Here is a 243793-nt window from a genome sequence, read left to right on the forward strand (position 1 = left end):
TGTGGTGGTTGCAGTTGTGTAAGAAATACATCTACGGTACAGAGAATCGAAGGGAAGATGCTTTTTGTATGAGGAATGTTTTTTTTTTTTTTGTTAGCTATCGTATTTGTGGAGTTTTGTATTTTTTTTTAGTTAGAGCTTCTTTAGTAGTACCTACAAACAAGATTTTAGAATACATCTCTACATGAAAGCATTGGGGGACAAAGTAAAAGAAAAAATTTCTTCAGACTGCAATTTTGTTGGAGGAAAAAAAAACAAAACAGAACAAACAAACAAACAAAAAAAAAACACGAAGTACAAGCAGTTTAGTGGTGATAACATTTTGCGTGTGTGGAAACTTTGGTAATCAAAAAAATGGACTTGAACAGGTTCATGAGCACATTCCAGCCAGTGGACATCATTGTATCTCAGAGCTGGAAAGACCTGTAAGGGAACGGAGCTGGGGTGATGCAGACTATGATACAGGCCTGGCAGTCTTAGTTCTTTGGACTAGTTTCACCCTTGAGCGGAGGGAGATTTCCAGGTAAATAGAAACTGATTCAATTAACATTTAAATTAACAATGTCTTCTCACAGTCTGCTGTCTTGTCTGCCAGGAAGAATGTAAGGCTCATCTGGACTACTGAGACTGTATGTATGCAATGAGGGTATAGACAACTTGTATTTTTATTTTTCAGTTAGGGCAATTAGTTGTGTTAGCTTAATCAAGTCCATGTAGCTTAGTTCTCACAAGGAAATTTTTCTGCTTTGGGACTAAAAATGATCAAAGACTGTTGCTAGAATTTGATTTTTGTTTGTTGTATGAGTTCATTTAGAGTATGCCAGCGGCTGCTGCAGCCAGTGAACCTAAATAAATGTCTGTTGGATATCTATTTAGCAGCAGGCTCCATTTTTTTCAGCACCGTCTCCACATAACCTTTTAATCTAGCTCTTGTCTTTGACTTTTCATATTTTATATATTTAACCCCTTGATGCAGATATTTTGCATTAAGTGCTTTAGAAATCCTGATTTACTGCCTCAAGGGATTAACTAGAATTCCAGTATTCTCGCTTTATCTACATTCATTTATACAGCCCATTTATTTCTAATAAATACATTGGCCTGATCATATTTCTCTGAAAACTTTAAGCCCTGAAAATAAATTTATGCAGTGACATAATAAAAATAATAAAAACTGTCTTGGATATTGCTCTTATTCTTGCTTTAAATATCAGCTTCCAAAGGCACAGTGGGTTTATATTCTCCAAGTAAACACCACCTTTGAGGTTCACGCTGCAAAGCTCTAATTTTTAGTTGACTTCTAAGAGGATTTAATCAAACTACAGGATATATGATTCAAAGCAAAAAATGTAATTAAGAAAAATCTTTTTCTGTAGGCAAAGAGCAGCTTGTTTTCATTAATTTTATGAAGAATGTTGTTTTTCTTGGCTGAAAACTTAAACTCATGGGACAAAGGAAGATTTATGGGGTGATCAGCAAAATCACACAGGTTTTGTGTTGCAGTGCTGTTTTTGCAGTGACCACTAGAGTCCCAATAGCTAAAGGTTTATCAGTGTTTCTTTTTATAAATCTCTATTTTCAGAAAGGGGTTTTACTCAGAGATTAGCTTTAAGCTAAATATATGCACACAAAGTCTCAGTGTGTATGTAGTGTAGTAAGCATGTATATTTTAATGTAAACAATTTATAATGCTTTAAGAGCTCATACATTAGAAGGAAAAATGAGACTGAACTAAGGATGGATATTTAGACCTCCCATTCATGTACTGCATGTGCTGCTTTGTTGTTACGCCTTATATATATACATACAGCTAACTCTCCAGCAGTTGCCGAAAGGCACGAGAATAGAAGATCAGAGACACGATGTCTCTTGCCCTAATCCTTCAAGGTGTCAACACCACTTGTGCGGTACTTGGGCCAAAGATCTGTGTGTTGTATCAATTTTCACTTTTGTGATTGTTAGAATGGAAGTAAGGAGCCTGCGATGAGACTGGGTCATTGTGTGGTTGTTTGGCTTATTTCTCCCTTCTGAGTTTTGACCCCCTTAGACGTGAAGTTCAAATTCAGCTTTGACTTTGACACGCATAGTTTTAAACCAAATAATACAGTTGTTTACTTAACTATATCAAATGGAATACTTACTGTATCTCTAAAAATCTCTCTTATAGAAGATCAGTGGTTCGTGAACAGTAATGAAACAAATATCTTAACAGAATGCTCTTTCATTCCCCATAATGTCAGCAAGAGTGTCTACTTGTTTAATACTGTAGTAAACAGAAAAGTTCATGGTTCAGTGCTTAAGCCTCCGAGCTGTCTCCCCAACTGTTCCTGGCTGCCAGTATTTTACTTACTCAACAGGAAACTAATTTAATTAGTACAAAGAACAGGCCAGTACAGATGCCTGCATGAAATTCTTTCAGTTTTCAGAAGGCATATACCAAAGCTGCTACATCAGATGGAAAAACAGAGATCAGAAAATCGACACAATGGAATATATGTTGTCCTGTGTTATCAAAGACTGCTGTCTCAAATTAAATTACTCTGGTCTTGCAACATCAAACCAGACAAAATATTTCAGTTGAAAGAAATAGAAGCTGATAGTAAATTTGAGCCAGGCTTATGTTTTATATTATAAATCTCTTCATTGTGTTTATGACTAACTGGGAAGATAAACAATCCATTAGTTCTTAGCAATACTCTTTTCTCCTAAAGTGTCTGTTTTGAGAACTTTTAATAAAGTGGCAAATTCAAACGGTAGTTAGGAAATACAAAAAATAAGGTTTCAAATTTAATTTCTTCCACATGTGGTTTATTCATTCATCTATAGTCTTCATTTACAGTGTCATATACTGTCATTTCTTGGGACCTCAAATCACTTCTTTTTTTTTTTTCCAGGATAATGGATTGTGAACACAGATGGATAGTTAAGGTTTATCTTCATCTTCATCATTCACTGTTTGATCCTATGCATTACGGCTACAATATCTGTAGCCTGCACCAGATACAGACTCATTAATTTCCATGGAGGCTTTTTTTTTGTGATGCATCATACCTTAGTTCCTCCCAGCATCAGGAAGCCACCTTCATAGTACCTCCAACAGCTGAGTTGGTACAGAGGTGTCTGCTTTACACACTAGGAGCTGAGGTACAGGTATTAAGATGGCAATTGTTAAAAATAAATCAAATTTTCCTGCCTGATTTCTCAGAACTGCTAGCATCTTTTATTGCTTATTATGTTAAGATTGGATTTCATTTTGCAGTGACCTCAGTTGCAACAGTGAATGCTCAGTGTATCAGCAGTCCAAACCAGAAGCCATTTTGTACTATATGGAAAATGAGAATTGCCAAATTAATTTCTGTTAGAAAAAAAATATATAATAAATAAACAGGTTAATATAACTTCCTTACCATCAAGTAGGAGCTCTAATATCTTTTCTAGCATCATGTAGGAGCTCTAGCAGAAGCAGGACTCAAATGCAATTTTCTAGGCATTCATGAAACTCTTACTTTTTCTAGTCTCCTTCACTTACTTGAAGCCTTCCAGCTTCCACAATAAAGGAGTCAAGGGTCTAATTTTCAATAAATCTCTTTGTCTTGCAAAAGCAGCATATAGTTTGGGCAATGAATGCGTTAAAGGCCTCATGGGGGAAGAAAATAACCACAAGTTAAAGAAGGCATAACGCAGACATAGAAGGCATATATACAGCATTGCACAAACATTTTTAACTCCCTGAGCATTTGGAAACTGAAGAATTGAAACAAGAAAGTTTACATGTAATGAATCACAATGATGCCTTCTTTCACCTTTGTCAAGATGTGTTGTCAATGGGATTCATACCTTTCAACCCACAGTGTGAGGCCAGTAGGTAGCAGTAGGAGGTGATTATCCTCTGTGTCAGGCTGACACAAGAGAAAACACCGTGCACTGTGAAAACAAGCTTACCTGCTGTTTGTTGGACAGGATATAATGTTGTGTGACCCAGGAATAATAGTTTCTATTGCTGCTGCTGAAAAGACGTGAAGCCTCCTGCCTGCCTGCCCTTTGCCTCTCCATGTCTTCTGCTCCTTTTCTGACCATCACATCCCTGGTCCCTGACCTGGTGCTTCAGCTTGTTTCCCCTCTCCTTGTCAAAAAGGAGTCAACCACAGAATCCCTCTCAATTGTGCTTGTCCTGGTTATTGGATGTTTGACACAAAAAAGTATTTTTTGTATTGCTGTAGTGCTTAACTACCTTCACCCTCCCCAGAAAATACTTGGTATTTGTGAGGATGAGGAAGATTTATGATGGAAGAGGAGATGTCCATCCCTCTCCCTGTCCAAGATAAATGTTATGAAAGTTGCTGCTTTCTTTATCAGCATGTTATCCTTCTGTCTGTTTTGTTTGCCTGCTTGTCCTGGTCAACAATTGAATGACTGAGAACATGACAAATTCTGGCTTTCTCATTTAACCACTGTTAATCACTTGACATTGCATTTAGAGTTAGTTTGCACAAGATATGTGAAAAGCAAAGAGCCTCACTCACATGCTGGCTTAACTGCTGGGAACTTTTTCCCCTCCCATCTGCTTCGTTCATTATTATTTAGAAGCAAATCAGGAAGCAGAATTGGATTAGCAGAGTGGGTGGCACCAGTGGAAAACAAGCCCTGTGTTGGCAGTTACCATGCCAAGTGCATGTGAAATTGCCCATTTTAGCAGGCAGCTTCAGTTTAGCTTGGTGTGATGACATATGGGCCTGGAGGGTAAGAATCTATTTCCATATTATAGCAGCTTCTGCTGTGATACCTCATCGTTTGTAGCTGTGCTGTTGCCTGGCTTTGGCTGCAGTTTGTCCTTCTCCTCTGTCCTGCCATGCTGGGTGCCTTTGCTGTCATCTCTGCTTTTTTCTGAGGTCCACACCAGCAGTTCTAACTATATCTTGGTACCCACAGTGCCCCCAGCAACTCCGTTGGTCTCAAGCCATAAGCATGTTGAATGTCAAGAAGCAAAATAGGGAATCTCATAACCCCCACATCTGTTCTGGGCCTCCAGAATCAAAGGAGAGAAATCAAGCCCTCACTTTGACTCGTAAGGGTCAGTAGTTTCTCAAAACACTGGTAATATGCATTTTATGTTCTAAAAATAAATAACGTAGCATGTACATTACACATCAGCTCTAAACTTAATCACCTCATAAATAGACATTTACAAAAGAAAAATTAACTTATTTGAATTGATAAAAATCCCCTGTTTCAAATATTGGTGTTCTAAAATTTTCCAGGATATGATTTCAGTGTCCAGTGTTGTGTATTGTGCTTCTGCATAAAGGAAGTTTTGGTGCCTTGCATTAAAATCCATGTGAAAGGTATACCACCAACTTAGTCAATTTTGTAAAATAAGCTCAAAGATATTTTAGAAACCAGACTGCCCCTAAGTCCCTCAGCTGTGATTAGTGAGTTAACAATAACATTTCTTATTTTAAAAAAATCTCTTTTTCAGCCTCCACTTACTATATAAGGAAAATAATTAAAATAACTCTATGCAAAGCTCTTTCAAAACACAGAGTCTGTATCTCATTGAGCTTACAGTACCGTTATTGTAGCCCTTACTTGTAGGGATAAAAATGTTTTGATGAGTGAGAGTTACAGGCTGTTGACATTCTTTTAAACTATTTATTATAATTTCCAGAAATTCCAGTGCCTTTTTTTGATCACTGTTCACTAGACCTTACTTTAGAAACCTTTGTTTTACGGATACTCAAGGGGGGGAAGAGAAACCTCATTGGTGAGAGCCTATGATCCACTTACATGCAATGTGAAAAATGGAAGAATTTATTCCCATTAATCTTCGTTACCACAAGCTGTGCATGGTAACAAACCTGGTCTAATGCAGTTTGTCAAAGGTGGACAAAGCATGACGCATGATGCCATTTAAAAAATAAAGCTGAAACAGTTGTACTGAGAAGAGCAGTCACACCTCAGAGGATCTGACATGGTGGGCAGGCCTCCCTCCCTGCCTGTAGGCATACCTCTCTGCTCATACTGTTTGGATAGTTGTCATATACGTGAGATGACTTTCTTGGTGTCTACCTGCAGCAATGACAAGTTCAGAGAAGTATTAGGAAATAATACGAGGAAATGGAGAAATCCATCCCAATCAATCAACTGCAGACAGATCTAAATCAAACGCTCTTGAATGTGTGTGTATTTATCGTCTAATGGCTGCAAAATCAGAACATCGTGCACCAGTAAGGTGGCTAGGTTCTGTCACTATTCATATAAAGGCTTACATTTCATATAGGTTTCATTCTGTGACAAACCCAATATATGAAGTTCATGCTGGGGTTAGAGATGTAATCGCTTCTCAGGCCCCAGTGGTAGCTTCTTTGTCACTGCCTGTGCGAGGCCTGAACACATCATTTACAGACAAAGAGGTAGCTTAATTCTTTGTTCAGGTTTTACAAGTGAGCGAGTTACTAATTTATTCATATGTAACCGTTATGATCTTTGATACCTAAATTACAGTGTGTTTCAGGATAAAATTAAAAGAAGACCATAGTGGGTTTTTTTGGAAGGGCCTAATGATCCGAGATGATAAGCTGTATTTATTATTTTAAAGTGAAGATGGATAATTGTATACAGGAAATCACAGTATCTGCTCATAGAGAGCAATGCAGTGTTCTCCTGGTGCATCTATTTCACCTTCTTTTGAAATTAGACCCAGAGCATGTGTCACAGAAATGCTGGATATCGTTCTGTATTGTTACTGTCGGCCCATCTGTTCTCCCATTTCTTTCTCCCCTTTCCTGTAACCATTTCCAGCCTCGTGACTTTGATATTTTTCATAGAGACTAACTATACTTTACATGACTCATAAAATGAATACAAGCTAATCAGGCAGATTGAACTTCAGTCACCATGAACAAATGAGGACTTACTGGAGCGCCGTGCTATTCAGTAGTGCTAGAGAAGTTTCAGTTTGAGAAAATCCATCGTAAATGAATTTATGTGCCCACCCAGATTTATTTTAATTAAAATCATCCATGATTCTTGGCTGTTGCTTTGACTACTAAGTACTTACTAATAAGCTTAATAGACATGTTTGTTTTTTCCACAGCTGTAAAAATACATATTCTGCTACATGATTGTTTTTTTATCTGATTTATTTAAATAGAGTTAGGTAAAGATGCAGTTTATAGGGAGGTTAGAGAGTCAAAATCCTATTTAATTAACTTATACCCACTTGGGAAGCAGCCAAGGTAAAAGAATGCAGTGAAAGTAAGCTTCAAATAATATGAAATCTTTGAAAAGGTCTAACCACCTTTGGTGAAAGGCTTTCCTGTTCTTAACCTTGTGTCATTTAAACTATTTAAATGAGCTATGCAAAACCTTACATTTATAATGGAGCTTCAGAAAAAAAAAAAAAAAAAGAAAAGAAAAGAAAAAAAAAAAAAAGTTTAAGTATTTCTTGCAGTTACAAGAAAACAAAGTCTTTCGTACTCCATCTGACCATGATCCTTGTTTTTGCATACCACAAAATGCATGGTATGTTACACCTGATTTGTTATCTACCATTTCTGCCACACGTATGAAACCCCTTGAGTGTGTGAGACTGCTTTCTCAAAACATGTAAGTCTTTCAAAAAACGATCAGGATTGTGAGGACAGCCTCTGTAATATTTGAAGGAGGCCTGATTTTGAAAGGGTGTGGTTGCTCCACATTTTATAAAAGTTGTGTCTGTGAGAAATAACCTCATGGTGGGTTTCCCAAATCATGCGTTGTGTTTGAGTGTCTTAGTCATACATGTGGAAAAGGCTCTTACCGCAGTCAGAGTGGCAACTGCAAGAAAGAAAATGCAGCTTTGTGATCTCTTTATACACTAGATAGGAGATCTTCACTGCTGTGTTGATGCTCTAAAGAGGTGCCAATTCTGGAACATTTTTTCCATTTAATGCCACAGAGACCAGACCGCACTGTGGAAATATTTCTGTTTCAGTGCTCCATATGGTTTTGTATGTAAAAATGGGATTGACAGGGAAAAATGCAGCTGGCCTGAAGCTGCCAGTAACTGTTTCTAATGTCACAGATTTTCAGCAAGAATTCCAAGTGGGAGTTGGATAGATGAAAGGACTGCAGTAAGTACTAGCAGAGCCAATAGGGAATGAGCATGGAGGCAAGCAATATTCCATATAGACACCAAAGCATTTCCTAAACTGAGTTTTTTTCTCCTGTGCCCCATTTGAGTCTTAAGAACTGTTGGGTTGGGCAATGATTCAGGCTTGGAAAGGTCAGCTCCAAAGACTTCCTGATCTCTCTGTCAGTAATATCATATGACATTCATGGTGTGGGTGGACGCATAGCTTAAGAGCTTTGGACATAATGGAAATTTGGAAACATATTCCAAAATTTAAATATATCTATTACTTAAACTTGACATTAATTTAATATACTGCAATTGTGGGAAAGAGCCTTGTGATTCAGCATGTGAGGTCTACATTCTGTTTAATTTTATGTGTGCTTAAGGGTTGCAATACTGTCCTAAAAATTTTATTTTAATTGACATGACTATTTTGGCATAATGATCAGTCTCTGAAATCCACAGCAGCAAATAGACTGTATAACCAGATGGTTCTTACAAATAGCAGCTTTCAGCTAGAAGGATCTTTGCTATCCGGAATGTGACTGTAGAGATGTCTGTGTCCAGCTAAAACAAAGGCTGTTATAACTCCACATTCTGGATTAATTAAAAATTCTCTGCTGGTTTGAAAAGTAGATTCCTTTTGGAAATAAACTCTCGGAGAAACACTAAAAATAAAATAAAATACAGGTGAAAATGGATTTTTTTTCCTTCTTTCTTGTTTCTTCTCTCCCTGAACATTCATTCTCTCTTCTCCAAAGAAGAGCTAACAAACATAGCTTAATCCCAAACTGTCTGTAGCTACTTTCAGGCTACTACAATGGTTTTTAGTAATGATAAACATTCAAACTTTGTTTTCTTAATGTTTAGCATTTATCTGAGAGAACTAAGGTAATTTGTAGTGTTGTGGATCCCTCACAGAAGAATCTTTATGTTCCCAGGAGTCTTTGCTTCTTTAAGTCAACCAGCAAAATGGTCCACACCAGTCTCAAGACTATGTCATTGCTACTTTGCACTGATTTGCACTGGAAGCAGTAGATTTGTTCTGAGAGCAATTATCTTTTGAGAAGTAACGTGTAGTTTTAACAATCACATGTATACGAAGTGCCCTACATGTGAGTACATGTGAGTACTTTAATCTTCACATGACTTAGTGCTTGATTTGGGGGATAAGGTGAATACAAATGAGTCATCTGGCAGGCATTTAGTCTATCATATGTCATTTTCTCCAGTAGACTGTTCCAGCAGGGTACAACCTGGCAGCTCTGTGGCAACCATGGGGATAAAAGCCATGACAAAGAAAACCAGGAATAAATTTCTTCTGGAAGCGGGGAGAGGAAGGAGATGGTCTGATATGTCATCACATCTTTACTGGGAGTTGGCCAACTGTTCAAGTTGATAAATAGCCCTGTTAAGTAACAGTGACCCTATTAAATAACAGTCCTGAGATTGGCAGTCAGTCAGTTTCATTCATGGTATTTAGATTGGGGTAAAGTTGATCTGCACTTCTTCGCTTTAAGATAGATATTAACATACAAAGAATCTGAAGTTTTTCTGTCCCATCTAAAGTTTCTGAGTTCTGGTTAAATATGATTTGAAACTTCACAATCTGTTTAACATCTCCTTGATATGTTGGCAGGCCAACATATTTTTATTGAAAAAAAAAAAAAAAAAAAAAAAAACCAACCAAAAATATCCAAGAAACATTCAGTTGGATACATGGGCTCTCAGCCATCTCTTGTTTGCTGCTCCCTTGAAACAAGTACAGGAGATTATCCTTATTAGGCAATCTTAAGGGTATTCCCAGATATTCTGAGTATAGTTTTCTTCCTTTTTAATTAGTAGGTCATTATGAGTCTTCTGTCTGCTTCCCTAAGTGGCCAGCTAAGGCAGATTTTGCTGTGTTTCTGGATACCTGAAAATAATTAGCCATTTGTGAGTTGGCAGGTGGCTTCAGACTTCAGAAAGTGAAGCTTTGCCATGAGTAATGCACTGGGGAACTGCTGTTAATGAAAAATAAGGATGTAATTCCATGATTTTGTCTTTGCAGGCAAAAACAGCATGATAAGTTTCTGCCTAGCTCTATCCAGGCCCTTCCTTCCTGCTCCCTTACCAGTTTGCAATCCCTCTAGTTGTGCTGGTGCAACTATTTATAAGTTTCTATCAAGCTGGATCACTGAGAAGATCTCGGTTTAAAATAATCCCACTGCCGATACTTTAGTTGATCTAGCGTACCGAGTCTGATGTATAGACAGTTCTATTAGGAGAAGTGACAGGGACACAAGGTTTGTGGGCAGTGGAAATTTCGTGACTTTTCCCCAAAGATAAAACATTGTGGGAGGGTACAACAGCTCAGCTGACAAACCGGTTGCTTGTGCTTGAATCTCCAGCCCCTTTGGCTGTTCAGTTTAGTGAGAGACTGTGATTCAGAAATCTCTTACCTGTTCTTCCTGATGCTCCTTTTTCTCCAGAGAGAGATTCAATCCAGTAACCTGTATGTTAATGGCTGCGTATTGCCTTTCAACGTTTCCTTTTTCTGAAACCATGCTGAAAGATTTTTTTTTTTCCTTTCTGTCAGTTATTTTAATTAAGCTATACACAAATTTAATTCAGGCACAGCATTTACTGATGCATTTCAGCTGATGCTACAGCTGAGATATGGATCCCACTGTGTCAAACATTAGCAAAAAGTAGGGTTAGGCTCTTTCTTTGTAGATCCAGGAAGAAAGCATTTCTTCAGTTCACATTCAGTCAGTTCTTTGGCAGGCTTTTTTTTTTCCCCAAGTATCAGGGTGAGAAGCATAATGATTTAGACACATCACATTAATCACAAAATAGAGAGAGAGGGGAGGGGTGGGGGGCTTGTTTGGGTTTCCTGCATATTGGAATCTAGAGAATCTTTGGCTCACGTCCTACAGTTTTTCTACTGATGTAATCACGAGTGAAAATTTATGCCTTTACAGGGACTGAATTTGAGAAGAGAGAAATTTTTAAGCCATTAAAAATATAAATAACAAACTGAATCCTGAAGCCTTTGGAGAAGGAAAAACAAAAATTAGGGTGTAAGAAGTTGTAAGTATTTGGCTGTTTGTCAGGTTTGAGAAGTATATTCTTGCAAACAAACAGCACTAATATTTTTCTGGTCTTGATGTGTACTGAAATCCTCAGCTTTCTTTTTTGTTTTTAATAAGGTTTCTGTGGCTTTGCTTGCAAAATATATTGAGCTCAATAACACTGCTATTTTTGTAGTATCTTCGTCTGAAGTATTAGTTTTCCCAGAGCTCGCTCACAGAGGGCTGTGCTTTATTCTCAAAAACTAGAAGACATGTAGTAGATTCAGTCCTGGCCATTTTTCATGTGAAGCCTTATTCAAATGGTAATTGTAAAAGGCTTTGTGGACTTTGTTCTCAACTCAAAGAAAAAAATTCAGCTGTGGGCAGCTAGGGTAGTAAAGAATTTTTGCTGAAAGACTTGGAGAGAACTCATTTGGAAGTTACCACAGCCACTCAAAAGTTTAAGGTATACCTACAAATCATCTGTGAAACCAATCAGTTACCAAATGGTATTGGAAGTGAATATTGTTAATAAAATATTACAGTAATAATCAGAATTTGTGTTCCTTTTTTTCCTAGAAAGACATAGTATGAAAGAACTAATTCTAATATTCTATGTGCAAAGTATGCCTGGTTGGTTTGCAATTATTGATATGCATATATGCTACTTAGCAACTAGCATAGAATTTAAGGGTTAGTCTTCACTCTACAGAATCAGCCTCCCACACTGGGCTGTCAGATGCTTGTTCACAAAGTTCTAGGTGAAGCAGGACTCTCACTTTGGATTCTTAGTGCACATAAAGGCACAATTTGGAGAATTGATAGGCCAAGTAAGGATTTCAACAAGCTCCAAAGTTTGCAGCTGTTCTAATTGCACTTTTTTTTAAATTTAACTGTATTTATGTAGTTTGAACTATTGGTTGCTTTAGCCAAAATTGGGCACTCATTTTGGGAAACAATCTAAACCCAGAGGCTGGAATGTAAAACAAAGCCCCGGTTACAAAACAGAGGTTACAGAGGGATAAAGTGACTTGCTTGTGGTGACATTCAGTAGATAAGTCAAAATCTTCTTTTCCCACTTCCCAGCCCATTATCCACTGAGCCATGGACTGCTCACCTTTAATAAGGTTATGCCATGTCGTTTACTTTAATGTATGTACATGTATGCTCATAAAATTGCTTTGTTTAAAAATTTGTGTTTCTACTCCAACATTTTATTCTCTAACTAGTTTACAGTCCTCGTCCAGCACTCATCTCTTCTAGGGTCATCCCCTGTCACCCTCCCTGACACTAGACAGTGCTCCTGTGGTCACCTCACAAATTCCTTTACTTGCAGTTGCAGTGATCTGCCCAAAGACAAAGTCCATATGGGAAAAAAAAAAATTTGGCAGGAAGACAAATTCTGTAAAGAGTCATGTGTTTATATACAATCTGTGTTCTGATTCATACATTAGCACTCTATAGAAGAATATAGAGCAATATTTGTTGCTGAAGATAAGTCTGGGAGATCCAGAGTATACAAATAACAACGCAGTAACTGAGACACAGTAGAAAGTATCTAGGAAAGGGAAAAGAGTTAGAAAATGGGGAAAAAATACTAAATGCTTTGTTCCTTATTTGTCAATTGTGGTTTATTTTTAATGACAGATAGTAATTATTAGTATAATGTATAAGTATCTTATACAGTACTACTGTGAACAGCCAACAGTTACCAAGATAACCCAGAGGTGTAATTTGAATATGCAACAAGATTAAACATTACTGCATAAATGTAAAGTGAATTGGGAAAGACGTGTACATGTATAAGGAGAGGAAGATGAAGATGTTCTCTCCTTGTTATGTCATTATAAAAAAAAAAATGGAAGTCACATTCATACTGTGTTTAGTAAAGGAGGTTATCTGATGATTTGGCCATGCCAGTATCTTGCACATATTTAGCTGAGGCTTCTTTAATTCTTTTGATACAGCAAAATCTTGAATTGACACTGTAAACTGACAATGTCAACATGGGCTTTGGCACAAGCTGAAATTAAATTGACTTAATAATTGACACCTTCATTAGACTCCTGAAAATTCCTTTGTAGCCACATCTCAGTAAAGAGGATATTTTATTTCAGTGCTATTTTAGCCGTGATGAAAATCCACCATTTTTCTGTGTGTTACAAAGTATTTGAGTTCAGGAATCACATATCAGCCCATGGCAGAAAATATTTTCTTCCAACCCTTCTCAGTCTGTAAAAAAACATAGGTTTTCTAGTGTCATCTTTTTTTCCTTTTAAATAAATTTTTAATGACAGCCTTAAGTCTTGCCTCTCCAGTGTATTTTGGGGCATGGGTAACTAGATAAAGCTAAAGCCCAGCAGAAAGCAATTGTAGTAATCTTATATTGAACTTTAGTGAACAGTGTTCCTTGGGAACCACAAACAAGGTGTAGTCCATCGAAGAAAAGCTTTCAACAAAGCCAGGCACTACATTGAAATAATCTTTGAGCTAATACCTCTGAAAATATGCAGGGAAACTTTACAGGCAGCAGTCTTCTGAGCCTTGTCCATGGGGTAATTCAGAGCCCAGGCTAACAATACTGCAGATCATTTATTTTTCATATATTAGAACAAGTGTGTTGCTGTTAAATCTCACACAATTAGAAGTTCCCTGAGAAACAAAGCACTTTAAACATGACAATTCCATATTTTAAAGCATATATGTATAGAAATGTCTTTATATGCATCCATGCCTTCCACGCACACTCAAACATACATGTTATTTGTACATTTGTGTTTATGCACATATCTTATTGACACAGATATAAAATGTGTATGTATGTGTGTATATATGTACATGTATATATATATATTTGAAGGGGAAAAAGAATTTATGGGAGGCTGGCCAGATTTAATTTGTCTGCTTGTATTTAGCACTTAAGGGCTTATATACTCAGTTTGCTCAAAAGAGTGAAGAAGTACTCCTTGCTTATGCCTCAAATCAGAAATGCATGAAGTGCAGCTGCAGAGATAATACATTCTCCCCAAAGGCTTTGGCTGAGCAAATTAGGTGTCAATGGGGTGCCTGCGCAGGCAGTACTCTCTCTAATTAGTCTCTTGAGCCTAGTTGGTGGCGGGTATAAGATGATCTAATCAATTGGTCTGTGTCTGATGGTACGTGTAAAAATCCTAGCAGGCAGAGCTGTCTCCCACAGGTCACTCACCTGCACAGCGGGAACGCTCATTTTCATTTTTCATCTCTTCCATCACATGATGCTGACAGTTGGTTTTAAGAAAATTGAATCCAAAAAATATCTAGTTCATAGGGCATGTAGGTCAAAATAAAATTGCATTATGGGTATTGGTGATCCAATTAATTAATATTTATAGCAACGAATTGCATGTAGATATTATCTGAGTGCAAATAGTATTGATAATGTTTGGTTAGGTTTTTTAAATGACTTCTCTAACAAAGAGAGGAATAAAAGCTGTGAGGGAAAAATCACCTGTTAATAGTGTACTTTTTTTTTAGAGAGGATGAGCAGCGGCTATGTTATGTGCATGTCTTTTGGAGGGAGAGAAAGAATATATTGTTGATGATCTTAAATACCCCCACATTTCGTCTTGTAGGAACACAGTATCTCCGGTTGTCAGCTCACATTTTGATTTCAAATCTGGTGTTGTAAAATGAATACTCTTATAATAATGCTAAATCAGCTGCCACATAAATAGACATGCACTCTGAGTATGCTTTGCATGCTAAGGACACTGCGGGAGCACAGCTCCACCCTGTTTTATAATTTATACAAAAACTAAAAGCACCTAGAGAAGGATGCTGATGCTGCCAAAAAGAACATGTATTGAATTGGTAATTTGCATTTTTAAAGGAAAGGGCATTTTATTATTAATTAAAAGGAAAATATTTGGCTCTTTGGTCACCCTTCTCTGCCTCATGTCTTGAGAGCATGATTAATGTTTACACTATAAGCTTTAGTGTTACACCAACAGCTACTCTCTTCTGACACTGACCACTGCCATTTTAAGGTGTGTTAACACCTTATTTTGTCCCACTTTGGATCTGTGAGAAACAGGATGTATGCAGCAGATGATTTCTCTAGATAACAAACATACAATTGAGTTACTTGATTTAGGTCACTTGATATTTCAGGCACATCATTAACTTGCTGTTATCATCATTGTAATCTTCTATTAAGTTTAGTGAAAATCAAAACTGCCTGTACCTGTGGTGAAAAAAATACAAGTTCATTTTTAAGACAGTCTGTTATATTTCAGGGTCCTTTTTTAAAATAAATAAATAAATAAATAAATAAAAAGAAAACAGAGAGATCTGAAAGAACCCTATTTTGCTCTTGGGAAATCACAAGTTGTAAATATCCCATTTAACAATTTACGCTTTTATAAGCAAACTGTGACCAGAGGCCATAAACACAATCTGCCAAGTCACCAAGCAAAACTTTGATTTGTATGATCAGGAAAATGTATTAAATTCTAAGCAAGGGTATTTCTAAAATATAACTTTAAGAATGCAAACGTGGAATACTGAGTGACCTGGCAACTGAACGGCAGCACTGTATGGAGAGTCATGCTTCAGGAACTGCCTCGGGTCTTGGTTGTGTGAACAACCCATGATTCACTTTGACAGCCTCACTGGGGAAACAATGTTTTTTTTTTTTTTTTTTTTTTTTTTTTTTTTTTTTTTAATGGGTTCTCACCCATATACAATTCCATGTTTGTGTTATTTTGGATTTTCTGCAGTGGACAACTAGACACCCTCTTCCTCCAGTTTAAGGGAGGTGTCTACTTGATGTTACACAGTAAGTCTCATTGTAAACCAAACAAAAAGACAGGGAAAGACATCTTCTGTCCCATAGCACAGCAGTTACAGTGCTTCTCTGAGAGGTGGCATCCCTGTGCTCAGTTTCTTCCTCTGCCTCAGGACAGGTAAACCTCAGTTTCCTATTTCCCAGGTGAAGGCGTTAACCATGAGGGCGCTCCGAGGTATAAACAGAAGGGATTTCACCTGTTGACCCCACTTTGAATTGACAATAATCATTCAGAGAATTAGGGGCTCCAATACAAGCCTCAGATACTCTCAGTGTATATATTCCTAACCATCAGGCCTGTTCTCCGTGTCAAAGCTCACATAAGGATTTTATACAAAGTAGAATTACCGTGGCAACCACACTCAGAGTTCATCATCAGAAGGACCTGGCCACTGTAGTGCTGGTGGGGATGGTGGAAGGTCTTCATCCATCCCTGCTTCCCGAATAGGGCAGGCAGTGCATCTGAATGCATCTTCACAGAGACTGTGATCGCCAGCCGTTCTGTTTCTCTGGTTATGCACTGTCTTCTAGTTTTCCCCCAGCCAGATCCACCTGGGAAATTTGGAATGAAATCACCTCTTCTTTTTTTTTTTGTTTCACTCCCATTGAGTTTATTGTTTTATCTAGACCTTGTTCCACATTGATGCTGGCAGTGGTTGCCAATATGCTAAGGTTATTCCCCATGTTAAATGGTGGCAGCTTTGTTCATTTCTAGGGAAGCTTTTAATGTTACAGGGTTTGATTCTGAAAGTGCAAGCTTCTGATGAAGGTATTCCCCATCTCCTAGGCTCAGGCCCTGCCTTGGAGAATGTGTGATCAGTTTTGCATACAGAGCCAAACTTGAAGCCAGAAAATGTAGTAGTGTCACTGGAAAATTTTAGCATATCTCTGGGAGAAGTGTCGTGCTGACCTCCTTTGAAAATTTTTTTGAGGTCCACTGATGGAATGGAGAATGTTCTCTGTAATTAATATAATTATCTAATTAAAATGCAGTTTTTCTCCAATCTGAGCAATTCGGTAACTCCAGAAAAAGTTCTTTGTCTTTTATCCAAATCATTTTGTTACGTGTCCTAGATGCCCCTGCTGGTTATGCCAGGTGCTGAACTCCAGCAATTTGGGTTTAGCCTGAAATCAAGCAGCTGTTCTGGATCTGGACAGTCGTGGTTTCCAAACTGCAAGCTCACTTTTCACAGCTGTACTGTGGGTGGCGGTGGTGGTAGAGAATGCAAGCTTGACATTGGATGGAGTCTGGGGAGTTTCATTGCTTCTTTCGTTGCTTTGGGACTCCAAAGAGGTAATCCCTAAAATGTATTGTTGGTTTGGTTTGGCTTGGTTTGGCTTGATTTGGTTTGGCTTGGCTTGGGCAGTAGTGGCAGCAGTGTTTCCCCGGTAAGCAGTTGTGAACCTCTGCATTTGATGTGAATCACTGCTTTTCTTTTTGAGCTTATGAAGGGTAAATTGAATGGGTCAACTCTAATGTATTCCTTGAAACAAGATTGACTGGGGCTTCAGCCAAACTCCTAGACCCTGGGGAAAGTGGGACTTTCATGTGGAACAGACATTCCATGCAAGCTCCAAAGGCATTTAGGAAACAACCCAAGCAGGACTCAAGAGGTGGTAGACCAAGCTCCAGGAGGGCCCAAGATGCTGCCATGCATCATTAAGAACAGGCTTTTGTTAATCCCAGTCAGGTATTCTGGCACTTGAAGGGCAGAAGAAGAACTATAAAGAATCATGACAGGAACCCTGGAAATTATGAAGTGTAGATGCTGTGTAGAGATTAGGGTGTTTTGATGAAAGCCACAATTAAAATATTATACTTGAAACTGCAATTCAAAACTGATGTCTTGTTTTTCTCCTGCTTTTGAAATGAGGGCTAGACTAGATTCACTGGCACCTGCATTCAGTTTGATTTAAATAGTTCTAGGACATGCTAATACAAACCAGTTCTATGCTTGATGAATATTTAATTTTAAGTTTTCTTTTTCTTAAGTGCTAAAATTCCTCCGTATCTGAATGTCTTCCTGCAACAACATTTAAAAAATGTAGCAGGTTTGTAATTGTAGTCCTTGGTCTTGAAAATCCCTGTAAAACAAAGATATTTGAACTTTGTAAAACTGCAGAATTTCTCAGCATTATCAGGAAACGAAGTCTCACTTTATTACTTGGCAGAGAAATCTACTTGGACGTTTATTAAGAGCTAAGTATCTTAATTACAGAATCCCTCTAGTAGCTCCAGTCCATCCAGCCTTTATCTGGCCCTCACCTAGTTCACCTTCAGTTGTTAGTTTTGTTTTAAAGTGATGCTTCCAATATTCTTGGCCTGCCTCCTGGTTAGTGTAAATCTCAGGTACATCCTGGTACATTCCTGCAAGTCCAATCACAGCATGGAGCCTCTGTAAACAGCAGTCATTAGCAGAGTGAAAGATAATGTAAACGAAACTCTTGGTGTAATGTTTACTTTCTATATATGAAAGGAGTGGATTTTGATATATTTTTATAAGTAGGAAAACACCCAAGTAAAAGGGAATGTGTTTAAATGCAGGGCACCAAGGAGCTCCGTCACCTGGCTGTGTTTACAAAAGTGTCCGTGTCACCTCGAAGTACCTCAAATAACTCTTGGGAAGCAAAGCTGAGGGAACCTTTTCATAAACTGGTCACAAGCAGTGCTGGGAAGGCAATCACTAGAGTCTCCAAAAGAAAAAGGGCAAAAAGAGCTCATAAACTCCTGAAGCTGTGCCAGCATTTAGCAACCTTCCTTTGCATCCTTGGGGTGTGACCACCTTTAGCAGAGCCAGCTGTCTATTTATAGCCGCCTGTAATTTCCATGGAGAATGTGAATGCTGATGCCACCTCTGAAGATTAGCACTCAGGGCAGATATATATGAATATGGATTAATATATCCCATTTAGGTAACCACCCTGCAAACATCGGTGTTCTAAGCTCATTTGCTTGAGGTACCAGCTCTGAAAGTGCTTTGGATGTCTGTCCTTTGCTCTGAGCTGGTGTCTTCATAACCGGCTTTAGACTAACCTATTATTCACCAAGTAAAAAAAAATCATTTAAAAATGCAAGTCGTGAAGCTTATTATAATTTATATTGTTTCCTTACAGGATTAAATTTACCAGTTTGGAGGAGGGAAACAAAAACCTAATGAGGAGGCCGACACCAGGAAGGAACCATGGCCTGTTTCCTATCTTTCTCTGTGGTGGATTTCATTCAAAAGAAAATTGAAGCTGGCAAGACCCTATTTTTCCCTGCAATTTATTTAAAACCTTGCACGTGTTTGGATACCTTGTGATTTCAGAGAACTATGTGAAGATTAAGCTTTTGCTTACTGATACATGGCATGTACTCTTTCAGTCTTTTGTGTTTGATTTTGTTTGATTTTCCACTGCAGTACTGCATCTTTGTAAGGATTTTTATGCTTTCACCAGCAAAGTCTTAAATACATTAAGACAACACATTTGGTGTTCACACTTCTTCAGTAATGACTGTACAAAAAAAAAAAAAAAAAAAAGCCAACGGTGGCATAAAGGACTGTGTGTTTTCTTTGAGAGTTGTGCACATTTTGCAACCAATGGGAAGACAATTTCTGCCAGAGCAAGCCCAACTTGTCTGATCGGCTGACAATTACAGCACCTTGCCACTATTCCTGAAGTGTTGGGTTATTCCTTTTTTTTTCATTATCTCCTCAGACCATTTATATCCATATTAAAAACATGGCAATAATTGCATGTTTATTTCAGTACTCTGAATTTGGTTACTCTGCTTAGGCTATGTAGCATGCCAGTTTTCAAAATAGGCCTGTGAGAAGGACAAAGCAAAAAAATGATGAGATATACTCAGCTGACAGATACAAGACAAATTCTTTAAGGTTTTACTCCCATTATGCATATTTCTTTCTTTGATGGGTCTTGGCTAACATCTCTGTTTTTCCTCATGTTATTTACCTTTCAGAAAGTTTTCTTGAAAAGAAAACAGAGATGCTGAAACTGTTCCATTTAATTCAAGGCAGATACTAAGGTACAGAGAAACTTTTGTTTAATGAGCCATTAAATCCAGCTGTGTTATTTTGCTGCTTACAGAGTGAAATGGAGAATTTTCCTTATCCCAAGCTGTTTGCTGTTCCACACCAAAGCACCTTTCAAGTTATTTTCTATAGTTATCCTGATCTGATTGGAAGGCACTGCTGGATGACGTGTCTTTAGATCGCTTTTCTGAATGAATCATTCAAATGCAAACTTTGCAAGAAACAAAGTTGTGTGATTTTAGAAAAGGAAGCCCCTGCGACATTGTGTTTGGGGAGAACATTGTGTTGAAGGGTGGAATAAACCTGCCCTGATCATAATACAATGCTTTGCATTCAGAAAGAGCAGGGTATGGTGCAAAAACCACTGCTGAGTTATGCTCCTGCTAGGACAGAACCGCTTGCTAGGCAATATTATTCTACACATAAATTTGACATCCTTTGCTTGCTGGGTGCATTGAATTACATTTTAAAGAAATGCAGTAACACTTTGGTTAGTTTTCAGTGTTTAAAAGGAGGGGAAAAGGATTTGTGCTACTGCCATCTTATTAAACTCCAGCGGTGTTTAATAAGAAAAGAACACCCAATAAGGCAAATCCTTGAATGCTCAAGTAGCTACGAAAGGCCTCTTAATGAACTAGGATATGAGTCTACACTTTCAAAGAGTTGAACCGTGGAAATATTCTCAATATTTGCACAGCCATTAAAACACAATTTTCCCCAATGACATCTCTGTTTCAGGATCTGGTAAAAGCCATCTGAAAGCCACTTTCAGTCACAATCCTATTTAGAAGTTACTACAATTTTTCTCCTGCATTTCTGAAGGGGGAAAAAAGTGACCACTGAACTTTTGACTTTATCACACACTGAAACTGCCTTAGACATGGTTTGTTTGGGTTTCATGTTGCTTTTTTTTGTAAGAGAAAAGTCTTTTATACATTATCTTTGCTACTTAAATTGTGTGCAGTTTGATGACTAAAATTAGCTATTTTTAGAAAAAAAAAAAAACTTGCTGCAAAAATCTGAAGAATTTTTGAAAATGTAACAAAGATTTCAATTAGGAATATAAGGGTAGTTTCATAGACACATCTACTTGGCAGCTTAAATCGGGAGGCAAGCAATTATGCTGCTCAACTAAACATCTGAAGGTTTAATATAGAGAGTAATTCCCTAACTGTTCCCACAAGCCTAGCACATTGCTATCCGTAGTGAATCACGGAGTATTTGCTTAAGGTATGTGTGTGCGTGTGTGTGTGTGTGTGTGTACACACACGTGCGTGTGAGATTATCTTCTCTGCCCCATTCCCACTTTTAAGCAACCGCTGAAATAATTAAAGTTCATCCACACATCTTCAAACTCAGTTGCCCGAAGGAAAGTGCATAAATACCTAGGTTCCTAAATAGTAACTTGATTTTCAGCACTAGTGGGGTTATTTCAGCTGCAGATCAATTAAGGGATGACTGGGATTACTTATGCTCCTCCTTTCAGGTTGTTCCGATTCCCTGTGGTGACTTGGGTTTGCTGTCACCAGCAGAGGCACTGAGTCTTGGGGGTGTTCCTGCACCAAGGGCACCTGGGCTCAGCCAGCTGCTGCCATTCGCATGAGTGCTGCATGTTCATTCAATCTTCTGGGAAACCTCAATTTATTAATTTTTTATCACTTTGAGGAAGTGGAAGCTCCTTTGTCCAGGGAACTGACTGTACAGCCTTATTTCCCCCTTTCTCTTTCCAGTAGAGCCCCTACCTGCATTGGTAACCTGATTTGACACCCATCAGTTAGGATCCCCTGACAACTAAACCATCTCTCCAGCATCTTGCAGAAGTGAGGTTCTCCCCATAGCTCTTCTCAGTGCTGATGAATGGACCTTTTAAATCCCATCAATGCTCTTGGTACAACTTCAGGGAATATCAGTAGTGTTACTCTCTTTTTCTCACATCCTTCCCAAACCAGTTCCCTGCAGAATCTTCAAAGGGACAAGAAAAATTAGCCTGGTCTTCCAGACATGCTGCAGGTGCTGGGAATGCAGGTTTTTTGTGCCATCAGTAGTCTAAAAGTTGGTTTAACTGGTCAGTAGTCTGTGCAGCCCAGTCCTTGAGGAACTGCGGGACTCGCTTGGAGTTGATAGCTGGAAGCAGTGTGACTTTTTTTGTCTCACCACTTGGCTGGGCCCCAGGAGATCCTTCCTGATGATGCTGAGAGGATGTGGCTTAACTGCCAGAGGGGAGAGCAGCCACAGGGCAGCAGGTACAGCAGGCAGATAGAAGTGGGAGGCACATTCTAACAGCGTATGATACCTGATATTAGTTGACTGGGGAGGGAAGATGGTGACAGAGATGGTCTGCATGGTACGGAGGTTCCTTACGAGTTCAGGTTCCCAGAACCTGACTTTAAAAGCCAGCCATCTGGAGATGGCTTTGTCCCCACTCGTGCTAGGCTCAGAGCAGCTCTAACCCATGCCCAGCAGGCACAGCACCAGTCAGGACACACCAACGCTGCCAACATTACATTCTTGTGTGGTGTCTCGGGTCGGTTGGGTTTTTTCGTTTCTCACTATTGTTTTTAAACAGAACCATATTTTAGGATAACGTCAGTACATGCAACACTGAAAATTCAATCTGCAGTAGACAGAGGCACTGGGGTTTTCATGTTGTCTTTGTTGTGCAGGGGTTCTGGACTTCAGACACCTGTGGAAAGAAGTTAGGGTGATAAATTCCCTGTAGGCTAGTGGGTGACATCCACTCCTGTGTACTCTGTGTCAGTGCACGCAATTGAATGTGGTCAGTGCTCTGGTATGCTCACACACAAAATACTCATCTGTGAATACTATTGGATTTTGTAATCTTTGTTATATAAAATGTTTAGGCTGTACAGACTGGGGAGCAAAACACTGACACCCCATATAAATAGAATTATGTTGCATTACTGAGCATAACAAAACTCTCCCCTACCAGCGTTTAGGTGGAGTGACCGTATGTTACTGCCTTGCATTTTTCACATAAGCAAAAAATCTAAAAGTAAAGGATGCACTAAAAATTCCCATCCCCCCAGATGCATTTCAATGGTGCTGCATACAAAATCCCAGCTTGCCAGCTTCCACGTGGATTTTTGTATGGTGCACTAAGAGGTGTTCTTTTTTTTAACGAATAAAAAGGGGAGGGCTGGTACATGAAAACAATGTTAATGTAATTAAATATATATATATATACTTCAGAAGAACAGCATAGTAAGCAGTACAGTAAAATAAATGTTGCATTATTTGTTACACCTTGTAATTTGTCTGTATTATGAAAGATGTAATGGTTTGTCAGCTGTAACTGTTGTTTTCTTGTAACATCATATTGAATAAAGTGTAGCAGAATCTCTCTTCTCCCTCATATATGTGATCTAGACCACATAAAATCCCTAAATCAGGGAATAAAGCCTTTCTTTTATTTTTTTGTTCTCCAGAAAATGAACGAGGAAATGTTTGTAAACAACAGATTTTTATGGAAAGAAAAATACTTAGAAGCAGGCAAGCACTTAGGCAGTAATTAGTTGAAAAGATTAGGCATTGAATCAGCCAAACACATGAGCTTAATCAAAACTACAAGGCAGTTGCTGGCTACACTGGGCAAGGTTTTTAGCACAGTGTGTTTCTGTCTGTACTAGTTAGTAAGTACATTATTTGGTGTCTCTTTCCATTTGTTATATGTATGTGTGACAATGGACCTCTTTACAACACACTGGGATTTAACTGAAGTGGTAGAAGGGCCAGTTTACTGACAAAAAAAAAAAAAAAGCCTGATTTCAATATATCATTGTATGGAGAATAAACTCTGGCTTATTGCAATTTCTTTTGAAATAAAGACCTGATAATTCTGGTGGAAAATTATGTAAAACACATGCTCTGCATTTTTCACAACTTTGATGTGGGAGCTGGATTTGCACCTGTTCATACTCGGTTATTTATCTCCATAAGTATTTATGTGCTGCTTGGGTTGTTAACCAGGAATTTATTTATTTGTGCATTGCAGCATTGGATAGGCAAGTGCTCACTTACCGTGAATGTAATCAATATGCACCTTCAGTATTTTTCCTTCCTTTCCATTGCTTCTAGCTTTTGGGTACCAACAACTTGCCAAGACCTATTTTTAGACGATGCAAGTTAAATCGATGCAGCTCGCACAGACTTGATTAGAATATTTGACTGAAATGTCAGAATATGCTATTTTAGCAAATGCAGAAGTCTGTAGGAATCTGTTGGTTTTAACATCACTTTTCTCTGGGATGGGAGATGGCTGGAGAGCAAGTGCTTGTACTGCCTACGCTGATGGGGAAGCCACTTGCCTGGAATATAGATAATGGAGGACGTAAATTCTGGTCTTGTCTCTGTCCATCTAGGAGTAATTGAAGATAAAATGGTCTTTTTTAGAGCTAGCACAATATAGCTTGATCACAGGACTGCAGTGTCCTGGGCTTTATCTGGTAGAATCATGTTCTGGCCCAGCTCTGATGGCAAAACTCTTGAAGAGGTTAATTCCCACATTTGAATACAGAAAGGTTCCACAAAATGACATCAGCTGCACCCCAGAGGCATTGCACAAAAACAAAACAAGGAAACGCATGCATGTTCATCTATTTCTAGTTTGCCCCCAGTTCTCACTGGCCAGGTCAAATTTGGAAAGGTGGTGCCTTTTCCAAGCCTAGATGAAAGGTTTGTCTCAGGTAGCTGATTTGTTTGGCATTCCTGATGCACTACCTCCGTGGCAACTTTAACCTACAAATCTCTCCGATACAAATGAGGACCGAGAATTATTACTTTAAAAGGTTTGTGTTTTTGAGCACTGGGTACCAGGAAGCATACTCAGAGTGAGCTGCTGATTATGTAGTCTAATTGTTAAAACCGTCTCCTCACCCCCTTGGCTGCACTCCTAGCCTTTTTAGCCCCAAGGCTTTCTTTCTAAGCAAGCCTGGCTGCTGCAGCAAAGCAAGAGATGCACTTGCTACAATAGCAGCCACCCCTCCCCTGAGAAAAGAAAAAAAAAAAAATAAGCAAGGGGGAAGCTGCTGGAGCAACCTTGTGCCACTAGGTTAACACATACAGTTTCTAAATAATGTCTTTCCTTGTAAACCTTTGCAAAGTAAACCCTACAGCAGCGGAAGGACTTGCTGCTACCAGTGGGGGGTGGTGTTATGGACATTAGATTTGAGAAGCTTATATAGCACATGGGCGAGGATAAAGGGATACAAATCAGAGAGAAAAAAAAAATGAGGAGATTAAAAAAAATCCAGGGCCCAGTATTTACTGTTCATTCCCCTTGCGAGTGGTGCTACATATTGTCTGCAGTGAGTCATGCTGAGAGCGAGCCAGGCACAATAATAGCAGAGAGCAGTCCTGCAGCCCCTTCGTTATTGCCTGCGCTGGCTGGTACTGAGTTGGGTGAGAGAAAGGGATTCCAAAAAATGTTCCTTTCTTTTCCTTTTCTCCTGTTTCCCAGAGGGCCTGGTAGTGATTGCTGGGGATGCACTGCCTGGAAAGAACTGCTAAACTAAAATCAAATGTATTTTTAAATTAATTTTCCAGGGATCGATATGGTGATGCACATAAAGACCTAACAGCTTGAAGGGCTATGCAACAAAACGTTGCAGTGCTATACACCCTAGTAACGTCTTGAAGCCTAAGGAGTTTTATCATAGAAACATTGCAGCCTCACCTTTCAACTGGAATTAGGATTGCAGTGTAGATTTACTTTACCATCAAAAGGGTAGGTGCGCAGCTTACAATCCAGCTAATTATAATAGTTTGCCCCCAGCTTCCACCTGAGGAGTTCAGAGATACTCATACATTAATGAAATGAGCTGTACACACAGCCCTGGGATATACCGTGAAGATAGAAAGATACACATTTTGTGGATGGGGAAAAAAAACAACCCCCAAAACCAAGGCACAGATTCAGCTCTCTATTTTCAAAGCTTTTCATGGGCACAAGCAGCCAACAGATTACTTTATCTAGTGTTTAGTGAAGACAGCATTTAAGATACTTTTCTAGAATGGTTTATCACAGCAGAAAAGCATAAAACTTCTGTGTTCAAAACAAGTAAAGACAGATGGAAAGATATCAATATATTATTATATGACAATATGCTCTGGTCAACTACAAAGAGCTGTTCATTGACCATTGATTGGCATCATGTCAGTGGGAAGCAGAAGACATTGCATGTACCACCGTGTCAGCTTCCCTGGGAAATACTATAAATATGGACTGCCACTTGGGTGCATCAGGAGACATAGAGAAAACTGTCAAGCTTTTTAGAGACTTTCAGGTGCCCTTCTATATGCATGCAATACAAACAGTAAAGCAAAAGTGATTTTTCTGCTTTTTAGGTTTTGTTTATTTATTTGTTTTTCTATATAAATGACACCCCCCCCCCCCCCCCCCCCCCCCCGCAGTGTGCTGTTCTGGCCCATTACATTTAATACATGCAAACTAGTATAGCCCTAACATGCCCTTTTTATGTACTTTGCTGGCTGCCACAAGTGCTTGTCTATCTACTGAGCCCTCAGAGTGCAGCCCAGCACATTTTGGAATACTACTGCCTCTTCGGTGGAGACGTGAATCATGGAAGACCTGCACTTCTGCTCTCCCACATCAACTATGTCCTTTCTAGAAATGCCTGCATGCATTTGGAAATGGCAGTGTTTTCACCCACTGGCTGTTATTCAGCTTGCACTCGTGCATGCCAAGGGACTAATCCTTTAGCAGGAACCCGTAATTTTGGAGCAACTCCATTAGAAGTCACAGGTATCTCACTCCTCTGCCAGCTCAGAGACAGCCATGAGTGAGCTCTGCTTGGCAGCATGCAGCAGCCTGGCCCTTTGCTGCTCCTCAGCTCCAGCTGCTTTTTTTGATCTCCGCTCAAACACAACATCTGTCGGTGCAGCAGGACTGGAGGTGGAGGAAGCAGGAGAGAGGGCACTAGACAGAGATGTGTGTGCTATCTGGGGACAGGGCCATGAACCTGGTAGTCCTTAGGTCACAGGCAAGTTTCCTTGTTTTAGAAATCAGCTGAATATTCACCCTCCTGTTTGTTAACTGGGCTGCTCTTTTCTGACCCCCACGTGAGAAGGGGACATTTGGATATCATTCCAAACCCTTTCCCCAAGGAAACTGTAACTTAGATTTAGGACAATCAATTAGGACGATCAAAAGAAAGGGAAGAGTCTAAGAGGGTTTTAGATGAGCCCTTACAAGTCCCTAAATATGAGGAAGAGTGCTATACACTCACCTTCCATAATAATGCAGAGCTTTGAACACTTCAGCATGCTCCTGCAATATTTAGTCAGCTTGGTTACCTGCACCAGCACTGCAGAAATAAAAAAAATGTGAAAAATACCTGGTTTTGGGGAGAGGAGGCTGGTGACAAGCACCCGTTCTGCGGGAAGCAGCAGTGCTACATAGGTTGTAGGAGACACCAACTTAACAAGGGAAAGAAAGGAGCCAGAGTCTGGAAATGACACAAGCCTCTTACTGGAGGACTGATGACAAATTGGAGTTAAAGCCAGCTTTGCCTCCTGCCATCAGGACTCTCAGCTGCTACTTATTAGTGTGGTGTTTGTTACTGTGCATAAATCAAACTACAACCTCTGTGACACAGCACATCATTTGTTCACTTCTGTTTTCTCTCATCCCATCTGCCTGATATGAATGTACCAGGTATAAAGTAACTTTATGAAGAGAAGCCTGCAGTGCCCTTCAAAAAATTGAGCTCAGTGAATTCCTACATCTGTAAAACTGGCTGCTGCACTCGCTTCTCACCAAAATATTTTGACTGCAGGAATCTGTCTGGTACAAGAATGTGCCAGTAACAAACAAGGAGCACATTTACATTTGCTGGGCTTGCTGAACATCACTTCAGGTGCCCTGTTTTGAACAAACAGCCATTTCTCAGCAGCCCTGCTGGCTCAGGCCCAGTGGCGCAGGCTCAGCGTCACGGTGGGAAGGCCACAGAAATGTTGCACACAAGGCATGAAGGAGGCCCACCGAGGAGAAAGAACCTTAAACTGAAGCGACGTTCAGGGGCTATCCCACAGAAAATGGCACCTCTGAGTGGAAAGTCTGCTGTGCCAGAAGATACCGTTACTAGCAACACCAAGACCCTGCTCGTTTGTCTGTCAGCTGGGCCGCAGCCCAGGCCCGGCGAGCAGCCGCAGCCTGCCCAGCTCACAGGGGGCCCCGATGGGAGAACCAGCCCACCCACTCCCATCACACCTGCAAAAAATGTTCACTGACATTTTTTGGAACATTTGACAGAATCCCTCTGTGAATGTGGGCCCTTTTTGCCTCAGCTGCGGCTCCAGGCTTGTTTAGACCTGCATGGCAGCAAGGGGCAGAGCAGACACAGGGCTCCGTATGCTCAGACAGCCCCTGTTCCTTGTGCTCCTCACATCTACCTTGTCCCAAAAGTGTGTCTTTGAAATGTATACAGCATGGCAGAGAGGTTCTGCAGGTGCAAGCTGGCAGCAAGCTGCTTGTGCTAAGAGCCATAGGGGACTTCTCCCTCCTCCCCCCCAAAAAACCTTCCTCTTTTCCATGCAAAAACTGTTACCCATGAGCGAGACCAGGGTTTCTACCAGCTCAACACATGTTTGAAGGTACTTTGCTACAACCCAGCAGCTCACGTGCAACACCCATAAATTTGAACACCTTCAGTCATATTTATGATACCGCCTCAGATCCGTAACACATATTCAAATACATCCATGCAACAGCTGGTGCAGTAACAGGCATTTGTGCTTGTGTGTGAGCACCTGAAACTGGAGTTGGACGTCATGCCATCCATAAAACACAGTATCAAAGCTACACGTGCCTGAGACCTGGTTCTTTTATTATTTTCCTCCATACAGAGAAAAAACAAATTGCAACCAAGTTATTTTAAACATATTTCTGGAGCCTGAGTTAGAGGAATGGCCTTAGGTGGGCTTTTTTGTTTTATTTTATTTTTTAACTTGGACATTTACTACAAAAATAGAAGGAAAAGATGCCGTTAAATATCTCTTCTCACGTGATCCTCAGTCTCTACCTGGTTTACCCTCCCCCCTACAGCCTTCTGTGTTCTCTAGTAGCAGTCTTCTAAACAAGTGATTAACAGACGAGGGATCAGCCTGCAACACCCCTAGCTACAGGATGCGATGAAGGTTAAAAAAAATGAAATTCACACTGGTTATTTTTCTGACTTGCCCCCAGTACTGCAGTTTCCCAACAGAAAAATCAGTGTTGTAGCCGTGTGCATGTTTTTTTCTTTTGAGGTGTCCCTCAGCACTTCCCCAAATCTCCCAAACCTCCTCGTACTTTCTTTCAATTAAATTGCTTTCCTTAACTTAATTTGCACTGTCTAATTAGAGTTGGTTGGAAGTTTTCCCCGACACAAGATAATTCAATATCTTTGAAAAACCTTGATTTATCAGGAGAGAAATACTTAACTTTCAATTAACTCCCTTCACCTGTGGATTGCCAGGAGCTGAAGTTTCTCAGCTCTGTGACATCTCCAGCTGAATGACTGTGGGGCTGGAGACCTCAGGGATTCTCATCTCTTTGCCATACAGCTGGGAGCCAATGTAATTTTCCAGTGTGTGCAGCCACAAGGCAGTGCAGATGCTGGACATTAGTATGATTATTTTGATTTCAGACACCATAGGCTTGTTGTTAGACTTGAAACTGGCCAAACTACTATCCTCAAATATTCCAATATTTCACAATTTTGACACAGTATTTCAAGTCCACAAACACTTTCATACTTTTGCTGTTAGTTCATAATTAAGTATCTAGAAAACATTTCCCCATGAAAGAATGAATTACTGATCATCATTAGCAATGTAACCAAAGAGGATACAAACTTCACTGGCTGTAGGAGACACTAAGTAAATTCAGACTACAAATAGGATATATAGAGAAAGAAAATAATGACTTAATTGGCCATAGTACCACTCATGCAGGAGAGGTGTGTTTTTAATCAAGTTTGAAATCAGTTGGAATCCTGGCAATCTTGATTTCATTTTATTTTATTTTATTTTATTTTGGTGTTGATTTCTGTAGTGTTAGGACTTTATCTCATATGATGTGCTAAGATAGACACTTCAGTTTAAAAACAAATTGGAGCTTGAGGCTAGATTTCACTTTGTGAATGTCAATGGCTTATGCAAGTGGGAAGTCACACTTCATAGCACTATAATTTGTTAATTATATAAGAGGTTGCAATGGCTACATGCATTACTGGTGATAGAATTTATATTTTGTCCTGTTTAAACATATTTGCAGACGTTACTGGCAGTATTGGTTCATGGTCATCTTTTTACCTTTATGTGATGACTTCTTTTTTTTTTATTATTATTTTTTCTGTTATGATTACTGCTACATGTATTACTGAGAAAAAGAAATTTGATTGTCTAAGCAACACAGTTCAGAAAAAAAGAAAGTCAAACACTTACCTATGTTCAGTATTAAATCATTATAGTTATCTCAAGAAGTTTTAAGGACATACCCTGCCTAATAGTGGAAAGATTGAAATTTTAGTTCCCAATAGCATGAAGGTCCAATTTACAGTTGGAAAAATCAACAGTTTTAGGTTTAAAACCTATTCTTTCTACAGAAGTAAATTACATCTACTGTAGCAAGAAAAAAAAAAATGTCACCTGCGGAAGAATAATATTTAATAAAATATATATTTACATTCTGTTAATTGTTCCTTTAAGAAATATTTAATTGAAAATATGTTGCAGTAGGATGTGGCTGGGTGGATAAAGGTTAAAGTGATGTAATTCGCTTTCTCTTTTGTTTGTACTCATAATTGGTTGCAACCTTTGCTTTCTACTGTGATTGTCTCTAATCGGCATTCCCACTGTTCTAAAAAAAAAAATAATATTTGAATTCTAGGTTGATACAGGACATGCATACAAAGAGATTTCAGTTCCCCTCCTGTGCGGGCAATTTATGCAAAATAAGTTTAGGCTCTCTGGGATTTAAAGTTTACTGACTTTTGTCTGTGGGAACCAGAGCACCACTTTTCACATCGTGAACATCGTTGTGAATTACCTGCCTTAAGGGGGATTGTTAGCACATGAATCAAAAGTGGCTCACTAATGTAGAACATCTCAAACAAAAGGATTAGACAGTAACTCAGATGCACCACGATGCATTTTAAATCAGATGAAGTGAAATGAGGTGCTTTTTAGTTTAATACTGTTCTTAAGTATAATGTTGAACAACAATTGTGAAAGTAGGAAGATCTGGATACTCTCATTTTGCTATAGAGAAGATGCCATATATTTATTTTATCTTTATAAACAGTCTACTTTCTTTACCTGTGTATGGCTACTTGCTCCATCACGTGCTTCATTAATAAAGAAGAAGCAATGTATTCCTGCATGACTGTGTGCAAAGTCCATAGTGATTTTCCTTTGATTATGTGGGTAACTCTGGGGAATTAGACACTTATGCACATATATTTTCCTATATCTTTATATTGTCTGCATAATTTATGTTTTAATAAATTATGCAAAGGAAAAGAAGGGGGTTTCCAGATGGCACCAGGGCTACTTTGTGCTCCTACCAAGGAACCTTTGTAGTGGCAGCCAAAGTGTGAAGCTTGTCCTTGAGAATCCTGCTCTGAAGACACTCACGCCCAATCTCAGCTCTGCTCACCTGTGACATGGGATCCTTAAAACTCTGTGCATCATCAATTCCAAAGTTCCAGGGAAGCATCACCTTTAAAGTTATCATCAAGGTAAGTGATTGAGCTTGGTGATAAATGGAAAACATTGATTTCATCTCAATGTGTGAGGAGGAAAGTGGCTGTGGCATCAACTGGCACACCTCCGCTCAGTTTGCTGAATCCTCCATTTAGGTGTAAAGATAAGAGGGCAAATGTGCTGTCTTACTCCATCTCTAATCCAGACACCACAGGATTCTGAGACAGATGAAGTTCATTAATTTTGCCCAATTCTGATCCTACTGAAATAGGACTTTAATTCACTGAGATTAGAATTTGGCCCTTTAGGGCAGTTTTTATGGTGGAGATGGTTTATTTGGTAATTTTCTGAAGAATGCAAACTACTGCTGGACAAAGTGTGGCCATTTGCTCTGGGCAGCAGCAGAAATGCACAATTGATTTGAATTTGTCATAAAATGAATTTTAGGCAGATGCTGTAGATAGAAAATGCTCAGTGCCCATCCAAGTAGAATACACAGCCCACAGACCTTTCTTTCCCTGCCTGCAGAGAAAGGACAAGCTGATAGTAACACACACTGATGCTGCTGAGCTCAAAGAACTTGGTCCATTCTGGAGGACTTTCTGCTCTCTGGCCTGCATTTTCCAAATCTACCTTTGCTTTTGGTGTCAAATGGCAGCACAAAGCAGAATGGATATGTGTGTGTGCTCCAGCTTGAGAAATCAATCTCCTGTGTTTTTTTGTAAAGCTTTTGGACCTAGAAAGTCGAGCATCCATGCTAATGTTCTAAGCAATGGGCTAGAGATATTTATTTTAACTAGAGCTGCATGAATGAATGAATGATCCTATGTGGAAGAAAGCTCTGCTGGCAATTTAAAAATAAATAAATAAATAAATTTGGTTAAAACGTTTTGGATTGACATGAAACCAGAATTTTTCAGACTGCATGGCAAGTGGGAGAAGTTTTGTTTCAGGTTGAATAAAACATTTCATACCGATTTTGGGCATTTCTGAAGAACATGAAAGCAATGTGGAAATAAACTCATGCAGGGTAACTGCTACAGTGTTCACAAAACTCAGAGGAGATCCCCCTTGGCACCCAACAGTGGAAACTTCCAATATTTATGTGGGAGACTCCAACTGCTCTGCAATCCCCAGGTTTTCCTCTCACAAAAATATCCTGAATGCCAAGTTGTAGGGCTAGCTGCCCAAACCGTGCCTCACAGGCAGATCAAATGAAACTCCTGTCAACATTGCCTGAGATTGTGGTTCTGCTGGATCTGAGGCTGCTGGGCAATTTGTACACCACAGGGCAGGACAAGTACCATGGCAGAAGGTGCAGTTATGGCATTGCCCTTTGCATCCCTGCTCTGCCACCAGCCCAGCCCTACTCCATATTCTCTGAGACATGGTGTGTACTGTGGAGCCCCTGACCACTTGAAGGCTTTCATACTTGGAGTGGAGACAATCCCCTACAGTAGCTAGAGTGGAGAAGGGTGAATTGTCCAACTTGAATATTCACTGAGGAAGAAAACAGGAGAGGATTATGCTATCATCATGTGTATAGCACATGCACCTGAATTTTCCAGTCTGCTTCCAAGCATCTTCAAAGGGAAAAAAATTGAAGGTGTCCCACTCAGTATCAGTGTCACTGAGGAAATGGTAGGAGGCCCATGATTTTAAGACCTAGCTTTCAACCAAATGAAAGAGGGTTGGTAGGTTGCCTCCGGTATCACCTAATTCACTTGGTATGGCATAAGGATGCTCTTTTCCCACAACCCTTTCAGAAATTATTTTCAAGTCAGCTTGTAAGTCTTGCCTGAAATGTCAAAGTAATAAAAAATATTGCAAAACCACCAACAAACTCCCTTTGACATTTTATTTCAGGTGAAACCATGGACTAAATTCATCTTGACATTACAAGAGGATGCATTTTTCAGTAACTAAGTGACTCCTTATACACCCCATGCTCAGCTCTAGCTTGAGCTCTGCTGTTATTTCATCCTCCTCTTATTCTGCTTTGGGAGCATCTAATATAACTTAAGTCGTGGAGCTGCAGCCTCCTCCACAGGGATGGGTGGATGTGCTAGCTTTGTGGTTGCATCGACTTTTCCAGCTAACTGGTTTCCATGAGAAATACCTGAGTGCTAAAGAAATATGGCTTCAGTCCTCCCCTTCCACAATCCCCATCAAGTGACTGTTGCCTATGTATGTTCTTCCCTGGCAGGCATTTCATTCAGTCTATAATCTGTAGAAAACATTAAGAACTGATCTCTCAGCAGTTTGCTAAAAGCTGCAGCCACTTTGCTTTGTTTTCACTGGGAGGGTATAAATGTCTCTTTAGCAGATTTGATTTCTCTGCAGCTCCTGGCTGGAAATGCCATCATCTGCATTGACTGCTTTCGTGGCCTGTCACAGGCAAGCCATCCTGTGATCAAACTGCAGCCAACAGCCATCGATATCCATTACTGGACTTCTTCACTGGTTTGCACTGCTCTTCAGAAAACTAAAAGCAGAGATGGGCCAAAGGCAGACGCAGTCATCTTCGAAGTGCAGAGCTGTGGGCGCAGGATCTTGGGCACATTTTGAGCCATGAAGAAAGAAGCCAGGCTCTTCACTTGCACCACAGCACTCTCCACCCTCACTGAGATGTCAGGTCCCACTGGAGGATTTTTACAGGTAAATCAGGGCTGTTCTGTGGCTTCCCTTCCCCTCCTCTCCTGCCAACCAGGCTCCTTATTAAAGTTCCTGCAGGAAGTGTGAGCTCAGCTGGAGCAAGGCTGTCTCCTTTCCCAAGACTTGCTACAAACTGCACATCTCAAAGCATGAGAGAGGCGGGTGATTTGGCCCCTGCCCTCTTCCAGCAGCTACAGCTTCAGGGAACCACAGGAGGTGTTTCCAGTTCTGCTGCCTGCACTCCTCATCTGACAAATGAGCAGGTTTTCTGCCTCAACTCCCCAGGCTGCCTCTTTGTCCGTACCACCACATGTGGGCTCTCCTTTTGTCATTGCCTTTTGTTAGCTGTTCCTCTGTGACTGCAGGCTCCCATGAAACTGAAGTGGCAGCTTCCTTGTGTGGGGTACTTTTGCCATATGGAGACTTGCAGTTGGGGCACTTCGGCACCCATGAATGTCCCCAACAATTCACCTGCCGCTATGTGGGGCTCTTGGGAGACCAATCCCCTGTCTGTGCTGTGGGCCCTGGGATTACTTGGCACCTTGCAGAGCTGATTGTGTGCCATGGCCGTATCCTGCCTCATCAAAAGGTCCTTTATCCCTGGAAGTCTTCAAAAGACGTTTAGATGTAGAGCTTAGGGATATGGTTTAGTGGGGACTGCTAGCGTTAGGTCAGAGGTTGGACTCGATGATCTTGAGGTCTCTTCCAACCTAGAAATTCTGTGATTCTGTGATTCTGTGATTAATTCTCAGCACAAAAGCCTTCCAGACCAGAACCCCTGAGCTGGCATCCAACGCCTGAGAAAAGGTACGTGAATAAAGCAAGCCCACAGCAATATTGCATCCAAGTAGTCTCCTCGCCCTCAATGGTATCCAGCTCAAGTACATCCTGTGCTGGAAGTGGTGGGCCTGGCAGGGGTTGGTAAATGTCATTTTACTGCCCCATGAGGTAGCAACCTAGGTGAAATAACAGCCAGAAGGAGCCATAGTAAATGCTGACTACAGCATGCCTGTCTCTCAGTGTCTTGACTAGCCCTGCCGTAAAAACTGCTTGTGTTGAACCCTATATCCTCCATGTCCTTTACATCCAGAAGGCTGAAGGGCTGAAACTGTTTGTAGTGCTGTTCTGTTGAAAGAAACCTGGATGTGTTCTTCATATTTATTAGATCATCTTTTGTTTAGGACATGGGCGAGGGTTTGCCTGCATTCATCAGTTGCCTTCCTCCAACAGCTTCTATCTGTGTGTACTTTTTTTTTTTTTTTTTCCCCCACTGCTTTTACATGCTGTGACACACATTTCCCTTTATTTAATGTCATCAGTGATTTAATGAACAGATTATTTACTGTTGGTTTGCACTGGATATTTCCAATTGGCAAAGTCTCTTCTTGGTGGTCTTTATTGCCTGTTTTATATCGTCACGCTGTAGATCAGGCAAGTCCACACCACACCATAGACTGAGGCTCAGGCTGGAGAGCATGCAAAGACACAAGCGCATAGAGAGAAAAATGAGCTGTCGCCCTTCTGTATTTGAACTACTTTTTATTTTTATTTTTTAAATACATGTATCTCTGCCATATTAATGACTTTGGTAGAGTCAAAAGGATCTTCTTTATCCATCTGCTCTGTTAACTTTTATCTCAATATACGGATTGAGGTTTACATTACCCTTTGTGAGCCTACTGCTGCAGTGAGGCTCAAATAGCTGTTGATCATCTGGTTACTCTAGCAGGTGGCATTTTCTCTTCATTCTCTGCTGCTTTTCTCCCTATTTTTTTCTTTGGAAAACCATGCACTGCTATCTTTCCCATGGCATTGCCTGTAACTCTGACTCTGTGTTGTTTTCTGAAAAGTCAGGTTAAAAAAGTCCGCCTTTCAAAGTGAAGTTTAAAATACTCAGCTATGTTGCACACTACCTCCCCATTGCAATTCATTCTGCTCTAAAGCTAGAGTGAGATTGGGCTGAGATGGCTGGCTGTGGCTCTGCTTGGGGTTACTGAGCTGGTTTTGCAATACAGCTAGCAGAGGAACTGACAGCCTGTGGCTCAAAGTGGTCAGAGAAGGTGTATGTAACCCTCTTCAGGCTTTATCACTCATCTGTGATGCTCAGCAAGATGGAGGAGAGGCAAAATCAAGTTATCAGCTGTGGAATTCCCACTGAAGACCAGATACGTTGAAACTCCATCACCGAGATTAAGGAACTGGTGAGCATCTGTGTATAAGCTAGATATATTACAACCTGCTTAGCACAGCTGATTTCTTAAGAGACCTTCCAGCACTGTTTCCTATCGTTGAATCTGTGAAAGCAGATACAAAAAATACAACTGTGTCTGTTGTTAGAGGTGAGTTCCAACACCAGGACCTGGTTTTCAGGCACCCCAAGAGCAAAATCCTAGCTTTACCCTTCCTTTGCTTGGGTGAACAAGCTGCTTGTGTAATTGGAGTTAGGGTCAACATTGAAAAAATAGATGTATCTGGTCTTAGGATTTTGATGCTAGCCTATCAGTGCTGACTGTTTTTGCAGATATTGTATAAATGTTGTAGAAAAGAGGAGTGAAGCAAATCCCATGAAAAGAGTGACACCTCTTCCAAACACACACGCTCTTGATAAAAAAGCATATTACAGAGAGATGTTTCTGCCTAGGGTTGAGTTACCAAAATGAGATTTTCATTTGAAGTGTCATGGACACTTGTAGTAATTTTGTGCTGGTTTGGGTTTATTTTCCCGGTTGCCATTCATTTCATGACATTGCCTGAGACTCGGAGACACAGCCAGACAGATCTGCTGAACACATGAATACTAAGGAAGTGGTTTCCCTAGTAACAATAACCATGTCACAGCTCTCACAACTTCCTGCCCTTCCTTACGGGATTTGTTTATTTGCTTGTTTTTTTCACTGGGTCAGATAGAGGAGACACCAAAATTGGAGCTGGCTAAACAGCATCCAGCATCAGCTTACTGGAAGTGAGCAGTGAAACAAAAATTGACTGCTGCATTTGCAAGCAGTGTCATTACGGGGTTCGGCTTTGCTTTGCTGTAATCTAGGAGCAGGCTTGTCACTGAGCTGGGCTGAACAGACTCCAGTAAAACTTGCTTTCTTATTTCAGAGAATTTTACATATATATATACATATATATATATATTTATTATTATTTTTTTTTTTTTTTTAACAAATTAAACTATTGTCATAATGGATTAAGTGCAGCTTTGTGACAGCAATCGATTAATGGAAAGCAGAGTAGGAACAAATATATACATTAAGTGTGCAATCTCAGTACAGGACCTGTTGCTAGCACTTTAGAGAAGGTGAATTCATGACTTTAAGCAGCATTTCGGAGCACAGATGGATGTGCTTCTGGGTTCAGACAGCTGGTAGGGGGTTGTCTGGCTTGCATGTTCTTGCTGTCAATGAAGATGGGAGATTCATTCTCAGATATACTGCAAACTGTTCCTCAAAGAAAGTTGCTACACCGCTGTTCAGGTAGGGGATCCTGGTAGGCAAGCTATGTATGATCATTAAATTGGGTTATCTTTTTAGTCTTCTAATCAACTAGTCCATTTACAGCTCACTTGAAGTCAGGTGAAGCAATTTGCAGTACTAATCCCAGGTATTCAATCTGCTTCTTCAGGCACTGAAAAGCTGAATTCCTGGATTTCATTAGCCATTGTTCATATACATTTTTTAATTGCTGTGGCTACTTTTGTGTCATTTTTTATACTGAAAGGGCAATTTTGTTGAAAAATAAAGGTTACTATTACCTTTCATCTGTCTGTAAGGATGTGTCTTATTTAAGGTGGGTCTGTTCCTGAGAAAACTGAAATGATTTTATCTGTTGCTAGAAGGAGAAACTGATAAGGGCCAAACTGCAATCAGCTGGGAGTTTACTGTTAAGATAATACCATGAACAGGTGCTGTGCAGAGATCAGCCATGCTTTGCTTTTTCAGGATCTTTGACCACAATGAAATCATGACATTATCTCAAAGCTGACATACGTACTGTGGTCATACAGATATTTACAGCTAAAGCTTGATTCTGAGGGATGCTGGATACACCCATCCTTACTGCTTTTAAAGGCAGTTCTGGAGACTTTGGGTCACACAAAGAATATCTCAGCAAATTGCAGTGAGGGAGACACGAAGGACATGGCTATCAGAAAACCAAAGACAGGTGAAGATTTTATCTTTATTGGGCTAAGGTGAGGCGTCTCAGAGTAATATACTGGTTCTTTTCCCAACCTATATCATATTGGCTGGCCCATGCACTTTAGTTCTCACTGCAGAAGTGAGCATGTGCACATTTGTGATTGGTACTCTCAGAGCATGTACAACTCCCACTATCACAACACTATCTTCCAATCACAGACGATGGCATTTTTTGAGCTAAGCACATTTATGAAGTTGTGTTAGGGTCTTCTGTAAACCAGCTGTGCTGGAATCCTTATCAACCAAAATCAATGTCAGACCTATGCATAGTGTGAACTTGGCAGAGAACAACACTGTTTTGTGCTGTCAAAATCGTCAACAGTCATGAAATTATTTCGTTAACTTCTACGTTGAACACATGTTAATTCCAGTCACATGAAAGCACATTATGTTCTCAGATTAATAAGAAAACTATGGTTAGCAAAATCTGCCTTTTGATTTTACAATTTCCCTGAAAGTACAGTATCTTGCAAATTAATGTCTGCGTTAGAGATCTTATTTCCTTTCTTCCGTTTGCAAAATAAACTTTCTTATTAAGATTCAATAATTGAATACAATGGGTCTTATGACACATGTGCATCACCAATGATCCTACAAATGTGTATGCAGATGTGAGTATGAATCCGGATGACTATGGGACCATGTCTGTATCCAATTCTGAAATAAAAATCCAGCTCCTAAGCATGTAAATGGCTGGCTGTGCTGATTTAGGCCATTATATTTATACTCTGTTTTGTAACTGCACATCAAGGAACCAAGAAACTCGAAGCCGCGAAAGCTGAACGAGATGTATATTGTAAAATTTCAAACATTTAGAGTTTTGTTCCATATCAAAACATTCTTGTTTTCACAGTGGTGCAATGTGATTCTTGCAGTATAAAAACAGCCATGAATCATTTGAAAATGTGTTATATCTTTTGTATATCACAGATACTTTCCTCATGAATAAGGAACTTTTCACCATAGGAAGGCTTTTATATGACTCCCGCTTGTTTCCCAGTCTATTTCTAGGCTAAATTTACTGTAAAGAGAGAGAGGTTTTGCATCTGCCTATGTCAGTTCTCCAGTGTATTGAGGTCAGCTTCCATTCTCCTTGGCTCTGATGCCTGCCTGTACAAATACAAATTCCATTTCCATCCTATTATTTTTCTAATCAAGGGTTTGTCATGCAAAAGAAGATCTGAGGTGACTGTTTTCCATTATGCAAAACATTCCATTATGATAATATCTTTAGGACAGTCTTATAAAGGTGCCCTGCCCAAAGAAATCACAAATGAGAGCAGTAAAATAGTAGACAAATCCTGCATAATTTGCCCTCTTATTTAACATTCAGGCCACAGAGTTCACCCTAATTTGCCATACACATTTCCTCTGACATTCTCGATCTGTACATATGGTAAAAATAAGAATTGGCAGCTCTCACTGAATAGTCTTCTGTTAAGTGCTTATCAAAAGAAGAAGAAGAAAGGGGTTGTAAAATGCAGTCATATTTAGTACATCCTTCACTTTCTTTTGCTTTCTCTGCTAAACTCACACTTAGTAAAATCTACAGTCAATGAAATTTACCTTTTGAGCTCAAGTTGTTTCCATTCAGAACAAAGTAAAAAAAATGCCAGCAAAGAAAACCTGATATTTCTTAGAAATTCTCTTTTCTTTCTTATGCCAAATCCCAAGGGGCAGGGCTCCACAGAAAGGGAGTTTATTTTCTAAATCCTTTGAACACAAAGCTCTTACATTTTCTAGGACAAGATGTTTTCCTAGACAATCTCAATATTGTACCTTTGTATTAATACTTTTGTCATAAAGGTGAATACACACACATATTTTTTGGTGTATATTTAATTTCCATTAGATGTCGTTTCAATTATTCAAATATGCATTGGCTTACAAGCAGACTCCTGTAAAGACTTGTGTCTGAGTCTTGGCAAGTACATCATATTTCTGCAGTTTCAGTGTATTTGATTTTTCTGTTGTCTCTTCATATTGTGCAAATTTGCATATTGCATGTGTGTGTGTGCTAAATACATAAGATAATGAATCTTCACTGACTTCTTCATTTGGCAAGACTTCTGAATTTGTGGTTTTATTACAAGTTTTTAATGGTGGTGCTTCTTCTTCCTGACTATTTCTATATCCAGTCAGATAAATTTTGGGTCTTTAGAAAACTTAGGTATTTTAATTATCACTCAAAATAGGCAAATGGTCCTTTTCTTTATCTGGCTGTTCTAGAGTGCCCTTCCAGATGTGGGGAAGACTGTACTATGGCTGCTCATTCCTATTCAGGGATTATTGCACTATTAAACAGAGTTTAATTTAATGTAATATCCACATTGATATCAATACTTGATATCAGCTTTCAACTGTCTCCAGTCTTTTGCAATTTTATCTCATTTAATGGAGCTGCTTTCAACCCATGATGTAATAAGTTTGGAAAAAAAAAAAAAAACAACATATGAATATTAGGTGTATTGTCCTTACTGATCCATAATTGCACCAGCTATAGTGGTGAAATTACATGGTTATCTGAAATTAATTACAGCTATCTGAAACTCCATATGACCTGTCTTTACTGCTGCCCCCCATCAGTTGTCAGGAGCTATAATTTGATCAGGACAGCTTGCGTCTGCTGTAAAGTCTACCGTTAAGGGCCCACTGTGTCCCCTGAAACTGCCCTTAATCTGTCGATAATTACCTTCAGGGTGATTTCTCCCACTGGTGACTAAGGCTAAACATATGTAATTATCTGGAGCAGCAGGATCTTCCTTTCTCCAAAACTGGTACAGGGATTGCTTCTAGCTGCTCACCGGCTACTTCCTTGTGCTCCTGTGCATCCCCATGTCTGGTTTTGGCTGCTTTGTTGGTGCTTGCCCTGACAGCCGGCCACTGCGCTGCCTGGGCCTGCAGCCATCCCACATCTGCCTACGCCACTGTTCTCGTTTTTCTTCTTCTGCAAAGATAAGTGGGACCAATATGACAAACAGCACAGCTACCAGAACCTTTCAAGTCACTGCTCTGAATTTATTTTTTGCTTTCTTAACACATATACATGACCAGTATTATCAGACCAAGGCACAGCTTATCACATGCATGGACAACACATCCGTATTTATGCTCATTTTTTGAGGTCTGATTTCTTCGAAGATGGTGCCCAAATCCAATTACCATCTTCACAGGACATAACGATTTAGCTTCTGGAAACAATCCCATGTGCACCAATATGCATTGCCAGATATAAAAGCCTTGCTTACAACGGGCAGTGCAGTGAAGCATCCCGGCCAACCTTGCCATCAGGTCTGTTCCATGGATCTCCACGGTTTAGCATGAAGCCTTGTTTGGTGAAAGCATGTTTCTATTAATCCTTCTTGACTTTTTTTACTCACTAACTGCCACATTTCCCTAAACCAGTAGAACAGACAGGCTTTCTGAGGCAAGTGGGGAGAAGCTCTGGCCAGCTCCGTCTTGCTCCTAGCACTCCTGTGGTGCTTAGCAGCCAGAACTGGGCCATCTTCTGCCCAGGTCTATTCATACCCCATGGTCCTCATGCAAGACTGGAAGGCAACGCATAATGTGAGAACAAAGTCTGCCTCCATGTCTGGATGAGCAGCCCTGCAGAGAGCATATTTACCTGCTCGGCATCAAGGTGATAAACTACCTGAGCATACTTCCTGGAGGAAATGCTAGCAGTCTCTTGGCTATGAGCATGCAAACAGAGCTGTGCTCTCTATTTCAGTATCAAGACTATTATCTGTAAAATTGTGGCTTGCTTTAATTAAATAGTGAAGAATATTTGATTAATTCTACTTTTTATTACAAAAACATTCAACAGTGGAAATGGTGGATTCTAGTGTCTGCCCTGATACACTTCTGTGTTTTTGGAATCTAGGCAATTAAAGCATTCATGTGGTAATTCCTCCAGTATACTTTTTCACATTAATATGATAATTTCTTCTGAATTGTTTAGTCAAATTAATTGTATTGAGCCTTATTCTGGGCACACTGAGCATCCTTCTAAGGAGAGTTATTAAACTACTAGTTTTTATCTCATTAAGAATTGCCTTAATAACAACATTCAGGAAAGCTGTTTCATGATCTGATATGGTGATAGCTCCAATTTTTATATGTGTTGTGTTGTCAGGCAGCTTGTGAGATAATAGGAAAGATCTACTCTTGGCTAGGGAGAGGATGAGATGTGAAGTTCGCTCTGCTGGAGTGCATATGCCTTCAGACATCAAAGCTCTTAAAATTTTCCACAGACCAAAATGGAAACGGGACATTTTATCACCCGGGGTGCTGCCTGTTCCCTACTGCTCTGCCTGCCCAGCAGCTTGCCAGGGCAGAGCAAAAGCAATTCAAATCAGAGGCCAGAAGTGGGGGCATATTCCTGGCTATGGATGCAGACATCCACTGATAGTAGATGGACGCCCAGACTAAAAAAAAAAAAAAATAAAATAACTTGGGAAATTTGTAATGACAAACAAACCTCAATAAAGAGGCTCTATCCAATTCTAAAACAAGCACCTACAGGAGAAATTTGTTCACTCTTTAAATGCTATGACCTTCAACCTCAGATCTATCTTATCCTCCAGCATGGCATGGAAATAAACCATAATTGTGTAGCACTGTCGGTCTGGTTACAGCATGGGAATCTCCTAAAATACACACCCAATTCCCTTGTCATTAGCCTACAGCAATATGAGAAGGCTACACATGTATAGTTCAGAGGCAGAAGCCACACTGGCTGCACAGAATTGGTAGGGGAGCAGAGCTGAGAAAGACGTGGCTGTCTCTGCAAATGAGAAAAGGGTCTCCGACCAGTGTCAGATATTCCCTCAATTTCTGCATTTGGAAGGGTGACATTTGTATTTATTTTTATTGGGTGGTTATCTTCTTGTGAGAAATACAGGCCAAGTCTTGGGTCTGGGAAAATTAATTACGTCTGGAATTTATCTTGATAAAATATAAAGGCGGATTATGTTTCTTGGGTCAAATGCTGTTAGCATAAGTATAAGGTTATGAGTTCTTTGGTTCTTCTCTGCTTTGAGAAAAGAGACAGAAGTTTTAAAGAAAAAAAGTAAGAATAATGAGATAATTTATCATGAAAACTTTGTGTATGCATACAGGATTTATTGATTAGGTTGGTACTCCACAAAATAGTGCATTTGCTGATTTTAGGCGTCATGTCTATTACCTAAGCCAAATGACTGTTATCATAAACTCTGTAGTAGATTACCCTCCCTGTAGTTTGTCTTCTTGTTTTTAAAAGATCAACCAATTCTCTTGGGCTCTTGAGCCCAAGGGACATATAAAAAAGCAGGAGATGAGTCTCTTAAAGGCAACAAAAACACTGAAGGAAAACTCGCTTTCATGTGCCGTCAGTTGTATCCACAGTACCACTTCCCATGTACTGGACAAACGAAGAGGAGGTGAAATATTTGGGTACACACTAAAGGCTACATAACTATGAAATTTCCACATCAAATACCGGTGAAGTCTTCTCAGACTGACTTCAGTTAAGAAATCACCCAATAGAGAAATAAAGGTAGCAAAAATAATAACCAGCAACATTAAAATCCTGTTTTGTTTTGTTTTGTTTTGTTTTGTTTTGTTTTTTTTCTCAGCCTTTATTTTAATTGAGCAATTTCATTTCTAAAAGTTTCTTATTGCACAGTTACTGAGAACATTTCAAAATCCATTTCAGATTTGAATTCCGAGGATGACAACAATCAGCCTACGGAAGGGTTGTCATGTTGGTGATCATCAGCGCTGATCAATTTTTTTTGTTTGTTTGGGACTCCTCTTGCACTACTTGATCTTGGCTTGATCTTAGGTGTATCACATCTGATCTGGCATGTAAATTGAGCCAAGATGTGCAGTCCAGCATGCCTCAGTGTCTAGCAGCTATCCCATCACAGCAACAGAGGGGCACAGCCACTTTAAAAGCAGTGCTCTGCTACCTGGATCAGTGGAGATGGCAGGTCTGCTACACAGCCCTGTCCTTGGGGCTTCCCTCCCTATTAACCAGCAATGTCTGTGCTGCCTACACAGCCTGGTGGGTATTTAAATGGCTATCGACAACAGCATGCCGAGAGCAACATTTGTTAGTTAGAGCCTACAAGGGAGGTAGGGTGAGGAAACTGGCAGCAAAGCAAGTAAATGAATATAAAAATGCTTAGTCAGGACTTCCATCTGTCATATTGATTGTTTTTAAGATAAGAGAAGATACATTAAGAAGCTTGCATGCTACTATGAGAGAATACAGTTATAGGTGATAGCCTGGCTACAGACCAAGACTGTGACTTTAAATAAATCCATTCTAAAGAGCCCTGCCATACACAGCGGGGGAGAGGTGATAAATGATGGCCTCCAGTCCTGTTACCTCTCTTTTCAGGGCAGTCAGCATCAAGGTGACTCCACTCCTTTTCCACTCCCAGGTCCCCCTCAACCTGCCGCTTTCATCTGCAGTACTGGAAGAAAAAACAGAGGGATTGCTCCCCATATTTATCACCTCAGTGTCAGTCCAGATTTGTTTATTTATTTTTCAATTCAGAATAACTAATGACTATATTTCCTTTCTGAAGGTGCAGCCCAAACTGCAGCTTCATTATCGCCCACTTTCATGAACCCACTAAAGCTTTAGCTCTTGCTGGTTGGAGCCATCCCCTCCCAGCTTCCAGCTCATGCCTTCCCCTTCCCCTCTGCTGGCACCAGCCCCCTGCACTAGCCCAGAGCTGGAGAAGGGAACTGGTGCAGCAGGAAGGGCACTAGGTTTAGTGTAAAGCCTTAATCCGGGGCAGTGCACTGCTCTGCTTCTTCGAGTCACCCGGCAGTGCTGCAGCACGCAGCAGGGGTTGGGATTGTGGGAGTGGGATGAAATGTGGGACCATCAGGGACTTTAAAACAATTGTGATTCACAACCCTCCAAAGCTTTCTGGGCAGGAAAAATAGGCCTAAGGAAAAAGAATTGTGTGTGCTAGCTTTAGGTTAAATTCCCTTTGCTAACACAGACTTCCTACCTGACTTTGAACAGGCCATTTTCATCTCTTTCTGCCTTAGATTTCCCTCTCCAAAATGAAGACAGAGCAGTGCTTTTATCTTTCAGAACAAATACGTTAGAGATTTTGAGGTGACGATGTGTCTGGGTGCTTTGGGAGCAGGGGCACAGGAAGACTTGACAGATCTGCAAATATTTTTAAACTGCTTTTGTCTCAAGCTTCCCTTTTTTAATTGCATTAATTGAATACAGCATCTGTACTGCACAATTTGTACTGCACAGTTACTTTTCAATCGTTTGTACCATAGCATTATTCTCTTCATCTGAACCTAGGCCTGATCTGAGGAGATCAGTTCAAGCTCATCAGACCTGACTTTGTCATCTTTTTTTTCCAACAGAGCTAATGGATGGTTTAGTTTGTGACCAGAACCATCACTTACAGGACTTCAGACTAATAAACTTGCTTTAATACAGAGCAGATGGAATGGTTGTTTGGACCATGACCATTTTTCCAGAAATGGATGATAATACTATATAAATACTGTCATTGTGTTCCTCTTCCTAGTCTAAAAAGCCCTGCTCAGAGAGTAATATTTGAAATGTTTATCTCTAGAAAAAATATACTTGGCATAGCCATAACAAGTGGTAGAATATCCTTTTTGCCTCAGAATTTGAGATTAGAGTGTCTATATTTATAGCTAAATGAGGATACCACTAGAAATAAATATTTATTGAGGTGGTGATTTTATTACAAGGGCGGATCATCATTCAGAAAGAAGAAGTCAGTCTTGTATTTACAAAACTCAAATGAGAGATTACAGACTAGTTATTCTGGGATATATCAGTCCAGCTCTGGTGAGTTGACTTTAAAGGGCCAATTACCAGAAAGCATGGGCACCAGCACCTTTTAAGTATAAGGTCCCTGAAAGGTCCCTTGACCTCTTTTTAAAACTATGTGCCTCCATTTTCTCTCTGGCTTTACCGTACACTTTTTTTCCCTGACCTTGGAAACACGCTTTGTTTCTCTGTGTTTAAGTTCCTGCATTTAGAAAATGGGGATTAAGAACACCGATGAGAAGCTGCTCCAAGTTTATTGATATCTGCAGCTTAATGAACTCTAATGGGCAGCACTGTACAAAAGCAAAGATTTATTTACATATTACTAAAACAATTCATTTTTTAGCCCACAACAATGTTGTACTGCACATCTTCAATGAGTGCGTACTTGTCCATTTGAAGAAACAACCGATTTAACTAAATGGTTTTTGAAAGAGATCTAGAGAAATTGGTGCAACCCCATCATGGAGATAAATTTGCATCAGCCTGAGTGCTTCATATTGATTAAGCTTATGTCAGCAAGGAATCAACTTGCTAATTCCATGAAAGGCACTTTTAAACTGAAATAAGAGTGTCTACACAGGGGGTTAGTTTAATATTGGCACTTTTTTTCCGAAACAGACAAGCCTTTAAGCTCCATATCCCTAGTGCTGAGCATTTCAAAAGGAAAAAAAAAAAAAAAAAAAAAAAAAGTGGCAAAGTAGACATGGCAAAACAATTAGGTTTAAGAAACATCCTTTCCTTGGCATTCTGAGTGCTGCATTGTCTCAGAATGAGGCTTGCTTAGATTTGAAGCATCTTTAAATCTGCTGCTATGTCACACTTCATGTGGGAACACACATTTTTAATGGCAGAAATAATACTGGCTGGCATATCCCAGAGACAGGGGTTCAAGGCTGTGGTCTCACAGCAGCCTATGGAACTGTTACTGCAAATCAAATGTGAAATGTTTTTATCATGCAACTTGGAAGCCACCGATGCATCATGTGTAAGAAGAAATGAAATGGTGCTTCCAAAACCCATTTAGCAAACCCTGTTGCTTGTTGTGGCAGTGGTATAGATAAAGTTCAGGATAACCTGCTGCCAGTCTTTCTCCTCCAAAAGGAAGATCTCGACTTCCAACTCTAAACTGCAGTTACATATGTATTTGGAAGGATGTACATGCAGGCACAGTGCATCCTATTACAGACCTTTAAGCAAACATTATATTAACATATTTTAATCAGAATCTGCACATTTTAAAAGACAAGATGTATCCAAGAAGAAGCTATACAATCACAAAAACATATAAATAGAAATATAAAATATCAATGGCTTTGCAGAAATACTATGTCTTTGTCTATCTAGAGAAAATGGCAGAGCAACAGAAAACATCTGAAAGACTCACATCAGTAAAGTGCTTCTTGAATTTTAATAAATGCAAAAATAATTGAGGATAACACATGAGTCATGATGTAGAAAATCCTTCTTTTCCCTCCCCCACTTTCCGTCCAGTGCTCTTATTCTTATGTACATCATTCCTCATGAGTGTCCAGACTTGAAGAACAAACAAGAATTCCTCATCTGCCTCACTTTCCCAGTAGAGTATGTAAGGATGGACTTTCCCTTGCAGTGCTGTTACTGGAATACCCCCCCCAAAAAAAGTGGTATTCCAGTAACAATACCAGTGGGAAAAAGGTGTTTTCCTCTGAAAATACAGAGGTGCAGAAGCAGACCAGAATCTTCTGGATGTTAGAGAGTAATACAGCCAGCAGTTGCCCTAGCTGAGGGCAACTTGGATCCAAGTCTGAGGCATGGAACAAAAAACTTGATTCAGATCCTGCATTCAGCCAGAGGGGAACACAACGCTTGGGACACTGAGATGACGTGGCTTGTCCTGTTAGCCTACCATGCTGGGAACTATGTGATAGTTTTCTTAATGCTAGCAGTGCAGTATGAAAGTTCCTAAAATTACATTAATCGTTCCTGCAAATAGCAAATGTGTGGGTTTCCACAGGCAAATCCAAATCCACTAAAAAAATATACAATTAGGTTGTTCACTATGGAAAACAGAGTTACCATGAAATCTAGAAGGAAAGAGTCCAGATGCACATTGATGTGCAATGGCTTAATGTTCTGATAGAGGCACTGGAGGATGAGAGGCTTGAATGCTTTGCGTTTGGACTGTATGTTGTGATTGCACATGGAGGCTGTACAGAATGACCACCCGTGACAAGAGAGTTAGACCTCATCATCCTTTAGGTAACATTCACTGCCATGAACTGTGAGACTTTCTGAAGTGTTTCTTTTTCTCCTCCTTGAACACCATGGAATCAGGCTAAGGATGGTTTATATGGGGCCCATGTGTGATATCCTAAATACTCCTGGAGGTGCTGGCGTGTCAAGCAGTGGCTGTGCAGCCAGGATCAGATGAAATTCTAACTGGAAAAGCCAGCTGCAGAACTGGGGGAAGGCCTAGAAAACTGCTCTTCTCTATCCTGAGGAAAATTCCTTTCACAAAACCAGCCCAAAGTTTCTGAAAAGAATTCACTTCAAAATACAGCTGACTCCTCTTATATGGAGAAAAATGTATTCAGGGGAGAATAAATGCTTACAAGCAGATCCTAGTGGCTCGGACTTTTCAATCTTTCTGGGCAGTTTGCCTCTATTTACACTGGTTAAATATTTAAAACTATCTTTCCAAAGTAAAGCAAAAGCCCAAAAGATTTCTTTTAAACTGAAAGTTGAGATTCTCTTCTAGTCTGTACCAAGCCACATTCCATGGATAAAGGCAGAGGCAGGCTGTGAATTACTCCCGGCTCTGACCTCATCCTGCTCATTCTCTCAGTAACATTCATGGAAAATGCATGCACACCTAAAAGACAAAGAAGAAAATCTTTCCTCTGCTCTATCCCCCGACCTCACACACAAACCTTTTACATTTGTGTATCTTGAAATACTAATTCAGAAAATATGGTCTTAAGTTCATTCGCATCGGTGTAAATAGGGAGTAATTTCATTAAAAGAATGGTACTTAAAGCATGGCAAAAGCAGTGTGGAAAAGTAGTTAAAACTGATCATGTAATTCCTCCTTGCATCCCAGCCTTTTAAAGCTCTTCTCACTGCCCCAGCGTCGATGAAAGCAGCAGGTCCACTCTTGGGAGTAAGGATTGCAGGCTCAGGCCCTTAAATCAGCATCTCTGTGTGCAAGGAACAAGGGAGAGACTGTGCTGTTCTCAGACGCTGTACGCAACTGTAGGAGAATTCACCTAAGAAAGAGAAACGACAAGAGAGTAAAAATATTCGCATTTGCTCTGAACAAAACGAGCTGTGCTCTGCAATTGCCCTTTTAAGAGCTCTGACTTTGTCTCGTTCTCCGGAAAACTTCTTGCAGCAGCAGAGAGCAGCCCCTGAGCCTCTCGCCCAGACGCAGAACATGTCAGGAAAGGCAGGCAACATGCGGCTTTAATTTGCAAGGGATCATCTACATTTCTTCTGAACAGAAAAGAAAACAAAATCAAATCTCCACATACTCAATCTATCTTGAATAAACAGTGTTAAGGAAAAAATGCTGTGGGTATTGGGAGGAAGAGACTCTTTGTAGACCGCTCTGACTGTGCCTAGCGTTTCTCCTTGTGCCTCTTTAGAGCACACAAAATCACTGTTACGGGGGTCTGATTTACACAAGTGCTAGTCAGAGATTGCTCTTTATTCCTAGCCCATGCTAGTTTGGGTTACAATAGGTGTCACACAGCAGGAGTAAATTACCACCGACTTTAGTGCTAGAGCTGCATTTCCACTCTCTTTCTCCCATTCCACAACCCCCAAGTACAAATACAGTACAATTTTTACCTAAATTGACAATCACAAACTAACACAGCCAATTAATAAAAGGCACATATAGAGGCATCTGGGAGAAATCTGAGGATAAGATGACCTGGGCCAGCTGCTGGTAAGAGAATTACTTTGTATCTTGTCAAATGCCTGTTAATAACCACTGCCTCTGCACTGCAAAGACTTTCTGGGCACTTGGCTGTAGAGCCAAGAGATGCTTCGCTGCAGTAAGTACTCTGGCAGCACCATCACCTAGGGCTCGTGTTCAGCTCCTACCGATTTTCTCTGCCAGTTACTGCATGTGTTTGTTATTTCTGTCAGCACGGGCATGTTTCCAAGAGCCTCCTAGATGTTCCAAGAAACAGTCAATGTTCAAGGTAGGCTTTTAAATTTTCAGGATTTTATTCTTCTGGCAAGACTAAATCTATGAGATGCTATGGCTCATGGCCTTGGGGAAGATGGCTATGTCATTGGCATGTTGCAAAGTGAAATATATCTTACTATGCAACTGTAAAAGCTGCTTGGGAGTCTTGCCTAGATAATTTTTCTCCAGAATTTTGGTCTGTAGATCTCTGTGTCAACTTTGAGGATCACACAACTTAGTTTACAGAGTCTGTATTACCTGGATTAAGGATTTTATCATCAGAAATATAAGGTAGCTTTAATATGGCAATGGAAGGAGGAACCCTGTTTTATGTTACAATTTCAGGTGTATGACACTGTAATTACCTGTCCTTCATTTCACTGCATTTACATTGTTCATACTGATTCTCCAGCAAGCATCCCTGTCTGTGCACGGTGAGGGCTTGATGTGATATGTGTTGCCAGCACTGAGGAGAGAGATGCTGTAATGAGACGTACCTGAAACTGTGGAACTGTACTGTTTCACTTGGAATCCCCTAGGTCACTCTGAGAGGTTTCATGAATGTGAATCAAAAAAATCTTAACTGTTTTTATCAGGCAAGATTCATGGTCAGCATCAAACAAAAATCATTCAACATTTAACTTGCCACATCATACTAGGATGACCAGACTTCTAAACCCTCATTTGAAATTCAAATCATCAACTTAAAAGGTAGTTAGCTGAGTATATCTTTTGCTTTTATTTAGTGGACAAACATACATTTATGTAATCATCTGTCTTTAGAGTTCATTCATTTGGGTGGCCACTAACCTTACCACACATACAGTTCGTGGTTGTATTGCATTTCTGGCTGTATGCAGCATAGGTCTGTGATATAAAGCTGAACAATTTCCTCTAGAAAAATAAGTTTTCTTTAAATGCTGTGGAAACTTTTACTCTATCCTATTTCTGCCAATCACTTAGAGGAAAACAAGAAAATAGTGTAACTACTTTTTTCTTCATTTCTTCCCATAATTAAATTAATAATTTGACAGCTTCATGGTTCTTTCTGTTTTTCCCCAAATATTTATGTTTTCATTCCCCTCCTTATAACAAGTAAAAAAGCACAAAAAAGCACCCTGCTGACAGCAGCATAGTGACGATGCAACTGGGATAGAACCAATGCAAGATGGAGACCATAAGCACCTACAATAGGCAGAAAGCAAAATTCCAGTGTTTTATCATCCTAGTTCTGAAGCCTAGTCACACAGAGGGTTGAGGACGAAATCTGGTACTCCTCCCTCCTGCCAAGCTCCTAATTTCCTCTGGTGGCAACTCTAATTAACAATAGGACTTTGTTTTGAAGTAAAAAAGCTTAAATTCATTTTAAGGTATGACTTTAATGTCTAAGTTTTCACTTCTTTTATCATGGAACTTCCATGGCAAAGGGGAAGAGTGCCTGGCCTTCAACAAAGACTCAATACGCCTGCGTAAAAACATGATGACTGTTGTTCTGAACCAAGCAAAGGTAGCATCCAGTCCTGTTTCCTCTCTCTAAGTCACTCCTGGTGAATACCTACTTCAAGAACACTTCAGGAACAAGACATACGCAGTGATATTCTCCTGTGGATGTGATGTGCAGGACTGGAGTAGTAGGTAATAATACAGAAGGAGCAGTATCTTGGCTTTTGCTATAAGCTTTTCTTCAGGTTACAAATGCAAGCTGCAGCTTTCACTTAAGAATGACTGCTTAAGATTTACTAATTTCAGGTAAGATTTCCTAAAGGTATTAAGCCAGCTTGCAAAGGAAGAAGGTGGTATCTGCAGAATAGAGAGGCTGTTAATCATACAGGTGGGTGGGAGGAAGAATGGCACTTATAAGCTAAGCAAAAAGGAGAGACAATTACCTGATGGCCTGTTGTTTGAGAGAGAGAAGTGGGTGATGGTAGCAGGAGCAGAATGTTTTTGTTTTGTGGGAAACTTTCACTCACTGACAGCATGATGATGCACAGGACAAAGTACATTACATTCCTGGAACTACAAAGGGAATATCGGAGGATGCTGATGGGTTGGTGGCAGGGGGTATTTGTTGCAGTAGTAGCAGATAGGCATCAACACGTTTTCTGTTTCTTGCTCGGCAGGGTTTAAATGGACCTGCTGTTTTGGGCCACAGAGAATAATGTTCCTAATTATGAGTTTTGTGGTTTGGGGTGCTTGAAATGTAGGACAAGTGCTTCTGGGAAGATTCTTTCCACACAGGAAATCTTCTGTTAGGTGAAAAATCATTAAACAGTTAAAACCATCACGTCCTAGGAACTTAACAGCTCTCAGTCCTTGTTCTTCCCCCCCCCCCCCCCCCCCCCCGAACATCCCATCTGTTCCAGCTTCTACTTCTCCTTTCTAAGCTGGTCTCCCTGATATATCCATATCTGAGCTCTAAGCAGTTGTTCCCAAGTTGTATTTAGTGTTGTAGCTACTTCTTCAAAACTGCAAAAATGGTTTATAAACCCCCAAATTTGTCTATTTTCCCTTCCATACAAATCTTGTCCCGTCTGCACTGATCCTATTACTGGAATACACTTCTGGCTTGTTGCACACACTAACTTAGTGACTTTTCAGTGTATTTTTTCCCTGTGTTTGAGAACTGAGCATTTCATAAATATTTCAAATGCAGACCCCTGTAGAGAGAATTTAAGCCAACTGAGGATGGACTTGCATGTCTTAACTGCCTTTCCTGGATTCTGTGATGCATCCCCAGGTGTGGAAACCACATGTGGAAATCCACAGAGTCTTCCTGACACTGGCTGGAAATTCACGCTTATGTTCTCTGTGAAAGAGTGTGCATACTATCTGTTCATTTCCAAAGATTCAGTGTTCAATTATTTTAGAATGAATAGGAAAACAATACTATCATTTAGGGATGAATATAAATTAGGTTTTGTGCTAGGAAGGCGTTGGTAATTTTAATTACTGAGGCAGACGTGAGGAGGAAAATCTCTAGATTAAAACAGTAAATATGTTACATGAGGAATCAAACCTTTTTCAGCAGGAGATGGAAAAAGACAACATTTGTACTCATCACTTTTGAACTACAGTCCTCGGAGAAGAGAGCTCTTGACAGAACTCAATGAACCTCAGTAAATGAGGACATCAGCAATCAACATATTTAAGGCTGGGCAATTTCTAAACATGATCCTGCTCTGGCAGTCGTTACACAGCACAGATCTTGCTCTTAATTAGTTTGAATGTGGGACAGCACTGCTGGGAGAAAGAAAGTGGCCTAAATAGCAGGCCCAAATTTTATCTGCAGCTATCCAAGAAATACGGATGTCTTTTATTAACCCTTGCCACCTGTGACAGCTAGAAGTACACGCTAGGCTTGTCTTATTCCTAATGGATTTTTGCAGCCCATTAGCCCATAAAGCGAAGAGGCTGGTAGCATGCCACAGAGAACCAAGACAGCTGGCCAGGGAAGTTTCATGCCTGGTTCTGCTCTGAAAGGCAGCATTAAGAGTCAGACAAATACGAGGACATTCACGTCCATGACACAGAGGCTGGGTTACTGCGTGTTTAGAAAACGTGCGAGGATCCTCCTCACCTCCAGGAGCACAGTTTATCATTCTTCTTGAATTCCAGCGAGCCCAGTAAAGCCCCCGCTCAGCCTACACCATTTTTCCAGGCTGCGCACTTTGGGAGAACCAACAGAACGGCCATTCTGCACCAGCGGACGCGCCTTCGACACGCCGAAAAGAACTGGCCATTGTTGTCAATTACTGTGTGCCCATTCACTTGGCAAGACCCCCCTTTCTCAGGACACAGCGAGCACTTTAAAAAAACCTGCCGGGTGGTACTTCAAGTCACGCAGCATTCACCTTAAATTAAGCTCAAAAAGCTGCGCGTTGGGCAGATGGGGGAAGAGGGGCCGGGAGCCCCATTTTTGTGGTAGTTTTGTGTTTTAGGCTAGAAATGTAGAGGCTCTAGGAGGGACACGTAGGTGAAATACTGACAATAACTGAGCAGCGAGATCCGCACGATGTCTCTGGAGGGAGGGAAGGAGGGAGGGAGGTGGGTTTTGGCCGCCTCACACCACCAGCTGCGTGTTACTGAGGCGGCTCAGCTCTCACACGGCCCAAGTTGCTGCAACCACCGCATCCCCTCGGTGCAAGCCCCGCACCGACCCCGTTACCGCTCCCCGCTCCTGCCTCCCCTCCCACCCCTCCGCCGCCCCCTGCCCCTTCGGGATCACCGGCCGGGCCGGGAGCAGCAGGGCGGCCGTCCCGGGGGGCGATGCCCGGCCTCCGGCCACAACTTGTCCCCCCTCTCCCTCCCCATCCCCGTCCCCTCTCCCCTCCCTGCGGCTCCGCGGCGGGGGGCGCGCTGAGGGGAGCGCGCGGCGGCCGCTTTGTGAGGGGCTTCGCCCGCCCTTTGTGCCGCCCGCCCGCGCTCCCCGGGACACCCCCCCCGGTCCTCCCCCAGCCCCTCCGAGCTCGTCTCCCCCCCTGCGGGGGCTCAAAGCGGCCCGGCCCCCCCCGGGCCCCGTCCCGCCCCGTCCCGCCCCGCCGCCTTTGTGCGCGGCGCGGGGCAGCCCCGCGGCCGCCTTGCGCCCGCCCCCGGGCGCGGCGCTGGAGCCGGTCCCTCGCGCAGGAAACTTCGGCGTCGGTTTCAAGGCCCCTCCCCGGCGGGGCAGGCAGACTGCGGGGCGCCTGGAAACCGGTCGGAGGGCGCGCGGGCTCGGGGGGCCGGCACAAATGGTCGGGCGGCGGCGGCGGCGCTAGGAGGCGGTGGCGGCGGGAGGGAGGCACGGAGGGAGGGAGGGAGGGAGAGAGGGCGGCGGGCGCTGCCTGCCGGGGCGGGCGGCAGCAGCAGCAGCGGCAACAGGAGCAGCAGGAGCAGCAGCAGCAGAGCGAGTGGCGGCCGGGGCTGCCCCGTCCCTGCCCGCCGCTCCCTTCATGAGCCGCAGCTCGGGGCCCGGAGGAGCGGCGCGGCGGCGGCGGCGGAGGGAGCCCGGCAGCGACTGAGCATGGCCGAGCGGCGCGGGCCGGCGGCCGGCGGCGAAGTTGGCGGCGGCCGGTGCCGGTGCCGGTGGCTGCTGCCGGTGCCGCTGCCGCTGCTGCTGCTGTGGGCGGCGGCGCTGCCGGCCGGGGGGCAGCCGCCCGCGCCGCAGTACAACGGCGAGCGGGGCATCTCCATCCCGGACCACGGGTACTGCCAGCCCATCTCCATCCCGCTGTGCACCGACATCGCCTACAACCAGACCATCATGCCCAACCTGCTGGGCCACACCAACCAGGAGGACGCGGGGCTGGAGGTGCACCAGTTCTACCCGCTGGTCAAGGTGCAGTGCTCGGCCGAGCTCAAGTTCTTCCTCTGCTCCATGTACGCGCCCGTCTGCACCGTGCTGGAGCAGGCCCTGCCGCCCTGCCGCTCCCTCTGCGAGCGCGCCCGCCAGGGCTGCGAGGCCCTCATGAACAAGTTCGGCTTCCAGTGGCCCGACACGCTGCGCTGCGAGAAGTTCCCGGTGCACGGGGCCGGCGAGCTGTGCGTGGGGCAGAACGCCTCTGAGCGAGGCACCCCCACGCCCGCCTTGCACCCCGAGAGCTGGACCAGCAACCCCCAGCGTGGGGGCGCCGGCGGCGGGGCTGGGGGCTCGGGGTCCGGCGAGCCCCGCGGGCGCTTCTCCTGCCCGCGGGCGCTGAAGGTGCCCTCCTACCTGAACTACCGCTTCCTGGGCGAGAAGGACTGCGGGGCGCCCTGCGAGCCCGGCCGCCTCTACGGGCTCATGTACTTCGGGCCCGAGGAGCTGCGCTTCTCCCGCACCTGGATCGGCATCTGGTCCGTGCTCTGCTGCGCCTCCACCCTCTTCACCGTGCTCACCTACCTGGTGGACATGAAGCGGTTCAGCTACCCTGAGCGGCCCATCATCTTCCTCTCGGGCTGCTACACGGCCGTGGCCGTGGCCTACATCGCCGGCTTCCTGCTGGAGGAGAGGGTGGTCTGCAACGAGCGCTTCGCCGAGGACGGCTCCCGGACCGTGGCGCAGGGCACGAAGCGGGAGGGCTGCACCATCCTCTTCATGATGCTCTACTTCTTCGGCATGGCCAGCTCCATCTGGTGGGTCATCCTCTCCCTCACCTGGTTCCTGGCCGCCGGCATGAAGTGGGGCCACGAGGCCATCGAGGCCAACTCCCAGTACTTCCACCTGGCCGCCTGGGCAGTGCCAGCCATCAAGACCATCACTATCCTGGCCCTGGGGCAGGTAGACGGGGATGTCCTCAGCGGCGTCTGCTTTGTGGGCATCAACAACGTGGATGCGCTGCGGGGCTTCGTGCTGGCCCCCCTATTTGTCTACCTGTTCATCGGCACCTCCTTCCTGCTGGCCGGCTTTGTGTCCCTCTTCAGGATCCGGACCATCATGAAGCACGATGGCACCAAGACAGAAAAGCTGGAGAAGCTCATGGTGAGGATAGGCATCTTCAGCGTCCTCTACACGGTGCCGGCCACCATCGTCATTGCCTGCTATTTTTACGAGCAAGCTTTTAGGGAACAGTGGGAAAGGAGCTGGGTCACGCAGAGCTGTAAGAGCTATGCCATCCCCTGTCCTAATAACCACAGCAGCCATCACCCACCCATGAGCCCTGACTTCACCGTCTTCATGATCAAGTATCTCATGACCTTAATCGTGGGCATCACCTCGGGCTTCTGGATCTGGTCGGGGAAAACGCTGAACTCCTGGAGGAAGTTCTACACCAGGCTCACCAACAGCAAGCAGGGCGAGACCACCGTCTGAGACCCCCGGCCGGGGGGCCGGGCGGGCGGAGGACCCGGGCTCTGCCCGCAGAGCGCCTGCCGTGCCCCGGTACCGGCCGCATGCTCGCGCTTATCCAGCCCCAGCAAACTTCAAACTTTGCGGACTGCTTGTCGTCCTGCAGGCAACGGGGAGCAGAGGAAAAAGTCAGGTGGGAAACTCCTGCGCTTGGGACAGACTTGTTTTTTTTTTTTTTCTTCCTCTCTCCTCTCTCTCACTGTCTCCTGTAGGAACTGAACGTACTGTAAGGTTGGGGGAGAGGGATGTAAATAGCCTCTGTAAGATTTTGTAAGTATATTTGTATTTAAATTACAAAAAGTCTCACTTTTTTAATTATTTAGGACATTTTTAACCCGTTTGCAGATTTTGCTTCCTCGCCCTCCCCTTTTTTTAAAGAGAGAAAAAAAAAAAAAAGGCATTGGATTTTTATTTTGTAGGGCAGGATGGGGAAAAAATTACCGGCAAAAGAAACCAAAACAACCCCCTTTCTTCTCCCCCCCACAGGTTTTGTAATGGCTTTGCTTGGAGTTTCAGTTGCATGAGCAGCAGGGCCTGGACTGAGGCGGCTGTGACTGCCTAGGGCGCCTCCCGACACGGGCTGGGTGCTGCTCCCAGCCTGCCAGAGGTATGTGGAGGTGGAGGTGGGGTTGGGGAGGAGCGCCGCTTCCTGACGGCCTCCCTGCCCCACGGTGGGGACAGGGCAGCCAGGACAGTCACCCGGCCACGCCGTGGGGACATGGCCACGCTGTGGGACCGCGCTTCGCCATGCCTCGGCCAGCCCCAGTAAAGCCAAGCCCTGCACGCCCGAGTCAGGCCCTTCTTTTGGAGGGGGGAAAAACAATGGCCTGCCCTGGTCAAAGGTGTGTCCGGCCTTTTTCTGGATGGAGAGCATCGCTGCAGTGCCCTGTAGAATGGGGGCTGGCTGCTGGCTGCCCTTTCTCGTTTTTTTTTTAAATTTATTTAAATGCACCACATAGTTGAAAAAGAGTTGGCAGGTTTTGTTTGGCTTTGGCCAGGAGTTGAGGTTGAATACCGTCTGCACCTGTAGCATGTTGGATGGCTTCAGAGGTGAACGGGGACGTAGATATACCAAACTTCCTTTTTTTTTAAAAAAAAAAATTATTTATTTTTTTTTAAACCCACCTAATGAATTTTCCAGTCATCAAACTGAGAGGTGTCCGCTCTGGGTTCTCCCGTAGAAATGAGATTATTGGTCTTGTCTGTCACAAGGTGCATAGTTCTTGGAGGAAAAAGATAGAGCCTGACTGTGAATCTGAACCCGGGAGTCAGTTGCAGCTCCTGCTGTCATCACAGGGCAGCTTGTGCATGTTCACATTCTTCTGGTAACGAAAATGTTGAGGGAGAACTACCTGGAACGCCTTGCTGCCCTGCTGGTGTTTACTGAGGTTAGCAGAGGGTTCAGTGCAAACAGGATCAGGAAATATGAGCTCAGTAAAGAGAGCTTCATCAGAATAAAATGCAGCATTCAGATTTTTTTTTTTTTTAATTAAATCCATAAGCTGGCTCTTCATTTTGGAAGCATTTGAGCCATTGCCATTCTTCTGAATTTTAATTCATTGACATTTAATTCATTACACATTATGAGGGTGTGATGATTTTTTTCAGTAGTAAAAACAAAGGAAGGGAAAACAGAAAACCAGAATGTCTAAGTACTCTGGTGGGATGTTAGTCCTTAAAGAGCCTCTGCTGTCTTTTTTTTTTTTTTTTTTTTTTTTTTTTGAGTTCAGTAATAACATCACATACTACAAAGATTTGGTATCATGTGTGCAGTATATCTACTGCCTTGTATTCTCCTGGGTGTGTGGGATTGTACTTCTTGTTACAAAAGAAAAAAAAAGGTTAAAAATGAAATGTAACTTTCAACAGATGCATTTGAATATTTAGTCCTCTGTATGAAAACCAGCAGAATGCTTCTCTCCTGATTGTATTGTTTTAAACTTTTTATATTACAAATGCCTGTATTTAGGTTCATAAACATTATCTATGGCTACCATACCCTGAAATGCAAAATTATTTGAATTTGGTATGCATTTATTTCTGTTCATTATCACAAGATCATCTATATTTATAGAGGAATAGAAATTTATATATATTAAATACCATATTTTTAATTTCTCTGAAATAAATGGAGGTTTTGTACAAAACTATCTTGTCCTTTTACGTATTCCTCTGACTAACTCAAATGCTGTGTGAAAGCAGTGTGTATACTACAAGATGTGTGGGATTCCTTTTTTCTTTTCTTATGTTGAGTTCACAGTAACAAGCTGGAATTCAGTGTAGGAATTCATTGTGCATTTTGGTTTTTATCTCTGGGCTGGTCTAGATTAATCCTTCAAAAGAAGTAATGTAAACTGTTCAAGATCTCTGACAGGGTATGGTTGGTGGTGTGAAATCCAAGAAGAGATCTGCTATATGGCCGGAGAAGAAAGAAGCTCACCAGTTGTTTTTTTTCTTGTTGTTGTTAAAGAAAAGGGTCCGCTAAACTTAGCCTTTCTTCTCCCTTTGCTGCTAAAATAATAAAAAAAGATTTTCTCACTGCTCAAAAATGACACTCAGATTATGTTGCAATATTGTCAGAATATTTTAATGAGTAAAATAGTTTTGTTTTCCTGAATTTGAACTGTTTGGTAAATCCAGAGTTAAATAATATGTTCATGGAAGGATTTCAGCTTTGTGAAAACTAAACACATTCTTAAATGTTTCAGTGCAATGCAATGCTTTTTTTTTTTTGCCTTTTTTTTTTTTTTTTGTAAATATTCATTGTTCCAAGTGCCATTCTGGAAGCATGGTTTTCTGAGGAAAGACTGGCTAATTATGACACTTGATTTCTGATTTCAAGTGTTACAAGATGATACAGCATTTCAATCTGTAGAGCTAGAGAAAGATGTAAATGACTTTTGGCACGTTTACTTTTTTCAAATTGTGATGCATAAACAGCTGTAGAGAAGTAAGGGAAGCTTAAAAAAAAAATTCTGCTCCAATGATGTGAGACAAGAGGATGGAATTTTTTTCATTATTTTTTTAATTTGTTTTACATAAACGTAGTTCCTGCTTTCCCTGTTTTCCACATTTTTTACAAGTTTTTTTTTTTTTTTTTCCTTCTTCAATATTTTAGCATTTAAATTTGTACTGGTCAGCATGCAGCTAATAACCTGAACTACAAGCCATTCAGTTTCATTTGCAATGGAATTCTTTTTGGTCAATGTATAATTACATTTAAGCCATTCTGACTGATCTGTCTTCTTGCAGCTGAATGTATGTGATTTCTTTATGCATGGGAGGACACATTAAATTGTAATAGAGACTTTGCATTTGTGGTAGGGATGGGAGGACCAATTTAAAAAAAAAATACTTTTGAAAGATCAGTAATGGAATTATAGTTTATTTATGAAGTAAAATGTTGCTAATATTTGCAGTTCATGGTTTGCAACAAATATGGGCCCTCTTCAAAGCTTGGGAATTTTTCCGTAGATTGCAGAGCTGAATTCAGTGCTAAGTTTTGGTTATTTTGGTAAATACACTAGAGAGCACAGTATAATCATTTAAATGGCTTGACTCATATAGCAGGAAAGCCTCGCTTTTTGTTTGCTAATTTTTATGAACTTTCACAATGCTGTAATTTGCAAAGCTCACAGTCATTACTGAATGCAGTGGTGCCATCTGTGAGACTTCACTACTTTCTTACGCTTCTCTTTTTCAACACATTATTTTAGCCTTTTTACTAATATGGTACAGAGGTGTCCTTTGCATGGGCATGTTGCAGTGATCTCTGATGCTTTACCGCTCTCTAAAACCAAATCTATCCACTGCTCTGGGGAATTTAGATAGGATTTTTTACAACACCATCTGTATAACTGATGTACCTTGTTTTCCTGAGATAGTATCACTGTCTGAAAAGAAGCAGTGTTGCCCAGTTCTCCTCTTGTCCCTGATGAGCTGGATAATGTAAGAACAAAAACTGTAGTATAGCAAAGTTTCTTGGTTTAGAAGTACTTGTTAAGGCATTCCTTAGTCAACAACTTTGCTGTCCCTCACAGGATATATTAATAGCCTGAAATGAGGAGGCAGTGGGAATTACCGAGTTACTCTATCCATTCCACCGAAGAGAGCTATAGCCTGGAGAACTGGGGATGCTGATTTACTGTTCATCCTTCAGTAACACTAATGCTCTTTAATGTAGTGGCAAATTTGTGGTATTGGAATGAAATTATATGCTGTTTCCATAACAAATCCTATTGGGAAGAGGAAGGATTTCTGGTTAGTTCATTTTGTAATGCCCCAAATTTCTAGTCCATGCATGTATTTTTCATAATGTTGCTTCTTCCTTCCTCCCTGCCAACTGAATGGAAAGGCTGCAGTCTGCAGGGCCTAAATTCTGCCCCATGAATGGTGCCCACCTTTCTGCTGCCATCTCAGTAATTCTTGTTGGGTACAAGTGAAATTACAGGTGGTGCTGAGGATTTCTTTCATTCAAATGGATGGTAGTTGCATTTTTTGTATTCAAAGGTATGGAAAGAGGCTTCTGTAAATGCATAGGATGAGTATTTTTGAAAATGGGCTACAGGCTAATACCTCATCTGTCTTTTGTCCCTCCCAGTCACAAGAGACAATTTCCAAACCAACCTGATGATCCTTTTGAAATGTGTGCACTCAGCAGCCAAACAGGGAAATCTGTCATGGTTTTGGTGTGACATGGGTACCTTACAATTATTGATAGTACTTTTGCAAAAAAAAAAGTTTGCATTTGTGTATCAACTTGCCCATCCCAGTCCTGCATGGCATCAGAAAGCTTCAGCTGAAGCAGAATTTCTCATGACAGCTGAATAGGTGATACGAGGTTAAATTGCTTACCTGTAAAAATAAGGAAACTGAGGTAAGGCTCCATTTTCATCACAAATTGACCCTCTAGTGCTCAAACACTGGAATTGCAGTGCATTTAATAGAAGTTTGCAGTGATAGCACCACAGGAGTATGTGGCAATGCTGTGTAAAATCAACCCTAAATATAAACACCTCCTTCTCCCCACCCTACTTTCTGTTATTTTTTTATTAATTATTGTTTGCATTTGCCGAACCAGAGCGCCGTTGTTCTGCATATTATGCAAATGTAGAACAAATAGATAATATAGATTCCGAATGCGAAAGTTGATTCAAAATCTAAGTCCTTCTGCTGCATGATTCCATTACTGAGGGTCATTCTCTGGTCCGGAGCTGTGGGAATTTCACACATAGCTGACTTGCTGTAGTCTACAGGTTGAGTTGGAAGGCTTAGGCAATGATTCACATTCATATGGAGAGAGGGAATATTGCTTTTCTTGATTTAGATTGAGCCCCTTGCCTGTGTGTTTACCACACAGAAATGTCACCAGGGAAAGGCTTTGTTCTGAAGTTCCTGATCAGTTTTGAAATAGTAGTACCATAATTTTAAAAATAGGTTAGAGTGGGTTTAGTAAGTAAGGCTTGGTGGTTTAGGCTTAGGCTTTGCTTTGCACAGTTCAGTTTTTAGAAGTCCCCAAACACTTTAAGATGTGAAATAACTGTGTAAGGACAAACTAAGCACGCAAGGATTGGATCCTGAACACATCACAAGCATTTGAGACCCCATATTGATTTGAGAGTAGCCCAACAGCTCTATTAAAGCAGACTAGATAATATTATGTCCTGTAAGAAAGAAGAAAGGCTTAATTGCATTTACGTAGTCATTTGAGGTCAGTAATAACTCCTTATATGAACACTGAATGGAGATGCAAATACTGTTTCTGTCATGAGAGGGATTTCAGTGAATTAGCAAAATAGTCCCTAATAAGCAATATATGCATGTGCAACAACTTGCAGATAAGAGCAATACCACTTTGACAGTTTAGTTGTAGAAAACACTTACAAAAAATTAAATATTTTAAGAAAACATCCTGATTTTGTAGGTCTTGACAACTGTGTTTCAGATCTCAACTTGTGTTTAGTCTAAACTTCCAGTGTAACCACATCAGAGAGTCTTCCATGCATGAGGTCTTGCCCTTGTTTGCATTCAAATCAGCAGCATTAAGTTGCTTATCTTGAGGTTGAATAAATAAACTCTAGTCTTCTAGTCAGACAACGCTTAATGAAGACCCGTGTTCAGTCATCAATGTCATGTGAAATGCTGCAGTTGGGAGACCCCACAAGCCTTGCCTTCTCCCCATATCCCAAGGCTTTGTAGCCATACTCGTAATACGGGATGTGACGTGACTGCACATAAGTGGGATGTTCATGGTTAACTGTTAAACTACAATGCAAACTTGTGTTGGGAGGGTTGCATCAGCCACCATGGTGTGCTTCTGATGGACTAGCTTAGAAATAACTTTTTCAAAAATACACAAAAGAGATGGACTCTTATCTGCAATTAACTGACTTTGGGATAGTTTCATTATCAATGGTCTGCAACATCTATTAAGATGATGTTGGCTAGCATGTAAGGCTGCCACAGTTCAGTAGTGCATCGCATCAAATTAAATTGTTTGTGTTACATCACCAGAATCCCTTTGGGTGAAGGGAAACAGTATTTTAGTCTATGTCTAATAGAACTTTGCTAATATTAGCTACTTAATGCAGCTCAATTTTAAACAGTCATTTGTCATGGGACATTTTGATGACAAAGATTACAAGAAAAATAAAAGTGGCCCTGTATCCCTGAGGTGGGATGTCTTTATGCTGTTTTGTTGCATACTTGTCTGTATAATTCAGATCTTTTATGACAGTTTTACATTCTGTGACTCAGTGTTGGTCACATTGCTGTATTTGAGACTGACAATATGACTCATCAGTGCCGCGTGACTTGTCATGTTGCCTTCTTCATATTAATTACTATTGCGTTCTCACTGGTAACTTGTTTGACATCCACTACCATGCTTAGAGTACTACAGAAATGAGGGATAGCCCGGTAGCCACAGGAGTTGGCAGTCTGTTTTAGAAAGACAAGAGCATGTCAGATCTCCCCGGTAGCTTGCTCACCATTGATATAATGCCTGCTGCTCCATCTTGGGCACTTAGGCACCCTCCTTCCCTCAGAGGTGACATTTGTTTCTTCTGTGAACTCCACGGGTGTCCTACTGGCAAAAGCACTAACGAGGGCATGCTGAATTGGCCCGTTTCCTTGGCTAACCAGGTTCCATGTTGGCTCTTGTTTTGTTTTTCCCCCACCTACCTGGGGTGGAGGCTAACTGGCTGCCCTCAATCCCTGCAGTTGACAGAGGAAGTTCCCGGCAGTACACTCCATTGCAACATCCCTAGCTGGCCTTCTGTGGCTCCTCTTCTGCTGCTTGCTCACCCATGCCATCCCTGAAGACTCCACTGGAAGTTGTATTGCCCTGACCACTGCCAGAACACAGCTCATTCAGTTACCAGTTTATTCCCGAGGACTGACCAGTGCAGCATTCATCACAAAGTCATTGTTGGCCAGAGAAGTAACTTGCTCTGGAGTTGTTCAACAGTTTCTTTATTCACAACATTTTACTCTGAAGTACAAGCACAAATACTATCTGAAAGGAGCTGATCTTGAGTTAATACAGGAAGCGTAGTGTGAGCAAATAAGGATTTTCCACTTGCTCAAATTCAAATACGACTGCATTATGATAAATTGGCTCTGTATAAAATTGAGAAGAAAAGGGTGCAATCACACCTTCATGATTGCCTTCAGGAAAATGAGTGTTTCATTTATAGCCTACTCCTGTACAAATGCATGTAAAGAGGAAATAAAAAGGAAAAAGAAGAAAAAAAAAATAAAACAACCTCCAGGTGGGCTTCTCAAAATATTTACATAACTGAAAAAAATTGCAGAAGAAACAGCTCATCACAAAGTCAGATTTTACTGTGACTCTTGTTAACTTTTCAGTACTTCTTTGTCTGTAATGGTAAAAGCTTCACTTTTATTTTCTGTGAACACAGAGGGGAATTAGTCACTTCTTAGCATGTAGCCCTCAGTTAAAAGTCAAAAAGCTTATTTATTTATTTCTTAATTAAAAAATAATAACCTAGTAATTCAGAGAGAAGTGAAAGAAAATTTTGGAACGTGCTCAAGGGGTTAGTATTTTACAGGATTGGGTACTTCAGTGTTAGTGAAATTATTAAAAACAAATGGTGTGCAGTCACAAAGGTAAGGATATGGGATCTGTCCCATGCCAGTCACAAGCTGCAACTGGCATTGCTGTAACATGGTGGCTGAGCATTGTCTTTGCTTCCTGATGTAAAGGCAAAGTTTAGTAGCTCCTGAGGGGTGAAGCTTGAGTCCTAAGCCCAAATGTGACAATGGTTACATCAGCTGGTAGACCTGTCACCCTGGGTATCGTGCTGGGGCTCCTGTCCCACGGTGCTGAGGATAGAGAGAGAAGCAGAGATGGGGGTCTGGGAAGGGAGGAGGCCGCAGCGCGTGGGTGAGGATAGGTAAAGGAAGCAGCATGAGGAGGAGGAGGGATCGCTGGTGGGGTTACAACAGGAGACGGTCATCTGAACAGGCCAGGTTTGGGATGAATTGGAAACTGCAGGATTGGTGCCTCCCCTGCCAAAGGTAGCTGCAAGCCACCATAACTCATATGTTGGAAAGGAACGGCTCATCAGAGCTTGCAGAAACCATGGGGAGCTCCCCCAGCAACATGTCCCAGAGCCAGCAGAACAGCTTTTGCCTGGGTGTTTCTGAATCATGGCAAGACAAAATCCTCCTGATTGCTTCACGCCAAGCAGCCTCTCCGGTGCCCAGCCTCCCCCTCAGACTGGCCCTGGGGCGCTGGGCAGGCCTGGGGCCAGGGCAGGGGTGGGCCACAGGGCTGCGGCCGTGGTGGGTCAGGGAGCTCCTTCTGGATGGCAACCACAGGCTTTCCTTTGGCTTTCCCTGGATCCTGTTTTCCACTCTGAGATTAAAAATCTCCCCTCAGGGGAGAGTGAAAAGGAAATTGTGTGGTAGGCTTTGCTGTGTTTCCAGCTGACTTTTTCCATAGAAGTGGGCAATTGGGCCCAGCGTTTCTTAAGATGCCTTTACAGTAAGGGTAAATCCTGATCCTGCAGAAGGCAATAGCAAGTCTCCCGTTGGCCTCGGTAGGGCCATAATTTCTTCTTGGGTTCAAGATGCATTCGGAATTACTTTGAGATCCTGGGGACTGAAAAACGTAAAGGCACAAATAAAAATTTCTCATTCAGAAGCTGTTCACAGTGCTTAGCTCAGTTCATCGGGTTTAAAAATATTTTCGATGTTTTTCTGATCTTGTTTATTAAGAGTATATCGGTACTATCCAGGGGCAGATATTTTCTAAGGATCTTTGACTCTTCAGTACCTCTCTCCTCTGTTTTGTCAAAAAAAAAAAAAAAAGGAGAACAAGATTAGTTTCTCAAAAACGATCAGTTGCAAAATGCTTGTTTTGATTTTGGGGTCTTTTAAAAGAAGTTGTCATCCCTACTTGAAATGGAGCTACTTTCACTTCCATGCATACTGCTAACATGAATGTCTAGAAGGTATTTCTACCATCATTTGTTTTTCCAATTCTTTGTAAAAGTTCCATTTTATATTTTCTCAGAACTGTTTTTTTTTTCTTGCAGCAGTTCTGGAAATAGCTTTTCTTCACAGGCAGTAAGGGGATGTGTACCATCCATGGAGGCAGTCTGGAGAGCAGGCACAGGCAAACTGCAAAACAACATAACTTGTGGAATTAACACTTCACGTTGACACCCATTAAAAATATTCAGAGATTGACTCAGCCTGCCTATGCTGCACAAATAACATGCTTGGCTCTGAGTGATTTGAGATCTTATCTGCTCTCAGTGCATGTTCAGTGTGGAGGGCCTGATCCTGTTCTTATTAACTTCCAAAGGAGTTTTGCTTTTCACTTCAAAGAGAATTACATCAGCAGCATTTGCAGTGAAGCACATGCAGTTCCTGTATCTCTTCCCTTTTTTCTTTTCTTTTCTTTTTTTTTTTTTTTTTTTAAAGTTATATTCTAAACTACAGCAAAACAACAACAACAACAAAAGAGGCTAGAAAGCAGCAAATTTTTTTTTTTTTTTTTTCTGTTGAAGAGGGTTCTTGTATGAAGGCTCTGTTTATTTGGAGTTCTTAAGTGCAAACTGAAAGTAAAAACCAGCAAGAGCAGAGATTATCAAGTGTTTGGTTATATATAGAGAGACCAGAGCCCCCTCCATTCCCATTGTCCCTGTGTAGGGAGCCTTGCACAGTCTACAGTATCCTTTGCACTTCACACACCTACTGGCAAAGGCCTCACAACCTGCTGGAACCTGGAGCTGAGCAGTTACCTTCTGTCTCTGTTAAAACATCCACACAAACAACAGTGCCTGCAGTGGTCACTGCAAACAGCTCTCTAAACCCTGGGGAAGTCAGCAGCATTCCTTTTGTGTTTTCTCTGTGCATAGCTTTTGAAAGGGAGGAGGCACGTATGGAGGAGGGATGGGATGGAGCAACCATTGGGGATTTTGTTTGTTTTTCTGTTTCTTCCAGGCTGTCAGATTAAACAGCAGAATGAATTCACTGGCATTTTGCCTTTTTAGTTTTATTGTTTTGTAGAAGAAAAGCCTTGTGACTCTACAAATACCAGTTCCTGTGGGGAAAGGGGGCAGCAAGCACGTCACTCAGACATTCTCCATACTTCATGTGTTTTAAAACCCCTCTTTGTGCTGGAAGCTCCAGCTTCTGGCTTCACAAACTCATTGCCCACCATAGTTCTAGAAGAACCATCCTTGCCCATGGAGGCCCAGAGGGGACCCCTGGCCTCTGTAGTCCCCTTTCCTTCACTTCCAGGTACCTGCCTTGATTCAGATGCTGATCTCCACTGTGTTTGTCTGTGAAGTCGTCACACAAGAGCATCATCTGCTGATACCTGGCACCAAATGGTCATGAGATAGTGACAAACTTGGATACTTCATCTGCCAAACTCAAACCTATAGACTTCAGTTTAAAGGGTCTTGTATCCCCATTTCCTATTACCTGAAGCCTGCTTACCTGGTGTAAAACCTGTGAAGTCATCCACTGTGGGGGATGCTCTGTGCTGTCCTGAGGGAGTAAACGTGAACCAGCTCGCTTCCAGTCTTTGGGGGTTTTTCCCCCTTGCCCTGTTTGATTCTCAGTCAGCCTTGCCAACTCCTCACCATGCCAAAAGATGGTTTTCTTACCCCCATGCTGCAAATGGGGGCAGGCATCCCTCCAAGCTGTTTCCTTCTTGCTTTGGCAAATCTTCTATCACGAGAGTCGGGGCAAATGACATGTGGTGACATGAACCTCTGTTTTTTTCTCCACTGTAACTACATCAGCCACTGGAAGCTTCGCAGCTCTCTGGTGGGTCCCGATGAGTGTTGCCATCTCAGCCTATGCTGGTCTCCACGAGTATTTGTTGAAATATAAGGGGAATCTAAGGCTGCATGTTAGGGATTAGCATGCCTAGCAGGACTTAAAATCTGTGTTCAGATGTTAGTTCCAAGGCCAAGAGATCAGGAATAGGACTCAGGACTCAAATTTACCATACCTTCCTTGCTTGTTCTGATAAATAAGGTAATTCTGAGGCTGTGTCTTTTTTTTTTTTTTTTTTTTTTTTCTTCCCACAAAGGAGCTACTAAGCATCTTAGGTTTCTCACAATGCAAGATGGGAAGAGGACTGAAGTTGTAAAGTTTCCTGTAAGGACAGGAAAGTGACCTCTTGCTAAAACATCATGACAAGTGCCTGGGGCTTGGCTCTGTAGTTTGCTCATAACACTCTGCACTGTCTTCTTTCTGGTGTCAGGAGAACACAAATACCTTTCTGAATTCTACTGATAAATGTTGACATGGTTAATATGTAAGTAAGCATGTATTTTTAACAGTAAAACTGCTGAATGAGAGATACATTGAAAGGTTTTGCTGGAAACTCTGTTACTTGACTTTGAATTCAGAGAGTCTATTTTTCCAAAATATAAGCTCTTTCACATCATCGAATTATTATATTTGATGCAGGTATTCCTGATACAATTCTGAGGCTTGTTTGAGGCAAAAGGCCAGGTTAAATAAATCTAAATGTTGCTTCTGGACTTAAACTCTATCTGAAATGACAGCTGCAGGAGTTCACCTGAGCCTTCTGCTGCTGTCGTGCAGTGCACTGCCTGACATTTGGAAATTACTCAAATGCTTCTGCTCTGAGTTCTTCTGGTGGATGTTATCAGGGAGCTTCAGAGTGGACCTTAACGCCTGGTGTGAAGACGGGGGGCGGCAGCATGGCCATCAGACACCGCGCTGCTCAGCAGGTGGGCTAGGATGCTGCAAGGGTAAGCAAAGACAGGAGCTGTGCGGTGAAGCCATTCTGGAGTGAAAAGGATGGAGGAGGTAAGGAAGGATGGCATATCAATGTGACAATAGCTCATTATGAAAGCCGTGATGTTCTTCTGTCACGTTCCTCTGCAAAAAGAATTAGTTTTGATAATCACGAAAACATGTCCTGTGGCATAAAACAATCCCTACCACCTCTGAGTCTGTTGAGAAGATGATATTATTTTGGCAAGTGCTTTAATAGCCACTGAAATGCCCAATGCATGTTAACAATCTAACCAATAAGTTATAGGTCCTTTTTTTTTTTTTTTTTTCATTGAGGAACATTGACAAAACTGCAAACATATGTTTCTGTTGCTAAAGCTTAGTCTTATCACAGTTTGAAAATGTGGAAAATCAATTACATGCTTTGAATTACTCCCTTTATTGCTATAAAAGAATTTCTTCATTCTTTCAGGGTAGTGTACACTTGGTAACATCTACCACTAACAGGCTGTTAGGACTTTCTGCTAAATTAATACACTACAAGTAAACTAAACAGAAGGCCGGTGGAATGCTAAACATCCACTTTCTCTTCTGTTGTGGCTGTGCTGCAGCTTGGGAACCCTCAGCCTTGTTGCTACAACATCTGGACAACATTTGGGGCTGTCTCTCAAGTGCACGGGTGTGCACCTCCGGTGAATTTTAACTTTCAACATCTCTCTGCCTCTAATCTATATTTAATGTTTCATGACTAGTAGTCAAAGAAACTTCAGCTAAATATCAGGTTGGAATGAAAATGATCCTTGGGAAAACACTCATTTTCAGCAATCGCCGGCAAAGTATCTGTGACAGAGACATTCCCTGGAGATTTGTAGCCCATTCTCTCACAGTAATAATAATTAAGACTCGTGATTACTGTGCCCACATAATCAAAGATCGCTTCATAAAATGTACTCCCTAAAGGGAAGAATTCCCTGCTCCTAACTGGATGTCAGTCAGAGGGATCAGCACCCCCAGGGATCTGGAGTCTTTGCTTGCCCTTTTCATTACAGTGTTGTTAGCATTGTGTTACTTCATATTCTTCTCGATGCAAATGAGTAGGTAATCATGTGTAAATCGTGCCCTCCAGAAGGCACATGTGGTGAGTTTTTTTCCCCAAATCTACCACAGGGATTTCTCACATGGAACATAATTACATCTCTGCCATATGGGCTCATTTATATTCTATTACAGGTTAAGCTAATACGACTCAGAAATATGCTAAAAATACCTCAAAGTATTTTGAGCACTGTCAAAACACTTGTCATTTCTTGCTTGCCTGTTTGATTGTGAATGACTTTATATTTATTTAGAGATCCACAGTGCCAAGTAACTTTAGAAAAAACAAAATAAGGCCAATTCTATGTCGTCTGCTCTCCAAAAAAGTTTAAATTCTGTCCCATGACGTCCTCTTCTAGTAATGACAGTGAGCAACGAAACCAGAAAGCCTCTAAGATGTATTTACCTGAAGCAACACCTCTGTGGGTTTTAGATTTCCCAGGAGGAGAGGAGCATGCATTTCAGCTGTGTAGCTTTGTCATTATTAGACTAGATCAGGTCTGTGTTTGATGTAATTACTTTGTCTTGACAAAGCTATACCTGCACTTTAGTCATAATAAAAGTACAAACCTCTCTATCCACAGAAGAAGGGCTACTGTGGAAAAAACAGTTGCCTATAAAAAGATCGTAAGATAAGAATAGGTCAGCGGTGAGTACCATAAATAAATACATTTAAACTGAAGTAATTAAAGGTTATATGGCATTGTTTTCAAAACTGTGTTACTACACAATAATAGGTTATTTTCCAATTTCAGCAGAAATTTTTAATTTCACTGTAAGATTTTATTTGACAATATTTTTATTTTATTTTTTTTTAGTTTCACTGATTTCTAAAACTAGTACCAGTAACATCTCTGAATAAAATCTGAGTTTACTACAATCAGTTTTAATTTTACACTTTTAATTTGTACGGTAAGTATTTCAGCCTTTGAAATTTGATCAGATTTCCTTTATTCCACTAGCTAAGGAGGGAACATAATATAATAAGGAAGATCAGGCCAGAGGATGGGAGAGGACTGTTCCGGACCTGCACACGATACATCAGCCCATGCATTGCAGAAAAAGTGGCCGACCTTAGTTCAAGGAGACATTTCCTAGAAGCTAGAATGGGGTTTTGAAAGCAGAAACTGCATGTTTTCTATAACCATGAGATAAAATTCGTTCCTGGTTTATAAAGCCTTTTGAGGTTCTTGGGGATGAAAAAATCATGTAGGTATACAATAAATTCTGTAACTATGAAACCCATCCTGGTACCTTTCTAGAGCTGGTTAATACTTCTCAGAACTTTTCTGGGAAGTGTTTGATCCATCCTTCCTTCCTTCCTTCCTTCCTTCCTTCCTTCCTTCCTTCCTTCCTTCCTTCCTTCCTTCCTTCCTTCCTTCCTTCCTTCCTTCCTTCCTTCCTTCCTTCCTTCCTTCCTTCCTTCCTTCCTTCCTTCCTTCCTTCCTTCCTTCCTTCCTTCCTTCCTTTCTCTTTCTCTCTTTCTCTTTCTTTCTTTTTAATGATACCATAGAATAATCAATATTTTAAATTATTCAGCATTTGAACATCAAGCCCAACATTTCCTGAATGTTTTTGTATGTTTTTAGAGAGCAATAATTATCACTAATACTTTGTCCTCAGACCTCTGTGCAATGATGTGAGTAAGCAGCTAACAATGTGTGAAAAGTCCCCTTAAAGTTTGTAACGTAAGTATTTTTCACTAGTTATCTTTCAAGACTTATTATTTAGTCAAAGCCTAAAAGCTCTGTCTGTTATTGTGCAATAGCATAAAACTCACAGGAGCGAGTTTCTGTGGCGTTTACTTTTTTCTGAACAGACACCTTTCAAAATCAGCTGAAACAACAGGGTTTTGGTCAGAACTGTGCACTGGTCATTGCTGAATAAGGAGACTGACTGTTCAGCTGCATATTCATTATAAAAGGGAAAAAAAAATCAGGCCAGCTATGAGTTTATTACCTGAGAAAAGTATTTTTCCAGCCTTCGTTATTCCTGAAGCAGTGTGAGGGACACTGCAGTGATTTCATACATCAGGGAGACATAAAGAAAGAGTGGTCTCCTGGGCTGCGGAACAAAGAGAAACAAACTTCAAATCTCAGAGCAAACTCCATTAAATAATGTTTTAATTCAGCTGTCATAGGCATTTGATTAAAGAACACACTATACAATTTCTTTTGCAGTTTCTATAGCCCTGATCATGTAAAAGCGTCCCGTGCCCTTGGAAAAACAACCTCCCCCCTTTGTGCACAAAAGGGAGTCTTTTACTCAACATCTTCACAGCTTGCCTCCTTTTTCTCCAGGCAAGGTTTTTCATTTTCTTTCCACAATTTCATTTATTATAAAAGCGCGGCCACTGTGGATGCTGCACAGAAAGATCACTGCGTGCCTGTCCTGGTTTTGTCGTCTTCCACGGGCAGCTGGCATGGTCTGGTACTGCATCAGGTTGGAGCTGTAACGTGAGCCCACGACCATCCTGCCATCCCCGTGCCAGGCTGGTGGTGTGGGGTGGGATGGATGGGTGATAGTATTCCAAAATAAAAAATAAGGGACAAAATAATGACCCAAAATAAGGGACAACAGCCCTTCCAGGAGAGGGGTTACCTCTCTTGTGCTTTCCTCTCCTTTATTAATTGCATGCTGAAGGTGGGAATTTGGTGCAATTTGCATTGCGTATTTATCAGCCATATGCCAGTACGTCGATATTCACCACCAGAAATTGGCAGGCATGGATTTTAAAGCAGGGATTTCTAGCTAGAGCTACACACATATGCTTGGTTGTGCCTTCTGCATAAGGCACTTCATTTTGCACCTGGGTAGAAAGTTCTGGTCTGCACTGGAAATGTATGCATTTCATCATGCATACCATTTGCAGGAATAGCTAAGATCAAGAGCCTTTGTATGAAAATTTTATTCTTAATAACCATGCTGATGTTTTAAATAATTAATTCCTGGATATTCAGTTCATCTCCTGATTATGTTTGGACCTTCTTTGTCATCTGATGGGTAAACGTGAAATTCTTATGCTGTCTAACATGGCCTACTGTCTGCTAATACCCAGCTCTCAGAAACCCTCTGTAAATAATTATAGTTTGCATCATCCATTTGGCTAACACACAGTGACTGCTCTCCAAATCTGTGTAGATGATAATCTGTTTTAATACCTGTACAAATCAATTAAAGCTATTTTGTGCACTGTTCGTTGTATGCCAAATTGGGTGGGAGAGTAAAAGCACTTAGCAGGGGAATCAGACTTCACATAAATGTGAATTAGATAAGCTTTGTAACGTGAGTCGGGAAGGAGGTGAAATTTAACATTTAACTCCCTCATCTACAGACAGATTTAAAAAATGGCTACCAGAAACAAGAATATAGGGCAGGGCTGTTGAGCCCTTACATTGCTGAGCATTTTCACATTGGATTTATCACACTGAAGCTTGACAATATCATCTCCAGGGTGGCTGAAAGGATGCAGAGTTTCTTCCAAGTCACTTTGATGTGTTTTCTAACACAGAATGTAGGAACCGTATCTTCAGACCTCCTTGTGGGGCCGGGCTTCTGACCTCATGGTTTCTGATCATCATCATTACAGTACCTATAAGTCTCCAGACTGGCTGACCATAAAACTGGCTGGCAATCTGAAGCAGTTTGTGGACTCTGTAAGAGGGGCCAGGTTCAAGCCTGTATGACCCAGTTTTCAAGACGTTATCTTAGACTGTGTGAATTCCATCACTTACAAACTTAAACCTTCTTTGAGCAATATATATCTGGCAAACCTCCACTTTCCTCCTCACAACTATCCTCCCATAGATAATGTGTAGCCACGCTGAGTGAATTTAAAGTTGACTGTGTCTGAAATGCTTTATACGCCCCCCTAAAATCCACAATTAAACATTGATATGGATGGACTTAAGAATAAATTACTAAAGACATTTCAAAATATGTGGATGAAATCCTGTGCCAAGGAAACTTTTATAAGGCAAAGCATATTTAAAATAAATGCTTATAAAATTTTGCAGCATATAGCATTGTATAGAAAAGATCGTTGTCAGAGGGCAGATGGATCAATTCATCCCAATATTGCTGCAGTACTCCCAACTGCAGGTACTAAAGGCAGTTTGTTTGTAGAAATGAAAGTATATAATTTGTTCACTTGGTTTCTCACTGTTGAAAACAGAGAATTTTTCCCATCGTATGAAGAATCTTTTTAAAATACTCCACACAATAAAATTGCTTGGGGAGAACAGAATGCCAAGCAAAATGAGTAAGTATTTTAAGGCCATTCCTCTCATAAGAGAACATCATGTTCCTGTACAATTCTGGTTTGTTTGGAGAATTTTCTGGGTAATACATAAAGAGGGCAGCCTGATAATCCTGCTGCTGCTCTGGCCAGAGATACAGATCTCTCCCATGACCTTGTTTTGGGTCTGTGGTCTGTAAAACGGGGTGGTGATGACTGCTTTCCCTTTTCTTTGTGCAATCTCCAGCCCCGCTGCAAAATGTTAACTTTGGCACCAGCTGGCATTATTGCCCACTCACAAGTCTTTATGCAACTGTTGGCAGCTAGCATGTGGATCTGCTGCACTGGGCAGGGTGATGGGGCTTATCGGGGGGCAGTTAACAGCTAAGTGCAGATGCCTTGGACAAAGGAGCTGGAAATCCAGCAGTGAACAATCACGAGGAAAGTTTTCCTCACAAGTCCTCCTGTTTCCTGAAATACTAGAATGCATTCAGCTCATAATTTTCTGTGCAATCTAATGCATCTTTGGGTATTTTCTTAGCCCTTTTCACTGTTGAGTGGAAAGAATGCTGAGTCCTTCTGAGTAGAGGAGCCAGGAAAAGAAAAAGCTGTATGCAGGTCTGGTATTGAAAGGCTGATATATTTGATGTAGGGGCAGGTAAGAGCAAAGCAGCAAACTGAAGAGTGAGATGCAGTCCCTGTCTTGCTGGTTCCTTCCGGAGTCTGACACTGGGTGGACTGTATGCATGTATGTGTCACTCTTCCATTAACTAAGACTGGCCTAAAGCTATCTATCTGATAATGTCTGACAACAAAATCCCGCTGCTGCTACCCTGCTGGTGCCCATATTGCTCATACAAGCAATTTTTGTGGAACTGAGACACCAAAGGAGAGGTCACAGCCTGAGGTTATATGGAAGTCTGTAGAAACGCAACTCTAAATCATGTAAAGTCACTCACCTTGGTTTTAGAGTGGCCATAACTACGGATAAATTAGAAAGGTAAAATATATTAAAAAAAAATAGCGTAGGAGTCTAAGCAGAATGTCCATCCAAGCATTGGGATAACCCTATGAAGTTTGTGACAGTGAGTTTACTCTCCACACAGTTGTAGTCAGAGGACTGTGATCAGAAATGAGTCCAAATCATATTGAATGACATTAAAAGCATTTAAAAATGAATAATTACCCTTCTGCCCTTTCTCCTCTTACTTTTAAGGCCTTTTTATCTCATATCAAGTCATGTAAATGCACTTTAGTGTGTGGGCAGGCTCACAGCTGGTTGTGCGCAATTCCAGGCCCTGTGTAGCTAAGTGAGTGGTCACAGGCCTCAAGGCCTGCTTCACCTGCTCATGCCGGGCCTGAATTTGGTTACCAGAGTTTGGACAATTTGTTTCTCAACTTTCCACTTTGAACAGGGCAGTCAACAAGCACATGTTGGGCTTTGGGCTGTGACCAAGCCATACTACTGTTTGCAGAGGTGTAAAAAAATGCAAGAGTGCAGGAGAGTGTAAGGCAAAGCACAAGAGCATGGGCTGGGAGGAGATAAGGTCATTTTGCATATTTTACTTTCTCGTAAATGACAGGCAACAAAATACCACTGATAAATAGCTGCAGATGTTAGGTCAAGACCGTGCTAGGTCAAAGCACCTGCCCACCTGCTGCCTGGCCTGAAGCAGCCCTGCTCGCATCTCCCCCAGGGGAAGAAGTTACAGGAGAATGCATTTAAAAACATTAAATTCCCTTTATTTAACTCTTTAAACTGATTTGACTACTTAGGGCCTGACTGCAGAGATCCTCTACTGACTCCACAGAAGCAAGAGTTGTCCTGCTGACATGAGTAGGTTGCTAGTGAAAACATGTTTTATTCAAGCATGGTGCAGAGCCTTTCTTTTTAAAGTATATTGCTCTCATGCTTTCTGGGCTCCAACTCGATTACTAAATGTGTATTTTTTGACAAGGAGTGCCATTGAATGGGATTTTATTTTCTGAAAAATAATAAAAGCTCATTCCACTCGTCATTTTTGCATGTGTGACATAGATGGGTTTTGCAGAGGCAAACTGAAGTTTGCTTTTTTGAGAAGTTTTGTTACCTTTCTTCCACTTAGTAGTTGTGAATATTTTACTTGCTGCAGACAGCCTGCATGCTGCTGGCTTAAATTAATGACTGAAAAAAAAAAATCTCATAAAAAATGAAAATACCCATTGAAAATTCAATGTTCTCAGTAAACTTTTGCGAAGTCTTTTGTAGCTGAAAATATATTATTGCTTTTTAAAGGCAAGGTGTGAAAAAATATCATACTTTGCAGATAGACAATTGGATTACAATATGATAGGATTAAAACTAGAAAGTTTGAAGGACGGTCTGTCTACCCCTCCACAACTATAATCATAAGTTCTGTTAGTCACTTGAGTTTTTACGTATCATTTTCTTTCCATAAACATTTTGTATATTTTTACTGCCACTGTAAGTGTACCCCAGAGTTTTTAATTAAAGATAAAGGTATCAGAGATCTTTCAGTTGATTAAGAAATTTTGTTAGAGATATGGTCTGATTTTCTACTAGTTTGTTTCCTGCATGCTTATTTCCACCAAAGAAAAGAATTTGTTAGATGCTGTAAAACCAAATGCAGTTTTACTGCACCCTTGTTTTGTAATGATTCTGTGTGAGTTGCAAGGTAATAAAGCATTCAAGAGGTATGTGCATGTACCAGGAATTATCAAATATTAATGCTATTGGAATTTAAATGTGCAAAGGATAAGGGATTATAAAAACAAGATTGTACCTTCATTTCTTGGGAAGGAGGAACAGTCCTGATGGCCCACGGCTCAGAAGCCAACTTCATATTGACAACCAAGCCATCAAATAGCAGTGACCTCCACCACTGCTCATGTAAGTTTGATTTAACCCAGTGACCTGGAGGCTGAAAGACCATACATTTCCTTTTATTTTGTGTGTCATTTGCTAATCTTCTTTTTCACTCTGTTCAAGCTCATATATATTCCCTCCACTGTCATTGAATGCTTTCATTGAAATGCTTTTTGAGGGCACAGAATATAAGGGCATGTGCCGTTAATAGTATTACTTTTATTGCATGCATATAGACATTTCTAGAAGGTTAAAAATTCCATGCTTTTTTTTTTTTTTTAATTTCTAGGTTTTTTAATTTCTAGTTGTTTTTTTTTTTTTTTTTTTTTTTTTAATTTCTAGTTTTTTTTTTGTTCATTTTTTTTTTTTTTTTTTTTTTTTTCTTTTTACTAATTAGAGTGGATTATTGACCTTGTCAAATGTGCAGGCCACTTCAAACATCCACAGCATTGGCTCTGATTCCTGTAAAGCTTTCTATCTTGCACAAAAGTCATTATTTCTTGTTACAGAGGAATACCTCATGCCAAAGCAATTCAGTAGTCAAGTGCATTCCTTACCTCCACAATTTTTAAGCCATTTAATGGGAACATGAATCTGAAGAGAAGCCCTATAGGGAGCCAGTGCAGTGAGTAGTCAGACTTAATGTTTTCAAAACAATTCGTGTTGCTGATGGGGAAGAAGGGCTGAAAGATACAATTTCCTTAGGCTGTCATTTTCTTGATGGATAGACTTGCACCACTGTAATTTTTCATATGTGTAATTCCTGCATAGTCACAACAAGTACATATTACAGTCTTTCTGTTTCTCATGTATGAGTCAAAATTGGAGCTCAGCTCTATGCATACAACTGCACTGAGGTCTACAAGCTGAACTCAGGTTAGAATTTAGCCCTGTGAGTTTTGTGCTGTCTCCATCAATATGAGGTTAGTGGATGAAAGTGTGCACTTAGGCTATTATGGCATTTTTAGAAAAAAATACATGAATGAATATTAGCTTCTGGGTAAATTCACAGTGGAATGAGAATAACCCCTAGGATATTCTACTGCAAGTGATATTTGAGGGGGTTAATACAAGTTAAAGGTCTGCGGTGCAGTGACTCCATTTGCATGAAATTATGCAGAAGGCAGAGACTTTCATAGAGAAATGGGGCATGTGTACTGTACAGCATGCAGTGTATGGGGAGAAATATTCCAGGGAGTCCAAGGCAGAAGCTAAGCCTATGACCCCACTGATTTCTGGCTCTGTCAAAATGGAGATGAACAAGAAAAGCGGCAATCTGAGCAGTTCTGACCACGCGTAAGGGCATGATGCTCTGAACTGACTACTGATGATACATTTTCAGGTTGAGTAGGGATGGAGATAACCCAAACAGGGGTGAGAGAAAGCTGTGTGTGTATGTGATGCTGCAGCATGGATGTACACGTGTGCTGATGTCCAGCCTTGCTGGTGCATGGTACCGCCCTGGGTACCAGGAGCAGGAGCTGAGCTCTGCTCTCTGGGGACAGCGACAGGACCCAACGGAATGGCATGGAGCTGGGACAGGGGAGGGTCAGGCTGGATTAGGGAAAGGTTCTGCACCCAGAGAGTGGTCAGGCACTGGGACAGACTCCCCAGGGCAGTGGTCATGGCAACAAGCCTGGAAGAGTTCAAGAAGCATTTGGACAACACATGGTTTTATTTTTATTTTTAATTATTATTTTTTTGGGGGGGGAAGGTGGTCCTTTGGGGACCCAGGACCTGGACTTGATGATCCTTGTAGGGCCCTACCGACTCAGATATTCTATGATTCTATGATTGCAAAGAATAAATTCAAATAAAATATTTTTAAAAGAAGATATAGTCAGCAAAGAGGAAGAAAGCACCTTGCTCTGGCACTATTCTGCTTCTGCACTGAAGCACAAGACAGCAGCTGCTTCGGAGCTGCCCCCACAGCAGGGAAAGAGATTCATCTACAATTTAAAGATTCAGTGCACAGAAAACAGGATGACGACATCTTCCTTTCATTTCCATGCCCAACGACATGCACTCTAACAGACAACCATGCTCTACAGTATCCCTTTATTTTTCTTTATCTCTGTCTTTCTCCCCCCTTCCTTCCTAAAGCCCTTCTTTGAGCTTTTTTTTTTCTTTTTTCTTTTTTTTTTCTCCTTGTGTTTAATTTGGAACTTATGTTCTTCTGACCAAATCCTTCTCCCTTTGTCTCTCATCAGAGCCTTCATTGCTTTACATCCGTTGGGAAGAACTGATCCAGTTATCTCCCAAATTGCATTTCAAGAGCTGGCAAGCCTGACTTCATAGATAAACTGGTGAGCACCCCAACCAATATAAATACAGGACGTACCCTTTTCTGCTCCATTCAGCAGTAGTAGATGATGATTACCCAATTTTCCTACACCATCAATTGCTCCTAGAGAGAACAGCATGCCCTGCCATCGTTCCCAATATCCAGTCATTATGTGGTGATTATTATTGCTTATTAGTTTATATTAGGGCAGCAATTAGCACTTTCAGAGCTTGATGCCTCCAGTCCAAACAGAGAAGATGATTTCTGTCCCAGATTTCTTGCATATTAAATGTAAGACAAGAAACAACAGATAAATCCAGCAGGATTCCCAGATACTGGGCAAATTATTATTGATACAATGAGCCACAGCAGTGCCTTATTATAATTTCTGCAGGCTCTGTCTTTCTGGCTGCAGAAGACAGAAACCCCTCTTGTTTGATTTTGTTTCATTTGGAGTGTAACATGTTCCCTCTCCATCAGATCTACACAGTCTCAACATCTGATTCAAGACTGGTGAATGTAGCAATGCATTCCTTCCCAAAAGGGAGATACATGTCCCTAGAGCAGCAAAATTAGTGCTTTTTCAGCACAATGCTGGCTACCTAATTTCCACTCAGAAGTGTTTGGGTGGGTATAAAGAAGACACATCCCTGGACAGTGATGTGCTCCACTCAGCTGAACCCATACTTTTTCAATAGTTTCAGATGTCTCCATTCTACTGTCATCGAAGTTCTTTAGACTTGGACAGCGCTGCTAGCACCCTCACAGTCCTGCAGAGGTCCGTAGGGATAAGCTGCCAAAGAACATCTTACTGCATTAATGTAATGGTGTGTACATTTGCTTGACTTGATATCACATAATCCATCAAAATCTTCATGAGTAGGAAAGGTTGAATCAGCCTTACTAATAGAAATCCCATCCCTGCTGTTTTTCACCTGATAGATCACTCACTTCACTGCTGAGGAGTTCATACTCCTCTGCTTTACCAAGCACTTGGTAAAATTGCTCTTCCTGGGAAAATAAAGGTTTAAAAACAGTGCTTAGAAAGAGAGGGCATTCAGTCAAGAACTACAGTTGCTGCTTTCTTTTGGGTTGCTGGTTATATCACACCTCCTCCTTTGGTACAGGAGGTAGGAACAAGTGTCAGAAGACATTTGGGAGAGCAATCAAAAGGGTGTGAAACTCATCATCATTAAAACACATCTTATCAGGGAGGAGACAGTTTATTTGTTTTCACTTTTGCAAAAGAAAAAGGTAAAACATAGGAGTACTTTTTTCAAGATGGCCTAAGGTCAAAGCCAGATTTGGACCCTCTGGAGCAGTGAGCCTCTGAAGCAAATGCTTCTCACCATCAGGACAAGGCTGCAGAGGCAGCCTGCAGGATCTCCATCACTGAGCCTGTTAAGGACCACCTAGAAGAACATCTGCCAGGAGAGGCTGAGCATCAGCAGCCTTGCTTTGGAGCTGGGAGCTGGAACAGATCGCCTCGATTCTGTGGTAGTGACACTCCAGAGAACAAACCTCTGCTTGCAGTTGGGATAATTCAATTTGTATTGCTTCCCTAAATTCCTATGGCTGCTTCAGCTGTTCTTACTTCATCCCTAGCCTTCAAATGCTTGCTGTAATTAATGGGCTGCTAATAAGGTATTTTATGTCAGAAGGAGTGAGAAAAGCTGAGATGGTAAAAGCTGTCTGAGCAGAAATTGTTACTGAAAGAGTCAAATACCCAGTGCTGACACTCAGACACACACACAGAGGAAGTATTTGAATTGTGATAACTTTGGCAGAAGCTCAGCACAGAGGTCAGGTCAGGAAAGTGGCTTAAATCCTTTCCTGTTCTGGGTTTGTAGAGGCTCCCCTGCAGCTCCAGGTCAGAGTGATTTGTTCTGTCCTTGCTGGATTGCCCTGCTCAGCATCCCAGTGCACGCTTGTGCCCAGGCACCGTCCCACCAGGAGGTCACCGCACACTTCCAGACCTGGAAGCATCCAGAGAGCCTCTGGGGCGGCACTTGGCTGTCCCTGCATGACCTGCCTGAGAGCCCTGCCATTCTGCAGCCAAGGTTTACCCATTCTCCAGCCCTTTGATCCCACACAGGAGGAGGGGTGGACATCTCACCCCTGGGTTTTATCCCCAGCTGTGCCATTGACTGGCCAGGCCACAAAAGAGGCTCCCATCAGAAGGCCCATCTGTCATTTAAACAAAATTGCTTAAATTGCTTTAAACAAGATTGCTTAAATGAACCTCCAGTTACCAGATCAGCCTGTTCAGTCCCTTTTCCCCATCCTCACCACCTTTCCTCACCATCATTCCCCATCTCTCCTGTTTCCACTGGCACCCTGCTCGTGCCCCACACGTGGCAGAGCTGCTGGGCCAGCCCGGCCTATGGGGGGCCTTGAGGAGCGACTGTGATGCAAATCATGGTTTTCCTCCCTTCTCTCTCCCTCATTCCCTTTGTTCATGGGGAGGCTGGCGATGACACCATGGTGTGGAGAGAGTCCCACTAAGAAACAAAGCATCTGTGAGGACCACTGCTCAGAGAGGAAGAATATTTCACCCACATGAGCATGTTTACAGATGTGGAGTACAAGTTGAAAGAGAAGGAAAATAGCAGACTTTGAGTGGTTGGGTTCATTTCACTGTTCAAAACTGAGAAGTTGTACCTCTCTGTGCCAGGTTCCCTGCAGCTCCACACCTAATTACACAGGATCACGTTTAGAGGGCTACCTTGCTACTGCTTATTAACAGCCGGCTTTTCATGGCTGAAGTCCTCTCTTTCCTGCCTTTCCTGGTGCTTCTTCACTATTCCCATCTACTCCTTGCCTAGCTTTCATGTGTCGCCTGATCTTCCCCAGGAAACAACCCATTTGTTTTCTGTGAAAGTGCTGCCCAAGGAAGGAGGGCCGGACTCCTGCCCCCTTTGTTGTGTTGTAGCTGAACCATTCATTGCGTCTGAACAGAAGTTGGCCTTTTTTGAGAAGAATGATTTTTTTTGTGCGTGACAACCTTTTTAATATATAGCGATTGTGTTCCTCAATGTAATTTTAAAGCCATTTAGGGTGGGTTTGCTGGCTGTTTTTCAGAAAAAAAAAAAAAAAAAAAAAAGCTATTCAGTGTTGGGAGGGTAGTTATATTTTCCACATTTGAAGTTTTTCAGTCTTCATCACAAGCTGTGATTTTTCTAGCTCAAAATTCTAAACAGTTATAACTATTCAGAGAGTGTTTAGTATATTCCATGGATAACTAATATAATAAAGTGAAATCACTGTAAAGAATGCATTCAACAAAAATTGTATCAGTTCCTAGTTTTGTGAAATATCTCTCAACCATACCTGATTGCAATGTACCCAAAGTCTGCTTCCTAAATGGATACTCTTCCCCCTTTCCAGAATAAATAAATTAAATGAAATGAGGTCTGTGCCTTCTATATTATTCACATTTTGCTAGTCTGATTTATTAAAATGTAAATCACTTAGATGAGGTTACTCAGATTAAATTACTACTTAGCAAATCTTCGGGGTAGTGACTGTTTCTTTGTTCTGGATTTATGCAGCGTAATGCTTTGAAGCCCCAAGCTCTCACCAACCAATGTTAGTATTATGAACCTGCTTCTCTACCTCACAAGTAAGCTGTGAGCACTCTGCTGTGTCATAACCTGGATGGTCCTTGCTTGTGTGGAGGGCAGTGATGGCTGGGTTGTGCAGGAGTTTAGTCCTCTGGGATACACACACAACTTCCTTCTTGTCGCTAATTTACAAAGAAACCACCTGCTGCCAAGCATAACCCTCATTCTGCTTCAGCCTGATCACCTAAAAATGTATTTCCATGGGAAGAAGGTTCATGCAAGGGTTTTTGTAAAGTGGGAAACAGAACGGCCCTTTAACTGGACCCTCATGCCTGAGTTATCGACTGCCACACAGCTCTGAAGACTTCAAAGTGTGCCCAACCCTTTTCCTACACTCCCTGCCATGTCTTATTTTTGACCTTTCCCTTGAGAAATGGGTCCACTACTGAAGAGAAAATAATTCAGCTCATTTGGTCTCTTGAGACTCCCACTAAGGGAAAGAATAACAATTCAGCAGCAGCTTTACTGATCTGCATAGAAAATTCAGGCTCTTTTTTGCTGACCCCACTAGCTTGCCACATACAGCTGTAAAACTTTATGCTGGTAATCCAGAAAGGCAGCTGGAATTTTCAGTCATAGGCCATCATATGTCATGTTCATACCACATTGGATTAAATGATAATAGCAGAATAATTCTTTTAATACGATATTTAAGACATATTGAAATAGAACCTTTTGTGAAGCAGATACTGAATATTCAAACTGTTTTTTTTGTTGTTGTTGTTGTTGTTGTTGTTGTTGTTGTTTTTTAGCAAAGATCACTGTTAGTAGTTCAGGAGGTCTGTCCCAGTAGCATTGCACACATGCTCATGGCCTCAGCTCCTAGCGAACGACCACCAGGTCACTCATTTGGAAACCGAGCATACTGAACATCTGCTGCTTCATGATGCCCCTGCTGTGGCACATCACCCACCTAGCTGCACAGCCTGTGCAAAAAAGTAAAGTCACTACATGATCATGGACTGAAAATGACCATTTAGATTACTGTGCCCAGCCCCCTGTTAGTGCATTTGACTGTTCAATAGATGTTCAGCCACAAAAGAGCCAAGAAAGTTTGCCAACTCCCTGTAACAACAGGCAGGTCTGTAGCAAAAGACCCAACACACTGTCACATATTGCAGAGACAGCTGGGGGTCAAGGGCTTCACTGCTGATTTGAGTTTTCATTAGCATTCATGCTCTTAGTTAATTATCAGATGATCCTAACAATTATACCACATTCTGTCCTACAGAGGAAGGTAGGTAACATTCACTCATTCCCACCAATCTGATTTTGAAAGAAAATCCCTTTGTAAACCCCGATCTGGCAGGTGGTGTGTATAGCCTTCTATGTACACCTTGCAGGCACCTGAGACATTTGTATTTCAATAGAAGCAGCAATGTAGCCTGTCCAGGCTCTAGGTGAGCCTTATATCTGATGCTTCAGATAGGAGCCAAAAAAATCAGAGTTCAAGCCTGTGGGAAGAAGGGAAATAAAAAAAAAAATCCCTATTTCTTTGCCTAAAAGTCCCAGAAAAGCTTGAGGCATGAGATTATATGGTTGAGATACAAATGAACACAATGAACAAGCCTTACCTTCTTCTTCTGGAGACAAACAACAAAAGGGCTCATCACAGGCTTAAACTCCTGATATCAGGACCTCATCCTTAGCCTGGTCCCCTTCATAGAGCTGCAGATTTCTATTTTACATCTGATCAGCATCTCTGCCTCTCCTGGTCCCTCTAGTATTCAGCTCATCTCTGTTCCTCAGTTTGAAAGTATACTCTGTAGTGTTTGAGTCAGCTTTGCATTTTGTTTATTATAATCTCAAACAGAAGTAATTCTGCTAGGTGTATGAACATCATAGAGTGTCAGTCCTGTTTACTCAGTTCAAGAGAGAAAGGAGGACCTTTCTTCTTTTATTTATTTTTTTTCAAAACATGCTGTTCCTGAGTGGGAGCATGTACTTTGCTGGTTACAGTGCATGGAAATAGACTGTCACCTGTTTTATTTAGTGATCTGCTTCTATAAAAGTAGACATATTCACATTGGAGGATCCCAGAAGTGGCTTAGCTGGTAAGAGGTAGCCTGTATCCACAAGCACGCATGTTAAACACTCTCCAGCTGCTGTATTTCCACCCACGCTGAGCACAGTAGGATGCGAGGCTCAGAGGCACCCCTCTCCCTGCCTTGGAAGCAGAGCACATGAGGCAAGCTGGTTTCTGACCCAAGAGACCTGCATTCCCTAACCAGGGGAATATCTTCCCTGCACGCACACACAGCCTGAGAAAGAGCCACATCCACTGCCCATAAACATCAGCATTTTGATTCACATGTTCTGCTCTGATTGCAAGGAAGAGATGAGCATATACAAAGGTATAGAAATATTTCCTCTTCTTGTATATTCTTAATACATTTTATAGGTCTAAATCAAAATTGGACTTTTAATAAACTCTAGCCTGGTGTTACTGGCTTGGATTCTTGTAACATGCTGTGTCTTTAGAAAACTTATAACAATCTGCTGAGGAATTTTTTAAAAATATTTTTTCATAAAGCTGTGCGTGATACAAAAGTAAATTTGAGCTGGTTCCTTGGTGGCTGTTATTAAGGGATGTAAGATTCCAGCATTTATGTAATAACTTACAGCTGCCGAGAAGCTATTTTAGTCAGTGCATACAATAAGTTTACAGTTACTGTCTCCAAATACCTGTGGTCTAGCCACTTACTTCAGCCTTCTGATTATTTAGCTGAAATAATCCTGTTCAGTGCTCATCCTTCGGCCTGACAAGAACTGAGTGTGGAGCCATTTGAAGAAACCCACCCCAGGCTCTGTTTTTGGAAGCCTTTATAGCCCGTGGCTGGTGCTCCCCATCGCCTTGCCCCTCTCAGGTCTGGGATGTCCCAGGGGAGGGAGGCTGTCACGCCGTGTTGAGGCCAAGAGGGAGCTGGCATGAGGGACCTGTCACCTGCCACCCTGTCCTTGCTAGGTGGGGAGAAAGGGGTCCAAAGGGCTTGGCTGGGGGTTCCCACGGGGGGGGCCAACATCCTGCAGCTCACCCACCCAGCACTAGTGGGAGGAAAGGTAGGAGGCAGGGAGGTAGGTAGCAGATATAAAAAAAAAAAATACAATTTACTAATTTATTTATGGGCTGCACATAATCATTATTTCCATCTTTTTTCTCTCCCACTGACTTAGGAGAAATTGCATATCCTGATACAAGTGCAACCTGGCTCTGGCTGTTTGATTATTTAATGACTTTTTTTTTTTTTTTTTTGGTCAGAAAAGCCTTTTCATTCAATCTGATTGCTTCTCCTAAAATTGCTTCATGTCTTTAATATCTAAGCTAGTCCAGTTCTTGAGACAGAGAATATCTTTCTCGATGCTACCTAACGAGCCCCACAGATTAATTTATATGCTTATTGCTCCCAATTACTATTATTTCTGATTTTGTTGTGAGAATATTCACTGTTCACTCAGTCTAGGGTTTCACTAAGGCTTTTTTTGATCCAATTCTTTTAATGAGCATTGGAACCAGTCTAGGAAAACACGATAGAAGGTAAATCCCTTTTAAACAAAATAACAATAATAAAGCTGAGTTGTCTGCTGCCTCTGCTGGGGTGAGTAGGGTTGTAATGCTTTTGTGTACGAATTGCTTTGGGATAATAATGTTTTCTACTTGCTTATACATTTTTCATCAGACAAATCAGGCAAGAAGGTTGTATCATACAGATCTATGACTGTAGCTGCTTTCCTGTCCTGTAGCTGCAAGGGGAAGATGAGACACATTTTCTTACTTGGAGAAAAAGGGTCAGAGTTGGAGGGGAAAAACAGTATGAAAGTGCAAAGCCTTGGATATAAGTAGGTAGCCCCTAAAGCAAGTGCTAACAAGACCTTCTTGACAACCATTGAGTTTTGTGTGTAGCAGAGGAAAAGTTACAGCTGAAAGAAAAGAAACAGGCAAGGAATAGTATTGTGCTGTAGCCGAGTGGGATTATAGTAGCTGAATGAGTCATTGTTATAAAATATGGGCAATAGAGCATCCTTTCATGTCTCTCGACGCAGATTGAATGCAGTCCTGACCAAGATGACAAAAATCATTTTGATTGAATCCTCATCCATATTTTTAAATGAAACGCATGTGGGGCTATTAGCTCAGCTCCCCGTCAGAGGCGGCTGCACCGCAGCCTTGCCATATGTTTGGCAGTGTTTGAAGCACCTGGCATCCTCCACAACAGACAGGCACATCTGAATTGCGAGAAATATTAAACCATCTTGCAGTTTCCTCTTCCAACTCCAGGGTAGGTGTTTTTTAATATATATATAAAAAAAATACATAACTGAATATGAAAGGTTAAGCAAAAATTTATGTACGTGAAGTGCTTTATAAAAACCGAAGGCGAGAGGAGGACATGGCTGGCAGAGATCCTGGGCTCCTCCCGTGTCAGGGGAGGACAGGATGGGCAGGGACACAGGCTTCTTTGTCTGAAGTCGACACCAGGTTTCAGGATCCAAAAATACAAATAATAGTTTCTGCTTTTATTACTGATTTATCACAGTATTATTAAAGTTAATGTACAATTTCTCGGCCTGGAACAGCCACTCCCACAAGTCCCATCCTTACCACATTTCTCTCTTATTAATATCATTAAGAAAGAGCTATGCTTAGCTGCATGCTGAGAAGGTCAGTCATGTCCTTTGGCTGAAAAAACGAGCACATTACTTACACGACTCTAGTAAAGGATGTTCAAATCTTTAGTGACCCATGGGTCTGGGTTTCAACCAGTCAGAATACTTCATGTCCATGTGATCCCCATAAGCCATTTTTTTTAAGGTTTACCAAGGATTTAGGGTATGTTTTGTGGTTAAAGAAAGAGCTATTGACATGATTACACAAGGTACTGTTGGAGTGGTCTTGATTTACCTCCACCACTGACAGGTGAATTCAGACTGGCATAAGTGAAAGCAAGGACTAGGACAATAACCAGAGAATGGGAAACCCATCACATAACAGAAGTTAAAAGGATTTTGCTAGTTTCATGTAGTGAAAGAAAGTCTCGTTGAAGATACAGTTTATTTCTCTAAGTATGTCTCCAGGAGGAAAAGGTCCTTTCTTCTGAAGGGCAATGTGAGCACAAGGACAGGTGGATATAAAATGGATGTGAATGCATTCATGTTGGAGAATACAAAAAGTGCTAACAATGAAACAAGTGAGAGTCTCAGCTGGACTTCTGGGAACTTACTGGGGTCTATAACCTCAGTCTTAAGTTGTTTTTGTTAACTGTATTTTTAAAGTGAGATGACGTGGATATCTACAATTGCAACTAAATGATCTTGGAAAAAAAAAAAAAAGAAAAGAAAAAAAAAAAGAACTTTTTCTAATCATTTTACCAATGCTCATAATACCTAAAATGTCTTCCAAAATAGATCAGTGAGGAGTACTGAGGATTGTACAACACACTTCCCAGCTATAAATATTGAAGCATTACTTTTTTTCTTTTGGGTGTAGTAAGATTGGAAATGAGTCCAGTGCTCCTGTTGTTTCACTGATTGTGAGGATCGCTTTCAGATCCCACTGGTATCATTCTTCTGCCTACAGCTGCTTCCACAAACTTCCCAGTGGGTGGACTCCCTCTAAGAAATACTTGTGCTTCTGCCAGGATGTGTCTCCTTTTCCAGAACTCCACCTTTTTAAAGAAATTCCAAGTAGTGTGTAACAACAATACAGAAAAGATGCTCTCACTGGAACACAGTATTTTCTGTTAGTGTTTTATTAGCTACTGTAGACAACCAGCTTTGTAAGAGGATGGTTGTTGTTTATTTTTAGAGATCATTACTATGAACATGCTGGTTTTTTTTATAATGTTCATCCCTACTTATCTGTCTTATAAAATAGTGAAGTGTGCAAAGGAGCAAAAAACGCAGCCAATTTTTCTACCACATTTTTCTACTTAAAAACTTAAAATAGGCAAAGTATAATAAACCAAGGAAAAATCTGCTAAAATGGATGCATTCCAAATGATCGCAACTGTACTGACAATTTTTGTATCACACATTGCCCACCTTGTTCACCATGCCTCTCACTGCAGAGACTGCCGGAGGTCTGAAAAGCAAGTTCATAAAAATGTAGTGGTAACTGCACACTCACTTACTAGCACTGAGCATTACAAGTACTCCATAAAAATGAAAACAAAACAGGGATGTGGCTATGTCAAACATATGCACCTGTAAATATTAATGTCTCATTCATTAGAAGTGAGCTGGAAACTTCAACCTCCATGCAATTATGCAGCTGACTTAAAAAATAAAAAATAAATAAAATAAAATAAAATAAAATAAAATAAAATAAAATAAAATAAAATAAAATAAAATAAAATAAAATAAAATAAAATAAAATAAAATAAAATAAAATGAAGGACTGTTTCACTGTTCCACCAACAGACACAAACCAAGGTCATTTTCTGCATTACTTAGTACTAATTTCCACAGAGATGTATGGGATATATGGCATTTCACAAGCCTCTAAGTGTTTAAAAAATAAAATGAGGTAGTATTTTCACCCATAGATATTATTTTGCTTCATGTTTAGAAATTGTAGCAACAGAAGCCTCACGCTGTTATTTTATTGTCCTTGTGGTACCAGGGAAGAAATGTATCATTTGAAACAAACCAAAATGAAACCAGCATGAAGGAGGAATTGTAGAGGCTGGTAGACTGTAATTAGGGCTACCATTTTTGTTGAGATTCAGGGAAAATGAATGCATGCCACAGTGCCCCCTTGGCTCTGTGTAGGCCCCAATATTTAGCTGTACAGGCACTGAATTTTCTATATACTCCATATCTTACCTAGATGAACCAATCATTATATCATATTGTATTATACACGCATGACAGATCTTGGTTGCCAACTCCATAGCTGTGCTATGAATTCAGTATTGCATCACAATGCAGACCTTTTCTCATAGTAAAATAAATACCTTTAATTGAATGTTTTCACCATCATTTTTTGGAATGAGTAGCTTTAAAGGGATTCAGAGGAGGTTTAGAAATACTTGTACAACCTTAATATAGTTTATGGCTTTCTTTCTTTCTGCTTACATTCCTTTAAAGGGTTGGAAAGAGAAGTGCTTCATTGTTTTGAATAAAGCAATTTATATCAATTTAATGTTTGGTTGCAAGAAAACATCCTGAACAGGGTGTTTATAGTTCATCAATCCAACTGTGGTATATCTAGCATATGGCATTTGTTTTCTCTCTCTCTTTATATATATATATATAAGTATACATGTATTATATGCATTTATAGGTGTATTCATGTATGTGCATATCCATGTACATGCACAAATAGTTGTAGGTTACATAGACAGCAACAGTTTATCTCCATCATTAGGAAAACATGGAGGGCGGGATTCACCTCACCTATATTTACCTGTCAGAAAGCTATCATCTATTCTAAGTCAGTCATGTAGGTCCCCTCTAAAGCCCGTAGAGAGATACAGCCAGTTCCAGGGGCTTATCTGTTGCACTCATCTGTATTAGAATAGGAGATACACATTTTGTGAAGCTGAGTGGTCTAGACTCCTGCACTTCTGGTTCCTACTCTTCTTTTTTTTTTTTATGGTGGTGCCTACCACCAAGTTAGAAAAGATCTTTTCCACTTCAAATCAGAAGGATTTATTTATTTATTTATTTAATGGTTATGGCAATGATTAAAGAGAAGAGGAAATTGTTCATGTTGTCAATTCATCTTTTATTTTGTTTTTTAATTTTCTCCTTAAAAATGTCTTTGAAGCAGATAATTGTATAAATGTGACTTGATCACTGAAATCACTGGGTGGACTTTCAAATCATGAGGAAAGAAGGAAAAGGGAGGAGAAGAATTCATGAGATCTACAGTAAAGAGAATTATTAATCTGCAGAAATATGTGCCTCTGTTACTACTGGCTCTGTGAAAAACTGATTTCACATGTTATAATGTGCCTTCTAAAACTGAAAAAATAGGAATGGGTGTGGAAACCTACATTTGTACAGTGTATGAACACTTTGATCTCCTAAGAAGGCAGATGTAGAATAAAATGTAAATTAGATTTGGAAAAAATGCAAACCCATGAGAGAAACAAAATTAAAGACCAAAAATCATGTCTCCTGGTTTAATGGTGAGACTTGGCAATAACATCTTTGGGCGCTTCTAAAAGGAAAACTCAGATGCTTGGCTCAATGTGCAGCACAGAAATTGCCTTGAATATAAATTTTATCTCTGTCTTTCCAGTACATTTTGAGAGCCAAATTCCAGCACTCACTGAGAGAATGTTAATATTTCTCTACAGTGACGGTTTGAATCAATAGTTCATCCTATAAGCAGGGAAAATCATTGTGACAAAGTTCTTTGCTAAGTAAAACAAGTCAAAGTGAAGAACATGCTGTGTCTAATGCAGAGTTCCTGAGCTCCTGTAAAATAGCATGCATTGCTCTGCAAAATTTGGAGGACATGGTAAGTGCACTAAAAGCAGTGCTAACTGTGCTGTGACTCACAACAGCAGTTTTGGAGATAGTAGACTGGTAAAAATCTCGTTACCAAGTTAGTAATGTTTTGCTGCTAAGACAAGAGGGTTTATGATCACAGTGATTTGAAAAGTTAATCTAGTTCAGTGATCCACAGGCTGTGACCTTTGGGAACCATGCTGGTGATCAGAAGAATGGAGCATCTGGACATCAGGAGGATAAGAAAGTTGGGAAGGAAGCTGGGTCTGCAAGAAAAAGCAACAGAACCCCATCCTGTGAGGTCACTAAATATGCCTTTTGTTTATGCAGATGACTGATAAATTGGATGTTTTAACATCTAATTTTCCTAAGTTGCTGCTGAGTTAATGTGCTTCAGTTTCACAGAGGCCAACTTAGGAAATTCTATGCCAGTTTTCATAGATTCAAAGTGCTATTGGCTTCTAAATTAGATAAACAGAGCTTCCAAAAATTATGTCAACTGTGTGTCAAGTTGGCATAAAAAAACAAGAAACACCCTGTGTCAGTGTCATTTAAATAAACAAGTTAGCAACTAGTCCTAAAGACCATGGAGGGAGTAATTTATAAGGATGTGAGTTCCCAACTCCAGGATTCCAGTTCTCTGACCCAAACAACAGCACTCCCACACACTTGGGAATGTACATATGAAATAAGCATGGGAGTGCCAGAACTGGAAAGCTGTATCAAAAAGGCCAAAGACACAGGAAACTTCAGATTTGGATCTTGATCTGAGAGGCTTTGGCCTCTTTCTAAAATTAAGTGCAACTCCCTTGAGTTTTGGGGACAGCTCAGCATCATATTGCGGGGAAGTCAAGGCGGATAGAGAGAAATGAAACGGCAAAAGGCGCCCTGGATGACAAGAAGGGAAGTGCTGAAGTGAAGAAAATGCCTGTGAAGATTGGGATTTTTTTGGATGGAACCAGATGCAGGAGGGAACAAAGGAGAACTTGGAGAGAATTGGTACAGGATGAATAAAGTGGAAGGAACTTATGTCTCATGATGGCTCTCATATGCCATCAAAACTTAGCTCAGCTTAAATGATTAAGGCAGGTTTGGCTCAAATTTGCTCTGAATAAAAATATGGATAGTGAATCCTGCTTTTAATTTTGCAGAAACATGTCCCAAAGATTATTGAGATATCAGTCTCATTTTTTAACCAAGTGCCCTCTATTATAGCACAGACACTCCTCAGTTTCCCCGAAGAGATAGATTTCCTCTTTCGGTCTGTTTTCAATCTTATGAAAAAGTAGTTGTTCATATGAACAACCAAACTTCCAAACCTTTAAAGCTTTATCCATCACTGGTGTAACAGACTCTCAAAACAAAACACTCCATGGGAAACAATTATTGACATGCATTTCTCATTCAGTACACTGATTTCACTGAGTAAATAATAATGATGAGAAACTTCAAAACATTTGTGGAGCCCTAACACTTGTTTTATTTTTGTAAACTCTTTAATGTCTCTGTCATTTTTAGAAGACATCATTTCAGTGAAAATTCATTATTAAAGGGTTTGACAACTTTCAGTAATGATCTTGGGATGAGTGTGATTAATGAGCTAGAAAAATCTTCAGGTTATATTAAGGTTGAGGATTACTTGAGGAATATTGGAAAAAGAAAGTCTTTCCCCTCATTACTAAATATATCCCATGCAGTAATATGAAAGATGCAACGTATTGTAAGAGAAACCATGAGATGAGGTACTATGGTTGCAGCTGTGGTTGCAACAGGGTTGCATACACCCTCCAAAGATCCAAAAAAAAAAAAAAAAAAAGGAGAAAGGAAGAAAAGACCAGACCATCCCAAATTCTTTTAAAGGTCAGATGTGGGTTCAGGTTTGCAGATGGAAGCCAAACCCAGAATATCATCATCAGAAGTCTCGGACTTTTCCATTTGCGATCTACATTTTACAACAGATCTCTTTCTCCATAAAGTGACTACAAGAAAACCTTGATCCAAATACCAAAAAGATAGAGAAGATCTAGATCCAGATCTGCAGTATGCATTTGCCTCATTTTGGATGGCCTGATGGGACAAAGCTTACAAGTGCAGTTCACCTGATGATTTGGTGATGATTTGCTATGCATTCGTCCCCTTTCCCCCCTCCCCCCCATTCTCCCCCTTATTTTTTTCTTCATTCTTTTTTTATTTGTACCTTTTCCCCATCCAGGACTGTCTTGAAAGAATTAAATAATTAAATATGATGCTTGGTATGAAAACAGTATATCCCATCAGACTTCTTAAATTTTTTTCCATGATTTATGGTCAGAGAAAGACGTTCAGAAAAAAAAAAAAAAAAACCTCATAACCCTATCCTTCAGTTCTTTTGGAAGGCTTGTGATGGAAAAACTTGAAACTTGGGGGGGGGGGGAGGAGAGGAAGAGAGAAGAAAAATTACAGGAAATTGTTTGCTTTAGAAAGAAAAAAGGATGAAATAATGTCTAAAAAGATGTTATTACTGATTTACTTTAATGCTGCATTTACTGCTTCATGTCAGCCCTTTCAACCACATTCAACAATGAATAGTGTTTCCAGTGAAATGATTAGGTATTTCCAGTGCATTTATTCTGTAACTAAACTTTACAATATCATGCAACTATAATTCCAATATATTCTGCGCCAAATTTACTGTTAACATTTAATACTTCACTGCATTCATTATGTTTACTTGAAAGTATATATGGGGATGTCACATACATTTTCAAGCTTTTCATCTAGAAATATGATTTTTTTTTTCTGTATTAGAACTCTAGATACAATCTGTTTCAGACCTGTATAGATAACCTTTCCATTTTTATTTTTTTTTCCATTTCATAGAGAAACTGTCAAGGAAAATTACTTTTTCCTTGAAAGATAGCAAAACTCTCTCTCCACTGGAGTCCTATTTCTCACTATTAAAAAAAAAAAAAAAAAAGAAAAAGAAAAAAAAAGTATATTTATGTATATTCTACACACATACCAAATTTATTGGTTTATTCCTCATCATTAAAGCCAAAAAGAAGCTACTGCATAAATTTCAATTGCTCCTCAAATTTTCCATTTTCCAAAAAATAATGAAGAATGAAGAAAATTTGTTTTTGGAAAATGACTTTTATTTTCTTTACGTCTACATAGAATTGGTAGCAAAGCATTTGACACTGTCTGGCACAACATCCTTGTCTCTAAGTTGTAGAGACATAGATTCAACAGATGGACCAGTTGGTGGGTAAGGAATTGGCTGGAAGGTTGCACTCAAAGAATTGCAGTCAATGGCTTGAGAATGGCTTGAGAACAGCTCTGAGGAGAAGGCCCTGGGAGTGTTGGTGGATGAGAAGCTCAACATGAGCTGGCAATGTGTGCTTGCAGCCCATAAAGTCAACTGTACCCTGGGCTGCATCAAAAGCAGCGTGGCCAGCAGGGTAAGGGGGGGGGGGGGGAGGGCGGAGGGGCTTCTCTCTCTACTCTGCTCTCAGGAGATCCCACCTAGAGTACTGCCCCTCAGCTCTGGGGCCCCAACATGGACCTGTTAGAGGAAGTCCAGTGGAGGGCCACAAAGACAATCAAAGGGCTGGAGAACATCTCCTGTGAAGACTGGATGAGGGCTCCAGTGTTGTTCAGCCTGGAGAAGAGAAGGCTCTGGGGAGACCTTATAGTCGCTTGCCAGTACATAAAAGGGGCCTACAAGAAAGCTGAAGAGTGACTCTGTGTCAGGGAGTGTAGGGATAGCACACAGGGTAATGGTTTTTAAACAAAAAAAAAAGGGTAGATGTAGATTAGTTATTAGGAAGAAATCCTTGACTGGTGGTGAGGTGGTAAGGCACTTGCACAGGCTGCTCAGAGAAGCTGTGGATGCCCCATCCCTGGAGGTGTTCAAGGCCAGGCTGGATGGGGCTTTGAGCAACCTGGTCTGGTGGGAGGTGTCCCTGCCCATGGCAGGGGGGTGGAAATGGGTGCTCTTTAAGGTCTCTTCCAATCTAAACCGTTCTATGATTCTATGATTATATCCTTAGCGTGCATAAAAACTTCAAGTAGTGTTCAGGGCCTTATTTAGAAATTTAACTGCTCATCTTTTAAACTTTTAGGAGTCTTGTAGCTCTGTTCAAGTGCCACATCATTTCCAGTTCTTTTCACCAGTCCTTAGGCCACTGATACCAGTCATTTGCTTTCTGTCATTAGACATCCACTTGACAGCTCACAATTTCCCACTTATTCAAATCGCACTGTTTTGTAAGCAGTGAAGAAACTGCTTTGCCAGTTTCAAAATCCTAAAGCTAAGCAAGTTTATATATTGATAGCCTTTAAATATGTATCCTATTCACAGGCCATTCATTCTTTTTAGGTTTATTCCTAGAGGAGATCCTGCATTATATATAAGTAAAGCTTGAGCTATATAACCTTTTCCAAGATCAGCTTTCACAGTTCCATCTGGGTGTTTTCTCTATGGCTACTACATCCTCAGATTCACAAGCAATTGGTAGTCTTTCATGACAATATTCATGATTTCTATATTAAACTGTCTGTTGATTGTCACAATGCATATTTCTTATTTAGATTTATCTGACCAAATTATGCAGATGGAAACTGCAGGGTATTTAAGCATATTCACAGGAATACAAGGAAGGATTTGTATTGTTTCTGGAATGTTTCTCATCTACATTCTTCAGTCCATTATATGTTTTGCTTAATGGTAAAGTGACAGTCCCTGAACCAAGTTTTTAAAATGCATGTCTATCTGTCACTTCCAATACGTCTCACAGCAGCATGCATTAACTTATCATGCTTGAAAGTACAAAAAGATTATGCTGTGGTGAAATGTTAACAAGGTCATATCATATACACACTAGCTCGTTGCACTTTTCTTCCTTTCATTGCTCCTGTTAGGCATTATTCCATGTCATGCATAAATAATGTTGCTCTAGAGAGAAAGCCAGTGTACTTTATATTACTGGTACTGCTATACTGTTGAGACAGGCTGAACTTCTGGAGTGAATGTCAGTACATGTCACTTGCTAAATTATTGGTACCTAGCCATCAAAGACAAGTACAGCAGATGAATACGTGTATTCATGAATATAAGATTACTTTCTGCTTTGGATCACCACTGCAGCAACCATATTGAGATAGTTTTCATATAAATGGGTTTTGGCAAATCACTGTCTGGCATCGTGCATCTGATTTTACTGAGCTTTTGTGAAGTCTGTCAGACTGTACTGGATGAAGCATCTGAAGGCTCAGAAGAGCAGCACAAGAGGACAGTTTATGCACCAAGGAAATATTTCACAAGCAGAAAGTCTCAGCTACCGAAAATCCTGACAGAAAGCCAAAGATAAATAATTTTCCCTTGATACAACTCTGCAGCGTCGCAGCAAGTATGCCAGTACATCTGCTGCAAGACCTCAGCTCCTCCCTACACTCCTGTGCTCCCAGACATTGCCAGCACCCGGCTGGACCTCCAGGGAGTCACAGCTTGGGGATTTTCAGCCGGCATGACTGGGTCTTTCTGCCCTGAACCCAAGAGCTGTCTGTGTGGGCTGGCTAGGCCTGCTGCCTGCTTCCCACCCCTTTTTATTCCCTCCAGATGGAAAACTGTGATTTTTGGGTTAGATATTCCTGGCAGGTGTTGTGGTAAGAGGCCTGCTTCAGTCTTTGTCCCCCAAGATAAATTACCACCCACGTGCTAATTTCAGATTTAATTTTAAATATATCTAATATGATCCATGAGCACGTGCTTGAAGGTCTGTTACAGAATTTCTTTACTGGTATATTCTTTCACATCTACATATAGTTAGCAATAAATCTCACTTTGTCCAAGCCTAGGTCAAGCCAAAGAAAATCTTTCTATGGAAATACTTTATTTTAATGTGTAACAAACAGCAACAATTGTTAATTACAAATGTCAATAAAGGTCTGTGTGGGGTAAAGGGAAGAGTTCAATTTTGTTATTAGTGGAGAACAAAAGCATTATTATGGGTGATCTCACAGATGCTGCTTCGTTATTTCAGCTTTAATGGATATTTTGTAGACAGCAATTTCAGTTTACTCAATAATTCTGAGAAAGAGGAGAGGAAATCAAATGCAAAAGTCAGCTTCAAACTAACAAGAGGATTAATCTGATTAAGGTAAAAAGTTGCAGGTCATGCAGCTTCCCAATTACAAACACAGCTGCACCCAGTCCTACAGCCCCTGAGCTTTCTGTTATCATTCTCCAGCAATCTCTTCTGTTACAGGCAAGAAAAATTAAAAGTTGACTTCCTGAAATAGAAATGAGTCAATCTGGTGATGTAACTCACACAGCATTTGGTGGTCTTCATGATGAACTTTGACTCTATGCTCCTAACAACACAGGGCTTTAATAAATCTGCAAGATGCTGCTATCAATAGCTGATATTAATAGTGACTAGTTCTGGCTCTTGGAAGACTGAAACTCTTGGGTTAGAAAAGCCTGGAATAGGTAGCAACTCCTCTGGGTGAGGCTGCATCCCATGGGATTTGATTTCTTCCCTGAGACCATAAGGCAAAGGTGTTTAAAACTCAGGATTTCTATTTCATTCCAAATCCATAGAGGTCAATAGAGGTTTTTCTCCTACATAGTAGGAAAAGTAGAAAATCTTGATGTAAAAGTCATTCTGAAAAATGCCACTCTTTTGCGTAAAAGTGAGTAGTTCTGTGTTTTTCTGAAATAAAACAGAGAAACAATTGCCTAGATCTCTGTGGGAGCAGGGGTAAGACACAGAGTGAGCAACGAAGCAGGTTTGTCAGTATTCAAAGACCCCCAGCCCAGGATGAGCTGACAGTCATCCCATAAAGATGAGAGTTCAGAGAAGTGTCTGCACATTTCCAACTCAACCTGTGTCTCCTCATTGATTCAAAGCAGAGTGATGATGGGCTCAATCAAGAGCTGCAGGTTTGGGGGACTTCTTGTGCACCATGAGCAGCTGTGTGATGGGACTGCGGTAGGGGCAAAGGTCACAAAAGCTCTGGAGTACCTGGGATGAGGAATTTTGCACGATAAAGAAACTGAGCCACTTACCAAAGTTTGTCCTTCAGGCAAACCATGAGACAATTTGGCATAAAGCCAGGCAACTTTCTGATGCGCCCTGGATTTTATTTGACTGGAAATTCTTCTCAGCTGACTAGTTTCCACAAAACTCTTCCGCTTAGATGGAACTATTATTTTCAGATCAAAAAAGCTTCACCAGAAAATTCCAGACCAGCTCTACCACTGAGCCTCCTTGGATTGCATTACTCAGGGGCTGTCTCAATAAAAGCAGACTATTAAATTTCACTTTAGTTTATAGTTTCTGACACGGCTGCTTAGAAAATGGATCTTCTGTCCACTGTACAACTCCAGTTTCAAAATATTTTTCATTTTGCAACAGTATATTTCAAAATACGAACAAATTCTTTTAATTATGCTCGCATTTATATCATCAGTAGATCAGAACTGGACTTTCTTTTTCCTGTGAAATCATTTAGATTTTGACAAACTCTCTGGAAAAATGGCACAGGTTATTTCTTCTTGTTTCTAATTCAGTGAGTTTCTGTTTCTCAGAAATTAATCATAAATGAATACTAAAATGAATCCATACTTCTGAATCAGGGAAGTTTATTACTCCAATGACTTTACTATGAATAATGAAGTTAAGTAATTATACAGTTGTATCCTACATCTCCTAGTTTTCCTTTGTGCCTGAGATCTTGAAATTTCTTGCTTAACTTCTCCCATGAAACAGGTGTGGTGGTGCTGCTGGTCTTCTTGTTGCTGATGTCTTTCCTTTCCTTTCCTTTCCTTTCCTTTCCTTTCCTTTCCTTTCCTTTCCTTTCCTTTCCTTTCCTTTCCTTTCCTTTCCTTTCCTTTCCTTTCCTTTCCTTTCCTTTCCTTTCCTTTCCTTTCCTTTCCTTTCCTTTCCTTTCCTTTCCTTTCCTTTCCTTTCCTTTCCTTTCCTTTCCTTTCCTTCCCTTCCCTTCCCTTCCCTTCCCTTCCCTTCCCTTCCCTTCCCTTCCCTTCCCTTCCCTTCCCTTCCCTTCCCTTCCCTTCCCTTCCCTTCCCTTCCCTTCCCTTCCCTTCCCTTCCCTTCCCTTCCCTTCCCTTCCCTTCCCTTCCCTTCCCTTCCCTTCCCTTCCCTTCCCTTCCCTTCCCTTCCCTTCCCTTCCCTTCCCTTCCCTTCCCTTCCCTTCCCTTCCCTTCCCTTTCCCTTTCCCTTTCCCTTTCCCTTTCCCTTTCCCTTTCCCTTTCCCTTTCCCTTTCCCTTTCCCTTTCCCTTTCCCTTTCCCTTTCCCTTTCCCTTTCCCTTTCCCTTTCCCTTTCCCTTTCCCTTTCCCTTTCCCTTTCCCTTTCCCTTTCCCTTTCCCTTTCCCTTTCCCTTTCCCTTTCCCTTTCCCTTTCCCTTTCCCTTTCCCTTTCCCTTTCCCTTTCCCTTTCCCTTTCCCTTTCCCTTTCCCTTTCCCTTTCCCTTTCCCTTTCCCTTTCCCTTTCCCTTTCCCTTTCCCTTTCCCTTTCCCTTTCCCTTTCCCTTTCCCTTTCCCTTTCCCTTTCCCTTTCCCTTTCCCTTTCCCTTTCCCTTTCCCTTTCCCTTTCCCTTTCCCTTTCCCTTTCCCTTTCCCTTTCCCTTTCCCTTTCCCTTTCCCTTTCCCTTTCCCTTTCCCTTTCCCTTTCCCTTTCCCTTTCCCTTTCCCTTTCCCTTTCCCTTTCCCTTTCCCTTTCCCTTTCCCTTTCCCTTTCCCTTTCCCTTTCCCTTTCCCTTTCCCTTTCCCTTTCCCTTTCCCTTTCCCTTTCCCTTTCCCTTTCCCTTTCCCTTTCCCTTTCCCTTTCCCTTTCCCTTTCCCTTTCCCTTTCCCTTTCCCTTTCCCTTTCCCTTTCCCTTTCCCTTTCCCTTTTTCCTTTTTCCTTTTCCTTTCCGAAATGGGAGGAGGAGGTGTATGAACTTGAAATATCCCAGGACTCACTGCATCCTGCATGACTGAAACAGTGGCCTGCTTTAGGGTTTGCAAGGATGGGAACATATGGCAACTGGACTCATAAAAAATAATGTTGGCAGATGGAGACATGTACCATCACCAAAACATGGTGATTAGGAATGAAAGCCTGCTGCGTGAACTGTCATTTTTTATTCAGTCTCTGTTGTTTCACTGAGTTTTTGCTAATTTGCCACCCCATGCCAGTTTTATACCACAGGTGATTATTCCCTTGTTTTGTAGACTGTTATTTTACTGGAGAAATTAAGCTAAACACTAATAATGCTTGCCATTTCTATATTACAACCATCACTTTTGGACTTGGACTTCCAGGTAACTTAGGCCAAGGCATACTGATTTTTGTAGTCTCTATATAGTGAAGAAGATTGTTAGTGGAAAGTGAAATTCCAGCTATTTCAGAGTGGGGAATTCAGTACATAGCCTGGTATATTTATGACTTCAAGAAAGCAACAAAACTGGGGAAGGTTTACTTTTTCACAGTGAAGGTGATGTTTGATTGCTGTTGAATACTTTTCATGTATTTTTAATAGTTAAAATTCAATATTCACTGAAGGATCAAAGCACAACAGGCCAAATATTACTCTCAGATGTATATGTTTGTCTCATACTTCTCTGGGATCATCTAAAATTCGAGGCACAGCCTTTTGCATCAGGAACTTTGTAACCCAGTGAAAGAAAAGAGTGCTGTTGGGGCTTTCACAGATCCCAGAGAAGCAGGAGGCAGGCAAGAGAGAGGAATGGGCCTTAAGCTTGTCTTTCTTGGGTATTTAGTCACTTAGCAATGCCCTACATCCATGACCCCTCACGCTTGTTTCTCTGACACTTTCTGCAGAAGCAGCTCCCACTCATTCTCACACTTTCCACCCCCTCTCACCTCCCAAATTTTTATCTGACAGCTTCACTTTTATCAACAAAATCCTAAACATACATAATCCAGGTGGTACCAAGCACTGGGGTGTCTTCTTATCGCCCACCAAGCTGGGGGCAGTTAGCAAGCCAACCTTGCCTTGTCATGTCACAGGAATATAGCGACCTTCTGAGATTCACTTCCTCTGTAAGCCAAAATAATTCTGAATTTCTCCATATACAGTGGAGCAGCCAGAGCAATTTTTCAACACGTTTATCCCAGACTAACTTGATGGTGAAGTCACTAGTGCAGATTTTGAATCACATCCCTTCAGGCAGAAAAGAAAATTGAATGGGATTTCCTATATCCTAGGTCAGTGTGCTAAACCTATGGCTGTGAAATGGAACAGGTATATCCTCGCTGTGTTTAGGGAAAGAATAAATTATATGTCTAGAAACTGGGAGACTAAAGCTGAAAGCACACAGATTTTGCTCTCTGGGTTCCCTTTGGACCGTAGGTTTCTCTTTACTCAGCCCATTCCTTTTCGTTGGTTGCATGTGAGATGTTCTTTGGTGTCCCCATATCATATAAAGATAAAACACACTCAGTCCAGGACTGCAAGTCCCAGTGCCTGGTTGGTGCTATCACTACATCCTGTGGGTCTCCTCTCCATAACATTTTTCAAGCACAAATTTTGAGGCCTACCTAAAAAACATGGGCTGAGGCACCCAGAGCTCCTGGCTGAAGCAGGCAGGCAGCAGCAGCAAGGCAGGAGCTGAGCACCCGGGCAGCATACATCCCGCACAAGGATCCCTCAGGCCAGCCTTGCAGACAGCATTTGGGAGAGATATGTGAGCAACAGAGCGTGGAAATACAACTACTCCAAGTATTGACTGAACATCTGGCATGGGTGCTTTCAAACCTTCATCTGTACTTCATTCTCCGTGCCAGCACACATCATTAACTTTTAATGTAAAGGAAAAACAAACGTGTTTGTCAGCAGAGTGATTATCCACCATACAGTTTTCTTTTTACATCTCTGAACATGTTAATTATGGTTTTCCCTAAAAAACTTCATTGATGTTAGGATTCTAGACAAATATTCTTGTCACATAGAGAAGCTTATGAGAAGAGTTTGATTTTTTTCCCAAGCTTTAAAAGGTTTTGTGTTTGTTACACTGAAATGTTTATGTCTGTCCTGCTGCATTGTCACCGTTCCCAAGTGTTCCCAGGGTGTTACTGTGCACCACCCCTCCTCCTCAGTTTCACAATAAACCTACCATTCTGGATGACTATGCAAAGCAGCTGGCAAAACTAATCTCCCAGATGAGGAAAGTGTTTATTGTATTTGCAATAAAAATCATTGAGAGGACAAAGGGACATGCAGAAAATTATAGAGGAACTGATTCAAAAGAGTTCATTTCATCACTGATATCCGAAGTTGATTTTTCCGACCTCATTCTTATTCTGATCTAACCACTGCAATCATAAGTGTACGAACACACTTCCAGAAGACACCAAATTTCAGTTCTTTCCAGCTGAAATCAGAAGAAAGTTTTGAACTTTGGTTGTTCTGAAGATAAAACACTGAGCTTACGGAGTTAATTTCATCTAAGAAATCACATGCACAATCCTGTTCTAGCAAGTAAACAAAATGTGTAATCATGCACCAAAAAAAAGAAAAAGAAAAAAAAATAAAGAAAGAACGAAAAAGGAGCGATCAACTAAATTTTTGTGTCTCTAGCTAGAGTAGCCCTGAATAAATCTCACGGGAGTTAAGTGGGCTGTAGCTCTTCCCCAAGACCATTAGCACCTCTCAGAGCAATATGTGCAACTCTGAATTAGTAAATAGTAGCCAATATCCACATTGAAGATTTTATTTCTGATACTGATGGGTTCTGGAAGTCTGCAATGATGGAAGGATTTACAAATAAACATATACTTTAAATGTCATTGTTATAAAATGCTAAATTACAGTTCCAATATAGAATAAAAGATTTTCTCCAACATCGAAAGACATATTAAAAAGATTAACATAAGTCTATAGAAAAGTGAAAACAAAAAAGTTACTTTCCAGTCCTTCAAGGTCTCTGAATGAGTCAAATCATGCTTAATATATTCCTGCAACACAGACTAATTTTAACACATTCAAGGGTTAACAAAAAACTTTTCAGGCAGGGTGGGCCTCTAACATACTAAAGAAATTCTTCTTGTACTTGGACTCCAACAAGCCATGAAATATTTAAATACAAAAAGCTATTTCCCCAGTTACATGGCAACATTGCAGCTTTAAATATTAAAAACAATAGCACTCTAGCATTCTAAGCAAGTACAAGAGTTCACTGGCACCAGGCACCTCTTGTCTTCTCTTGCTGGCATGGTAGAAAAGAAACTTTATTACAAAAACAAAGACAGACTCTTGAGGAATGCACATTCCCCATATTCTTTCCTATCAGGGTACGGAGAAAATAAATATCTTGCTGGTTTACCCATCCATGTATTTATATAGTACCATTCTCAAGAGTATCTGGATTCATGGAGTGAGCAATGCAAGAGGGACCATTTGTTGTTATGGGAATAAGGTGCATAAAGTAAGATAGACAGGAAAGATCTCCTGCGAGTGTGTTTCACCACAGCTGGAGTAAATAGCTGCAATGATAATTTTCCAAAACATAGTGAAAAGGCACAAAATATATACGGAACGCTCTTTGTTCTTAACAACAACAACTGACACAAAAATATGCAAAGAGCTGAGAGTTATAGCTGGAGAGAAATTCAACCATGCAACTGTGATGATGTGTCCTGTTTATAAGATAATCTCTCCATCCCCAGTCAGGTGGTGCAAACATTGTGGTAAATCAATTTCGAGGCCAAAAGCCAGAATTAAATATGTTGGGATATGGCTGTTACAGAGTTCAAGTAGGGAATCTTCAGAAGCAAGCACAGCAGCACAGCCATTAGTGCGAAACTCCTGGCTTTCCATTTCATCTAGTCTAACTAAAATTCTCGTCTCCATACCTATTACTTATTAGTTTCATGTGGTCTCTTTAGCAGCTGTCCCAGTACTGTAGTTTTTGCATCAGCTTTGCATCTTCTGCTCACCCCAATTCTCATCTTTTATGATTTCCTCTTCAATGCTTCTCCATTCCTCACTCCCTTTATGTCAGCTTTTATCTTAATTCTTTTCCTACACTCACTTCCCTTCAGTCTCTCCTCGCAGCCTGCACCATAAGAGATCCCTTAAACAAATCAGTGGTAACAATAAAGAAAAACACTGTAAAGCACAGGTCTATCCTGCAGTAGGGCTGTGTAAAACCCGCAGTTTTCTCAGCGTATTTGTTCCCTGGATATACTCATCTTCATATTGGTGACTTGGAGACAAAAATGTTTCCCCACTATGCTCCTATTAGATCTGCAGAGCAGCATAGCTGAGGGAGAGAGTGATGAATCGACTCCTTCTGTGTGCTGCCAAAGGGCACAGAATCTCATCTGCACCAATGCTGGGACTGAGCAGAGACGTGCACACCGACCTTCCCTTTGGTAGAACTGGCCTGTAGGGCAAGTGGTGGGAAGCATGCATGGTGCTTAACACAGCAAGGAAATAATACGAGCTGCAAGGACAGGTCCAGTATAGAACTGATGACTGAAATTCCTTTGCTTACATCTTCTTACTTCGACTGATCTTTAGGAGAAAAAAAAAAAAACCACAAAACTGACCCTTTTATCAAGCACACTTGATCTGTCTCTATAGCCAAGTAGGGGTAGATGCAAGTTTTTTTGGACTCAGAGGTCCCCCAAAAAAGCATTGGCTCCAGATTCATATAGTCAGATAAATCCAGCAATTGCCCGAGTTAAATTTTGATTTATATATTAAATGTGAGGGGTAGTGAGGGCATAAGAAGATGCTCCCTTCACGCAGATGAAACCACAGATGCTCCCAGCACTGTTTCAGAGTTTTTTCTGCCCCTGCTCATCCCCACCAGTCAGGTTACAGCAGCTCCCAAAACACCAGCCCTCTGTGACAGGCTTCAGGATTACCTATTAATGTTCAAGGATGCTTAAGGCTTTTTGTTATAATATTTAAGATAAAAAGGTGCTATCTACTGTAGATGCAAAGCATGACATGTAAAATCAGCAAAAAGTTTCCAGTGTTTAAGAAAAAAATAAATCAGAAACTGAACCTGACTTCTTCCTTCCAGCTTTGCCTGGAACAGGTATCATTTGTCAATGGATGCTACATAATCACCTCAGTGAAGCTTCCAGACTTTTCTGGTAGAGGAACAAAAGTACAGCGTACACCTATCTGTAACACTGAAAGATATGAGAGCACAGCCAGTTGGGGAATATTGTTAGCTAGGCCTCATTAATAAAATAAGGCTAATGATTTATTCATATCCAGGACAATAAGAGGACAATGTAGAGCAGTTACATTAATGGTAAGTAGATGCTTTGGGGGAAAAATGTGAACACTAATGGAAATTGGTTCTGTCTGTTTCAGTGTTTTGTTTAAAACAGCATGGGTGATTTTTCTGACCAAATCACTACATGAGGGACGCAGAATTCCCTATTCTACATATTAAGATAGGAACTAGGAAATTATTCAGATTAATATAAGAATATATTATCACTTCAGTGCTTGAGTAACTCTCTCAATCTCTTTTCCCCACATGCAATCTTTTATTCCATCTTTTCACTTTCCTTTTCCAGAAGCCTTGAACTTGCTACTGTAATTATGAATGCAGACATTATTGCTGTGAAAATAACACTCTGAAAATGATCTGTGAAGGCATTATTTGAAATGGTTACTATTTAAAGCTGACTTAGCTGTATTTCTGCTGTGGAACATTATATAATGTGTGCCCTTCCAAATGAAGCTGTAACTTTTTTGAACTAGTTGTAGAAATCTTTTTCAATACTGAGGATTTTTTTTTTTTCTCAAAATGAAGAGTATGTGAGCTGTTCTTTTTTCTCCCCCAAGAAGCCTTGCGCCAATTCTCAGGTGAAGTTGTAGAGCTTCTTCTGTTAGTCACCCTCAGGGTTATGTGGCATCTGAATAGTGGCTGTATTTGCCTGGGTTTCTGCTGGTGGGACTGAGCAGTATCAGAGCCCTAACACGGAGTAAGGTCACCAGCTGGACCATGTGCCATGACCTCCATGTTCGTTCAAAGCTGGCCCAGTGCCAGCTAAGAGCCACAAGCTCCAGATTTTTCAGTTGTTTTCTTCTACCAGCTGTGCTGCAAACAGCTGACCTAGATATAATCCTACAGATAATCCTACAGATAAAAAGTATTTTTCCTCCATATACCAGTCCTCCACTACTAATATTTTTACTACATGTATACTAGTGAATGAAACAGAAGAGGGACAAGCAGCTGGGTCCTTGACTTAGCACTGCTTGTGTCCATAACCCTGAGCTCTGTTTCCCCTCAAACAAGGGGACCTCTCTCATCTCGCCTACTGGGAATAGCCTTTGGGCTCTCTTACAGCCCTAATCTGTGGCCAGGCATTGTCTGGAAGAGGGATATTTGGCAAGAAAGGTGCTAACTATTACACAGTACAAAGGATGGCATGACAGGGCTCTAGTATGGCCTTTGTCATGACTAGTTAATTAGCACAGATGTAACTTTCAGTGTTTGCAACTTCTCTTCTTCTGTAGGACAATGTTTTAAGGGAACCATGAATTTCTGACTAAGCTTTGACTGCCTCAGTTCCCAAATCACTTTCAGGACTTGAATCACTCCTACAGGCAAACAATACCTGTCAGGATGATCTAACTGTATCCCAAATTTCACCAAAGGCAGAAGAACCAATTGAGTTTTCCCTGGCTTATATCAGCAGAGAAGTTAAAAACACTGCTTGGGTGGAGGAGAGCAGTTGTGCTGGAAAGCCAAAAGGAAAGGTAATGCAGTGTGCCTCTCTGCAGAAGGTAACATGCTACTAATGAGGACTAGAAGGCTGAACACATCATCCCCACAGTGGGGCAAGGGCAGAGTGAGAGACACAAAAGCCAGCAAAGAGGTGAAGTGTTGCCAATTTCATCAGCAAGAATGCCAAAGGAAGAGTAGGGTGAGTGATGCAGAGGCAGCAAACTCCAGGCTGCAAGTTGTGTCATATGGCCATTGTGTCACAAGGTCATATGGCCTGCCTTCTCTAGGCAGTACTAATGTTTTTCTCCACACTTTTTGCCTCCATATTTTTCTTATATTTAGTGCCATGTCATTCACAGCTGGTTGATGTGCCGTTTTAAACCTTTCTAAAAACCAAAACCAAAACCAAAACAAAACAAAACAAAAACTCACAAACTTTTCCAAAGCATTTGCAGTTCTTTTTTCTTCTTTCTGCAACTTTCTTTCTGCAACTTTCTTGAAACCCTGTTGAAAAATTGCTGAATGGTAGGTAGTCTAGGGCAAAAAATGGGAGCAAGTAGAAATGCACAACAGCATAACTGTCAGTTTCAGAAACAAAACAAAACAGAAAACACAAACAAAAAAAAAGATATATATATATTTTTTTGGCATTGGGGGAAGGAAAGAGTTTGTTCCCTTTTAAAAGAAAATTTTCTACACAGAAGAAAGCAGAAGGTCAAATCACATTCTTTGACCAGTTCCAGTGCTTTCTAATAAGACAGAGGAACTGTCAAAGAAGTAGCTTAAACCACCATTGTCCTTTCTTTTAAGACTCTTATTTCTCTAGTAGATTTGGTATCATAACTCTCAAATTTTAGATCCAAAATCTGTGTTTCACAATATTATTGTAATCTGTACATATACCTTTGGGTTAATCTTTTTGCTAATTATTGTTATTGCTTAAGCAGTAAAAAGGAGATTTTTCTTTATACAAAGGCTCTGCTTCTGATCTCATCCCTGATTTATGTACACATAATTGGTGATGGATTGAGTCTCAGATGAACTGGAGAAGTGGGGGAGATGTGTGCAATGCCAGTCAAGCAGGAGAGAGATAAGAAAAGATGTTAAATTGCTCTTTTGCTTCCCCCATAAATCTGTCATATAAATTACTGCATCAAAGTCCCAGGAAGTTGCACTGGTCAGAATCTAGTCTTGCATCTGTGTCAAGGTCTAGCAAATTACCCCATATTGCCCAGGATGAGTGAATGCTCTGTGAGCTCTTGATTTGCCTGTAATTCACCTTCTGGACAGGTTAATACTTCTTTTTTAAACCCAGACAGAGCCACAAGGCACAAAGATCTCACTTCTACCCTGCTCCACATTCTCTCTGTTACAAAGCACAGGAACTGCATTGCTCTCCTCTCTGGTTCTTCCCAGAAGGTTTTGGGCTCCATTTACTCATTCGTGATCCCGCTGTCAGTTATCTAATTTCCTTTTGAATGTTTTGTCTGATCTGCTACTCCAGAGCTCCCCAAGAAACTCTGCAATGGATCAAAAACTGTGCCTCATGTAGGTGCTGTGTCTCTTTGTGTATCATGTGCTGGGGGAATTAGTTACTGGTGAGTACCTTTCTCGATGTCAATTCCTTTGGGAGGTTTCTGCTCACTGTTATGCCCATGGAGTAAAACTGAACTTGTTTCTTGATGTCCATGACAATGTTAATGCTTCAGAATGTTTCTTTGCTGCAAATGGCATGAGTCCTTATTGGCCTACATTTTTTCTGCATTATCTGCTTCTTCTATAGATTTCTGGACAACATTCAGTAATTCACCGCCACCAAGCAAGCCTAGGTCTTCCCAGCACTTGACATTCCAGCCATTAGGATTTAGGTTACCTGCGATGTTCTCCATTACGTGTTTAATTAATAACTTATTTTCTACTTCATAGTTTATTTTCTACATCCAGAAAGAGGTACAGAAACCAGAAATTGGTTACTCTTTACAGATAGCCACTGGTTTCTGCTTGTAAATCGAGCAGACTACCATGTCAGAAATTTTATACTAAGGCATAAAAATGAGGCCAAGAATTTTACTTAATTTTTTATAATGCTGCAGAAATTCAAATGAACTTGGGAGAACTGTCATCAGCAGTCATCTCGGGATGGCTTCATTTGTGAAGTGGTGTGAATTTCAAGGCTCTGTCTTATGTATTTTGTCTACAGTTTTTGAAACTGCTGTAACCAATTTTGGACATGCAGAAGTTTATTATAAATAAAAGTACTTTTAAAAAAGTCAGAGTGCTTTAAATGCAGCAATTAAGTACCCATGTTATATAAAACACACCCATATCCATAATTATTTCAACCACAAAATTGTTTCTGCAATTTCCTTGGAAGCAAAACAAGCTATTTCATTTCACAACCAGTCTGTTACTGTTATTTTCAATGAGTTCAGTGAACTAACTTAACAATCTGTATTAACAGGTCTTTTCATCATGGTTTAAAAGACATTTGTATGTGCATGTCTTATTAAACATTAGACAAATTCAGTAAAGACACATCTCCAAAAGTTGAACACACTTACAAAGCAAATTATGTAAGCTTATTGCAGAGGAAAACAGAAAGGTAGAAACGTAAGAATTCTGTACATTCAAGCATTAATTTCAGATAAATTGGGCCATTTCAAAATCATCAAAACTGTACTGTACACAGTTATACAAATGGAATCCCAGCACAGGAGGAATTTCCTTCTCCCCCCACTCTCTGGCTTCAGGGTGATTGTACCCACTACAGCCGAGGCTGAAGTTCATAGAATCACAGCACTATAGACTGGTTTGGGTAGAAAGGAAACTTTAGAGATCCCTTCGGAGGATCTTTGCCCTTGTGTAGGGGGCATCCAACACTTTTGGCAACTTGTTCCAGTGCTTCATTACCCTCATAGTAAAGAATTTCCTCTTTATACCTAATCTAAATTTACCCTCTTTCTCTTTAAAGCCATTACTCCTTGTCCTATTCCTGCATGCCCTTGCAAAAGGTACCTCCCCAGCTTTCCTGTAGCCCCCTTTAGGTACTGGCAGGCCGCTATAAGGTCTCCCTGGAGCCTTCTCTTCTCCAGGCTGAACAACCCCAACTCCCTCAGCCAGTCTTCATAGGAGAAGTGCCCTAGCCTCATTCATCCCTTGGTGGAGCTGTGCTGGCTGTCTCAAATCACCTTCCTGTCTTCCATATGCCTTAACATAACTTCATGGAGAATCTGTTCCATGATCTTCCCAGGCACTTTGCTATTCACAATTCAGTGGCTGTGCTGTGACTTGCTGTCAAGTGACCAGCCCACCTTGCCAGCTAGTTATCTGCAATTACAAACAAATAAGTATTTCTATATGGTAGACGAAGAAAATGCCAAATTTGCCTTTACTGCACTGGGGCATAGCATGTGATTGTTTGGTCTTCTTGCAGCCTGTGTAGAACTGGGAGGGAGGGATATGGTAAATCACTCTGTACTGGTCTCTCTGCCTCACTTTGCATTAGTTACCTCCTCACCTATCTGTGTCAGAGACTACACAAATTCCAACCCGATGCTGTGGACTTTCTGCCAGCACAGCAATCCTCACGTGGTATCTGGAGAAGCTGATCTAAACACAGGAGCCCTTCCCTTGGTATAAATAGGCCTGCCACAGCACATCAATTTTATTTATGTCAAATTAAACAAAATTCTGCTTTTTGGCTGAGAGGTAATGAGTTTCAGCCAAAAACAAATTCTTACTTCTGAGTTATATAAACCCCTTAAGTAGGACGTTTATAGTACAAATACTAATAGACATGCAGTTTCTACATGGCGGTGCTCCCAGGTAATGCTAGCAGAGAGCTCAGCTAAACATCACAGGAATAACAAAATAATGTTGGATGGTGAGTATGAGCTCCTTACAAAGCTGTGTGAGGAGACACTAAATGGAGGGCTGAAGCTGAAGACATTTATTTTTAGGCTTTAGGTTTTTAAGGAGTGCAAAGAAACTGAGAGGGGAAAACAGTGTCAACAGTTCACACAGGCTCTCTTTTCATGTTTGGGAGAAGCCGAGCTGGACTGAAACTATAACTATGATGGGATTTAAGAGTAGACACAAAAAAGGCAGCCACAAGCTATACCTGTAACAAGGAAGGTCACTTCTAGGAGTTTTTGATGTAGTGAAACATGAAAAATATATTCATTTTTGCCCAAAGGCAGAGGCTGGCATGGCAGCTTGGGGACCACAACTGTAATTGTTCCTAAGAGGAAAAAGAAAATGTTCCATAAAGTTGCAATTGCCTTTAAAAGAGAGAAACATTTGAAGGACTCTTCAGTGCTGTTCCAAGTGCAGCAGAATGAAACCTCTCACGTAGGGCTGCTTTCATCCATAGGTGTTGCGGCAGTCAACACAAATTGCTGGAAAGGGGAATAGGTCGGAGTGGAGGGAGGTGTAATTATGACAGCAGACTGAAGCTGAAATAAACAGAGTTTAAAAAGGAGAACATCCATATTTATTTATTTATTTATTTTTCTGAGGAACTCCAAGAAGCAACTCCAGTCCAAAAAGGGGGGGAAAGGGGGAGAAGAAGCAAAGAGGCATGGGAGATTTTTTTTCAGGAGCCTGGTCTCTTATCTGTTTTGGTTTTTTTTTTTGTTTTTTTTTGTTTTTTTTTTTTTGGTTGCATTGTTGATTAATGTAATTGAAGTATATATAACTGCAACAGAAAAGGCAATAAGACTTCTACAGGGACCCATTAATTTCTTAAGGATAAAGTGTTTGAAGGTTCAAAGGCTTTGTTAAAGCTTATTTTAAATTTAAAATTTCCATTGCCAAGGGATTGATTACCATTCTTGCTTTAGCTTTGTCAAACAATAAGTTGATCCCAATGCTTTCAAAGTTTTATGGTGATGTACTTGCTATATTCAGTTAATTGTAAAAAAGAGGGGGCTGTCTTCTATACTCAAGGACAGTTATTTCAAAAAAGGTCTGCAAATGTTCTTTCAAATATTGAAAACCTTGGAAACCACAGTACTTGTATCCACTAAAACAAATCACGGTATTTTGAGATATCATAATTATTTTTGAATATTTCTTCTCTTTGGCAAAACTACGTAACATCATACATGTCAATATTTTGGGGTTTGCACAGTACTGGATAATAACTTAATTTCAAGCCATTTAATAGAAATTACATCACCCTGAAAAAAGCTCTTGTGGCAGGCTGAGACTCCTGTTTTTCTGCTAAACTCTGTTTTTCTAATGTGACCTCATCACCCTGACTCATTTCTCTCTCCTGTAATTGACATCTGGGTTTGTACGTGTCCTGGAGCAGGAGCAGACTTTTCTCTTTCGGTGACTGCCACGGTGGGACTCTCAGCTTCAGTTGCAGATCTGTGGCATTCCCATCACAGCAATAAAGGAATGCTTTATTTTTCTTATTTGCAGAATAAAATGGCAAACAGGATCAATTCATACATACACTCACATACATACACTCATGTATACATACACTCACACACTTCAAAGATTTTCTCACAAAAATGTAGTGAAATTGGTTTTGGTTTTCAGAATTTTGATCTGTCAAGGAAAATTCAGATGGCTGCTCTCAAAACCATATTTTTTTGTGTTGTAATTTCAGGTTACAAAAAAAAATCTCTCATTGAAAAGACAACATTTCATTTAAAAAAAATGTCAAAAGCAATATGATTTTTTATTTTTATTATTGTAGTAACTAATGGCCTCGACCATATTTCCAATTTAAACTAAAATGATGTCTTTGGTATCTTGCACCTCACTCACTAGGACTACAGCTCACTCTACCATGTAGTCACCTCCAAAGCTTTAGAGTGCATTAAAGGAGGCCCCTCCAAAGTAAAAATATATTTTGGGCCCTGGCTGCATTTTTTATCATGAGAAAATATTGCTGTTTACTCTTAATTTTCTACTCTCCAAATGCTCTAAAATGGAACTGTTATTAAAGATTGTGAGATGAGATTGGCCTGAGCTGCAAAATGTGTTTCTGCACTCCAATTTTGGATGGATATCATGAATCCTGGCTCTCTTATCTGACATGAATGAACTGTTTTTTCAAGGCAGGAAGAGATGAGGAGAGCAAGGGAGCCAATGACATAAAATGTTGACAGTTCTCAAGATTTTATTATGAGTCTTAAAATGTTTGATATTTTTCTTAAAGCCTCATCTGTGGAAAGAAACTATTAATGGCAGCCTGAGGTCCTGTTTTAGGAAAAAAATGCAGGCTTCATGATTGCAATCACTGGCATGACTCTAAAAATTCAAACCCAGAAGGCAAATAAAAAGCATCAAAATATGCCATTTTGAAACAACAAGGTTTTAGGGCTCTCTTCCAAGTTCAGACAATCAGTTCATGCTATCTTTGGTGCCAGTGACTGTACCATCTGACAAAGCAGTATAACATGCTGGGTTGGGGATGGAGAGAGAAGAGGGAGAGGGAGACAATAGCTAGGTAGTGCTAATGTTTCCCACTTGCAGGTTCTCATTTTCCCATAATTGTGGAGGTAAATGTCCAGACTGTGACAATAAGGCAAAGAAAGGCAGGAGATGGTGAACCAGCAGCACCTTTTGCTCAGAGCACACCTACTCATGGGGTGGCAAGGGGAGAGCCAGGGATGGGCAACCGGTGGGTATGACTGCAGGAGAGTTGTGACTCAGATGTGAACACTCCTCTCTCAAAAGCAGAGGCTAGGAGCAAAATGTCTTTAATCAGCACTTCATTTAGCCCCCATAAGCGCACAAGTAGATTAAAACTGTTGAGAAAACATGAGAACACTTTTATATTTTGGGTTTTCTTTCTAGCCAGAAGAGCTAGAAACTATTTAAGCCACCAATAGCTCAGAGCCTGAGGAAGGCAACATCCCTGCATGTATTCCCTGGGAAGCCTCCCTGTCATCTGGAGGTGGAAGGAGGCAGAGTAAGTCTTTTAAGATGCATTAAATAGGCAAAGTCACTGTTTACAGTCAAAAGCTTCTTTTTAAGATTTCATGAGTTCTTTATTTAAAAACAAGCAAACAAATTCAGGTCACCTCTTTATCTCACTTAATTTAGGAAGGCAACTCTTCAAGCAGATTTTCTTCCTGCTTTCTTCCTCACCATCCTCTTGTGCACTGAGTAAGGAAAAATGAGAATGTGGGAAAGCCCGGACTTGGTTCATCTGACATTTTAGATGAATCTATTGTGGCAGCGTATCCCACAGTGCTTTCCAACCTCCCTGCACCATGCGAGACAGACGTCTTACCTGATGAATCTCACAGAAAGCCACACAGCAGGTTAAAGGGGAAAATTATTCTTCCACCTTCAGAAAAAAATAAAAAATAGAAGCCCGTCACAGCTTGTGTGATTTATGCAAGTTTTCTTTTTCTTTTTTTTTTTTCCCCCATTTTTTTTCTTTTTTATTTTCTTTCTTCTTTTTCATTTTCTTTTTTTCTTTTTCATTTTTCTTTCCCTTTTTCTCAACAATAGCCACATATCATCAAGTTCACTTGAACAGATTATAGCCTGTCTCCAAAGCATGGCCCCCACCTCACTAGGGAGTTATGATTGATGTGATGCATTACTCATCTCCCCTCATAGCTTGTATAATGAAGATCATTTGAGTGGGTTGCTACGTCCATAGTGACAAAATTGCATAGAAGAGTACAAGTAATGCCTCCTTGCTGTAAGCAGCTTATGGTGTAAACTGAGTGCATACACACAGCACAAGCATAGCAACAGGCTAAAAGGAAATTTGAGAGAACAGAAACAGAAGGGAATACTGTTCCTGGAAAGAGTGTTTCACAAACAGAAAACAACATACTTATCTAATTCCTCACTAATCTTCTAGGTTAACTCTGATTCTGGAAAGGCTGATGATGAAATAAGTGAAGAACACAGGAAAAATATGGTTTCTATCTGGAATTTCAAGTAAAAAAAATAAAAAATAAAAAAGGACAGTGGACTTTTGGCAAGGTGCAATTTGCTGTTTAAACTCCTCTGCTTACTTTCACAGCAAAATTAAGCTGAAGCGGGCTAATTTGGTGAACCAGCGTGGCTTCAGCACCATAAGCTCATTTCTGTTTTGTCTCAGGCCTCCAAAAATAATAAGTTCAAAATGTTAAAAAGGAGATCACATGGCTCCTTTCTCGAGGGATGAGACCAGGGTGGGCAGAGGGCAGGGGAGAGTAGGCACAATGACAGCAGAGGAGAAGCAGGCAAGGTGTAGCTGTAATGTATACATATATATGCACAGCAGTGCAGCTGCAGCTACACGTGAAGTTACTCTGATGCTTGTCTTTCTCCACTAACTAGTGAGTCTTCTGCCTGTAATTAACAGCTATAGCTACATGATCCCCGTGTAGCAGCACCAACAGATCAACATTTGCTCTGGGTTTGACTAGGCCCAGATAAAGGGCAGACATGCAGGGGACTGACAGGGGGAAAGCCTCCTGTCCTTATTTCTGCTCCTGCATGCTGCGGGTCTGTGTCTGGCAACAAGTGTTGTACATGTATTTGCAACATAGTGCTCGAAGAAAGTGACTCTGGGAAAGTGGGCCAGTGAGGAGTCAGGGATGAGAGAAGATGGAAGCCAACAGAATGGATGACAAGGCATCAGCACCTCCTACATCAAAGCATGGGGACACGTGGTTAACTTAAAAATTGCACAATATCTGTTTTTATGTAAAGCATGAAGTACAGTAATAGAAGAACTGGAATCTTCATTGTTCCCCTGAAGAAAAAAAAAAAAAAAAAAACAAAAAAAAAAAAAAAAGAAAAGCCTTCAGACAAGTCTTAAACCCCCAGATGGGTAGCAATGCTCACTTCAGTTAACAGTCTTTTCCAGAACCTAAACTTACCTACCTTCAAAGCAACCCACAATCTTTTCAGGTATCTACAGCTGATAGATAACGTTTTTCAGCTGCTTGCAACAGCATGCAGTATAAGAAAATACCTATAAATCTCCATCTTTAGTGCAAAGTCTGCTTCTACAGCTTGAATCTCTCTTTGTTTAGCATTGAAAACAGAAAGGAACAATTCACAATTAAATTCTACCCGTAAGACGACAATGTCTTCAGCCACTCCAGTCATTACTGGAAGAGGTTATCTGTCTGCTCTTCTTTCCTTGTCATTGCACTTACCCAGACTGTGGGGATCCAAGATGCAGGTTCCTTTCTGAACAGATTTAAACCCACATTGCAAGAGATTTATATTAGATATCCATCAAAGTGGAACTGGAATTGAAGCCTGTAAAAGCCAAGACCTGTGAAGCTCTAAGGGCTTTCTAAACTTGTGCCTGCATTCTGGTCTAATGCAGAGGTATTCCTCCTAGCAGAGTATCAGCAGGATAAATGGATAAGATAGCTTTTGTGACATAGGTGCTAGGGTTCAAATCACCCTCAAAGAGAACAAGAATCCAAAACTCAGGTCTTCTGCATCTCCACAAACCATGGAATGGTTGGATGAGGTGCCCAGCATAGTATCTGGTCACACCACTTGCACTCCCCATTGTGGATGGAGTCCTTCACTTTAAGGTAGTGCTTACATATTGATGTTTTTATAAGTTCGCTAAAACAGCACCAGCTGTGATCTATACTAGTCTCAGCATTTTAATGACTTTTGGCTAAACCTTCATAGCTAATAGTTAAATTGCCAAATGCTCCATAAAACAAATATGCCAACAATTTGCTAGTTAATCATCTATCATAAATGGATGTACGCAGCTGCTGAGATATATAATTGCTGTTTCATCAGGGTTGGTACGTTATTTACATAATTCCCTTACCGATTTAAACTTTTTTTTTTTTTTTCTTCCCTGAGAAACACAAAAAGCAAGAAACACTAACATAATGTCTCATTAAATGCAGCATGTTAAACAGACAGTTCTGGTCACAGCTGGTGGATAACAATAGTGATTTTCTTTGATGTATTTTAAAAAATAATTGAAAGTTGTATATCTACATATTTATGTCTATGCATATATGTGTAGGCATTGTTCTATACTTATACAAAATATTTGTATTTAGAATAGGCATACAACTATGTGTTAACATATTCAAATTAAGATCTGTTAAAAGTGTAGAAAATAGGTCTTTTATGCAAGTGAGAAAGATAAAACATGAGCAATAAAATATAAATCAGCATTTTTTCTTTGATTCTGTGCAGTATTTCTGATTAAAGAGAATATCAGCTGCAGAAAGAATCCAAGTCATACAAATTAATATGTTTTCGGGATAAGCATATTAAGTGTGGGTTTGTGGGTTTTTTCTTTGTTTGTTTTTGTTGTTTTTTGTTTTTAGAAAAATCCCAATTAAAACTGAAATAACACACCTTGCTAATGTTTTCTAAGTGAAAGTGCTAGGAAAAAGTGATTGGTAGATTTCTGATTTTGTCTTTTTTTTTTTTCTTTGTCAGGCTTGAGAGAGCAGATGAAATTATTTTACACCTAGAAAACTTTAATACTAAAATGAATGCTACTACAATTGTAGAAATAACACTAGCAATCAGAGCGCCTCCTATATCTAGGGCCTTTTTCCATGACCTGTTCTTTTATTTGAATGCAAGCACACACATATTAGCAAGATTAGCAGATATTAGCAAGATACTACCTATATTTGTATGACAGAAGCAAGGTATGTAGAGTAAGAAAGTAGCACATGGCTTGTAATTTGTTTGTTTGTTTGTTTAAGCTTAGTGTTCCTGCATTTGCTTTCTTTTCATGCTCTGGTTTCCGAGATCCAGGATTGAGAGCTAGGAACAGGGTCTAGAAGACTCTTCAGTACTTTGGGTGTTACATTCATAGAATCATAGAATCATAGAATATCCTGAGTTGGAAGGGACCCTTAAGGATCATCAAGTCCAACTCTCGACACCGCACAGGTCTACCCAAAAGTTCAGACCATGTGCCTAAGTTCACAGTCCAATCTCTTCTTAAATTCAGACAGGCTCGGTGCAGTGACCACTTCCCTGGGGAGCCTGTTCCAGTGTGCAACCACCCTCTCTGTGAAGAACCCCCTCCTGACGTCCAGCCTAAATTTCCCCTGCCTCAACTTAACCCCGTTCCCGCGGGTCCTGTCACTGGTGTTAATGGAGAAAAGGTCTCCTGCCTCTTGACAACCCCTTACGAGGAAGTTGTAGACTGCGATGAGGTCTCCCCTCAGCCTCCTCTTCTCCAGGCTGAACAGGCCCAGTGACCTCAGCCGTTCCTCGTACGTCTTCCCCTCCAGGCCTTTCACCATCTTCGTAGCCCTCCTCTGGACACTTTCCAACAGTTTCATGTCCTTTTCATGCTTTTTGGAAACCATTTAAATGCTCTCTGTTATAAACTGTGCAATTAAGACTGATTTGGTAAGTTAAAGTTTTTGTGAGGGTCTAGACTTTGGGAACATTTACAGGCAAAATGTTTATCTTCCTCCATTTTGCCTCTTCACTGGCATTTCCTCCTGATTCTTTATCTTCCTCTGCAATAAATAAATGCAATATATAAATAAATAAATAAAATTAATAAGCTTCAGAAAAATGCTAGAAGAATAAGATTGGAAAGTCTGTTTTATTTTAAAAAACAGTAGGATTAATAACTATACATTTTTAAATTCCCTTACCAAAACTTTTTGATCTTGATCAGAAAGAGCTATCTTTCAAATGGGAGGTGAGAGCACTCTGCAGTTCCCAGCTGCTCTTTGCTTCTTGGGTAGAAAACAGTTTCAGCTGAAGCTGTTTTCTGTACAAAGAGCAAGCCATATGGAGTTCATCAATGTTTCAATGTATTTCAGCCATTATAACCTGAGCTGAATTAAAAAAAAAAAAAAAAAAAGTGATTGAATAGAAAGTAGATGGTTCTGTATCTGACTCCAGTATTTTCTTATACCTAACTTTAACGTGCTGATCTCTAAATTATGTGCCTATAAGGTCAAGCATTTGGCATGAAAAAACAATGCCAGATTATGCTCCGTTTGACTTTAACCTGGCCTCTGACAGTATTCCCCATGACAGTCTTTAACAATGTAATTCTTCCTTGTTTTCTCCCCTTTAGATCACAGCTCTACTTACTTTCTACTACTCCTGTTTCAGGCTGCAAGCATCTGTATTCCTGAACATCTCATGATGTTTTGCCACCTCTCTCTGTTGATCTCACCAAAATCTCACCTCTCCCTACAAAAACATGGGAACCAGCTTATACAACAGTTAACATTTTCATAAAATTTCATATGTGAAGAAAGCAGCTTTCTGTAACTTCTTTTGCAATAGAAAGCATTTGTGATTCATGCCAGTCCTGACGTGGAAAATGAGAACCATAGACTGAAACCATCCTGAAGCCCCATGTGTAACCCAGGACACATTTCCCACATCTGGGTGAAGCAGTCCCACACAGCCACATATCCATTCACCAGCTTTCATACTCTGAGTAATATCCATCCTCTGCTCTGAATGAGTCAGGGTTCCCACAGAAAAAATGAGTACATAGTCTTTTGTTTTGGAGTCATATCCTACTAAATGGGTACAAGGAGAACAAAGGCAGGTGCACCTCACAACCCAAGTCTGGTATTTCCTGTCTTTTCAGTGCCTGACTATGCAATCTTAGGGTACTTTTAATAGTATTTTAATTTCTTAGGGCTCCCTTTTTAAACAATGCAAAGCTGAACATGTTCATTTGCATGAGAACAGTCTCTCCTGACCATCTCAGAAAGGATGAGAGCTCCACGTCTCTGATAGTAAGTGATTTGAAGCAACCGATGGCAATAGTGCAGTGTTTGAGCCATCTCCTGAAATGACTGCCATGCTGGTTTTATCAGTGGTTTCACAGGTATTTGCTGATAGCAGACTGAGGCTCAGGTCTCAGGCCCTATGCTGGGGAAAGTGTCTTACAAACTAGTGCTCCCCTTTCATCCTTCCCCCCTGCTTATCTATGGCACCTTTGCTGCCATCTCCTGCCACTTGTCTTCCTCTTCTGCTTCTGCCTCTCATTAGCCAGAAGTGATACAGCCAGCAGCTGGAGTCGTGGGAAGGACTTCTTTATCCAGTATGCTCTCTCATGCTGGGGCTTTAAAGTTGCAGAGCTGGCAGTTGGAGCAGTTTGCATTGCTGAGCCTCCCAGTCCCTACCTGAACTAGTCCCTCCTGGGCCCACATGGGCAATACAATGTGTTCTTTTCACCCCCAACCTCATTCTTGGAGCCAGGAGAATTTCTTTTGCTGGAAGTTTCTCCTAGAAAATCAGCCAGAATCAGACACCCAGCATGATTTTTTTCGATGCTTACAGGTGGCTAAAAAGTAGAAGTTTAAGCAGCTGCAAATAAGATCTGCCATCTGTAACAAGAAGTTTGAGAGAGTGAGGGCACATCTCACCTGTCCAAGAGTAATGGACTGCTAGACTATTGCAAAGTAAGTCCTCAATATAAGGCATGTGTTCATGGACATGGATTTATAGGTCTTGCACTGAAAATGTTCTAATTTTTATTTCACTTCATAAGGCAATGATTTTATTCCTTTCAGTGTGTCAAGTGGTGCCATGGACTTGAACCTTAGAGTCCTCCCTCTTTTTTTTTTTTTTTTTTTTAAGCCAGGGGGTCACACTCTGTCCTTTAATACAGCCACCACCAAGCCTCACTAATGTTAGGTTTCCTTCAGAGGATGAAATAATATGATTGAGTCCCAGAAAGCAGACCTCAAAGTCAGAGGCTTTATAAGCCTGATTCTCAGACCAAAGGCTTTAGCAGGTGGATTCTAAGGATTTTATTATGAGGAGCTTGACATGGAGTGGAAACTCTGAGCCATGAGGACTTGCCCTTTCTCTCAGCCAGCTGCTGAGCTGCAGGTCTTCTGACTTTGTTCCAGCTGATATTGATGGCTGTTCACCTGCTACCAAACAGGCTACAAAACCTTCCAGCAAATACCTTTTACAGTAAGGTTTTTTTTTCCTTTCTCCTAGATTTCATCTGTGAGTAGGTATGTAATACTAAGAAAAGCATATTCAGATTAAAACAAAGTTAAATACCTATAGGATATTTAGGTGTTTATATATGCTGATGAGGGAAACAATTTATAGTCAAAACTAATCACTGCACTGCATTCTTGCACAATAGACTGTCAACCAAATTAACAAAAAAAAAAAAAAAGAAAAATGCAATGTAATACTATTCATTTATACATTCTACAGACTTAAAGGTATATTTCTGATAGATAATGAGGTCACTAACTGCTTTTAAGATGGAAAACGCAGATATCTATTACTGTTTACCCCTGTGTTAGTAAAAATAACTCTCTTCAAAAAGTGAAAAATAGATCTTAATATTGATTAGCACCATGGCCACATACAATACTCAACAGGAATTTTCTGAGTGCTGATTGTGGTTAATATTAGATTTCTTTTTCCTCTCTCCCAAATTTTTTGGTTGTTTACAATAATGTCAGAGTTTCATGGACCAGCATCAAGTCACACATCTCACACTCCTGAAGTAGCTTGGTAGAGGTTAAAATAGCCTCAGTCCCCACCACCCCCAGGAGCAGCAGCACTGCACAGTGCCTCTTCTACACTGTCACACTCCCTTCATATGAATGAGTTGGAGGCCACACTGCAATGGGATACAGGACAAGACCTGGTGGACAAACTAGGTGGACTTCGTTGTCATGTGTGGGACTTCCTGCTCCCCTTTGCATCCCATCAATAGGGACCAGCCTCTTTACTTGTGACCCCACACCTGCTCTCATTTTTTTTTTAGTAAATGTCGAGCCTCACATGTGAAACATTATGATGTTGATTCCTGGATCACTCAGCCATGAATTGTTGTTTAAACATCACATCCTCTTTGACTGGTGGATCCTGAAATCAGCTCTGCCAGGCTGCATTCATAGTGCTGTGCTGTAGCTTGTGACTGGAGCCAAGCAGACGTCAGTGTGAACTCCATCTCAGAGAGAAGAGGAGGGTTCAAGGTGCCACGTAAAGGAATGAAGATGTATGCAAAACATTTGCTAAAGCAACTGCTGAGATATGTCATGGCATATTGTAAGCTACCTACCCAGTATGAGGAACTGAATACAGGTTTGTGTCCACCAACCCATATTTGCTGTCGAAGGCAATGGATCCAGTATCAGTTTGTGTAGTTTCTCCTCCTGCAACAGGATCATATCAAACATTTTTACTATATATATTTTACTGTATACTGCAATAATTTAGTTCTCTGTTCCTGAAAGAAGATTCACCTCACTGCTCTCTTTTTTTTTTTTTTTCTTTTCTTTTCTTTTCTTTTCTTTTCTTTTCTTTTCTTTTCTTTTCTTTTCTTTTCTTTTCTTTTCTTTTCTTTTCTTTTCTTTTCTTTTCTTTTCTTTTCTTTTCTTTTCTTTTCTTTTCTTTTCTTTTCTTTTCTATTTTTAATCCTGGTCTGATTCCTAGTCAGTCTCTTTCTACAGTGCCCTTCCTTTCAGGCTTGATTTTTTCCATGACAGCCCTAGCATCCCTTAACAAGAAACAGTTATAGAGCACTGTGAAAACTTGGTGCAATCTTCATTCATTTGCCTCCTTGTGCAATCAAGACCTAGCCTAAAGTTGCAGGTTTCAGAACTTATCAAGAGGAACGTTTACTACCATCATCAAAGAGGGCTGAGAGAATATATTCTGTGCTATTTCATCATAGTGCTGTCTTGTGAAGGTCATATCTCAGCATTTTACTAGGCACAACTCACAGAGGTTCAGCAGTGAACTCTTTCTGGGGAACATTTCCCAGCATAAGCCTGCATGTGAGTGAAAAATATATAGGTAGGGAATTGCCAACAAAGCAAGAGGAATAGGACAATATGAACATTTGCCTTTCCCAACAATAATGGAAAAACACAATTAATTTTGTGGAAGGCATTGCACATTTGCACAGCAGATTGAAAATACAATTTAAGGTACAGGAAACATTGTATTAAATTTCTAGCATCAGAAGACATAACCAGTTTGCTCTTTGCTCTGGTATAGATGGTCATGCTCTTTATGTCAGATGTGATATCTGAAGATGACTACTATGGTTAATAATATCATCTGATCTTCTAAATCACTGTCTTACTTGATTTTTAGTTACCCACATCACTAATGTGTTTTCTGTTGTAATTGCCCCCATCATGTTCCATAGGGTTCCTAAAATATTCTTCATCTCTTATGCTTTCTGAAAGCCCAGTGAATTTCTCTTCTGTGACCTAAAAACAACAGGACACACTTAGATAGCCCAGGTCAACAGTAACCACCTATTCACTGCTTGGATACTGTAGAAATACCAAGGATTTAACAGAAAGAAAAAAAAAAAAAAAAAAAAAAAAAAAAGATGAAAAATAACTACCTACCCTCACCTTGTCCAAGTTCTGAAAGGAGACTTTCAATATGACAGCTCCAAATAGAGGCAGTGAAATACTTCACCTGTTCTTCCACAGAAACCAGAAAAATAACAACCACCACTTCTCACTGTCCTCACTTCCCACAGCCCATGCTCCTTCACCCTGACAGGTAGGACCCATGTCAACATCCTGTTACTTTTGAGGGAAAGAGAAAAAAAGAATGGAAGAAGGCACCTCTGGAGAATCCTTGCTCATCCCAGTGCAGAAAGAATCCTGGCTAAAAAGCAGGCAGACACAATTAACTAACCAAGAGCAGTGCTCTGTGCTGGAACTGACCAACCTGGACCTCAGCAAAGCTTGGGGAAAGCAGAGACAGGTTCAGAGAGGTTAATGCAGCTTCCTGTAAATCAGCAGAAAGCAGACTCCTCTGCCTGAAAAAAAAAAAAAAAAAAAAAAAAAAAAGATGAATCATGTAGACATGATCAGTTCATGTAAAAACTTGTAGGCACCAGGTACTGGGAGCTATGGTGGTACCTGAGCTCTCATCAGAGCCTGGATGCCAGGAACATCCATGCTGGTGCACTGGAGGCCCTCATCCCCCTGCATGCTAGCCAGTAATTTACTGGCAGAGTGGCCAGGCCAGAAGCACCAAGCTGCAGGACTGTGTGCACGTGCATGTTTTCAGAAAGCAGGCACTCTTCAGGAGCTGTCCTGCTTCCAAGATTCCACTTTTTTACAGCTGTTTACATTCTTGTTCAGATAATGTTTATGTGAATGTAGGAAAAGTAATGAAGACTAGTTTTGTTAAAATCATACACCCACAGGGTGAGAAGAGAATTCAAGAAATACTCCAGTCATCTCTCCATCCCCTCCATCCCCCAAAGCATGCTGTGTGTGTGTCATCCCTGGTGCTGGGGTCTTTCTGTGCTCCCTGCAGACCTAGTGTTTCATTATTGTTATTATTAGATATATTTTTTTTCCATCACTAGGGGTGACCTCTGTGCTGATTGCCAGAAAGATTTTTTTTTCTTCCAGCCACATTGACTTGTGTTCAGCAGCACAGTCCTTTCTACCTGACAATTACTCTGTAAGCCTTGAGATGTGCTGCCCTGAGCGAAGCAACCCACAAAATGTCCTTCAAAAGCAGCCCATCGGTATCCTCCTCCAGCTCTCCCCTGCCACTGCAATGGTTGCAGCTTTGTGTGAAGCAGCCAGGTCACAGCAGCAGTCTTGGTCCTGGCCTCCTGCCCTTTGGTACTATGTGTACCAGCTTGAGTTACCAGCTAGCGTGAGGTGGATCATGACATATAATGAGGATATCCAACTTTGAGCCCCAACAGACCAAAAGCAAGGGGAGAAAACTCTGGTGCTCTTCTATCAGTTCATTTATCCTCTGCCACAGTGTTAAAAAACTACTGCATTTGCAAGTGGGACAGCAATACAACCTCATTCACAGCATTCATGCTGTCTTTCTCCCCTTGCACATGTATGTGTGCCCAGGTAAGCCAAGCCTGCTCGCTCCCTCTGGGATCATGCTCAGATCATTTCAGTACTGCAGCAACAGAGCTGGTGCCTCAGATGCTTTAAAACTTTTTGTTTTAAAGCTTTTTGTTGTTATTCTTTCTATACTTCCCAGTTAGAGTTTGAACCAGAAGCACTGAAATGCTCCCAGGAGGTTTCCAGTAACACACTGATGCCTTTCCAAGACTTCACTGCCAGTAAAAGTCAGATGAAGTTTGGGCCAATATCTGTGTTTACAGATTCTGGAGTGAGCTGAACTGAATTTGTCAACCTGAGCTGTCTTAGGTTCACTGCAACACCTGTCTGTACAAAGCCACTTTTAGCTCTCTTGCACTCATGACTTCTTCTATCTCGTCAGTCATTATGGCACACCTCTCATGTTGGAAGGGCTGACAGAAAAACTGCCTTTGATCATGTGCGATAGTCACTTTATGATGGGGAATTACAGAAACAAAAGATACTGGGTGTGACTCACTCACTTGATGTAAACACCTAAAATAGGTCAGAGCCACATCTGTGCCAAGCGCCACGGGCTGCCAGGCCAATGCCAGGCCACAGTTGCCTTGGCCTGAGGTTGGCCTCAGGAAGGGCCAGCAGGGCAGACCCTGAGGCTGGCTGCCTCGGAGGTGTCATTTGGTGAGGAGAAACCTGAAAAATAGAACTGCTGAAAGTTGTCTTATGATAAAGAATATGGTGAGTCACTGCGAAGCAATTAATAGCTATTCTTTGGGGATTTACTTTCTCTCCCGCCCACTTCCTTTTTCTCTGTCCTCAGTTATCTAGCTAAAAATAGAGATGAGTAGTTGAGTGCCTGAAGCAGTCACTTACCTTATCAGTGTCATCTCAATGAAGTGTACAATTAATTTCTGTTTCAAAAATGTCGATTGGTTATAATATTCTCATTGTGGCTGAACAACAGCAAAACATTTATTCAGTCTTGCACATGCAATACATAGGCAGTCAGCATTCTCACCACATTTATCTCTCATTTAGTGGCAGAAAAAGAGAAATCTTCCTGTAAGGCTCCATCTGAAATGTAGCTCATTTCAGCTGGCACATGATGGATTATCTCTTTGCTCCCTTCTCTTTCTATTTGTGAACTTGACTTGTGAATGGTGGTGGTGCAAGGCTGGGTGACAGCAGCTGCTGCCTCCTGCTCTCCATCAAGGCACAAGCGACACCGGGCTGGAAGGATACAGCCCAGGCTCTGCTGACTGCCTGAGGGTCCTGAAGCAGTTTCTTGTGCTGCCTTCACCAAGGAGAAAAGCTCTGGATGTGTAAGACTGTGCAAGGGGGGAAATTACCTTGCATGTCCAGCTGGCATAATGGAAACATTCTGAAGGGCAAAACTATGTTGCTCGTCTCTTAGATCCTTACCTTCCTCATGTAACACATTATGGAAATGCAAATATGAACTTATTGGAAATACATTTGTCATTAATCTTTAGCTGTTTCTGACATTACAAATCAGCATTTGGAAGCTCTGTGAGCACTAAAACCATCTAACATTGTATCCCATCTCACCACATGTTTTTTTCATTCATTTTCCTGGGATAAGAAGTCAAGAACAGCAGGAAGTGTCAAAGACTTTAATCAGCTGGATCTTTGTGTTGAAATTCTTCAGGTATGAAACCTGAAAATAAAGAATATAATAAATCCAGTTTCTAATGATAAATATATCAGTAATAAAGATATAATATTTTCCAAAGGAGCAAGGTTTACATTTTTCACTTTCAATTTGCCGCTCCCACTGAAGACAGTATAAAGTGAAAAAATAGGCTTACTAAAGATAGATCATGCTGAAATAACATTATATCTTTCCTTGACAAGGTAATAGGTTTGCTTTAAAAAGAAAAAAAAAAAAAAAAAAAAGAAAAAAAGAAAAAAAAAGAATTGCAGTAGAACTCATTTATCTGGTTTTCAAAATGCATTTGACATTATGTCACATATAAAACAATTAGTTAAGATGACGAACATAGAGATAGCACACAAATTCTGAAATAGATAGTGAGCTGGCTCAAAGTGAGATGGCAAAGGGTCCTGCTGCAAACAGAAGTACCAATAAGTAGCTGCCAGATGTGCCTCTCAAGGCTTAGTCTTGGGACTGATCTTACTTAATGTTTTCATTAATCATTTTGACATACTAAGTAGAATAGGTTGATGAATGATACAGAACAAGAAGAGCTCAGGTTTGAGAAGCAGGAAATGAATGTTGTCATGAAGACAGGCCGAATAAATTAAATTGTATGAATGCAAAGTTGTGTCTGACATAACACAGACTCCTGCTATAGGCTGGCAATGGAAGAGAGAGATTAGCTGATCGTGCAATGAGTACATGACATTAGGAAAAAAGAAAATGAAATAAAAGAAATGTATTGGTCTCCATATTTCTGACTGAAGTAAGTACTAATTACAGCTACAAGCCACTTCTGGGACCTTAAGTAGAAAATTACCAACAATTGCAGTCATCCTAAGATGAATTCAAAGTGGCTACTAAAATGAACAAGGAAACCAGAACACACACACACACACAAAAAGAATTTTAAAGCTTCTGACTGCATTTCAGTGCCCCTTTTGTCTTCCAGTGGTCAGGTACCTCTTTCCTCTTCTGTTTGGTGTCCAGTTGATCAGACAGCATGGAATGATGAACAGTGTGGCCTGGCTGTATGTGTAATAACAGGATGAAAATTATCATATTAATGTAAGATGTCAGAGAGGAATATAACTTCCAAAAGCCCATATCAAGAGCCTCCTAGAGGGCCCCATTCGGTTAAATATGTCACGACACATACCAGTTGCTGGACTGGTTCTTCATCCGGTGAAGTGGCAACTTTCCAGGTTGATTTTGGAGCTTGCTGTCACTTTTGACACCATTCAGAAGATAACTCCAGTCTTCATGCTGGAGCTCATCCTTAAGGGCCTTTTACATTTTTCTGAGGTAGAGTCATCCAGATTAGGAAAGAAACAAGACCACAGGGCTAAAGCAAGCAACCACACAGCTCAATAGCAAGTTTCTGTAAGTATTGTGCAAATAGTTTGTAATTACTTTATAGAGTTAAATACTTTACACAAAGCCTCCCTAAATTCAGGATAATAGAAAAATAAGTAAATATTGTGAGTTATTGGCAAACAATTTCTTACCAGGAGTAAAAGCTTTTATAGTATTTTTAATAAATAAACTCTTCTGCAAAAATGAATTGCAAAGCATTATAAGAAAAAATAAGAAGATGAGCAAACAGAATGATTTCAAAATCTCTTTAGAAATTAAACCTGACACAATTTTGCACTTCTGGTGGCAAGTTCTAAGGCATACGGAAGACTACTGAGAGGTATTTTTTAATCACTCTTTTTTTCATAATGTCTTTTTACAGCTTCCATGTTATCTTTAGTTTTATAATCCAAACAATTCTGAGTTATTTGTACAACTATAAAATATAGAGTTTCTCTAACTTAAACAATCTGTTCAGCAATCACAGCCCTGTATATACATTTTACATTCTTCTGTCTATTTTTGATGGCAGTATCTAAAATAAAAATGGCATTTTCATAAAAGTAGCTTTAGAGGGCTATGAAAGAGTATAAAGTGAATGCATTTTCTTAGCAAACACAATTACTAAAAGTTGCAGGTATCCTCTAAGACAATCTCTTTTGCAGTCACTAAAATCAAGGGTATAGTCAGACACTGAGCTGTAACTGCAGTCTCCCAGCTGTTCTGGTCTTTTCCAGCTGCTAGTGAGGAGCAGTTCTCTCCCATAATGGCTGGGGAGGCCAACCAGGTCCAGAGAGTGGGGAAAAGCCTGTGGAAAAACCCTTCCAAATGAAGTGCTCAGTACTCCAAGGGTCATTTTTTTTCACCCAAGGACTGAGAGCAATGAGGATTTGTTCACCTGAAACACCCTCAAAAGTCTTCTGAGACGTGGAGCATCTTGCCTGGCTGTCCAAACTGAGCTTAAATGCTGCCCTTGTAGTATTATTCACTTAAAGATTTCAAAACACTTTCCAACAGTAAGACAAGTAATTTCTTTCCCCTCTATATATTTGCACAAGAAAATGTTTTAAATTTAAAAAAAAAAAAAAAAAAAAAAGAGAGATCCAGAGTGTGAGTTACTTACGCTCACATATGTTGCTCAAGTGGTGAAGACAATCCTGTTATCCTGAGTATTAGTCCTCTGTAGACTATTTCATGGTGCTATTTCACTGCAGTCATGAAGTATGATGCTAATGCTGGACACAGCTAAAACAGGGAGTCTGTGCTATTGGTGAATTCAAAGCACCAGTTCAAATTCTTAAGCATTAAAATCACAGAAGGAATCACTTGTCTTTTTGCCTTTTCATTCTTAAACCAAGTTTAAATGACTCAGATAGACTTGTTTTAATTCATCAGATAGTTTACCTCTCTCCCAAAAAGGCCTTAGGTGTGATGCACAAAAGCAATTAATAAATTATTCAGCTCTCTCCCATGACTTTGTGCATTAATACATGAAGCCTCTGACCCCCTACAACATGAATGTTTTAGTGATTAAAGAGACATTCTGGCATAAATAGGTCAAATGTAGAGCTATGGAACTTCCTTCACCATCTGAATCTGAGTTAGTAGTCTTTCTCTCTTTAATTATAAAATCCCAGAAATTCTGGGAAATACAGAGAAACCTGAAATCCTATAAATAACACATAGCAATGCTTTGCTTCTTTGGGGTTTCTCAGGTGTTGTCATGTTCTGAACTGTGCAGCCAGCATTCTTCATACATTAATAATCAAGAAGAGAGACATTAAGGAAGAGGAAATATGTGAATAATACAAGAGACAAGGGGAAAATAATGAAAGCAAATGTCCTTCACCTGACATTGGGCATGATCATTTTGTCCCTGTGCAAATAAATCTCTGGCTTCAGTTTTGGTAATAAGGCAGTAAGTTGCTTATAAGTGGTACTGAAGGCAGATAAAGACAGCTGTACATCCAGATAGCTGTAATTCTGTTTTACATAACACTGCAGAATTGAACCCTTTAAGATAATAGCCAAAAATTAAAAAGGTCTTTTAGCAGCATAGTGTTAAACAGGGTCCCTGGCATTCTCTGGCGTTACGAAAAGTTACATTAAAAGCAGCTTCAGAAAACGTGTCTTTCCTAAGCTTGCAGTCATCTGATCAAACTGAAGGAGGGCAGACATGCCGGGGTAGCAGATGAGGGTAAAGGAGCCTGCAGCTCCCCCTGCAAGGGAGCTGGTGGGCAGAGCCAGGCACTCTGGACAGGGGTGGCTGCAACATCCCTGCACATTGCAAGCAGTCCCACCTCTGCTGGAGGGCTGAGTCCTCTCTGGTGACAAAAGACCACAGCCCTGAACAGCCACAGAGATAAGGTGTTTTAATGAGTGTGTTAGACCCTGATTGTTTAGCATCTTTCTGTAACCCGCAACCAACATCCTTTTTTATTTGTTCTTGCTCCCTTGCTGTCTTATTTCCCCACAATGAGGATTCCCCAAGCTCTTGTTACTGGCACTGGCTGCTTCCCACGGGCAGGCAAGCAGTATATTAAATTCATTAGCATTGGCGTGCCTATAGCTCATACGCATATTTTGCCCTTGGGACAAAGTGGTGACCCTGAATATCTCCTCCACCTTCCTGCCTTGCTCACACTCCATCTATGATTCCATTTAAGTGCTCAGCTTTCAGCTGCAAAGGTTCCAGGGTTCCACTTACATCAGGGGATACCCAACAGGTGATAGCACCTCCAGATAATTTTTACATTTCAGTAGCTTATTTAATGTATTAATGTTATTTAATTAGTAGGAAAAAAATGCTTGAGAAAGATGTCAGGTGAAAAATGCAGCTTCCTTGTGCCAAATACAGTCATTTGAAAGCTGCAGTTCAAAATCACAGCTACTTTGTGTGATGTGGTTACAACTCTTCAGATACAGAGCACCTAACCCTGAACTGTTTAAACTCCATTTTTAACATTAGATGGTTTCATTGGCTACTTTAATCCAACCTGACTTTAGACATCTAATAGTTACCTTATTAAACAAACAAACAAACAAACAAACAAACAAAAAAAACAATCACTATACTAAATTTAGAATAATGTGCATAGATCCCAACTATTTTTATGTTTATTGGAAGATGCTCTTTTTCATGCCTTCTTCACTGACTTTAGAGGTAGTGATGATGCTAAGGCTTACATGGCTATTAAACCTCCAGAGTCTGGTGAGATGAATAGCAGAGAACTCCAAGGAATCAAATCTTCCAGGCTCTGTGCTATTAAATTCTCCCTGAAACTTGTGTGCATTCTCAATGTAACATTCTAGTATATGCCGCACATTTAAATGATGTTTAAAAGTAATAGACAATACTGACAAAGAAAGTACAATATCAAAACAGAATAACAGTTAACAAAGTTGTACTTATAGGAGAGGAAAACAGAGATTCCTCCTGCCTTTCCTGTAATCCAAGTTTAAAGAAACATATTCCATACTGGTTCCTTGTTTCTTGGCACATCCTGTTGAACCATGTTTAGTTCTGCTGATGTTCACTTAGAAGTAGTGATTAAATCTTCCTAGAAAAAGAAGAAATCTTTTCAATTACAAGAAATCAGTCCAAGAAGAAAATATGAATGAAGCCAGAGAGGAAAATAATAAATAAATAAATAAAAATTATAAGTCTTCCACTTGATCCCAGCACAACTGCAGTTTTTACTGGGAGTGACCTTCTTGGAAAACTGCACTACTTTTATTTAGAAATAGGTTTGAGCAATAGGTTTGAATTTGAATGCAGATTTTTGGGCACCAGTGTTTGGCACAATGTACATCAGGGTTATGGTTTGACCAACTATAGAAATAGAGCCCAGTGACAAGTATCTATTTGCATGCTAAATATGGGTTTGTACAAGTAAATGACAGATTACATATAAACACTCATTGATGCTAATCTGGCAAAAAGCAGTTCCTACCATATTTTGCTGGCATGCTTTTGAAGTCCAGCTGAAAATATTATCCTTTCCTCATCTAGCCTTAAATAACATGAAAACAAAATAAACTACCATCTTTCTATTTGGGTTAAGCAATACATCTTTGTCATATTAAAAACCATACACTGTGTTTTTTGTGTGACATGCAGTGGCTTCATTTTGACAGATAATGGGAAGCCTTTGAGCTTCCAAGTGGAGACCATGAAAATTTTGATGTTGTGCTTTTAGCTGAGCCTTCCGAAATCTCATGTGGATACTTGAGTACTGAGTTCTTTGTATTTTGTAATTTGTTCCTTCCTTCTCAGCTCAAGCAGAAACTCAGGCAGAAACTCAAAGTCAAATTTGGATTTACAGGACAATAGTTTCTGTCTTCATTTACACAGAATTGATGTTTTCTTATTGACAGCCTATGGATAAGCTATTTTTTTTTTTTTTTTTTTCTTTTCAAAAGGGTACTTGTAAAATTATCCTGTATATGATTAAGAGATTTATTATTCTAACATTTTGCTGTCTTCCCTAGCTTCATGCTATGTCTTGGAAATATTTATATTCTCCTTTTGTGAGTCATATGCCTAAAAGTCTGAAGAAAAAAATCAGTGTTTGTAAGCTCTAGTAGGAGTAATCCATTAATGAAATGGCTATGGATTTCCATCCAATGTGCTGTCCATTAGCTAGTACAGCTTTACAATATGTAGATTTGGAAGTTTCCTGCATGACCAATGAAGATCTCTAACTTATTTGCATGGTGAACAGACAAAGAAAATAGCTGTTTAATTTTCTGTTACGAGACAAGCTCAGTGTATGACCTCGTATTTAAAAGCATTTGATCTTTAGCAACTGCTGAAAATAGATTCCATACAAAGCATGAACTTGGCAATGTGAGCATTTCCAATTACACATCTTAGCTTTCATGCTCAGTGCAGTATATCAGTTCTCATTTGTGAGTGCACCAACTTTCCAAACCTTGTGCTACATCAACCAGAATGGCATTATTTCCTTTCTCTCTCTCTCTCTCTCTCTCTTTTTTTTTTTTTTTTTTTTTTTCCCGTGGTAAATTTAGTTTGAGGCATGTTCATTATGGTTTTTATTCTTCCTTGTAATAGGACTGTGCTGACACTAGTCATTGAATTAATGAGAACAGGTGTCTTTTTGTATTTTCTCCCTCCTGTTCACCCTGTTCTCCTACCCCCTCAATCCCTTTCTTTGAGTGGAGATCTGCTACTTCTTTGTTCATGAATAATGTGCTGCTTTTCAACTCAATTAGTACGTAGTATCAAAAGAGGTTTGTCAGGTGTTGTTACCTGAAGCTCCCAATAAAAGCACTTTTAAATGTTGCTTCTTCTGTACACTGTGTAACCTAGTCAATAGCTAAAATAGGCATAGTATGTCAAACTGGAGTATATCATATTCTATAAATGAGATAAGAAGGTGGCTTTTAGAGAGATCTATGGAACATAGGTTTGCAAAGGTATTTGTGTCTTTGTGTGCACCAATGCTTCTGAAAAGGAGACGAGGGAAGTGTTCATGGAAGTATGATTTTTTCCTTAATTTTTTTTCTCTAAAACAGAGGAATTCCAGACAACTGCATGAATATTTGTATTATCAAGCACAACAGAGGAAATAAAATGTTTTGATTGCATATTTGATTGCTTGAAAAGCTCAAGAAGTGGTTAGAAAGAGTCAGCATTAGAATAGGCCACAGAAATCTGCAAAATAAGATCATATACCATACAGATGATGCAAAACAGCTAGGGAGTACATACTAAACATCTGACTATTTCTCAGTGACTATTCTGCTGTAGGATAGTGGGTCATAAAGATTATACACAGAATCCCCAAGTATTATCTAAGAGTATAAATAGTCTAATAGGAGAAAGAAACAGCTCAGTGGCATGAAGGCAAAAGAACAGTACTTCTGGACAGGTAAAAACGCGGTCATAAGAAACAGTACTACCAGCAACCTACTATGCTTATATCTTGTCCAAATGTTTATTAATCTGTATTTGCTAATACTTACTATGTAGTGATACCCATAGGACAATAATATTTTCTTGTACTTTAAAATTCAGCAATATTTTCAAAATACATGGTATTCATGAACAATATTTTATTTTCTTAATGATCTCTGCCATCTTGAGAACCAAGTGTTAAAAGGATTTTTTCATACATTTTTTCACCCTTAATTTTGACTTCTATCAAGCAACTTTTATTTTTTAATTCTTTCAGTTGGGCATTACTGTCTGACTGATTTGACTAATACCAGTCCTTCTTCAATTCAAATCATTATGTTGGTGATGAGGAAAGAGAAATAGTCTAATCATAAAATAATTGAGTTTTAAACTGTGAAGAGGAGACAACAGTAATGCAAATTTCATGTTCCACATAAAAATTAACAATAAGCAACAACTTTAGTGGTTGAATAGATGAAATTTTAAGCTGATTTTTTTTTTCTTCTTCTTCACTTGCTTCATATCCTGGGTTTAATTTTCCCTGAGCTATCTGGACTGAGAACACCAACATTTTTTTAATGGACTAATATATAAAATCTGTTTGGAATTAAAAGGTGCTTACTGTGAAGTTGCTGTGAATTTACTCTGGCTTAGATCTGTAGTGCAGCCCCAGATTTTCTCCGTAGCTGCATTGCTATCATGTTTTACCTACTTTGAAGAAAGACATGGCCCAGGGATGAATGGAAGATGTTGCCTCTGTCTTCTGACCTACACTAGTGTAAAGCATGAAGACTGGGAAATGTAAAGCATTGTGGAGTCATGACGAGGGTGAAAAAGCACAATGTCAGGAATGTCACAAATACACAGTAAATTCTCTCTTTCCAGGGAATAGTCACTGTCAGTTTCTAACAGCAGTGTCCTACATACTGGAATATTTTCTGAATATGATTCCTTCTATAAAGAGAATGGTGAAAAATGCACTGTGTTGCCTCAGAATCTGGCCCTCTGTCTCTTTGACAATTTTATCCCTCAGAACTTTATCTATCAGATCATTCTTATATTTTCTCTTACTCCAGGGCTTCAAAAAGTTAGATTTCAGATTCATGTGGGATGTTCAGACCCCGCTTGGATAAAATGACAGTTAAAAATAAGTAATAAATATTGCAAACATCAGATGAAAACCTTTCAGTTCATTTACATTCTAAATATTAATAGCTGTGAGATAAATTATATTTAATGTCCAATTACAGTGCAATAACTGCCTGGTCTATATCAGAGGACTGAATGTATCATGCCGAGACTTAATTGGCACTATTAGACTTTGTACTGATCTTTTAAATGAGTCATGTTTTTTGAACTTTTGCTCATTTTATGAGCTGTATAAACACAGGAAGATCCAGTCATTTCCTTTAGTTCATTCCTGATTTTTTTTTCCCAAAAATTTTGAGCTTTGGTTAATTGTAGTTGCTTTTAAACTCTTCAGTTTGGAAGACTTCACACATATTTTTTGGATTATTTTTTTTTAATAGTTAAAGGCTTTTTAGCTGAAATCTCAAGATAACCTGTTAACTTACACAGAGGGTCTAGTAAACTTGTGAATTCCAGAGTTTAGAGTAATTGCATAATGATTCCAAGCAGGTATTGTAGTGCCTATGAGTACTATATTGACACTCTGAGGATAAAATCCTTCAGCTCTGATAGCAACTCATTTAACATTTTCCAGTGCTAAACTAAAAAAATAAAATTATTTCTAAAATATGTAAACAATAGCTGTCCCTTCCTGTTTATCCTAAGATATGTATGAGAGGATGGAATGAAATGGAATGGCAGAAAGTCTGATTTACTAGGCTTTTTACAGTTGTGGACAATATGACCGAGTTATATAAATAAATGACTCATTGCAAAAAGGTTTAAATTTTATAAGCCAATGCAACAAATTCCAACTGTTTTAGCTAAAACTGATGGCTTTTTGTAAAGTCCAGTCTGTCATGTCTACATGCATAACAGCCAGACCTTTTTACTGATGTTCTTAAACTCAGATATGTGCATTTTGTCTTCGTGTTGGATGTTTATAGACGTGTATGCTTGAAAATTATGTTCTTTATACAAAATGTCATAGGATATGCATAGTGCTTTCAGAAAATTAAATCAGCTAGGTCACAATTACCAATCGTTAAGGCAGGTAGATCACTGTGCTTCAGAGTAAGCTCATCCTCACTCTAAAAATTATGTGAAAGTTACACCATCTTCTATAAATATATGTGTGTATATATAAGTGTACAATCCAGGACAGCAAGAACTAACACCAAAAAAAAAAGCAAGCTTTTTCTGGCTGAAAGAAGAGACTAGATGACCCAAAAGGATTATAATTTTTGTTTCTCATCTGTATTTGACATGTTTTAGGATTCTCCACACTCTTCTTTCAGTAAAATTAAATTGAAAGTATTTTCTTAGGTTAGATGTTAGGAAGAACTTCTTCACTGAAAGGGTTGTGAGGCACTGGAACAGGCTGCCCAGGGAAGTGGTGGAGTCACCATCCCTGGAAGTCTTCAAAAGACGTTTAGATGTAGAGCTTAGGGAAATGGTTTAGTGGGGACTGTTAGCGTTAGGTCAGAGGTTGGACTCGATGATCTTGAGGTCTCTTCCAACCTAGAAAATTCTGTGATTCTGTGATTCTTCATTGACTTTACTGTAACGGAATCAGCAAGTAAAATGTGTTTATCCAGTGAATCAACAACTATCTACAGTTATGCAGTAATATATCATTAACATAAAATTAGTTTTAACTGCTTAATCATTAACCAAAAATAAGTATTATGTTGCATAATATAAATAAGAATTATGCTTTTTATTATCTTGTTTTGCCCTCAAGAATTGATCTCATTCTTAGTGGATGGATGTATAAGGAGACATAGACACAAATATGTATAACAACCCACAAAAGATATGTAGAAAAAACAAAGAAATAGTTTGAATAATGGACATCAGTGATAAGATCCCACAAAATAAAGCTATTTTGGCTCTATTAATTGTGACTTCTAAAGGATGCATGAGTCAAAGTTACTGTCAGTAATACCTCAGACCATCCTCACTTCTCTAAAACCTTCTGTTCTGTATTTATTGGAACTGAATTGCTCCAGCTTAAGTTGAAGTTCAAGGAGAAATGTTTTTGGGGAAAAAAAATAAAATAAACAGCAAAACAAACAAACAAACAAAAACCACCAAAATCACAAAAGGCAATCTATGGTAAATGATTCACCAGCAGTTACACTGTAGTTGCTAGTACTTAAAGCCCCACTCCTTCATTTGGGCCCTAGAAATATACAAACCAAAACTCAGTCTGCTCCCTAATGCCCTGCTCCTACCACTGCACTGTAAAGGTGATGATGTTAGGTATTCGCAAATCCACCAAGAACTGGGTACATGTGCTGAGTCTAAGAGTCCTAGTGCAAAATTTGGGGTGCTAGAAAAAAAGACCAGCTTCACTCCATGTCCAGATAAAGGGAATTTAAAGTTTGAAGGATGTTGGGGGCCTTGTTCTCTCCTGAATTATACCACTTGTTCAGGCCTATGTAGATCTGCAGAAGGAAGGTGACAAAGAAGGAATGATCTGTTTTTGTTGGGAGGACCTCTGCCCAGTTTTCTCCTTGTTTTACATCCATTAGTAGAGAAATCATCAATTTTCTGTGTCTACTGAGCAATAGCTTTTATTCTGATAAAAAGGTCTAATTGCACTATTTTTTGACTGGTTTAATGAGTGAAATGTGGAATATCTGCTGAAGAGGAAGTTGAGTCAACAAAAAAACTCATTGCATCAAAAATACATTGCCATGCGAGTGTGTTTCTCCTGAAATGCTAAGAGGTGAAAAGCTAGTACTTTTATCCAGCATGCCATCCAGTTATCTGAGCAATTATTTGCTTAAAGCAAATGACATCTAGATAGTGAAGATAAAGTTAAAAGACAATTCATTAAAAATATTTTCATCCTCAAGAAATTATTTGTTTTTTGAAGTAAATTGAACATAAAGAGTAGGAAAGAAGAAGAAAAATGTGAAATTTTATCATACCATTTTAAGTTTTATTATGTCACAGAGAAAGTAAATGGCAATAGAGTATAAAGGAATCTAATCCATAAAGGAAGAGAAAAAGGTTAAAGAAGTCAACAGTAATTAAATGGTGATTGAAGCTGAAAGAAAATTGATCTGTGTTAGCTGAAGGCCATTCTTGCCTTTTGGGATGTTATGCATCGGTGAAGAGGGGAAAGAAAGGTTTTTCTTGTTTTGATATGGAAATATATGTCACATCTTCTTAGCCTATGGTTCTGTGACTCAAGACTGCACTGAGTTTCTGGTACACTGATTCTAGTGTCCTATGCATGCTTGTGGGTATTGTGTAAAGATAAGATGCTCTAACAAAGCTTGGCAAGGTCAAAAGGCATGGGAGCTTCAGCAGTTTGCATGCTGTTTTGTCTTGGGGCAAAGGGAGAAAAGCGCCCTAAAGCAAATGAATCCAAATAGGGGTAGCACTGACACATCTATGTAAAACTGTGCAGTATCCACAGCTCAGGGATGCAGTGATCCAACACATTTGAAGTTTGATGGCTTGGCCAACTCTTCTGGAGGGATACTCACATTGTTGGCAAGGCTTGATATGAAAGGAATATACAGTTATGCAGAGCTATGTAGAGAAGTTTTATAAAAGCCAACAGCACTGCCAAATACTTTAGAGTTTTCATTAAGTGCTTCAGAAGTTGCATTGATTAGCTTTCTGTAGGGGCATGAAGAAATAAAACTAAATCTCTGACTCTGCTCAGGTTAAATACTCTCAATAACAAAAATATTAGCTAATGCCACTTTAGCAATAGTTTTCAGGCCAGGCGTAATCCCACTTCACATGTATCTTCTGTTTCTGCAAAGATTCATGCCCCTTCCAGGCATGACAGCCTTATAAAACAGGTTAAACACCCCTGCCATGAGATGCTGAGCATGTGCTGAACTTTTGGATAACTTATTGTGGGAGAAGAAATATTGAACTATGATCATGAGCTATAAAACCAGCAATATTTACTGATTAGAGAGCAAATATTTCTATCATTTCTTAGTTGCAATTTCAGTTGACATCACTGGGAGTACTGAGTATGTAATGAGTCAGTACAGCATGGTTTGGTCATAACTATGTAGATTTGTGAAATTAAGTGAATTTAAGTGAGAAAATTGAGTAATTTGCATTATTTAAACAATAACAGACAGCTACTAAATGTTTAGAGCTATAGTTTTTATTAAATTTTTGTCACTAGAGAGAGCTGTAGATACGTATAATTAATAACATTTATGTTAAAAATACATTAATTTCTCCCTCAGTGAAGAATTAAGAGAAATAAAAAAATAACAAACAAAGCAACACAACCTTTGTTCTCATAAAATTCTATTGGGAATCTTTCCCTTCTATAGTGACTATGGCACTAGCTGCTTGCCATTGTCTTACTCATGCTTGTGAAGTGTAACAAGATAAAAGTCATTTGGGACAGATACTTAAAAAAATAGCTCAGAAAAGAAAGCCAATTTAGTATTAAGATACATTAGTGATCTATACATCTCAAAATTAGCTTATAGATATAGGAGAATAAAGACATTTTCCATGTCGTTCAAGACCAGGATGAATTAGTATTAGGTTTCCAGCAGTTAAAATGGCAAGTTTTCAGAGAATTTGTTCTGCCTGCTCTGGGTGTGCTGACACTTTAGTTATAATTCCAGTCCATTCGTTCAAGTGAAAAAATAAAATTAAAAAAAAATCTGCAAAACCTATGGCTTGGCAACTGGCATAGCTCTGAGCTTCTTTTACTTAAAGCCAACATAAGTTTCCAGTGGTTTCCAGTGGTCGTTGAAACAAACCTTCTTAACTTTATAACTAAGGGTTATTAATATTTCCATCAGTATTTAATGATAATATGCAATTGAAGTATTGCATCCTATCTAACCATTTGCTTAGGTACAGGCTTCATTGTGCAACTCCTTTTTGTCCTGCACATCACTTCAACCACTCAGGTTATTCCTTTACCTTCAGTAAATTATCATCTGCATACAGTAGTGTTGTAAAAGCCCTAAGCCCAATTTCTAACCAGTTTTTAGTACACTTGTTCCCTTTTGCTGCAGTTCAGACCAAAGTCAGTGTACACCAGAACCTATTAAATTTTAGGCATTCTGAAACTTCAGGTTTCTGTGCTTCTGTTCCAACTCTATAAGAAAAACACCATGCAAACGGAGGCTGTCTAGTGTGTTTCGGGGGAGATGTGGTCACACCTAGTGCCACCACCTTGGTGAGGCACGAAGATGACAATGGCTCTGTGTACAGGATGACCTTGGACATCTTGCATCCACACTACATGAAGGAATTTATTAATTTCCTGCATGTCAGCCATGGTAACTGCTCACGGGCTGGCTCTTAGTTTATATCAATTTGGAATGTGACTTTTCTCTGAGGTTTGAAATGGCTTACATTGCCTGGCATTTGCTATGCACAGGTGGTTTATGGCAGTACAGAGTGTACAAATGATCTGTAGCTCTGCTGACACCTGTGTTTCAATTAATCTATGAAAATGCACTCACCTACTGCACGGGCAGGTACATCTGAACTTGTCACTGAGGGCTCACTGTATAGTCCATGGGATGTCCTGTAGACCTCTGGAGTGGGTCTGATGATGAATCATTCCTTAAAAACTCCCTTTTCTTTCCAGGGAGAACAAGAGGAGCTAAGGATGATTAACTCCGATATAAATACCTGCATTGCAAGTGTTTAAAGTTAGGAGATATAAATCTTGAAATTACTAATGAGTTAAAATGGTCAGCAGCAATTCAGTGGGAGTTTTGAGAGTCTCAGTGATATATAAACATTAGATTTAGGTGCCTAAGTAGCAGTTAGTCATATAAATCTCTTGATAGATTCATCCCTTTGGTCCAAATTTGAAGTCAGTCACATAACAGAATTCACACTTTTTAATAAGAGATCCAGTTCCCCCTATGGTACCTCAGAGAAGGCTCCCAAAGCCCAAGAGACAGTGCACCAAAGGCAGTCAGACCCTGCTGCAGTCTTAGACCCTGAACACTCTTCTGAAGACTGAAATTTAAACTCTTTCAGAGGACTCAGGTTAAAGTTCTTTCTCTCAAAATATGCGTGTGTGGGTAACAGATGATATTAGTATCTCTGATGACTCCACAATATTCAGTCACAAGCTGGGAGACCGAGGTTCAATTCTGTTTGTGACCACAGTGAGTTTGTACCTCCCAATGTGTATCTAAAACACCAAATTACAGGGTCTTTTGAACTTTGAAAATGTAAAAATACTTGATTTTTTTTTTTTTGTGAAGTTCTACTTTACATTGATTTTTTGAGCTACAAGAATAGCTCTACAGCTTAACACACATATACCATGAATGGTGGACAATGGAGTCCTCTCTCTATACCAAACATAGTTTTGTGTTAAGCAGTGGCTGTATAACACAAAACAGAAAAAGCCACAGGTCCTGAGACCTAACACGAGAGTTCTATTCCAAAATAAATGTTCTGCCACCTAGACAATATTTTTACAAATGCTGTGAGAAAAGGAACATCTTCAACAACATGGATTATAGTCCAAATATAGTCTTATTTGCCCATTTTTAGGGTATGGAGGTAGGCTTGAATTATTTTAATAAAAGAAATAAATGAAGACCAGGTCTCCTACATTCCCATATACTGATTTTAACTGCTTTCAAATATCAGAAAGGGAGGAAAAAGCCAACACTCCAGCTGCTTTCAGTGCAAGACCAGTTTTTGTAAAAATTCTGGTTGAGTACTTCAATTAACAGAAAAACACTATTTTGTACAGCATGAAGGTGTCCTTCAGAAACCTGAAGTCATATCCAAACAAGGAGAATGCAATCATAAATTCTGGAAGCATAAATGTGAAAATATTCTAAGGTCAACAAAACTATTAACAATATTTTTTAAAAGAGTCTTCAGGGCCTCTTGCTGATCATGATTCAGAAGGAAAAGATCACTTCACAGTTTAAATGAATTAGTGCTCACTGTAGAAGAAACTAAGGACATTCACATTCAAGAGTATTTTTTGTTGTTTTTGAGTACTGAGCAGAGTATCTCTTTGAAATTGAAATGACTGCAGAAAAGGGATAAGGAACGAATGGACAGTTGAACAATAAAAAATAGCCAAGAGCAGATGTTATTCAGCCAGTTGTTCTAGGACAATGCAAGGATGCAATAACTGAATTATTGCTGGGGGTGTGTAACTTCTTGCCTGAAATTGCCTTAGTAACAGGACTGAAGACTGCCAAATGGGATGTCAGTTTATAGAAATGATTCCAGGGAAGATCTGAGGAACTACAGGCCTCTGAGACTGACATCTATACAGGACACATCAGTAGCATGTTTAATAATAGAAATAAGGCACATCTGGAACTACTCCATGTCTTTGTCCATGGAAGTATTGCTTTATAAATTTAGAGTTCTTTGAAAAATAAAAAGCCATGTAGATAAGGGTGATCTGCTAGGTACCATCTACTTGGATTTCCAAAAGGCTTTTTACAAAATCCCTCAGTAAAGATTTTAAGAAACCTAAACATCTGTGGCCTGAAGGGGAATTTTTGTTTAGATGGATATCTGAATGAAAGACAGAAAATAAAGGGTAGGAGTAAATGTTTAGTTTCACATTGTAGGGAAATCTACAGAGACTGTTCAGTATTTCCAGGACTGTTAAAATATCCTGGAAAAGGGACAAGTCAAGCTTGCTAATGACACTTAGGTACCCAGAACATCAAAGGACAAAGGCAAAATGTGGAGGATTGTAGGTAGACTTTATGTCACTAAGCAACTGGACAATAAAATGATGACAGAAATTTAGTGTTGAAAATTTTAAAGTGATATGCATGGGAAAATCCTAACTTTATCTGAAAAAATATGGGTTTATGGTTGTCTTTACACACAGGAGTGAGATTTAGGTGAACAATTCAATATAGATGTCATATAAATGTGAAGTAGTGATCAAAAAAATTAATTCAAATGTTAATTTTTAGGAAAGGAGTAGAACGAGCAGAGAGCAGCACTATACCAAAGTTATCTCTTTGTCCCAAAACAGAAGCAGTAGATCTAACCGATGTTCTAGGCAATGAGGTCTCTAAAAGAGGTTTAGCTCTGTGAAATTATCAGTGGCATCAGCTTCCTTTTCTTGCATTGCTCAGAAAATATATATTCAAGATATGGTTCTAACTGATATGTTTCCAGACTCGTATAGCTTTATTTTATGGGGGAATAACTTGAAGTATTATGGTCAACAGCTCAACATCCAGGCCAACCATATCCTGTGCTTCATGAAAAGCAACATGGCCAGCAGGTCTCTACTCTTGTGAGACCCCACCTGGAGCCCTGTGTTCAGCTCTGGGACCTCCAATATAAGAATGAAATGGACCTGGTGGAGCAAGTCCAGAGGAGGTCCAAGAAGATGATCAGAAGGTTAGAGCACCTCTCCTATGAAGACAGGGTGAGAGAGTGGGTGTTGTTCAGCCTGGAGAAGAGAAGGCTCTGGGGAGACCTTGTAGCGGCCTTTCAGTATCTAAAGGGGGCCTACACGGAAGCTGGGGAGGGACTCTTTGTCAGGGAGTGTAATGATAGCACACAGGATAATGACTTTAAACTAAAAGGGTAGATTTAGATTAGATATTAGGAAGAAATACTTTGCTGTGAGTTTGGTGAGGCACAGGAAGAGGTTTCCCAGAGAAGCTGTGGATGCCCCATCCCTGGAAGTTTTCAAGGCTGGGCTGGATGGGGCTTTGAGCAACCTGGTCTGGTGGGAGGTGTCCCTGCCCATGGCAGGGTGTTGGAACTGGACGGTCTTTAAAGTCCCTTCCAACCCAAACCATTCTATGACTGATTCTAAAAAACAAATTCTAAACAGGATGTAAACATCTTATTGTGCATACAAGCATAATTCCAAATTCTTTAACTCTGGCAAGAAACACAGTCAATAAACAACCACCCTTATACAATTATGAGCTCGAAATTTTTTAACAAAAGGAAGTAGTTACCACAGGACATAGACTTAAATTTTGAATTTAATTGCCAAAGGATATTTTAGAAGCCAAAACTATAAATGATCTTACAAAATAATTGCACAAATTAATGGAAGATAATGTCCACTAAGTGCTATTAAATCCAATGACTTGGATTTATGTTCCAGTTCTTGTAGTCAATGATTTTCAGATTGCCAGGGACCAGACAGATGTACCAGTGACAGCAGTGTAAGAGGATTGTCTTACAAACATTTTGCTGGACAAAGACAAAATAATGAGCTTTGTGCTCTCCTACTCTGACTGTTATATTATGCCACTAACCACAAGAAATACTAGACAAAGTCTCTTCTAAGCTTAAACATAACTGTTCTGAACCACCTTTCTTAGTTGGCTACGTACTTTAAATAAATTAATTAATTAAAGCCTTGTAGCAATGTCTTTAATTACCTCTTAAAGAGAGATTACATCATATATAACTAGTTATGATACTCTAGCATTGCACTCCAACATTTGCACTTAATACTATTGTATTAACAAAAGATAAAGGTGTTAAATTATTCCCAGCTTCCACTCACTGTCCTGCTCTCCTATTGTAACTACTTTTGGAGAGCAATTGTGATGCAAAGAAATATTTTGTTCCTGAAAGAACGCCTTTATTCACAATGGAAGATGTGTGAATTTTACAGATCTCCACCAAAAAAAAAAAAAAAAAAAAGTTTTTTTGTTAATAGTTGGTGAAAGAAGCCTAAGGAAAATGTGTACCTAATCCTATTAGCTGACTTAATATAGAATTATTAAAAGCCTTGATACACAGGATTTAACACGATCTTTCTAGCAGGGTGTGATGTAATCTATTTTTGTTCCTCAGCTAGCAGATGGCTTACCTTTAAGTAATTTCCAATATGTTAGGAGATCAAAAGCCATCCTTACGCCACCAAGGCAGTAATCGTTCCTCTCTGCTGGGGGTTGCTTGGTACTGCGGTGGGGATATGCAAAGGCTGCTGGCATTTCCAAACATAGAAGGCCGACATTTCTTCAGACTTTGAAGTTAATAATCCTTCAGAAGTCGAAAAACTGAGAGATTTTCAAAACCCTTTGAATGTTCTATATGCCATGTGCTAAAGTAAATATCTGTAAGTAATCACTAAAGACTATTGCAAAGAAGTGCCTCCCAACATGAGTGCTGGGTGCAGGCTATGGTGCAGCGTGCAAGGCATGCAGCTGTGCTGCAGCAAGGCTGTGGAGGGGACAGTCCGACCACAGGGCATGGCTCACCCTTGGAACCTTGCTCATCAGCCCAGGGCACACGAAAAGATCCCAAACACCATGTATCAGCCCAACACATGGCCTCGGAGCCACCTCTTTTCTATGCACTCCCTTGTTGAGGTATTATTTGTGGCAAGACAGCATATTACAGAATCTGTCTGATCATATCCTCTCTGCAGAGAGACCAATGTTTTATTTTTCTGCAACCAAGAAAATCAAGTGTGTAAGAGAACATTTCAGACAACCAGGGGAATGTGATTAGGATTGCTAGTGACAGCCTCACTGACAGTACGCTGAGCAGTTTTCAGAAAAGACATATCATATTGCCCTGTGTCAGCTTTAGAAGGTCATTTAAGTATAGGTAGCCTTTGCTTCCCTCCATACATCATTATTCTCCAGCTGCTTGGTGATGAGAACCTGGGAAAGAGAAGTCCCAGCCCAACAAGGAGCACTGGTCCAAAGAGGCTTTTGCTTTGGAGCAGAGGGCTCAAACTTTCTGAGTAAAGTGATCTGAGTCTTAACAAAATTGCCTGCTGAGCACAACCTTTCTGGTTTGTGATTACATCATATTTATTTGGTAATCACAGCTTTTCTTACATTACAAGTTACAGAATAACTGTTATTATCTCAGTATGATTTAGAAGTAGGAAGCATCTAACTGACTTTTTCTATAGACAAAGGGTACAAAAACTAGTTCTCAGAAATAACAATGCAAGGTCTGTATTTAAGTGTTGCTAAAACTGACATACAAGCATTTAAATAATTTAAAATTAACTTTTAAATTAGCTTAACCTACATGAAGGCCTAAGATTAGCAAAATAACTCAAGGCTATTTTATGTGAAATTAAAAATAATTCTTGAGCTGAGTGTATTTATTCTTGAGATTTTAAGAGAGTATGACCATTAAAGAACAGGAAGTTGGTGACTAAACACCTGGAAAACTGTTTGCTTTTGCCAGCTGTATCTTCTCTTTAGGTGCATAGTCTTCTTTTTTCTATGTTTGGACTTATTTGAGTCATTCATTCAAGCTGAGAAACTGATTGGGTACTGATAAACAGGAAAGTTTGCTTTCTTCTTTCAGTCTATGAATAAAAATTGAGTGGTAGAGACTTGGATGTATTAGTTTTAAACTCTCAAAAAGTAGAATGATGAGAAAACCACAGAGGTATTGACAAAATGCAGACAATATGTTCCTAGTCCACTTTAACATATTTTGATAACAAAAATCATGTTTCTAGAACATTCCAGTTATCTACAAAACGTTTTTACATCAGTGCTCTGCAAGCATCCAAAAACAATTTATAGGTTAATCGTGAGCCAAACTTTAATCATGCAATTGGTAGGGAGTATAATATACTAGTTTACAAGCATAACACAGTGAAAAATAAAAAATCTGAAAGATATACAGTGAGCCACATCGTTACAAAAATATACACATGGCACACCTGCTGTGTAAAGCAGCACATACTGCCAGGGTGGCTTGAGGGGCCCAAGAGTGTCTGCAACATCTGGAAGCTGAGCCAGATGTGTGCCCCCCTGTCCAGGGCAGCTCGGGGCCCCACAGCTCAGGCACCTTGCCCATGCACCCTGGCAGCATGGAGGACCAGGAGGGCTCATTAGCTGCTCTCTGCTGAATTCAAGCAAGTTCAGCAACCTTTTTTTTCACTGTTTAACTTCCCCAGCAGGAAAAATGGCTCAAAGAAAGGTTAGGGAAGGATGATGTCAGGGTTCTGCAGTGCAAAGAAAAGATTATACTGAAAGCGTGGCCAGGGGTGTAGCCTCAGCCCAATTTACCTCTGCCAAGGTTGCAATAATGCAGCAAGAGTTTCAATGCATTCACAGGCTCAGGAATCAGCTTCATTTGTCCAGACATGAATACAGGGGAATATCAGACACTGCATGCTCTGGGGTAGGGTTCAACAACTGATTGCTAAAAATAGGAAAGAAATGTTGCCAAGGATACTCATTATTCACAATTATGAAAAAAAGTCATAAATAGCCTTCTATTTCGGGCATACTGTAAAATGTCTGTTTAACTAGGGAGAACCAGAGACAGACAATAACATAATAGTTGCTGATACATTTTATCTGATTGTTGTAGCAACAACAGTCTCCTGCCAATTCCCCGTGCAACCCCAATAGTCTTGGCTACAGCAGGACTGCACCTCTCCTCTCCTCTCCTCTCCTCTCCTCTCCTCTCCTCTCCTCTCCTCTCCTCTCCTCTCCTCTCCTCTCCTCTCCTCTCCTCTCCTCTCCTCTCCTCTCCTCTCCTCTCCTCTCCTCTCCTCTCCTCTCCTCTCCTCTCCTCTCCTCTCCTCTCCTCTCCTCTCCTCTCCTCTCCTCTCCTCTCCTCTCCTCTCCTCTCCTCTCCTCTCCTCTCCTCTCCTCTCCTCTCCTCTCCTCTCCTCTCCTCTCCTCTCCTCTCCTTCCATGGCTTGAGGATGCCTAGGGCAAAGCATTGGGCTCAGCTGCAAATAATTCTAGCTTTTTTGTCTTCCCATCTTCTTTTCCCAAGAAAGAAACTCTGAGTGTAGAGATTTACCTATCTTCTCTGGGCCATCTGTGGCTAGGCTGGCTGTGCACATCCTCCCCTAGCCAACTCCTACCACCTACCTCACCATGCATGAGGATTTCTGACACCCTGTTTTGAAGTAACCTGGGTGTATCCCCCTTCCCAGCTACTGCTTCTCCCTCTGTGGTTTCATTTATCTGTTTGCTTCTCTTTTTAGTCACATGTTAAACAAGTCCATAATTTTTTTTTTCAGTGCTGTTCACCTGCCAGTCTCCAAAGCCGAAGAGCTATCTGTTTTATCCCTATTTTCAAGTTAGCAAACTGAGGCTCAGAGCAGGGATGTGATTAATTTGGCATAAGCCAGTATCCTGGTGCTTTATTCAATCACTTCTGCTTCCTCCCTAAGCTCCCCTCTTTTAATAAAATGAGCCTCTGCTTTAACTTCAATATTTATTATTAATGAGAAACCTACCCTGAGGGAAAGGCTAAAATTACCTTGCAGCCTCATTGGCCAATGCCCAAAAAATGAAATCTCTCCAGTGAGGTAGATTCAAACAGGTTAAACCATCTGATAATGTGACCACAGAAGGAAAAACAGTCAGCCATTGCACATTAGGAAGACACCCCTCTATGATCAGGGGAAATCAAATAAGATTTCCTTTGATGGTATGTGTCTTGCAGAAATATATTAGTGCAAAGTCATATCCTTCAGGTATGGCAGCATGGGAAATCAAAAATCTAAGTTAGCAATAGGTGTCTGAGAAGGAATTTGAATCTTGTAGCCATTAAAATAGAAGGGAAAAACCTCCTCTCTGATTTACACTTGCATTTCTACTGTATATTCTGTACTATTTCCACGATCTAAGCTGGACTGGATGCCCAAAGGAAACAAAATGAATGAGTTCACAGTGCGCTATAAACAGGGTTCATGCCAATTAGGCAAAAGGAGCATGTCCTCAAGTTCATAGCTCACTATCTAGGATTTAAGTCCCTCTCTGAGCACATGTTTGCAAAATACAGACATCTTAGCAATGCTTCCCAGGTATTCTTGCTGTCTGGAATTTCAACTGAGGAGAAACCTCAGGCTGGCATATTAGCAAAAGCAAAAGGCACCACTTTCTTTTGAGCACAGCACAGGGAACAATTATGCACAAAAATCTCTCTGATATATATTCCATTACAGGCCAATGGTACACAAGCCATCCCATCCCAAGGTGTCTGGACATAAAGGGCTTGTCGAAATGAATATGAGATGACTACTGTGTGTCTGTATATATAGAAAAAAGCAGAGCACAGCAGTGACTGCACAGCACTTTCTGTATTCCTACTGTGTACCAGGCAAAGATTTTTCAGTTCATACATCATTCACAACTTGCTACAGGGATTCCACAAAGCCAGTACATATCCTTTACACAAAGAAAAGGGAAAGAAAAAAAAAAAAAAAAAAAAAAAAAAATAGATTCAGAAAAGAAAAGATTCTGAAAGTATGTCTGCTGGTGGAGTAGTCAGTGTCAGAGGCACTGACAACACACAAAGCTTAGCAAGAAGCAAAATAAATAAGTAAACAGTGACATTGCCTCTACCCCATCGAAGCCACTATGAAACAGAGTGCTACCTCTGATACCACAGCATTTCTTCTCATAGTAGAGAGAGAGAGAAACTGCCAAAAGTCTTTCTCCCTGGTCCCCCAAGAAGCATTTGCACCATTTGGCATACAAAGGACAAGGGAAATGAAGACAAAAAGTAGTGAAAGAAAATGAGGTGGAGTATCTCATCTAGGATACCTATTTAGGCTTTCCTTCCAAGGGCCCCTTCCAAGGGCCATATCTTTCTTTGCTCCTCACAAGCTATTGTAGGAATGTGAAAACAGAGGTCAACACAGATGGAGCGTGGATAAGCACTCTTGTATTTGCTCATTAAACGTGACTCCCACCATCTTGGCTATGGATTGAACCCAAAATCACTTTTGCTGAAGAATGCTCTGCAGAGGACAGACTGCACAGGGACACGCAGGAACACCCTTCCACCAAGGGACATATACGGGTGACACAAAATCAGAGTCATCTGTAGGAAAAGCAATTCATAAGGTATATTTTCAACTAAAAATTCAAAGGCAGTGGCAAGACAGAGCAGATTAATGCAATTCTAGATAATCTTTTTTGGTTAGATCCTTTGGGGTATTGAAAACATCAGAACAAAGGACTTCTTTGGCACAAATAATCTGTAGAACAGCCACAGAGTTGCATGAAGAGGAGACCAAAAATAAACTACCTTTTTACCTTTATTCCCCTGATTATTTTTTTAAGAAATTATAACAGTAGCTAGTATGATTGATGGTTGCAGGTAATGCCTGTTGTTGTTTTCCTTGATGCATCATCCTTAATGCACTATTTAAGTAAACTATGCTTAAAAGAAGTCTTTGAAGGGCTTCATATAGCATTTATATCATCATGGGTTTTGTGTCATAAGCAGTGGTTAAAAAGTAGTTTATAGATACTATATTACACACAAGGCAGTGCTGCAGCATAGTGCCAAGCCCAGATCTAATCTTGAAATGTGTTTTAACTCTGAAATGAATACTGTAATGCAGACTGCCTGCTAGTTTGGTTTCAACCATATTTTATCTCCTGGGGTTCTGAGCTGATTGTAGCAGAAAAAGGTGCCAAGACAGTCTCTTGTATTAAAATATATGGGTTACATATGCACCAAGTTTTATACACAGTTTAGACTTAAACATCAGCAGCATAAGGCATGTTGGGATGTAAACTGTTTTCAGATGTTTCTATGGGCTTGAGTGGAAAGGAAAATATTAATGCTACTCAAACTGATGGCAGAGTTGGGACCCAGAAGGTGAACTGCAAGGTTTTGAAGGGGAGCTGCTGTGTTTCTCAAAAGCTATAACCTTGACATTGAGGTTAGCTCTATTTCTCCCTTATACAGCAACGTGTTGCATTATGGCTGTCTAAATATTCCTGGAAGCATTTCAGAGATTTTGTGACCCAGATGTGGATTATGTGTAACACTAACTATGTACATGCTGGAGATGATTACACTGGGAGCTTTCAGATTCCATTCTGCACGTGTAGCACTGAAAAGAAACTTGACTTGTACTTATGAAATTCCTTTTGACCATAAGAAAAACAGAAGGAAACCCCCTTTGGAGACTTCCATAATGGGAAACAGGAAACAGGGCTGTCAAGAGTGGAAAGTTTGCAGCACAGGAAAAACAATGGACTATATAAACATAAATGCCATTATCAGATACTCTGCAATGGCCGTGCCATTGGTCTAAAGTTGAAAATATGCAGTGGTTTGTGTTTTCATTCAGATCTGAAGATTGGTTTATGGGCTATTCTCCTTTCTATTGAGATCAAGTGGCATTTTCATATTGACAAATGGGCATAGGTTAAAACCCAGGGGCAGTGGTTTAAAAAAAGACACTCTTTATGAGATTTTTCAGCATCTTTGATTCATTTCTGCTCCTTATTTTTGCATATCTTCACAATCAAAGCAGTTGAATTGGAGGGGTTGTTCACAAAGATTTCTTGGGTAGCAACACAATGAGTTTTAATGATAACATCTAAATATTAAGAGTAAGATCCTGGTAGTTCATAGTTCTTTCCATGACTTTAATTTCTCTACAGGGTTGATAAAAGGGCAGATTTTTCATTGACATGTGAGACTTCATTCAAGGGAAAGTATGACAACTTCTCATTTAGACTTCAATTAGGGACACTCCTCTAGGGCTTCCCTGAAAGCAAGAAAAGAGTCTGATGTCTTGGTGCCTGAGGACTGCTAAAGAAGAGACTAATTGTTGATTTAGAATATTCCTAAAGTGTACCAGATCTCACTGGTAGTAGACGTGCTGCTTGCAGACCTGCTTTAAAACAGTTTAAAACAACTCAGCAGTCTCTAGGGAACAGATGGCCTCTTTGGCTCCCATAAAAAGTCAGAGCAATTTCAGGACAGCTTATGCTAGTTCACATTTATACTATAAGGTCTACATTTCAACAAAGATCACTAGAATAGAGTGTAACCAAGCCAGAAGCTCTCACGTTTTCAACTCAGGCTCTGGGAGTTTTCCAGATAACTGTTATCACCAGTCACCCTGTTATAGCAGCTTTCTAGCTCCTTTGCACTGATGCCAGAGAAGGCATCTAAAACACATCTACAGGGCAAACATAGTATCCTCATCCTGAAGGCTTGGGGTTACTACAAATGGGGAGTGAGAGGCATTATATTATCTGATTAAGATAAATGTTTACATTGAGGTGGTCACCTATGCCATTAATATCGGTGGAATCAGTGCATGATTGCTTTCCTTCTAAAGCTTTCAAACAGCTCCTATAAAATGGCCATTTATCTACATTGACTATAAATCAAGATTCAGGTCTTGGACAAATGTAACCATGACATAAATGTCAATATATAGGTCAAATGGATTCCACCCCTCACTTGCACTTGCTGTATCCAGTAGATCAAAGTCACCTGCATGGTTCAGCACAGTTACCCTGAGAAAGGCTGAATTAATCTCAGCCTTCTCTGGTGCACTGGCCCTTTTTTGCAGATACAACCAGATCGAAGATGGAGCAGGACAAGACCAGCTCTCTTATGCACGTGCTTCAACTGCAGAAGATTTCAGAGAAAGAATATATTCTTGTTGAGGTGGGGTATGCACATCTTGGGATTTTCATTGCCTTGAGTAACGTGGGGATAATGTGGGGATCTATCACACACCAGTTTCTCTCTATGTGACTGTTACAGTGAGATTCAGATATTGCTCCTGGGGTCTGTAGACTGGTTCAGACCTGGTGAGAGAAATTGTGTTATTGATTGGATATACTGAATTTATTGCTTATTTTTATCTTTAGATATACCTCATAGCTTTTTATTATTCCCATGTCTGAAATCATGTGGTTGGTAAAGTATCAGTACCTTTTACTTTGCTAAAGTTAATACCAAAAATTTAGAAAATCTCTTTTGCCTTGAGAATCAGAAATTAAATATTTTTATGGCCTCTAGAAAATTCTTTCTTTCATCTCAAGCATCTTCACTGGCAATATTTTGATCTGATAGTTGGATTACAACAATGTTGAAAGATATACTCCTAAGTGAATGTGTAAGGTAATTTCTGTGTAATACAAAATACACGTATATCTACATGAAATGGCACCATATACTCTGGATGATCTCTTCTAAAGTTCCTCTTAAAGTAATATGATTCTACCAAAGCTAACTGGTTAATAAAAACCAGGAAGTATGTGTGAGTAAAGTGAAACCAAATAATTGTTTGTCTTTCAAATACTAAGTTTGTCCTTCTACCCTACCCTTCTCACAGTGCTCTTAGCCATCCCTGGGAAGTGGCTGCGTTCATCCCCTGGGCATCCACAGCCTTGGTGGCCATCCATGCATGGGAGGTCTCTGCTGAAGGAGGTCCTGTTTCCTCTGGCTCAGCTAACAGGGTTTCCACTCCATGTGCCTGGGAAAATGTCTTCTGTCTGTGATGCTCGGTCCCACTGTGCCTCAGCATTGATCAAAACTCCTCTTCCTGGCCTCTTATTTTCAGTTTCTTCTCATTTCATAGTCTCTGAGCAAATGAGGAACTGAGCATTTGTGTAAAGAGAGCACAAAAGGGGGCATCTGCCTTTGCAGTCACCTCTTACTTTGCACCACTCTGGACATTTCCCCCGGAATGGTGGTTAAAAAGTAGTGATTATGCCAAGCGGACAGCTGAGGGTTTCAATTTGTCAGAGTATTCTCTGCATTTTTTAGTTCTGCAGTTCCGTGGAGGTTTTCCTAAATGAGCTGTGACTGAGGGAAGTACAAAAATTAACTGCCTCTCTTCAGGATATAAGGTGTAAAATTAAAGCTATCAGAAAGAAGAAACCATGCTTCTAACAGCCAAAGGCTCAACTTCTGTCAGCTCAGCGCTGAGCACTCCCCAGCATTGTCTGCCCTCAGAATTAGATTCCAGTCACCGTTTTCTGAAGTACCTCATTGACTACAGTTTAAAATTTCCTTGTGTATGATTTGAAAAGCCTGGCTATACGTTCTGTTCACCCCAGCCACATCATTTTCAATGACTCCTTTATTCTGAAATTAATGACAGCATACTTCATGGTCCTGTTGTACAGATCCTAGGAACAAATGACTTCAGACTGTTCTAGTCATCGAGGAGAGATAGGACCTCCACAGGGCAATTCATCTTCCCTATCTTAAACTCCTGTTTTAGGATGGAATAAATCACTCTCTGGAAGTGCTTGTCTCTTCCCATTGATGGTTGAGGGACCCTAATAACTGGCAGAGAATAAACGCCTAACTTCAGAGGTCTAAGATGAAGGCCAATGAATCCTATCAGAAATAGACAGCTGACTGTTTCACCTAAGCTGTGTAAGTTACCTGACCAGAAAAGGACTCCAGACAAACGTTAGTGTCCCCAAACTTTACGTCATCAAGAGAAAAGCTTATTTTCTTTAAGAACTAATGTAATTGAAACACTGCTTTTTTGGTGCCTTGGAAGAAGAAAGCAAGCAAGACTATCCTAGGGAGAACATTAAATACAATTCAGTAGCTGCCAGTAGGAGGAACCCCAAACTGTATGTATTGACTGCTATGAGGTTCCTTTAACTGTGTGATAGGATTATATTAGAATTAACTAAAATAATCTTTTGGAATTATATATGAAATCAACAATAATGAACAAATCGTGGAAATCAAAACTTTAATTTCACATCACAAACTACTGGGCATCCTCCACCTAGCAATAAGGCCTTGTTGCACAAGATTATGTTCTTTTCCTGGAAGGGGCTAGATGATGAATAAATCTTGGTATGTTGTGAAAGGTGTAATAAGAGAGACTGAAATGGAGCTGCTGGACAGTAGCAAAACTGCTTCTTCTCTATGATGAAGTAGAAGTCCAAGTTGTGGTAGGGTATCTTTTCGAAATTCCCCCAGAAGTGGAGTTTTTAGCCACAGAAGAGTAATTTCTCCTGAAAAACATATTTCATTCCCTTCCATCCACCTGATCAGAAAAAGCAGCAGATTGATCTACAGGCAATTTGTAAAGGTAAACACTGAATATTTCAGGACAAGTTCTGAAGAAAAAGCAAATGCAGGTAAATAAACCCAGGAAAAGAAGTTTTAATCTCTGTACGTAATTAATATGCTTGTGTAGCACTCAGTGTTACTTAAGGATATTGAAAAATTTGAACCTCTCATAGTGAATAAAGTAACAGAATAACAGAAACATAAGTTTGGGATGTGCTGTTGTTGTACAGGTTTGATTTCAGCCATAATTATTACATTCTTCTTTTTGCTGGTTTCAGACTAACCATTATCGCAAAGATGTCAGTACAGGTATTGCTCATTTTGTTTGCCAGGATAGGAAATGGCGAAGTTGAGGGAAATGGTGATTCAGGAACCAGCAGATGATATTGCAAGTGAGCTCACTTTCAGTGTTCTGTGTTGCTTAGAAACATGACTTTTATCTTTTCTGGGATGCAAAAGGTTGTACATATATACAGGATGAAGCTGATGGTTTAAAGACAACAAATGCTGCAGAATAATTAATTTTGAGGAAACACAGGTGAAGGAAAGTACCTGGAAAGTGCACTAATTTAAAGTCACACTTTTTTTTTTTTTTTTTTTTAAAAGGTGTTTTACACTATTAATTTAGTCACTGTTTAAAAACCGAGATAAAAAGGTTTTAAATACTGAGGTTTCCACCCTTCATCCTTGAATATCTGACATGGCTGGAATCCCTGTTTTCACAGCCCTCGAAAGGTTGCTTGGGTTTAGCAGTATTTGTTTACCTGTCAAGACTCTTCATCAACTGAAGACCAGTCATAAATAATGCCTACCATGCAAACATCATGCAGACAGATGCATGCTTTACTCTCTGACTGTTATGCAAATGTTCTGTGCTGTTATTGCACAGAATTACTGCATTGCCACCTCCCAGGAGAGACCTGCTTTTAGTTGGAGAGGTGATGGTCTAAGGTCAGCAGTCAGGAACACCCTGCAGAGGCAAAGCATTTTCCCCGTACAGTCAGTGGTCATAAGTGCAGCGGATGCTTTCTGATAGACACATTGAGTGTCATGTGTTGGTCATTAGAATCAGCTGTGTCATTTTTATTTTTATTTATTTATTTTTTTTAATGGGAATTCAATGTTTAACTTGCACAGATAGGGCTAAACACCTGAGATATCATCAAGGAAATGCAGACATTGGATACATAAATAAAGCATATTGGATTGCTATATAGGATAATTGGCATTTTATGATAATCAGCGTCTTATAGGATAACTGGCATCATGAATGCCTTTGCCTGCGTTATTATTTGCATGGGACCATATTTTCCCAGCTCTACAATTAAAATGACTATTGTCAGAAACCATGAAGGAATCCTTCTGTCTTTTTTGGTTTGGATCCCTGCTGCCCTGCAAAGCAGCACAGGAGGCAGCAGGGCGATGGCTGTGCCCAGAGCCACCCTCTGCAACCTGACACCAAGGAATCTGTTCATCTATCAAAGCAGCACAAAGAGTTAAAGCAACAGGTGTAGTATCAAAGATGACAAGCCTTTCCCACTTTCATCTCTGAGAAAAGCAGCAGCATAATGAAGATAAATAGGAATTTTACAGACAGGTAATCACACGATAACAGATCCCTGTTATTTAATACCACCAGAGCTATTTCAAATAGTGTTAGGACTTGTCTGTGCCCACCAGTATCAAGTTCTGCTAATCAGTGATCTGTAAATGTGCATGGTTCATTAGGGCCCCGAGAACAGCTGTCAGTGTCCGCTCGGGATCAGATTACAGGATATCATTAACTCAGATTCTGTATCCGCTTCGAGGCTTTTGTTACAACCCTTTCTTTCTTTCTTTCTTTCTTTCTTTCTTTCTTTCTTTCTTTCTTTCTTTCTTTCTTTCTTTCTTTCTTTCTTTCTTTCTTTCTTTCTTTCTTTCTCTCTCTCTCTCTCTCTCTCTCTCTCTCTCTCTCTCTCTCTCTCTTTCTCTCTTTCTCTCTTTCTCCCTCCCTCCCTCCCTCCCTCCCTTCTTTCCTTCCTTCCTTCCTTCCTTCCTTCCTTCCTTCCTTCCTTCCTTCCTTCCTTCCTTCCTTCCTTCCTTCCTTCCTTCCTTCCTTCCTTCCTTCCTTCCTTCCTTCCTTCCTTCCTTCCTTCCTTCCTTTTCTTTCCTTGTTTCTTTCCTTCTTTCCTTCTTTCCTTCTTTTTCAAACTGTCCTGGAAGCCAGGAGACCTAAAGACTGAGGTTTCTGTTTTACCTGCTTCTGTTCAATATCATTTTAATGTGAATTCAAAAGAACGCTGTAAATGTAATGCTCATTGTAACTAGTGCAATAAAACACAGAATAGTTTTGTGCCTCTTGCACATGCCTGTGCTCAAGCTGTGTAGTTGAATTGTTTTTTGTGGAACAACTTAAACCCACTTTAATCTCCTACCACCTGTAAAATATGTAAAAACATATATTAAAAAAACACGTATTTCAAAGATTTTCAGTTTACTTTTGTGACTCTTATCTGATAAAATACGACATTGGTTTGGCTGTTATTGCATGCCTAAAGTATAGTTCTGGAAACATAAGGCCAAGCATGCTCCTTCTCATGGACTGTACTCTAATTATAGTATGGGGTGTTTGATTTTAAGTGCTTCTTACTACAATAAGCAATTTAGAGGGAGAATGTAGAAAAAATGATGTTATTTTTTCATACTTTTTTGAAGCAGTTTGCTTCTTTGTACCATTTTCTGCATTAATTCCAAGAAAGATCAAAGAAATCAAGAAAAAATTGTAGTCTCAATTGATAGAATCATGAGAAGGAATAAAAATCAACTGATATATTACTGGCTGAATGTTATTCAATTATCTTGATTGTTATTCTTCCAGGATAGTTAAACAATCACAAATTATATCCATGAATCACTTATTCAAATAAAAATGCTGAAATTCAGTAGTCAGCATGAATAATTATGACAGCAGAAAAAAAGAGAAAAGGACCCTCAAACAGACTCATTGCTGTCCATAGCACATATGAGGATATAATATCCTATTTTACTCATGCCAGCTACTACACAATTACAGATTAGTAGATCTATTATTAGATACAAGGCTGATCATTAACTACTGTTCTTGTAAGCAGATTGCTTACATTCAATATGAGTATGACCAAAAAGCTACTTACTTCAGTACATGGAACAGGATTAAGCTCCTAGAACTGACTATGGAATGTAAGTAGCATCATTAATTAATTAAGATTAATTAGATTAGTAAAATGTTAATGCAAACTGTAGATATCTGGATATAATGTGTTGCTGAAGCTAAGGCTCAAGGGTAAAAAGTGTTTTTGAAAGAAACTTTTCAGACTTTATTGCTGAAAATTCAGCCTTTTTAATAGGACCTGAAAATCCAGAGACAGTGTACATCAAAAATCCTGGTAGTGTTCTGAATGGAGTGGGTCTGAGGCTGTCAACCAATATCTAGACACCAAGGCAAATGGCTCAGTTCATTCCAGGAGGAGTTCATAAAATATCTTCAACAGGAGTTGGACTGGCCCCCTTAACAGAAAACATACCTGTTCCTCCACATCCCTAAATGCACTCTAATGGAGTGCCCCTTTATAATTAAAAAACAAACAACAACAAAACGAGCCAAATTTATGAATCTACTCAATAAAGCTAAATAGAATGCACATGAGCTATAGGATCAAAGGCTGCCTGAAACAAAACAATACATCTGGGGAATTTGAAGGTGTCATTTATAGAACCCAACTATGTTTCAGGTTTTCAATGGTCTCCCATTTCTTCTAAGCAGACTTTTCCATAAGGATGAATTTAGAGTTTTGATAGACACTGAAAATATAGCCTAAAAATATTGGCTATATAATTTAGCTTTCTGTAGCCTGGATGCAAAAGTGTTAATGCTCCTGATCTGGCAGGAGTGCTTAATAATGGAAGTGAACAGAATTAAATACAGTTGTGTGTGCTGTGCCCTTGAACCTATGGCTGTGAAAATAGGTTCACTTTTACTCTATATAAATGATGTGCTATGTACATTTTCTAAGCGAAAGACAGGCAAAATAAGACACAGATTTTAAATAATTTCAGATTATTTTTGCTTAGAAGAAAAGCATATTTGTCTTTAAAAGTGGAAGGCACTGGGGACTGCATTTGACAGAAACTGCAGCACAGAAAGCCTCAGAAGCTGAGGTACCGACCTGCAGCTGTCGGCTGCAGATGCAAAAAGCCCTGTTTTAAGGTTTCTCTGTGATTGTGCCTTGCACCTGGCTGAAACGTCCCTGGGGGCTGCCAGCACCAACTCTTTTGGACAGGACAGCAGAGTCCCCCAAACCCAAGGGTGCCTCTGGGCTGGAAGGCTGTGAGCAGCAGTCCAGGACCAACAGGGTGGTGGAGATGCTGGTCCCAGGGCACCAGTGGTGGGAAAAGAGGGTCCAGGTGGAATGTTTCTGGGCATCTGCCTGCTCCTTTAGACCTTGCTTAGCTCCCTTCTAGCAGGAAATCTGCTCAGGCAAGGTCTTTCTGGAGTTTGCAGTCTGCCATCCCATGATGACAATTTAGATGGAGCAGAAAATTAGTCTAAAATCAATTTATCACTAAAAACAATTCTATTAAAGCAAAACAAAACAAAATTGTTAGTGGTCAAATTAGTTTAGTTACAATGGCCTGCAGGTACTGCAGAGCCGAGAGGCTTGTGGCTTGGGTTGGGATGGATTCCTCACAGCTGGAGATGTTGCCACAACAATGAGAAACAAATTGTAGGTCATGATGTGTAAAGCAAAACTTCCGTCCCTGTTGGAAAAGCTTAGCACAGAGCACAGACAACATGCTGGGGCCAGAACGGCAGCCTGTCATACAGTGGTTTGGGAACTTCTACTGAGCTGTGTGAAGGCATTTGCAAGATGGGGGGTAAGGAGTGGGAGGTAACCAACAGAGAATTCATTTTTGGAAATTTTCAGGAAAAAAACCTCTAAGCACGTATCAGGAATGAGTGGAGAAAACCCATCTTTAGAGGGTATGTGGTTAGCAGCTGTAAAAAAAAGTCTAAGGCATTTGCATGCTAACCATTGATGTAAAAGATACCATCAATATCAATATTGTTCTACTGATACCTATCAGTAAAGCAGAATCTTGGTTGTAAAACTGGGTAAAAAATAAAAAATTGTATCTGTGATGACTTTACTTATTCATGAATCAACACTTATCATTAAGAAAGCATACTAATAACAAATATAATATCAAATCATCTGGTATTAAACAGTAAGTTTCAAAGAAACAATTTATTGTTATGAATCAAAATATTATGAATGAGATACTGATGCTTTCTGAAAATAAATATATTTTAAAAAATTAATCATTTAGTTCTGTGCAGTGACTGCTATTGAAATTCCGGTGAGAGCTCAGTTCTCTGCTGCAATGCTAGGAAAGGATTAATGCTGGAATTTGCTGGCAGGACAAATCACAGCAATGTTCTTGATGTATTTTTCAAAAGCATTCATTTTAATATAGGAATCTTTCTATCTGACATAGCATAGTCAGTGAATGGTAATTAAAGATAATCATTCAACTCATTTAGTGTAATTTTTTTTTTGGTATTTTTTTCCCAAATGAAAAATAGGTCTGTTGTAAAAAAGAATGTTGCTACCCCAGCTTTCTTTTGATAAAGCAATAATAAAAGACATAACAAAATGCTGTGATGAAAACAAAGTCACAGCTCAGAGCCTTTTCTTACAGTTTTTCTTGCAGCTGTGGCCCAAATTATAGGAGTTTTCCACACACTTAACTCTGGCTCTAATTTACAGTAAGTAGGTTTACCATGGGCATCTGGAAATATGTGATTTTTCTTTCATCATATTGATTTATATGACTGTAATTATGACTATCATGATGTTTGGGAAAAACACTAGTTCTCCTGTTACCTGCTTAGACTTGTTATGTTGTGCAAAGCCTGTAGGGCCTTTCCAAAAAAATCACATCTGGAGCATGCTGGCTCCTCTACCCTGTTGTCCTATCTGCTTCATCCTGGGTGTGTGGGAGCCAGAGCACAGAGGTGTGGGCATCTGTGAATGCGTGATGATGGCAACACACTCAGTCACAGGAAGCCTGGTCCAATGAAAGCTTTAGGTGTTTCATTGTAAAAATGTAAGCCCCACCACCCTCATGGAGCCACAGCCCAAGAAGAGGGTAGCTCCCTCAAGTTGTGCTCAAACTTTGCAGATTTTAAGATACACTGTCTTAAAACAGAGATAAACCCGAATGCAAACAAGTGAACATATCTAGATTTTAGCCTCTGTTGGTAACTTTGAGACCAATACCCCAAATCCAAACTCTGCAACATTTGAATTCTAGATCCAGATCTTGATCCACATCTTGCATTTTGCATTTGTTTCTGAATAACTAGGAACAGTGGTACCCCACTGATCCAACATTCACAACAATAGTCAAAGAGATGTTATAACACGGCAAAGACAACTCCCCAGTGCTGTTAAATTCCCAAGGAAGGGATTCAAGCTGCTGCTTTGGAAGCACCCAAGGAAGACTTTCAGATGTCCCAGTCTTTTGCATCAGCTTGCCAGGCAGTTCTTTTCATCATTAAACTCAGCAAGGATCATTAACACAGCAACTGGTTCACCTTCACCTGTGTAAAAGCATCCTATAAAAATCCCATTGAGTTTTTTAAAGATTCAAAGCAGGAACAATCTCTTCTGCTGTGAATCTGTTCCCTTTATTGTCTTTAAATCAAGAAAGACCATTATGAGGAAAGATTGTTCTGGGACTATTTTGGGGAAACTAGTTTAGAAACTGGGATGCATGCAGAGACCTCACTTCTTACAGCAAGCAGGCCATTCCCCTGGCTAGTAAGCTATTAGGGTTTATGTGGTTGAATTGACATATTTGTGTGGCCAGCATGAAAGGACATAATGTGGGTTAATTTTTAATATGACTTCCTGTGAAAATGAGCTTCATATGGCTTTGCTGTTTGTGTAAGTTATGGCTTTGCTGCTTGTATAAGTGTATCTGTTTATGTATATTTTAACTTCCTAATTTCTGGAATTTGGTTCAGGTCTATAAAGTTCCTACAAGCTGTATGAAAATAGGTAGCACTTGATATGAAAGATCACATTATTGCCTGTATTGAAGGAAAAGCACCAGTGAACAACCCAGTTTTTAAAAAAATAAAAATAAAAAATAGAATATTTAATTGTTATGCTATTAAAAGCTACTGGTAAGTCATTCAGTTTTAAACCTCAGGAACTGGGAGATGCTGGAGCCCTGTGCAGCAGATGGATTGGCTGTTTGGGCAATACCCTGATGTGGACTTTAACACAAGGAGGATGAGCAAAAGACAAGGTCACCTGTGGCTTCTATGCTCTGACATTTTTCTGACTTAGTTGTTCAGCGGTGGTTGTTGATATGTAGTCCAGGTTCCAATAGAGAAATAGGCTTGGGATTGGATCACTCTTTGTATGACTTCTTGGATTTCTGCAGACCTACGCCTTGTCAAAACAACTTTTCAGGATGTTGCATATTTCAGCCAAGTTCACAATGGGATAAAAGCCTCAAAGATCATTTGTTACCTAAAGAACTGTCTACAAAAGAAAGACCCTGTCAGAGCCCTGACAAAAGTTTTCAGGCAGAGTGTTTTCACCTTCCTAGATACCAAACAAATGAATACTGTGGGTCCTGCGTACGCTGCTCCACCCTCCTTTGCTGTTCTCCACATGTGCAAAATTCATAAAATAAGTGGAAAGTGGCTGTTTAAAGTGGCTAAGGGCATCCATTAGCTTGCCAAGTATATTTACAGCACATCTAAAGGTTGTTGCTAGGATCACTAAAATGTTTATTGGCAGAATATGAGGAGAGAATTTTATAAAATGTTTGCTTCTGGACAATAAAAAGGAGAGGGTGATGACTGTACTCTTGAATGTCTGTAATCCAAAAGTTTGCACAGACCCAAATCCCAGCCCATTTATAATGATATATAAATGTCATGCCTTCCATGTCTGAGTAGAAGCCAAGCTAAGGACACATGACATCTGCTCCAGATGAAAGTGATTCGTCCTCAGAACGTAATTCCACATATATAAAAACTTCCTTAACTTCTTTTTGCAGTTACCAAGGAATTGTCTGGGGCATCTGGGGAGGACTGTCAGTGTAATAGCATGGGATTGTTAAGAGAGTTTGGAATTAAAATTCCCTTTGTGAAGATGAAGAATAATAGTTCAGTGGCTAATATCTTGCAAAGAATTATCTATTTGGCACACACACACAGATATGTGAGATCTTTTCTTATGCTGAAGCAGATATTCCAGGCTTCATTTGTTTCCTGCAACATGCTTGGAAAAAAAAAAAAAATTGGCTTTGTTTATTTTTGCTTGTGTAACAAAAACTACAGCCTTTAAACATAAGCAATGCTGCACTACTGCTCCATCATGGTCCTCTTCATCAGCTTGGTAACTTCTACTCAACCACATGGAAATCTAGTCAACCTACTTTTCACTCTGCTTTTCACATCATAGCTTGCCACCACTTACTGTAAGGATATGTTCCCTCCCAATGTACAACAGTGCTGGTATCATCACCTGCATATTTTACACCATTATATTACTACCATTGTTAAATCTCTTCCGTCTTTCCTTTGGTATCCACATATGCTAATCTAGAGTCATGGATTCATAGGGACTCAACATGCATCTAATAAAGTCAGTCTCTGCCCCAGCAGCATTTACTGCATCATCACTTTTCTTACAGAGCAGGATTTTCTCAACAGCTCATGAGAAGTTGTGAACAGAGCCTTAATTAAAACCACATTCAGCAGAAAGGTATCTTACATTAGGAGTGAAGGAAAGATCTGGGTAATATTAAGCCGTTGTTAAAATACACAATTAAGTCAAGCTAATTGTTATTACTGGCAACCCCAGTGACAGATGAGCAGTGAAATGCTTGGTTGAACAGCCCTTTGGTCAGACAACTGATGTTGCAGAGCCATTCTGCAGGAGGCTCCTGACCCCCACTGAATGCAGAGATATAATACTGACAGTTAGATAAACAATGCAATTTGTGTAAGTATTAAAAGCATTGTCCTTCCTCCTGTTCTTACTGAAAAATACTGGCTGTCTGATTTCAGACTTGAAAAGCCTTAATAAGATTTTGTGAATTTGAGGGACAGGAACCACAAAAGCAATTTCTTCCAGTAATTTCCCTTCAATATCTTTTGTCTAAACTGGACCACAGCCCATTAAACAAACATGCAGTCTTGATTTTACAAATCATTGGAGCTGAGTTTCTACATATTTTTCCAGGAGTCCTAAACTTTCATAAACTTCCAGGGACAGATGACAAAACCAGCACAATAATTTCTTGCCTTCACACTCCCTGGCTACTCCCTTTCACCTCTGTGCTGCTGCTACATCACTTGTGCCAGTGAAACTGTTTATGGATTCATGCTGTAAACCAGATTGCTGTAATGATTAAATAACTTTTTTTTTTTTTTTTTTTTTTTTTTTTAAGGAACAAAAGAACCTCTTCGTTTGACTTAATTACAAATTTAGAAGTGGGAGTCCTCTCTGGTGTCTTCCTTTGGCAAGGCTTACCTTGCTTACAGTCTAGGGAACACAAGTGCTGGTGTAAGTAGCATTGTGCCAGTGTTGCTCAGAAAGGAGCTTGTGTACATGGTGATGGGCACAGCTGAGGAACCTGAGTAGAACAGAATGTGCCGCCAGCTCTCTTTGAAATCACTTTCTTCCCAGTGAGGTGGTTCTGCTTGTGGATTCATATAGTTGAAAGACATTATCATTTATTTAGTACATCTTAAATTGGAAAGATAAGAGCATTGTCTCTGTGTGGGGGACTCATCTAAAGCTTCAGTTCATTTCTGAGCTGGTGAGCAAACAGGAACAGTTACAGGAGGGAATAAAGATGAACAATGTGGAACAAGCCTGATGAGATTCGCAGAGTAATTGTTCTCTTTTCTAGTTTCTTCCTTTCAAGAAAAAAAGAAGATATAAGACTGGAAATAAAGTACAAGTTTTTAACAGTTTGTGCAATTAACTATTGAAACAACTTGCTATGGATTCTCCCTCATTTGAAGGCTTTCAAAGAATCAGGATGTCTTTTTTAAAACACATTCAAACAGAGTCAGCCTTGATGGCAGGATTCCTGTGTTGTTTGGGGGGTCAGATGAGATTTTTGTAAAAACTGCTCCTGGCCTTAGACCTCCAGTAAGATTCACTTTTGTGGCTCTCTGTCTTTGCATGATGGGAAGAGGGTGGGTTTTTATAGTAAAAGTGATAATTTCATTTTTGGTGATTCTATGCATATATTTCCAGCATACATATATATAACAATATATATAGTTTTAAATGAATGTAGACTCATCTGTATATTCACAATGTATTCAGCTTGTCTTTAGTTCTACTCGTTAAATTTTTAAGTTTCCAGTTCCTGTGACTAAATCCAGCACCAAGAATAGAAGGCAGCTCCTTGTTTTGAACCTACTAAGATTAAATGTTAGATAGAAATAAACATAAAAATAAAGCATTGCAGTAAGGTCAAAGATTTTGATACATCTGTATGGATCAGGTAATTGCCCTGGGCCTACTGCCTACCATTATCTTCTCAGTATGAATTCAAAAGCATTTCTTATTTAGAATTTTTTTCTGGTGTTTAAACTTAGGCAACTTATGTCATTTTCCAGAGTGAGAACCAGATGATAGGTACCTGTGCTTCAATATGCAGTCAATGAGGCAGCAAGTAACTTTCCTGCTGTCTAATATATAAAATAAATTAGTGTTGTTTTGTTTTGTTTTGTTTTGTTTTGTTGTTTGTTTTTTTTTTTGTTTTGTTTTCTTTTGTGATTTTTTAATTCAAAACCATATTGATTTAAGAACGAGAATGAGTATGAGACAAAGACTTCAGATGCCCTGCTCTAGTCTATCTTCATAAATTTAAGACAGAATTATACTGTGTAATCCAAGAATCTACAACACTTAGTTATTTGAATAGCATCTGAGATAGGTAACTGATTTCAAGAAAATTATGTTAAAGTCAGGGCTGCCAGTGACTCTTCCCACCAGTAATCTAAGCTACTGTTCCGGTCTCTTCAGTGTTATTTATGACTGGTTGACTTGACTAACAGATAGCAGTACGAAAACCCAGCCACTAAAAGATCAATTCCAGATAAGAGATTATCTTGGAGGTAATAGTGTTTGTGTTCAACATTTTGTCAAAATACCAAGCCAGTCCTGTGGGAGGTTGAAAAATACTTGTCTCCTTTGAGGTCTTGGTTCTGCTCAATGTGACCTGTACAGCAAATATTGTGAGAGGTTGGTACATGTATTTAGTTTGAGCTAGCATTTTCAGCCCTTACTGCAATTATAATAATTAGACAGATCAGCCACGGAGCTCTGTTTTCTTTCTGAATATTAATCCTGTTCATTGTCACTTGTAAGCATAGACCAGCATTCTAAATAGGTTAATTAACTGCAATCTTATTTATAGCCATCTTGAGGAAGGGGCATAAGCCTAAACCAATTCCAAACCTGTCTCCACCACCCAAAATCTGAATTCAGATCCTTTCTCAAAAGGTCCCTATTTTGATGCATTGGTCTGAAATCCCCGGTGCATGAATCCTGGTCCTCAGGCTTATCTGAAATCCATTTCTGAATTCTGTTTATTTCTTAGCCTATTTAGGAAAAAAAAAAAAAAAAAAAAAGTTCATCTCTAAAAAATCATGATCTACCAGCAGAACTCAGACAATGAATCAGGCCAGCTGTCACTATTTGGTCAGAAATGAATAACAAACTTCCAAAAATTGAGAACTGAAAGTTGGAGATTAGATAAAAGGAAGTGGAATAACAATAGAAAGCAGTAGTAAAAAAAGAGAGGCATATTTCTTGCAGCGAATAAGTTCTTAATTGAATTCTCCCTCTTTTTAAAAAGGATGTTAGTTCTTTTCTGTTCTTTTCCATATTTATTTTTCAATTAATATTTTAGAGATATCTTGCAACTCAGGATGACCTGTCATGTGCAGTAAGGGTGTATTGGTACTATTTTTGCTCCATAATTAGGAAAATATATCTGTACACATGAAAATTTCCTCCTTTCAAATGATATTGTCCAAGAGAACATTAAAATGAAGGCTTCGGTCTTTTTATGTCGAGGACAAAACCCATAAGTCAGCGCTTACAACACGTCTCTTGGAAATTTTGTTATAATTTCTATACTTGAGATATTTCAGATTTCCTTTCCTTAATTTCTGCTCTGTTCCCTCCGCCCCCCAACCCAAAAAAATAAAAAATAAAAAAATAAAAATAATAAAAAGATCTACTCTTGTAAAGCACTCCCTTCCAGAGACAAGGATCTCATGTCACCCAGTTGCAGTGTCATCCTCAGGTGAATTATCTATTTTAAAGGAAATGTTTAGATAATTGCATATATATCCCTTGTCTCCTTTTGAGCTGTGCCCAGCAGGTACACTAATGTTGCTTACACAGTTTGCTGTGTCTGCAGTGTGAAAGCATGATCATGTGCATCCAAACTGAAAAGAGTTACATACATCTCCCCACCTGTTTTCTCTGGGCACAGAAACACTGAGAAGATTTACACCCAAAGAAAAGGAGAGAAAACATTACTTAGTACTGGATAGAAATATGACAGAATCTGATAGTAACCATATAACGACCCAGAAATTCCCTGTACAAGAAATAAGAATAATCTGCCTTGAAACACTTGAATGGGATTCTTTAACTTTAGCTATCTATCATCTAGGTGACTAATGTAAATTTTCATCAGAATTCCTTGATAAACAATGGAGAAAGATAGACTCTTTCACAGTACATGTCATTAAAATTCATTATAGGTGTTTAGAGTAGGTGGGATGAACAACACTCTGAAGATGTGTATCTCCATATAGGCTCCATCCAAAGAAACTAGATAATTTGCTTAGACTAGACACTTAAATTACAGATAACTAAAATTAGGAGAGTTGGGTCTTGCCTTAGGTGCCTTGCTGAATATTTCTCAAGTTACATACAAAATGAATGCCACGGTGCCCAGGAAGGCTTCTGGTAGGCAGGGCCTTCCTGGGCTCCATAAACTCACAAGCTCAGTCAGACCCAAGCTAACCCAAGTATCTCCATGGCATGCTCCCTGACTCTGCGCATTTAGGGAAAGAGGACTTTTGAGAGTATTTTTTTTTTTTATGTTGAAAGGGATCCCTCTTGCAGCACTGACTACAGTAGCTTTTCATGGGAAAACATGCAGGAGTACTGAGGGTCTGGTCTCACTTGACAGCTCAGACATTTATTGATTTGTTTTCATTTGCCTGAGAGCTGTCATACCATGGTCATCTGCCAGGCAGGCAAGGCCCAGGCTATCCAATTTGTATGCTGGGATGGGATGGGACATGGGCTGGAAGGTGGGGAGCAGGAATTCACATAGCTTTCAGGGTCACCGTTAGGCATTAATGTGCTCTCCCAGGAGCAGGACAGGCAAGGAACTAATGAAAGCAGATTTACAACAATTTCCCAACATAGCTGAAGAGGGAGCTTCAGACAGACTCATGAAGAGGTCCAATGTGAAAACAGGAAAAAAAGAAATATCTCCACAAAATATTTTGAAAACTTTATTTTGATTTTCTTTTTTACCATTAGTAACACTCCTAATAATCCATATAGATGTAATGAAAGTCTTTGATAATGGGATGGCTCAGTCTTATTTTTCCAAACTTCATTTTTACAACACTTATAAAAATCATACACAGAATCAAAGTAAAAGGACTGTTTTGTTAGGACTACAATGTCAATAATTCAGTATGAGTATTAGAGCTGCCAGATACTTAATCCAGTATCTGTGGTGTGTGTTCATTATAATAGCTTTTAACTATACAATCACAGATTATACTGAGGTAACTGTGTTTCTGCAGCACTGCTGGAAATTTGCTGGTCTAATATCAGAAATGAAGTCTGATTTATTTTTTTTTTTCACAAGCCAGGATGTCTTGGTGTGCCTCTCCCATGGGGTAGAGGAAAGGAGGAACCTTCAGAAAGATGTCCTCTCCATGTGCCATCACTGTCACACCTCAGCCAGCCCTGCTGAGCACTGACATACTCATTACAGCTGAGATGTGGATCTAGGCTTAGAGGAAGATAACAATCTGTATTTCGTATGTGAGAGAATATTCTGACTAATGTAGGGAGTCTCAAGGGAGAAAGAAGGAGGATTTTCAGCTTATCAGGAGATAAGGAAGCTTGTGAACATTATGAAATGCTAAAACTTTCCTCCTTTTCCAGAGGAATTTTGGCAGTGTATATCAAGCACATGGTTTATAATGTCATAGTAGCCTCCTAGAAGCAAGAAAGTCAAGGGAAAAAAAATCTACATTTTCTAGCTGTATTTTCATTTTTAATTTCATTATATCACATTCATATAAAATACTCTTACAGAATTCTCAATTCTGTTTGCAAGGGATACAGTACACACTATTTGACTATTTGCTGCAAAGTCAGCCTGTGCTTATTCAAGCCTTGTGAAGGATATACATTATAGTCAGTGAAGCCAAAAAATAGAGGGAATCTTAAGTTTTATCTGAAAGTCTTCTTAGGATAATAGTTTGTATTAAAGGACATAATTAACCAGTTATGAGCTAAGCTCCAATTAAAGTGACTAAATTTTAGGAGGGTCTATATTTTTCTGCAGCCGCTGTTTAAAAAAAAAATAAATGATTTTGTTGTATTTCTTCAACCAAAATAAGATTTCACCTTTTCTAGAGTTCATGAATACCTCTGACTGAATATTTATTCATATAAAAGCATATATTTTCTTTTTAACATAAACATTGTTACATATCTAGCTGCCAGAAGAGTTAGTGAGGAGGTGCAGACCGACATGCTGTATGTTCCTTTTCTACCCAACTAATTCATCTAATCTTGATTGTATTTGCAAATGCTTTGCCCAGTTTCCAAGGGAGGAAAAGATTAGACCAGAACAGCTGGTGCCCATCTCAGTCTGCATAAGAAAGATGCAAAACTGAGAAGCAACCAGAAAATGGTGATGCTCCCTCCTCACTTGAACATGTGGTTACTGGTTATTAGTCGGGTGCCTGGAGCCCCAGGAGTTTAAGAATTCATTCTGCTTTGGAGGATCACCTAGCAACAGTGTCTGGGAAATCACTGCTCTGAGGGATTTTTTTACTTTATTATGTTTTCAAATACAAGGCAAGTGGGCAAAGCCTCACATGAAATCAAAATCTAAGCAAATCAACATTTAGCATCCAGCTATCACAATAATAGCAGTCATAAAAATAGGCTGCATTAGACTACTCAAATTATATGGAGAAATGATATTCCCCAAACATTTGTGCAGTGTCAGTCTCCCTTAAAAGTTCACTGGAACTCAGTGTTTCAGGCAACATGAAATCAGATTTGATTTAAAATATGGACAGCAAAGGACCAGCCAGACATATTCCATATCCTAGACCAATACTGGTATGGGAAGCATAATTCTACAGAAATAGGAGGTAAGTGTAAATCAATAAAATGCAATTATTTGAAATGGAATTTGTCGAGAATATCTGAACAACTTTACTAAAAACCTAATGTTACTATTTAGAGACCTACTCCCAGAAATATTGCAGAAAGGTTTGGGGATGGGTTTGTTCTTTTTTCCCCCCCATCACTCATTCTAACAGCCGTTGGATTATTTCCAAAAATGTCCTATATAGACTTCATTTCAAAAATGGATCAGAGCCTTCCCACTAGGACCACTAGGTCATGGTCCTGTAGACAGCCAGAGGAAGGACAGTCTGTAACTATCACATCAGGATTTGCATGTGAGCTTGACAAGGGAGTACAGAACAAACATTTAGTGCATTTGTCAGTTCTCAAGACTTTAATCGTGGGTCTGTGAGAAAAGTAGGCCACATACTGTGGATGCCTCACCATTATCCTGTGGGGACAAAATGTATAACAGTGTGTTTTGACTTGGTATGCCTGTAGGAATTTCTGCATACTCTCTATTCCTTTTTCTCTTTCACAAACATAGGGAATATTTGTTCTTCAAATAACCTGATGTATTAGAGAGCTTTTAAAACTAATGTGAGTCAAAGAAGCACTGACTTTTTTTTTTTTTTTTCATGGTATGTATGGACTGCCATATCATCATATGGAATTATTCAATTAAATGTGGTAATGATAACACATTGACATATAAAACACCCAGGTGAATAAAGAGATGCTCTGAAGTGCAGAAATATTTGGAATAAACTAAGGCAGAACAAGAAATTTCTAAGTATGGGTTTCTGAGAATGAGAGCAGAGGAGTTCCCCAACTCAGAAAAATCCCCAGTTCAAACCCATTCTCTAATAAACTCCAAACACAACAGGATGTAAGATTCTTGCTGCCATTGATTCAAGTGAAATCAAGTGTTAATTATAGTCTCCATCTCACCAAGGAGAAGTTAATGGTCAGTCGGAGGAATGTGAAAAAAGATATAGAAGTCTAGAACATCCATCTTCGAAATAGGGGATAGATGGAGCACAATAAAGTCAGCCTTTACACTTACCCTTTGATTGTGATGGTTGAGCATGCTTGTTCTTGTGAAGGCAGAGTGAGGAGACCTCACCTGGTTCATGAAAGAGACAGCATTTTGCCCTTCCTTTTATGAACTGTGCAGCCAACCATGGTTAATAGCAATATCACAGTGATGTCTAGAGCCTCTTCCAAACCATCAACTTCTACCAGAATGTCTATAGGCTGTATAACACCCCCTCCCCTAAAGCAAACTTCAAGTGACAAGTTAAACAAAGATGGGGAAAATGGAAGTAGTTACCATTAACTTAACACACAGGAAACAAAGACAAGAAATTCACCTCATCCACCTGTGCATGTCTGTCATGGTTGTGAGAAATCTATGTTTTCATAACGTCTCTTCTTTAACAGACACTTACTTTTGACTGAAATCTATTGTGTCTAAAAGTGCTTATTTTTCTGTTCTGATTATGAAAGAAGACAAGTAGCTAGCTCAGGTATTATATACTTGTATATAATATATATTATATGTATATGTGTATGATATTACATGTACAAAATATATGTATTGTAGGTATGTGGTCACATTCTTGCATTATCCTGGGTTGATTTAAAGTACCTGAATGATTCTTTAGAGGTACAAAAGGCCAAAGCCATCAGAGATACCTGAACACCTGTTTTAGTCTCTTTAAACATATGTGTGTCTATGTGTGTTTATAAACGTATTTTTGTTTTTACACTTCACAAAGCTGATTTAGTCAGCTCCTGGCTCAGCTGGTTTCTGAGGTTCTCTTATCTAGCCTCCTAGCTTTCCGTATTCATTGCAATAGGTGGGCACCCAACTCTTAATTGAGGATGCCAGTAGGCTATAGGGTATCCATCATGCCACTTCACACAGCAGCATTTCATAAACTTTCATGGTCTTAGTTACCAGCAGAGAGGACTGGTAATTTCTGCATGACCTGGAGATGCATCAGAGCAGACACTCCTCACTGTGTGGCCATGAACAGTGCCTGGGTTCGGCTGGAAGTGTGCAGCCTATATCCATAACCATAAGACTCACCTTCCCACATTTCACAGCCATCTCCAGATCCTCATCTGATGGCTTTCGAAATACATCCTTAGGAATCTTACAAGGTTTAAAGAAACCCCTTTATTTTGCACCCAATTTTCTTTTTCATTTTCCCCTACTAGTACCACTGTTTGTAAATGCTGAGAATGCCATTCTGATGTTTCTATCTGGTCTAACAGAAGTGACACATTTCTTTCATTTGGAATCAACTATGCATCATATGAATGTTATCACTTTTCTTTTTCACCTCATGTCTTTGTACCTCATTACAGTACAAAACATGATGACCTCATCCATGCTGCTTACACAGTCCCTGAACCAACTAGGTTCAAGGTCCATCTAGGTTCCTAGGTCCATCTAGGAACCATACAGAATCATCTAGGTTGGAAGAGACCTCCAAGATCACCTAGTCCAACTTCTGACCTAACACTAACAAGTCCTCCACTAAACCATATCACTGAGCTCTACATCTAAATGCCTTTTAAAGACCTCCAGGGATGGTGACTCAACCACTTCCATGGGCAGCCCATTCCAATGCCTTTAAGTAAAGAAGTTCTTCCTAATATCCAACCTAAACCTCTCCTGGCACAACTTTAGCCCATTCCCCCTCATCCTATCACTAGGCACATGGGAGAATAGACCAACCCCTACCTCGCTACAGCCTCCTTTAAGGTACCTGTAGAGAATGATAAGGTCACCCCTGAGCCTCCTCTTTTCCAGGCTGAACAATCCCAGCTCCCTTAGTCACTCCTCATAAGACTTGTTCTCCAGACCCCTCACCAGCTTTGTTGTCCTTCTCTGCACTTGCTTGAGCACCTCAAAGTCTTTCTTGTAGCGAGGGGCCCAAAACTGAACACAGTACTTGAGGTGCAGCCTCACCAGAGCTGAGTACAGGGGGACAATCACAATTTTTCTCTGATACACCTGAAGCATGGTGCTGGAGTACAGGGGTACTGGAAGACAGACTGATCCGTTCTCTTGCTATACATTACTTTCCTCTCTGAGCTGGGGTTACCATCCTTGCACTACTCCATTTTCCATTCACCAAGAGGAGAGGTGCAATTTCTTTCCCTACCCTATTTGGTACCACTCTGGTTCAAGATACTCCCTTCCCCACATGTACATCAGAGACCTTCACCTGATCCTGAGGTTAATGAATGAGGTGGGTACAGAAGGAATGCTTGGTTATGCTTAAAATACTTTTTTTTTTTTCCCCTCAACTTTTATGACTCTTGTGTCACTAGGGATCATGTGACAAAATACAGTTTCTATAAACACACCATTTTCCACAATAACACTTGGCTTTTGCTTTCTTGGTCCAAAAATCACAAAGCTGTATTTATTTTAACATCTCCAGAATGTAAACCAAATAAAAAATAAGAAGATAAAGAGGATATTCCACCAGCTACATAGAGTAATAAATATCCATTGATGTCAGAAGACTTTTTGCAGGATGCCATGAGGAGTTCAATCTCACTAGGCTGGATTGCAAAACAGTAACTCCTTTAAGCTAAAAGAAGAGAAATATATTATCCTGGTATTTATTTGCATGGAGCATTTCTCTCAGCTGCATCCCTCTCTTTCCGTACCTCACTTTGTCAGCTTCCCATGCCATGGGAACTATTGCTTTTTAGGGTCTGCCTGAGGAACAAAGCCTGTCAGAAGATAGAGACAAACCAAGGTTAGTCCCCCCTCTCCTGCCCCTCTTTTTTTTATGCCACATCTTCACTGACAGAAATGAAGGATGCATATCTAGCATGTATCTACCACAAGATGTGTTCAGCCATCATCACTTGAAATTTTGTGCTGATTATCCTTCAGGGACAATGAGAATTAGAGGTGATAAAATCCTGTGTTTCTGCTGTATCATTCTTGAAGGACCACAAAGACCTTCACATGCATTAATTAAGCTTCCCAGTGGAGCTGTGTGTAGCTGAGTAAAATGCAGTATGAAGAGATTAAAGGTCCTGTTTTCAAGTGTGCGCCATCAAATAAAAGCAAGTAACTTTATGCATCTGTATTTGAAAGCATTTTCTTGAGTCCTTTGCCAGTCCATGGAATGATGTTAAAGCTACCCCTGCAACACACATCAGCAATGCTGCTTCTGAGACATGATACAAAAACAATCCTCCCCTCTTAGAAAAGTTATTCCAAATCAGTGACGAGTGCATTAGTAATTGTAAATTCACCTTGAGAATAATATGTTTTGGACCAACATTTTGGGAAGGTTTGTTTCAAGGTTCAGAGGAATGTGCCAGTGCTTGCTTTGGGAGCTCATTCCTTCTCTCTTTTTGGCTAGAGAAGATTTTTTTTTCTTAAGCAACACAGTCTTCTGACTGGGGGTTACGGGGTTAGTGAATCCCAACCAAAGGAATGTGCTCGTCCTGCTGGTTAAATCCTTTTGGCAGGAGCACTTGTTGTTCAGTGTAAAGCACCCAAGACCAAGTTTCAGGAGGACAGGGTTTGCTGAGCTGTGTGCTTTTGCAGGTGGAAGGAAAGACAACACTTAACAGATAGTGAGTGCTTCATACACAGCCCGTCCTGAAAGGTCTCATTGATTTTACATATTTCTACATCAAACTGGCAACTGTAAAAACAATGTGATAAACCTGTTCCTCGTTGTTTTTTTGTTTTGTTTTGTTTTTGTTTGTTTGTTTTTCCCCCCATGGTTACAGTGATTTAATTCCATATGAAGCTCAGTTAAACAGGTTGCATAACATTTGGCTCCTTGTCTTGAAGTCTGTAGATGTTATACTAGTTTTTATGTGATTAATTTCTGCTCTTTCACTAGCATTTAAAAACAAATGTGTAACAGCCTGGATTACCCAAAGGTAAAAAACGAGGCTCATTTTTCCACATTAAAAGCAATTGTTCCTTGTTTCCCATTTAAGGGCCTACTTTCTGTTCACTTCCCTCAACCTCATGGAATTACAAACTTTTAGAATGAAAGAAGGTTCTGTCTCTAATTAATATGTTTTATTTGTAAAAGAATTGCTACAGAACTAAAGTTAAAATTGATGGATGCATTTTTACCACTACCAATACAGTGGGGAAAAAAAAAAAAAAAAAAGAAAAAAGAAAAAAGAAAAGTAAAATAAGATGTTGCCTATAAAAGTTCCAGAAGACTACAGAAAATCCATTTACAGTAGCATTAACCTCCTCTCTTTATGTCTAAAAATTCAGAATATTTTCTGTATTTTCTAGGCATTTCTAGAGCTACCAGTGTCATCTGTACCTTTCAAGGCACATACTACTAAGCAAGCTGAATAGACATCACAGACCTGTTCACGAGTGATATCTGTCCACCTATATGGGAAGGTCCAGCAACTATGTGAGCATGGCCTACATTTTATACATACTTATGTGTGTTTGTGTACTGCATGCTACAAAGAAACACACTGCTATCCCAGAAATTATATGTAGCAGTAAAGCTGCCCTGGTGAAAAGAAGGTAAATTATTATTGCTGAGGGAACTCAATGGGAATTGAACTTGATTGCATGGCCTGGCTTTTAATGGGATAAACTTCTGGTATTGCGACTGATTTGCATGGGCAGAATAGGCAAGACACTTTGCCCTCCTTTGGCAATGCCTTGGCAGCACCTGTATTGGTCCAGCATGGAAAGGGATCTTTGACTGACACAGATACAACATCCCAAGGCTCAGGTTAGACCATCAAACATACAACCATCCTCTTTTTACCCAGGATTTCCCAGATGGAAATATATACACAGCAATTTTGGTACTGCCAGGAACATATGGGCAGCAATGATGTGGTGCTGGCGTGGAGCAGTGGTACCCCCCTCACACAGCGAACCCCGAGGCACTGGTGGTTGTGCACAGATTCCCAACAGCAATACCAGTGTTGCACAGCACACTGGTCCAACCCAGTGCTCGCTGCTCACGCTGGTGTGTCCTAAATGTCTGACAGCAGCAGCACAGCCAGAGCTGCTCCCACAACCAGCTGTGCCTGAGGGCTGCGAGGCATCCACCCATAAAGTCCAGACAAAGATAGAAAATCCTAAAAATCTGCTCAGACAGGATTTTCATTTAGATAAAGAAGACCTGTCCAGAAGAATTTAGGTTTGCAGTCACGTTAGGAAAACTGTGCTTTTACTAGTACAGCTTGTTTCATTTGAAGGGTAAAAGGATTTTATAATGCCAGTACAAAGTAGTTCTGCTTGTCCAACTGTGTCTATACTAAGTGTACTTCATTCCCATAATGCACAGGAACACCTATACCAGCACTCCTAGTACAGATACAACCTGTGTTTCAGTCACTCATCTCCAAAATGGCAAAATAAATCCCTAACAAAGGGTGTGCTGAGAATTCAGTCATCAATGGATGAGAACTGCTTTTAGATCATCACAGAGAAATTCCTATTGCATAAAAGATTATCAATATTATATAATCTCTTTCAAGGGTCTATAGCTTTACAAAACCACGGAATGAAAAATGGCTCTGTCTTGCAAACAAAATGTGGCTGCTTTGAGTATTTGAGAATGATGGTTTACTAATGTGTCAAAAATCAAATCTATGTAATACCTATCAGTCAAATATTTATCAGTTTAAAAATTTCAATTGTCCACTTGATGTTACAGAATTTCTTCAGTGATACTGGACCAGCTTTTCAAGTATTTCAAAGTATCCTGTTATTATATCTATATATGGCAAGTACTGGTTCTGTATGAATGTGGAAATTCAGCAAGACAACATATATCTCTTTAAGTAGAAGAGACAGGTCAAAACTAAAAATATAGTCTATCCTACAGACAAAAGCCACATTTCCTTTTTCTGAGCATCGGCTGCCATATAATATAAGTTTTGTAAATGATTGATACATTCAGAGTTTATAAAACGTCAAGACCTGTCCAGTTTACCATTTCCTACCTATTGCAAATGCTATTGAAAGCATTTCCATCACCTAATGACCTTTTTAAAATGCAGTTGCCTGAAAAATTGCAGGTGAAGAGCAAAGCAAACAAAGAATGGGGAAGATTATTTTAGAAATATGTTAGGCAATTTTCCTACTACTGGCAAGTCCACCTGTAGTCAATAAATGGTAATGTCTCCACTTAGAGTAACTTGGGTTGCACCTGCGTAGCTTGGATTATGCCTAAGGATGGCAAATAAAGGTCATCTCATGTAGAAAGGCCTGAAGTGTGACTCTTCATACACTTTCTCATATGCTAGGAGATTCTTGTACTCCCTGCCATGCTTAGGAGTAGCACTGGCAGCAGCACCAGCCTTCCAGGCAAAGGGGACCTGTACTGGCCACTGCAGGTTTGGCCTTGCGCCACCAGGGAAGTCACCATTCAGCCCCACACTTCTTATTCCCACCTGCTAGGAGGGGGAGCAGCACCTCTCCTGTGCTAGCTGCTACACACTTTTCACAATGCTCTTCTCACCTCTGGCATGAAGGCCACGTATCTGACCATGCAACTAGCCTTTTCCTGGGCATAGCTTGTAGGGGCAGGACATAACGATTAACCCCTCTGGCAGATGCAGTATCTGTGGGCTTGAGGGGGTTAAATGAACAACTGAAGTGCTGGTTCAGCCCTCATTAGCCTGAGGCATTGGATTACAGTGTTTTTTAAGGCCCTGCTCTTGTCTGTATTGGCAGAGACTTTCAATTTAAAAAGAGGGCTGTTGTCAGACACCTTAATCCATGCAATAAGAACAAACTCACCTGATTAAACCCAACTACATAAACAGATTAGGCAGCTGTCGTGCACCAACAGGCAGTGTATAATATGAGATGACATGATATGATAAACAGCATGCATATTGTTTGGAAACTTCTATCTCTTCAGGTTGAGATTAAATATTTATGGAACACGCAAAAGCTGACTTTTTTTGGCTATTGTCTCTGTTTCTCCAGGACAAGCACTCATTCAGTAATTCTTCACACATGTTCCATTCATTCAAGCTTCATGCACACCTTGTACACTGTGGGTCAAATTCTCTTCTCAGCTGCTTTCTTTGCAAACCATTGGAAATCAATGGATGTGGAAACGATTCACAAGCAATGAAAGCAGAGATGTACTCTTTTTTTTTTTTTTTTTAAAAAAAAAAAAAAAAGGAAAAGGCTTTGGGGATTATAAGCATGAATTTGAGCAGAATTTGGGCTATGATACAATGACTTTTCAAGAGGATTTAAGAAAAATAGATCTACATCCTCTTGCCATATGCTTTCTGCTATGAACATCTGGTTCCAGTAAGATCTCACTGTGGGATATTTTGTAATGCAAAAATGTGTTAAGTGACTTTTGCTCAGAGAAAGGTTTGGTCACGGACCCTTTATCCTCAGTGTTATACGTACAGTAAGGCTCCAGTCTGTACATTACACATCTGGGGACAATTAAATATCTACAACCAACCAGGAGGTATTGATCTTAACTGGAATAACAGCCAGGCTGCAGACAGACAGATTGGAGTTTGTTGTGAGATCTGGGTAAGTTGGAGCAATGTGGAGGAGAATCCGTGGCACAGAAAATAGCACCATATCTCATGTGCTAACAGTATCTTTTTTTTTTTTTGCTGACTGCTTAGCCAGTCATTCTTTCCTCTGAAACTGTAGCATGTGGCAATTAAAGCAAGGCAAAAATACAATTTTTCCTTAAACAGTCATTGAAATTTAAACCTGTTCATTGACAAAATTTATTCATGACCTCTGGTAATTTCTATCTTAATGGACTGATACTTGAGGGTTTATATGCATTCATTCAAAACAATACATAACCTGGATATTTGGGCTTGAATTCCATAAGTGGAATGATTCTGATTTTGAGGAATTAGATGTCCACTACTTTTTGGAAAATAAAAGTGTTTGAAGGAAAATCAAGTTGGTCACTCAGAATCACAGTGTTCATCACAGGATAGGCCATAATACTTTTTATGAATTTTTGCCTCCAATGTTACCACCTGACAATAAATTTCTTGCATTATTTCTGAGTGTTGCAGCCTTGTCAGCAGCTAAGCAGATATTTCCCAAGGGACAAAGATGTCCCGTGGCTGGGCCTTACAGTTTGTTATCACATTAAAATCATCTCGTCCAAAACTGGTATAGACTGCAAGTCATTTAGTGTTTAAATCAAATAAGGGTGCCTTGTTACCATTTTTTTCTAATCTGAGACAGCTGAATGGGTGCCATGTGTGACACCTGGTGTAATGAATACACAGAAGAGATGGGAAGGCTGAAGAAGCAACAGAATTAGTTGGGGAGAATTTTCCTGGAATGGGCAGGAGAGTTGGTTATAAAATACCCAGAACAGGAACTGAGGAGGACTGAAACAAGACAAGTGACAGAATTGTTTAGCCAAGCTAGGCATTAACTCTCGTGGGCAGAAGGGCAGCAGAGTGATCAAAAATGGGAATTTTCTTGGACTTGAAGCCAGAGAGGACTGAGATTCAGGGGGTCAGTGGACAGCCCAGATTGATGGAGCCACAGTGTTATACACTGAGATTGCTTTTAAAAAGATGTGTAGTATTTAGACAGGTAAGCTTTTGATCAGTGCCATACAACCTTCAGATTCTGAAACCAGGTCGAACAAGTACATCCCTCCATATCACCAGAGGAGTTCAGGGTGAAAAGAGAGCTTCTGGTAGCACATCTTTTATGAAAGTCCCGCAACTCTAAAAATTTCCTCCATGATCTGGCTTCACTGGATTCCTGTAACTTTCCAAACAGGCTGCCAAGACCAACACTCCTTCAAAATATTTGGCACAGTGGAGATGGTGGCCTATGAGGTGTAGAAGTTAGGATCTTTCAAATGCAAGTTAACTCTGAAACCCAATAATGCTAGATTAACTTTAGGCACAAAATTTTGAAGTATGACTTCTTCCCAATCTAAACATTAAAAAATTAGGAAAATCTGTACAAACTGTGAGACCACCATCTCACTGTGGTTTTATAAAATAGGTGGAAGTGACCTACTGAAATGAGCTTGGAGAACTGAACAGATTTTCCTTCTTTCTGTTATAAGTTTGAATAGCTGCAAGGACAATGTGGCATTAGGGGAGATATTCAAGGGCCTAAACATAGGTGAACAGATGATTTCAAAATTTCAAAATCAATCAGATGATTTCTGGTACTGAAAGCACCCATGTAGGATGATGGGTGTATAGGAAATCCATGGCCTTCTGCAGTGAGGCAGGACACCATAGTATATTTACACTATGCTGGACATATATGTTTGGGCACCTAAATCTAAGACACCCAAGGTGCCTTAGAGTGGGACTGACGTGGCAGCTTGCCTTTCATGCTGTTAGAAATCCACCTCTGAATAGTATGTCTGTATCCCCAAAGATGATCAGCAGGCCTAAGCTGAACTAGCACAAGGGTTCAGCAACACAGAAATGTGAATAAATTTCCAATCCCAGGTTCATTCAAAGATTTCCTGCTAGCATGAACATTTTATATCCCAGTTAGCTACAGGAGTACATGCTGAGCCCACCCTACTGTTCTCCAGCAGGGCTGGGAACCATGCAAATGTACCCTCTTCCTTGGGAGGCCCTGTGGCTTACTGTCACTCCACACTTGTCCCTCAAATGTGTGCACCAGCTGCCCCTTCTTTCCTCAGAGTTTTCTGTTGTCTTATGGCTGTTGCTTTGCTTGTTTAACCACTCTACCAAATGCATAAAATGCTTCAACTTCAAAAATCTGAACTGAGAGGAAACACATTTTCTGTGCCAGAAGTGGTCTAAGATAATTGCCGTGACTGCCTTGAAACAGATTAAGAGTGTGGGGGCAGGCAGTTCCTATCTTCTCCAGGATGCCAGTGGCAATGAGGGACAGAGGCATGGGCCAGCTGGGGACAGGCTTGTTTTAGACATCTGCAGCTACTTCCTTCCCCTTGTGACACTTTGGAGGCAGGGGAGAGTGACATCCCAAGCTTACCGCCCACTTAAGCTGTGCAAGTCCTCTCCCATCTGCACAGACAGGACGTGGGGCTGAGCCCGGGGCTCACCAGCACTCAGGAGCCAGCCACTCTTTAGGTGCTCCCAGGGCTAAGCCTCAACCGCAGGCTGAGTACGGCACTAATGCAACCTTGTCGATCCGGAAGAGAAGTGCTATTACTCAGATCAAAGTCAGGATTTGTTTCCTGTTCTGAGCCACAGTTAGAATTATTACTCTGTATCTTATCTGTCATATTAAAGTTTTGAGTGACTTTAACTCAAAATAAAACACTTAAACTAGTGCAATTAAAGCATTTAACACATTTCAGCGTTTAAAATGATTATCCTTGACTGTGGCATAAGAGTTTAAGAAAAAAAAAAAAAAAAGAAAAAAAAAGACTGAAACTCTAACTTTATTCCAAGCATTAAACCATGTATAAATTATAAGGATTCTGGACAAGAGGATTATAATGTGATCTCAAATTATTAAAAGGCTTTAACACACTGAGAGGGTTCTCAGCCTTTGGCACTGCTAACGTAGAATGTTTCAGTAAAGCTTAAACAACTTTTCTGCAGATCCTCCCTTTTTATTTTCTTTGATCATATTTCTGTCTTCATAGCAGTAAATGGAAAAGTTACAAGCAGAGCACCAGAATGCCTGGTCTGGCCAGGCATTAAAACAAAGAGTCCTGGCTTCAAACCATGTCACTTAATTGTCTTGTTTGCCTCTCAGCTATTGAAAGCTAAGACATGTTGTCCTTATGCTTAGGAAAAGTATGTAATGGTATGGCTTTCTACATCATTTTTCACTTGGAAAGGCCAAAAAGTTCCCCAACTAAAAATAAATAAATAAATAAATAAATATATACCCCAAATCCTAAATGGACAAAGTAAACGATAATATTTAAAAAATCACATTCATAGAGCAGGGTATTGTCTGCACAGATAAGCAAACAAGAGAAGAAAAAAAAAGCAGAACTTATCCTCTTAATTTCCCCCTGGGGAAAATGGACTTTGAGCTACAGAGGACAGGCCATTACCTGACAAGGAGCTATCAGCCACGGATCAAAATCAGACTGAAGGTAGATTGTCCTAGGAAGGACAGGATAGTTCCACTGCTGCTGCCCCAGCAAAAGAACAGGAGACAAAAATCTCAAGGTGAAACCAGTAGTAACAGGGCAGCCTGTGTGAGCTCACTTATCTGGGAGTAAGGCAAGCAAGTCAGATGATAATTTCCGCTGCAGGTGGTCCACTGAGAAACTAGGGCAAAAGGATTTTTCAGGGCACAAATGCTAACTCTGCTTTTATTAAGGTTATCAAGAGTGCTGGGCCAGATTTGGAAACCCTGTAAAGTTTACAGTTAAGGCAAAAGTGGAGGAGCAAACACTGGAAAGAGGGCCAGAGGACTTCTGCAACCTGGAAGCCCCAATGAAGTTGCTGTGGAGCTCACCGCAGAAGGACCTCAGCACACAGAGCATGGGACTCCTTTTGGGGAGCTCTTTTAGACACCAAAATTGAAGATCTAGACATGTAGCCATCTTTTCTGACTTCATCTCACCAAACATCTTACACAATTACCATAATGAGCACCTGTAGTAGCTTTCTACCTCTTTCCTGCAAGACATTCAAGCACAGGAGGACACCTGAAGCAGATCCGATTGCTCTCATAAAAGAACAGCCAGGCCATCACAAAAAATTGCAGCTTCTGTACTGTGATCTTTCTATATCTTTCATTCATTAACATGGCACCTTATCTTCTCCTGATTCATGGATACATCTTTAAAAATGAGACCAACGACAGCATGGACAATAACTGAATACACAGGTGCTTCATCATGTAATATGCTGAACAAGAAGTGCACCTTTGTGCCATACATCTTCTCTGTGGTTCCACAGCTTAAAGCAAATATGAATAAATTTAACTCTGCTTCACTTCCTAGGGAGGCAGATTTCTCTCTGTTTTGTAGAGAGGTAAAGCTAGGCACAAAGGGCAAGATTTTCAAAGATGCTGAAGTGCCTGAAGATGGAGAAATGCCTTTTGGGATTTGCAAAAGTGCTTATGCAGAGTAGGTACCTGCCTCCCACTGAGATCAGTGTTTTGTGTCTGTTCAACAGATACAAATCTGACAGCAGGCTCTGTTAGAACAATATTTGCTGAGGGTAAACCAACTGCGTACAACAGAGAGCGCGTACAGGACCCATGCTCCACGTTTCTTCTGAGACAGGACCGAAGCGACATTCACATGACGTGGAGATCTCATGCTTCAGTTCACAAGTGGCTTCTGTCTGCTGCTGATCAAGCTGAGCCACATTTGTCTGCTCTTCTGCCATGCCTCACCCTCTCAGCAGCTCATACAGGTCCCTCAGAAAACCTTCTGCTGTTTTTCCTAAAGCAACTGCCCTTTAGCATTCTTGCTTGCCTTTTCCTGGCACGGTCATTCGGTATCCAGTCATGGATTAGCCTTCTGCTTGAAATAGTTACATTGGCTTGTAATCTCAAAAGATCTAAATAGTTTTGAATGCATTCATTTTAGATATCCAGCCTCTGGCACCTTCAAAAAAGCATAGCCAGAGGCTACTGGACTGGGCCTCTGGAGGCCTGTATTCAATCCCATCACCTGCTGACGATTTTCTATATGAATTTAGCAACTCACTGGGAAGAATTAATTCACAAAAAGAATGGGATATCTCATGTGAAAACTTTCATACCAGCAAAATTCCAGTTGTTCAAGTTGTGTCTCTGGACATGCCATGAACTGCCTTTGCCTGCTACCACCAGGCAATTTGACACCTATGTAACAGTTACGTCTGCCATCAGCTTCACTCCATTCTTTCACTAGAAAGGTATATAGGAGTATATGTAAGAGTGAGGATGAAGCTGGAGCCAAGTGGAAAGGAAAGGGGCAGACCCCAGCTGCTGTCCCTGACCTATACCTCTTTTGTGTAATTTGTCCTACATTTGTTTTTTTAATGCATTCTTCGGCTTTATAATAGCAATTTATATTTTATGAGTAATTTGTGGTAAATAAATACCTCTATCACTGGTCCTGTCCAAATGAGGATTTTCTAAGCTGGAAACAGTGAGAGAGTCTAGACAGCTTTGGTGCTGTGCCTTTTTTGTGTGCTTGTGACAGAGTTTGTTGGCTTGAGGGCTTGTGTTACCAACACAGCTAAGTCTGCTCCAACCCTCCCAGGCTGGAGCGTTGGTGCTGTAATCCTGAACAGGATACTTACTGCTGAAAAGCATACTCTGAGAATGAGGAGTGAAAACAACAATTGAAAAACAGCCTACAGCAAAATTCATTACCTGTGGATTCAGTGCTAATGTTCCAGGGTTATACATGCTGTTCAGTATTTTATCTGCAGTCACACCAGATATGTGAGCTCCCAAGAAAACATCTCTCTTTGCCACGAAATTTCCTATACTTCATATTTAGACAGAAGGGAAGGCAAACAAATTTAGAAAAGCATTCTATTCTTCACTTAGCCCTTTTGTGGTAATTGAAACAAAACCCCAAGTATGCTGAGAATGGATGCTCCTCAGCGCATGCAGATGGGCTGGCTCAGCGTGGGGTTCAAAGGGGAGCTCGGTGCTGGTGCACAGCACGGCGTGCATGGGAACGGGCCACTTGCTGGCAACCCTTCCTCCTTTGTTCAGTCCCTCTCTAGCTTAAAGGAAATTTGGAGGGCTAAGAATGCAATACTGAAAAACAAGCAAAGAACTTTAATTACATACTCATCGCTGTACTTTATAAATGTCAAAAAGACACTGTCAAATTCAAAACACATTTGAAAGCACAATTTTGCTATAGATAGTCTTTGTTTTAAAAGCCAGAAAAATTTAAGATGTATTTACTTTTGTCTGTCAATAGTGTTTATTCATTGTTAAGGATTTATACACTTAATTCATTGTGGACAGGAAAAAAACTGGTTCTCCATTCCTCCCCTCTATTTACTGTTCTGTTTACTAGAAGTAAACAGCACAAAGCCTTTTCATTTGCAAGCCCTTTATATTTATAATCCTTAAGACTTATTTAAGGGAAAACTTGTCTATTTGTCTTGAGCTCTCTGCCTATACCTCTACACACAGAAAGATATAGAAATATATAAAAGGTATTTCGAACTTGAATGACCTGATGGGCAGACCACAGTTCCCATGATCCAGAGTGTTCCTGTCAGTAGCAGAAAGAGGGTCCCACAACAAAACAAGAAGGAAAAACAAGTGCCAGCATTAACTTCAGTGCTTTACCTGGGCAGCTGAGGTGAAGGATGCAATAAAATATTCCTACAATTATTAAAGGCTTGACTAACAAAAGACACTCAAAGAAAAACACTTCTCAACTTAAACTCAAGTGCTAGCACCTGATCTTATCCATGATATAGCACATGTGCTGATTAAACATCAGAAAAGCAGAGAGAAATCTTTCCTCATTTATGTTGCTTACAGACGATTATAGCAAAAAATCTGTTCCTAATCTAGTTCCAGTCAAAATGACAGAATGCTCTTTTGATTTGATGACACTAAGAGACACTAAATGATATAAATTGGGCAATTTCATCTTCCAAGGGCAGAACCATCACAAGTTTGGCACAGTTTGAAATAGGGAGGGCGTAAAATGAGGCCCTGGATTAATCTCTCTTGGAACCAATTTTCTCCCAACCTCTCCCAGCTCCTTTCCCTCTGCCACCAATACTGAAACCATTTCTCAGCAAGGCAGGCTGTTCCTGGATCCCCAGTCATGAGGAACATATACATGATGATGTTTTCTAACTCTGTTTATTAAAGATTCCTCAAGCTTGCCACTGGCAGGAGATTGTATAATTTTGCTGACGAACTGCACATGATGCTCTTAAGGGGAGTGCTGCCTGCTATACACTGTTGTTGGCTGCAAATCTGCCCCAACACCATCAGTCTTCAGGTGGACTTCATCAGTTGTAGGCATCTTATCAGCTAGGCACAGCCTCTCCTAATGGTTTGATAAATATTCTGGCATCCCAGTATCACTATCAAGAGATTCAAATCATGCCCAGTATGTACTGCTGCTATTACTACAGAGTTATTGCCAATGACTCTTTCACTTATCTCTGCAAACAGAGACACTGAACAGTTTCTTTTATGTCTCCACTCCTGGCCACTGAGAGCATAATTCATGCAGAAATGTCCTCCACCTGGCTGGAAAAGCACATTGCCCATGTGAAATTTGAAGAACAGATTTGGTCTGTGTGAGAAATCAATTCTCCCTATCTCCTCCCTAGCTTGCTAATGTAAACTTGTGCTGATTTCTGAATTTTTTACATGGGAACGCCCCTGTCCAAGTCTCTCAAATGGCCACCCTGTGCTTGGCATGGCCTTCAAAACAGAAGTGGGTGATATAATACACTTATTTTTATTTTTACACTCCCTGCATCCGAAGTTAACAAAATATATATGATACACACTTTGACTTTAGTTAGAGGAATATGATGGCTTTCCTAGTGATTTTCAAGCTTTCTCATGTTAGGCCTTCATCTTTAATCCTTCTCTCATGCAGCTGGGCTCTAGCTAACATATCCTTTCCCCAAAAAATGTTGATGATGCCTGTTTTAGAATCTAAATTCTAAAATTCTAGTTCTAATACCAGGCCATGGAGAAGTTTGAGGTTACAAACAAAGCTGCCTTTACTACCATTTGGTGATGTTCAAGTGAAGTCCTTTAAGATGAAATTCTGACACCAATGAGAAAAGAATAAAACTCACCAGTACAGAGAGGGTTTACAACTAATCCATAACACCTTCTAGATTTCCCTGTTTTTCTGAGATAACCAGGGCAGTTAAGGTGAAGACCTCTGATTTTCAGTTTCTTTTTCTTCTTTATTCAGAGTGGCTCAGCTGCATCATGGGAAGACTGAGAGGAGCAAGGTGCAGTAAAGGAGACAACAGGAAAATTGTCTCTATGGTCATGGATTTCTCTGCTCCAGTGTGAAAACAATGAAGAGATGGGACAGAGGGGTGTGAGAAGAGTTGAACAAAAGCGGAGTGTGGAAGAGAAAAGGTGAGATGAACTAAGATGTAAAACTAAAGGAAAAACTGAGTCAGGAAGAAATGAAAAATGTTGGGTAAGGAGGTGTGGAGACAAGAGAAGGAGTAACATGTAAGATTGAAACAAAAGAGAAATGCAAAACACAGATAAGGAAATAAGGCTTAAACTGGAGCCTTTCACAATTTTATGTTAGATTAGCACAATAAACCATGTAGCTCAGCACATGACATCATGTGGCCACATGCCATGCAAAGATGACTGACAGGTTAATCAACTGACATCACGAGAAATACACACGTAAAAGAAAATCATATTTAAACTGACAGGATAATTACTTTCACCATCCCTCATGAAGGCCCCCTCAGGCAGGAATCTGACTCTGAGGCTAAAAGATAGGGAGAGCTATCACCACATACAGAGGTATTTTTCTCCCTTGTTACATTCTGAGGCATTTCTTCCATTCTTTGTGTCAGAAAACCATGAGAACGGAATGTATTCTATGATCAACACGTAGCGAGGATGAGCATTTCCAGCACCAGAGAATCATTTAGTAACATCTGCAATCAAGATGTCTCTGGATGAGCTTGTTTTTTGTTGTTGTTGTTGTTTTTTTTTACTTTTTTTTTTTTTTTTTAATCTTCACACTCCACAATCTTTGTGGTTGATAGAGAGAGCTGTTTATATTACACAGGAGTTTCACTTGAAGAATTGAAACAGGCACTGGTATAACCAACTCTTCTAAGATTTCCTGTTGTGATGGGACCCAGTTATAGAAGTGACTGAAAAGCTGCAACTACCCTGTGGGAAGCCCCTGTAGATTGCAACTACTTGGTGCTTTTCAGATCCAGACCCAGTGTGAACACTGATAACCATCATCTGACGATTTGAGGTGATAACAACTGGTGTGCCAAGTTGGATTTGAGTTCTGGTAGCATCTTTCACTTTCACCAGGGAAATGTTCTGCCTTTGATTATGGGGAGATTAGCTAGAAAGGGAAGTGATGCATCTATTATAAGGCTCATAAAAAAAAAAAAAAAAAAAAAAAAAAAATTGTGCTAAAGGAAACTGCAATTTTTTTCTAAATTCAAGTTGTGATGGAAAATATGTACTTCCCTTCAGAACGGTGAAATTAAAGAACCGCCAGTTTAAATAAGTTTATGTTCAAATATCTATCTTACTGTTGATTTTGCTTTGGATGTTTTAGACGGGTGACATCTTAAAACTGTGGAACGTCCCACATGTATTTGATGTTTTTGCTTTGTCCAAGGTTTGAATCAAAGTGACCGAGTAGAGACGTGATAGACAATGAGGCTGCCAGCATGCTTCTGACACAACAGCATGATACACAGCCTCCCATGCTTGCAAAGCGTAGGTGCTAGGTGAGGAAATATGTGTATTCTTCCACCCTTTTCTATCACAAAGAACCGGCCTCAGCTGGTTTCCTCTCCCCCACCGACCTGCTTCCTGTGCCTTGTGCGGATGGGGACACCTCATTCCCTTGCACCCTGCCAACTCCTCCCACACATCCTGGCCCTCCCAGCTCTGCCCCGCACTGCTCAAAGAGATTGTCGGCAGATTCACTCCGCACTGGACCAGTGCGACAGTGGCTTCACTTGAGAAGCAGATGAGGAAGTCTTGTCTTGGTAGACAACACAACCCCTCCACAGCAAGTCAGTCAGGCTCTGGAATAGACAAACCTCTGCTGCTTTTCCTCACTCCACTTCAGATCTCTCCAGAAATTCCTACTGAATAATGAAATAGAGAGTAACACCCTTGATATGATGAGGCTGCTTGTCCTATCTTACAATGTAGAGCTGCAGACTAGTAGGCTTTTCTTTGATGCCCCTTCCCATCACCCACATCCAAGTTTAGCTCTTACAGTCCCACAGATCAGCCTTTCAGAATGGGGGAGAGGGGCTCAGAGGCAAATTACAAACCACAGCGGGATATTTTCTCTGCCTAAATGTTCTCAATCTCAGAGTGATCAGCCAAGCCCTCAGAGAGATGCATCACCAGTCAACATGTCATGGCAAAATCTGACAGTACAGAGTGTTCAGCTGTTTATTCAGAGAATATATTTGAATAATGAGTACATTGAAGAAACCATGCTGCTGCTGCGCTCATGGAAAAATAGCAAAAGGCTAACTTTGCCAAATAAATTATGTGTTGCAAATTATTCTTTTTCCTCAGAGCTCTGTGTGTCCCAGGAGTAAAGAGCTAGAAAAGAAACTCTTTACCCAGGCAAGTGGTAACTTGGTAAACAGTATTTCCAACTCAGAATTCAAATGTGAGGACAAGTAGAAGTATCTTGTTTCTGAAGTATCCAAATACAGGTGGTAGAGACTTTTTCAGAAAAAAAAAGAAAGAGATAGAGGACTTACAGGATGTATTCAGTACAGAACCTCCCTTTCATCCATGGAGAAGCTGTTTTCCAAATGTATGGAGCCTACGTTAGATTTGTATGTACATTTTCTGGAACAGAGATCATTTTCTCCACTTCTGTTGGCTTCATCTTAGGTGCCCCTCTAGGATCCAGCTGTAACATTGCTGAAATTCCCTGGCCTTTACTTGAAGGTCTAGAAGTTTCAGGCAGATTTTTGTAATCTTTTTCCTTGCCCATAAAAACATCCACAATGAGCTTTTTGTGGAGACTTACATTCTTTTCCTCTGCAAAACCAGGTTGCTGTGTGAATATCTTGTTTTGGACACCTCAGAGCTTCTATGTGGCCAGAAAGTAAAATTTCCCATTTTGTGGCCCAAGAAGTAGCAGCTCCAAGAGCTCCAAGAGAGAGCTAAAGCTTTCTATTTGTGGCAATTAACTGTTTCCCAAAGGAGCTACTTCTTAGAGGGATTTGCTTTGAACAACAAGTTCCACCTGAACTTTTAGTCTCTTCCTTTGCCTTTTCTTCATCAGTAAATTCCCTCCTTTAAACCTCTTCTAGATGACTGCTTTCCAAGGTAAAATCCCTATACCTGGGTAATTCTCAGTGTTTTACCCTTACAGTGATTACTTTACTTTCCCTTTTCCTCTCCCACCATTTTTTAACCAGAAAACAGAGGGAGAAAGTCATTGACAGCAATTACCATTTTGTTCCTTGTCTTGCGGAGATCTTTGTAGCCTGGGGCCATGCCTGGGGCTGCTGGGAAATACCTCATAACAGAACATGTATGAATAGTTGGGGTAGTGCCTACAGTAGCTGTGATACCTCCATCTCCAGTATGACAGAGTGGATATAAGTCCAGGCGTCTTACAAAGTCCTGGCAAATGCTCCTTCCATCACCTCTTCAGAGACTTATCTCATTGTTTCTCTTCTGGCCTGTATCATGTATACATCCTTCACAATTTTAATGACTCTGACCAAATCTCCAAGCTCAAACCCTTCCCCTCCTTCACAGCTAAATACAATGAAATAGGATGCTTAAGGTTTGACTCCAAGGGGAGCTAGATATGCACTTTCAAAGGTGACCCTTGTTTCATAAGTGTCTCCGATTAGGAGACTACTTCAGGATTTGGAGCTATACTTTTATGCCACTCTTGCAAATTGTAGTCTATATATGCTGATGTCAAGGCATTTTTCATGAATAAATGCTTACAGAAATTAGATTGTTTCCTTATGCCAAAGGACAGCCAGTATCCTCTAGCTCATTTCATTGTATTTCATTATTTGTCTACAATTGTGGTTCGCATTTATATAATCTTCCTGTGTGGCCTCTCCTATGCTTCCTTACATGGCTGTTATCACATGCCTGCCAAGTCGGGCTCCACTGGATGGCTGGTGCTAATGGAGTTGAGCACTTTCTCTTTCTGTCATCCAGTGGTACATTGGCTCTGAAGAGGAGAATATGGATTGCTTAGGAAAAAAAAAAAAAAAAAAAAAAAAAAAAAAAAAAAAAAGATTCGATTGATTATTTTTAGTATATTCTTTTGCTGCAATGGGTGAAGCGGCTTGCAAAAGACATGAACACTGCTGAGCAAGAACAATGAAGAAGTATTATTTGTGTGCAGACTTCCCCACAGACTCTATCTTTGACGCCAGCTTAAAATGTTCCCAGTCAGTGATGCATGGAAAATGTTCAGGATGCAGTAGACAGTTCTAAAAACACCAGAACCAATCACCTGGGAAACAAGGAAAACAGAAAGTCAAGTCAAAAAGTATTTCAACTATTAAACAAACACCACCCACCTGTAGGCGAGTGGCTAGCAGCCTGAAGCAATATGTGTAAATCCTTTTTAGAAGTTCCAATATTTTTTTAATGTAAGGGAGAAAGAATCAGTTCCTCTCAAATTCTCTGTGTGATATTTAAAATCTGCTATGCAATGTTAAAACTACAGCCCCCACCCCAGATTATTCTATATCATTTTTTACATTGATGTTGAAATGACTATGGGTTTATGAATCAAATCCGGTACAAATAAAAATTAATCTAATGTGATAGAAAAACTCAAACCCTAGGCTCAAAACTGGGGACAAATGAGAGGTGTGCTTTTCATACTTCACCCTCGGTCCCAGGGGATCTTGAACCCTGTTAAAATAATCAGTAACAGGTACTGCAGTTGTGGAAAACCAAACATAAATCTAAGGATAATACAGGAGGGATAGGTCTCAGATCTTTCAAATGGATCCTACGGAGTCTGTTACCACTCCCTTGAGGCAGCTCTTTTCTTAGGTGGTTCAGGAAATTGTTTCATTTCAAGTAATATTATAAATTTGCATTATTTTTTAAATAAAATTTTAAAGAAGAAAAGTCCCAGAGAGAGGGATCCCAATTACAAATTCATCAGCCTGTCTGAGTCAAAGCTTCATGTGGCATTAAACTATCTGGATAAGATTTCAACACAATTAGTCATCTCAAAAGGACAGATAAAACTGGTTGTTAAGGCTACTTCTTAGGCACTGAAAAATAGCTGGATATCACAGCACCACCCTTACCTGTGGTCTCTCTCAATACTGGACAGATAAAGATTTTTATGTCCCTTGTGGTAGCTTCCCTTACTTACAGGGAGTCCTGCTCTCACTGTCAGATGTGGGAAGGAAAAGAACTGAAATTTTGTGTGGCTTTTGGGCAGAAAGCACCTTTTTGGTGACTTTAAACTTCTCCATTGTCACAGACAGAACACAGTCCTTGTATGTTTGTTCTGGTGGCACAGTGATTTGTGTGCATCTGTATGGCCATGTATGGCTGAACAGTTAAAACATTAGTTCCACTCAGGGTGTCTCAGATTCTGGTGTCTGGGGAGTAGTGGAGAGGTTACAAGTTCTCAGCCCATTTGATAATTAGACCCCTGAGAAAGCCATTTATTTTAAACTTCCCAAAACTGAGACACCTAAAAATCAGGGCACTTATGGAAAATGTGGTTTTAAATGTATAACAATTGTGTTTTGGTTTATTTCGAAAGGTGTGTACAAGCCACAATAGAGAATTACCCCTTCATTAACACCAGTAAAAGTGATGATAATAATAACCCTTCAGTGTTGTTCCTGAAAGGGAATTGCTCAAGGTTAAGAGAGGTAACCTTTGAACTGGTGTATGTTTTCAAACCAGAAAGATTAAAAGGTCAAAGTTGAAAAGTATATATTTTAAATAGCACCAGATGGCCGTGGTGCAAACACAAGGCTGAATTCAAAGTGCTGTGCAGTTAAAGCACATGAACTCGCAGGGACTCCATGGTTGAATTACAGCCTCTGTGCATTCTGGGCTGTCCATTATCTGATATATACCTGTGCCTGCTCAGTATTTGGCCAGGGACAACTTTTCTTTTTTAATGACTGTTGGATGAATAGAGCCAATTCTTCAGACACAAGAGCCATTCCCAGGGTCTGCAATGAGAACTGGGTGTATGTCCAAAGACCGAGGTTAGCCCACAGCCCAGTGGTTTTCAACCTTTTTGATTTGTGGACCCCTTACTAATTTACTTGGAGAAGTGGAAACCCCAGTGAAAATTAACACATGTGGATTGGTCTAGAATATTTATGACCTTGGTTTTCACAGTCACCTTTTACAAATAATTTCAAAGCTCTCTACAGACCCCAGACCGAGACCATCACTGAAAACAACCTCTTTCTAACTCCATCTAGTCCTCCCTTCACAAAATCTAGCAGTTTACCTTAAAAACATCCTTTCCCAATTTCAGTACTTACAAAAATGAATGCAGCTGTGCAGATTTGATTTTACCTGGCACAGTTATTTGAAGGTTAACCTAATTTCTTTTGCTCTTTAATTCTCACATTTATATGTCAGCAGATATTTGGTTTGCTTCCTCCCCCTTTCTCCAGTCATTTTTCTCCCAGACAGCAGTGCAAAACTAGCTGTAAATTATTTGGTAATCACTCAAGACTTTTTTTTCCCTGGGCTTATGATGTGGCATGATCCTATCTGTTTGTTGTCTAATCTAAAAAAATCTGTTTCCATGTGGGAAGCATTCCATGTGCTGATCAACTAGATTTATTGCCTACAAAATTGACAGTTAACTTGGAGTAATAATTGCAAAAGGAGGAATCCAAATTATGTTCTATGTGGCCTCAGTTCTTTGCAGATTAGTATTAATTCTCTGGTCTCTTGTAAAGTAGTCTTACCCTTGCTGAGGATGCTGAAGACTCCATCTGTCACAGAGACCTATTAAAATATGAAGTCAGAAAGAAGTCAGAACTGAGAGTGAAGAAGCAGCCTTCTTAGAAGCTCAGCAAGCTATTGTCCTTCTATCCTTCTATTTAAAAAAATCTTTTTTTTTTTTTTTTGAAGTCTTCCCAATTATTTCTTTCTCTCTCTCTCTTTTTTGATTCTTTGATTGGACGCACTTTGAGTCCATTTGTACCACTATGTTTGTATCTCACATACAATAACAAAGCCTTTGAGCACTACTGCAATATAAATATTAAAGAAGAAGAAGAATGATTCCTAGGTTGGAGTTCATTTAATTTAAGATATTTTTTTCAGTAACTGTCTGTGCCCTCCATCACTCCTCTGATATGATAGAGTTCACCAGCAGGTGAATAAAGCAATGCAATGCCGTAAAAGTTGCAAAAGTTTATTTTTATAAAAAGTATTTTTGCTGAAAGGAAATCTGTGGACTTATTCAGAAAACAACACAGGCAGAATGGATTATTATTCCCTGCCAAATGATAAAACCCATGAGTTTATAAGTAGAAATTTTATATGTCCAAAAAAAAAAAAAAAAAAAAACCAAACAAACAAAAAAAAAAACACCCAACACATTCTTTGTGAAATTACAGTTCTTTGCTAGTTATTTTGCACATCTCTTCAATTTGTAGCACTATTTTAGTGCTACATGCATCAGGCCCACATGTTTAATAATTGTTTCACACTGTGTTCTGTATTGTATCAGTCTGTTTATTCATTTCACCAGGTCAGGATTAGAATAAAGTGGACAATTTTGTTTGTCATTTAGAATTTTTGGTAGCCCAAACCTTACCTTTGCATCTGCATATAAGCAAGGCTATTGTCACTTGTCAAAACATTCTGATTTTAACCTTACTCCTTTCTCCATTTATTTTGTTTCCAGATGTTCCAGAGCAAGAATCTTGATGCTACAGTGAAGTCCATGAATTGAGCCATAAGTGACCTCTTTCTGAACCATTCTGTTTCTTTTTTTTCTTTTTTCTTTTTTCTTTTTTCTTTTCTTTTCTTTTCTGCTCTGTTCACTACAGTTGGAACAATTTCTATATGTGTCTACCGTAATGATAAGGATTTTCTGCATATCTTTCAGAGAAAAAAAAATGTTTATTTATGGTAGGGTATGTGTTTACACATAGAAATCCTACAGCTAGTTGTTATTCCTCTAAGAGGAGTTCTCACACAAGCAGTTCTAAGCAGCCAAGCCATTAACATCACAAATATTATCAATAAATCCATATCTTTTTTATTTTTTGAACTTGCATCTGTTTTCACTCTGGAGGTAAGCCTGGAGCAACTCTACTGAAATGAATGGAATTTTATATCCAAAATAAAGCCACAATAAGATCTTAATCTATCCCTGTATCTCAAAGTGCAGAGGTGAAGATACAGATTATACATATCACATGATTTTATGTACTGGAACATTTTAATGTAGATAAGTAAATAAGTCATATATTGCATTATTCTCCTACTCCCTATAGAATTAAATAACTTTAAATCTGTCTTTTGGATAAGGAAAAGGCTCATAACTTAAGACTAAAATAACTTCTTGTGTAGAATTGCAATCAGAGAGGTTAGCTGATGTTAGCATGCATCCCTCATACCTTAAATGTGGTTTCAAGGTTATCCAGCAATTGAAGAGAGCTAGATTTCATTATCTGACCTTCCAAGGAAATCAGCTATGCTAAAAAGGATAACAACATTTTTTTGAATTCTATTATCAAGCTCTTTTTTCACATAACTACATCGCTGCAACATCTAAGACTGTTTTCAAACAGAACATATCTTAAAGATTCTACTACTTAATTTTTTTTCCTGACTTTATGTATGCAAATGAAGACAGACTTGTCAGCAAGCTGTCATTTACTTGTAGGTGAATCCTAGATACCTGCTATATGAACTTTGTGACATCACCATTAAGCAAACTGTTCCCCAAGGCAACATAAATGTGTTTGTTTTCTGTCCTTAAAAGAAAACTATGTGAGACAGCTGAAGAGATTTTATATAGCATATTCAGAATTGTGACACTTCATTTAAATACATTAATTATTTTAATGCATTATATATGCATCAACATAGATATTTATTAGTGCAAGCTGACATGTTTCCCAAGCTTCAGGTGTACAATGAGGCTGTATTGGAAGTCTTTCTTGCAAAAATGTGCACAGTGTAGATGGGTAACTAGGTAAGAAGACCATCAACTATTGTTCTTTAAACTCTTGGACTAGAGCTTCTCTGATTTTTTCCTGGCTTCTGCAGACCTTGACTATGGCAAATTTCCAATATCCCCATTTAAAACTGTACTACCTCCCTGATACTGTCTTCTTGTAGCAGCAGCGGATGCTTCTCGTATAAGCTTTATAGTTCCATGTTCCTCCTGCCTGCAACACCTAGGATTTCAGAACAATATGACTGTGACCCCTTGGATCCACGAGAAAAAAATAGTAGGAAATAGAATGAGACTTTTTCTACTTCGTATGTTGTCCACCCAGTCTATTTCTTCCATAAGATGTACAGAAGACAAACATGAGGACAGAGCATTTGGCTATAACTGAAGTTTGCTTTACTATTGTCTGTTGGAGAGGCACTGGAAATGTCAGCTAGGGACAGCCCACTACACTTCACTTGCCATCTGGTGGTGCCAAAACTCATACTGACTTTTAATTGACACATTAATGTGAGACACCCCAATAACCAAACTTAGAGTCAGTCATGGAAAGCTGGATTTATGTATATATGTGGACTGTTAGATTAATCTGACTTTTCACTGAGCACCAGATAAATTTAGAGACAAATCAATTAGTATTACATTAGCAAAATAATATTAAACAATTCATCACAAAATCTGAAAGAAAAAAAAAAAAAAAAGTAAAGTAAACACAATCACATAACCAGAAAATCATTGAGGCTGGAAGGGCTCTCTGGAGATTATCTGGTTGAACCAGTTTGGTGCTGGACTAGATGATCTCCAGAGGTCCCTTCCAACCTCAACCATTCTGTGATTCTGTCATCCTGCCTGCTCAGACAAGGGCCAGCTAGAGTAGATTGCACAGGACTGTATCCAGGTGGGTTTGGAATATGTTCAAGACAGGAGACTGTACAGCCTCTCTGGGAAACCTATTCCAGTGTTTGACAAACCTCACAATAAAAAAGCTTTTCATTATGCTCAAATGTAATTTCCCGTATTTCAGTTTGTGTCCATTGCCTCTTTTCCTGTCACTGGGGACTACAGAGAAAATTTGGTCTTTGTCTACTTTAGTCGACCCATCAGGCTTTCATACACATTGTTAAAATCCCTGAGACTTCTTTTCTCCAGGATGAACAGTCACAGCTTTCTCAGCCTCTTCTTGCCTGACAGCTGTGGCAGTCCCTTCCTGAATCATCTTTTTGGCCCTCCACTGGACTCACACTAGTATGTCCATGTCTCCCTTGTAATGGGGAGCCCAGAACTGGGTCTAGCACTTCAGATGTGTCTCACCAATACCGACTAGAGGGAAGGATCACCTCCACTAACCTTCTGGCAGTGCTGTTCCTAATGCAGCCCAGGTCACTCTTGGCCTTTTTTACTGCAAAAGCACATTGTTGGCTAATGTTCAACTTGTAACCCTCCAGGACTTCTAGGTCCATTTCTGCAATGATGCTTGCCAGATGGCTAGCCTCCAGTGTATACCAATGAACAATGCTATCCTTCCTCAGGTGCAGGACCTTGTACTTCCCCTTGTTGAATTTCATGAGGTACTTGTCAGCCCACTTCTCCAGACTATTGAGGTCCCTCTGTATGGCAACATAACCATCTGATGTATCAGATACTCCTCTCAGTTTTCTATCACCTGTAAATCTTCTAAGGGTGTCCTCTGCCACAAAATCTGGGCAAATAATCAAGAGGTTAAACAGCATTGGCCCCTTTCGGGTATACTACTTGTGACTGGCCTCCAACTGGGCTTTCAAGAGTTATTACAATGCTTTGAGACCAGCAGTTCAGCCAGTGTTCTATCCACATTATTGTCCATTTATATACCTTGTACTCCATCAATTTGTCAATTAGGGTGCTATGGGAGACAGTGCTGAAAGTCTTGCCTGAGTACATTGTTAAACAATACTCACTATTCTCTGCTCATCCACCAAGGTAGTCATCTCATCATTTTAGGTTTATTAGGCTGTCCATGCATGATATCCCCTCTGCTGACTACTCTCAAGCATCTTGGATTTAATGACTTTGGAAATGGTTTCCAGAATTATTTGCTTATTCAACTTTTCAGTGATTAAACTGAGTTTGTTTGGTCTGTAGTTCTCTGTTTTTTCTTTGTTGCCCTTTTTGGACAGAGTAGTAGCATTTACTTTCTTCCAGTCCTCAGCCCTCTCCACCAATCTCCATGAACTCACAAAGATTATCACCTAAAATGACATAAACCTGCTCCATTAGTACTTGTAGGTGCGTTCCATCAGGCCCCATAGAGTTGTTCATGTCCTATTTGTTTAAATATTCTCTTTACGGATCTTCCTCCACTAAGGGTAAGTCTTTCTTGGTCCAGACTTTCCCACTTGACTCGGGAATCTGGGATTCCTAAAGACTGAACTTTCAGGTAAAGAGATGAAGGAGATACCTTCCATCTACCAGGTGCTATGCCCGTTTTGGCTATTCGACAATATTTTCCTGTGTTTTCTTTTTGCTAATGCTGTACCCATAGAATCCTTTCTTATTTTTCATTTCCTTTGCTAGACTCAACTCCAGATGGACTTTGACTTTCCTAGCTCCATACCTGAATGCTCAGATAATGTCTATATTCCTCCTTGGATGTCTGACCCTGCTTCCGTCTCTTGTACACTTCCTTTTTTATGTTTGGGTTTGTCAGGAGCCACTTGTTCATCTTTCCAGGACTCCTGATACCTTTTCTTGATCTCCTGCTTGTTGGGTTGTACCATTCTTGAGTTTGGTGAATCCTTAAAAAGCAACACTTCAATAACTTAAAATACACCCAGGATTAGTCTCATCTCCAAACCGCCATTCATCACTTCTTTGAGATATTACCCAGCTGTGGCAATATACAGCAGTAGATCCTGCTTAGCCTCTCCTTCAGGATGCTGTATTTCAGAGCATATTCTCTGAGACTGTAGTAAGCCTCAAAACCCAAATCAGCAGCTCAATGGCTGTTTGTCTCTAATACCATTTTACAGAGCTGACTTACAAAATTAATAGAAGAGGGGAGGGAAGGAAAGAAAGACAGGCATCCAAAATCTCACCACAACCTCAGGACTGCCAACATCAGTGAGACAGTTCAGGTTGCATTCTCTCTTTCCAAGATGGATCCCCTCCCACTTCTCTTGCTTTCCTTTCACTTTATCTCCAGCTCTTGGGAATTCAGGTTTAAGGTTTACATGAAGTATGACTCCCTCTTCCCTGCTAGCTAGGCTCAGATTTCTTCTCCCCACATGCCTGTTGGAAGCCTACCTGTGTTTACATTCCTACAGCATTCCTTAATTAGCACATTCCTCCATCTCAACTGGCTTTCTTGCTCTTTACAACAATTCATAAAAGCTACAATATTTTGTAAATCACGTAACATCAGAAGTATTTCTTTTCAATATTTCTCATTCAACTTCCTAATGTCTACGGCACTGTTGGTTTTTGATAGAGGCTGTACATGATATATTGATAATGAAGATGACTGGCATACTATTTATGTATTTTTTCTATGTAACCTCTTTGAATTTAGCTGTAATACATAGTGACCCATTGCTCAGGTGTAGACAAACTATGGCTCTTCTGTTTAAGGAATATGATTTATTTCTACCTCTCCATCTCAGAATGTCTCTTTACTAGGTTAATTAGTCAAAATACAAATATATATTTTTTTATATTTTTTTTTTCCTAATTTCACATCAAAGGGCATTTTTGAATGTTCTAAATTGTCTTTGAAGATATTACACGTTTGGGCTAAGCAACTTCATTTAACTGGAGAAGTGTTTCAAAGAAGAAAAGAAAAGGAAATTGGATTATAATTATTTTTTTTAGATGATTGAAATGTTTACTATTGCAATTTGTTGCATTTCTGATTTTTGTGACTGTTCGTTTATGAGTATCCAATGTCTTCATTTCTTATGACTTTATTGCTAATCTCTTAATATTTGTTTTTCCTTTAATCTCCTGCTCTTAAATCATAGAATTTCAGGCAAATCCCTACTTTCCTGGGGGGGGGGGGGGGGGGAAATATATCTATTTTGCATTGCCTCAGAAAGTCTCTTTTTTATTATTTTTAATAGTATGATTTTTAAATCTGTCTCAAGACAATGAGATGTTATTTTGTTGATGTCCCAAACAGTCTTCCAACATTTTACAGTACCTTAAATAGTACTTGTTAAGGGTGGATTAGTAGTGATAATGATAGGAGCATTACCATAGCAGTTTTGAACATTAATGACAAATTAATGTGTCAGGGTGACATTACATGAGCACAGAAGTAAGGATGGCCTTTCCTCTAAAAGCTTTATGTTCTCACTATGTGATACAGACTGACTGATACATAAGTAAAAGGCAACAGTGAAATAGTGATGAGTGTGATAGATAATAGAGCAGCAATATTACAACTGTTAATTTTCTTAGGCATCTAAAATGTTCTAACATGTGAAGAGAAGGAAAAGAAAGGGAAGAAAATTGTCCTACTCACTAAAATAATGTGGATATACAATGAATTCAATGTAAAGAGACAAAATAAAAGCATTTCCCTGATAAATGATTACCATTTGGGCCTGGAGACCAAGTGTTCCACGTTCCTTCTCCTACAGGACATAATGAAATCTTGAGTGTTGCTTTCACAGCTGAATTCTCATGGTAAAGCCACTGGATTCAGTGAAGTGACATTTTGACATCCATCCCATTTTTAGGGTCTGGCAGGAAGCTTACTCTCCCATGCTTGTGGAAGGCATTTCAGGGGCTTTTCATGTCATGTCTTCTATTGCTATAAAATGAATACATTCAAAACATTCTGGACTTGGCTCTTGGATGGACAGATGAACTCTTCCTTGTGAGGTGGCTACTGCATTCTCCACTGTTTGCAAGGAGTGTCTTTATTGAATGATATTCCACTGTACTTCCCCATAAAATGCCTTCAACATGCTGTATAGCCCACTAATTAAATGACACATTTAATCAGTTAGCAGGAGTCACACAACTATGGTATGGGTACTTATCTTTCCCATCTTGCCCAGGAGTTCTATCTCAGGAAATTTAAGTGTTTCTGAACCCTTGCTTGGACAAGAGCCCAGGTGTACACAGCATAGCCTTCTGTCCATTTTTTTGTTGCTGATTTGCTTCCACATTCATCCCTTTTCCTCCTCATTTTGGCACTATAACGGCTCTGAACAGCAGCCACTGATGGCTCCAGCCAGATTTCCTCAGCAAAATACCTTCTGTGGGGTAGAAAGTTGGGGAATGAAGCAGCTGGAACAACCTCACCATCTTCCTCCCCACTCCTTTTGCCTGCACCCGAGCCCATCACCTTAGCCACTGCCAAAGCCCCACCAGCTCTGGATGCAGAAAATCCAGCATTTGGACTCTAGTACAGGTCTCCCATATAAAAATCTACTGCCAAGCTTCTGGGCCAGCTATAGGAATGTGTTTTTAATACTCATTGTTCACTCTGTCTGTTACAGATGTGCACAGTACAATTATTATAATACTTTGCACATGTGGTGTTATGAAATGTGTGCCTTTAAAGTCATGCCAGTTTTTTGTTTTTTTCCTGTAACCCAAATATATTATTTCTACCTATGTTCCAGTTGCTTAGTTTGCCACACATTAAAAATAAATAAATAAATAAAAAACTTTATTATAAAGATTAAACTAACAACTATGTAAGCAATGCAACCAAAAGAGAACAGACCCATTTTCTTCATAAAATAACAGGTTTTTTTCATTTGCATGCTTGGATATTTTTTTTCTTGTGCTCCAGCTCCTCCACACAGACACAGATGATCACACAAACATCTATCGACATAAAAAAAATACATGCACATAAGCACAATTCTTATTTTACAAAAGGGAATAATTCCTTAGCTAGAAAGCCACACTCTCTTCAAAAAGGCTCAGCTCCAGCAAAATACATCTTTGCATTAGTGACCTTCAGACTTGACCACTGCAACTCATTGTACCCAACAATGAAGCTTTGCCCCTCACTCCAAAAGTTCAGCTCTCACAGAACATAGCAGACAGTCATCTGAGAGACACTGTATTTATTTTGTCTTGGCAACCAATTTTGGTTTCTCACTGACCATGAGGTCCAATTAAAGCAGATGGTATCCAGATCCTATTCATGGCCCTTGGTGGCTCTGAGACATGTTGGACTCTCACATGTTGGATCTCTTGGGATAACAATGTCCTGAAGCAATTAAATGATCAATGGGGAGGCAGGGCGGGGGGGGGGGGGGGGGGGGGGGGAGGGGGAGGTAAGGCATGGGAAGCATGAGTACAGTACTCAGATATTATACTAGAGTCAGACACAGACCCCTTGAAGCAGAAACTAATTGCTGCAGGTCTCATTACATTCAGAAGTCTAAACAAAATTCACCTCTTTAATCTGTCTCTTCTGCAATTTGTTCTCCATTTTACCAGTCTATAACCATCTCTCCATTCCTATTCAAATACTCCAGTCAGCCAGAAAATAAAAGAAACTGGATATTTCTTCAGTAAACAGAGAGATGGGTATGGAGGTGTTACTGGCTAATGATCTGGAAGTTAAACAGACACTAGAATATTATGAGTATACAAAAATTTAATTTTAAGTATGTAATCAGCTCTGGTGAGGCCGCACCTCGAGTACTGTGTTCAGTTTTGGGCCCCTCGCTACAAGAAGGACATGGAGGTGCTTGAGCGGGTACAGAGAAGGGCAACAAAGCTGGTGAGGGGCCTGGAGAACAAGTCCTACGAGGAGCGGCTGAGGGAGATGGGCTTGTTCAGAACCTGGAGAAGAGGAGGCTCAGGGGCGACCTTATCGCTCTCTATGGGTACCTCAAGGGAGGCTGTAGCAAGGTGGGGGTTGGCCTGTTCTCCCACGTGCCTGGTGACAGGACGAGGGGGAATGGGCTTAAGTTGAGCCAGGGGAGTTTTAGGTTAGATGTTAGGAAGAACTTCTTCACTGAAAGGGTTGTGAGGCACTGGAACAGGCTGCCCAGGGAAGTGGTGGAGTCACCATCCCTGGAAGTCTTCAAAAGACGTTTAGATGTAGAGCTTAGGGAAATGGTTTAGTGGGGACTGTTAGCGTTAGGTCAGAGGTTGGACTCGATGATCTTGAGGTCTCTTCCAACCTAGAAAATTCTGTGATTCTGTGTGATTCTGTGATTCTGTGAATTTCACTCGTCAAAGTTCTTGAACAGTATCTCAATATCTCAATATAAAACCTAGACAAACCATATGATATGTCTAATAAGGCTGATTTCAAGACATGTCAAAACAAGAGATAAGACTGAGGGTTTATACATTTTCAATAGTATAATATGGTTTTATATCATCCTACTTGAGTAATGCATATGTAGAAAAACTGATCTTTCACTCAGAAAGAGAAAATGTTGTAGTGATAGCCTACCCAGGATCAAGAGGCAGTGTTAAGTATATAACCTGAGATACTTCTACTGCAGAAATAATGAAAAGCAACACTGCGGCTAGATATCATGGCATATCTTACAACCTTTTTTTCTCTGTCACCTGAATGGAGATGTCTGTAAGGTACCTTTTGTTGGTAAGGTTTAGGCTTCTTTTTGATGGGAAAATGGGCATGCAGTGGGAGACTAAGTGTAGGTCTATCCATCTAGGTCTCTTTCCAACATGGTCTCAAGCTGTGTCCATGATATACACTAGGCTCATGAGTTCAGTATAATAGTTTACCAGCAGTAGCTGGCTTCCCAGGCTTTAAAGTACAACTTTAAATTAATGAGACAACGATGTTATTTGCCTTTACGTGCTCTCACTGGTCCGTATCACTTCAGAGATGCACCGCTTCCAGATGAACCTGATGCAGTTTCTGGTGCTGGTTCTCAGAACAGCAACAAAGGTCTGACAGTGGGTCTGACACCTCAATGAAAAGGGTGTCTGGTTCTGATTAACTCATGCAGCATAGGACCAAAATCAAGTAGGATGATGCACAGGACCAAGGATATCCAATCTCCAACTAGAGACAAACAAGTTAATTCACAAAGACCATCTTTCCGACATGCTGAATCATACCAAGATGTGGAAGAGTGATGATACACAAAACTGGCCACTGTGATGGTCTCCTTGCCAGGAAGGGAGACTGCAGTCAAGCAGCAGATAGCCAGCATCTATCAACTCAGTCTCTATTACTAACTAAACAGTGCCAGAGCATGAGCCCACTACTGCCTCATGATTGTCCACACTGTTAAACATGGCCACAATATCTGGCACAGTTTTGATAATGGCAGCTAGCCCTTTCCCCAGCAGGTCCTGAGCATGCTTCTCAGGGCCAAGAACCATTCCCTGCAGGAAGTTAGGATGTAGCCACCCAGGCCTGGGGGACAAGAGAGTTCAGTCCTGTGGGCATGAGCCTGGCTATGTCACTGTGCCTCCAGGCCAGAGGAGAACCAGAATGTGCTTAATTTCCTAGTGCAAAAGTAGCCACCGGTGTCTTTGGCATGGCAGCCAGTGAACTCTACGGGTCTTCAGTTACAAATAGGAGAATCACATATATCTAAAATAAATGCAATTATATTCCAGTTAAGCAGCAAGCCATGGTGAACCTCAATTTGTTTGATGTTGTGGTTTCATTCAGTCAATTGCCTAAAAACTTCAGCTATTTTTCTGAAGCACATCCAGGCTTCTTAGCTCTGGAAATCTCAGAGGATCAGTCCGCCTGAGGAGATTTTCAGTACGCCCTCATTCAAGCTGGGCAGGCATGTCTTTCATGCTGTGTTTTGATATTTCCACATCTTCTCCTGACTGAACACAAGAAATAGGAAAGCTGCTCAGAACTTAATTTAAAAGGTAAACTGAGTTCTTTTGAATTTCAAAAACTCTCAGGATGGATCTTCTTTTATCAGAACCAGCTTATCCTTAATTCGGAGAGAAAGGTAGGGGTCCCGATCAAACATTTTTTATCTGGCTCCCAATATTCTCAAAGTTCAGGGGTACTTGGATCTCAGGTTTTGGTGTGGGCCCATCCATGACCTCCAAAGTCCTTGCTTCACCTCTTACCTGTCTATTCTCCCCCACACACAGTTTTTTCTTTCTAGCTTCCCTCTCCTTCCATTGCTCTTCCAAGATTAAACCTTTTTTATTATTATTATAATCATAATTCCTATAAGAGATAAGAAGCTCCCCAGTGTATCTTTATTAATCCTAGTTAAGATAACATTTTGAAAGCAGACAGGGAAAGAGATTTATAAAGAGCAAGAGAAGACAGTTGGAGATCAGCACAGCAGGGCCAGAATTTTCTACACTGTCTGAGCCTGTTTACAAAGCAGTGTGAGTTAAAAATTGCCCTGTATGTGAAGTCCCATGCTAGCACACATATAGCCACTTTGCTGAATCTGAGGTTAGATTATATTTTCTAATATGTCCAATATTAGAAAGTTAATGTGCTTAGGAACAGCCTTCATTGTATTTCACCTTTTGTACATATGTATGTCTGCAGAATGCTCTTTGTGTTATTAGGGTCCTGTTACTGAAGCACAAGGGTAGCTTGTGGATTCAGAAAACCTTTCAAACCCATCAAAATAATTAAACTGGAATGTGTGCCAGTGATTGCTTTTTTTTCTTTTTCTTTTTTCCTCTTTTTTTTGGGGGGGTTATTATCAATATTAATGTCTAAATACATATAGAAAATGCAGACTATATAGCACTCTCCTAATATTTTGTGTTTGAAAAAAAAAAAAAAAAAAAGAAGTGTCTTTCAAATACATTAATTCAATAGTATTTCCCATCATTCTGCAATCAGGGTTATTCAGAAAGTACTAGGTTTTCACCATTAATTTATACAGGCCATGTGTGGCTTCACAGCCCTATCAAATAACAGCATGAGGTGTTTGCCCTTACAGTGACTGAGCAGTTGGAGCTCACCACAGGTGAAAGTGCAGATGCATCTGCTCAGAGGTCCTGCCTGGTTTTCTGCTCCTGGCTGGGTTCATGGAAAGCAGGAAAAGAAGAGGAAACTCTCACATCATGAAAGACCTGTCTGCAAAATAACCTCTAGTGTGGCAGCAGGCTGTTATTCCTTCAGCTAAACTAAGAGTACTTTAACCTCCCTGTCACCTCATATTGTTTGGATTATGCCTGTTTTTATGCCAGTATTTATGTTGTCAGTTATCTTCAAGTTAAAGAACAAGTTGTTTGGCTTCCCACCGGTTTGTTATATGCAAAGCCTTGTTACGGGCAAAAGAAGCATGCCACATATGCAAAGTCAGTAATTTACTGGTGTTCTAATTACAGTCTTAACTGTCTCATTGAAAAGTCATTGTTAGCCCAGTTACAGTGACACTACACAGTTCAAATTGTGTAACACAGGTAAAATGACTTATACATAAACTTTCTAGAACTTTCCTCCATCTCCAGTGTTCATCTTTCCACTGCCCCTCAGAGTCCTAAGGCTGATGGTGTCCATCACTACAAGGCACAAGGAAGGAGTTACCATGAGTCTTTAGTATCCCAAGCCCTTGGTTGTGATAAAGGATTGCTTGTGATACAGGATTGCTTGTGATCACCAGGATCCTGATGTTGGTGTTGGCTTCTTCCCTTCTTCCTCCTCTGGGATTTGTCTGGGGCCTTTTTTCTGTTTGCTGGCATGCTACCTGCCTTGCTTCTTCTTTATCAGACTGTAAGTCCACGTTGTATCTTCATGTACTCTATATGGTGTGTTTGATGTAAATTGGATGATTCTTGGTTCTTATTGCTGCCCATAGGAATGGGTCACACAGTGCCCAAGGTTGCATTCATTTGATGACCAGTGACTGTCCCCAGTTTATAGCCCCCAGGACTCCCATATCTTCTTCTGCCTGTGCTTTTGAGGCCTCTGCCTTCATCCTATGCCTTCTCCCCTCTCTGCTGCATTTTCTTCTATGGTAATGAACAGAGAAATGTCTTGCTTCCACTATCTATTAGTTACAAAACTTTAATACCTGGTGTTACACCACACTGTTGTTCCAAGCTAAGCAAAATTAAAACCAAGCAGGTAACAGTCCCATGGTCATTAGGTAACTGCCATAACAAGCTGAAGCAAATTTCCAGCTGGGTCAAAACAAGTTCAGACAAACCCTAAGAGGCCCATACTGCTTGCTTGGTGCAAAGCTATGCCTATTACAAGCAATGGCAACAACATATTTAGTGGATGGAAAGACTGCAGATATTTTTCCCTTTGCCTGGGCTCTAGCTGTTTTTCTGACTTTAGCTTCCAGTGAGATCCTGGGCAGGTTCCTTTGCCTTTTTTAATCTGTAAAACAGAAATAAAATATATTGTTACCTTAATACAGCAAAATGAGAGGAATATGGTAGAAATGAACTGATCGTTGTCATTTGTTCAAAGGAGAATCTCTGGTTAGGTAAAATGAAAGAAGTCAAATCTAAGGAATGAAATTGGTCTTGGAAAGATGCTAGGAGACTTAGGACAGTCTGATCTGAATTCCTGTTGACAATCAAGTGAAAGAAATATTTGTTGTCACTCAGGTATGCGTGCTGAGAAACACGAGCATGGTGGAATATCTTAAACTGATCCATCCTATTTATATGTTCATTTTTTTAAAAACTAGGAACATAATCATCTACTCAAAATGGGAGGATCACCTTTTAGATACATAAACAGATAAAAAAAATCATTTCATTATTAAAGTACTGAGAAAATTAAATTGTTCTCAGAGGCTAGATGAACATTGATAAAGCCTAGTTATTCTGGACTAATCTTGTGGGGCAAAATACTCTCTAATGTGCACCAGAAGCAAAGATTATGGAGAGCATAACATATTGAAATCTAAATTAATCCTGCTTATTGACTGATAATATGCCCTGATCCTGGGGGAATATGCCTAATTTATTACATTTTAAATGATTTGGATTCCTTTAGGATGAGCAACTTCTCAATTTACTTTTCATTGGCTAACCGGTGAGGAAAAAAAAAAAAAAAAAAAAGTCATTAAATATGAATAGGATTGGTTTTTGTTTTAAAAAATTATTACCAAAAAATCACATTCAGCCAATGCTGTTTAGTCTGTATGCTTTTTCACTCTGCAAGGAAGGTAGAATATTTGGAGCACAGGCTCTCAAAAAATTGAAAAAGAAAATAAGAAACGTTTCATTGTTTCCTAGCAGACAGTTATTGTCCCCTGAGTATTCCTCTGTTTCTGAAGCCACTCGTCCCAGAACACCTGCAGTACAGACTGGGAGAGTGGTGCTGGTACAGCTGAGGGATCTCTGCTCCCAACTTCTGTCATATTCAAAAAATATAAAAATGGGGAAAAAAATAACATATTTTACTGTAAAGTCTTACAAGGCAACTTACCCAGGGGGTTACTTGATATAACCTCTGAGGCTGACCTAGTTTTCAGTAAGGGCTCTTGGCCCTGACTGTAGATTGGCACCCTACCATGTTTGACACTGTGCTCATAATACAGTCTAAGAAAGATACTTTGCTAGCTTAAAAAAAAAAAAAAAAAAAAAAAAAAGTAATGCCTCAATAAAAGGATAATAAAATAAAAGACAGAAGTGCAATTCTTGACCTGGACAATCCTTCCACAAAGGTGTCATTCCTATCTGAACTTAGTCCTTTTCCTACTCCCTTTGTTCATTTCCCTTTCACAGAATCTTGAAGCCCGTCCTCAGCCCAGTCATCACAAGGTACCATCTCCCTACTTAATTGATGTGCTCATTGCATTTGTGTTGGACTGGGTCCCATCAGGTCTTTAAAGGGATGAACATAAGAAACATAAACAGATTGTGCTGTGCATGAAAAACCAGTCTGTGTTGCAGTTGTATTTAAGTATCCTTCAGTGATAACTCTATGCTCTCAAACATACATGAGGGATTTAAGTGTTCAGCAGCATCCAATTTAAGGATGCTAAGGACTACTAAGTCTAATTTTCTATTTACCTAAAGGAATTATGCTCTTCTACCTTTGTTACAAGCCATCAGTTAAATCAACAATGTGGTAACATTGGACAACTGCTTCGTACCTTTTTTTAGTCTTTGATGAAACTTTAATGGAAATCCTATGAAATGTAATCATCTCTTTCTGTCACCTGCCTTACAGACTGCCTTCCGTATTCCCACTGGACTTGCGTATTGTTCCCTACTACTGCTTGGAAAACTATTATTAACTATTCAAGTCAGCACAAACCCATGGATGGTCAGGAAAACTCTTTGTGAATTTGATCACATCTCTTGCCTGGTAAGATGTGATCACTGTTATATTCACTGATATATATATATATATATATGTATATATATATATCAGTTTATAACATTACCTCCAAAGCTTGGGGGTTCTCTGACAGATAGGGCTGGCCCAAGGGTTTACTCCTTCCCATTGCTGTGGCCAGAAATGATGGCGCAGTTCTGGGAACCCTGCCTGAAGAAGAAGCAACTTTAATCCTGAAGATTAATAGGGTCGTCTTTCACTCCAGGCCAGAGTTCATTTCTGCACCTTTTGGGGATTGAAAAGCAGAGGTTTCAAGGTGCTCAGATATATACCACCTAATCCTAGAAGAGTATTGATCAGATGGAAGGATATTCCACACATCTTTTTTCTGCAACAAGCCCTATAATGCCTTTCAATTAAATGAGAAATATTTAAATTACAACACTTGTGGGTGAACTCTGAAGAAAGGTGAATGCAGTGGCAAACAACTCATTCATTGGAACTGGTTGCTCAGAGAACTGGTGGAGTCACTGTCCCTGGAGTTGTTTGAGGAAAATGTAGATGTGGTACTTAGGGATATGGTTTAGTGGGCAATATTGGTGGTAGGTGGATGGCTGGACTAGATGGCCTTAGAGATCTTTTCCAACCTTAATGATTCTATGACTCTGAATATTTTCTGTGACATACTGGCAGATCCATGGCCTACAGACCATCCTTGACTGTAGTCAGAGTTGCAGATGTTATGGAAAGAGACAGGCAAAAATGAGACAAAGCATATCATGATCCTTCTCTCAGTGTATCTTTTCGGCTTCTGGCACTGAGCAGTTCTCAGCCAGCACTCATATCCATATGTTCATGGATATGGGTTTCTTCCTTCCATTAATTTGTCTGTTTTTCTGAACACATCAATACCCTAGTACCCTATAGTAATGAGTTCCACGAGTTAACTATAGATTGGGTACAATGATCAGTGCATTAAAATTTCTGAAATCAAAGGTCATGGCTGCAAAGCAGGTAAAGAAAGATGTATTTGTGCTCAACAATATGTCACATTATATATTAATGTAATTGTTTAAATTTTATCCACATGGGTCTTTATTGGCTAACATAAAAGATAAAAAAATACTGTTATAAAGATGATATAAACTGCAAATATCTTAAAAAAGCTCAGACCTTCTTGCTTTGTTTAGTAATATTGCATAAAGTTCATTTTCTTTCTTCTAAAAAACACAGTTTCATTAAATGCCTGAAAGTTCAGGAGGTCTGAAGTACTGAACAGAGAGCTTCTGTTTATGCTAAAGATTCTGCAAGACAAGAAAAAAAATCTCTTTTGCAAGTGTTCACCAACTAGATTTTGACTTTGTAAAATGCGAATTGGGAATTTCAAATTCTGCCATTATGTTTCCTGCACAGAATATTTTACCTTTGACCTATTTAAAATAAAAAAAAAAAAATCCCATATAAGCTTTCAAACATAAAAAATATCATCGACTATCTCCAAATTTCATACAAAATCTAGGAGCACTCTATTAAAGACTCGCTGATAAGATGTTTAGTCATCATAAAGTTTAGTCATCATAAAGCTGTTGAGGTTTGGTGTCCAAGTTCCCCAAAGTTCTTGTACAAATTATCTTTGCAGCACTTACATATCATAAACTATGTTTAAAATTAAATGCTCCAATTAAATCAACAACTTCAGTTTGCCCTCTGGGGTCATAAACAACCAAAAAGTGATGTGTTTTTCCTCTGTCCACAGTAAGAGGCTTAGAAGGAGAGAGGGAGCAACAATAAAGACTGTTGAAAGGCCTTTCTGATAAAAGCCCTGGTTGTAGTTTTGCACTGTTATATTCTGATTTGCAGCTTTGTGGTCTTTCTTACCAATTATTGGAAGCATTGCCAACAAAACAGAGGTTGCACAAAAACTTTTCCCACACTCATTTCTACTATTCTGGTTCAGAGAACTTCATTCTTCATTGCCTAGCTCAGTTGTGTCATGGAGCTATGTTGTTACCACCCTCAAGGCAATTGCAAGATTTTCCCAGAGATTAAAGCACTTAGAAGCTTATTGTTTATTGGAGACCTACACTACAGAGTGCAGCAGAAAGGAGCATAACCCCAGCAAAAGGAATAGATTCTGTTTCCAGAATAGCCTGACTGGTCCATCTACTGTCCTCAGTGATTATTATAGTGCAAAGATACTTTTATTAAACATAATGATATTAAATGGACCTGATGCGATTTAACACATTTATGAGAGTCTTTCATGTCTCACTGTAGGAGGCTGATATTTAAACCCTAGTCCTCGCTGAACCTGAAAGCATTAATAATCCCCTTCTCTTTGGCCCATATGCAGGCTCATTACAGTTGCTCTTTATAGTTATCTATTTTCTCTTAGGCCCTTATGCAGAGAAGAATCCCTATAGAGGAAAAAGCTTAAGCACTTGATTAACTTTAAATACATTGAAGTCACTGCTCAAAGTTAAGCAGGTGCTTAATGCTTCCCTGAATCAGGGCCTTACAGCCTAGTGTTTCTGTTTCTGTACTGGTTCAGAAAATAATGATCTGGGATTTGAGTGTTCTCTCAACTTCCTTGATACAAATCAGAAGGACTCCATTTAGACTAAAGAGCTTTGTTCATCTTTTCCTAGTATATTATAGAGCCATCCAGAAAATTGGGTGCAAAATATTACCAGTGCAGAATAGCAATTTAAATATACACGGCATTCACTTTTGTCGGTCAAAGAACGTACAAGGTATCTTCTGCAACACCGAGCCAGTGGTGGAGCACCAGCAAAAAAATAGAATCATAGAATCATGTAGTTTGGAAAAGACCTTCGAGATCATCGAATCCAACCATCATCTTACACTACAAGTCCACTGCTACATCATGTCCCTTATTGACACATTTACATGTCTCTTAAATATGTCCAGGGATAGTGACCCAACCACCTCTCTGGCAGCCTGTTCCAATATCTAACCACCCTTTCCATGAAGAAATTCTTCCTAACATCCAGTCTAAACTCCCCTCATTCAGCTTGAAGATGTTTCCTTGCATCCTAAGACATCAGGATCAGACTGAAGTGATTCTTCTCAGTGTGACTGCATTAATTGCCTTTAGCCAATTGTAAAGGGATGAGTAGAAGGGGGCAACAAGATGTGTAGGCAGTGATGAGTACCAAATGCAGGATGTGGATGTCATGTGTCCTCCATGGATATCTTGATAGCCAGCCCTCCCTGTTAGCCAGCATGCGAGTGAAAGACATGTGAAGACCTGCCTTCTATTTCCTCCTCTGGTTACTGTGATCCTCTCCCTCAAGAATAAGGACAGCCTTTATGATCCAAGGGCACAATACTTAAAATGCTGCCAAAATCCTCTTTTCCCCAACTATGTGCAATATAAATGCCAGGCAGAGCTCTTCCTAATAGCTTCTTAAATCTGGTTTCATGAAGGATGAGAAAGCTCTCTGGACATCAGAACTTGTTTGGATTTTCCCAGTTTTAAAAAAGTTCAAGCGCCTTGCTTTTAGAAAATGCAATTGTGAAGTCAGACTGGTCTCTGTGACACTCTGTGAGATAGTCAGTTGGCAGCTTTTTTCACCTGTATTTCCTCTAAACAAAAAACAAACACCAAATTAAAACTGCAATTCCAGCAACAGATATTCTATCTACATCTACATCTACAGCCAACTGTGATTCCACTATTGCTCTCAATCTTGCCTGCCATGAAGCAGTATCTGACCTTGCTAGACAAGACCTGATGGCCCAGGCCATAATCATGTACCTGCTGACAGTAATGTTTGCTTTGTCCAAGATTTTGCATATGTACTCCAGAGCTCCCATTGCCCTTCTACTTTGAAACTTCATGTTTGATTTTTGTGTATGATGTGAATAGGATTTCAGGTATGTTTCATATATTTAAAGGGCAGATCCTTAGTATCAAGGGCAAATTCACAGGCAATCTCAAATGGTAATGTTCATAGTGAAGTTTAATGGGTTAATTAATGGTTTTTCATTCAGGAAAAAATTTCCAAATATTCCCCGAATGCACGTTAACCTACAGCATCCTTAACCACTGCCAAACAACACTGTCAACAGAGCCCTTCCTGCTAGAAGCTGACATCACTTATCTCTCAACAAACAGTAACTATGGACATCAACACGTAATGTTAAATTGCTAAAAAAAAAAAAAAAAAAAAAAAAAAAAAAAAAAGCAGACTGGAGTAAAGTTCTTGGGATTGTCCTAAATCTCAGATTATTCACAGGACAAGGCAGGTACTGCCTGCAGAGTCACAGGTTCAGTATAGGCTTTGTCCCTGGGAGAAGAGAATACAGCATACAAAATGCAGAACTACCATTATCGCTGCCTATGCACAGCACATGTATCTCTTGAAGCCAGAAATAGTTAACTGGCATAGAATGAGCACATGCAGAGCTGGTAGATATGCCCAATTGAATGAATCAGTTTATATATTTTAATCCTTCTTAAACAGGTTTATCCTCCAAAGAGTTTCTCATTTCTTCTTCTTTTCCATGATTTAGCAGCCAGGAATCTTACAGCCCTACTGTGCTTAGAAGGGGGCTCTAATTTTTTATTTCTAACAAGGTTTCCAGCAGATTTTGAATGTCATACAAGTATTCTATTTGCACATTAGCTTCTTTCAGACTGAACACATCCAGAGCTAAATTATTCTTGAGAGCCATGCAGGCAAAGGAGCCATCACTTCCTGTGCTGTGGAAGGTAGTATCATTTGAGGGGAAGGTTTAACAGATGCTTTTCTTCTGAACACCTGCATCTGAGAAACATTTAAATACCTAGTTCTCTTTTTCCCTGCTAAGGAGACTTCCATACACTTGTCATTGGGTGGAAGCCCTATAGCCACATGCACTGTACAGGAATACTCCAAAAGTTTAAGTGCACATGATTTTGGAAGCTAAACTAAAAATGGCTGAACTTGGACTCCTGACTCTATAAATCTGGCAACTTCAAAAACCGTGGAGTCTATAAAACAACACCAAAGTGTTGTAGTGATCAGAGAAGACCATTGAGTCCCAAAACATCAAAAGGCAGTAGTTTTAGTTCTACTCCACTACAAAGCAAAGGGATTTATTAGAAACAAATCTTCCCCCTACTTGTGTTGAATAAGATCCTATATGGATCTTAATAGAAATTTCCCTATCTATTTTGGTGGGAGAGGACTGGGACCTACATGAAAATATTTCATACTATGCTCATAAATATACCTGTCCTGAAATAAATGTTTGTTTGTTTTTTGACAATGAATCCGTTCCCCCTTCAATAAAGAAGGAGAAAAAGCAAAACGTCACCTCTGCTATGATGTTCTTGACTTTTGTCTTAGCTCTGTTCTCCTGCAATGGCTGTGTTTCAAATAGAACTTTCTTCTAACATGATCTGTTCTCTGTGTGAGTGGGGCACATTCTGTCTCTGCCTCTTTTGTGCTAAGATTCACAGGTCAGTCACCTGATTGTTTACTAGCATTTCTCATCTGAGACAAAAGTCAGGAATCAATCAGTAAGGGTCTTCAGAACTTAACAGAAAACAAAGATAATATTACTTATTTTGAAACAAAGAGAATTTAAAATATAAGGCAGCTTATGTTGCACCACTTTGAGGCACAACCTGAGCATCAGCTGAACTAGTTAGTTCCCATTGTTAACACTCACTAAAAGCTGCAACCCAGAGTATAGGCACAGGTCAACACATACCTACTAGAAGAAAGAAAAAAAAATCCACTGTTGATAAACATAGAGAGGCTGTAAATAGAAACCATTGAGAAGTCTGAGATCTATAATACTAGCAGATATGAGAATTGCTGTGAAATCCAAACAATCTGCCATGTAACAATATTTGTTATCTAGAGTTTTTAGACAGACAACTGAAAAGGAAAAGCATTAGAGCTGTCAGAACTATCAGAACCAGATTCATTAATAATTCTCAGTATCTCATGGAAGACACAGGATTGCTGCAATCCTGAGAAATAAATGGAATACTTATCCTTTAACCGTGCTTCAAGAGAAACCATTTTTAATGTGACATTCTGTATCTGGTAATATTTTATATGTAAGCAGATTCAGTTTTCTGCACAGACATACAGCCTGCTACTGAAGAAGCAACAAATAACAACAGCGATTATTTCAATCTGCAACTGGAAGCAAGGGTATAGTCTAACCCACGGCATGATGAGCTCATCATACTGAGGGAAATGAACACCATACAACACTACCTCATAAAAGCTTTTGATGGCATTTTTTCATCCAAGAACAACAAACAAAATATTGGCATTATTTCTATCCTTTGTAGCATTGTCATCATTTAGCTCAAACACCATTATCCATTATCCATTATCCATTAGATAACTGCATATCCAATGCCATACATAAATGGAAAGATGCAGGCCATATGCTGATTAGAAATTACTATATAGTAAGATCTGATGCTCATTTGTGCTGACATTTGCCATTTTCTTGCAAAGACAACAATTATCCTTCTTTCCAAACAGAGATATTTTTGGTGTGACATTTATCCATAAGGATTCGGTATGTTCCAGGAAATAATCTTGTCATTATATTAAACAAGTCTCTACTTAACATTAGGTTGGACATTATCAATCAGCTGAGACTATCATCAGTACAAGTTTTGAGACATCACAGGGATCATCACCAAAATATTACAACTGACATACCTAGACATCTGATGAGACACAACAAATCCTACAATACAAGCAACCCGAGTGACACTTACTGCAAACCTCTAAAAAAGTATGTTTTTTGGGGAAAAAAAAAAAAATCATTCTACTTTGAGAAATTAGAAAAAAATAAATAAAAACAAAACAAAAACAAAAAAGCAGAAGAAAGACTAAGAATGTATTTTCAGACAAAGTTATCTAAGAATTATAACAAAACATGAAAATCTCTGTAGAAAGATTGATGGTAAAAAAATAATATCAGCTCAAAAAGTAATTATGAGACAATGAAAAGAAGACAGAAAATAAGAACACTTTCCCCTCCCTTCAATCAAAACTATTCTCAGGTCTGGGTTTGTTAACAGTACCAGCAAAAGCTGGTCCTGTGGAACAGGGGATGTATACAAACTAGAAGACATTAGATGAACCAAAAATCAAGTATGAAACATAATTCCCAAGCTTCTCATCTTCATCATGTCTGAATGTGTAACACTCCACTGATTCAGTCTGGATTTGATCTATTGGTTAAGCACCAGTGGCCTGCTGAGAAGAAAAATGTTAAGGGTAACAGATCCACTGCTCTTGGGTGGAATCCAGTTTACTCATTCAGATCTCGAACTTAATGAAATTTTGGTGTCTGGTGAGTCATTCTACATAGTATAATTAATTACTTTCACTCCCCATAGAGGTGACAGGAATGATAAATTTCCCAGAGGAGTGCAGATTAAGACCCTGTTTGATTAGGTTAGGCACTTCCCTCTTTCCTTTGACTTTGTGAGAATCAAGAAGCCTCAAAACTGATTCAGTCCAGTTAATTTAGAATTCTATTTCATATAGGAAATAACAACAATTTTAATGCCTCTGACCATTTCATTCACACCTAATGAAACAGAGTTCCAAGAGGCCTCTTCATAAGGCCTGAAGAGGAAAAATTTCTGCTTCATTAGGGTCTGCCTTTCACATACCCATCGGATGGTGAGAGCTCTGACACAGTGAGTGCCAACCAAACTGTTCTCAGCCTCACTGAGTCTTCATTTCTTAGTCCCAAGAGATTTCTCTAGTTCCTAGGCCATGAGCTGGCAACTTGGACTCTCCATATCTCCTCCTAAAACTGGCAGATTGGATAGCAATATCACAAGACTGATTTTACTGGGGCTTCAGCACGGGGAACAGGCTAGTCCCTCTTCATGGAACAACTTTTATTTTGTAATCAAAAACTACTACAACATAGAGAATAGAAATACTCTATATGCAGTATCTCTCTATATACTATATGGAGAATAACAGTTGTCTCACATTCCACACTACAGCAGAAAACCCCAGTCAATCAATTCTCTGCTCTTCCCTGGAAAGTCCAGGAATGCAGCTTTGAAACTCTTCCCACAAAGATCATTCTTTGTCACAGTGGATGGTGGTTCTTATCAAGTGCAAAAAAAAATAAAATAATAATAATAATCTCAAATAGGGCATTGTGAAGCTTTAAGCATGAGGCAGCTACTTCAGGGTTATTAGATCTTTGAACCAATATTCAAGGGAGTTGCAAACAGGATATTAAAGTCAGTCACTTTTTTGTTGTAATAAAAAATGAAAACATGACTAAGAAAGAACAATTTTTTTTATTTGTCTTTTTTTTTTTTTTTTCACATTTTTCCCTTCCCTGATCAGATATCTCTGTATCTGTTATAAGAACAAGAGAAATTAGGAAAATTGCTTAGCTTAGACCTATTCTAGGGAAATCTGAACAATTTATTCAGAACTGTTGTTCATTATTAAGCATTTACTATACAGAAGGAACTATTAAACTGTAGAACTGTCAAAACTTTGGGGAACAATATCTTCGGTTCTTCCATCATTAACTCTGCAAGCTGCATCCCATTCTACAAATATAAATTAACTATTTATAGAATATAAATTATCCATTTCTAGCTCACCTCTGGTGTGAAAAAGCATAAGTTACATCAACATCATTTCTAGATATACAAAAGTTCCCAGCTGTTGCTCTTTCCTTTGTTTTGCTTTCAGTAGCCATTCTTTGAGGAGGCAATGGAATCACATATTTGGCAGAGTAAAAGAATTCAACAGCTTATTTTTTAATTAGCATTCAAAATTCTCTAATATTATAAGTTTTGGAATAAATCCTTGCAACCTATATATTGCATTCAGATACACTTTTGGTTTTACTCTTCTTTTATCTCTGCCTTTGCAGGTAAAGTAGTACAAATAGGTAATGAGGAGACACTTGAAAAGCCCTAAATGAATGTTACTATCTAATATTTGTCTAAAAAGGTGACTCGGTAACAGATGATTTGGAGGTGTGTTAGCATGATGCTGGTTTCCACTCCAAACTGAAAGTTTGGGTCTGAAACCATGCAAGATCACAGAGGTTAGAGGTTGTCTGAGATGTCCACAAAACATTCAGTTACTAAGTATGAAGAGCAGCTCCCTGTCCAGATTTATAGCATCCCCTGCTGTTTCAACAGCTCAACACTGAGATACACTCCAAACGGAAATGGTGTCCCACATCTCTGGCTGACAGGGAAAAGTGAGGTAATGGAAAAAAGCAGCAAGAGAGAGTCTGACACTAAGAGCAAGAAAATGTTTTCACAAAGTGAACTTTCTGAACACAAAGGTTAGCTACACATGTTGACACAGAGTAGTCACAGTTGGGTGAATTAACAAGATGTCAGTGGTGGTTTGGCTCTGTAGAAAAAGGGAAATTCTAGTGGAAGCAGCATGCTCCATGTCCATCATGTGAAACCTTAGTAATATTGATAACATCTGACATTGCATAAGGCAACTGGAATAGATAGATTTAACTCTTTTTTTTTTTTTTTTTGAGTCCTCTGTGACATAGGAAAGTCATTAAAGCAGCTGGCACGCACAGAAAAATTTACAGGCCTGAACTACAGTCATTGGATGGATTTAAAATGTAACTGGTTCCAACAACTGCTTTGCAGGAAAATAGGATTCCAGTGCTCTCTACCATTGGTGAGCATTGGACATCCTCATCTCCAAAGTCTGACTGCAATTTGTGGCATACTCTCAAATTCAAAAGGGATAACAGATTCAGTTCCCTTTGCTTTTACTGAGAATCCAGCCAGAGTAATCTGTCACTCAAGGCATACAGTAACACCAGACTATTAGAAGCTCAGTGTTAGAGAAGTGAAGAAATAGTGCTGGCATGGTCCTCATTGTCTTTCCTAGCAGCTGATGTATCATGGCAATTTTCATGTTGTGTAAATTCTGCCTCAGAAATATAAAAGACATTGGCAAGCAGAAGAAGTAAGCTCTGAAATGTACAGGGTTTTCAATCCTATTTCATGACAGCTGGAGCAATAACTTGTGTTCCCCTTCTATTTCCTTCTTTTCCTCTGTGGTACTCAAGTACATTATAAGCAGAGGTATTATTTATATGTAACACAGGATCTTTTCTAATCCCCATGTATTAGTGAAGTTAACTACAGCTCACTCTGTACTGCTGTTTGCACAGCTGGATGTGTCAGATAGAATAAGTTCATCCTTTCTAAGATGAGCTTAAATCCGCAGCCTGCTAGTGTCTTTCCCATTTACACCAACCACTGTTTCACATTGTTCCCATAAGGGAGGCTGGTTTTAGTGAAGTCATGTTCTTGGCACAACCCTACAGGTGCATGAATGCTGATAAATCACCGTGGCACACTATCAGATCTGAGTGTTTATCTTCGAGTCACAGAATGTATCTAATTACGAGTAAAAAGTCATTGAGATTTGTATTACAAGACCTACAGCTAATGACTCATTGAAGGTACCTTGCATCCCCATGGTAAAAATAAGTGCCACTTTCAGTGACAAAAGAAATCAGTTTACAGGGTTACTCACAGATGTGTGAAATTAGAACATGGGCTTTGCTTGCATGAAAGAGACGTTAGCTCCAGAAAGTTCAAAAGCTTTTCTTCCTACAACAAATACAAATCAGGGAAATTCAGGTTCGCCGTCATGGGGCTGCTAATCATGACCACTGTTCTCCCTTACCCAGGGTCAGATGAGATGGATGCTGAAGAAGAGAGCACATTGCTATGCTTTACAGAGTGCCATGCACACTGGGACTCAGCTCACAGATTAAGACAAATTCAGATGTCTGCAGGTAGCTGTCTACATGTCAGCTGAGTCTGAGGCCTCACTGCACTCAGTGTAGACAGGTCAGGATCTCACACCAGCATCTCAAGGCTGGCTCAGCTGACAAGTCACTGCAGCAGGGATCAGTACCAAACTGGGAGTACATGGTGCCAGCTGGGATGACCAGGATGCCTGCATGAAGGGTCGCATCTATTTCACACCACAGCATGCTGCTGCCCCAGAGAGGCAACCCATCTTTATTTTGGGACTCCTTTTATGGCTCTAAATTCCTCTAAGTCAGTTCCTCATACTTCAGGTTCTTCATCTTTTAGAAATCATTCTTTAGGCTGCACTGGCTGTCTTGACTTGATCTCCATCAATTCTAATGAGAGTTTAGAGACACAGTGCACATGCCAAATCCCATCTACTGACATTAAATGTCATAGGAAGCTGAATCCTGCCCTGTGGCATTTCATGCTGCAGGCATGCCATAACTGTATATTTTTAATTTTCCATTATCCGTGAGCAGACTGGTTTGTGAAAAGGTTGCTTTACAGGTGAAGGCATATTGAAGCAGCCACCATTTGGAGAAAGCTGTAGTGCAACATTCTAATTCTTTGATTTTGGCTCCATAGGAGTTGGGACTATACTTCTCTAGGTCCCAAGTTGCATGTTTTTTCACTGCTGTACCCAAGAAAACAAAGTCCCTACAAAACCGAAGATGACAGAGAACATGGTTCAGAAACAGTAAAGGTGGGTCTTGTCTCAGTTAAGCTAGCAGTTATTGGCAGAGAAACAGGTGCATCACATCCTAGCACAGATATCTAAAATAGAGCAAGTGACTCATGTCTCTGAAGTGCCCATTTCTCTTAATAGTTTCCAAACAGGTCACATACTACAAGTCCACATGTGGATTTTTGAAGTTGTGCAAGGCCATTTGAACCCCAGTTTGGCTTTGTGAGAACCAGATCAAGGACAGAAGGTATACCATTACTGGTGTTTTTCTTCAACCACATTTTCTTTACCCCACCATTTCTCCATATAATGGAGAGGTAACAATAAGTCAAAGATGCATTTAAAATTGTATTTGCAATCTCAGGAGTGCTACCAAAACTTTGCTACTACCACAAACAATAGTTCACAGGGGTGGTATCTGCCCAGTGTGCCATGGCATGGTGAGGATGACAGCCAAGACTATGCTGTAAGTTCTTGTGTCTCATGTGCAGGATCCTACATGTACCACCATGGTCAGCTATTACCTGCACTGAGTCAGCTCTCTTAGCCATTATGCAGTGACATACCACTTAGTCATTATGCAAATCAATACGCCCTTAGAAGTTCTTTCAAAATCAAAATTCCTTGCCTAGCTCAAGCAAAAAGTCTAAGTTTTCCATTTTCTTTCCCTGTCTTGATCCTTATCTGCACAGCTTCCTTTGCTTTCTTCTGTTGTATTCACTTTAGTATCTCAATCCTTCTACCACTATGTGCATCTCTTCCCTGTTTTCTTGACAATTTTATATTGGACTTTAATGTCCGAGGTTCCCAGAATGGCCACGCAAACTTCCAAAAGGACCATATCTACACTGCAAGACATTTTGCTGCATAGCATTAGCTAATTAAATACTAATTAGATTTAGATCTATAGCGTCAACTCCTAACTAACTGTAATTTGGCAGATTTATTTTTTTTACTTAAACTGCTTTGACATAAATTCTTACCTCAGTGATTGCCCATAAGTATTTTAAAATTAGTTTCATGAAGGGAAAATATTTTAATTAGCTACACCTTTCAGTGTAAGAAATATGAATAAAAATCTTAAATACTGAGCTTGGACACAAAAGTTACTTAGGACAAAGGTAAAATAAAGGTTTGGTGACATTTGCATTATCCCATAGCTGTGTGAGGTTTTTCATAGTTAATTTAGAAACAGGTATTCTTTTCACCCCCACCCACAGTATTTTCATAGCCAGGATGAACACAGCTGGACTGGTAGCTAGATTTTTTTCCAGAGCAGGAGAAAAAAAATTCTTGGAGTGACTTCTTGAAGTATTTCATGCTCAGATTTTATTTATAATCAGGGATTAACATAAAGTATTGTCACATTATTCTAGGGGAAACATATTAAATACCAACTAACTGTATCTATGCCAAAAAGCAATTTTATATTCTTTGTTGAGAGAGACAGAGTAATTTTGGAGGTCTTTCCAAAAGAGATTTGATGACAGAGCAGAAATCAATGAGCCAATCGATATACAACCATCTTCACAAACAGTTAAAGAGGAAATTCTGGCAGTCCTTAAACAAACAACAGTACTCTCTACCTGGTAAGTAGTTAAAAAGCAAACTTACTTTACTTGTGAATGATTGATTTTAAAAAGTCTCTGGGTGTCTCAAAGGAAACTTGAGGAAGTCCAATAGTGTATGATCAGCAGAGAACTGAGAGGGGAGAGAAAATGGAGCTTCCAGAACAATGGAAGTAAATTGTTAGCCACCTCCTGTGATCTGTAAAGCTGGCAAGAGCTAAGAGAGAAGATTAAAAACATGCGATGAAGTGAGACGCTTTTGTGCTTGCATATATAAAGTGATGTCCACCACAATACAGCTTTGTGGTTTTAAGGAAAAAAATAATAATAATATATGTAAAAAGTAGCAGAGATACTGAATATTTATACTGAATACTGTGCTGTAGTCTATCTTGCAGAGCCTTACCTAAAACATGAAATAAAATTGGCCAGGGTTGGAGCATTGTGAATGTAGGTATCTGAATGCTGAATACTGATTGCTAGTGACAATATAGCTAGGTACTTAGAACAGTGGCACAAGATGTGTTGTATTAATAAATTCAGTCAGCAGTGAAGCAGGAGGATGAGGGCATAAAAATAATATAGCTTCAGAGATTCAAGCATGGGCAGAAAATAATAATTCAGTACTAAACGGAAACCAGTTCCAAAGGAATGTATGAGAAACCTGAAAGGTCACTCTACCAGATAAACTACCCAGTATGGAGACCTTGTTTTCTTAGGTTTTTATACCAAGATGAGAAAATAAAGTCTTAATCCTCAACCAAAATTAACTGTGGCAGTAAAAATACTGTTAATAACAGCAATCTTGATACAGAAGGAAAGATACAATTAAATAATAAAGAAGCCAGACTTGTCATGTCTTGAGTGGCAAATCCATAAATGTGTGATCTGAATAGTGTTAAACTGTAGAAAGAAGTTGGGAAAACTTGTGAAAACATAATTAGGGAGTAATTAAACCCTACCTATAAGACAGATAAACAGTTATAACACAAAAACTCACTTGTCTTACATTTCCTCTCTTAGAAGAAGTACATCAATGTATTATATCAGTTCTAGTGCTTTTCTTTCACCAGTGGTTAAAAAGTGCTTAAGTAGACAGGTGAAAATTGCCACCAGATGAAGGACTGGGGAGCTGGCAGAGAGCTCCTCATGTCCTGGGGTACATCGGGGTGGGAGGTGGGTCAGGGGCGGTGCAGAGAAAGATCTCTGGACATGAACTTCATGTAAGCTGCTCAGGAGGTTGCAAGGAGTAAGCCTTGTTTTCTGCCCTGCATACCTCCTGTCCTGCACACGGGAATTTCAGGCAGCAGATTGCAAGTCAGGAACCGAATGCCAGTGCAGGCTGTTCATGATAGGTCCTTCTAGTTTATCATTTTGGTATTGTTGGCAAGGGAGTGCTCTAGAACCTTCTTTGTGCTAATTGGCTTTTCTACTGTGGTGATCGCTATTTGTAAGATGTGGTTTCCTTAACAACCCATTGAATGATCTCTGGAGAAAAAAAAAAAAAAAAAAAAAAAAAAAAAAAAAAAAAAAGCACATCACTCTCATGCACGAAAACATGAAAATCACCCATCAAAGCAGATTGTGAAGTTTGATGAAATCAACCTGCAAAGTGTAATGTGTATAACACCGCATCAGCAAGGCTTCCTTGAGGAGATAACTACAGTCACAAAATCATTATGCCAGTTGCTAATAAGAGGGAGGAAGAATGATTCGCAAACAAGTCGTGTAACTTGCCTACAGGAGCACCACAGGGAGGAGTGCTGTTACTCATTACGTTGCGTGTCAGCTCCAAAGAGGCCACAAGTGCAGCAGAACAATACCCATGACGTCTTGGGTGGCCAAAGGTTTCTTACATTGTTTCGCATTCATTGTGCACTTGAAATTTTCTCAAAAAAGAAAGGAAGCCTTTGGGCCTGCAAGAGGCTTGCTGCCTGTATAAATTAAATGACATGCACTTCAATATACATATACATGTACATATATATAAATATATATGTATATATAGATTCAGCACCTCTCAGAACAGAGGAGAAAACATCAGTTTTCAGCACTCTTCCAGCCTGTCATTCAGAAGAGGGAGGGAAAGGATTCTTAGGCTTCTTCCACAGTTCTTCTCTATTCCTTTTATTTGTATTTCATTTTGCAGGGTTCATTTTGCACACAGTCCTAAAAAAAGGAAAATTCTTTTATTTCAGTTTTTTATTATAAATGCATGCGGAGTATGTTGTATGGTTTTTCAGGCTGCATGGAATGAAGTGAAAAAGAGTTTTCAATCTTTTAATGCTCCATGCTTATGGAAGAGGCATAAGAAAATGGTCCATGGGGATCCCATATTATTATTTGAGGGATTTTTATTTTTCAGGCCTGGTCAGGTTTTATGACTGGCGTGTTTCCGAGAGTGCACCTCTCAAGCACTGGGGTTTATAATGATTTCTCCTTACGCTATTTATCTCTCTTTTCCAGTTGCAGTGCATTTATCCTCATGCAGACAGAAGCATGACAGGAGAGGAGAGGAGACGTCAAAGAGATTCTGCTGAAGAGAGGAATATGGATTTCCCCGTTCCCCTCCCTGAAGGATATTTTCAACAAGATGCAAGGTTTTGCAATGCACAAATATATTAGCAGTGCAAAAGCAAACAGGAAAGGTTGTGACATTTGCTGAAGTTCTACTAAACTAACTCAGGTTGTATACACAGGGACAGAAGAATTTGGGGGCTGGCTGTTTGCCTTAAAAAGCATGCATTTTACAGTCTGTCCTCTGTGTTCCCCAGCAAATTCTCCTCCATCTACTGTGAAACAGAAAATAATTTGCTTTTTTATAGCTCGAAATCAAAAAGTTAAAATACAAAACAGCTGATACTCATTTGATTTTTGTAAAAGCTAGGCTTTCTGTTTGATTTGCTCCCTTCCTTTTCCTTTAGGTACGTAGCACAGCAGTTGTTTCCAGCATCTCTCCATTGGAACACTGGATGAGTAAATAATGGAAATATTTATCAGCAATCCCAACTTCTTTTTTTAAAATATTCACACAACAGATGTTTTAGTGCAGGATTTGGAGAGGTGACACTGTTTATGCAAGAATGTATTAATTCTCTGACAAGGTATGGGACTTAAATGTAATTACACAGTGTGATGACAGTGAAAGGCAGTTAAACACAGTCTACTAAATAGTGAAATGCTGGGTCTTTCTCCAAGTCAGAAGAAAATACAGATTTTTTTTAATACTTTAGATCCACCTTTACAAAAAGGTATAATCCTAGATGGGGAATAGAGAAGACAGTGTTTTCCGCAAAAAAAAAAAAAAAAAAAAAAAAAAAAAAATAATAATAATAATAATAAAATAAAATAAAAGAGAGAGAGAAAAATATTTTTAAATGGATTTTCAAAGGTGCTAAAGGAGTTAGGTGCTCAAATCTTATGGATTGGAATAAGTCGATTGTGCAAGGTTCTTTGCAAATCACAGCTGTAATGTCCATAAAAGAAAGACAATTTTATAGCCAAGGTACCTAACTGGGACCTGGTAGATCTGAGATTCATGCATAGCTCTGTCTGACTTTGCAAGCCACTTGCCCTGTGCATCAAATTCTGTTTCTGCGAAGCACTAATGAGGAAAATGGCATTCCTCAGCTGCACAGAGGAGTTCTGAGAATGTAGTCATTGTGATGCTGGGGGACACGTGTTTATACGATTTGGAGTCATTTTCTACAACTGGAAGTGGGGTTGGACATTAGATTTACTATAAACGCATAGGAGAAATAATGATAATTACTCAGAAGAAAAAGAAATCAAGCAGAACTTATTGTTTTTCTGGTAAAAAAAAAAAAAAAGACCCAGAAGAGATTTCCTCAGAACTTTAAATAAAGCAAATGTTTCCCTTTAAACAGGAAAAACTCAGCAACTATTATATTGAAATAGCTTCACTCTATGAAGTAACATCAAACCTCATTAAAAAGAGGCAGGGACACAGACAAAATAGGAATGTACATGATGTCAAACCCTATTACCACAGTGTGAGACTGGTCACAGAAATAATGCCTGGCTGTGTGGTATCACCATCAGCAGCTCTGAGCAAGCTCTCCATGCCAACAAATGGAAACCAGACAGAGACTCATCTGTAGACTAAGCTAAATAGGAACTGGGACTTCAGGTCTCTTAATTTTCCTGCGATACCAAGTTTTTGGCTTCAAAAAACTTAAAGAGGCAGATCTGCCTGATAGTGGATGCTTCAGATGGATGTGAGGATGACTCAGCTCAGTTGCCTTCTGAGTCTCCCAGTGAGCACATGTTGAGGAGACAGCTTTTGGGCCCTGTACACAAGATTGCAGCATCATTCACCTTGCAAACAGCTAACCCAACTCATCCACTCATTGATACTGAGTCCTCTCTGTCTCTCTGCCCCAGCCCTTACAGGGAGGCTAGACCTGGTGCGGATATGCAGTGAAGGATACTTTCTAAACTTTATGATATTCATAAAGGAAAGCAAATAGCCTTCATTTTACCCTTGTTTGTCCCAGCTGAATATAGTTTGGTGTTTGATTTTGGTGGTCTGGTTGGCAAACCCCACACTCTGATCTCAGGTTGGCTTGGTAGGAGGACTTAGGAGAAGGCCATGCAGTGGTGCCTCTGCTTTCCCTACCAGTGACACAAAGTTCATCACATGTTATAATGCCAGAAGGGCTACAGCTCTTCTGATGCTTCCAGTAAATCTTCCTGTGGATTCTTCAGAGGAAAATATTTAGAAATCTGTTCAAGAGAAATGCTGCGGTAAAGTAGCCCACAAGAGCAATCTCTTGGGAAAATCAAGGCAAAGCCAGTGCAGGGATTTTGCCACCATTCAAGGTTTCTCGGTACCTCTGCTCCATCGGTCTCTTTCACTTGGGTTAGTTACATCCAAACACAATGGAAAGCACTCCTAAAATTTCTTTTGACACACTCATCACACAACTCACACACTCATTTTTTTCAGACTCCTGGACTTCATTAAAATAACTCAGTTCCACTGGGGACATCTCTGATTACTCACTTTTAGTTTAGTTCCTAATTTGTCATCAGTGAGGAAAGGGGTTCGAGCTCAAAATCTAAACCTTTGGGGAATATTCAGATCTGGGACATGAATTGCCTTCTTAAGCAAACAATCCAGCAACCTGAGCTCTTTCTCTGGAGGAAAAATGGAGCTCAGTGAGGTTGTGGCCTTATGGTCAGCTAACTGCCCTTGTGCTCCAGAAGTGCCAGGACAACCCAGTCCTTGACACCAGGCCTGGCAGCAGCCGTGCTGCCTATACCTGTGATGTGATACCTGCCTGGCACCCTCTGAATCCTGCCTCAACACCATGCCCCCAAAACTACAGCCGAGCCAAAACATAAACACAAGGGAAACCATGCCAGTTTGCACTGTGTCCATATTAACCTGATTTTACAGATTATTATTTTTTTTTTGTGAGGGATATAAGTCATTCCTCCAGATCCCTTTTTAAGTGCAGTTTGTTATATTTCAAAGGCAAGTTAGGCTTTTTTCCTGTCTCTGGTGTCTAAATGAGATGAATCTTATAAAAGGATGTCCACAAATGAGAAAACAGGACCAGATCCACAGTTCCCTTTAGTTTGTGCACAAGTGAGCTGAGGGGGCAGTTCATTTGAAGTTTTCTTGTGTTTGGGCCAACTCTGACTGTTGGCACTAGTCCCAGCATAGATGAAAAGTTTGAGTATTAGCAAGGTAGGGCTGGAGCTGAAAGCAAAAGAACTGCAAGAGACCAAGAGACACCCTATATTCCCTGGCAGTTTTTCCAACTCAGTTAGAGAAATCAGACCCAGGTCTCACCCCTTTATTCCACTGAAGTGGTTCAAATTGAAATGGAGCAGACAGGAAAAAAAAAAAAAAAAAAAAAAAAAAAGAGAGAGAGAAAGGGAAGGGGAGAGGAAGGGAAGGGGAAGGGGAGGGACTCAGAGCACTTTCAGAGCTTAGCTAGCAGAAGATGACTAGATAGAACTCTTGTGAAGGTCCAGTTTCACAACCACCTCATACATGTGTGAAATTCTAACATTTTTGTGGACCTATTGGTTATTCAGAGTATTAACGAGAAGAATGTCCAGCTCTTCACTTGTACCTACAAACACCTCATCTACATCCATGGTGATGGGATTTTAGGTGCCACATAGGGTCATAATTTTCTCCCTTTTATATAGACACCTGTGTTTCTGCCCTTTTGAACTACCATTCCCCAATCCTTCTTGAATGACTGACAGAAATAAATAGATTCATACAAAACACAAGGGTGAAATAAAACATAATGTCAAGTTAATCAAAACACAGAAATGCTGTCCTCCAGGTCTGGTAGACAAGTGAGTAAGTGGTGAGTCCCCAAGACAGAGGGTAGCTCTGTCTATATGTTTGGACTCACACACCTCAAGGCATGCCAGCAGACACCAGTGAGGTGCTCCTGTGGAAGAAATACTCTTTTACCTCTCCTGCCTCCTTTATGGAAAGACACATTGATCTCATTTCTGTATTTACAGCAGCTTTTACTAGCTCCATTGAAATAGATCACCTTGAGAGTTGGTTCAAACATTGCAAATCTCTTTAGTTTTCCCCCCAGCTGTTATGAAGGAAAAAAAATAATGTTTAAGTACCAACTTCAGGGAGGCTGCAGACAAAGGCATTACCTTTTCCCAGATGTGGATTCTGCCTGACTTTGAAGTAAATCTACTGAGCCATCCTTGAAACCATTCTACATGTTCTGTCATTATGTTAAACTGTTAATTGTCCTAGTTTCCAACATAATGTGCATTAGAATCATTAAGGCTCACTACTCTAGCAGATTTTCCTCTCCAGTCATTCAGTCTACTTTAAAAAGAAAAGTATTATTTAAGTCTCTGAGGTCTTGAGTACATTCACAAGTCCTATGGAAATTTGCCATTTAGCTTAATGGAAGCAGGAATCAAAACTTAAGATGTTCCCCTGGCAAACAGGAAGATTCACAGGTGAAAAGCCTAAAATGATAAGGTATACAGAAATGTTTTAATCTCTTAGATTTAAGGAAACACCCAATTTTCTGGTAAATTGCAGTTCAAGTTTACTTTCTGTGCTTTAAAATGTTATGGTGAGCTTTATGTGACCAACTCCATACCAGCCAAGACTGATCAATGCCTGTAGGTAAACTGTAGGTAAGTGTTGGGGGTTTGTTTTTTCTTTTCTCTGGAGTAATAGTCTCTTTCAAAACACTCTACTCCAATCTTGCTCAAGCCCTCCTGGCTTTAATACAATACAGACCACTAACAGGGATACTGAATCCTACTAATAGAGATTTCAAGGATAGCGAAATAAATTGCTAATGCCTTCCTCAACTGAGATTTGAATTTACCCATAAATTTACAGTGTTAGCTCAATATTCCACCTCTTTTTTTTTCTCTCTCTTTTTTTTTTTTTTTTTTTTTTTTTTTTTTAAATAAATAAAGAAGCTAGAAGCTCTGCTATGTCCCCACAATTCTCCTGGCTGGTTCACAACCATACATAAGAGGTCAGGAAATTTATTTCACTGCTTCAACAAGAAATTAATAGAATTGATTAGCCACAGTATCTCAAGGCTTAGATCCATGCTTTGCCGAAGAAATTCATAATATCCTGAAAGTTGAAATCCTGAAATATCATTTCATTGCTGTGAATAAGACCAAATCAGCTATTCGTTGCACTCACTAAAGATACAGTATAGTGAACAGAATGATAAGCCTAGCTCACTGTTAGCACTGTAACGAAAGCAGCAAACCATGACAAGGTTAATCCCTGCCATTAAGAGTGACTATAACACACCTTGTTGATATTAATAAGGTCTTTGAGCTTTATTTTCTAAAAGGCTTAATAAGTCATAGTGTGAAGTTGACCCAAATGCTACTGATGATTTTCTGTCATCGTATGATATGCCTACTTTACAATTGGCAGAGTAGAATGCTCTGTAGATCCTGTTTCTTAATCAGAGATTAAAGTAGCTATCATGGTTGTAGATATGGAAAACTTTAAGAAATAGTATGCCTCTTACAGAGTCTTACAGTGTCATTTAACACCTATTCGGAGACTCACAGTAGAGTCTGTAGGACTTGCAATCATGGTTGTAGCCCTTGCACCCCTTCTTTCCTTTGTTTCAATGGCTTCCATTTCTCAGTTATAAAAATGAAATATTGTCAGCATTACACTTTTACTTAATCTATTTCTTTACTGCTAATAAGCAGACAAGATCTTTAATGGCTTCTCCACTGAAATCTAGCAAGATCAAAACCCCTAAAAGAGCAAAATATGTGCTTGAGCAGTGACACAAGAAGTATGCACTATCACAACACTTACCAAACAGCAAACATGGATTTTTTTTTAAGTGAAAAATGTAAAAATAAAAAAAGCAAATATTGCCTAGTAAGCTGCATTCAGTGTTCTTAGGTTGCAAGTGCATTCAGTGTTCTTAGGTTGTATTTTCTGGTGGTTGCTTTTTTATCTCTTCCCTGAAGTCTTGTTAGGTGTCAACATTGCTCAAAACTGTTCACCAAGCAACTCATGCAACTAGTCTACAGATTGTTCAAAAGCAATCCACTGCATGTGTCAACAAATTTGAGGCTGATCTCTGATTACTTGTTTTATTGTTTTAATTAGATGCATCAGACACATTATATTATTGGGTTTGTTGGTTCTTTGTTGTTGTTGTTGTTGTTTGCTTGTTTGTTTGTTTTTCTGCAGTTAAGTTACAGGTATTTAAGTTACAGGTATTCACATCTGTCAATTTTAGGACACAGACTAAAGTTATTTTTTGATCAACACACCAGCCCAACACAACACATGATACAAATGAAGAGAACTTCCAGAAAAACACTGTGAAGCCAAGATGTCATTCCTAACTGAGCTTCTCCAAAAAGTTATCACTTCAATACTGTAAGTAATAAGGTAAAACCTAGTTATGAGTAAGTAATGAGAAGAACATCAACAAACTGGTCATATGCTACTATAGCTCCATGCTGCACTCTTACTCTGGCTCATTTGTATATTTTCTACTTGTTTTTTCCTTATCTATTAAATTGTGAGACCTCTGGAACTACATTATGTTTGATATATTGCTTCATGGAATAAAACTTAACTTGGGACCATGCAAATGTTAAATTTACTATCTGGTAAAAACCCATTAACACTCAGGAGTGTTTGCTGTAAAGAAGAACATAGAAAGAAGGGTGACTACAACTGGGAAGAAATCTTTCTTGTTTGTTTGTTTTTTAAGCAAGAAACTTTCTTGGCTGGAGAGAGTATAAAAGCTTAAACTTCTTGGTTGACACATCAAAAGTAAAGCTAACACATAAAGGTTACTAGATGACTTCAGGCAGGATTTCATTTTTCACCTACTGTTCCTGTATATTTACATGCTCTTGCTCTCGGTGTACTGCTTTTGCTTTCTCAAAAGTAAAAAAGTGAAAAGCTCCTTTCTGCAAATCCTTTTGGCTGCTATCTCATCAATCCCACTCTAAGGTAAGCAGGTAACAATTCCACTGTTGAATAGACAAAAGAAGCAGCTGTGAAGTGTATTTTTAAGTGTTTTCTAATGGTTGTCTGGGTCCTTGGGTTCAGGAGAGCCCAGTTCAGCCACACTTCACAGTGCCATTAACATACAAGCCAAAACAGCCCTTTTCTTGGCATGCACAGAGAATACAAAATCATGGAATACATATACCAAATGGAAAATGACAACTTCACTGCCCTTTTCTTCAATGGTTTGTTGCTACCAGTCTTTGGCCCTGTGCATGTAAAAAAAAAATCAAGTGCAAAATGCCACAAATTATTGCTGAAATATTTATGAATGTAAAAATGTAATGGTAAAGTTTCAGATGCTGCTATCACCATGAGTAATGCTATTTATGCGACCTTCTCAGCACAGCTCACTAAGTGCCACTGGAATTTCTGTTCAAAAATTATTCATTCTAGCAGAAGGTCATGCCATCTCACTGGGTTAAAGTCACAAATTTCCCAGAGAGTGTATGAGCACGTGTTTGGATTTAAGGAAACAACCCCCTCTCAAAAGTTAATGATGGAGGTCGTTACAAGGTCTAAGCAAAGCAATTATTTTAAACTACAAGCCAACAAAACATTTGTTTTGTTTGTTTTTTTCCAGGTTATCCTTGACTTTCAGAGCTGGAAGACAGCTGCAGGCAGGAGGGCAGCCAAGCTAGCCGAGGAGGAGCTGCAATTAGTGTCAAAACTTTCCATGAACAGTACAGGGAGGCTCATGTACATCCCTCCCAAGGCTTCAGTGGGGGATGAGGCACCCACGTATATATTTTTTAAATACAATCTGCCCCCAAGTTCACCTGCTAAATCAAAGGCAAGTCCTAGTGGAAAACAAGCAGGAAATGAGACAATGGCAAAGATAAGGTTATAAAGGAAACTTTGGAGGCAACAACCTGAGCAGCCAATAATGGGGGGCCACATATGCCTGACGGAAATCCAGCAAGATTTACCTTTCCCAGGCAGAACCCAAGAACAAAGGGAAAACTGAAATCCTTAGAGATATATAGGATCTGGGAACATGGATTTTCAGCACGTGCACAGAGGCACCCACAAAGAAGAGAAGGCTGCTTCCTATAACCAGAAATGAGAACAAGTAGGAGGAGAGCAACATACTATAATAGATGGTAAGAGCCAACCTGATACCTCATGAGTTTTGTTAACTGTTTGCTGTGCATGAGAGCAATGTTCTGTTGGAAATAAACCATTTTATTGAGAGATGCCTTATATAGATGTCAACTGCTGAGGTGGTCAAGCTTACCCAGACAACAGAAAAGCAGGGATGACCCCAAAAATTCACCATGAGAAAGTTCAAATGAAGCAGAGTCACTCTAAGTGTAATGCAGACTGCTTCACCAGTCTAACAGATGCAACAGGTGAGCTCCTGCTCCTCTTCCTGTTCCTGCTCCAGACTTTGCACCAGGTAAAATGGTGTTCAAAGGCAGTTCGAGATACCTGTGTCTCACTTTGTTGGCTCTGACCTCCCAGAGGAATAACTAGCTCAGCTTAGGAAATGCATATCTGCTGCTTGTTCGATTCTCCTGACACTCCAGGTACTGGATTTCACTACTGCCAGACTTACTAGAGTGAGGAGGCTGCTGCACAAGGCAGACCCCATGGCTGCTCACAGCAGCACTTCTCCACAAAGTTCTGTGTGAGACTTGTGACGGTGAGAGAGAAATAGAGAAAAGAGAGGAAAACAGGTGGAAAAGGAAATCCAAGAAGAAATAAGAACCAAAAAGTGAGGGAAAAAAAAAAATTAAAATAAAAAAAAAAAAGGAGTAATGGGGAGAGCAAATAAAATTGTGTGAAGGGGGACAAAGAAGGAAGGAAAGCATCCCACCTTTGTATTGTAGTCCTCTTTTTTAACTCCCACCCATTTCTTTTCAAGCATTACAGTTTTTGCTGATATAATCCCCTTGTTCCTTTGCACCTTCAAACATAATACCTCAGATGTTATCTTTTTTTCTTTGTTTTTTTTTCTTTCTTTCTTTCTTTTTTTTTTTTTTTTTGGTCAAAAATGTGCTTAAGGTGTCACGCTGTCTCTTCAGTCATTTCCCACTGATACTGAATGTAATTCAGCCCTTCTCCTGGACAGAAAACCTTTTGTAATAACTCATTATCCATTTTGTTTGTTTGCTTGTTTTGTCTACAAGGTTTCTGATATGTGTAGAGAAAAATTGTCTAATGTAAAAGTAACCTATATTGGAGGCACATAGGTACCATACAAGGTAGTACATACATAGACATGTAGAATGCAGTGCTGATATTGCATCATTCTGTTTGAATGTCATACTCCAATGATTCTCAGTGTTCCACTTCAAAATAGATTGGCCAAGCAGTCAAAAGTCTAGTTTTAGTTATTTTGATGCTAGCTAATTTTGCTATGGTACATATTACTACTCCAAATAAGAAGGTAAATAGCAGGTGGGAATTTGTTCAAGATTTCACCCAGGAGTATTTCCAGAATTCACAAATATACTGTAATCTAAAAAGTTGACTGTAATGTCAAGTTGTGATGCCCATAAAAGTAATTTTTAGTTAATTTCTCTGATCTTCAAAGTCAAATTTTCATTGTTGCATCTCAGGTTTTGTGTTTTTTCTCCAGTATGGATTACATTCTTAACTTCCAATAGATCAAAAGGTTTATTCTTACTAAGTTATTTTCTACCAGTTTCATGGACTTGGGCACAACAAATTAAAAGGTAGACTTTATTCTCAGACTCCAAAATATGTGCTTAGAAGTCTATAAAATGTTTTTAATTGCTCTGCTTCAAAATTCCAATTGAAAAATCTGTTGTAAAAATCCTTGATGTAAAAAGGGAACAGTTGTATATCAGCATTCATATCAAATGAATCTTACCCCAGCAAAATGAGCAGTGATTTAAACAATGAGCTATGTAACATTTCAGTGTAAATTGATCAGAAAAATGGTAAAGTTGTGCCCTGTATTCTGATTTAGCAATTTTGATCATGCAAAATGCATGTCATTTGGCAAAAGTAATGTCAGGGAAAAGTTCCTGACAAAAGCTGTTGCTGTATGAGCTGATGCAAAGTAAACATAGTTAAGATATCCCTGTGCTTAAACAAGATATCCCTATGCTTAAACAAAGCAAATCACATCTCAGAAGCAAAGAGATTTACTATAAACTTATTGAAAGATTTGCAGCTGTAAACTGATAGGATGTGTAGCCTTCAATTCTCTGAGCATTGTATGCCTGAGGGAGGTTATGTTGACTTGAATAGATTTACTCCCAACTGGTACCAGCCTAAGTGAAATAATCAAGCTCTGTATTTAGACATTCTCCTTGTTAACTAAAAACCTGAGGGAAAATTGTATGACGACATTCCTTGAATTTTCTCCACCCCTAAGATGTTGCAAGATACAATCAAATGCACTGCAAGATGCTTAATCTTATTTGCATATTTTCCCATCACTTTATGAAAGACGTTGGAAAAAAGTTACATAAAGCAAGAGATGCTTTGCCTGGATAATAAATGTGAACCATTTTAAGGTGTGTTCAAGGACAGTTCTACTCATTTCAGACTTCCTTTGGTGATTCAGGCTTTGCAGTATTTTCATCTGCAGTTGCTATGCAGGACACTGAAAGCTATTGAAAATTTCATAACATTTGTACTTGAATCACACAAGAGAGTAGCAGCACAAGTTTGATTACTTTAGTTTAAACTATAGTAATGCTACAGACTTTTTAAAAGTGTAATTCATTTCTGACTTACTTGTGGTGACTTGCAGAGTGGTTAATTACTGCTTGGAGGCAAAAATTGTGGCACAGAGGTCATTAAAGAAAGAAAGATTTAGGGAGTGCAAAAAAAGTCAGTTTTTTAGAACTGGTTAATTTGTCCAGAAGGGGATACATTTTTATAGCACGCATAAAGCAGAAATATTTATCTTGAAGCAAAACCACAGTATTTTCCTTTCTGTTTTTAGAACCAGCCATTTGGTTGTTCTGCAATATTGTTAGACAGATATTTCATTGTTACTAGTTTTTATTACAATACTTTCCCTGCCTTTGAATTTGGATTTTTTCAGGTAATTTGGTATGATAAAATGACACTTCTCAGCTGTCCCTCAAATCCTGTTGATGATACATGTACCTGAAGAAAATATCCCAAAGGAAAAAAAAAAAAAAAAAAAAAAGGAAAAAAAATCCAATATATATATATATTTATTTAATTGCATTAACTTCATATTCACTACAAATATCTTTAACTTTGATGCCATATTAATTCAGGACATTTCTACTCCTTGACATCACGCTCAACCTTGACCACCTCCTGTTTCCCATAGATTTTATTGAATGTAGAAACACAAGCACCTTGCAAATCTGGTCCAACAAAGTGAGGCAGATCCTTTCGTGAACACTTCAGCTTAATCACAAACCAAGCAAACAAATGGGCTGAGAGAACTGATTGGAAACAGAATTTACTTTTGCCATCAGAAGCTGAGACACTGCTTCAGGTGTCTGAAGGCTGGTAAAACACAGAAGCAGAGAAGAGGATTCTGTTACGTGAGCTCAGCTAATGGAGACCAAGGAAAAAGCATTGTCTAAAATGCATGGGAACCCAAAGAGCTGATTTTTTAATGGGAAACATAAAGACCTGTGTTTCTGGGAGTAAAATAGAGGTGTTGAATTTTGAGAATTTAACATGAAAAATGTCTGTTCCTGGTTTAAGTGCCCAGACTCATACCCAGAGAAAGAAACATGTAGTGGATATATATCACTCCAGTTGAATTGTATGCAATTAACAGTCTATTTTTTTTTCTATTTTTTTTTTTCCTTCTCACACAAGGCACTTTTCTCCATCTTTTTCTGCTTAATCCAAAGTTTAAATCAAGATGGTTGTTAATGGCAGACTGCCCTACCCTCATCCCAGAGCACATATTTATTTGCCAGGACCCCACCAGACCCCCACACTCTTCAATGTGTCAGGCCATAGTCTCCCCCTAGTAAATTGAACCAAAAATGGAGCCATTGGAGTTTACCATAGGATCTGGCTTCTTGGTATCTCAGAGTAGTAAACTTTGATTAAACTGATGAATTTTCAGTTCAGATCTTTATAAAGAACTGGGTTCTACCAGTCTCTGATATAGATTTTGCTTTAACTAAGTACTTAGCACTCCCTTGCAAACAGATACACATTTACAGATACACACTTTCTACATTACTAAGAACTTCACTACTGCTAGCACAGACTCCTCAGTCATAAATCTGTTGTACTGGACAAGTTGTACATATTGTGGTTTCTTATTCTGGTAAAAGGTCTTCTTTTTAGGTATTTTATATGTATCTTTTTATTTATATTTATATATATCAGGAATGGCCATACCAGGTCATACCAAAGGTCCATTAGCTCATTATTCTCTGACTGTAGCTAAAAGCAGATGCTTAATATAAAATATAAAAAAGATAGGACAGATTATTACTTTCCCATTATGTGCTCTCTGTTTCTGATGTTCTGTGACTCAGAGAAGTCAGTAAAGCTTAGGAAATGCAGACATACGCACACAGAGGACTTTCAGTTGTTAAATTTCTTTTACTCTGTATATTCCAGAGGTGGCTGACTTGCAAGGATAAAAAGAAAAGTAGCTCTCTGCTGCCTCTATGGAAGAAAGGGGAAAACCTAGACTGGTCATACTTCTTTTATGCAAAAGAAATATATCCCAGTGTACCTATGTTGTCTACTGCGATTTTTAAAAGGATATTAAGTGGTACACGGGAATGTACATGTATTTCTGAAAGGAGGACCAAAACTCTAAAAGAATGGTCACTCTGCTTTCCCCATAGCACCCTAATGTTGCACTCCCATGCACCCAAGGAGACATAGGCAAGCGAGAAAGAAATATAGTTAGCATGTTCCAGAAGATTTTCACTGTTAAGTTTCCATTGCCTTGAAGTTCAAAAGATCAGTTTGAAAGACTGATTTCCATACAAATCATTACCTTTATCCCAAGTTAGCTCTTAAGATTGCCCATGCTGGCAAAAGTATTAGAACCAGGTTTCTTTATAGATTACATTTAATTTCCTTGAACTAAATTCCATGTTCTGGCCTTGTTCATGCACTCAGATTACCTGATATTTTGATTCTGCCTCCAGCACTTCATTCAAACATGTAACTTTAATCAAATCATTTTTATCTTTTTTTGTGTCAACACCCCTTTTTGTCATCAAGAAAATTCATTATCAAATATAGTTCATACCAAATATAGTTCAGATTTCCAGGAGTACATGAGTTACTGTGTTACCCCCACACACCCACACACACACAGTAACTTAATCCCCCTATCCCATCTATACAAGTACCTTTATTTTTTTTTCCTTCTCTCCTATGCAGGTCTGAGGAAACCAACTTCTTTGTTAACACACGACACCAGGGAGGTCACATATGGAAGCAAGAGATTGCAGAGCACTAGTATAATGTATAATCTACGAGCACATGTGCAGCCTCAAGAACCCAGCACTCAGCTCAGCAGATGGCTTCACACCAGGGCTATCAGCCAGGAACTAAAGATTCATGTGTGACCAGAAACAAAAAGTTAAAAGACGTGGAACCAGGCTTTCTGCATTTAACTCAATGTATTTGGGTTAAGCCAAGTGCTTTAAACAGCTCTTTAGTCCAGATGTTGAGAACATTAATAGATGTATTGATGTAGAATTTTGAACAACCCTAATAACAAATGAATGCTTCATTTCAGAACATTTGCTGGAATCCCTCAAGTTTTCCTTACTCTTTTCTTGCTTTGGCCCAGGAAGCACAGACTCCCACCTCATCCCTGAATAAAACAGCCAGGTGCTACTGAATACTGGCATGACCCTTAATAGAGCAAGACCCAGTAGCATCACTCCCCCCCCAAGAAACAAGAACCAGCATATTTTGTTTCCTTGGCATGGAATTTACATCTATGCACTAATGCTGATTTTTGTTTATCAAATGTGGAAAGAACAGAGACACTCGAAAGCAGCATGCACGTCTGTAAATCCTTTAGGGATTAAAGGGCCTAACACACGGGGTCTGGCAGGAGCTTTTAAACTCTGTTATTATTAAAATAATTCCATTGGCCCATGTATCCAGCTGCCCACTCTCATGATTTTATCAAGATCCTCCCTGTAGCTGACATGACAGTCTCTTCCGGCATCTGAAGATTACATGACAACTTCCACTTTCATTGAAAATGAAAAAAAGCTCCAAAGTTCACAAAGATCTCAAAACTGGGAACAAAACATAAGCAGCAAATAAAAAGAGTACATTTTTTAAATTGATTTTGAAGTCTGTCTCAACAGAGTCTGAAAGTCTCCCTTATAATTTCAGACTGGTGATTATTGCAAGCAGTTAAGGCTTAGCTGCAAGGCTGGCTCTGACCTCCACAAATTAGTACAGATCTGGGATTTGGGATCTTGGCTCTTAGTCTGAATAATCTATAAGCTACCGAGGAAATAAAAGACATATAATATGGAAGAAAGTATTGCTTGGGAAGCAAGATGTCTAGCACCCAATGAGAGGCAGAGTCAGTCAGAAGGAATAATCCGGGTCTGATGGATGAGCAGCTGGCAGCACAAATATCAGTATCTTCGTTCCAGTACACCTGGCTGTGGTCCTCAACAGTCATAAAATGCTTTGGGATTCTCTAAGGTAAAGAGAGTCCCCTGAGCACCAGTTATCATTACTGTGCCTTGCAGCTCTGTTTGCACAGCAGGATGCCCTGATGCCCACAGCAAGTGCTGCTTGAAGCAGCAATCATTCAAGCCACCTGCCAACGCAATGCCATAGATGAGCCAAATGCTAGGATTTAAAATGTTTCTATACCCTAAAATTAGTTTCTTTTAAATTTAAATTGGATACACCAGACTAGTTTTTGATGTCCGCAGTGACGGTTCAAAGGGCACCCCCAAAAAAAGGGAACCCTAGCCAGACTACACTGGCACTTTGTGCAGTGACAATAAATCTCCCCACATCTTCATTTGCAGTGTGAGAAAAAATATCAAACCCTTATGAAAGGTAACATTTCTACACTGATAAGAATCTCTTTTGTAAAAGAGAAAATATATTCACTCTTCCCAGACTTAAACCCTTAACTACTGTTCTGAAAGCGTTTATCTCAAAGCCCCTCTCCCCATTTCATTGAGTGGAAGATTTAATCAGACTGAGGTAGGAGGAGACCAAGGGGCAGGAAAGCTTTTTACAGAGGAGACAGGTAAAATTTCATCCTTTCCATTAGCCAGTTTGAAGTAGAGGGGAGTTGACTGGCTTTTACCCTTCCTTTGGTAATTTAAGCATCTGCATTGGAGTATCTGGGAGTTACCTCTTTTTTTCCTTCAGAAGTAGCTCTGACCCAAGGATGTTGCTTTAGGGAATTGGGAAGGATTTTTTTCCAGCTGGGCATGGACAGACCCTCAGCTGATCCCATCTTCCTCTTAGTACTACAAAGGCACAGTTAATATAAGAGATTTCAAACTATAACACTCCCATTTAAGCAGTTTTCAGAACATTTCACTCACCACAGCTTGCAGTTGTTGTCTGAGGAGAAGCAATATCTAAAGCCCAGGAGTACATTGTGTCACCATGAGATTTGGAGGCTGAGAGGGGCCCTGCACATAGACCTGTCTCTGTTACTACACTGCTGGGAGCTCATGGACCTTATATCCTGAAGCAACATGGAAAAGAGCTGATACATAACTTCATAAAATCACAGCTTATGTCGTTTCTGATTGCCTATATGTCTGAATCAATGGATTACTGCTCAATCCATTTATAATGTGTTACTGGAAACTGCACTTACATTTTTCCTGGTTTGGAAATGCAGCTACACACATACAGCTTACCACTCACCACTCCATCTCTATAGATTTCAAAGCATTTTACAAAGCAGAAACATTTATGGAAAAGAGAAAATGAACACAAGGTAGAGTTATCCACATGTACAGACAACCACAGACAGAGCAACACAAAACCCTGACTCCTCATCCACTTCTGAGACACTTGAGTATTCTGTTTGTCCTTGGCCAGTTCAAGAACTAACACAGCTTCTATTTAGTGAGTGACAGACTCATTGTTGATCAGTAAATGAATGTGATAAACTTATTTTGAATTAAAAAATAATAATTAGAAAATGGAAATTAAACGAATGAATTACATTGTTTTGGGATTATTCACTGAACTCATCAGTTGGGATTGCACCCATAGCTGAATTTGTATACAGTGGCACAACCAGTTTATTTGGGTGAGAATCCCATTTCCAGTGATTATAGAAGGAATAATCCATCTAGCCATCACATCTGGGGGACATGGAGGAGGTGTGTCTGCTAGGAAAAGGCTGATCACTTCCAGCTAAGGTACACACCTCACACCCCCTTCAAGAAGGCAGGATATGCTTTTACCATAATCTGTTGGAGAGGCTGTGCCAGTAAGGAGAAGCTTAAGTTTCCAGGATAGGCTCTACTGCTCTGTGTTCACTAGTTCTGCCTCTGTGCCAGATCCATCGCTTTTGCACACCTTAGAAAAAAAAGTTTGTGTAAACATTTAACAGCAGAGTCCTGTCACTCCCCATCACAGTGCATAATCAGAGAGTGCAGCCAGGGCACAAGCCCTGAATGCGATCATCTAAATATCTGGTGGGCATTTGTAAGCTGGCACTAGAGTCAAATTTATGAACTGTTCTTTCAACCACTGCCCCAGCTCCTTTACCCAGTCTTATAAAGGACCTGATTTCATTTCCAAAGACTGCCCTGCCAGGACTCAGCTTCCTAGCCTGCCTATCTCCCACTATGCATGTGTTGACAACTATTTTTTTCTCATCCATATATTCAAAACAGAAGCTAAGAATGCAAAGGTTATTCACTTCCAAAACCCGCTCTCCATGGACAGGTCTACGATGTCTCTGATGATGAATAGCACCATGCTGGCATGCAAATTTGCTAAATGTAACCAAGGAAACAGGGTCCTTACTAATACCATACTCTTCTCTGAGCATTTGCTGGAGGCAGAATAACATCTCTGGTATCTGTGTGCTGTCACTCACCTTTGGGAATGCAATGTAAAAATAATTACATATGTATAATGAGGAATCGGAAGGAAATGTGTTGTATGTAAATGCCACCAGAAAGTCCTCTTAATAAATGGAGTGATTTGATCAGAAAAGCTGGTGGAACAGAATAGCACTTTTGATTCCCAGTGAAAAAAACAGACTAGATATGCAGAAAATACAGCACTGCCCATGCCATCTAGGTACAAATTTTTTATTAACACACATCTGGGCATATGGAAGGGTTTACCATAATGAGGGCTGGATGGTACAGATGTAACCGCAGTACACTTGAAAAGTTAGAGCATGATTACACTATGCCTGTGTGGGCATCTGCACCACCTTAAAAAAAAATAAAATAAAATAAAATTGAACCCTTGAGAAAGCCCTACTAACCAAGGGCATGACTAGATGAATTGCACATCAAGTTAACTAGGAGAAGGCTTGAGGCTGCCCTGGTGTGCCAGACTTCCATGCTATCTGCAGACAAGTTCTTGGTGAAAGCAGTTCTGGGACATGAACCAGGGAAAATGATTTCTGGAGGAACTTGAAAAGGGATGAAACTTAAGCCTGGCTTTGGGTCATGCTCTATGATTGGCTCTATGGATATGGTATATCTCTCATGGGTTGCTGTTCCTCATGTCTTCCACTATGCACACCCCGGCCCCTGGCCATGCTCAGCAGTCCTCTTCTGGCAAAGCCAGACCAACACAAAAGAGCAAAGGAAGCACATTGACCTGTGAGAAGAGCAGGATTAATCACCCTGATGGGAAATTAGTACCACAAATATGATGTCAGCGTGAGACAAGTTATCAAGTGTACCTGTGAGAGCAGTTGGAGTGTCACAAGGCAGAGGCAGGTGACCTCTTGGCAGGAGAGCTGTGAAGATACTGAGTGATGATCACATCAACACACAGTCCTGTGGTAGCACCAGGACAGCAGGGAGGGGACCACAGTGAAGTCAGCAAACAGAAGGGAGTGGAGGGGAGCTAAGGGAGTCTGTATGTTGCAGACTCATGGGATAGAGTTAGGTCTTTCCAGGCTGAGCAATTTTTTTAATTACAAAAATTGATAAATTGCAAAAAAAGTTTG

General features: G+C 39.9%; 2 protein-coding genes and 3 long non-coding RNA genes across 9 annotated transcripts in view; 3 read left to right on the forward strand and 2 right to left on the reverse strand.

Moving 5' to 3' along the window:
* CDK14 (cyclin dependent kinase 14) overlaps positions 1-23386 on the forward strand; it is a 332761-nt gene extending 309375 nt beyond the window's left edge. For 4 of the 5 annotated variants that reach the window (XM_084511412.1, XM_084511411.1, XM_084511415.1 and 1 more), the window contains one exon: positions 19106-23386. The gene's annotated coding sequence lies outside the window, so the exon portion shown is untranslated. Of the gene's footprint in view, positions 1-2894; positions 3196-19105 lie in introns of those variants that run through there. The other variant, XM_084511413.1, reaches the window with a different exon arrangement.
* Positions 23387-47625: 24239 nt separating this feature from the next.
* Positions 47626-52920, reverse strand: LOC311432160. The gene is made up of 2 exons (XR_014689857.1): positions 52498-52920; positions 47626-49682 (listed from the first exon to the last, which is right to left on the reverse strand). It is a non-coding gene; the product is annotated as an uncharacterized lncRNA (long non-coding RNA).
* A 2542-nt stretch (positions 52921-55462) lies between these two features.
* Positions 55463-59560, forward strand: FZD1 (frizzled class receptor 1). The gene is made up of 2 exons (XM_084510376.1): positions 55463-57546; positions 57900-59560. Exon 1 carries the CDS (start codon positions 55611-55613, stop codon positions 57375-57377), a length of 1767 nt encoding a protein of 588 aa, XP_084366502.1. The 5' UTR covers positions 55463-55610; the 3' UTR covers positions 57378-57546; positions 57900-59560.
* A 55351-nt stretch (positions 59561-114911) lies between these two features.
* Positions 114912-115839, reverse strand: LOC311432214. The gene is made up of 3 exons (XR_014689900.1): positions 115755-115839; positions 115197-115253; positions 114912-115065 (listed from the first exon to the last, which is right to left on the reverse strand). It is a non-coding gene; the product is annotated as an uncharacterized lncRNA (long non-coding RNA).
* Positions 115840-126272: 10433 nt separating this feature from the next.
* LOC311431986 lies at positions 126273-226441 on the forward strand. The gene is made up of 4 exons (XR_014689754.1): positions 126273-126453; positions 153073-153170; positions 187891-188063; positions 225606-226441. It is a non-coding gene; the product is annotated as an uncharacterized lncRNA (long non-coding RNA).
* Positions 226442-243793: the final 17352 nt, after the last annotated feature.

The sequence above is a fragment of the Aythya ferina genome, assembly GCF_964211825.1.
Source record: "Aythya ferina genome assembly, chromosome: 2".
NCBI classification, from domain to species: Eukaryota; Metazoa; Chordata; class Aves; order Anseriformes; family Anatidae; genus Aythya; species Aythya ferina.

What these genes read in the sequence shown, in the direction of transcription:
- FZD1 (XM_084510376.1), top strand. Translation starts at nt 55,611, where the DNA reads ATGGCCGAGCGGCGCGGGCCGGCGGCCGGCGGCGAAGTTGGCGGCGGC.